The sequence below is a fragment of the Ursus americanus genome, chromosome 17 (assembly GCF_024610735.1).
Source record: "Ursus americanus isolate L20-20 chromosome 17, mUrsAme1.1.p, whole genome shotgun sequence".
NCBI classification, from domain to species: domain Eukaryota; kingdom Metazoa; phylum Chordata; class Mammalia; order Carnivora; family Ursidae; genus Ursus; species Ursus americanus.
The window spans coordinates 3510761-3753657 of NC_142143.1; the positions used below are offsets into that span (position 1 = coordinate 3510761).

At 54.0% G+C, this 242897-nt stretch overlaps 6 protein-coding genes, 2 long non-coding RNA genes and 1 pseudogene across 16 annotated transcripts; 6 read left to right on the forward strand and 3 right to left on the reverse strand.

The window, feature by feature from the left end:
* Window positions 1-2680: 2680 nt before the first annotated feature.
* Window positions 2681-9568, forward strand: LOC123780541 (polycystin family receptor for egg jelly-like). The gene has a single exon (XM_087869101.1). The coding sequence runs from the start codon at window positions 2681-2683 to the stop codon at window positions 9566-9568; it is 6888 nt and encodes a 2295-aa protein (XP_087725227.1).
* A 9308-nt stretch (window positions 9569-18876) lies between these two features.
* On the forward strand, window positions 18877-25776 carry LOC123780542 (polycystin family receptor for egg jelly-like). Its single transcript, XM_045779492.2, has one exon. It carries the CDS (start codon window positions 18877-18879, stop codon window positions 25750-25752), a length of 6876 nt encoding a protein of 2291 aa, XP_045635448.2. The 3' UTR covers window positions 25753-25776.
* A 3975-nt stretch (window positions 25777-29751) lies between these two features.
* Window positions 29752-36621, forward strand: LOC123780543 (polycystin family receptor for egg jelly). The gene has a single exon (XM_045779493.2). The coding sequence runs from the start codon at window positions 29752-29754 to the stop codon at window positions 36619-36621; it is 6870 nt and encodes a 2289-aa protein (XP_045635449.2).
* Window positions 36622-39123: 2502 nt separating this feature from the next.
* On the forward strand, window positions 39124-44596 carry CDPF1 (cysteine rich DPF motif domain containing 1). Of its 4 annotated transcripts, none has more exons than XM_087868618.1 (4): window positions 39124-39352; window positions 40115-40227; window positions 41342-41457; window positions 43605-44596. In XM_087868618.1, exons 2-4 carry the CDS (start codon window positions 40115-40117, stop codon window positions 43991-43993), a joined length of 618 nt encoding a protein of 205 aa, XP_087724744.1. In that variant the 5' UTR covers window positions 39124-39352; the 3' UTR covers window positions 43994-44596. The 4 variants fall into 4 exon arrangements, with proteins under 4 accessions (XP_087724744.1, XP_087724743.1, XP_087724742.1 ...); XM_087868617.1 differs by having other exon boundaries at window positions 39124-39301; window positions 40108-40227; XM_087868616.1 differs by having other exon boundaries at window positions 39124-39301.
* Window positions 44597-45331: 735 nt separating this feature from the next.
* Window positions 45332-112501, reverse strand: PPARA (peroxisome proliferator activated receptor alpha). Of its 3 annotated transcripts, none has more exons than XM_045780092.2 (8): window positions 112346-112501; window positions 111224-111309; window positions 71536-71782; window positions 62410-62570; window positions 60933-61071; window positions 59973-60175; window positions 54340-54787; window positions 45332-52198 (listed from the first exon to the last, which is right to left on the reverse strand). In XM_045780092.2, exons 3-8 carry the CDS (start codon window positions 71741-71743, stop codon window positions 51951-51953), a joined length of 1407 nt encoding a protein of 468 aa, XP_045636048.1. In that variant the 5' UTR covers window positions 71744-71782; window positions 111224-111309; window positions 112346-112501; the 3' UTR covers window positions 45332-51950. The 3 variants fall into 3 exon arrangements, with proteins under 3 accessions (XP_045636048.1, XP_045636043.2, XP_045636044.1); XM_045780087.2 differs by lacking the exon at window positions 112346-112501 and adding an exon at window positions 112122-112312; XM_045780088.2 differs by lacking the exon at window positions 112346-112501 and adding an exon at window positions 72847-73191 and having other exon boundaries at window positions 111224-111445.
* Window positions 112502-121972: 9471 nt separating this feature from the next.
* On the reverse strand, window positions 121973-183714 carry LOC123780932 (uncharacterized). 4 transcript variants are annotated; one of them, XM_087868620.1, is made up of 4 exons: window positions 182368-183711; window positions 157888-157969; window positions 155406-155477; window positions 121973-126222 (listed from the first exon to the last, which is right to left on the reverse strand). In XM_087868620.1, exons 1-4 carry the CDS (start codon window positions 182698-182700, stop codon window positions 126116-126118), a joined length of 594 nt encoding a protein of 197 aa, XP_087724746.1. In that variant the 5' UTR covers window positions 182701-183711; the 3' UTR covers window positions 121973-126115. The 4 variants fall into 4 exon arrangements, 3 of the variants coding, with proteins under 3 accessions (XP_087724746.1, XP_045636100.1, XP_087724745.1); XM_045780144.2 differs by lacking the exon at window positions 121973-126222 and adding an exon at window positions 141690-145691 and having other exon boundaries at window positions 182368-183710; XR_015727066.1 differs by lacking the exon at window positions 121973-126222 and adding an exon at window positions 163538-163645 and having other exon boundaries at window positions 155310-155477; window positions 182368-183714.
* A 628-nt stretch (window positions 183715-184342) lies between these two features.
* LOC148108618 (uncharacterized) lies at window positions 184343-188496 on the forward strand. Its single transcript, XR_015727067.1, has 2 exons — window positions 184343-185590; window positions 187142-188496. It is a non-coding gene; the product is annotated as an uncharacterized LOC148108618 (long non-coding RNA).
* A 1571-nt stretch (window positions 188497-190067) lies between these two features.
* On the reverse strand, window positions 190068-201254 carry LOC123780933 (uncharacterized). The gene is made up of 2 exons (XR_006776545.2): window positions 191184-201254; window positions 190068-190402 (listed from the first exon to the last, which is right to left on the reverse strand). It is a non-coding gene; the product is annotated as an uncharacterized LOC123780933 (long non-coding RNA).
* Window positions 201255-207478: 6224 nt separating this feature from the next.
* Window positions 207479-208278, forward strand: LOC148108619 (uncharacterized; annotated as a pseudogene).
* The last annotated feature ends 34619 nt before the right edge of the window (window positions 208279-242897 follow it).

Sequence of the window (242897 nt, forward strand, 5' to 3'; positions counted from 1 at the left end):
ACTAGGAACCCTTCACTAATACCCAAAACAATATATGCTGAGGGACTGGGTCCTGCCCAAACCCTAAAGCACACGAGACAATAGCAAACCCGGGATTCAGACCAATGCGTGCCTCAACCAATGGGGCCGAAGACTCTCTCCTGCAGGGTGCACTGAGGCCTTGCACTGCATGGCACGCTTCTCTTAGTTGCTATGTGGGCACATAGGGGCTCTTTGCTACTTTTTCTATCTTTTCAGATATCTTCCATCTATTATAATACTCCCATTCTCCTCTGCATTCCATCCCACTTACCTATTCTACCATGTCTGCAAAACTTGCCCAGAGTTTTACATGGTTATCCCCACCAGACACCACTGACCCTGTGCTTGTCCAGGACGGTAAAGGCCTCCCTGCTCCGAACCCAGCAGCTGCCTTTGCCACCTCTAGCACCTCTTCTTCCACATCTTCAGCTGCTCTGACCCAGCAGGCCACGCTGCTCCTTTCTTGAATCCCCTCTTCCCTTGGCTTCCAGGACACCACTCCCCCCTGGTTTCCCACCTGCCCCACTGCCACCACTGCTTCTCTGTCTTTTTGTCCGCGGCACCCCTGCATACTGGAGGAGACCAGAGTCTGTCTCCTTCTCCACGTGTGCCTCCTCCCTACATGCCTCCGGTGACCCCAGTCTGAGCTTTCAGCCCTGCCCTTTCCTGTGGTCTCAGTCAGCTCAGACGGCTAAAACAAAATCCCATAGACTGGGGCGCAGCGGTGGTGGTGTTTGACAGCAAGCATTTATTTCTCACAGCTCTGGGGCTGAAAGTCCAAGGTCAGGGTGCCAGTATGATCCGGTTCTTGGTAAGGGCCATCTCCCATCTTTGCAGATGGCTGCCTTATTCTGTCCTTACACGGCCTATCCTCGGTGTGTGGTTCACTCAGAGAGAAAGAGAAGGCGAGCGTGGGTAAGAAAATAAAACCATATTAAACGTTGCGTACGAAAGCCCACTTTACAATAAAGACATATATCAGTTGAAAGGAAGTGAATGAAAAAAAGACGTGTCATAGACATAGTGACCCTAAAAGGCTAGTATGGCTATTTTCTTTTCCAGTTTTATGGAGATACAATCGACATCTCATCTGGCATGAATATCGGGTAAACTAGACTTCAAAACAAAGATCATTCCCTGAGATAAACAGAGACATTTCATCATGAGAAAAGGACCAAGTCACGTGGACATGACCACAAATGTGCATCCATGTACTAGCGCCTCAGAACACATGAACCAAAGGGACAGAATTCAACAGATGACTGGATTAAGAAGCTGTGGTCCATATATACAATGGAATATTACTCAGCTATCAGAAAGAACGATTACCCAACATTTGCAGCAACATGGACGGGACTGGACGAGATAATGCTAAGTGAAATAAGTCAAGCAGAGAAAGACAATTATCATATGGCTTCACTCATTTACGGAACATAAGAAGTAGGAAGATCAGTAGAAGAAAGGGAAGAAGAAAGGGGGGGGTAAACAGAGGAGGGAATGAACCATGAGAGACTACGGACTCTGGGAAACAAACTGAGGGCTTCAGAGGGGAGGGGGGTGGGGGAATGGGATAGGCAGGTGACGGGTATTAAGGGGCGCACGTATTGAAAGGCGCACGGGGTATAATACACAAGTAATGAATCATGGAACCTTACATCTAAAACTAGGGATGTACTGTATGGTGACTAACATAATATAATAAATAAATAAATAAATAAATAAATAAATAAATAAATAAATAAATAAAACTTAGAAAAAATTAAATAAGGGAAAAGCAGACAATTTGCCAGATACCATAGGACAGACGAACAGCCTCTCTCAGCAAGTGATAGAAAACCTACAGAAAGTCCAGAGAAGACATAGAAGATGTCACGTGTGGGTACCAACTATCTCGATGGAGTCGACGTTTGTAGCCAACCCGCCCAACCACGGTACAATACACACAGTTTTTAAGTGCACGAGGCCAAGGCGTCGAGGCAGGCCACACCGGGGTACGAGCTTCCAGACACTAGTCTCAATGTAACGGGCTCAAAACCATAGAGAATGCATTCTCTGACCACGACAGACTGAAGTTAGAAATCCATGTAACGGTAAGATTTCACACAAACTCCGAATACCTGGAAATAGAACAACTCGTTTGATTTCACGGGTGAAAACCCCAACAGGGGAAAGTAGAACTATATTTAACGGAAAGATACCCGAACTACCGCAAACATGCCGGAGGCAGCTCAGCGTGTCCGGTGGGACACTGACAGCGTTAACCGCTTCTGTGAGAAAGGAAGAAAGCTCTCAAAGCCAGGACTCGGGGTTTCACCTAAGAAAGAGGGAAAAGCAAAGCAAAGCAAGAAACCCAGAGTCAGACCTGCCTGGGCTCTCAGGGCGCTCTCAGTCCCTCTGGGGTTTCCCCAGGGCAGGGGGTTCCAGCTAAGGGGCCTTGGCAGGCTGGCGGTTGGGAAGCTGGGCCGCGATAGTTCCATTAGCAGTGGGCTTTGGAGGCCCACGCGGGCGTGGGAGGGGGCGGGGACCCCGGAAGCCCTGCCCATTCGCCGCTGCAGGGTCGTGACCCCACGGCCCGCGCCCCCCCTCCCGCCCTCCCGGCAGTTGGCTGGACCCTGCTGCCTGAGGCCAGGGGCTCCCAGGTTCACGGGCAGGCGGCGCCATGCGGCCCGGGCCCGCGCTCCTCCTTCTGAGTCTGGGCCTGGGCCTGGGCCTGGGCCTGGGCCCGGGCCCCGGCCTGAATCGCGGCCACCTCCCGCAGCCCCCGGCTCCTCGCAGGGCCCGGGCTGCCGGCCTCATCTCCGGGACGCCCGCCGCGTCTATGTCCGGACGCCGCCGCCCGGATCCTGCCTGGGCTCGCCGCCCCCCGCCTGCCTCTCAGACCCGCAGCCCAGCGCAGGGAGACATGGCGGCGCTGCGCGCCTGGAGGGACGCCCCGGGCCTCGGGGAGCCGGCCAGCAGCGCCCGCGTCAGCCTGCGGCCCCGCGCGGCCCCTGGCGGCGGCGTGGTCCTGCGGGGTGGCGGCCACCTCTGCCTGCCCCGCGGCCCCGCGCGCCCGCTCTGCGTCCTGCTGCGCGTCCTGCTGCGCGCCCGCCTGGCCGCCGCGCCCGCGCTGGTGGACCTGCGTCTGTCTGCGCGCCACGGCCGCCTGGGCCTGCTGTGGCGCACCCCGCCGCACCGCGCGCTTGGGCGCCCAGAGTGGACCTTCTGGCTCTTGCCGGTCGGGACGGCCAACCTGCGGCGCCCCCGCCGCGCTGCCTCCGACCTGCTCGCCCACGACGGCCCTGACCGCTACGCGGGCTTCGTGGCCCAAACCAAGTGTCCCACACATGGGCCCACGCCTGTTGTTTTAGAAGCTGTCAACTCGGACGGTCCTCAAGCCATCGATTCTTCGGTGTCCTGCCAGGTATCCGCACAGCTGCCCTGTGAGGTCACCATGGTAAAGATCAATAGGAACAAAGATGGTGTTCCCCTGGTGGTGACCAGGAAGTTGGGGGATACCCTCAATGCGACCTTTCGATTCAACTGCGAAAAGGCCACGTTAATTGTTCCGGAGTGGCATGCCTTTTCGGTGCCCTCCGTAAATGATGTGCCGGACTGGAACGCACCTTTGGATACACCACACATCCAATTGGGTAGAACTCCAGCATTTTTGCATATCGCCCCAAATTCTTTTTCTTGGGGGGTGTATGTGTTTAGATTCACGATCAGCCTCTTCAGGGAAAAACCAAAGACACTACTGGCAACAGGCTCAGATTTCATCTATGCCACCATCCTTAGAAGCGACCTAAAGGCAGTTGTCCCTGGGGGTCCCAACATAACAATTAATTTCACAGACAGGCTGGTTCTGGATGGAACGAACTCCTCGGATCCAGATTCAGACAACCCTTCAGAGGGACTCCTTTTTTCCTGGTACTGTACCACAGATCCAAAAAACTACCAGGGAGATAAAATTACAGTGATGAGCAACAGCGTCTGTCTCCCAAAGCAGACCGATCTGAACTGGAAGGGGGCCTCTGGCCCCATCCTGACACTTTCACCAGGAACACTTAAAGGTGGAGGTGTGTATTTTTTCAGAATGGTGATCCAGAAGGGTGGTCGAACAGCATATATTGATAAAAGGGTACACGTGCTCAAAGGACCCACCCCCAAAGCAAACATTTCGTGTATTGAAAATTGTGATGCCGTTCTGGTTATTTCAGACAGATTTTCTTTGTTTCTAAATTGCACAAATTGTTCAGCAAGCCAGGATGTCTACAAATGGTCGATTCTGTCATCTTTGGGTGATGAGATAACATTTGATTGGGTGAAACACACCACGACAGGGAGGAATGGTGCTTATTTGTCTATAAAAGCTTTTGCTTTTAAGGATTTTCCTGAAGCTAAGTTTTGGATTTCTGCACATCTAGCAGCTTGGAGTGGGGAGAACTTGGACTTGAGGTACCCCTTTATTATTAACTATGTCCCTGAAATCGGAGAGTGCACCATTAATCCAGCTAAAGGAGTTGCATTTTTTACCAGGTTTGTCATCCGCTGTAATAATTTTAAGGATAAGAACATCCCTCTTGCATACAAAATGATAGTCTCTGACTTGCATGGTTTCGGTCAGATCAGTTCTGTAAAAGAGAACACGTTGGGGGCCATCCTGTATTTGGGGAGCGAGTCCACATCGCCCCCTTCCTTTCTCCCTGTTGGGGTGTTGGCTAATCGTTATGCCATGAAGATATACGTTCAGGTGTATGACTCTCTAGGAGCTTTTTCTCAGGTGACGTTGTACGCGACCGTACGGGCTCCAACGGACGAAGTCTCGGAGAAGGATGTGCTTGATCGCTTATTCAATTTCACCATGGGACCAAACTCATCACTGTCTACTATGCTTGCCAACCAGGAATTTTTACCTGCAGGCTATCTCATGTATATAGCAGCTTCTGTTTTGAATAACATGAAGCCTGAATTAACTTTGCAAGCTGACAAAGCCAGACTCCGGGAATACCTTGTCAACCAGACTTTCATTCTTCCCAATAGCACTTTGGTGGAAATTAGCCAGGTAGTCATGAGTGTTACTAAACTAACCCAGACGACCTCTGGATTCACTCGAATGGCTCAGAAACTCGCCACGGTGAGGGTTTGGCAAGCCAATCGAGCCCTCCAACAGTCTCGGCAGAAAGATTCAGACTTCCACTCTGAACAAATAGAAATCGTGAGCACTGGGATATTGACAAGTTTGTCTAATATCTTTAAACTGACCGTTAGCTATGAAGTCGTTGATGAGCCTTTCTACGTGTTGGAATTACTAGCAGACACAATATTGGAGGGTAAAGTACCAGGGAATGAGACCACTGCCATGACGGCCTCCAGCTTTAACGTGTATGTCAGGAAAGCTGAAAAGTGGGACGTTACCGACGTCTTCAGCAATGAGAAAAGGGGTCGAAATTATTTTCGTCCGACGCTCAACGTACGCAGCATTCCTAGTTTGCCTGCAAATGCCCCGATTTCCACCATGTTCTGTGAGTTTGCACGTGATCCCTTTCCTTGGATGAATGCTCAGGAAAGCTGTTCTGCAGATGTGGTTGGATTCAGAATGACAGGAACCACACCTAACGGCGATGCGATTGAGATCATGCCTGATGTAGCAGAAGCGTTCATCGCCAGAAGAAACTTGAGCTCTGCAACATTTAATCTCACGGTGGGACCCGAGAACGGGCCTGAGGGAGGTGATGAGTCCTTGCAAAGGACGACAGGGCAGTTTAGGTTTGAGGTGGACAGCAGTGTAGTGAAGGAGTTGCTGGTCCACATTGTGACCGAAGTGACCGTGTTGTTCACGGTGTTGGTGTATGCCGGCAGTGAAATTACCCCCAGTGCTCTGGTCGCCACCTTCCTTGTGCCCCATGACATCCCTCCCGTGGCCACTCAGAGTGACCTGTTTGACTCAGCCTGTTCAGTGAAGGAGGCCCGTGTGGTTTGCCTTCCAGCGTCTCTACTACAAGTCATAGCTCAGCGATGTGGCTCGGCTGAGTGCACCTTGGTCGTCGTTCTGCAAGCACCTCGTTTTGTCATGAAAGCCAGTGAAAAGCTAGTGAGAATCGCTCTTTTCAGCGTTCGCTGCCTAGACATGTATGGGATCCAGAGCGATTGGAGAGAAGATACCTGTGTTCTCGGAGAGAAGACCACCTGGCGAAGAGTGCACTGTATCTGCCAGAACACCAGGAGGGCCCGGCGGCAGCTGGACCTAATAAAACAATCCAGCACACACCTGAAAACCCACTTTTTGACGGCCAAGGTGTTTGTGGTCCCTAATCCTATAGATCTACGGTTGGAGGTCATCAAGAACATTACCCACAACCCTGTGACCCTCTTCGCTGTACTTTTTATTATGCTCACGTACATAATCCTAGCTTTCTGGGCCTTGCTGATGGATGAAATGGATAAGTGTCTTCGGCTACATGTGATAATTCTACTTGATAATGATCCTTATGATAAGGTATGTTACCTCGTCACCATTTTTACAGGAAGCCGTTGTGGTGCTGGGACGAAGGCCGATGTCTTCGTCCAACTTAAAGGAACAGAAGGTGAGAGCGACGTGCATTGTCTGAGCCATCCATATTTTCCAACCCTGTACCGGGGAGGCATCAACACTTTCCTCCTAACGACGAAAAGGGACCTGGGGGACATCCGTTCCATTCGTGTGTGGCACAACAATGAGGGCAAAGCCCCCAGTTGGTATTTAAGCAGAATCAAAGTGGAAAATCTGTTCAGCAGACACATCTGGCTGTTCTTATGCCGGGAATGGCTTTCTATTGACACCTCTTTGGACAGAACATTTCATGTTACCGACCCAGACCAGCCTATCAACAGAAAGGACTATTTCCTGATAGAATCGACTTACAAGCTGGGGAAAGATCACACGTGGTTCTCTATTTTCTCCAGCGTTAATTCTAGGCCATTCAGTAGGCTTCAGAGACTGTCCTGCTGTTTGGCGATGCTGATGGCCTCCCTTCTGTGTAATATTATGTTCTTTAATCTTGACAGACCAGAAGAAATGGTGTCATTAGAGGGGAGGTACATCAGGTTAATGATGATAGGACTGGAGAGTGTCTTAATTACAATCCCCGTGCAACTATTGATTGTTTTTCTGTTCACCTACTCCCAGAAGGAACCGCGTGTGACTCTAGAAAAGGTAACTCCCCGGAAGGATTCCTTGGCACTAGAAAATGCATACTGGGAGGAATTTCTGAAGAAGTGGCACGCTCGTGAAACTGAGGATGCGCCCACCAAGGAGGCTTCGAAGCTTCCACCTGGGAAAAGCCCTAAACTTCAAAAGACTGCAAAGGTGCTCTCTGCAACTTATCGCCAGCCTAAAAAAGCAGAGAGCAAGGACGCAAGCACCCAGGAAGCAAATATAAATGCCAGTAACGCAAGCACAAACAACAATCAATATGTTGCTCCTGGAGAGCCGCCTACCCCAGTGGGTCCTGTAGGACTCAAGGAGAAGGGCAGGCTTGTTCTGCCTTCGTTTTGCGTTTATCTAGCGTGGTTCTTGGTTTTCGCCACGTCCATTGTATCTTCGTTCCTCATTGTATTCTACGGGCTGACCTATGGCTATGAAAAGTCAATGGAATGGCTCTTTGCATCGTTTTGTTCATTCTGTCTGTCCATTTTTCTGGTGCAGACGTGTAAAATTTTACTCCTGTCATGCTTCCGAACAAGTAGGCCCAAGTATTGTAAAAACCTTTCGTGGGCAAGCGAGTACCCCTATACTGAGATCAAGCTGCAGAGCACGTTGAGCCCCGAAGAAATGCAAAATCGACATGAGCAGATCACGCAGCTCCGACGATCCAGGATGTACCAGCCCCTCACCGAAGATGAAATCCTAATCTTCAAGAGAAAGAGGAAAATCAAGAGAAGGGCTTTCCTGATCCTGTGCTCCATTCTGACTCACTTCATCTTTCTCGCCCTCCTGTGGAGCCTCGTCGCCCTCCTGCGCCACACGGACAGCTTCCACTATAATCAGTTTATTCGCGATCAGTTCTCCGGGGATCTCGGTTCGGTGACCAAGCTGGCGGACATCTACAGGTGGCTGGACAGTGTGCTTGTGCCTCTGCTCCACAACGACCCGAATCCAACGTTTCTTCCCGACAGCTCCTCTAAGATCCTGGGTCTTCCACTGCTGAGGCAGGTGAGGGCCAAACCTGGCGATAAGCTCTGCCTGCCTGCCAACAGCTTTGCCCAAACCAGCATGGAAGGGGAAATCCGTTGTCATCCCAACTATGGCACTGACCCGGAAGACACGAGAAACTACTCCAGCCTTTGGAACAAAGTTGCTAAGCGGGCTGAGGACACGAATACCAACGGGTTTACTTACAGGCCTCCCGAGAAGAGGTGGGGGTATTTCTCCCACGGACTCTTACACACCTACGGGTCGGGAGGCTACGCATTCTATTTTTTCCCAGAACAGCAGCAGTTTAATTCCACCGTGAGGCTCAGGGAACTCCAAAGCAGCGACTGGCTTGACGAGAAGACGTGGGCCGTGATTCTGGAGCTCACCACCTTCAATCCAGACGTCAGTCTGTTCTGCAGCGTGTCTGTGATTTTCGAGGCGTCTCAGTTAGGAGTTGTGAACGCGAGCGTATCCGTGCACTCCTTCTCGGTTGCCGATTTCAACAGGGAAACTTCGGCAGAGGTCTACTTGTATGTGGCCGTCCTCATTTTTTTTTTAGCCTACGTGGTCGATGAGGGCTATGTCATCGTGCAAGAGAGGGCCTCCTACGTGAGAAGCGTGTATAATCTGCTGAACCTCGCTCTAAAATGCATATTTACTGCGCTGATCGTGCTCTTCTTCAGGAAGCACTTCTTGGCCACGGGCATCATTCGGTTTTACTTGTCCAACCCTGCGGATTTCATTCCCTTTCACGCGGTTTCTCACGTAGATCACGTCATGAGGATCGTGTTGGGTTTCCTGTTATTTCTGACCATTTTGAAGACCCTCAGGTATTCCCGATTCTTCTATGCTGTGCGGCTGGCTCAGAGGGCCATTCAGGCGGCCCTTCCCGGCATCTGCCACGTGGCGCTGCTGGTGTCCGTGTACTTCTTTGTGTTCATGGCCTTCGGCTACCTGGTGTTCGGGCAACACGAGTGGAACTACAGTAACCCGATTCATGCTACGCAGACGATATTCTCCTATTGCGTTTCAGCATTTCAGAACACGGAATTCTCCCACAGCAGGGTTCTGGGGGTCCTATTCCTCTCATCTTTCATGCTGGTGATGATCTGTATATTGATGCACTTGTTTCAGGCAGTGATTTTGTCCGCCTATGAGGAAATGAAGCAGCCCGTGTATGAGGAACCATCAGACGAAGCGGAAGCAATGACCTATCTGTGTCGCAAGCTAAGAGCTATGTTTAGGTTTCTGACCCTCCAACCCAGGGAGAAAGAAGAATCAGAGTTGTTTGTCAACATGCTGTATGGGCAGCCAGAGAGCAAGAGCCGCCGGTATCTGGGGCTGAAGACCAGAAACATCAATGGGAACAAAATGGTTTATATTGTTGTGTGATCATGGCAGGGTCAGGAACCACAGGCAAGAGTCCCCCCAGATGCTCATTCTGTGGGTGTAAGGAATGTTCACTGGCTCACTAGTGCTCTCTACCCATGTCACTCAAAATGCACACCCCTACATTTGGAAGTAACTCTACCTTTGGCCTCTTGAGTGTTGGGGTGTAGGGCAGGTCTGCGGCATCAGGGCTGGTTTCCCTCTAGACGGGAACTCGGTGTCTTTGGAGCCCACAACAGTTTAGAGTATTAGAGACCCAGAGTTGGGGGAGAGAGAGCTAAAGGGTCCCCACTCTACCTCTCCAGGGCCGAGCATCTGCTACTGCGACTGTGTCCCTGGGTCTGGGAGCCAAGAGCTTGTGAATCCCTCATTCCCTCTGGGACTGCCGTTTGCAGAGCAGGGCTGGAGCACCCATCTGAGCCCCTAGCCCTCTCCACCATCACCCCCCACAATCCAGCTGGGCCAGGACTGAGGGACCTTGTGGGGAGTTTAGGACCTGTCCTCCTGCTTTTGAATTCACGGATGGGACCTGAGTGGCAGCAGTCTGAGCTTCCCATCTACTCCTTAGGACTTTTACCCCTTAAAGATGTGAAATCTAATAACACTTTTCAGCCATTAGACATGAACTTTGTTCAACAACAGAACGGTATGTGTGTGTGGGGGGGAGTGGGTTCACACTGAAAGATAGTAAATGTTCTGTATATTGACTATAATAATATATCTATCCACTATGAGCTTTGGGTTAATTAAAGTTTGCTTTGGGTTATTTTGGAATAATAAAGAAAATGTGGTTTATTGTTTAAGAGAAATATGGGCTCATAACTCTTATAGTTCTGCTCAAAAGCGTGTTCATTTTTGTAGATGCCTCTTTAAGCTTTACCAGATTAAATGTGAGATTTCTCCTGTGAGACGTGCTGTGATTTCTGTGTTAGGGGCCTATATACTGATGGCTCCTGCCATCCACATGGAGAGCACGTGAAGGGGGACAACCCAATGAGGTGGGTGACGACTTCGTCCCTAGCCCTTGTTATTCACTCGGTGCCCCTGTGGTCCTGGGCTGTGCTTGAATGGCTCACAGGCACACTCACGGGCATTCCATGCCAGTGACACAATAGTGTCTGTATGTGAGATTTGGATTTTCTATTTTCTTTTCTTTTTTTTTTAAAGATTCTATTTATTTATTTGCAAGAGAGAGAGAGAGAGAGAAAGGAGGGGCAGAGGAAGAAGCCAACTCCCCACTGAGCAGGGACTCAAGCCCAGGACCCCTGGATCATGACCTGAGCCAAAGGCAGATGCTAAGCCACTGAGCCGCCCAGGCTCCCAGATGTGGATTTTGTATGTCCCCTAGTGGAGATGTCACGGGAGTCACCAGGTTCCTGGCCTGCTGGCCTCAACTGGAGTATGCGTTCATTGACGTCACCTCTCTTTACCACCTGACGTCAGAATGCTTTGAGATAAAGTATTCATGGGAGCCAAATAATTACTCTTTAGGTACAGAGGCTGGTTGTGGTCTGGTTAGCTAAATGCACTTGCCTGTGGACTCCCAAGATGAGAGTGTGAGCGCCAGCCACAGGGAGCCTGAGCGGTTCTCCGCCTAGAGCTTGGAAGACCCACACAGGTGAGGCAGAGGTCCAGGCTCCATGGGCAGGTGCGCTCTGACACCCCACGAGCAGTGAATTGAAGTCTGGGCCCCTGTCAGGCTCAGGGTACACTAGTCGGCCTCCCTTCCCAGGAAGAGTGCTCGGGGGTGACTGTACCCCATGACCCGGAGCTGTGCCGCGGGAGTGAGTCACAGGGCCCGAGTGGGCAGGCCCAGCTGGAGAGGCCTCGGCCCAGAAACGGGAACACACCCGTCCAGGTACCAACGTGGCCGCCCCCTGAGTGAGCACCAGGGAGGCAGCTCCGGGCCGTGGGAAGGAGACAAGCCTTCAGCTTCTGGTTACAACGAGAATGGCAGTTGCAGTGGAAGTCACAGGATTTTGCCATGCCTACTGAGAAAGAAGAGAGCGCCAGGGGCCTTCTAATCGAAGAGAGCAACGGTAAGTACTATCTAGTTCCAAAATGTAGAAATGCCAGTTACGATATTCTCAGGAAAACAAAGTGACAAGTGAGACAAAAATTCTGGTTTTCTTGATGGCCATTTTATTGTTATTATTACTTTACTTTCATATGCAAAAACATAAAATTCGAAATAGTTCTAAATTTTTTCCTCCTGTTCCGTTGAAGTGTGGCTGCTGCTTCACACAGGAGGAAAAAAATATCTACGTCCACATCGGTTTCTTTGAGGACCCAGTGCAATACAGGCAGCAAAACCACAACTCAGCAATCTTATTTGTTTTTTTAAAAGATTATATTGACTTGAGAGCGAGTGAGAGCACGAAGGGGGAGGGAGAGGGACAGGCTGACTCTGCACTGTGTGCGGAGCCCAGATGTGGGGCTCGATCTCCTGAGCCTGGAGACCATGACCTGAGCTGGATCAAGAGTCAGGCACTTAAGCGACTGAGCCACCCAGGGGCCCCACAGCTCAGCCATGTTCGATCCGTTTCCAAAGATCCCTTCGTTCTCATCCTAGTTCCAGGAACAGTGTAGCTATGCTCCTGAACAAGCTGGTGGCAGTCTGAATACCCTCCGAAGCGTGTACTGAACAGGAAACCAGGATGAACATTCTTGGGTTTGTTCTCGGTTTAGCCCCTTATCAGCTGAGGAGTTCAACAAGTCCTACATGCAGAAAGAGCTCTCCACCTGTAGCTACAGAGGACCTTTGTCTTCCTCACACTCTTCTGCTAATTATGAAAACTTGCATTTTTGAGGTCTGCTTCTGTATGTATATTTTGGTGTTAACAATTTACTTAAAAACTATATAACACTAAAGACATTTTGCCCACGGGCAACAAGAACAGGTATCTAAATGGGCCGTTCTTCCTTCCTCCGCTCCACGGGGAGCCAAACTTGCCCTGGAGCCAGAAGGAAGCTCCATGGGGGATGTGTGCAGGCATCAGGGAGGGCTTCCCGGTTACGTTCTTGTTCTCACTTTGTGCAGATGCATCTTGCTGTGCACTCAGAAGTATGAACTTTCCTGTATGTCTATTATACTTTTAAAAGTTTGCTTTAAAAACTCAGGCTTGCCTCTGAAATTTTATTAAAACTAAAAGCGAAATGCAAGCTTTCTGACCTTACTTCTGCTGGCAGAAATGGAGAAAGGGAGGACTAGGATTACTCTGAAGGGTGGAACGAGGTGCGTGGGGATCGAATCTTCCACCGCATCACCCTTTCGTGGCTACTTTGCTATTCTAACCTGCACTCAATTCCTTATTTTTCCATTTTCACACTTCCTTTCTCAGTCTTCACTGAGATACACGATATACAATCTTGAATCAGGATTGTGATTTTTAAAAGGTTATGAGGTATTCTTTTTTTTATAATAATATTTTTTTATTATATTATGTTAGTCACCATACAGTACATCCCTGGTTTCTGATGTAAAGTTCGATGATTCATTAGTTGCGTATAACACCCAGTGCACCATGCAATACGTGCCCTCCTTACTACCCATCACCGGTCTATCCCATTCCCCCACCCTCCTCCCCTCTGAAGCCCTCAGTTTGTTTCTCAGAGTCCATAGTCTCTCATGCTTCATTCCCCCTTCTGATTACCCCCCCTTTCTTTATCCCTTTCTTCTCCTACCGATCTTCCTAGTTCTTACCGTCCATAGATGAGAAAAACCATATGATAATTGTCTTTCTCTGCTTGACTTATTTCACTTAGCATTATCTCCTCCAGTGCCGTCCACGTGGCAGCAAATGTTGAGAACTCGTTCTTTCTGATAGCTGAGTAATATTCCATTGTATATATGGACCACAGCTTCTTAATCCAGTCGTCTGTTGAAGGGCATCTCGGCTCCTTCCACGATTTAGCTATTGTGGACAATGCTGCTATGAACATTGGGGTGCATATGGCCCTTTTCTTCACTACGTCTGTATCTTTGGGGTAAATACCCAGTAGTGCAGTGGCTGGATCATAGGGTAGCTCAATTTTTAACTTTTTAAGGGGTATTCTTTTAAGACCACATTTACCAGCCATTTATAAGGAGTGCCACCACACACAGCTGATGATCTTCCCCAGCAAGCAGCTCCTCACATGGGGGGCGGTGGCACCAGGAGACAGTACAAATCTCCATATGTCTAAATATTTAAATGGTATAAAACAGGCTTACAAACAATTACATAAACTATGTTCTATCCACTTACCTTCACAAATACACCTTTGTAATGAAAAAAATATATGTAAAGCAATGGTTTTTATATCACTGCAAATCGGCAAAGTACCAAAGAGAACTGAATTATGACTGTGTAGCTCTGGGTGTTCTGTTGCTGGGCCACTGGTGCTTGGACGAGCAAAAAGACATACCTAATCAATCCATAAAGTTTTATGGATATCGTCCATAAAACTATATTCTCTTGCCTTCATTTCAGAAAAATCATCACGTGGATAATAATAAAGATTTTCACGTAAATATGTTCTATGGAGGACAGTGCCGTGCTAGACAACTTTTCCTGAGTCATCAGAGTGTGTCAGTTGCTTCTGATTCTTTTGGTTGGGAGAAAATTCACTCTGTGGAGGGAACAGCAGTGAGAATTGTCAATAAAATGCATAAAGATCTAGATCTTTAGATCTAGAATTGAACCACGAGTGTCGATGTCGTGTTTGGACATTGCAAGGAGCGCATATGAACAACTTCCATTATTGCAGGAAACATCATACCATGTTTTCATTCCAGGATATCAATGTTGTCCTCATTTCACTACCACCCCCGTTCCTTACAATTTACATCAGTCCACAAGGTGTTTATGATTTTCTGTTTTCACATTTTTTAGTGCCGGGATCTTATAAGGAAAAGCGGCGACTGCAGCAGGCGGCTCATGTTGCTCAAATTCCTCTTCAATAGAGAGTCTGCCTTGAAATAAAGTGGCCAGACAATCGTCTCTATAGAAATGAGTTCCAGGATTGGTTGTCCGTGAATATTCTCATTCAGACCGCACCAAATGTTTCTGTTCCTTAGTTCTAATTTCCCTACATTGAATGTGAATGTCATTCTATGTTGCTGTGGTTTTTGTTTGTTTGTTTGTTTTTAATTTGTTTTAGTTCAGGTTTAGGTTCACAACCAACTGGGGCAGAAGCTACAGAGATTCTCCCATAGAGCCCTGGCTCGCACACATGCACGCCCCCTCCCCCATCAGCAGCCTTCCCCTACGTGGCTCATTTGTCACAATTGGTGAATCTACACGGTCACCCAAAATCCAGAGTTGACCTTAGGGCTCACTCTTGGTGTCCTACGTTCTACGAATTTGGACAAATGCATACTGATATGTATCTACCATTATAGTACAATACAGAGTAGTTTCACTGCCCCGAAAGTCCTCATTTTCCCACCTATTCAACCCTCCCTCCCCTCAACCTTGTGGCAAACATCGATCTTTCACTGTCTCCATAGTTTTGCCTTTCCCAGAAGGTCATATAGTAGGAATCGTATAATCTGGAAGCTTTTCAGACTGGCTTCCTTCACCTAGTAGTGTGCATTTAAGTTTCCTTCATGTCCTTTCATGGCTTGGTACCTCCCCTCTTGTTGGTTCTGAGCAAGATTCCGTTGTCTGAGTGGATCACAGTTTACTTATCCATTCACCCACTGAAGGCCGTCTTGGTTGCTGCCCAGTGGTGCAGGTATGAATAAAGCTACGATGAGGGGCGCCTGGGTGGCTCTGTTGGTGAAGCATCTGCCTTTGGCTCAGGTCATGATCTTGGGGTCTTGTGATCCAGTCCCGCATCAGGTTCTCTGCTCAACAGGGAGTCTACTTCTTCCTCTCCCTCTGCCTATCCCCCACTTGTGTGCTACCTACCTCTCTCTCTCTCAAATAAAGAAATCTTAAAAAAAAAAAAAAGCCGCAATGAATATCCACATGCAGGTTGTGTGGATATAAGTTTCATGTCTTTGGGCGAATACCAATGGGCGCAATTGTTGTGCTGTATGGTGAGAGGATGTTTCGTTTTACAACAAATACCAAAGCCCATGCCAAAGTGGATGTACCATTCGGAACTCCCACCAGCCATGAAGGAGCGTTCCTGTGGCTCCACAGTCTTATCACCATTGGTGCCGGCAGGATGTGGATTCTGGCCGTGCTGATAGGTATGCAGTGACAGCTCATGACTTTCCTCCACATTGCCCTGATGACATAGGATGCAGAGCTTCTTTTTTATATGCTTGTTTGCCATCTGTGTATTTTCTCTGGTGAGATGTCTGTTCAGGTCTTTGGCCCATTTTTTAATGAGGTTGGCTGCTTTCCTTGAGTTTTAAGAGATATTTGTACATTTTGGAAAACAGCCCTTTACCATATATATCTTTTGCAAATATCTTCTCCCATTCCATGGCTTCATTGTCTTGATATAGGAATTATTTTAAACCTAGTTTCACTCTTTTTCTGTTTATTTATTTTTAGAGATTATATTTATTTGAGAGAGAGAAAAAGAAGGCGCACAAGCAGTAGGAATGGCAGGCAGAGGGAAAAGCAAGCTTCCTGCTGAGCAAGGAGGCTGACCCTAGTCGAAAGCAGGTACTTAACCGACTGAGCCACCCACACAAACCACTCTTTTTATCTAAATATGTAGTTTCTTTGGGAAACCATTGCTTAAAAAATATTTTGAGATACTGTTCATCCTTTTGGATTTTTTTCTTATATTAAAAACCATGGACCGCTCAAATTCAAAATTAACTTTATTTTCTGCCAAGACCGTGGTTTGCCTCTTGAATATTTCCCGTAGCTCTCCCAGCCCATCTCCTAGTTGATCTGGCTTAACAGCTTTAACAGTATTCATGAGACAAGGTCATGTATCTGAGTGGTTATAGGTCATATATGAAATGCTCCATCCAGACGGTCCATCCTTGGGCAGACGCAGGAAAAAATGCAACAGTATATAATCTTGGCCTTGATCCAAAGACTGTATTGCTGTAAGCACCCAGAAGTCCTATCTGCTAGTGAGAAAATCAGAGTGCTTGCTAAGCTCCCCCGAGTCCATGTTCAGGAGTTGTTATTCCCAGGATTACTAAAATGCCTTGTATATTCCTTATTTTTCAATTCCCCGAAGGAGAACGGCCCAGCCTCCAGGCCTGCTGGCTTCCGGGGACCACAGTGCTTGGAATACGAAGCTGGAGAAGGGCCTGGAGAGAGACAGGATGCGGAGGCACGAGGGAAGAGCAGGTCTGAGACTGGGGGCACGGGCACCCTGCAGGACAGAGGGCCCTCTGGAAGCTGGAGCTGGGCAGGCTTGGGAGGGACAGGACGGTGGGGCCCAAATCCCATAAGGCGTCGCAGGCCGGGTTGGGAACAGCACGGCGACATGTCCGGAGTGCACACCACTTTATAAACGCCACAGGGAAGGGCAGGGCTCCTTCTGAACACATCTTGTCTGCTGCCTAGGGCGGACACAGCCACCCCCACGTGCGGTGCGGGCCTAGGCCTTGGGACTCCTGACCCAAAGTGGGGGGGACAGGGTGTCAGCGAGCGAGGACCAGGGAGCACCAGCTTCCTCTTTCTCATCTTCAGCTGCTCTGACCCAGCAGGCCACGCTGCTCCTTTCTTGAATCCCCTCTTCCCTTGGCTTCCAGGACACCACTCCCCCCTGGTTTCCCACCTGCCCCACTGCCACCACTGCTTCTCTGTCTTTTTGTCCGCGGCACCCCTACATACTGGAGGAGACCAGAGTCTGTCTCCTTCTCCACGTGTGCCTCCTCCCTACATGCCTCCGGTGACCCCAGTCTGAGCTTTCAGCCCTGCCCTTTCCTGTGGTCTCAGTCAGCTCAGACAGCTAAAACAAAATCCCATAGACTGGGGCGTAGCGTGGTGGTGTTTGAAAGCAAGCATTTATTTCTCACAGCTCTGGGGCTGAAAGTCCAAGGTCAGGGTGCCATCATGATCCGGTTCTTGGTAAGGGCCATCTCCCGTCTTTGCAGATGGCTGCCTTATTCTGTCCTTACACGGCCTATCCTCGGTGTGTGGTTCACTCAGAGAGAAAGAGAAGGCGAGCGTGGGTAAGAAAATAAAACCATATTAAACGTTGCGTACGAAAGCCCACTTTACAATAAAGACATATATCAGTTGAAAGGAAGTGAATGAAAAAAAGACGTGTCATAGACACAGTGACCCTAAAAGGCTAGTATGGCTATTTTCTTTTCCAGTTTTATGGAGATACAATCGACATCTCATCTGGCATGAATATCGGGTAAACTAGACTTCAAAACAAAGATCATTCCCTGAGATAAACAGAGACATTTCATCATGAGAAAAGGACCAAGTCACGTGGACATGACCACAAATGTGCATCCATGTACTAGCGCCTCAGAACACACGAACCAAAGGGACGGAATCAAGGGTAGAAGAGACAATTCGCCAGTCAGCATAGGACAGACGAACAGCCTCTCTCAGCAAGTGATAGAAAACCTACAGAAAGTCCAGAGAAGACATAGAAGATGTCACGTGTGGGTACCAACTATCTCGATGGAGTCGACGTTTGTAGCCAACCCGCCCAACCACGGTACAATACACACAGTTTTTAAGTGCACGAGGCCAAGGCGTCGAGTCAGGCCACACCGGGGTACGAGCTTCCAGACACTAGTCTCAATGTAACGGGCTCAAAACCATAGAGAATGCATTCTCTGACCACGACAGACTGAAGTTAGAAATCCATGTAACGGTAAGATTTCACACAAACTCCGAATACCTGGAAATAGAACAACTCGTTTGATTTCACGGGTGAAAACCCCAACAGGGGAAAGTAGAACTATATTTAACGGAAAGATACCCGAACTACCGCAAACATGCCGGAGGCAGCTCAGCGTGTCCGGTGGGACACTGACAGCGTTAACCGCTTCTGTGAGAAAGGAAGAAAGCTCTCAAAGCCAGGACTCGGGGTTTCACCTAAGAAAGAGGGAAAAGCAAAGCAAAGCAAGAAACCCAGAGTCAGACCTGCCTGGGCTCTCAGGGCGCTCTCAGTCCCTCTGGGGTTTCCCCAGGGCAGGGGGTTCCAGCTAAGGGGCCTTGGCAGGCTGGCGGTTGGGAAGCTGGGCCGCGATAGTTCCATTAGCAGTGGGCTTTGGAGGCCCACGCGGGCGTGGGAGGGGGCGGGGACCCCGGAAGCCCTGCCCATTCGCCGCTGCAGGGTCGTGACCCCACGGCCCGCGCCCCCCCTCCCGCCCTCCCGGCAGTTGGCTGGACCCTGCTGCCTGAGGCCAGGGGCTCCCAGGTTCACGGGCAGGCGGCGCCATGCGGCCCGGGCCCGCGCTCCTCTTCCTGGGCCTGGGCCTGGGCCTGGGCCTGGGACTCGGCCAGAATCGCGGCCACCTCCCGCAGCCCCCGGCTCCTCGCAGGGCCCGGGCTGCCGGCCTCATCTCCGGGACGCCCGCCGCGTCTATGTCCAGACGCCGCCGCCCGGATCCTGCCTGGGCTCGCCGCCCCCCGCCTGCCTCTCAGACCCGCAGCCCAGCGCAGGGAGACATGGCGGCGCTGCGCGCCTGGAGGGACGCCCCGGGCCTCGGGGAGCCGGCCAGCAGCGCCCGCGTCAGCCTGCGGCCCCGCGCGGCCCCTGGCGGCGGCGTGGTCCTGCGGGGTGGCGGCCACCTCTGCCTGCCCCGCGGCCGCGCGCGCCCGCTCTGCGTCCTGCTGCGCGTCCTGCTGCGCGCCCGCCTGGCCGCCGCGCCCGCGCTGGTGGACCTGCGTCTGTCTGCGCGCCACGGCCGCCTGGGCCTGCTGTGGCGCACCCCGCCGCACCACGCGCTTGGGCGCCGAAAGTGGACCTTCTGGCTCTTGCCGGTCGGGACGGCCAACCTGCGGCGCCCCCGCCGCGCTGCCTCCGACCTGCTCGCCCACGACGGCCCTGACCGCTACGCGGGCTTCGTGGCCCAAACCAAGTGTCCCACAGATGGGCCCACGCCTGTTGTTTTAGAAGCTGTCAACTCGGACGGTCCTCAAGCCATCGATTCTTCGGTATCCTGCCAGGTATCCGCACAGCTGCCCTGTGAGGTCACCATGGTAAAGATCAATAGGAACAAAGATGGTGTTCCCCTGGTGGTGACCAGGAAGTTGGGGGATACCCTCAATGCGACCTTTCGATTCAACTGCGAAAAGGCCTCGTTAATTGTTCCGGAGTGGCAAGCCTTTTCGGTGCCCTCCGTAAATGATGTGCCGGACTGGAACGCACCTTTGGATACACCACACATCCAATTAGGTAGAACTCCAGCATTTCTGTATATCGCCCCAAATTCTTTTTCTTGGGGGGTGTATGTGTTTAGATTCACAGTCAGCCTCTTCTCGGAAAATGCAAAGACACTACTGGCAACAGGCTCAGATTTCATCTATGTCACCATCCTTAGAAGCGACCTAAAGGCAGTTGTCCCTGGGGGTCCCAACATAACAATTAATTTCACAGACAGGCTGGTTCTGGATGGAACGAACTCCTCGGATCCAGATTCAGACAACCCTTCAGAGGGACTCCTTTTTTCCTGGTACTGTACCACAGATCCAAAAAACTACCAGGGAGATAAAATTACAGTGATGAGCAACAGCGTCTGTCTCCCAAAGCAGACCGATCTGAACTGGAAGGGGGCCTCTGGCCCCATCCTGACACTTTCACCAGGAACACTTAAAGGTGGAGGTGTGTATTTTTTCAGAATGGTGATCCAGAAGGGTGGTCGAACAGCATATATTGATAAAAGGGTACACGTGCTCAAAGGACCCACCCCCAAAGCAAACATTTCGTGTATTGAAAATTGTGATGCCGTTCTGGTTATTTCAGACAGATTTTCTTTGTTTCTAAATTGCACAAATTGTTCAGCAAGCCAGGATGTCTACAAATGGTCGATTCTGTCATCTTTGGGTGATGAGATAACATTTGATTGGGTGAAACACACCACGACAGGGAGGAATGGTGCTTATTTGTCTATAAAAGCTTTTGCTTTTAAGGATTTTCCTGAAGCTAAGTTTTGGATTTCTGCACATCTAGCAGCTTGGAGTGGGGAGAACTTGGACTTGAGGTACCCCTTTATTATTAACTATGTCCCTGAAATCGGAGAGTGCACCATTAATCCAGCTAAAGGAGTTGCATTTTTTACCAGGTTTGTCATCCGCTGTAATAATTTTAAGGATAAGAACATCCCTCTTGCATACAAAATGATAGTCTCTGACTTGCATGGTTTCGGTCAGATCAGTTCTGTAAAAGAGAACACCTTGGGGGCCATCCTGTATTTGGGGAGCGAGTCCACATCGCCCCCTTCCTTTCTCCCTGTTGGGGTGTTGGCTAATCGTTATGCCATGAAGATATACGTTCAGGTGTATGACTCTCTAGGAGCTTTTTCTCAGGTGACGTTGTACGCGACCGTACGGGCTCCAACGGACAAAGTCTCGGAGAAGGATGTGCTTGATCGCTTATTCAATTTCACCATGGGACCAAACTCATCACTGTCTACTATGCTTGCCAACCAGGAATTTTTACCTGCAGGCTATCTCATGTATATAGCAGCTTCTGTTTTGAATAACATGAAGCCTGAATTAACTTTGCAAGCTGACAAAGCCAGACTCCGGGAATACCTTGTCAACCAGACTTTCATTCTTCCCAATAGCACTTTGGTGGAAATTAGCCAGGTAGTCATGAGTGTTACTAAACTAACCCAGACGACCTCTGGATTCACTCGAATGGCTCAGAAACTCGCCACGGTGAGGGTTTGGCAAGCCAATCGAGCCCTCCAACAGTCTCGGCAGAAAGATTCAGACTTCCACTCTGAACAAATAGAAATCGTGAGCACTGGGATATTGACAAGTTTGTCTAATATCTTTAAACTGACCGTTAGCTATGAAGTCGTTGATGAGCCTTTCTACGTGTTGGAATTACTAGCAGACACAATATTGGAGGGTAAAGTACCAGGGAATGAGACCACTGCCATGACGGCCGCCAGCTTTAACGTGTATGTCAGGAAAGCTGAAAAGTGGGACGTTACCGACGTCTTCAGCAATGAGAAAAGGGGTCGAAATTATTTTCGTCCGACGCTCAACGTACGCAGCATTCCTAGTTTGCCTGCAAATGCCCCGATTTCCACCATGTTCTGTGAGTTTGCACGTGATCCCTTTCCTTGGATGAATGCTCAGGAAAGCTGTTCTGCAGATGTGGTTGGATTCAGAATGACAGGAACCACACCTAACGGCGATGCGATTGAGATCATGCCTGATGTAGCAGAAGCGTTCATCGCCAGAAGAAACTTGAGCTCTGCAACATTTAATCTCACGGTGGGACCCGAGAACGGGCCTGAGGGAGGTGATGAGTCCTTGCAAAGGACGACAGGGCAGTTTAGGTTTGAGGTGGACAGCAGTGTAGTGAAGGAGTTGCTGGTCCACATTGTGACCGAAGTGACCGTGTTGTTCACGGTGTTGGTGTATGCCGGCAGTGAAATTACCCCCAGTGCTCTGGTCGCCACCTTCCTTGTGCCCCATGACATCCCTCCCGTGGCCACTCAGAGTGACCTGTTTGACTCAGCCTGTTCAGTGAAGGAGGCCCGTGTGGTTTGCCTTCCAGCGTCTCTACTACAAGTCATAGCTCAGCGATGTGGCTCGGCTGAGTGCACCTTGGTCGTCGTTCTGCAAGCACCTCGTTTTGTCATGAAAGCCAGTGAAAAGCTAGTGAGAATCGCTCTTTTCAGCGTTCGCTGCCTAGACATGTATGGGATCCAGAGCGATTGGAGAGAAGATACCTGTGTTCTCGGAGAGAAGACCACCTGGCGAAGAGTGCACTGTATCTGCCAGAACACCAGGAGGGCCCGGCGGCAGCTGGACCTAATAAAACAATCCAGCACACACCTGAAAACCCACTTTTTGACGGCCAAGGTGTTTGTGGTCCCTAATCCTATAGATCTACGGTTGGAGGTCATCAAGAACATTACCCACAACCCTGTGACCCTCTTCGCTGTACTTTTTATTATGCTCACGTACATAATCCTAGCTTTCTGGGCCTTGCTGATGGATGAAATGGATAAGTGTCTTCGGCTACATGTGATAATTCTACTTGATAATGATCCTTATGATAAGGTATGTTACCTCGTCACCATTTTTACAGGAAGCCGTTGTGGTGCTGGGACGAAGGCCGATGTCTTCGTCCAACTTAAAGGAACAGAAGGTGAGAGCGACGTGCATTGTCTGAGCCATCCATATTTTCCAACCCTGTACCGGGGAGGCATCAACACTTTCCTCCTAACGACGAAAAGGGACCTGGGGGACATCCGTTCCATTCGTGTGTGGCACAACAATGAGGGCAAAGCCCCCAGTTGGTATTTAAGCAGAATCAAAGTGGAAAATCTGTTCAGCAGACACATCTGGCTGTTCTTATGCCGGGAATGGCTTTCTATTGACACCTCTTTGGACAGAACATTTCATGTTACCGACCCAGACCAGCCTATCAACAGAAAGGACTATTTCCTGATAGAATCGACTTACAAGCTGGGGAAAGATCACACGTGGTTCTCTATTTTCTCCAGCGTTAATTCTAGGCCATTCAGTAGGCTTCAGAGACTGTCCTGCTGTTTGGCGATGCTGATGGCCTCCCTTCTGTGTAATATTATGTTCTTTAATCTTGACAGACCAGAAGAAATGGTGTCATTAGAGGGGAGGTACATCAGGTTAATGATGATAGGACTGGAGAGTGTCTTAATTACAATCCCCGTGCAACTATTGATTGTTTTTCTGTTCACCTACTCCCAGAAGGAACCGCGTGTGACTCTAGAAAAGGTAACTCCCCGGAAGGATTCCTTGGCACTAGAAAATGCATACTGGGAGGAATTTCTGAAGAAGTGGCACGCTCGTGAAACTGAGGATGCGCCCACCAAGGAGGCTTCGAAGCTTCCACCTGGGAAAAGCCCTAAACTTCAAAAGACTGCAAAGGTGCTCTCTGCAACTTATCGCCAGCCTAAGAAAGCAGAGAGCAAGGACGCAAGCACCCAGGAAGCAAATATAAATGCCAGTAACGCAAGCACAAACAACAATCAATATGTTGCTCCTGGAGAGCCACCTACCCCAGTGGGTCCTGTAGGACTCAAGGAGAAGGGCAGGCTTGTTCTGCCTTCGTTTTGCGTTTATCTAGCGTGGTTCTTGGTTTTCGCCACGTCCATTGTATCTTCGTTCCTCATTGTATTCTACGGGCTGACCTATGGCTATGAAAAGTCAATGGAATGGCTCTTTGCATCGTTTTGTTCATTCTGTCTGTCCATTTTTCTGGTGCAGACGTGTAAAATTTTACTCCTGTCATGCTTCCGAACAAGTAGGCCCAAGTATTGTAAAAACCTTTCGTGGGCAAGCGAGTACCCCTATACTGAGATCAAGCTGCAGAGCACGTTGAGCCCCGAAGAAATGCAAAATCGACATGAGCAGATCACGCAGCTCCGACGATCCAGGATGTACCAGCCCCTCACCGAAGATGAAATCCTAATCTTCAAGAGAAAGAGGAAAATCAAGAGAAGGGCTTTCCTGATCCTGTGCTCCATTCTGACTCACTTCATCTTTCTCGCCCTCCTGTGGAGCCTCGTCGCCCTCCTGCGCCACACGGACAGCTTCCACTATAATCAGTTTATTCGCGATCAGTTCTCTGGGGATCTCGGCTCGGTGACCAAGCTGGCGGACATCTACAGGTGGCTGGACAGTGTGCTTGTGCCTCTGCTCCACAACGACCCGAATCCAACGTTTCTTCCCGACAGCTCCTCTAAGATCCTGGGTCTTCCACTGCTGAGGCAGGTGAGGGCCAAACCTGGCGATAAGCTCTGCCTGCCTGCCAACAGCTTTGCCCAAACCAGCATGGAAGGGGAAATCCGTTGTCATCCCAACTATGGCACTGACCCGGAAGACACGAGAAACTACTCCAGCCTTTGGAACAAAGTTGCTAAGCGGGCTGAGGACACGAATACCAACGGGTTTACTTACAGGCCTCCCGAGAAGAGGTGGGGGTATTTCTCCCACGGACTCTTACACACCTACGGGTCGGGAGGCTACGCATTCTATTTTTTCCCAGAACAGCAGCAGTTTAATTCCACCGTGAGGCTCAGGGAACTCCAAAGCAGCGACTGGCTTGACGAGAAGACGTGGGCCGTGATTCTGGAGCTCACCACCTTCAATCCAGACGTCAGTCTGTTCTGCAGCGTGTCTGTGATTTTCGAGGCGTCTCAGTTAGGAGTTGTGAACGCGAGCGTATCCGTGCACTCCTTCTCGGTTGCCGATTTCAACAGGGAAACTTCGGCAGAGGTCTACTTGTATGTGGCCATCCTCATTTTTTTTTTAGCCTACGTGGTCGATGAGGGCTATGTCATCGTGCAAGAGAGGGCCTCCTACGTGAGAAGCGTGTATAATCTGCTGAACCTCGCTCTAAAATGCATATTTACTGCGCTGATCGTGCTCTTCTTCAGGAAGCACTTCTTGGCCACGGACATCATTCGGTTTTACTTGTCCAACCCTGCGGATTTCATTCCCTTTCACGCGGTTTCTCACGTAGATCACGTCATGAGGATCGTGTTGGGTTTCCTGTTATTTCTGACCATTTTGAAGACCCTCAGGTATTCCCGATTCTTCTATGCTGTGCGGCTGGCTCAGAGGGCCATTCAGGCGGCCCTTCCCGGCATCTGCCACGTGGCGCTGCTGGTGTCCGTGTACTTCTTTGTGTTCATGGCCTTCGGCTACCTGGTGTTCGGGCAACACGAGTGGAACTACAGTAACCCGATTCATGCTACGCAGACGATATTCTCCTATTGCGTTTCAGCATTTCAGAACACGGAATTCTCCCACAGCAGGGTTCTGGGGGTCCTATTCCTCTCATCTTTCATGCTGGTGATGATCTGTATATTGATGCACTTGTTTCAGGCAGTGATTTTGTCCGCCTATGAGGAAATGAAGCAGCCCGTGTATGAGGAACCATCAGACGAAGCGGAAGCAATGACCTATCTGTGTCGCAAGCTAAGAGCTATGTTTAGGTTTCTGACCCTCCAACCCAGGGAGAAAGAAGAATCAGAGTTGTTTGTCAACATGCTGTATGGGCAGCCAGAGAGCAAGAGCCGCCGGTATCTGGGGCTGAAGACCAGAAACATCAACGGGAACAAAATGGTTTATATTGTTGTGTGATCATGGCAGGGTCAGGAACCACAGGCAAGAGTCCCCCCAGATGCTCATTCTGTGGGTGTAAGGAATGTTCACTGGCTCACTAGTGCTCTCTACCCATGTCACTCAAAATGCACACCCCTACATTTGGAAGTAACTCTACCTTTGGCCTCTTGAGTGTTGGGGTGTAGGGCAGGTCTGCGGCATCAGGGCTGGTTTCCCTCTAGACGGGAACTCGGTGTCTTTGGAGCCCACAACAATTTAGAGTATTAGAGACCCAGAGTTGGGGGAGAGAGAGCTAAAGGGTCCCCACTCTACCTCTCCAGGGCCGAGCATCTGCTACTGCGACTGTGTCCCTGGGTCTGGGAGCCAAGAGCTTGTGAATCCCTCAGTCCCTCTGGGACTGCCCTTTGAGGACCCGGCCTGGATTACCCCTCTGAGCCCCGAGCCCTCTCCACCATCACCCCCACAATCCAGTTGGGCCAGGACTGAGGGACCTTGTGGGGAGTTTAGGACCTGTCCTCCTGCTTTTGAATTCACGGATGGGACCTGTGTGGCCGAAGTCTGAGCTTCCAATCTACTCCTTACGGCCATTGCCCCTTAAAGATGTGAAATCTAATAACATTTTTCAGCCATTAGACATGAATTTTGTTCAACAACAGAAAGGCATGTGTATGTGTGTGTGTGTAGAGGGGGAGTGGGTTCACACTGAAAGATAGTAAATGTTCTATATTGACTATAAGTATATATCCATCCTCGACATGGGCGTTGGGTTACTTCTAGCATCGTGGGTTATTTTGGAATAATAAAGAAAATGTGGTTTATTGTTTAAGAGAAATATGGGCTCATAACTCTTATAGTTCTGCTCAGAAGCGTGTTCATTTATGTAGATGCCGCTTTAAGCTTTACCAGATTAAAAGTGAGATTTCTCCTATGAGACTTGCCGTGATTTCTGTGTGAGGGGCGTATATACTGATGGCTCCTGCCCTCCACATGGAGAACAAGTGAAGGGGGACAACCCAATGAGGTGGGTGATGACTTTGTCCCGAGCCCTTGTTATTCACTCAATGCCCCTGTGCTGGAATGGCTCACAGGCCCACAGAGGCAAGTTCCATGCCATCAACACAATAGTGTCTATAGGTCAGATTTGGATTTTATTTTAAAGATTCTATTTATATGAGTGAGAGGGAGAGAGAGGGAGCGAGAGAGAAAGAGAAAGGATCGGCAGAGGGAGAATCAGACTCCCCACTAAACAGGGAGCCAGAAGCGGGACTGCATCCAAGGATCTTGGGATCAGGGCCGGAGTGGAATGCAGACGCTTCACCAATGGAGCCACCCTCCCGTCCACATCTTTTTATCTGTAAATATGTAGTTTCTTTGGCAACCCATTCTTTAAAAAATATTTTGAGATATTGTTTATCCTTTTGGATTTTTTTTTCTTATATTAAAAACCATGGACCGCTCAAATTCAATATTAACTTTATTTTCTGCCGAAGACCATGACTTGCTTCTTGAATATTTCCCTTAGCTCTCCCAGCCCATCTCCTAGTTGATCTGGCTTAACAGCTTTAACAGTATTCATGAGACAAGGTCATGTATCTGAGTGGTTATAGGTCCTAAATGAAATGCTCCATCCAGACGGTCCATCCTTGGGCAGACGCAGGAAAAAAGTGAAGAGTATATAATCTTGGCCTCCATCCAAAGAATGCTATTGCTGTAAGGACCCAGAGGTCCTATCTGCTAGTAAGAAAATCAGAGTGCTTGCTAAACTCCTCAGAGTCCAGGAGTAGTTGTTATTCCCAGAATTACTAAAATGCCTTGTATATTCCTTATTTTTCAATTCCCCAAAGAAAAACGGCCCAGCCTCCAGACCTGCTGGCTTCAGGGGAGCACAGTGTTTGGAATACATAGGTACAGAGGGGCCTGGAAAGGGGTAAGCTGGGAAGGCATGAGGGAAGAGCAGGTCTGAGACTGGGGCCACGGGCACACTGCAGGCCAGAGGGCCCTCTGGAAGCTGGAGCTGGATAGGCTCGGGCGGGATAGGACCGTGGGGCACAGATCCCAAAGGGCATCCCAGGCCACGTTTCTAACAGCATGGCGACATCTCTAAAGGGCACACCGCTTTATGAAGGCCACAGGGAAGGGCAGGGCTCCTTCTGAACACATCTTGTCTGCTGCCTACGGCAGACACAGCCACCCCCACCTGTGGTGCGGGCCCAGGCCTGAGGACTCCTGATCCAAAGTGGGGGGGACAGGGTGTCAGCGAGCGAGGACCAGGGAGCACCAGCTTCCTCTTTCTCATCTTCAGCTGCTCTGACCCAGCAGGCCACGCTGCTCCTTTCTTGAATCCCCTCTTCCCTTGGCTTCCAGGACACCACACCCGCCCTGGTTTCCCACCTGCCCCGCTGCCACCACTGCTTCTCTGTCTTTTTGTCCGCGGCACCCCTGCATACTGGAGGAGACCAGAGTCTGTCTCCTCCACGTGTGCCTCCTCCCTACATGCCTCCGGTGACCCCAGTCTGAGCTTTCAGCCCTGCCCTTTCCTGTGGTCTCAGTCAGCTCAGACAGCTAAAACAAAATCCCATAGACTGGGGCGCAGCGGTGGTGGTGTTTGAAAGCAAGCATTTATTTCTCACAGCTCTGGGGCTGAAAGTCCAAGGTCAGGGTGCCATCATGATCCGGTTCTTGGTAAGGGCCATCTCCCGTCTTTGCAGATGGCTGCCTTATTCTGTCCTTACACGGCCTATCCTCGGTGTGTGGTTCACTCAGAGAGAAAGAGAAGGCGAGCATGGGTAAGAAAATAAAACCATATTAAACGTTGCGTACGAAAGCCCACTTTACAATAAAGACATATATCAGTTGAAAGGAAGTGAATGAAAAAAAGACGTGTCATAGACACAGTGACCCTAAAAGGCTAGTATGGCTATTTTCTTTTCCAGTTTTATGGAGATACAATCGACATCTCACCTGGCATGAATATCGGGTAAACTAGACTGCAAAACAAAGATCATTCCCTGAGATAAACAGAGACATTTCATCATAAGAAAAGGACCAAGTCACGTGGACATGACCACAAATGTGCATCCATGTACTAGCGCCTCAGAACACACGAACCAAAGGGACGGAATCAAGGGTAGAAGAGACAATTCGCCAGTCAGCATAGGACAGACGAACAGCCTCTCTCAGCAAGTGATAGAAAACCTACAGAAAGTCCAGAGAAGACATAGAAGATGTCACGTGTGGGTACCAACTATCTCGATGGAGTCGACGTTTGTAGCCAACCCGCCCAACCACGGTACAATACACACAGTTTTTGAGTGCACGAGGCCAAGGCGTCGAGGCAGGCCACACCGGGGTACGAGCTTCCAGACACTAGTCTCAATGTAACGGGCTCAAAACCATAGAGAATGCATTCTCTGACCACGACAGACTGAAGTTAGAAATCCATGTAACGGTAAGATTTCACACAAACTCCGAATACCTGGAAATAGAACAACTCGTTTGATTTCACGGGTGAAAACCCCAACAGGGGAAAGTAGAACTATATTTAACGGAAAGATACCCGAACTACCGCAAACATGCCGGAGGCAGCTCAGCGTGTCCGGTGGGACACTGACAGCGTTAACCGCTTCTGTGAGAAAGGAAGAAAGCTCTCAAAGCCAGGACTCGGGGTTTCACCTAAGAAAGAGGGAAAAGCAAAGCAAAGCAAGAAACCCAGAGTCAGACCTGCCTGGGCTCTCAGGGCGCTCTCAGTCCCTCTGGGGTTTCCCCAGGGCAGGGGGTTCCAGCTAAGGGGCCTTGGCAGGCTGGCGGTTGGGAAGCTGGGCCGCGATAGTTCCATTAGCACTGGGCTTTGGAGGCCCACGCGGGCGTGGGAGGGGGCGGGGACCCCGGAAGCCCTGCCCATTCGCCGCTGCAGGGTCGTGACCCCACGGCCCGCGCCCCCCCTCCCGCCCTCCCGGCAGTTGGCTGGACCCTGCTGCCTGAGGCCAGGGGCTCCCAGGTTCACGGGCAGGCGGCGCCATGCGGCCCGGGCCCGCGCTCCTCTTCCTGGGCCTGGGCCTGGGCCTGGGCCTCGGCCAGAATCGCGGCCACCTCCCGCAGCCCCCGGCTCCTCGCAGGGCCCAGGCTGCCGGCCTCATCTCCGGGACGCCCGCCGCGTCTATGTCCGGACGCCGCCGCCCGGATCCTGCCTGGGCTCGCCGCCCCCCGCCTGCCTCTCAGACCCGCAGCCCAGCGCAGGGAGACATGGCGGCGCTGCGCGCCTGGAGGGACGCCCCGGGCCTCGGGGAGCCGGCCAGCAGCGCCCGCGTCAGCCTGCGGCCCCGCGCGGCCCCTGGCGGCGGCGTGGTCCTGCGGGGTGGCGGCCACCTCTGCCTGCCTCGCGGCCGCGCGCGCCCGCTCTGCGTCCTGCTGCGCGTCCTGCTGCGCGCCCGCCTGGCCGCTGCGCCCGCGCTGGTGGACCTGCGTCTGTCTGCGCGCCACGGCCGCCTGGGCCTGCTGTGGCGCACCCCGCCGCACCGCGCGCTTGGGCGCCGAAAGTGGACCTTCTGGCTCTTGCCGGTCGGGACGGCCAACCTGCGGCGCCCCCGCCGCGCTGCCTCCGACCTGCTCGCCCACGACGGCCCTGACCGCTACGCGGGCTTCGTGGCCCAAACCAAGTGTCCCACAGATGGGCCCACGCCTGTTGTTTTAGAAGCTGTCAACTCGGACGGTCCTCAAGCCATCGATTCTTTGGTGTCCTGCCAGGTATCCGCACAGCTGCCCTGTGAGGTCACCATGGTAAAGATCAATAGGAACAAAGATGGTGTTCCCCTGGTGGTGACCAGGAAGTTGGGGGATACCCTCAATGCGACCTTTCGATTCAACTGCGAAAAGGCCACGTTAATTGTTCCGGAGTGGCAAGCCTTTTCGGTGCCCTCCGTAAATGATGTGCCGGACTGGAACGCACCTTTGGATACACCACACATCCAATTAGGTAGAACTCCAGCATTTTTGCATATCGCCCCAAATTCTTTTTCTTGGGGGGTGTATGTGTTTAGATTCACGATCAGCCTCTTCAGGGAAAAACCAAAGACACTACTGGCAACAGGCTCAGATTTCATCTATGCCACCATCCTTAGAAGCGACCTAAAGGCAGTTGTTCCTGGGGGTCCCAACATAACAATTAATTTCACAGACAGGCTGGTTCTGGATGGAACGAACTCCTCGGATCCAGATTCAGACAACCCTTCAGAGGGACTCCTTTTTTCCTGGTACTGTACCACAGATCCAAAAAACTACCAGGGAGATAAAATTACAGTGATGAGCAACAGCGTCTGTCTCCCAAAGCAGACCGATCTGAACTGGAAGGGGGCCTCTGGCCCCGTCCTGACACTTTCACCAGGAACAGTTAAAGGTGGAGGTGTGTATTTTTTCAGAATGGTGATCCAGAAGGGTGGTCGAACAGCATATATTGATAAAAGGGTACACGTGCTCAAAGGACCCACCCCCAAAGCAAACATTTCGTGTATTGAAAATTGTGATGCCGTTCTGGTTATTTCAGACAGATTTTCTTTGTTTCTAAATTGCACAAATTGTTCAGCAAGCCAGGATGTCTACAAATGGTCGATTCTGTCATCTTCGGGTGATGAGATAACATTTGATTGGGTGAAACACACCACGACAGGGAGGAATGGTGCTTATTTGTCTATAAAAGCTTTTGCTTTTAAGGATTTTCCTGAAGCTAAGTTTTGGATTTCTGCACATCTAGCAGCTTGGAGTGGGGAGAACTTGGACTTGAGGCACCCCTTTATTATTAACTATGTCCCTGAAATCGGAGAGTGCACCATTAATCCAGCTAAAGGAGTTGCATTTTTTACCAGGTTTGTCATCCGCTGTAATAATTTTAAGGATAATGACATCCCTCTTACATACAAAATGATAGTCTCTGACTTGCATGGTTTCGGTCAGATCAGTTCTGTAAAAGAGAACACGTTGGGGGCCATCCTGTATTTGGGGAGCGAGTCCACATCGCCCCCTTCCTTTCTCCCTGTTGGGGTGTTGGCTAATCGTTATGCCATGAAGATATACGTTCAGGTGTATGACTCTCTAGGAGCTTTTTCTCAGGTGACGTTGTACGCGACCGTACGGGCTCCAACGGACGAAGTCTCGGAGAAGGATGTGCTTGATCGCTTATTCAATTTCACCATGGGACCAAACTCATCACTGTCTACTATGCTTGCCAACCAGGAATTTTTACCTGCAGGCTATCTCATGTATATAGCAGCTTCTGTTTTGAATAACATGAAGCCTGAATTAACTTTGCAAGCTGACAAAGCCAGACTCCGGGAATACCTTGTCAACCAGACTTTCATTCTTCCCAATAGCACTTTGGTGGAAATTAGCCAGGTAGTCATGAGTGTTACTAAACTAACCCAGACGACCTCTGGATTCACTCGAATGGCTCAGAAACTCGCCACGGTGAGGGTTTGGCAAGCCGATCGAGCCCTCCAACAGTCTCGGCAGAAAGATTCAGACTTCCACTCTGAACAAATAGAAATCGTGAGCACTGGGATATTGACAAGTTTGTCTAATATCTTTAAACTGACCGTTAGCTATGAAGTCGTTGATGAGCCTTTCTACGTGTTGGAATTACTAGCAGACACAATATTGGAGGGTAAAGTACCAGGGAATGAGACCACTGCCATGACGGCCTCCAGCTTTAACGTGTACGTCAGGAAAACTGAAAAGTTGGACGTTACCGACATCTTCAGCAATGAGAAAAGGGGTCGAAATTATTTTCGTCCGACGCTCAACGTGAGTAGCATTCCTAGTTTCCTTGCAAATGCCCCGATTTCCACCATGTTCTGTGAGTTTGCAGGTGATCCCTTTCCTTGGATGAATGCTCAGGAAAGCTGTTCTGCAGATGTGGTTGGATTCAGAATGACAGGAACCACACCTAACGGCGATGCGATCGAGATCATGCCTGATGTAGCAGAAGCGTTCATCGTCAGAAGAAACTTGAGCTCTGCAACATTTAATCTCATGGTGGGACCCGAGAACGGGCCTGAGGGAGGTGATGAGTCCTTGCAAAGGACGACAGGGCAGTTTAGGTTTGAGGTGGACAGCAGTGTAGTGAAGGAGTTGCTGGTCCACATTGTGACCGAAGTGACCGTGTTGTTCACGGTGTTGGTGTATGCCGGCAGTGAAATTACCCCCAGTGCTCTGGTCGCCACCTTCCTTGTGCCCCATGACATCCCTCCCATGGCCAACCAGAGTGACCTGTTCGACTCAGCCTGTTCAGTGAAGGAGGCCCGTGTGGTTTGCCTTCCAGCGTCTCTGCTACAAGTCATAGCTCAGCGATGTGGCTCGGCTGAGTGCACCTTGGTCGTCGTTCTGCAAGCACCTCGTTTTGTCATGAAAGCCAGTGAAAAGCTAGTGAGAATCGCTCTTTTCAGCGTTCGCTGCCTAGACATGTATGGGATCCAGAGCGATTGGAGAGAAGATACCTGTGTTCTCGGAGAGAAGACCACCTGGCGAAGAGTGCACTGTATCTGCCAGAACACCAGGAGGGCCCGGCGGCAGCTACACCTAATAAAACAAGCCAGCATACACCTGCAAACCCACTTTTTGACGGCCAAGGTGATTGTGGTCCCTAATCCTGTAGATCTACGGTTGGAGGTCATCAAGAATGTTACCCAAAACCCGGTGTCGCTCTTCGCTGTACTTTTCATTATGCTCGTGTACATAATCCTAGCTTTCTGGGCCTTGTTGAGAGATGAAATGGATCAGTATCTTCGGCAACATGTGATAATTCTACTTGATAATGATCCTTATGATAAGGTATGTTACCTCGTCACTATTTTTACAGGAATCCGTTGTGGGGCTGGGACAAAAGCCAATGTCTTCGTCCAACTTAAAGGAACAGGAGGTGAGAGCGACGTTCATTGTCTGAGCCATCCATATTTTCCAACCCTGTACCGGGGAGGCATCAACACTTTCCTCCTAACGACGAAAAGGGACCTGGGGGACATCCGTTCCATTCGTGTGTGGCACAACAATGAGGGCAAAGCCCCCAGTTGGTATTTAAGCAGAATCAAAGTGGAAAATCTGTTCAGCAGACACATCTGGCTGTTCTTATGCCGGGAATGGCTCTCTGTTGACACCTCTTTGGACAGAACATTTCATGTTACCGACCCAGACCAGCCTATCAACAGAAAGGACTATTTCCTGATAGATTCGACTTACAAACTGGGGAAAGATCACATGTGGTTCTCTATTTTCTCTGGCGTCATTGCTAGGCCATTTAGTAGGCTGCAGAGACTGTCCTGCTGTTTGGCGATGCTGATGGCCTCCCTTCTGTGTAATATTATGTTCTTTAATCTTGACAGACCAGAAGAAATGGTGTCAGAAGAGAGGAGGTACATCAGGTCAATGATGATAGGACTGGAAAGTGTCTTAATTACGATCCCGGTGCACCTGCTGATCGCTTTTCTGTTCACCTACTCCCAGAGTGAACCTCGAGTGAGTCTAGAAAATGTATCTCCCCGGAAGCGTTCCTTGGTGTCAGATAGTGGACACTGGGAGGAATTTCTGAAAAAATGGCACGCTCATGAAACTCTGCATGCACCCACCAAGGAGGCTTCGAAGCTTCCACCTGGGAAAAGCCCTCGACTTCACAAGGCTTCGGCCAAGGCCCCCTCCATGGCGCAGCATACGCATAAGAAAGGAGAAAGCAAGGTGTCTCGCACCCAGGAGAAAAATATAAATGTCAGTAACGCAAACATAGATAACAATCAAGATGTTGCTTCTGGAGAGCCGCCTACCCCAGTGGGTCCTGTAGAACTCAAGAAGAAGAGAATCGTTCTGCCTTTGTTTTGTGTTTATCTAGCGTGGTTCTTGGTTTTTGTCACATCCAGTATTTCTTCGTTCTTCATTATATTTTACGGGCTGACCTATGGCTATGAAAAGTCAATGGAATGGCTCTTTGCATCGTTTTGTTCATTCTGTCTGTCCATTTTTCTGGTGCAGCCATCTAAAATTATACTCTTGTCTGGCATCCGAACAAGTAGGCCCAAATATTGTAAAAACCTTTCATGGGCAGGCAGGTACTGCTATACCGAGATCAAGTTGCGAAGCACATTGAGCCCCGAAGAAATGCAAAAGCGACGTGAGCAGATCATGCAGCTCCGACGATCCAGGATGTACCAGCCCCTCACCGAAGATGAAATCAGAATATTCAAAAGAAAGGGGAGAATCAAGAGAAGGGCTTTCCTGTTCCTGAGTTACATTCTGACTCACTTCATCTTTCTCGCCCTCCTGTGGAGCCTCGTCGCCCTCCTGCGCCACACGGACAGCTTCCACTATAATCAGTTTATTCGCGATCAGTTCTCTGGGGATCTCGGCTCGGTGACCAAGCTGGCGGACATCTACAGGTGGCTGGACAGTGTGCTTGTGCCTCTGCTCCACAACGACCCGAATCCAACGTTTCTTCCCGACAGCTCCTCTAAGATCCTGGGTCTTCCACTGCTGAGGCAGGTGAGGGCCAAACCTGGCGATAAGCTCTGCCTGCCTGCCAACAGCTTTGCCCAAACCAGCATGGAAGGGGAAATCCGTTGTCATCCCAACTATGGCACTGACCTGGAAGACACGAGAAACTACTCCAGCCTTTGGAACAAAGTTGCTAAGCGGGCTGAGAACACGAATACCAACGGGTTTACTTACAGGCCTCCCGAGAAGAGGTGGGGGTATTTCTCCCACGGACTCTTACACACCTACGGGTCGGGAGGCTACGCATTCTATTTTTTCCCAGAACAGCAGCAGTTTAATTCCACCGTGAGGCTCAGGGAACTCCAAAGCAGCGACTGGCTTGACGAGAAGACGTGGGCCGTGATTCTGGAGCTCACCACCTTCAATCCAGACGTCAGTCTGTTCTGCAGCGTGTCTGTGATTTTCGAGGCGTCTCAGTTAGGAGTTGTGAACGCGAGCGTATCCGTGCACTCCTTCTCGGTTGCCGATTTCAACAGGGAAACTTCGGCAGAGGTCTACTTGTATGTGGCCGTCCTCATTTTTTTTTTAGCCTACGTGGTCGATGAGGGCTATGTCATCGTGCAAGAGAGGGCCTCCTACGTGAGAAGCGTGTATAATCTGCTGAACCTCGCTCTAAAATGCATATTTACTGCGCTGATCGTGCTCTTCTTCAGGAAGCACTTCTTGGCCACGGGCATCATTCGGTTTTACTTGTCCAACCCTGCGGATTTCATTCCCTTTCACGCGGTTTCTCACGTAGATCACGTCATGAGGATCGTGTTGGGTTTCCTGTTATTTCTGACCATTTTGAAGACCCTCAGGTATTCCCGATTCTTCTATGCTGTGCGGCTGGCTCAGAGGGCCATTCAGGCGGCCCTTCCCGGCATCTGCCACATGGCGCTGGTGGTGTCCGTGTACTTTTTTGTGTATATGGCTTTCGGCTACCTGGTGTTCGGGCAACACGAGTGGAACTACAGTAACCTGATTCATGCTACGCAGACGATATTCTCCTATTGCGTTTCAGCATTTCAGAACACGGAATTCTCCAACAACAGGGTTCTGGGGGTCCTATTCCTCTCATCTTTCATGCTGGTGATGATCTGTATATTGATCAACTTATTTCAGGCAGTGATTTTGTCCACCTATGAGGAAATGAAGCAGACCGTGTATGAAGAACCATCAGACGAAGCAGAAGCAATGACCTATCTGTGTCGCAAGCTAAGAGCTATGTTTAGGTTTCTGACCCTCCAACCCAGGGATAAAGATGAACCAGAATTCTTTGTCAACATGCTGTATGGGCAGCCAGAGAAGAACAGCCGCCGGTATCTAGGCCTGAAGACCAGAAACATCAATGGGAAGAAAATGGTTTATCTTGTTGTGTGATCAGTGACAGGGTCAAGAACCACAGGCAAAATTCCCCCCAAATGCTCATTCTGTGCATATAAGGAATGTTCACTGACTCAGTAGTGCTCTCTACCCATGTTATGTAAAATTCACACCCCTACATTTGGAAGTAACTCCACCTTTGGCCTCTACTCTTGAGTGTTGGGATATAGGGCGGGTCTGCGGCATCATGGCTGATTTCCTTCTAGAGGGGAACTCGGTGTCTTTGGAGCCCACAACAGTTTAGAGTATCAGGGACCCAGGGTTGAGGGAGGGAGAGCTAAAGGGTCCCCACTCTACCTCTCCAGGGCCAAGCATTCTCTTGCTACTACTGTGTCCCTGGGTCTGGGAGCCAAGAGCTTGTGACTCCCTTGGTCCTTCTGCTACTGCCCTTTGCAGACCAGGGCTGGAGCACCCATCTGAGCCCCCTGCCTCCTCCACGCTCACACCCCGCAATCCAGCTGGGCCAGGGCTGAGGGACCTTGTGCGGAGTTTGGGATCTGTCCTCCTGCTTTTGAATTCAGGGATGGGACCTGACTGGCAGAAGTCTGAGCTTCCTGTCTACTCCTTAGGACTATTGCCACCTAAAGATGTGAAATTTAATAACATTTTTCAGCCATTAGACGTGAATTTCGTTCAACAACAGAAAGGCACGTGTATGTGTGTGGGGGGAGTGGGTTCACACTGAAAGGTAGTAAATGTTCTATATATTGACTGTAATAATATATCCATCCACGACATGGGCTTTGGTTTACTTATAGCATGGTGGGTTATTTTGGAATAATAAAGAAAACGGGGTTTATTGTTTAAGAGAAATATGGGCTCATAACTCTTATAGTTCTGCTCAGAAGCTTACTCATTTATGTAGATGCCGCTTTAAGCTTTACCAGATTAAATGTGAGATTTCTCCTGTGAGACTTGCTGTGATTTCTGTGTGAGGGGCGTATATACAGATGGCTCCTGCCCTCCACATGGAGAACAAGTGAAGGGGGACAACCCAATGAGGTGGGTGATGACTTTGTCCCGAGCCCTTCTTACTCACTCAATGCCCCTGTGCTGGAATGGCTCACAGGCCCACAGAGGCATGTACCATGCCATCAACACAATAGTGTCTATAGGTCAGACTTGGATTTTTTTTTAAAGATTTTATTTATTTGAGTGAGAGAGAGAGAGAAAGGATTGGCAGAGGGAGAATCAGACTCCCCACTGAGCAGGGAGCTAGATGCAGGACTGCATCCCAGGATCTTGGGATCAGGACCTGAGTGCAAGGCAGACGCTTCATGGACTGAGCCCACCATGCATCCCTATCTTTTTATCTGTAAATATGTAGCTTCTTTGGCAAACCATTTAAAAAAAATATTTTGTGATATTGTCAATCCTTTTGGATTTTCTTCTTATATTAAAAACCATGGACTGCTCAAATTCAAAATTAACTTTATTTTCTGCTGAAGACCATGACTTGCTTCTTGAATATTTCCCTTAGCTCTCCCAGCCCATCTCCTAGTTGATCTGGCTTAACAGCTTTAACAGTATTCATGAGACAAGGTTATGTATCCCAGTGGTTATAGGTCATATATGAAATGCTCCATCCAGATGGTCCATCTTTGGGCAGATGCAGGAAAAAAGTCAAGAGTATATAATCTTGGCATTGATCCAAGGAATGCTATTGCTGGAAGCACGCAGAGGTCTTATCTGCTAGTAAGAAAATCAGAGTGCTTGCTAAGCTCCCCCGAGTCCATGTCCAGGAGTTGTTATTCCCAGGATTACTAAAATGCCTTGTATATTATTTCTCAGTTCCCCAAAGGAAAAAGGTCCAGCCCCCAGGCCTGCTGGCTTCAGGCGAGCACGGAGCTCGGAACACGCAGGTGCAGAGGGGCCTGGAGATGGGCATGGTGGGGAGGCACGAGCCAAGAGCAGGTCTGAGACTGGGGGCACGGGCACCCTGCAGGCCAGAGGGCCCTCTGGAAGCTGGAGCTGGGCAGGCTTGTGAGGGACAGGATGGTGGGGCGCAGATCCCGAAGGGCGTCGCATCCAGGTTGCGAGCAGCACGGCGACATGTCCAGTGTGCTCAGCGCTTTATGAAGCGGGGAAGGACAGGGCTCCTTTTGAACCTATTCTGTCAGCTGCCTAGGGCGGACACAGCCACTCCCACCTGTGGCGTGGGCCCAGGGGTAAGGGATGGGTGTCTTTATGGGGGTAGGGGCGGGAGTCAGCGAGGTAGGACCATGGCGCTCTAGCCCAGGCGCTTGGTGAGCAAGACGATGCGTGGCGTCTCTTCGGGCCGCCTGGGCTCTGCGAAGCCCGGTGAATAATCCAGAAGGCAAAGGAGAGTCTCGGAGAAAGCACTCCAGAAGGGCCAGTGGGATCGCTCTGGCAGGAGAAAAGCCAGATCTTCCCCTTCCGCCGCCGCGTCCCAGAGCCGGAAGTTCACCCTCTAGACCTAACCCGGGCTTCGGGGGCGGGGCAAAGGGTCCCGCGCACGCGCTTTGGGTTGGTGCAGTCGGGAGGCGGGGCCGCGCGGTCCGAGTGGCGCTCCCTGGTGGTGCGGCGCGGCCTGGTGGCGTGGCGGGCCGCGGCTCGGCGACGGAGGCCTGAGTGGACTAGAGCGCCGAGGTCCGGGGGGGGGCCCGGACGTGCGCGCCCCTCCGGGGAAGTGAGGCAGTCCGGTGGAGGTGCTCGGGTAAAACAGCGGAGGGGGAAGGCCGTCGGGGGCGTCCATTGGCAGTCTCCCGTTAGTAACACAAGGGGAGGGAGAAGGGAACGTGGTCGGGACCGGAGGGACAGCATGCGAGTCGCGCGCGCTCGTGGCCGGAACCTCCGCAGGACCCTCCGCAGGACAGAGGATAGGGCCCCAGACATATTTGAAGGGGTGATGGTCAAGAATTGTTCCAAAACTAGTGAAAGGCGCCAGACCACAGGTCAAAGAGTTTTCTTAAGGAAGCAGAGGCAGGTGCCATAGAAAAAAGAAAACCCGTGATTAGGTAGGGAGGTAAGGTAGGTAGGTAAGGTAAGGTAGATAAAGATACTCAAACTCCTGAAAGCGCCCAAATAAGAGAAAATCTTCGAGGTAGCCAGAGGGACGTTCCGTAGGTGGAGATGTGGGGGAAAGGCTTCTGGTGGAAGGAGCAGCGGGAGCAAAAGCAAGGAGGTGGCAAGTCAGGCAGTGCTGCAGGACAGTGCGTGAGATGCCTGGCCTGTCCTCGTGTCTGAGGGGGCGGTCTTGGACAGGGCTACTGGCCGACTTAGAGGGCTCGGTGGCCCGGAAGGGAGTGTATGCTGGAGTGTGGTTGGGAGCCTCTTCGGTTTGAGGCATCAGCCAGCCTTGGCTTGTCTCAACTTGTGTTCAGGTTTGTCCTGCTTATTCTGAACTTGGGGTTCCTTGTCTGTCAGGAGTGCCCTAGGTCTTGTGGGTCAGGAGCATGCAGTGGGAGGCTTTGAGGTGTGCATGGTTCTTGGTTCTGAAGGTGACGTGCCCCCTCTCTTGAGCTTACAGATGGAGGGTGAGGCAGAGCGCAGTCCTCTGGGTGTGTTTACGTGCCAGCTCTGTGCCCTGACAGCTCCATACAGCTATGTGGGGCAGAAGCCCCCTGACACCCACTCAGTCATGTGAGTACACCATGCTCCTGGGGCTGCTGGCCCAGGAAGCCGCTGGCCGGAGCTGCTTGGCCAGTGCCATGCCTGAGTCTGACACATGGCTTGGGTGTCGTGTTTTAGGCCCATCTCTGCCAGGGCTCTGGACGCTGCAGGAGTGACCTGCGGAGGCCCAAGGCAAGGCTCAAGGGCCTTCTGGCCCCTCCAGAACCTCCAGGCCCCTTCCTCCCCACTCAAGCTGGAGATAAACACCTGTACCAGCTGTGGGGTAGAAGCATTGTGGCTCCAGCTGCAGTAGCTCAACACCTGGGAATAAAAGGCACCACGGCAGCCTCTTCATTTGGAGCTGCCCCTTGTTGTCATTCCTCCTGGTTCCTGTGGACCTGCTTTCTTAGTGGGAAGCGCCTGCCCTCTTGCAGTGAGGGAAGTGCGTCCTAAGGACCAGCTTCTCATGAATCTGCCCAGAACTGACCTTGAGTAGAGCCAGTGTGTCCTGGGGCTTTAACTTGTGCTTCATCGAACGCCGTATCATGGGGAATCTGACCAGTACAGTGCTCAGCCAGTATGTTACTCACATGGGAGAGGCGACAGGGGCCAAGGCTTTCTTGTGGGTGGGTTCCTCTGCTGACCAGGAACCTGGGGTGACATCATGGGCCCCTGTTGGTCTCCTTTGATGTGTGGGGTGAGGCCAGTGCCTTACACAGGGTGTAAGGGGCCCTGGTTCTCCCTGCGTGGTGATAGCAGGCGGCTTGGGAGTGGGTGTCACCATGCTAGGAGTGTAGGGAAGGGCATGGAGAGCTCAGAGGAGCCTTGTACTCCCTGCCCTCATCCCAGCGGGGCAGGTGGGATCTCCGGCCCTGCATTGCAGCAGCCCGTCTTTCAGTTTGCGAGCAGTGGTTCTCCCCACCATGGCTGTTAGAGCCGAGAGCAGCTCCGATTTCAGGTCCAGCCTGCTCCCCGATTGCTTGCCTTTCTGTTACTACTTGGTGGCACAGGGGGACCAGCCCCTCCTCCCATGAAGCCACCCAGGTGTGTGGGCCCTGGGGAGGTCCATTCCATGCCACCGCCAAGCTTCCGTCAGCAGAGGTCCAGGCCGTTCTGACCTCTGGTGTCGCTTACTGTCCTGCAGCCTCCTGGAGGAGAGTTACGTCATGAAGGACCCATTCACCTCAGACAAGGACAGATTCCTGGTCCTCGGGTCAAAGTGCAGTTTATGCAGCCGGCTGGTGTGCGTGGGCCCGGTGGGTAAGCTGCGTGGGTTGGGGCTGCCTCCCCTCCCTCCCTCCCTCCTTGTGGCTGGGACCCCACACATGATCGTGGGAAAGGTGACGTGTGAGCCTTTCCCAAGGACGGCGTGAGCGTCAGCCTCTCCTTGTGGTGATGATCCCAGGAGCCCTCTCAGTGACGTGGTGGGGGCCCAGGGGTTCTTGGAGGCCAGCTGGTCCACCTCATTATGCATGGGTCCTGCAGCCAACGGAGGTGAACAGACAGGCAGAGGGGCGAGCTGGGGTCAGTCAGAGGGTCTCAGTGTTGGCTGCGGAGTGAGTGCTGACAGTTCTCCCCGCTCCCAACCATGCCAATGGCCACTGGGCTTCTCCCCATGGGATGGTGACCTTCTTCCTCCTTGTTCTTGGAGGGATTTTCCAGAGGAAGGGACTGTGCTTTCTTGAGCATTTGTTGTGGGTCAGGCCCTGTGCTTGGGGCCTGTTTTCCCAGTGCCGATTCCTTCAGTCCTGCCCCAAACCTAGCTGTGCAAAGCAGTTTTAGGTAAGGACACGGAGTTGCGGGGAGGCTGAGCAGGCCCAGGCCACCGGCGTAGTGAGCCTGTTGTTGGACAGCCGAGGGGTGGGAGGGGGTGGAGCGGCGTGGCTGAGCAGTGTGGCCCCTGTAACTGGAGCGGATGCAGCCAGACAGCAGTCCCTGGGCGTTCTGCTAGGGGGCGGAGTGTGGACAGGGCGCTGCGTCAGAGACCAGGTTTAAACATCAGCCTCTGTACCTGAAGGGTCAGGGTGACGAGATCTGACGGGGTGGGACGAAGCCTTAGCAAGGCAGAGACCTGCGTGTTCAAGGACATGGGGTGGTTGGTGAGGACTCAGCGGGAGAGAAGCGGCTGGGAAACGAAGACTGGAGAGGGGGGTTGGGGCGGAGCGGGATGGGGGAGAAGCCTTGAATGCCACACTTACACATTTGGGCTGCACTTGGTGAGCAGAGGAGAGGGTGCCCCATGTAGTATGCGAGGTCTCCAGTGTTCTTGGACGAGGTGCTTGGTTGGTGGCGAGTCTCCTCTCTTACATGGGAACAGATCTCTTCTGAGAACCGCAGGAAGGACAGCCTTGTCTTAACTGAGGCACGCTCTGAGCTGCTGGAACAAAGAGACCCCCAAAATACAGTGGCCTGATGATGACAGACAGTCCTCACTGACTTTTCATGTGTGTAACAGTCCAGAGCAGGTGGCGCCGCTGCCATTCTTAAAACACAGCATCCGCTGGGTCCCCAGTGGCTGCTGCAGCTCCCACCATCATACCTATGCTCCCGCCTGCCAGAAGAGACAGGGAGCACATGCCCATTCCTTCTAAGGGCACGACCAGGAGGTGGCACAGAGCTGCTAATGACACAGACCCAGTCCTGTGGCCACACCCAGTTGCAGAAAGGTCTGGGAAGGTAGTCTTTGGATGAGGCCCTGGGCAACGAGTCTCAGGAATTGAGTGGCAGAGTATGGGCGCAGGGGAGAATGTCCACGGTTGGACAGACCTGACCTCGCGCCCAGACCAGCTGCTCCCTGGTGGCTTTTTTGGTCTGTGGGGCTGTGCCCAGCACTGGTGGTCACCAAGCCCCTATCGCACTGCTGTGATAACCTGGAGATGGAAGGATCTAGGATCTCTGACAGTTTAGGTGTGTCACCGGCTCCAGCTTCTCATTGTTTCCACGTCCCCTGTGACGGCATGTCAGTCCCCAGGTCTTTCCTCGCCATCCAGGCTCTCCCACCCGGGTTGACTCAGGCCTGCATTGCCTTGCTCTTTCCCACATCTTTGCCAGTCTCACTGGGTGATTCCCACACGCTCAGAACCGCCCCCCCCCCATACTCCACTGCCTGCAGGGCTGACGGGGGTCTCTTGCCTCCCTGCTCTCTCCACCCTGGCAGCCCTCCATTGTCACTTTTTGTATTAGGTGATGATCGCATTCTTGGAGGTGGCTGGCCAGCCCCCAGGCCCTGCTCTCCCTCGAGCTGTTCTGGCCCTGGCCACCCCCTCCCGACATGCCTCCACCGCCCCCCGCCAGCTGCCCCTGCCCAGTCCCCCCTCCCCCCCGCCTGCCCTGTATGGGGTGAAGGACTGGCCTCTGGGAGAAGCCGCACCCCCGCTCTGTGGTACTTAGCCCCTGTCCTCTTCCAGGAATGCAGTTTGTTCTACTCCAAGAGGTTTTGCCTCCCCTGTGTCCAGGAGAACATGGATGCCTTCCCTCAGGAAATCCGGCAAGACTTGGAGAAAAGGAAAGCTCCATCGAAGAGGCCGGCCAGCCAGCCTGGCTCTCGGACATGAACGCGGCCGGGTGCCAGGTTGGCAGCAGCACCTCGCACAGAGCTCCCGGGCCAGCAGGGCCCCTGCAGCCTGGGTCTGGGATGGTGCGGAGCTGGGAGCTGTCGTGCCCAGCCTTGTTCCGGGCCAGAAGCAACGTGTGCAGCCGAGCAGGCCGGGGCCCAGCCTGCAGCAGGAAGGTGACCAGGAGACCGGCAGAAGGCGCTCAAAAGGCAGACCTCGGACCAGACATCCCGCAGAACTGACCCCGTCCAGAGCCCCCCGGATGCTGAGACTGTAGGGCAGGAACTGAGGAATGGCTCAGAACTGGCACAAAGGGAAGCCAGGTCTGGGCCTGTTGGCCCTTTTGCTCTCCTACCGGATCTGGGGCTCTAGGCCTTCCCACAGGGTCATCCCCTGGCTCCTGCTTTCACACGGCCAGACCTGGAGGGCCCTTTGCGTGATTCATCAGATCCAGGAGTTGCCTCCAGGTGACACGCTGTTCTGCCTGGCCCTGAGGACACAGGAGTGAAGGGACAAAGCCCTCTGTCCTGGTCCCGTGTGGGGAGGCCCTCTGGTCACGCTGGGGGGTCGTGCTGTCCGTGCTTATGCGGAGGCAGGACGGCTGGGGTGGGGACTCCTGCCTCCCCCATCCTAGGAATCGAGTGTTCACACGGTGAAGATGTCACTCAGCGGGACGGTTCCCAGGGAGGTGACCTGTGGGAAGGTGCCTGAGGTGTGTCGGGAGCTGCAGACACGACCGGGGGGTCTGGGGGCGGTGGAATTTTACTTCACATCCTCGTGGTGCTTGGAAAATGTTTTAAATCTTGACCATGTGTTAGATCCATAATTAAAAACCCAAAGAACTAGTTAATGTTTTGAAAAGTAATCCTTCCCCGGACACATTCGCAAGGCCGACGTTCTCCTTGGCACTCTGGATCTAGCGTGGGTGGGGGGCTGGGGAGTTGCCACGTGCAGCCTCTTCTGTCCCGTCTGTCCCGCGGGCCCAATCCCATCCAAAGCAGAGCAGTGCCTTCCCCTGCCCTCCCTTCCCTCACGCAGGGGCTCACAACTTGAGGTGCTGGCTTGCCCCTCTCCACAGGGGACCCTGCACCAGCCCTGCGGGCTCCTGTAGGCAGCCCCGGGGCACTCCTCCCCCACAGGCACCCCTCCCACATGGCCCCCACCTTCGCTGTGGGGGACACACCGGACAGCATGTTTGCCTCTGTCTGCTGGTTCTGAGAGGGCCGGAGCGGCTCTGTCTTCGCCTGTAACTACCCCAAGGCCAGCTGCCTGGGGTGGGGATGGGGGGGGCGCCAGACATGCGTTTGAGGAGAGAATGAATAAGGAGCTTTTATTGGCTGATGTGCCCACTGGGTTATATTTTCAGATGCTTCCTCTGTGTCACATTACTTTAGATGAATGGCTGTCATCCTGGGGCCACAGTGTCCTAGGTCCATTCTGTGCGCTGAAGGATGAAAGGACTAGAGGTGAAGACCCCTGGGGGAGCGGGGTGGGGGCTGCTCTGGGCTGAGGGCAGATGCTACAGCCGGGGATTTTCAAACTAAATGTTCATCTCACGGCATCACTCAGAACTCACCAACTAATTTTAAAAAATAGTTTTATTTTTTAAAACCATTAAGGCAACACTGTACCCTGAAATCAACTCCTTACATTCATCAGTCTTACAGTAGGACATTCCAAACCTGCACATTCCCATAAATTCAGGATATAAATCAACATATGCGATCGGTTCAATCTCCCAGCAGGAAATAGAATAAGACTGAAAATTTTTAAGAATTAATCTTATAGTCATTTTCTAATTGCTTGGAACTGCTATCGGTTAACATGACTCGGAAGATTCCATTTGCTCTTCTTGCACACCCCTGCTCCCTGAGGCCGTGGACGAGACCCAGAGAGAGGCCCCCAGAACCCTGCTCTAAAAGACCTGCTTTGGAACTGCTCCCGCTTAGTATGAAGACGAGGGATCTGTCAGCCCCCCGATACTGGGAGAGTATAAGGCACCAGAGTGGTAACGATAAACACACCAAGAAACGAAGCTCAGTCTTGCTTTGGAAATCTGCACCCATCTGATGTTCTGACCTGTGTCGGTCAGACGCCCTCAGCGCCATGGCCCTGCGGACACCAAGAAGTTCTACCGAGATACTGGGAACGACCCATGGGAACCTCGAGGGGTCCGCGGTTTCCGTCGCATGCTTTGGGCTGGGCCATCTGGGGGCTGCCAGAGAACCAGCGGTGCAAATATCCTATCCGAAGATTTCGGATTGCTCGAGTGCTTTGGTAATAACCCACAGGTAAGAGTTCCCTGCAGAGCAGACGCGACCCACTACCCAGGAATAGTGCAGGTCCTCAGCAGGGCACTGCTGGGAGCACTAAGTAACCCTGGACCTGGGTCTCCGGCCTCCTTGCCGGGAGAGACGGTGAAGACGGACTCGCTTGTGCTCCCATGTGACTCATGACGAAGGGAACAGACTTAGAGGGGAAATAAATTCTGCGTGGCTCAGGAGAGACAAAAAGCCGTGTGTGTGTGTGCACACGCGTGTGCAACGGTATGTCAGTCATATTCCAGCATCCTTTGTGTTTCCAGTAGGTTCCAAGAGCCAGGCTACTAAGAGTATATGTCAACTAATACTGATTTCAAAAGAATCCAAATCTTTGTTATTAGGTGAATGATCATAAGTTAGTAAAATATTTATACTAAAATTTTTCTTAAACTTGAATCACAGTATTTAAGATATAGCATTAACATAGTTCTTTTTACCATACAGTGTAGGAAAAATGACACTCAAACACAAATGCTGTGACCTTACTGGAAAGGGTACTGAGTGGTGTTCATCTATTGTGAGGTACTTTTTTTTTTTTTCCTTAGGCCTGAAAAAAGGAACAGACCGTCTGTGCTTTTTAAAAGAGAAGATAGTTTCCAAAAGTGAATGATTTTACTTTGGAAAGATGGTCACTCACTTGTCTTCAGGGCCCGAAGCTTGACCTCCCTGCCCTGAAGAGGCCATGCTGAGGCCGGAGGCACTCTCGGGGCCAAGAGCCCTCACCTCGGGGCTCGCGGTGGAGGGCAGGTCCCTGCGCTGGTCTGCATGATGCTGCGGTTTGTTGAATTAACGAAGTTTAGATGTCGGGTGTGGGGAGAGGGGTAAGGGAGGAGGAGGCTGCTATAGTCCCTTCTCTGGAGAAGCACCGGGGACGTTCCTCACATTTGACTCAAACTAGAAAACATATTTTACATAAAAAACCTGATCCAGGTCTTACCCCTATCTCTGATGTTAAAAGAAAAAAAAAAAGGTTTCTTAGGGTTTTGTTGTTGTTTTGCAAATAATGCATTGAACAGCTAGGGCCCTGGAGTCGACATTCTCCATTGCTTCAGTCAAGATGTCACACTGCACGTGGGTGCAGTTCGGTCTGTTCTGCTTGGCAAGGAATTCCCGAACGATGTGGCTGTATGGATTTCTGTTGGGCCACATTATGTGGTCCCCCCCGCTTTCCTGAGGTGGGGTAGTACACAGTGACACTTGTCTTTGTCTCAGACTGAAATGTCGAGAAGCAAATGGTCCGCTGAGAGCCCCACGCTAGACCTGAGAAGGCGTCCCGGGCCTCGCGCTGCACAGGCAGCTCAGAGCGCACCCTGGCCGCCAGGCTCTCACTCGGTGTCCTGTTATATGGGCCACACCCGCAGCCTGTGTAAGCCTCAGGCCACTCCGCAGAAGTGTTAAGACACCCAGCTGCACTCCACAAAAACAGAATAATGGAAAGAATTCTGTAAGTGTTTAAACGAACACATGAAGATTCATTGTCTTTTGTCTTTTTTTTTTGCTTATAAAACTTTCAGTATCACCTCTGATTTGCATTGTGGTTTCCAGAGAAATTTAATGGATGTCCTCTATTCCGAGTCAGATGAAAGTTCACTGCCTTTGTTCTACCCTGCTGCGTGTCACAGGCTGGGTCAATGACCATTTTCCTGAATTCTATTAAAATGGCACCTAAATATATTTAATTTATATATATATCCCAGCAAAAGATGTAGACCTCAACCTTTGGAGCCTGGCAAGAATCCTTAATCCCAGGGGAACCCTATAAATCAGCTTGGACCAAGAGTTAGGAGAAGCTGGGCCACTTTGAAAAGGAGAAGAACAAGTACAGAGAGCCTGGCTTTGGAGCCGCCCGATGCCTGGCTGTGCCCATGCTGTAAAGACTGGGTACGTGGGAAAAAACTTCCACGGACACTCGTTAATAATCAGTAAGGCCTCAGCGGGTGGCAGGATCGTGGTGACTTCCACAGACAGTGGGTGTCCTTCCTATCCTGAATGGACAACACTGCTGTGGACTTAAAGGCTTTAAGCAAGTGACCCCTCCGGGAACACCTGCAGGGGAGGGTGGTCAAAACAGTGCATCCTCTTTAAATGGGCATTTGTAAGACATTCCAGAGACAGGTGTGGCCACCGGGTCGAGACCCAAAGAAAAACCACCCTCCATCGTGTATGCAGTGGCTAGGTATCAAACGTGCTTGGTGCCGCCGTGGTTTGAAGGGGGAGCACGAGGCAGGGAGTACCCTGAGGCAGCAAGGAGGCCTGGGTGCACCTTGGAAAGTCACGGCCTGGAGGCATCTGCTTCCAGCCTCATCTGGCAGGGTCTCTCCGTGAGTGGCCGGCAGGTGCAGCCGAAGAGCAGGGGAGGCGCTCCACAGGGCGGGTCACTGTGGCCAGTGGCTGTTCCCACTTCTGGATCCACGTCATGCTCCAACTGAGTCTCACCAAATTGGGGCAGCAACTCCTGCACATGTGTATCTTTGAGGCTCCCTTTAAACAACCAAAGTGCCTTTAAGAAGTCACATGACCTTCCACCTCTCAGCGTGCAATCAAGCAAAGGTGTGTGACTTCTGAATCTTACTCATAAATGATCTGACTATAGATGCTCCAAAAGGACCCCGAGTGCTTCGTGTACCTTACTTTTAACTGTGCCTTTTGATGTATTGAGGTAGCTGTTATGCTGTAGATTCGGGGAAACAGTAGTCGCGAAATTAATAGTTCACTTTTCACCACACGTTAAACAAAGGATTCTACTTGTGCCTGGAGCATCTGCTCAACTCTTAGGATGCTGTCCTGTCTCTGGAACCTCCACACGATCCTTGAGGCTGTTCATTTCCCTAGAGTTTCAGATGGCCCAGGGTAAGAAACGCACCCGAAAGGCAGAAAGATACATTCTTGCTCTTAAAATGAAGAGTCCCTTTAAAACAGGGACGGCTGTCGTGGGCATTCCTGAATACACCGTGCACCAAGGGTCTTCTCCTGGACTTCACATTCTTACTGACATATGGGCACCTACTCTTTCGGGAGATGCTTGGAGTGCATCTCATGCGAGAGTTACAGGAAGGCCATGGGGAAAGTCGAGGGCAAGGCGGGAAGAAAGGACTGGCTCACTGGCGCTTTGATGATCCCCACGCTGCCCCGCCTCCCGCTGGCGCTGAAGCAGTTGCGAGCATCCTGGTTTGATGATGCTGGGCTTCCCCCAAAACGGCCACTGGCGCGGGCAGCCCTCAGGGTGGCAGGGGCAGGATTCCGTGTGCGGGACACCCAGCTGGAAATGCCCAGGAGGAGGATGGGGAGGGACGCTGTGGGACCGGGGACAGAGGGCGAGGCTGGTTCCCGAGCTCGAGCTGGCTGCTGGGTTCAGGATTCAGCCCTGCAGACAAAGGCTGCTTGTAATTTTGTGGTCTCAGAGGTTTGGCACTTATGGCTACGAACAGTGTCTTGTCGAAGGGCGTCAAGGTGGTGACGAGGGGAGCTGCACTGCGTGCCACGTTCCCCAGCAGAGGAGGGGCTCCGTGCTGTTCTGTCATATCTCAAACCTGTTCTGTCATACCTACCCCACTTCATGCTGACGTCTGCTGAAACCCAGCAGGCAATAAATGCGCTTTAACGAGCCCCTACTGGACATGCGGCAGTATTTTGAACTGGTGCATAATTTGTCCGTATCTGACTATCGGTGGTCTGAGAGATCTTTGATTAGGTGGCCCAGACATTCTGCGGGCAATCAGTGACTGTTACTTAAAATTAACGGGAATCTGTGACTTTCTTCCTTTTCGTAACAATGGGTGAATTCAAGTGACTTCTGAGCTGCGGTCTCTGCAGCCTCCTTCGTGGCCTCACCGGGAACATTGCTGGGAGTCTAGCCGGGCCCCAAGACAGCCAAACGCTCACAAACACTAGGACTGCCGAACCTGAGCCCTTGGCAGCCTGGCTGCTGCTGGAGAATGCACGAAATAAGGAGCTTTTCAAAGTAAGTTTTATGAAAACAGAACCAGAGCAAGAGACTTTTCTGAAAGCCTGGGTTTCAGGGTCCCTTTCCGAGGCACGTCCACAAATGGCATCTAGCTGGGGCACGTGAGTAGAGAGGCCAGTGGTGGACAGAGGCGACACGGATGCGGCACCGGCCCAGGGGTCCTTGTCTTAGGGAAGAACGCCCACACGGATGTGCCCTCTGACTTTGGGTGACCTCTTGACTGCTGTCATTCATACGTGGAAATACCGTTATTTGCTTCCAACAGATTCTTTGATTGGATCTCTCAACAAAAGAAAAATGAAAACTACCACTAAGGTTTAATTTTGAGAAGGATGTGCCCGTTGTCACGTTCGCCTTTTCTAGTTGAAACCTCACAGTTTTATTGTTCTCTTCCCTGTCGCATTTCCATGGTGCTGACCGTGGGAACTTTGTCAGTTTCAATCCTAATCATTCTTCGAGGGCAAGTAATAGCGACCTTATAGAGCCGAGTTTTCTAGAGACGGAGGGGGAGGGGCGCCAAGGGAACAACCAGGTCCTACGAGCTGCCGTGATGCAGGGAGTCAGTGGCAGGTGGCCAGTGACACCCCCCTCCCCCCGCGGAGGTGTCAGCTCTGGCAGGCTCAGGCCGAGCTGGCCTGGAGGGCATCGCTGATGCAAATCCCCTGACAGGACATTTACATACCACCGTGGACAGAAAGAGTCTTTCCAGGTCCCTATGTGCTGGACGAAAACCACGATCAACACTGCTTTCATAACCAGACCGGGGTTGAGAAATGAGCTTTCAGGCTGACCCAGATATTTCAGATGTTGGGAAAGCTGCCTTCCATATGTAATTGGAAAACTGCCCCATGAAGGACCCTGTGCCTTCCCTCTTCGTTCTCCACGTGGTCCCCCTGGGGCCCACGCTCTAAAATCTAGTTTGCCTCACCTACACTCTCGGGAACAGCAGCTGCCACCAAGAGTTACAAAAATAAAGCTGTGTACTTTAAAAAGCTACACAGGAAAAGACCAAGGAGCTGCCTTGACACACGGGGCCCAGAGAAACATTGACAAACAACTTGTCCCTTTGCCCCTGAAAACGCTATCATGGCCCCCAAACAACCTGACTCGGTTGGTTCAGATTTGATAGGAAACAGAGGTCAGAGGGACGGAGAGCTGACATATTTTCTGTTTGTCTTGCTCCTGCTGACCCCAGACGCCAGCTCGAACCAGGCAGAGCAGGGGGAGGGAGTACGCAAACCTGGAAACAGGCCCTTCTGCCCATTAAGTCACAAGCACGAGCACAGTGAAAACCAACCGACTGCTGGGTTTGGCTAGCTTTTCAAATAATCCTTTGAAATTTTAAATCCTATGATCGAGAAACAGCATGTTGTCTGTCTTCAAATTCAGGAAACAGAATTAAAGTCTTCCCAATAAATATTTTGCCGCTTTTTAAAAATACCTAACCTTTGGATTCGTCTAGATTTACAGGATTATAAAAGTTAAAAAGTGCTGATTAGTTTTCAAAATGATAAAGGAGCACAACAGTCAAAAGGTGGCCAAACGAGCAGACAGACCACGGATTTCGAGGTCGCCACTTGATTCAGCGCTCTGTTACTCACGTGATATCAAGACAGCCGCATCGATTAACATCAGTTGGGTTAGCATCAGACCGCTGGGCATCGTTCCCCTTAATTTTCCGAGAACTGCCTATCAGCGACCTGTCACCAGCATTTCAATACTTGGCACGCTCTCAGAAGTACTGGTGTGAGAAAGAAAGAAACGTGGTCTAGGGTTCCGGTTACCTAGGGTGCATCCGTCCCATTCTCCAAGGCGAAAATGGAGGGATTTGTGCAAAGTGGACGTTGCCCCCATCTGTAGTGCTGTTGTTTAGAAGTCCTTGGCGAGTGGCTTGTGTGTTTTGCTTTCAGGCCGTCAGTACATGTCCCTGTAGATTTCCTGCAGCAGCGGGTGCAGGGCAGCGTCGGACTCCGTCTTCTTGATGACCTGCACGAGCTGTGCGTGCTCCGTGACGAGCTGCCGGAGGTCCGCCATTTTTTGCAGGAGTTTTGGGAAGAGAAAGATGTTGTCTGGGTGGTTGGTCTGCAAGTGAAGTTTGAGCACGTGCACAATGCCCTCTTGCATTTTTTCAATGTGTCCCACGTTTAGAAGGCCGGGACGATCTATTCTCAAAAGAAAGAAGAGATGTGTGTGATAATCACCCCATTGATGCCTCATAATTGTTTATCAGTTGGGGAAACCAAGCGTTCTTATTTTATGTGGCCTTTCTTTCTTATTCCGCCTTCCGATAATGTCGACTTGGCTGGAAGACAGAACTCGCTTCTTCCAAAGTCTCTGGGCCTAAGGGGCAGACGGGACAAATACTGGGTCCTGAATATTTGAATACTACCTCAAGTCGACCAGCTACCCTACAGCATGGCCCTTTCATTTCAGGTTTTTCTGATTACCACAGTCAGGGGAAAACCCCAAAACACTGGGAGTAACCATACATTCCAATGATAGTTAAAACAACCAGTTTTGCATAATATGGATGGAGTTACTTGAGTGAAAACTAGATATTTGGTTTCTAGTTTTCCACCACCGTGTGAAGGGGCGTGATTGCCTTAGACTGGGTTTCGTGGCATAAAGCGCTGTGAGCGGTAGGAATGCTAGGATTCTTCCGGTTTGAGTCAGCTGCATAGACAAGGGCGTGAGATGTGAGTGGCAGACGCCAGCTGCACAGAACGCTGCCGAGCCCCAGGGAGGCCTGAGATCTGGTGCCAAGCACCCCACACGCCCTCCCTGGGGAAGCTCAACCGCAGGCCCCACACCTCCCGGGACAGCCTGAGACCACGCGTCCTGCCTCGGGTCCCGTGCGTACCCTGTCCCCGTCCCTGTCCGATACGCAGTGCTCCCTTTAAAGCCCCACTCCTTACTAGGATCGTTAAAAGTGTTGCTAAGGGTGTGGATTTTTTCACTGCTTTTCTTCGTTGTAAAATGAATGCAATTACTCACTTTTTAAACAGAGAGATTAAAAAAAAACAGAAAGTGAACCCCCTCGTAGGTTTAATGTGTATCACACCAGACACTTTTCTATATATAGGATTGATATGATTTTTTTTTTGAGAAAGAGAGGAAGCATGCACATGGTGGGGAGGGGCTGAGAGAGAATCTTAAGCAGACTCCACGCTCAGCGCGGGGCCTGATACTGGGCTCGACCTCACGACCCTGAGATCATGACCTGAGCCAGAATCAACAGTCGGACGCTGCACTGACTGAGCCACCCAGGTGCCCCAGGGATTAATGTGCGGTTATGATTTCTTTTAGGAGGCTGTGCTCTGACAGCCTATAAAGGTTGTACAATTGCTTTTTACCCACAACACTGCATCTGGAGTGTACAAAGGACAAGGGCAGCTGACGTCCAACTGTTGCGTATTTTACATTTTTTCCAGAGCGTGAGGACTCCCTCCACCTGGCCGTGTGCAGCTGGAGAGCAGCAGGGACAGGACTCGCGGGCTTGTGGAGTCTGGGTGGCTGTGGCCAGCCTCAGCTCTGCAATCAGCAAACCGCAGGGCCCGGCACACTGGCCAGGGGGTCGGTGGTCGCCCCATCGGTCTCCCCTGAGGCTGAGCAAGGTCAGCTGAGTTTACAGTATATGGATGACCTTCTTACACCAGGACAGGGTTATTTAAAGGAACAGGACACCAAGCCAAAATTCTGGGAGCTGCAGAGCCAGCTTCCCTGCAGAGAGGCCCAGACTTTCCTTCACTGGGATCCGTTTCCTCTGGCAAAGCAAACTGCAAACACTGCCAGTTAGCTACTGATAGTTTTCATTATGAACTAGAATAAATATACCAATAGTGAAGTAAACTGTACTAACATCTGTATGGCACTTCACAGAATACTGTCCATAATATGGACATAATACTGTAATAATAGAATTCTATAACAATAATAATAAACACCATACATTATAATTTTAATATGTATTAGATATTAGATCTATAAATTATATTACCATTACACCTAATAGATTATATTTGATGATAATTAGAAATAGAATATTATATATATAACATAATTATGAATGGAACATATTTATAAAATGTACAAACATGTATTTATATATAATAACGTATGCTAGAGAATATGGTATGGTATAATTCTCACTTATTCTCCTTGGTGGCGACGCACGGGCTCAGACGCCCTCCGGCCTGCGGATGCAGGCTCCACGGCCACCGCTCACGCACACGCCAGATTTACTGCCGTCCTTCGGGACAGGAGGCTGCGGGTGACAGGGCACCAGATCCGGTCAACCACTTACCTCCACAGCAAATTATAGCAGCCACGAAAAGGGAGAGGTCACTGTCGTCCAGCTCTAGTGCGTTGAACTTCATGGCAAAATCAAACTTAGGTTCCATGATATCACAAAACGGTTTCCTTAGGCTCTTTAGGAATTCACGAGTTATAAAACCATTACCATATGCTACCAGCATCCCGTCTTTATTCATCACAGAAGACAGCATGGCAAATATGGCCTCATAAACTCCGTATTTCAGCAAAGTGACCTGATCATTCAAGTCCAAGTTGGCGAAGCCAGGGATGGACTTGGCAAACTCGGTGAGCTCGGTGACGGTCTCCACGGACGTGCACTGGCAGCAGTGGAAGATGCGGACTTCCGCCTCCTTGTTCTGGATGCCGTTGGCCACCAGCTTGGCCACCAGAGTCTTCTCGGCCATACACAACGTCTCCATGTCGTGTATGACAAAGGGCTGCAAAGAAAGACACAGACATGAGCCAGGTCCCTGGTGACAGGCTGTCCTCCTAATGAGCAACGAGCTGAGGAGCAGCCGCTGTGTGCAGATCACCTGTGGAGACGTGTCCTCGTCCTCAAATAACCTGAGAGTTGGCTGGGGACACAAAGACGCTCATAGCGAACTGGCAATACAGATCAGGAAGGTAATAACCATCACTGCCCACACCAGGGGGATGTTGGCAATAAAGCCGACAAGAGAACACTCGCCAAGCACTTTTAATATTTTATAGTACCCTCTGAACTCCTAAATACTACTGCAACGGCCCTAACTACCACAATTTTTAAATTTGTATCTCTGAAGAACACCTGACAGACAATGTTACAGGAGTTTCAGGGGCACCGCATAGTGATTCGACACGTCTACACATCAGGCAGTACCGACCCCTTGAGCTGTGTCGCCAGACAACGTAACTGCAATATTACTGACCGTAGTCCTTGTGCTGTCCTTTTCCTCCCCAGGGCTTATCCGTTTTATAACTAAAAATGTGTGCCTTCGCCTCTTTCGCTCAGCCCCCAGTAATTCTTCGTTTTACCATTTTACGAACTTCGGAGAGAACCGTCGTTCACCTGACGCTGACTGCCGCATGAATGGACCTGGCACGTAAATAGAACTCGGAGAGTGGGTGCTTGCGTAGCAAGAAGCAAACAGGCGTCGTTAAGCCCTTGCTGTCTGGGGGTGACCTGGGAAAGTCTTGAGGAGCCGCACTTCAGTGCTCTGCCTTCCGGAACGAGCGCAAACCCCTGGGCCAGCAGCCTACCTGTTGCCATATACCATTTGCTTCTAAGCCCATGGGTCCTGCCATTTTCTAAGAGGAAAGAGGAGACAGGTGGCCCTGTTATTCGAAGCCGGCATGCCCAGAAGGGGTTCTATATCTGGTGAGGCACAGGGGAACGGACATACATGTTTTGTGCCGCCGGTCAAAATGTACGCCAGATCTGTGCGCAGAGCAGCAGAAATGACAGTCTCTCGGGGATCTCTCTGATTCATACGGTGTTCTACAGATCGGTCATGAGGCGGGCCAAAGCATTATTTTCAATTCCTACCAGGATACACAAAGGTAGAACGCATAAGCAGCTCATGATTTTAAGACTCACTCTGTCAATGGGCGAAATACGTCACTGACACTGTATCTGGCCCCGTGGCACCGCATGTCCCCTATTCCTGGGCCCCCAAGAGCATCTGGAGGCACCTCAGCACAAAACCACTTCAGGGCACCTGGAGGGTGTCCTTGTCTCGGAAGCAAGGCAGGTGCATTGGAACACTGCATGGGATTGTCTTAGAAATGTTTAAACATAAGCAGGATTTGCAATACAGTGTTGGACAAAAAAAAAATTTGATTCTACGTCTGAAGAAAGGGGATACTTGAAAATTTCCTGTGCGTGAGTGAAAACATTCTGAAAGCAAAATTCAAAGCCAAAGTCCTGCATATCTCAAGTCTGGTTAAGGAAGACTGAAACCGTTTCCCTCCAAAGATCACAAACGCAGGCCGGATGGCCGCTGTCTGGGGGAAAGTTTGGGGGCAGTTCTGCTTTCTGGGATTGAAGGAATTAACATTCTAGGGATACACAGCAGAATCCCTTCAATTCCAGGAGATACACTAGCAGACCACCTGGGCTGTAACCTTCGGCAGAAATGAAGGCATTACAAACAAAAGTTGTGTGGCCCAAAGAACCTTGGGAAGCACAGAGTTAAATGGAGTTAGGGCCCCCCAGAAACTCTGCAGCAGGTGTGCTTGGAAGCTTCAGGAACAGCGACAGCCTGGGTAGCGGAAGCTTCAGGAACAGCGACAGCCTGGGTAGCGCTTCCCCAAGTGTGTGATCCCAGAGCTCTTGCGTCCTTTCCTGGAGCGTCTCACGCAACCACAGGACCGGCCACGGAATTCACACGGCTCAGGGCAAAATGAAAATGTGGGGCCCCTTGTTCAAAAATAATGAAAAATTTCAAGACAGCGACAGCAGGGCACGAGATCCCGACGCGGGGCCCTTCCAGGCAAAGGGCCTTGTGAGAGAGGACACTCGCCTGTGAAACCCGTCCAGGACTAGTTTTATGTGAAACATACTCTCGTAAATGGGACGTAACTGGTACAAATACTTCATTCCATTTTTATAAAATTATCACTTGGATTTTAAGAAGGCAGGGCCTCATTAACAGACAAAATTAGAAACCATCTGAATTCAAAACCAGTGCTAACATTTAGAAACTGATGTTTATGGGAGCTCATGAGAGAACGCAGATACTAACACGCTTGATAAACACTGTTGATGGGACTATGTAAAAAAATCCATGCTGCTTATATTTAATTATGGAATGCGCCTTTTATACTTAAGTTTGAATATGAATGTATCTGACATCACAGGTGGTCATTTCAGATAAATAAACATGTTGTCACGAGTTTAAATAGCGTGAGGCAGAAAGCTGCCCAGTCCCCCCCCCCCCCGCAGATCACTCCCCACCGAGACCAGAAGGTTCTCCTAACTGACATCCATCACTTGTGCTCACGCCCGACGTGTTCTGTGTGTGTTAATGACGCTACGGCAAGAACTTATCGTTACATACATCTAAACAGCATTTTCCACATAAAGTCAGGCAGCACCATCTTTTAGGGAACAATTGTGATTTACTGGTAGAATTGCTTTGGATGAAACCATTTAATAAGCTTTTAGTTAGGTTTTACTGCACATTTCAAGAAACGGTATAAAATATTAAGCACGTTTTTCAATCTTAAGGCAACTTAAGTTGTCGGTATAATATTTCAACATAACACGTGGGCAAAACCCATTGTCCCCCTAAAGCCATTTCAGGGTGGCACCCGGGGGGCCCCTTGTCCCAAAGATTTTGAAACGCTGAGAATAATGTTGGAAGCCCTTCTATTCTCTAGCCACATGCCAAAAACTCATCCCCTTGCTTCATTCATTCTTCTCAGACAAGATACTTGACTCTGTTACTGGCCGGCTGCAAGGACTCATGATTTTGTCTAAAATTCAATTATCTTCTCAGAAGACACATATTTTCCATAACTGAAGACATTCAAAGACTCTAAAGATTATTCCCGACAATTTTGAGCAACATGGGAATCTTTGAGATTTCATCAGAACGAAGAAAGTCATGACGGTCTGTGGCATTACAAAGTACCAGTCCTACTGCGTGACTGTCGCCTTGCACAGTCAGTGCTGAGAACCGTCTGTCTGAACCAAACACCCTCCCCCAGTTTCCACGGGTGCAGCTAGCTTCTAACGCCGGGAGTGAGCCGGTGCGCGCATGCGCCCGTGTGGGGGCTGGAGCCTGAGCACCCGGCTGCAAACCCCCCAGGAGAGGCGCAGACTTCAACGCTGGCACGTGCCCTCCTGGAGAGTCTTCTCGTGACATTCTTAACACCCCACACGTCAACACACCAACTTTTTAAGACGCTGTTGAAAAGCAGGTCTTTTGGAAGCCAAGTTCAGATGGGACCGATGTGCCCCCTGTGCCCCAGCTCTGCTTCCGTTCCTGCCGCCCTCAAATCACGGGGCAGCGAGGGCCCTGACGAGCTCCGACCAGGTCACTAAGGGCCCTGGTGGTTTTCTGGCTGGCCTCTGGTTCTGCAATCTCAGGGGCTCAAACCAGCCCCACGTCCAGGCAGAAACATTCACTATTCCTCCCACCACCCCCTGCCCTCAGCTAACACCCACCCATCCTTCCCCAAAACAATGGGATCCACATGCTTCCTTCCTCCTCCCAAGACCCTCCCTCCACCGTTTCCTCTCCACCCTCCCACAGCATCCCCCTCCTGGCCCCCCCAGCCAGCCCCTAACCAGTTCTAGGGGAGCTGTAGGTCTTTGTGTTATACGACCTACAGGCCACGGAAAATAGAAAAGCTGAGGCTGTGTCCCGCGTTGGGAGCTCGGAGCTCAGGCTGAGGGGACAGGGCTCCTTCCAAGAACGTGCAGATCTCAGTGGGGTATGCAGAAGGATACTCCGTGGGAATGAAACTAATACTAAACAAGAGTGTTTGGTTAAGAGTCAAGTTGACTCTTAAGTTCCCTTTAAATTCTAAAAATCCAAGAGAGAAACAGAAGATCTCAAAGAGATCGGAATTTTTGGTTACTCTAATATGGGGCTCTCCTAACCATTTCCAGGAGAGAAATTCAAAATTAAAAGGTTACTTTGCTTTCACCCTCATGATCCAGGAAGGGTCTAATTTATAAAAGCCCCTGGGGCCTCCCAGCATGGGTGTGGCCTTACCAATTTAATAGAGTTTGCTTGAGCCCTTCTGAAATGTCTCAGCCTATTTAATTGGAGAATTTTACTGAAGAATTAAAGACTCAGTAAAAGAGAGGTTTGGTTTGTTCATGAAAGTAAGTAGCTTGTGAAATACTTCATCTTCCTGTGACTAAAAATTCCAGCTTGTAATTCCCAATCAGGATTGCTTTAAGCTACTCATTAGTACGAATTAAACTTGTTTTGCCATGCTCGTAGGAGAAAGGCAAAATGTCTTCATTAGCCAACCTTGGACTGGCCCCTCTTTGAAGGAGCTGTGAGATCGGCTCTGCAAGGGACACAGAGACTGAGCTGACCGCGGGGTCGGGGGCAGGTGGCGGAGTGCGCTTCGGAGAAGGCCTAGAATTGTCCAGAGAAGGCAATCAAGTGTCTGTAAACAAATAGCCCTTTCTAAACCCACAGACGTCCCTGGCTTTTCATTGAAGAAACAAGAGTGGGGTGGGTGGGGGGGCCGCAGGGCGGAGGGGCCGGAGAGGAGGGAGGAGATTTGGGGGAAAGATGCTAGAACACGTGTTGAGTGAAAGAAAATGCTTTCCTTTTCTGGCATTAAAATAGAGATTTAAGGAAAAAAATAGAGCTTTTAAAAAAATGGACTTAAGAAATGACCCTAAACTATTAACCAGATTTTTTCTTTTCTTTTTGGCGGGGTGTGTGTGTGTGTGTGTGTGTGTGTGTTAATGACATAGTGATTATAATGACCTGGTTGCTAGGAGCTCCGAGGTGGTGAACCCAGAAGACAGGAGCAGCCGATCAGCTGGCTCAGGGGCCAACACCGCCCTCCCAGCACCCACCCGCTGTCTCCTCAGCCCCCTCTGCGGCTCTAGCAGCCCTGCGGCCAGGGGGCCCCTCGGACGGAGGAACAAGCAGCCGCGAGGACACCTACCAGGTTGTTGCTGGCCTTCCCCGCGAGGATGACCCGGGCCTTGACCTTGTTCATGTTAAAGTTCTTGAGGTAGGCCTCGTAGATTCTCTTGGCGAGGGACTTCAGATCGGCCGTTTCTGCATCTTCCGGCTCATGCTCACAGGTGAGAATTTCCGCTTTCAGTTTCGCTTTTTCCGATCTTGGCATTCGTCCGAAGCGAATTGCTGGGGGGGGGGGGGGGCAGGAGAGAACGGAAAGCGAGCAGAGGTGAGCACCGAGGCGCAGGACGGGGTCGGGCCCCGGGCGGGGAGCGCATGAGAACTGGACACGAATGCAAGCTGCCCACGGGACGAGTGAATGTTCTACTCTGGAGAGCGGAAGAGAACACTCAGCCCTCCGTAACTCTGGACCTTTCAAAAGGTTAAAAGGAAAGGCAATGCCATCGCTCGTTTTGTCAACAGGATTGGTTGAAGGTTGTTCACTGTCACAGGGTCCAGAATTGACCCCTAGTTCAAGGAGATGGCGGCGACCCTAGGGCGAATTCACATGACACATTTTTCTTCATCCAGAAGGCAGACGTGCAACTGCTAGGAGCTAGTCATTTTACATTTACCCTCACGTCGTCATCGGCATGTTCTAAAATGACAGTATGGTTCAGAATAATGGCCTTCGCCACGTGGGATGGTGTTGGCAATGGCACGCGCTTCGTGCCGACACTTTGACCATTCTGGCGTCCCGGGGGGCTTCCAATCGATCTGAAAAGCTGGACCGAAGTCTTACCGTGGGAAGTGTCTACGGAGTTCCAGGAGCTCTGCTGCATCTCCGCTCTGTGACACTTGCCCTTCCTAGGCTTTGCTGGCTGCACAACGATCTGGGCACTAAGTGTTGCCGTGCATTCACTCAAAACACAGTCCGGGGTGACCGGACAAGGGAGGTGAGCCGAGGCAGGGGCTGGGGGAGCACGCGGACAGCCTTACCTACCGTTATGGGACATCCCGACCGACAGGCACTTGTGGAAACGACAGTACTGGCACTTGTTCCGGTTCTTCTTCTGGATCTTGCAGTGGCGGTCACACCTGTCGTAGGCCAGCTTCAGCCGGACGGTTCGCCGGAAGAAACCCTGTGGGACGGACGCACGGTTGGGGCAGGGCCGCGGCTGGCCGGTACCTCAGTGTCGTGGCTTTACGCACGTTTCTTGTCGTTCACCTTTTGTACCTCCCAAATGGACTGAAATTAGTAAAACCTTTCTAAGAAGTCTGACTTCGTCTGACAAACTGAAAAACTTAAATTTCATTACATGTGAGATGAAAAACTAACAAAATGAGGCACAATTCAAAGTCATTTCTGGACGTGTTCATCTGGCGTGGGAAGACACGGTTACCGTCTCCCAGCAACACTCAGTCCCATCCCGATGCGTGCAAGTGTCACTTTCCCTCCCCAACTCACCCCAGATTTGTGACTACACGGATCTCGATGTAAGAGAATACTAACTCCCTGAAAGACAAAAATTATAATAAACCAATAAAAGGAAGCCACCTGTTTGCAGACAATGTTCCCGCTTTACAAAAGCATCTCAAACTCTACCCAGTAAGAAATGTTGGTAGTTAGTGCACATGAAACGACGCGTAGTGACAGGAGCTCCGCACAGCCTGGTAGGAAAGGCGACTTTGCAAGAAGCTTGTTTCACAGGCCGCTGGTCAGAAGGCTTGTGAAGGGTCCGCATCTGCTTTGCTTTCTTTTCTTTTTGCTTCCCACTCATTCCCGCCTGTTTTGGGTGGGGCAGGTCTGGCGGGCCATGGGACCAGGGACAGCAATTTCTTGGGGCATAGGAGGGGAGGATGGCGCCTTCCCTCAGCTGGATATCTTGGTCTGTCACGTGGGATGGCCAGAGCAGGCACAGGACCACGAGGGGGTCGAAGAGAGACTCGTACCCACCAGAAGGCGGCGCGGCGCTTTCTCCCCGCGGCCCACGCCTCCGAGGGCGCAGGGGTGGCGTTGCTGTCAAGGATGCGGGTCGTGCCCGCACCAGGAAAGGCCGTGGCATCTTCCACAAGTCAGTAAACTGTCTCAGCACCGGACACTGAGATGACGAGACCTCCCGCGGAGCAGGGACACCAAGTACCAGAGCTGGGAGTGTCCACAAACTCCTAAAAGCATGTTGCGGGGGCCCGACGCCTCTGACCGCCGTGGCCCGCTGAGGACCGACCCCACAGTCAAATAAAGGGGTCGTTCGTCCTGTGGTTTATTTGCTTGAAAACATGCTTCTTCAACTCCATGGCCGAGGACAGTCGGCCCTCTGCCGCGGGCTCTCTGAGGGGAGAAACTAATGTCTCACTGGGGTCAGTGTCTTCTCTGCAACTTCTGGCAGACCTGAGTCACAGTGCACCTCTGTGTTTAAAAGAAAAGGAAGCCCCCGTGGTCCCAAGCAAGGACTGTCTCCCCGCCGGGGTCACCGTACCTTACAGCCCTCACACGCGTGAACTCCGTAATGGTAGCCCGAGGCTCTGTCGCCACAGATTCGACACTCGATGTTCAGGGCTACGCTGGCTGGTTCATCAGCACTGCTGGGAGCCACCGGGTAAGTGATCGACGAGGGGCTCGAAGCAGGGGACAGGGTGTCTGAGAACAGAGGAGAAAGGCTGATGAGCATCCCAGACACCGTCACCGATGTCTACACCAGGTTCACGAGGAGACGACGGCATGTGAGGAAGCACTCGCTAGTGGTCAGGGCTCCCAGCCTGGGCTGGCCCCTGTCCTGGGCTGTCCCACCCCCACCTGTGTGCCTCCGGTTACTGCTGTGGCATCCCCGAACCCGCCGCTGGGCTGCCCCCGGGTTCTGGACCCACCGTCTCCCCTCCCCCACCCCAGTGCAGCCTACACACAATTTTTACTTTGCTTCCCTCCAGCGCTTCTGCGATTGTTAACTCAGTAAATCACAGGATAAAAATCTGTGTGGGCAACACCAAAAGCAATAATCCATGAAAGATTAAAAAAAACAATAAATTGGACTTTCTTAAAATTAAAAACTTCTTTTGGCTCTGCAAAAGACACTGCCAAGAGAACGAAAAAGACAAGCCACAGGCAGGGAGAAAATATTCACAAAACACACATCTCAGAAAAGACTTGTTTCCAAAATACACAGAGAAGTCTTAAAACTCAACAATAAAGTGAACAACTCAATTAAAAATGGGCAGATGGTCTGAACAGACACCTCACTGAAGAATGGGAGCAGATCAGCAAAGATGTTCCACGTCACTGGTTGTCGGGGGTTGTGAAGTAGAACGAGACATCACTATGCAGCTACAGACTGGCTAAAACAAACATGAGCGCCTGGGGGGCTCAGTTGGTGAAGACCCTGCCTTCGGCTCAGGTCATGATCTCAGGGTCCTGGGATCGAGCCCCACGTCGGGCTCCCTGCTCAGTGGGGAGTCTGCTTCTCCCTCTGCCTCTGCCCACCCCCCACTTGTGCACACACACATTCTTGCTTTCTCTCTCAAATAAATAAATAAACAAGTAAATAAAATCTTTTAAAAAAATTAAATTAAATTAGACAAACCAACCCCTGGCAGCACCACATGCTGGCGAGGACGTGGCGCGACAGGGATGCTTGCTGGTGGCTCGTGGGAACGCGGAATGGGGCAGCCACATTGGAAGACAGTTTGGCAGAACAGTCTTAAAGGAATTACACTCCTAGGTATTTGCCCAAGTGATCTGAGATAAGTTCACACAAAAACTGACACACGCACGTCTATATCAGCTTTAGTGTTAATCTCCCCAAATCAGAGGCAACCAAGATGCCCTTCGATAGGTGGAAGGATAAAAAAGAAAAAGCCAGTCTGAAAAGGCTGTAAAGTATACGATCTAAACATCTGACATTGGGGGGAGCTCAACTATAGGTGTCGTACAAAGGTGAGCTGCTGGGGGAGGGTGGGAGGCAGGCTGAACAGGTGAAACAGAGGTTTTTGGGTGAAACAATTCATACAAAAACATAACGGTGAAGATGTAACATGATGCATTTGTCAAAACCCACAGAAGTGTGCAGGACAGAGAAGCCTCCATGGGTGCAAACAAAAGTCATTGAGGAGGCTGGGGGATCCCCGGGGGAGTGCTGAGTGTGACCAAGCAGGCTCACCGTGGCACACGTGTACGGAATGGCCTCCCTGAAGGAGGCATGGAGAGGACCCCGCCTAAGGATACTTGGAGACCAGTGGCATCTATGGGACCAAAGGCTTGTCAGTGTGAGGTATCTGCAGATAAAGCAGCCCCCACAGGGGTACAGGTTAGCCACCCTGACGCCACCATCATGTAGACCAGAGAGAGACCATGAACAGAAGGAATCGTGGCGTGGGAGCCAGGCCTCTCACCGTGGGAGCAGGAGCTTACAGATCAGCTGGGAGAGGCGAGAATGACCCACGTGGTGGCGGGTTAGCGCTGCAAGCATCAGCCAACAAACAGAGATTCAAATGGCTACATACAGAAATATTTATGGACCTGTGTGTATACATAGGTTAGAACACACCCATATCTCTTCGCTCCATCAACTAAGAGAGCCTAAAGGGAAAGACACTCCAGCAGCAACCTGAAATGACAGGGGAACAGCAGCCGGGACTCTGATAAGGCTGGATATAGTTCTGTGACCACCACTCAGAGTGAAAGCCTCAGAGGCCACAGCCATCGGGTAAAGGATTCAAAAGAGTTTTGCCTCAGTATCGGGGCAAACTTACCTGTAGAATCAACGTTATTGGTTTCATCTAACACAAGACCTGAAAGGCCAAACGTTACCCAAGTAACTGTGTCCCAGAACAAAACTCAGAAGTATTTGTGGGAATACAAAAATATCCAGCATGAACAAAGTTCACAATGCATGGCATCCAATAAAAAAAATTACAGGGGCTCCTGGGTGGCTCAGTGGTTAAGCGTTCGACTCTTGATTTCGGCTCAGGTCATGATCTCAGGGTCAGGCTGACCCGGAACGAACACAGATGATTCAAGTTATGACTGTATCCTAAGGGTTCAAGGAGTCGGATGAAAGACTGGAGACTGAGTGGAAAAGAGCCAAGTCACACGTCGAGTGAGGAAGACTACACACCTGGTGTGGGAAATACACCGGACGGGGTCAGGGCCAGCTTAGACACTGCAGAAGGAGAGATTAGTGAACTTGAAGGTACAGCAGAAGACTATCCAAAATGAAACACTGAGAGAAATGAGATGAAAAAAATTTTTCATAAGTGAAATCTACCAACCATTTAAGGAAGAAACAGTATCAATTCCACAGAAATACTTACAGAAAACTAAAGAGGAGGGGGTACTTCCTAACTCATTCTGTGAGGCCAGCATGAATCCAATACCAAAGCTAGGTAAAGATTTTACAGGAAAACTAGAACCAATATCCTTCACTAACACAGACGCAAAATTCCTTTTTTTTTTTAAAGATTTTATTTATTTATTTAACACAGAGAGAGAGAGAGAGAGAGAGAGAGAGAGACAGCCAGCGAGAGAGGGAACACAAGCAGGGGAAATGGGAGAGGGAGAAGCAGCCTCCCAGTGGAGCCGGGAGCCCGATGCAGGGCTCGATCCCAGGACCACCAGGTGACCTGCAGATGCAAAATTCTTAACAAAATTGTAACAAGTCCATCATGTATAAAAAGGACGATACATTATGACCAAGTAGGATTTATTCTGGGAATGCAAAGTTGACTTAATCTTTGAAAAGCCAAGAGTGTAATTCACCGTATCAACCAACTAAGAAAGAAGAGCCACCTGGTCATCCCACTGGATGAAGGAATAGTGTTTGACAAAATCCAACATCAACTTCTGATAGAAATGCTCAGAAAACTTAGGATTAGAAGAACTTCCTCAACCTAGGAAAGGGAATCTATAAAAAACGGTTATTGTCATAATTAGTGGTGAAAGACTGAGATCAGGAATAAGGCAAGGGTGTCTCCCCTTATTCAATATTGTACTGGAGGTTCCAACCTGTGTAATAAGGCAAGAAAAAGAAATAAAGGCAACCAGCTTAAAAAGGAAGAAGTAAAACTGTCTTTATGTACAGATGACATAATTATCTGTGCAGAAAATTCTAAAAATCTATAAAATATGAAACACTTAGCAATAAATCTGACCAAAAAATACAAAAGATCTATATACTAAAAAGTAGAAATTAATGAAGAGCTATCTCACAGAGGAAATAAATTCATGGCTCAGAAGGCTCACTGTTGTTAAGATGTCAACTCTCCCCACATTGATCTTTTGATTTAAGGCAATCCCAATCAGAATCTTAGCAGGCTTTTTTGGTAGAAATTGAAAAACTGATTTTAAAATTCATAGGACACCCAAAACATCTTCAGAAAAGAAGAATAAAGCTGGAGAATTTAATGCTACTTGACTTCAGGCCTTACTATAAAGCTACAGTAAGCAGAAATTAGTGGCATTGGTGCCAAATGAGACAGACAGACAAATGGAACTGAAACAGGCCCGGCAGGTAAAGCCAATTGATTTTTGGCAAAGATATAAAGGCCGTATAGTGGAGATAGCAGCCTTTTTAATAAAGTATGCGAGAACAGTTACAAATGTAAAAAAGAGAGAGAGAGAAAGAAGAAGAAGAAATCAGTTTTGATCCATACATGAAAATTAATTCAATAGCTCTAGGACATAAATGTAAAACCCAGAAAATATAAAACTGATAGAAGAAAGTGACTTTGGATCAGGTAAGTATTTTTTAAATATGACACAGAAAGCAGTATCCATGAAAGAAAAACATTGATGAATTGCACTTCCTTAAAATTAAGGACTCTGCGTTTCGAAAACCACTGCTAAGGGAAAGAAAAGACAAGCACAGACTAGGAGAAGCTATTCAGAAATCATACCTCTGATAAAATACTTGTATCCAGAATATATATTCATATATATATACATATACACACACACTCATACATATATCTCGAGAGCAAGGAAACCACTCAATTGAAAACAGGCAAAAGGTTTGAACAGAAATGTCACCCAAGAAGATGTGCACATATGAGGGACAAGCTTGGAGCTATCACCCGCACAAGTCATGGGGATGAAACGGACAGCACTGGAAATACAGTCTGCACTATCGTCATAACACTGTGCGGTGACGGACGGTGACGGACATGGCGGTGAGCGCTGTGTCATGCACGGAACTGTGAAGTCACTGGGTTGTGCATCTGGAGCTAATGTCACATTGTGTGTCAACTATACTTCATTAGAAAAGCTTCAAAAAGAAGATATCTAGCAAAAGAGTCTCGGCATCACTAGGCCTCAGGTAGATGCAAACGAAAACCACCGCCGCGACATCCCGTTACACACCCATCAGGATGGCCAAAACCTGGAAGACTGACCGTATTTGACGTTCATCGAGGGTGTGCATGAGCTGGAGCTCTCACAACCGTTGGTGGGAACCTAAAATGAGATAACACTTGGGTGCCCGTGTGGCTCGGTTGGTGAAGCGTCTGCCTTTGGCTCAGGTCACGATCCCAAGGTCTTGGGAGCGAGCCCCACGTCGGGCTCCCTGCTCAGCAGGGAGCCTGCTTCTCCCTCTGCCTCTGCTGCTCCCCCTGCTTGTGCGCTCTCTCTCTCTCTCTCTCAAATAAATAAATAAAATCTTTAAAAAAAAGTGACCTGCCACTCTGGAAAGGATCATGGCATTTCTTAAAAGTCACACGTACATCTGCCTTGGGTCCCAGCCACCCGCTCCTAGGTATGTAGTGCAGAGAAGCCAAAGCACGTGACCACAGAGACGTCAATGTTCCCAGCAGCGCTACTTGTAACAGCCGATACCCAGAAGCAAATCAAATGTTGATCGACAGGCGAATGGGGAAACAGACAGTGGCTTATTCATACGACAGATAAAAACCTGAACTACTGATATGTGCTTCCACGCACATGAATCTCAAAAGAATCTGCTAAGTGAAAGAAGCCAGCTGAAAAAAATACCTACTGCATTACTCTTTCTATATAAAATTCTAGGAGATACAAACAGCTCCATAATGATAGATTGGTGTTGCTCGGGGTGTTGGGGGGGGGGGGGCCCAGGGGTGGGGAAGAGGGTTTACAAAAGGGCACAAGTAAATCTGGAGGTGATGGGTTTGGTCACTATTTCCATCATGGGGATGATTTCACACTCACAACATGTGTGCACGTCAAACCGTACACTTCAACCATGGGCGCCAATCACGTCGTTAAGAAAATCGGGGCAGAAAGACAGACTGGCCGCGCAAGCAGCCTCACCCATCTGTTCTCCCGGGTGTAAAGTTTAAAGTGAATACATTTTATAGACAGCCCTTCCGTGGGAGCAATTTACGTAATGCAGAAATACCACCCGCGGGATGGAAAATCTAGTTTACAAGTAAGTGGTAATCTTATCTCAAATGAGCTGGTCACGCCCGCACTGGAGAACCTGGAAAGGAAACAAAGCAAGATCTTAAGAAGGGAGCGATGATGCCAAATGACCAAAAGGACCCACAACAGTGAGGAGAAGCTGGAGGGTCTACGGATGGCTGACCGCACACCCAGGGGTGCGTGTTGAGTACGTGTCACTGTGATCACTTTTGGTAAGTTCCCCCTCTTTTGTTTTTGCCACAAAGTTCCTTGGAATTGGTTGAAGACCAGGGTGGAACTCTCGCCCCCAGCACCCTTGCCCTTACTTTATTTAGACGCGAAGCGCATGTCGGCCCGTGGACTTGGGCCCCGCGTGGCTTTTGATGAAGTATATGGACCAGGAGGCTAGTTTATGTAACATCTCCAAGTTTTAAGTGTCAGAGCTTTCAGATGGCTTAGGAATATATTTTAGATTCTAGTTCTTGACAATGACCTAAAAGACACTAGTTTCAGAAAAGCAACCTTGAAAGTAATTGGAAGAACGTAACTTCGGATCCCTCCTGTTTGAGGGTGAGGACTTGGGAGAGAGAAAATCCAGGCAGAGCGGTCGCTGTGCACTCTACCGTCCTGGAGAAGGCAGGTGTCTGGCCCCTCTTCATGCCCATGGCTAAGACAGAACTTTCCAGAGGGTTTACAACGGCACACCCACCCTGTTCACACAAGTTCCTTATTTGAGAACAACCTCGAGAGTGTGTGACCTGAAGGAAAGCGTATCCTTGACTCTTTAATTATAAAACGGATGATATGTTTTTCAAAGAAGGCGGGGGGGGGGGGAGAATCTGCCTTCTTCAAAAAAAAAAAAAAAAAAGAAACAAATGGACACAGATGAATCTCCTCAAATCCAGAAGAAAAAAAATTCTGATAGTATAACTGCAAATAGTGCACGGAAGCAATCAGCCAGCACATGGTGTGTCTGCGATGTGCTGAATCAAAGACCCGTTTGGAGGGGTTGAGAGCTAGGTTTGACCCTGGGTTTTCTCCTACTCTGGGTTTGTCACCTCCAGCATGTCCCAGTGTCCTGGGGTCTGTCTCCCTACCTCTTCCCTCAAATAAACAGAACAACGAGCTCAAACATTGCTCTTGGGATTCGGGGAGACAAGGCGTGTGCAACAACTACCACGGTGCCCAGTAGCCTGGGCTGTCACTGTCCCGGACACTAGCACAGGTCGGCCACAAGGCGACCTACTGAGGCTCTGCAAGGTGGTCCCACACCCCAGAGGCTTTTCCTTGCCCCCCTCCCTCGCTGTTTCTGGAAGCTCCCATCACCCTGGACACTTGCTCCTTTTCCTCGAAGCTTACTGCCTTGGTAACACGTCATGAGAAAGGCAGTCAAAACGCGAACCATTTATAAAGGTCTGTTGGGGTCACTGCAAAGGTTGCTCAGTCAGGAAGGCCACAGAGCCCATTAACGTGTCATCTCCTCGGGGTCTCACATAGATCGTGCAATCCCTGATTTTCTGCGTCGAGGACACTGCTGCCAAAAGGGATGTTCCTACAAAGAACACGGCTTCGGAGCCAGCTGGGGTTCAAGTCTCGGCACAGTCTCTTTCTAGCTGCGTGACCGGGCTGCGTTACCTAGTATCTGTGAGTTTATTTCCACTTGCAAAATGACAACAGTCTCTCACTGCGTTTTTACGAGGATCACGTGAGGCTTTGCACAAGGTGCTTTTTCCTTCTGCCAGGAATGCTCCTTTTTGCTGCTTGTATTTTTCTTTAAAGTATCTCAAACATATAGAAAAACGTACAGTAGGACCCGTGCCGCCCAGATTTACAAATGGTAATGTTTCTGTCTAACGTGCAACCTACCCCCAGACCCCTCTTCCTCTTGGCAGGGGACCAGCATCGTAGAGCTGCCACGAGTCTTCCCAGATGTGTGTCCATACCCACTGACCACGTTCGGCGCTGTTCGGTGTTGGAGATCTTACACGGATCGAATCACACGGAATGTATCCTCAAGCTGTTTCATTTCATTCAGTGTCGCTTTTTGTGTGGATTCGAGTGATACGGGTGGAGCCAGTTCGTTAAGTTACGGTAAAGAAGTTTTCACGATCTGTCCGCTTCCCTTGCTTCCTATGGGTCCCCACCGTGCAGGTGGCCACAGCGCACGGCGGCCACATACGTCACCGCGCTGCAGGCACTGGCCCAAATACGGCTGCCATGCGCCTTGTACGCGTCTCCTTTTAAACGATGTCTGTCCCCAGTGGGCCTGCCAGGTCCTTCCGCCGTCCTCTCTACAGAGGTTCCATCAGCATACGCCGCTCCCAGCCGCTCGAGAACCTTCCCTTCCCACCGGCACTAACGTCAGCGCCGTCATGAAAATCATCTTCCTGGAGCAGGAATAAGCAAGAAGACGGCTGGCAGAAACGTGCCCCGGGTTAAGACTCGACACCCGGGGAGCCCGGTCCAATCGAGGACGCAGTTTACACCACGTTATCCCGGGCTGGCTTCGTTGTTGCCTGGAAGGATGAAGTGTTCCCCCATTTCTTCTCTGTGACATCAGAGGTTGCCTAAGCGGACCCCATGTTTTACTTCTTGGTATTTGCCCTGCTGACACTTGTTACAGTTCTTCTTCTTCTTCTTCTTCTTTTTTTAAGATTTTATTTATTTATTTTAGAGAGAGAGAGCACAAGCAGAGGGAGAAGCAGAGGGAGAGAGAGAGACTCTAGCAGACCCCATGCTGAGTGTGGAGCCCAACGTGGGACTCGCCCGCAGGACCCTGAGATCAGGACCTGAGCCGAAATCAAGGGTTGGATGCTTCACCGACTGAGCCCCCCAGGTGCCTCTCCTGCAGTTCTTACTGCAGCGTAGAAAATAGGCGGGTCATATACATTGCCAGATTTTAAAAAATCACCCTTTTTATTATAATAGGGGCCTCTGCTTTAAAGAAGTAGAAACTCAAGAATTTTTTAGAAATGCAGCTGACTGCCTTAACTGAATTTCAAGCATTATTTGATTTGTGTAGCTTTTAAAAGCGGGCATACTGTGTATCTCACATGTCTCCTGAAAGGCCTCCAGGCCCAGTGGACTGGGTATCATGCTTTATCATGTCTAAAGAGTTCACTGCACAAAGATGGGCCTGCTTTGCCAGCCTTTTAAAGAGAACAATTTTCTCAGCAGGAAAAAAAAAAAAACCAAAACCCCCAAAATTTTCTAAATAAAACTTTTTAGGAGACAGCACACTTACCTGTAATAACAGATCCATCAGATCCTGGGCCACTTCCTAAATACTGGTATTCTGTAAAACTAAAGCTTCCAGAACTGTCCTCACCAATGGACTGAGAAATCTCTTGGATGCTTCCCATTTCTTGTAGAAATTCTTCAGATAATGGGCTTTCCAGATCATTAGCCTCGAGCGGGGAGAGGGGGCAAATTGGGCTTTCTGTGTCTACCATCTTGACTAGATGGTTCTGGAAATGTAGCCGAGCCCCAACCTGGGAGGAGAGAGAAGTAACGAGTGAGACAGACATAGAGGAACACTTTTCCTTCAGTGAAAACATCCTTTACCGATGATGACCCACTGAATTCATCATCTAGGAAGGACCCGTGTTGACCACCTTTTCTCAGCATGCCTCTTGATAAGCTTGCTCAGAAAATGAAAATCTTTCAACACAACATGTTTTCAAAGCTGATCCTGCGAATATCATTCATCTGTGACTGAGCGCACAGTGTGTGCTCCGTGTATCTGAGCTGGACAGAAACGGCAGTGGACACAGAGTCCCCACTTGCCTACGACACCTGTTTCGGTGGGGACACAGACAGCAAATAAACAAACGCGTGTGGAATGAGTGTCTGCTGGCGATCCGACAGCACGGTAAGAGCAGATGGGGAACGGATGCTGCCGTACCGGGGAACACTGCCTTGCTGATCTGGGAACAGCAGAACCTGAGAGGGTGAGCTGCGCACAGGTCTCGGGAGAGAATGTTCCAGCAAACAGCGAGCGCAAAAGCCCCACAGTGTTCGCTTGTAGGAACAAGCAGGCCAGTGTGGCTCAGCGGAGGGGTTCAGAGAGAGCAGGAGAGACAAGCTGCCGGCACACAGCTGTCGGCACACAGCCTAGTGCAGTATTCTATGTTCTCCTTGTACCCTGGGGGGTAACTCGTGCAGGTTTTCCTGAAAAATGATGGTGTACTTACAGATACATCATAGAGTTTAAAAAACCCAGCTAGGTGAGTCCCTGACAAAGCTAGACTGTTTCAGCTAGCAAACAAAAGAATACTCTCCAGATGGGTACTGTTTCGAGCTGAACTGTGTCCCGCCAAAATTGCCATGTTGGAATCCTGACCCCACCCCCAGACCTCAGAATGTGGCTATATTTGGAGAGAGGGCCTTGAAGAGGCACTTATGTTAAGACGAGGTCTCTAAAGCAGGCCCTGATCCAATCTGATTAGTGTCCTTATAAGAAGAGGAAATCGGGACACACAAAAAGAGATCCGGGGCGTGTGTGCAGGGGTGCACAGGTGTGGGGCAGGTCCGGCTGCCCGAACTGCCCGCCCACCTCGTCCTCCGAAGGTCCCGCCCCAGGTCCATCCGTGGGCCTGGCAGTCAGCATCGTGCAGTGACATTTAGCTTCTGGAACTGCTTTCCCATCTGAAGGGGTCCCAGTGAAGCCCACGGCTCGCGGCACCGAAAGGACCCAAGGAGGTGCCTGCCGATGACAGCCAGGGCTGACCGCGAGGCGCTGCCATCACACGGTGGCCACAGGATGCCTGGCTCCCCAGCCGAGGGAGAGCACTACTCCAAAGCAAATCCGTGGAAAGCGCTCTTCTAAAGCATTTTCACAGTTCAGCCCCGCTTAAAGTAAATATCTTCAAGTGCAAAGATGAAGGGATGTTTTGACTTCCTTTAGAAATGAAAAATGGATACAATTCACACATTTTTGTGAAAGTCACATCTCATGCTTAGAGTTCTGACAGTAAGTTCTCATGGTTGACAACAACACACAGGAAAAATAAAAGAGAACCATCAGCCTTTTGTAGGATTTAAAAGACTTTCTCTGTAATCTCTGTATCTACAATCAGGCTGTGAAACTGCATTTTTTTCTATCATGTTTTATTCTGCGTTATGTCTGAAGACAGGTTTCTTTAAATGGCAAGCAAGACAGTGGGGTAAGTATCGCTGAAAATATTTTTCACCATGAACAAAAGGTTAAAAACTGCAGTCACTCATGTAAAATATTAACCATACAGTTGAGCCTAGTAAGTATCAGAGAGCTGGGCAGAGGCTGTGCTGTCAGTGGGGCTGTGACCACCTCGTCATGAGACTCCCCGTGCTGCAAGGGAAAATGAGTATGGACAGCAGCCTTTTTCTTCCTGCAAATACTCAATCTTCCAACCAGGAGTGTCGAAGCTGGAGGAACTGATCTTTCACTATAAAATGATGTTTGTTTCCCTGTCGTTACACTCAGTGAGTTAGAATACTCTTATCGTTTTACTTTTCAGTTGTTTTTAAAGCATACGCGAGATTTATTTAGGGGAACGCCAGTCTTGCTGTTAATGAAGAGCTAACAAGATAAAATCCCTCCGCAGAGTGAGGCAACACTGTCCTGAACCCTGGCCAGAGGACTGGCGTTTGCACAGATCACTGAACACACCGCCCTCTCTTGCTTCCGGCTGGAGCAGATAAGACAGGGCTCCCTTTGAAGGTGTCCCCAGGTGGAGAGCCGAGGCAGCCCGGCACACACCCCAGCCCACCTGCCCCGGGGCTCCCGGCGTGCTCTGGCTCCCAGCCCTCCCCCTGTCGCTGTGGCTTCTGCTCAAGCAGCAGAAATATCACAGGAAGTCTGGCTCTAAAGTCCACATGGCACGGCCACTGCCCAGTTCCTCGAGGAGAGCAAGCCAGGCGCCAGTTACGGTGTCCTCCACACCAAGCGCTCTGGAGGGACAGACGGGCGCAACAGACAGACGATCTCTTTTCTCAGCAGCTCCCAGTCTGGCCAAGGAGGCCAGACAAACGGCCGAAGGAAAAGCAGAGACGCTAGCAGAACTCCGGTGGGTCTTCCATTTCCTCATGCAGAGAGGCTTCCACGGGGGCCGAGAGCCCGGGGAGAGGACAGCGGAGCTCCCCACCCAACTCCCACCGAGACGCAGGTTCCCTGTAATCCTTGTGTCCCTTCCCGAACCCAAGGCCTGCCAGGGCTCTCTCTCAACACATCTTTTCTTTCCCGTCCAATGTAAATGTTACAGCTGCATCTTGTTATTTCAGAAACTTGAATGTAAACTGCAAAAATTGTCCTTTTAGGTCTCAGTAGGGCATTTACCCATCAGAATATTCCTTTGAGCGGAGTATGAAAGAAAGAAAGAAAGAAAGAAAAAGAAAGAAAGAAAGAAAGAAAGAAAGAAAGAAAGAAAGAAAGAAAGAAAGAAATTAAAGAAAAAGAAAGAAGGAAGGAAGGAAGAGAAAGAGGGACAGAATGGTGGAGGCATAGCTACTATTACCATTTTGTGTCAGCGAGGGCAGGGGAAGTGCTGGAAGGATTTCAACAGTAACCCACAACCTTTACCACACAGCATTTTCCGAATCACCCACTCTTAGATGGCATGACTTTTTAAAAGATGAGGCTAACATGAGTTGCTAATGGCATGATGAGCTCTTACTCTGTGAAGCCAAGTGGGGCTCAGCACCCTCCTCCAGGTTCCCACAGTCCCTCGGCCCGATTCTGACAAGCCCTAATCACATGCAGCGTGAGAACGTTTCACGTCTGTCTCGAGGGCGGAGAATGTGTTTTGCTAATCCCTGTATCCATATTTTTCGCCCAACCTTACAGTGCAGGAGGTGTCCGGTGTCTGTTTCCAGCGCTTAGCTAGGACGGGCACAGCATGTGCCCTCGCGGGTTACCCCACCAGGAACTCGGTGCACGTCTGCGAGGACCCCTCTGGCTCTGTGTTCGCAGGTGCGGCCTGCCATCACCCAGATGGGGGGCAAACCTGGCGTGTCCAAAGACGACAGGACGCAAGGATATCTCGATCAGAAGTCAGCGTGCTTCTGTGTTGGGCAAGTGATCAGAAATTTGCACAGTGAAGTATAATCACCATCGGGACTTAAAAACAAAGCACACAAGAGGAAAAGATAAGTCTAAGCCTCACAGTGAACAGCAGAGTGCCAGGTTGGCAGGAAAGAGCTTGTGTCAAACAGGGATGGGGAGTGGGGCTGCCAGCAGCCAGCTCCGTTACCCCAAAGGAGAGGTCTTGGGGTTAAGGCATGAACGGTTGATCAGCCCAACTCTCCACCGTAGAAGCGACAGACGGAAAATGTGGGAGAAGTTCTGTACTAACATAAAGTAGGTACTTTGAAGACAAAGTGAAGGACTTTCATTTCATCAAATGCTTGGAATCAAAGACCAAGGAAGAATCACGTCCTTGTCGGCTCCCGGGGGCTGTGACTGTGTCTGGACCATGTCTGCGCCCTTACGTTACGAATGGAGTTTCTTGGACCTGAGAGGCCCTTTGTAAATACTTTCTGAAATTAAGTATTAAATAGCAGCTCAATATTGTCCCAACTGTCACAACAGGTTTATATGCCATGGGGTCAGATACTCACGGGAAAGAACAGATGGAGCTGGGCTTGAGTTTCCCCCACTCAGCTCTTGTATTTGACACAAAAGGGTCCGAATACATTGTTACAAACGTGGGACTTTTACTTTGCTACTACTTATCTTTCTGTAAGCAACCCTAACTTAAAAACTCCCTTGAATTATAGGTAATGGGCTTACTAATGCCACCTTATAGAAACTATTTACATTTTCTGGTAAGACTTCAATGCGTGGTGGAAAGGTAAAGGACAGGATTTTAGTCAGACAGTGCCACTTACATGGCGGATAAGAGGACAACGAATTTTTCTATTTTCCACCAACTGTAATTCACCACCTCGTCAGATTGGTTATACTTTTCTGTCTACCTTTTAGATCTGCAATATTTAGAGCCTTCAGCTGAATTTGTTGGGCTAGCATTTAAAATAACATTTCAAAATAAGCAAAGAAATGCTACAAAGCCCTCTGGACCTTCTCCTGGCACCAGAAGTTCATAGAAGTTGATTAACCCGTGCCCCCTGCCTAATGATTAACGTGCTTCCAAAGTCAGTACGGAAAATACCTCTGACAGGATCTGAAACAGAGAGGAGAGCACCAGGGTGCGGCAGTGGGAAGGGAGCCCGGGACTGGGTGTTTTAACACATTAAGCCAAAGGCAGGGTAATTAGGAGTAGTTTGCACTCCACACAGATTTATCTAGGGACATCTAAGATCTTCCCCAACGACGCCTCAGGCATCGGCATTTTTGTAATCAAAAGAATTTGGCGTGTGAAAATGGCTGAGGAGTCCAATGTGGCAAGGACTCTGAGTCTCTGCACCTTTATCTTTAAAGATGCAAGAAGAGGGGCACCTGGGTGGACAGTCAGTTGAGCGTCCGACTCTTGGTTTCAGCTCAGGCCATCATCTCAGGGTCGTGGGATCAAGTCCCATGTCGGGCTCCGTGCTCAGCATGGAGTCTGCCTGAGATCCCGTCTCCCTCTGCCCCTCCCACTCAGGCTCTCTCTCTCTCTCTAAAATAAATAAATAAATCTTTAAACAAAGAAAAAGGTGCAAGAAGAATGTTCCCAAACACTTCCAAGAAAACTCCTGCCAGTTTCACAAAAAGTTCGCACTGTAAGATAGTATCTGTCTTCACTTCAAACCCGGCAAGCTTCCCATTTTCCTGAAACCGGGGCTCTTGTTTTTCCATCTAATCTTATCTTTGTTGGTGGTGAAATTAAAATAATTAAAGGAAAGCTGTAACTTCGGACACATCGTGTGCCTGTTGCAAGAGGAAATCTGAGCTGAGAAGCTTGTCGCAGGAATCAGTGATCGCTGGAGAGGAGATCCGCGTCTGCCGCACAAAAGCTCTGCTCCGATAGAGACGGAAGCCTAGCGCTGAAGCATGCACCTGCCAGGTGGCACAGAAGTGAGAGGACCCAGGGCCTCGCCAGGAACAAAACCAAACGATGACATTCGGGAACAAGGGAGGCCCTGCCTGGTGACAGCACAATGACATCACACACCAACAGCCGACCCTGTACGGCTGAACCTTCATTTTCTGGGCTAGACTGATGACGGTCACCTTCGGGTGGGGAGACCATGTTTTACGAACTTCTGGAAACACGTGAGCGTCCGCCTGAGCTGGTGACTGGCTTAACCCTGGACAAGACACTGGAAGAGGCAACCTTAGCCCCGGAGGGACCCACGGCCCCAGGGCAGAGAGGGAGCCGGGAGCACTGGCTGGGCATCGCCTTGGGCAGGGTCCCAGCACAGCCCGATGTGCCATGCTAAGTTCCCCAGTACCCAGGGCATGGCAGGTGGTATCCGTCCCATTTACAGAGGAAAACCCAGCAGTTCAGAGAGGTAAGGAACATGTCCGGCTACTAGGGGATGAGACATGAACAAACACACGACTGCAGAGGCTGAAACGTGGGGAATCCTGGGGGGTGTGGGGGGAGTCCAGAAAAGTTCCTTGAAGGAGGGGGCGCCTGAGCTGAATCCCGAAAGATTGGAAAGCAATGCAGAAAATAGTGATAGGAACGAGGCTAAGGGGCGTCTCTAAGAACAGAGAGCAGCCGTGTGCATGGTGACCTAAAGCATCAGTAAAGAGCCGAGCTGGGCGCACCATCCGCTCTGGGACGTGTCAGTTCTGTGCTACTGCGTGACAAACAACCCTATGACATAGAGGCTTGAACACAACCAGTACACGCTTCCCAAGTCTGCGGGCCGGCAGTTTGGGCCCCGTCTTGCGCAGTAGCCCACGGGTCAGTACAGGGACCGCAAGACCATGCGTGTAAGTTATACAGTGTCACTTGGGCCACGTGCTGTGGCTCGGGGCAAGTCACAAGGCCAGCTCGGGTCCCAGGGATGGGGCGATACCTCCTAACTCTGATGGGGGGGACGCACAACGATTTTGTGACTGTTGCCGATGCGGCACAGGGGCAAGCGGCTGGGGATGAGCGGCAGAAGCAGGAGAGGCGGGGAGTGGTGATATATCACTCTCATGGTGGGCAGGGGCGTGGTCATCGTGGCAGGGGCGTGGTCCCCGGCCTCTGAGCGGTGAGAGTCAGGGCGGGGTGCTGAGCAGCCTTGCGGCATGGCAACACCCTCATTACAACGTCCGGGCCGCAGGGTGGGGCCTGCTTGTTAGGGAGACGGGAGAGAAGCAGCCAGAGTCCTTATGAGACTGTGGAGACTGTCCCCAGGAGGGGTGTGGGGAGGGACGGGAAGAACATGAGGGGCTAACGCTGGTGGCTCACCGCAGCTGGATGCGGGACAGAGGCGGCGACAAACCTACGCTCTGGCCTGATCAGGTAACGGGCAGGATGAGATCACGTCCATGGAATCCAGGACAGAAGGAGGGGGGCAGGTTTCCCAGGTGGAGGGAGCTGTGACCCGTGGACAGTGAGGGCCGTGATACAGCAGGCGCAGGGCTTCTGAGGGACACCCAGGCTCCTCCGGCCTCCCCGCCCCCTCTGGAAAGTGACCATGCAGCTGGCAGTAGTCTCCTCTGCGGTTCCTGGCCGCAGCTCGGGAGGATGCCAGTCCCGCCCTCAGGGGACAGGGCAGTGCCGCCTGTGACCTGGAATACGTGACCACATTTCTTTTCTTTTTTTCTTTTTTTAAAAAGATTTTATTTAGGGGCGCCTGGGTGGCTCAGTCGTTAGGCATCTGCCTTCGGCTCAGGGCGTGATCCCAGAGTTCTGAGATCGAGCCCCACATCAGGCTCTTCCACTGGGAGCCTGCTTCTTCCTCTCCCACTCCCCCTGCTTGTGTTCCCTCTCTTGCTGGCTGTCTCTCTCTCTGTCAAATAAATAAATAAAACCTTTAAAAAAAAGATTTTATTTATTTATTTGAGAGAGAGAGAATGAGAGAGAGAGAGAGAGAGAGCGCGTGCGCGCGCGCGCATGAGATGGGGGAGGGGCAGAGGGAGAAGCAGACTCCCTGCTGAGCAGGGAGCCGGATGCAGGACCCAGTCCCGGGACTCCAGGATCATGACCTTAGCCCAATGTAGTGGCTTAACCAACTGAGCCCCCCAGGCGCCCCCGCGACCATATTTCTTAGAGCCTCTGTTTCAATACCTGTGGTCTGAGTGGATTCAATCTGCTCAGCACGTTGTTCGGAGTGTTTGCAGAATGAGGGGCACGCAGCCCTCCCCCAAACAACACTGTCCCCAGAGGCAAGACCGGGCCTCATTCAAGTGCATGCACAAAACACACCTTTGAATGCACTGAGCTGAACACAGAGGGAAGGGGAAAACCCTACCAGTAACCAAGAGCAGACGTCTGAGACACACGAAGGACTTCACGTCCGTCACTTAAACCAATGACGTGGTCTGGAGCAGATCCAGGGGTGACCAGCGGCATCCAGACTACGGATGTGTTTCTGTCCCGCCAAGCCTGTAGCCTCTAGATTCTCAGCCAGACACGCAAGACTAGCTTTAAAGAACAAAGTCCTTTTATCATTAACTCCTAAGGGACAACTCAACGGAAGTCCAATTTGCTCAAGATCGAGAGTAACCGAGGGGAAAGACAATGACGTCTGGGGTAGCGCTCTGTCCTGGACGGTAACTTCGGTTTATGATTTCAGGAAGTTGATAAAAAAAGACGTGCCCATTTCTAAACCTTTCTCCTTGGACTTTCTCCTTCAGTTTTCAGATTAAGGCCACGGTGCTGTGTTTTGCCAGAGCAGACAAGTTCTGGATGCATTTGCAAGTCTGGCAAAAAGCAGCATGGGAGGAGGAGGACGGGGTCAACAGCAGAGTTCTGAACTAAGGGAACTCCAAGGAAAAACGCTTCTCGCTCTATTTATAAAGTTACCGGCGATGGTCAATGCCAGGAGTTTCTGACGAGGGCACAGGCTCTGCAGCAGCGCTCTGAGCACCCAGCACCCACTCGCCCGCGGAACCGTCTGGGAATTCATCATCAGCTCCCTGTACACTCAGAGGAACGGCTTTTCCAGTATGGGTCAACTTTCTGCCAGGCAAGAACTGCTTTTAGGACAACTTCATAAATAACGGTACAAATAACAAAGTCAGTAAATGTGTCTTCAGAGTTTTCTGCCTTCGGCTTTTCTGACTAAACTGAACGAGGGGTGTCTGCTCGCTCTCATTCTGCGTTCTGCTCTACGGCAAAGTAGAGCAAAGGAAGAAAAAAGCCCCAGTATGGGAGAGTTAATATAATGCTTTCGCTGGGTTCACCCTTCTCCGTAAGGACGGAGGGAAAGGAAACACTTGGTCTCTGCACTGGTTCTATTTACATAATAGACACATGCATGAGAACTGTATTTCTTCCGTCACCAGGATGCTGTGTCTCTCTGCTTTATCGGTCTGTGGGTGGCCTGTCATGGGCATTTAGGACACAGCTGACGAGGACATCACTCTTACATTTGAGGAGTTCCTCATAACTGGGCAAAGGGTGGAGGGGACAGCCCGAACCACAGCCTCGCTCCTGTTCCGCTGGGGGGGGGGAGGGCGTTGGTCTCCTGCCCTCCACCTGCCACAGGGGCCTGGAACATCTCATCTGGGAAGGCCTTCCCGTAAGAGGGAACAGCTGCAGACACCTGCCATGGGCACAGTGGGAGCCGTCCCCTCCCAACCCGAGCTCAGCAGCAAGCCCGCTGCGACCCTCCCCGCCCTCTGCCCACAACCCCAGCCAGCTTTTAAGCTCCTCACTTTCACATGGAAGTACACAAGCCCCAAATACCAGACTTTTTCCGAGGAAGGCCTCTGACAGGAAAGAAAGAGAGCCAACCAACCAACAAATCCAGAAAAATCAACTTGGAGAAACAGAATACAGGAGAAAGAAAAGGACAAAACCAGGGGAACTGGTATTAATATCCCTGGAAAGATAAGATACCGCCCTCGTGGGAAGAGAAGAATATGCCATAAAAAGAAACAGAGAACCGAAAGCTCTCTTGGGAATTAAAGAACCGCCATCACAAACTGAATCAAGAGTGGTCAGACGGAGGCCTCGGGGATGACGGGGAAAGCCAGGGGGCGGTCAGCAGGGCAGTCGAACGGCGAACGGCGGGAGGCCCGGGCGAGGGAGGTGAGCCAGGGAAGTGGCAGCAAATGAGCTCAGAACGCTGCTCAGAAACGAAGGCGGTGGGAGAGTCCACCTGGTCCCTACAGCGTGGGGAGCACAGACCCACGCCAAGCTCGTCGCCGGGGACTCCCGCACACACTGGGGGCACAGAGAAGCTCCTACAAGACCCCACAGGCTTTCCGAAGACGGAAGACACGTGTCGTGCAAAAGATCAAATACCGGGTGCTTTTGGGTTTCTCAAGAGAGCGCTGGAGGCGACACAGGCCAAGCCCTTCTAGAATGCCGAAGGAAAATTGCTTCCAACACATTACTAAATCTTCAGATAAGCCATCCATCCGGTGGGCGGGCAGGAAAGTTCCTATGTATTCTTTTCATGTGGTGGCTGTGGGGGGGGGGACTCTGGACTCTCGCCCTCCGTAACGCTTGGTACTTGCCTTGTTCTGGGGGCCGTTCCTGGATGTGGTTTTCTGTACAGGTCTGGAGCTCACGCCTGGAACGGCACCTTTAGCAGCCGTCTGACTTGCAGAGGAGCAATGTTGCGTGTACGCTTCAGGTCAGCATAGTTTTCCAGACCCTTCTGGGCCAGCTCGAGGACCTGCATCGTTGGCCATCTTCCAGACACAACGCTGCTATCAAGCAGAGATTCCGAGGACGTTGGCAATGGCAGGAACACTTCCAGAATCCTCATCGCTTGCCGAGGCTGTGTGAATGCACTTCAGTCTTCAAACAGCCCCACAAGCCGGTCACTCCGGATATGCTTCCTTGACTGACAAGAAAGCTGCAGGACAGAGAGGTGACAGGAACACGCCCAGTATCACACAACCAGTGGAGCCGTGGTTCGAACCCAGACAGGCAGCCTTGGTTTCTGCTCCCAAGCACCACGCCACTGTCCTCTGCGGAATGTGTCCCAGAGCTCGTGTTTGTGGCTTCCGATCCCGCTACTGGAGATTTTGAGATGTGACCATCTGGCTGCTTCCCTTCCCAGCTCACCCATGCTGAGCGCGCTCCACCGTGTGCGTGTAACCCCCCGCTAGATGCCTTGTACAGTTTAGAGGTGAGAAAAAACCACCCAGCTTTGCTCTGATTTGTTTTAACAATAAAGACTGGAGGAGCCCCTGGGTGGCTCAGTCGGTTAAAGCATCTGTCTGACTCTTGATTTTGGCTCAGGTCATGATCTCGGGGTCCCAGGATCGAGCCCCGCGAAGGGCTTTGTGCGCAGCATGTGGTCTGCTTGGGATTCTCTCTCCCTCTCTCCCTGCCCCTCCCCCTGCTCTCTCTCTCTAAAATAAATAAATCTTTAAAAAATAAAATAGAGTGGAAGTTTCAACTAAAGGCAGAAGGAAATGTGGGGCTCACTGGGATCCCCAGTACTTAGGCTGCTAAATGTTCGCACAGCTGGTGGAGATCCGCCCCGTCAGCCAGCAGATGGAGTCTCGTCTGTATGTTCACGTGGGGCCACTTGAGGCTCAGAGGAAGACCTCAGAGCCGAGGCTTCAGTGCTGGTGCTGACTAGGAGCCAGTCACTTGGTTCCGTTTCTAAAATCTGCTTTATGAACGTCGCGTAAGGGGCATACGGTAACCTGTACATACTTAAAGTATACAATTCGGTAAGTCCGGCCATATGTATACACCCATGAAACCACCATCATCATCCAGATACTGAACACACCCATCACCCCCAAACGTTTCCTTGTGCCCTTCTGCCAGGCTCCCTCTCGTCCTCCATACCCCCGTCCCCACTGACCTGCTTTCTGTCACTGCATCTTCTGGGGTTTTATATAAATAGAATCATACAGTATATGCCCATTTTGTCTGGCTTCTTTCACTCGGCATAATTATTTTGAGATTCATCCACGTCATCATGCATGTCGATTGTTCATTTTTCTTTATTGCAAACTAATATTCCAATATGTGGCTAGCCCCCGTTTGATTATCCATTTACCAGTGATGGATGTCTGAATTGTTTCCAAGTTTGGGCTGTTATAAATAAAGCAGCTACGAACCCTCATGCACAGTCTCTGGACGGACACATGCTTTCTTTCCGTTGGCTAACTACCTGCTCATGGAATTGTTGCATCACATGGCAGGTGTTGGTTTCACTTAAGAAACTGCCAACGTGTTTTCCAAAGCACGTGTGTTGTTTTACATTCCCACCAGTGGTGTATGAGAGCTTCAGTCCCTCCACATCACGGCCAACGGTTGGTATGGATGGTCTTTTTCATCTCGGCCTTTCAAGTGGGTAGGTCGTGGTATCACACTGCCACTGTGAAAGCTGCGAACGAATGACATGGAGCATTTTCACGCTGCTATCCGTACGGCTTCTTTGGCGAAGTGTCCAAATCTCTTCCCCATTTAAAAAAGTGGGTTATTTTCTTATAGGTGAATATTCAGAGGGTTTTTTTTTTTTTCCTGTATTCTGGAGAGAAGTCCTTTATCAGGTTTATGCTTTACAATGATTTTTTTCCCTCAGTCCATAATTTGTGTTTTCATTCCCCTAAAACTGTCCTTTGAAGAACAAAAGTTTCATTCCGATGAAGTCCAATTTATCACCTTTTTCTTTTGCAGACTGTGTTATTGGTGTCATATTCACAAAATTTTTGCCCAACCCAAGGTCACGAAGATTTTCTCCTGTGATTATTTTAGAAGTTTTAGAGTTTTAGATTTTACATTTAGATCTACAATCTACTTTGGGTTAATTTTTGTATATGGTCTGAGGTATGGATCAAAGTTCACTTGGGGCCTATGGATAGCCAATTGTGCTGGCACAATTTGTTGAAAAGATGGTCTCAACACAAGATTTCTTGACAGTTTCACCTTTGTACCTTTGTAAAAAAATCAGTTGTTTTATTAGTAACTATCGTGGAATTCTATCACTTTTCCTGTATCTATTAAATAATCATACAGCTTTTGTTTTCAATTACATGTCAAACCATCCTTGCATTCCTGGGCTGAACCCCACTTGGCTATCATACACCATTCTTTTTATATGTTGTTGAATTCAATGTCCTAAAATTTTGTTTGGAATTTTTGCAGCTATGTTCACAAGGGATATGAGGCTTTCATTTTCTTTACTTGTAGCGCCTTTGCCTGGTTTTGGTATCAGATAAGGCTGGCCTCCTAGAATGAGCTGCAAAGTACTCCCACGTCTTTGATTTTCTGGAAGATTTTTGTGGAGAATTGGTATTATTTATTCCTTAGATATTTGGTTGAATCTACCAGTGACGCCATCTGAGCCCAGAGTTTCTTGGGGGTAGGGTTTTTTAGTACAAATTATGTTTATTTAATGTCAGGTAATCTCTTTCTTCTTGAATTCAGTTTTGGAAGTAATTTGTCCTTTTCATCTGAGTTGTCAAATGTCCAGGCACAAAGTCATTTATAATATTCTCTTGTTATCCTTTTGATGTCTGTAGTATCTGTGGTGATGCTGCCTCCCTTGTTCCAGATATTGGTCCTCTGTGTCTTTTCTTCCTTTTCTGGATCAGCCAGGCAAGAGGTTTATCAACTTTATTTATCCTCTCAAAGAATCAGCTTTGTGTTTCATTGATTTTCTCTATTGTGTTTTGGTTTTCTATTCATCGATTTCCACTCTGATCTTTATTATTGCTTTTTTTCTGTTTACATTGGATTTAATTTGCTTTTCTTTTTCTAGTTTCTTAAGGTCATTGTTTGAGTCCTTTCTTCTTTTCTAATATAGGTGTTTAGTGTTATAAATTTCCACTTAAGTACTGCTACAGCAGGACCCCACAAATTTCCGTATGTTGCTTTTATTTTCATTCAGCCCAAAGTATTTTCTAATTTCTTTTTTGATTTAGCAACCCATGGATTCTTGGGAAGTGTGTCATTTAGTTCCCAAATATTTCTTGATTTTCCAATTATGTTTGTGTTATTGATTTCTAACTTAATTCCATTACAGTCAGAGAATCTACTTTATATGACTTGAATTTATTTAAATTTGCTGAAACTTGTTTTATGGCCCAGAAGAGGAGGTATCTTGGTAAATGTTCTACATGCGATTGAAAACAGTGTCTATTCTGCTGTTGTTGGGTGGAATGTTCTATAGATAAATATCAATTAGCTCCAGTTGGTGTTGTTCAAATCTTGTATATCTTTGCTGAGATCCTTTATATTTGTTCTATGAATGATCTCTGACCATAACTGCATATTTGTCTATTTCTCCTTGCAGTTCTATTAGTTTTTGCTTCATGTATTTTAAAGCTCTGCTATTAGATGCATAAACTTTTAACATTGTTAAATCATTCCAATGAATTAACCCCATTGTTTTTTCAAATATTTTTTCTGTCCCCCTTTTTTCCAGGGTCTCCAATTATAAATGTATTAAGCTGCTGTTCTACTGTTCACTGAGGCTGTTTTCACTTTTTTAATTCTTTTTTCTCCATGTGTGTCATTTTATTTTCCATTATGCTATGCCTTCAAGTTCACGAATCTTTTCTTTTGCAATGTCTACTCTGCTATTAATCCTACCTGGTGTGTTTTTAATCTCAGATACTGTAGTGTTCGGGGTAGAAGTTCAATTTATATCTTTTGTTATATCTACTTAACTTTTTGAATACCTAAAATACAGTCATAATAACTATTTTAATGTACTTGTCAGTAAATCTAATATCTTTTTCAGCTCTGGATAGATTTCAAGTTTCCAGTTTCCCATTTTCTCCTTTCCAGTTTCTTTGGATATCTAGTAATCTTTGATTAGATGTCAGGTATTTTGATTTTAGCTTGCTCGGTCCTGCATAGTTTTATATTCCTATAAATATTCTTGAGCTTTATTCTAAGATGCTGTCAAGTTACTTGGAAAAAGCCTGATTCTTTTGTATCTTATTTTTGAAGATTGTTAGGCAGGGCCACAGCAGTATGTACTGTACTGTAATTACTCCCCACTACCGAGGCAAGATCCTTCTGAGTACCCTATCCAATTCCCTTTGAAGTATGAGGTTTTCCAGACTGGCAGGCGAAAAAGGCTCTGTTCCCGGCCCCGTGTGAGCGCCAGGCACTATTCCTGGCCCTGTGTGAGAGCTGGGCACTGTTCCCTCTCATCCTCCCAGATGGTTCTTTCCCTGGCCTCCAGTAGCTCTGCTCACACGCACGCACCAATCGGCACCTCAGCAGCTCTATGGAGTTCTCTCGACGTATGGCTTTCTCCTCTGGTACTTTGCCCTGGGAACTCTAGACACTTCAGTCTCCCCAGACTCTCGGCTCCACCTCTTCACCTAAGGGATGTTCCTCCTCCCTCATCATTGCGATGTCAGCTCTTGAGTCACACCTCCCACCGTGGCTGTTTCCTCTCACATCAGTGTCATTCACTGCCTGATCCCAATGTCTTGAAAAATATTGCTTCATATTATTTGTCTGGATTTTTGGTTGTCTCGGGCAGGAGGGTAAATCAGTCTCTGTTATTCCACTTTGGACAACGGAGTCAATCATTTTTACACCCATAGAAAGAGTTGGTTTTAAGGCCAAAGCCAGTATTTCTCCATTTTTAAAAATCTATGTCCCCTTCTGATACATAGAAATATTTTATATCCTCTTTTAGTATTGGATTAAGTTTTTAAGTAAATGAATTATTTGACTATGCTTTTAAAATCCACCCCCTCCCCAGAGATCCTGCTAAGCCTCCTTGGGTCTATACCTGAGGTTCTGCTATACCTCCTTGCGTAAGTACCCATGATGCTGACATATCTTCTGGATATACTTGAGGTCCTGATATAGCTCCCAAGATTTTGGACCATCTCCTTCTCCTCGCACATACTCAAATCCCTGCTTAGACTCAACACTGAGATCTACCTAAAAATCCACATTTATCAAGAATACTTAAGGTTGTTCAGAATTCATTTTGAATCTTGCAGAGCATAGTGTCTTCAAAATTTCACATACGGGGCGCCTGGGTGGCTTAGTCGTTAAGTGTCTGCCTTCGGCTCAGGGCGTGATCCCAGAGTCCCGGGATCGAGCCCCACATCGGGCTCCTCCGCTGGGAGCCTGCTTCTTCCTCTCCCACTCCCCCTGCTTGTGTTCCCTTTCTCGCTGGCTGTCTCTATCTCTGTCAAATGAATAAATAAAATCTTAAAAAAAAAATTTCTCATACAACATTGTTGTCACTTCTGACATAATGTTAAGATTAACAAATGCTGAATAAATAGGGAAGGTAGACAGTCATAGGCTATTAAACAGATTTTTTTTAAATGTTCTAAAGGGATCACAAAATGAGAAAAGGATTCATCCACTAGGAAGATATGACAATCCTAAATATGAATGTACCAAACAGGCAAACCTTAAAAAACATGAAGCAAAAACTGGTGGGGCTGGCAGGAGAAACAGATGCCTCCATCATTACAGCAGGGACTCCAATCTCCCTCTTCGCAACTAATAGGACTGCTAGAGAGAAAGCCCGCAAGGTCAGAGATCTGAAAAACACAACTGGCCAGTAGGCTCTAACTGACATAAATAGAACACTCCATCCAACAACAGCAGAATACACTATTTTTTTTAAAGCACCTATGGAACACTAACCAAGACAGATCATATCCTGGACTATGCAATAAACTCCAACAAATTCCAAAGAATTGAAAGCTTATGGTGTGTACTTTCTATTCACAATGGAGTCAAAGTAGAAGTTAATATCAAAGACAATATGAAAATCTCTAAATATTTGAAAATTAATCAATACACTTCTGAGTAATTCATGGGTCAAGAGAAAGTCACAAAGGAAACTTAAAAATACATAGAACTGAATGAAAAAGAAAAATATCAAAATATGTAAGAGGAAGTGAAAGCAGTGCTGTGAGGGCAATTTATAGCACTACATGCTTACAACAGAGATGCTGAAAGGCCTACAATTGATAATCTAAGTTTGTACCTCAAGAAACTAGAAAAATAATAGCAAAATAAATGCAAAGCAAGCAGAAGGAGGAACACAACAAAGGTAAGAGCAGCAAAGAGACTGAAATCAGGGCAACCACAGAGAAAAGCAATGAAACAAAAGGCTGATTATTTGGGAAAAAAATGAATAAAATTGATAAACCCCTAGAAAGACTGACAAAAATCAAATGACAAGATACAAATCACTGATACCAGAAATGAAACAGGATATCATTACAGACCCTGCAACAGGTGAAAGGTTAACAAGAAACTACTATAAATAATTTTAGGTTCATAAAATCAACAACTTGGAAGAAATGGATCAATTCCTCGAAAACTACAAACTACGAAAACGTAACAAAATGAAATAGACAATCTTGATAGCTCTACAACCATTTAAAAATTGAATTTGTGATTTAAAAAAACCCAGAAGAAGAAACTTCCAGGTCCAGCTGGTTTTACTAGAAAATTCTGTCAAACATTTTTTTGAAAGATTTTATTTTGGGGGCGGCTGGGTGGCTCAGTTGGTTAAGTGTCCAACTCTTGTTTTCAGCTCAGATCATGATCCTGAGATTAGGCTCAGTGGGGCGTCTGCTTGAAGATTCTCTCCCTCTTGTCCTGCCCGTCCCCTCACTCGTTCCCTCTCTCTCTCAAATAAAGAAATCTTTTTAAAAAATGATTTTAATTTACAACCCCAAGATCAAGAGTTGCATGCTCTACCAACTAAGGCAGCCAGGCAGCCCTCCGTCAAACATTTATAAAAGAATTAGCACTACACCAATTTCCTACAATCTCTTCCAAAAAATAGAGGAGAAAATTCATTTTCATGAAGCCAGTATTACTCTGATACCAAAACCAGCAAAATCAGTACAATAACAGCAACAGACAAAAAACTATAAACCAATATTGTTTGTGATCCTAGACATAAAAATCATCAATAAAATATTAGCAAGTCAAATCCAAAAATACACAAAAGGAATTATACACAATGATCAAGTGAGATTTATCCCAGGTATGCAAGGCTGGTTTAACGTTTGAAAACCACTCATTGTAATCCACCATATCAATAAACTAAAGAAGCAAAATCACATGATCATATTAACTAATGCAGAAAATGTATTCTATAAACTCTAACCCCCATTCATAAAAAATTCCCAGCAAGTTTGGAATACAGAACACCAATTTCAACTTGATAAAGACTATCTACTAAAACCCAACATCGTAATGATGGACGCTGAATGCTTTTTCCCTAAGACTAGGAACAAGGCAAGGATGTCCACTCTCACTACACTTGTTCAACATAGTGCTGGAGGTTCTCACCACTGTAATAAGGCAAGAAAAGGAAATAAAAGGCATATGAAATGAAAGGAAGAAATAAAACAGTTCTTATCTGCTGATGACATAATTGTCTAGGTAGAAAATCCCCCAGGAACCTATGAAAACCTCTTGGAACTATAAAGTGAGTTCTTCAAGGTTGCAAGACCACCACATAAAAATAAATTATATTTCTATCTAGTAACAATAACCATGCAGAAGTGAAAATCAAAAACAATGCCACTTAGAGTCACCCCAAAGAAAATAAAACACTTAGGTATAAGCTTAACAAAACATATACAGGATCTGTATACTGAAAATTACAATGTGCTGATGAAAAACATTAAAGAAGACCTAAATAAAGAAGAAACATAGCATATTCATGGAATGGAAGACTCAACACAATAAAGATGTTAATTCTCCCCAAATTATGGGTTTAATATAATTCTAGCAAAGTCCCAGCAAGATATTTTGTAGACACAGACAGGTTTACTCTTCAATTTAGATGGAAAGGCACACATCCTAGTAAGGCTAAGATAATCATGAAAAAGAAGTATAAGGTGTGAGACATGACTCTACTTAATATTAAGACCTCGTCAGTAATCAAGACAGTGTGGTACTCGTGAAGGGATAGACGCACAGACCAAGGGAACAGACTAGAAACCCTGAAATAGACCCACACAAATATACCTAATTGAATAAAAAACAATTCAAGAGAGGAATGACAGCCTTTTAACAAATGGTGCTGGAACACGTGGACAATCGTGAAAAAAAAGAAAGAGAATTTCAACCTAAGTCTCACAACCTAAATTAACTCAAAGTAGATCACAGATTTAGATGTAGCATATAAAATCATAAACCTTTTAGAGAAAACACAGCAGAAAATTTTCAGGACCTACGGCTAACCACAAAGTTCTCCGGCTTGATGTCAGAAGCATGATCCCTAAAGAAATTATAGATTGGTCCTTATCGAAACGGAAAATTTTTTTTTAAAAGATTTTATTTATGTGACAGAGAGACAGCCAGCGAGCGAGGGAACACAGCAGGGGGAGTGGGAGAGGAAGAAGCAGGCTCCCAGCCGAGGAGCCCGATGTGGGACTCGATCCCAGAACACCAGGATCATGCCCTGAGCCGAAGGCAGACACTTAACGACTGCGCTACCCAGGCGCCCCCCAAAACGGAAAATTTTTGATCTGTAAAAGACTCTATGAAGAATGTAGAAGACAAGTATATTCTGGGTGAAAATATTTGCAAGTTCCACATCTGACAAAGAAAAAGTATCCTGAATAAAGAACTTTCAAAACTGACAATAAAAAACCAAAAATCCAACTTGAAAACGGGTAAAAGACAGGAAGAGACATTTTACCAAAGAGGATGTACAGATGAGAAAACATGCGCATGAAAACATGCTTCGCATCATTAGCCGCTAGGGATTTGCAGACGGAAACCACGATGAGAAAGCTCTGCATACCTATCAGAATGGCTAAAATAAAAAATAGCACCAACACCAAATGCTGGAGAGAATGCGGACAAACAGGATCACTCAGACACTGCTGGTGGGAACACGCAACAGTACAGCCCCTTCGGGAAACAACTGGCCAGTTTCTTATTACACTAAACATACAACTACCATCTGACCCAGCAATTGCACTCCTGGGCACCCATCCCAGTGAAACAAAAACTATGTCACACAAAAAACCAAAAGTACATGTGGCAAAAGAAAAAAAAATCAGTTTGATATCAAGACTTGAAACTTTTGTGCTACAAACACCACCAGCAAGAACATGAAGAGAACTCACCAAAAGGGAAAACAGATTTGTAAGTCACGTATCTGATAAGACTCTTGTATCCAGAACGTATAAAGAACTCTTGCAACTCAACAATAAAAAGACAAATACCCCAACTTAAAAACGGGCCAAGGATCTGAATAGACATTTCTCCAAAGGAGATGTACCAGTAGACCCATGAACAGGTGCTGGACGTCATCGGTCATTAGGGAAATGCAAATCAAAACAGCGGTGAGAGGCGCACCACACTGGCTAGGACAGCGGTAATCAAGACAATCACAAGTCTTGGTGAAGAACGGAGAAGTTGGAATTCCCACACATGGCTCGTGAGACTGTAAAATGATGTGGCTTCTTGGGAAGCACTTCGGCAGCTCCCCAAGAAGGTTAAGCACAGAGCTGCCATGTGACCCAGCAATTCCACGTCTAGAAAAATGAAGACCTACAGGTACACAAAAACGTGTATCTAAAGTGTTCTGAGAGCATCACGCATCACAGCCCACAAGTGAAAACTACCCAAATGTCCACCAACTGGTAACGGGATAAGTAAAAGGTATTATATACAAAGGACTACATATCTCTGCAGTACTTCCGGCAACAAAAAGAAACGAGGTATGATTGATGGTATTCTGTGAATGACCCTTGAAAATATTACGCTACCTGGAAAAAGCCAGTCACAAAGGACAGTATTATAGGATTCCTTTTCTTTTTCTTTTTCTTTTTTTTTTTAAGATTTTATTTATTTATTTGACACAGAGAGAGACAGCCAGCGAGAGAGGGAACACAAGCAGGGGGAGTGGGAGAGGAAGAAGCAGGCTCATAGCGGAGGAGCCTGATGTGGGGCTCGATCCCATAACGCCGGGATCACGCCCTGAGCCGAAGGCAGACGTTTAACCGCTGTGCCACCCAGGCGCCCCAGGATTCCTTTTCTGTGAAATGCCCAGGATCGGCAAAGTGTAGAGACAGAAAGTGGGTGTGCAGTTGTCCAGGGCTGGAAGGGGCATGGATGGAGGAAACAGGGACTGATTGCTGATGGGAACGTGGTTCCTCTCGGCGGCGACGAAAACGTTCTAAAATTAGATTGTGGTAAATGGCTGTCCAACCCTTTAAGTGGAAAAAACACCGTGGAATTTCTGGTGCACTCGAGCCAGTGCTGTGTGCATCTCAACAGCGCTATTCCAAACGAGAACAGAAGCCCTGAGCACAAATGGTCACGGCAGCTTTATAATAACTCATAACTGGGAACTACCCAGATGTCCTTCCGTGGGCGGATGGCTCCACACACTGTGGTCCGTGCGGACCACAGAACACGCCATAGCAATAAAAAGGAGTGACACCCAACGACGTGGATGAATCTCCTGGGAATTGTGCTGCGTGAAAAAAGGTTTCGTGCCCCAGGATGCACCGTGTAACATTCTTGAAATGACAAAGTGATAGAAACGGCGAAGAGATTGCCAGAGACACGGAAGAGGTGGGGGTGGGAGGGATCGCTGGGCGCCGAAAGCTTCTTTATCTGGTCTGTATCGATGCTGATATCCCCGCTGACACCCTGACTGGCATACTGCACTATTGTTCTGCAAGAGGAAACTGGGGAAAGAGCACGGGGGCTCTCTTTGTATTATTTCTTACAACTATATGTGGGTCTACGATTCTCTTAGAAGGTTTTTGTTTTTGTTTTTGTTTTTGTTTTTTGGTTTTAAGAAAGTACTAAAAGGGAGGCACATTAGGAGTGATTACTTGAAGAAGATGTGAGCTAGAGCTCGTGTTTTCTGATCTGTAGCTCTCAGAGTACAAACGTGGCAGGAAATGGGAAGCATAATGCGGATACCGTCCTCTGTGTCTGTGTGCTTTTTAACTTTGTATTTGGAAGGAATTTCACTTGCGGGAAAGTTGCACCTGCACGAAAAAAGTAGCCGAAAGAGCACAGCACGCCCTTCTCCTGCACCCCTTAGGATGGTCACCTCCCCATCTGCTCTGTGCCACGCCTTGTCTTCACGCGCGGGAGCCGTAGGGCGCGTGTGGGGCGCGGCCCGTCTCCCTCAAGACGAATGAAGGATGCGTTCGGGAGAATAAGGATGTTCTCTCCTACGCGGCACACTTATCAACTGCGGTAAATTTAACAGAGATAGGATACTTCCACCTACGGTTCATGGTCCAGTTTTGTCACTTGGCCCGATAATACCCCAGAGAGCGTTTTTCCCCCCGGTACAGGATTCCGTCTGGGGTCAGAAACTGCATTTTGTGGTCATATCTTTTTCATCTGAAACTCAGCTTTTTGTAGAATCATAAAAACACGACATTTCCCCCTCTCCTCCTGTTTGCAAACCGAAGCTAGAAACGGCGTGAATAGCTGCTTGGAGGACCGAGCGCCTCCTCCAGGACGTCTCCGTGGAGGACACGCTCGCAGTGGGAACCGCGAACTGAGGAGTCCGCGGCCCCCTTTCTGGAGCCGGGACCTTCAGGCTCCGAGCCTCTCTGGCAGCTTCCAGGCCCTCGGCTTTGTCAGGCTGCCAGCTGGACGGGCTTGCGAGGCTTTCTTACTTGGAACGAGAGGTTCCCAGAGCTACATAGCTTCCATTCCTATTCCCCATCACACAGAAAGCCGAAAACAGAATCATTCCGTATATTCCCGAATGAGAAGGGAGTGAAAGGGACACAAACGAAATCCCCCCCCACGGGCGGGAAGCAGCTGCACATGATTCAAACATGGAGCGAACATCTGTAACTGTAAACCGAGGGCCTCCCTCAGGGCCGAGCAGACGCGCTCCGGAACGAACAAGGAGGACACAAGTGACGGAGACGAGAAAGCTAAGGGAGGGGGGCCTCTGTTGAAGGGGGAAAATGGAATTTTCTGCGCTACAGTAAAGCTCTGCATGAAAATAAGAGAAAGGGGAGACCTCAAGGGTTGACTCGTAAGACCCAGCGCTGGGGACCGGAGGGGGGACGGTGCTGTTTCTGGGGTAGCCGACTCTGCGCTTGCACTGCTGGAAGAACCTGTCAGAGTAACGAGGCTTTATATGCAAAAGGCTCGGCGCGGCCACCCTGCCAGCAAGAGGGCACATCTGAGGCCAGGGACAGCTGTCACCGAGCCTTGGACCCAGCACGCCCTGACGTAACCTTGGCCTTTTACGTCGGCACAAAGTTACAGCTTAGCATCCTTTGGACCGTCGGCTTTGTCTGTTGTTTGTGTTGAAAGACTGTGTTCTTCTGAGATCACCTGCATCCATTCTGTCTCCAGCCCAGCGCAGGGCCCCGCTCCCTCCGCCCGGACTCCCCCAACAGCCTTGCAACCCGCCCCCCTCGCTACCTGCCTCCCTCTCGCAGGACCTCACTGTCGGGCGCGTCCTCGAGGACAGCCCTGATCATACCACGCCCAGTTTCAAATACCTGCTTTTGCAATAAGGACACAGTCCAAGGGTAAGCATCGTCCAAGGGCACTCGGCTACTCAGAGGCCAGGCTGGACCGAAAGTCGGGGTTTCTCTGCCCCGCAAGAGCTGCAGGGCTCTCCCCTATGCCACCTTGCTGGCCCCAGCCGCATGCCGTCAGGCCCCCTGGAAGCCCTGTCAGCCTCAGGACCCGCCTGCAGCTTCTTTTTTTTTTTTTTAATAATAATATTTTTTATTATATTATGTTAGTCACCATACAGTACTTCCCTGGTTTCTGATGTAAAGTTCCATGATTCATTAGTTGCGTATAACACCCAGTGCACCATGCGATACGTGCCCTCCTTAATACCCATCACCAGCCTATCCCATTCCCCCACCCCCTCCCCTCTGAAGCCCTCAGTTTGTTTCTTAGAGTCCATAGCCTGCAGCTTCTGTCCGTGGTCCCTTGTGACAGCAAGAGGGAGCCTCTAACAGCTAAATCAAAGTGACCCCCACCCCCACCCAGAGGGCCCCTCCCCCCCCAGCTGCTTTCACAGAGAGTACATAACCTCACCATACCCCCAAGGTCTCCACAGTGACCTGCTGCCACCTCTGGTCTGGGACCTCACAGCCTCCTCCTCCTCTACGTGACATTCCTCCACAGTCACACCTCCTCATGCCCCTCCCCCCACTCTGCCAGGACGCTTTCCATTCTGGTGTCCGCCCAGCCACCCTCACCGTCCAGTCCTTCCTCAAATGCCACCTTCGCAGCCAGGCCACCCCTGGCCACCCTCCCTGGTGCTCCTGACCCACTCACCTGCTCCACACGTGTTTCCCCCCACACTCAGCACCCTCCAGCACCACAAGCCAGTGCCCGGTCACTCTGCTTATCACCCGTCTGTCCCTGCGAGCTCCTGCTCTAGGAGCAAGGGGGTTTTGTGGGTGTTTGATTGCTCATGTATCCCCAGTGCTTAGACCCATGCCTGACACGAAGGAGGAGCTGAGTCAATATTTGATCTGGAAGGAATCACTCTTGTCTTCACTTCCCTTTGCAAACCCTGTATTCTGGCCAAAAAACAACTCATGTTCACCGACTTCTATACTTTATCCTATTTCTTTGCCCAGAATGCCTCCCATCCCCACACATTTTAAGGAAGTTCCAATACCAGTTCTTCCCAAAGGCCTTCCCAGACCCACCTTCTGCACCCCCACAGCTCATGTCCCGGGGGCTGACCAGTGCCTTCCTGCTCAAATGATCTGTAGCTTAAGGCAGAGTTCACGTCTGCCACCGCCCTCCGCTATACAAGCAAGTGCTCCGTAAATATTGACTGAATGGATCTAACATGGGCCCTAAATTATGAACATTGTTCCCTTGCTTACCAAAAAACCCTCAAATCATTTTAAGTAACAAGTCTATGAAAGGAATACCACCAGTGTCTGCAGGGCAAAGGCTTAGGGTGGAGCTTTTCTAAAGAAACAAGGAGAATGCAACTTCTGGTGACAAGAATGCCAAGGGAACAAGACTGATCTGTTTAAGAAAAAAATGGAAATTTCTGCTGTAAAGTTCCTGAAGTGCACCCTAAGACATCCTGGGAGGGGATGCATTTGGGGGCCTCAGGGCCATTTAAACTGTGACCAGTTCTGGGGGTCCACACTGTTCACCTGACACCTGCAAGATGCCCGCACATGCTTGGTTTCAGATAGCAGTACCCATGCATGGCACATGAAGCCTCTCCAAAGAGAACCGATGCCTTTCCAATACTGCATGTCTCCTCCATGAACATGGTATAACCACTTATGCATTTGGGGTATGTCTAATTTCTTTCAATAATGTCACTGGTTTTCTGAGTGAGAGGTCTTGCATACCTTTTTTAGATTTATTCTTAGGTATACAGTATATACATTTTAAATTTAACTTTCAACTAATAGACTTTATTATTCAGCGTGGTTTGGGTTTTACATAAAAATTGAGTGGAAAGTACAGTTTCCATAATACCCACCAACACATACACACCCTAAACAGCTTTCCTGTTAGTAACATCCTGGTACTTTTGTTACCACTGATGAGCCAATATCAATATATTATTATTAACTAAAGTTCACGGTTTACATTAGGGCTCACTTTTGCTATCGTACATTCTATGCATTTTGACAAGTGTACGATTACATGTGTCACTATTATAGTATCGTACTGAGTAGTTTCACTGCCTAAAAATCCTCTACACTTTGCCTACTCAACCCTCCCTCCCCCCAGCCCCTGGCAACCACTGATCCTTTTACCCCCTGCAGTTTTGCCTCTTTCAGAATGTTATATGGTTGGAATCATACAGTATGGAGTCTTTTGATGTGACTTTTTTCAGGTTTATGATTTTTTTTTAAGAGAGGGAGAGAAGTGTGGACGGGGAGAAGGAGACAGAGAGAGAATCCTAAGCAGACTCCATGCCTAGACTCTTGACCCTCATGACTTGAGCTGAAATCCAGAGTCGGACGCTCAACCAACTGAGGCACCCAGGTGCCCCTCAGGCATATGACATTTTTTATAACAATGTCAGCGATATCAGTTGCCAAAATGTTTTCCAAAGTGGCTGCACCATTTTACATTCCTGTCATCAGTGTGGTAGCGTCTCTGCTGCTCCACATCTTCAACCACGCTTGGTCAGTCGTCTGCATTTTAATTTCAGTCATTCTACTCGGTGTCCAGTGATCTCTCTACTTCTGACAGTGCATCTACTACGATCAAGCTCCCTTTCCCTAATGATAAAGACGCTGAACATCTTTCCATGTGCTTACTTGCCATCCGATGCCCTTTGTTGAAGAGTCTGTTCAAATCTTTTGCCCATTTTTGCTTTAATTCTTAATTGGGTTATTTTCTTATTGAATTATAAGAACTCCAAATATATTCCAGATGTAAGTCCTTTGTCTGATGTAGGTTTTGCCAATATTTTCTCCAAGTCTGTGGCATGCCTTTCATTTTCATGTATCTTTTGATGAGCGAAAGTTTATAATTTTGGTGTAATCCAACTTATTAAATTTTTTTCATAGTTCATGCTTTTTGAATCATATATAAAAAAAATTGCCAAACCCCAAATCACTAAGATTTCTTCTATATTTTCTTTTTTGGAGTTGTACAGCTTTCAATCTTGCAGTTGGATCTATGACCCATTTCAAGTTCCTCCTCACCCTCCACCTCTTCCTCCTCTTCTTTGATATGGTGTTTGATGAGAGTCAAGATTTGTTCTTTTGCATGTTGCTATCCAATTGTTCCAGGACTATCTGTTGAAAAGATGATTTTTTTCCCCACTGAAATGACTGGGCACTTTGTTGAAAATCCACTGACCATATAAGTGAAGGTCTATTTCTGGACTTGCTATCCTGTTCCATTCATCTGTCTATTTTTTTTAAGATTTTATTTATTTATTTGACAGAGAGAGAGGCAGCCAGTGAGAGAGGGAACACAAGCAGGGGGAGTGGGAGAGGAAGAAGCAGGCTCATAGCAGAGGAGCCTGATGTGGGGCTCGATCCCACAACGCCGGGATCACGCCCTGAGCAGTAAGGCAGACGCTTAACAACTGTGCTACCCAGGCGCCCCCATCTGTCTATTTTCATATCAATACCACACGGTCTTGATTACTGTAGCTCTATAATTCTTGAAATCAGGTAGTCTAAGTTTTCTGACTGTGTTCCCTTTCAAAGTTGCTTCAGCTGCTCGAGGTCCTTTATAGTCCCATATAATTTTAGAATCAAGTTGTCAAATTCTACAAAAAGGCATGCTAAGATTCGACTTTGAATCTGTAGATCAGTTCAGGAAGAATTGCTGTCTTAACAATACTGAGTCTTCTGATTAAGAGCATGGTATAACTTGCCATTTATTTAGGTCTAGGTCTTTTAAAATTTCTCTTGGCAATGTTTTGTAGATTTCATTGCACACACCTCATGCATTTTAGCCCTAAGCATTTCATAGTTTTCTGATGCTTGATTACTTTTTTTTAAAGATTTTATTTATTTATTTGACAGAGATAGAGACAGCCAGCGAGAGAGGGAACACAAGCAGGGGGAGTGGGAGAGGAAGAAGCAGGCTCATAGCGGAAGAGCCTGATGTGGGGCTCGATCCCATAACGCCGGGATCACGCCCTGAGCCGAAGGCAGACGCTTAACCGCTGTGCCACCCAGGCACCCCGCTTGATTACTTTTTAAGTATTAAACTAACCTTGTATTCCTGGGCAGGGGGGACCAACTTTCAGCATGCTGAAGACGTCTTTTCATTGTCTTCTGGCTGAGAAAATTATCCCTGTTTTTGGTTGAGAAATCAGAGAATCTGGTTGAGAAATGATCTCTGACTTGTTGCTCCTCTGAAAGTAATGTCTTTTTTGGTTGTTTTCAACCTCTAGCTTCTTTTATGATGATCTTTGTTTTTCAGCCGTTGCACTATAGTGTGTCTAAACATGGATTTGTTTTGTTTTGTCTTAAATTCTGCCTCTAGTTCTGTAGAATTCAAGGTTTCTTGAATTTGTGACTTAATGTCTTTCGTCAGTGTTAGAGAGACTTCAGTCCCTGTCATTGCAAATATTGCTTCTGCTCCATTCTCTTTCTTGTCCTCCTAGGATCCCAATTATACGTACAACAGAATTCTCAATATATTTGTATTCTGTCCTTTTATGTCTTTGTGCTTCATTTTAGATACAATTTTCTAAACTATCTTTGATTTCACAATTCTCCCAACAGTTGTGTCTACTCTGCTGTTATATCTATCTACAGGGTACATAATTTCAGTTTTTGTATTTTTACTTTTGTAATTTCTACTTGGATATTTTTCAAATCAATGTTCTTTCTAAATATGTAATTTCTAGTGTCTACCAAAATTCCCACCCTCGTTGTTTATCTTCTTGAATAGAGTAAGCAGGTTATTTTAAAGTTTATATCTCATAAGCCCAATATTTAGCATCCGTGGGTCTGTTTCTATCATCTATCATTTCTGCGGTTCATGAGGTCTTCTCATTCGCTTGGTTGGTTTTGTCGTGTGCCGTTCTGTGCAAACAGTCGTGCCTGACCCTGAAAAGGATCACGCAAGCAGAAATTGTGCAAAGTGATTTGACTAATCAATGGTGAAAATTACCATGCCCTTTAAAAGTTTCTGGCAAAACATTAAAAACTCTATTATCACTTATAAATGAACAGGGGAACAAAAATACAGTAAAACTAATATGGATTTAGTACACTGTAATTTAAAACATTAGAAACACTGAATCCAAGTCTCATTTCCTTGTTAAAAAAAAAAAAAAAAGCTTCCCAAGCGTCGCTTGAACCGTACTGGCCTTCCTCTCATCGTGTAACTCACAATTCGGAGTGAGCATCTTTTCTGGGCTTTCGTAAATTGTCACACTCCTCAGTTTGGACTGGCTTCCAGCACTTATTTCACGTTCAGTGTCGTGAAGTATCTTGGAGAGCTCCTCTAATGATGAAGTGTTGCCCTTGGATCACCTTGTCTGGGACCTCTCCATCTTTCTGTCACAACCACGTTCCTCGTTGATGTGGATACGTCCCTTTTACCCAGTGCCTCTGCTGCCCATCCCGAGTCTCCAAATGGCAGCATCCCCACTGCTGTTTTTCCTGTAGCTCCACGTATGTTCAATTATAATCTTACTCCGGCGTTACCACCTTTCATTTACTTGCTGTACCTTTTTCTTGGTTGCACCTATCCAGTGCTGGAAGAACGTCTGGTGGGTTTGCGGCTGGGAGGCGAGGGGGCGGGCGGTGTGAAGGGAATGGTGGATATACAGACCGACTTTGAAAGAAGAGACGGGATTGGCCACTGATCCTTACACACATCTGTCACCTGTATAGTGATTTGCAGACTTCCTGTACCCACTTAGTTTTGGTACCTGGTTGTGGACACCTGAGCCGTGTTGGGGGGAGCCTGATGGTATTTAACTGACTGTGGTGATTGGGATTCCTGCATATGGAACTGCCTGTATTTGAGAATTTATTCCTAGAAACAGAGGCCTAGCATGATGCTTTGTTCCTGCAGTCATCTGCCAGGGTCCTGGCAATCTGGGACCACCTTCGTCCAGCCTCCAGGACTGAGATTAGTTAGAATGGGGCTCAGTTTGTGAGCAAGCTCATTGATTTCCAGTCACCTGTATTCCTAGAGGGCAGCTTTTGGGTCCCAAAGTTTGGGCTGTTTCCCAGGATTTCCCCTTCTTTTGGTTTTACATCCCAAGTTTTTCCTCTTAGCCATAGAGATATGCTATTTAGCTTCTTTACTGTTTCATCCATAAACTGGCCAACACACAGGGAAGGTCAAGTGCCCATCTTCTCCAGACCTCAGCCTGACCACTGTTCACCACCTGGCGAGTTCTCCAATGCCATGGTGCATGTTTAAAGATTTTGTCCACCTTTTTGAGTTGACTTTCCAACTCCTAAGCCCTTATCAAGAATGGAGCCCCCATCTCAACATTTTCAGACCACTTAATAGTTGTGAATATCAGTTCCGCGGTTTGAAATAGCTGTTTTTCTCTTTTTTTTTTTATTTCCAGAGCTCCAGAGTATTTCTGTACCCTTAAATAAACTCCGTAGACTGGCACATGACTGCATTTCCTTAAGGTTTTCCTCATATTCAGGTAATCTTACTCACATATCTTTCTAATAAAATGCCAATAAAATTTTAGAACAGGAAAACTCATCTTTTCAACAAGCACAAGAGCATAGATTATTAAGTAGAGAGGGAGGCTTTGTTCATTCAGCAGATATTTTTAGGAGCCTTCTGTGCTGGGCCATGTGCTAGCCACTGAGGGTACAGGAGTGAAGAAAGCGGACAGCATTCCCTGCCCCCACAGGGCTGCCCCTCTAGGGAGGGGAGGCGGAGGAGAAAGCAACAGAGCATGTCCTACGTTGGCCAGCGACAAGGCAGGCAGGAGGGGCTACAGTTACAAAAACGGGGTCAGAGAAGACCTCCCCATGTGTGGAAAAAGCACAATTAGGATGTCCTTCCTCCAGTGAACAGGGACACGACGCTGGGAGAGTCCCATGGGGCCAGGACCTCCCTACACTCCAGCACCGTCCACTGCTCACCCTTGGCAGTGGCAGCTTTGCCCCTGGCCTCAGCCTGCTGGAGGGAAAGAAGGAAGCCACCACGCTCTGCTGTGCTCTCACACGTGTCCCTCTACAGCTGTCCCCGCTTGTGTCTGGGCGACCTCCCCTACCCTGACGGCCTCATGCACCAGCAACTCTGGTCCCAGCGTTTTATCTTTGATGTTCTAGATCTGTCTTTCGTCGACACAGCTGGACACTAAGCAGGTCACTCACATTCGAGTATGAACAAGAGAGACGGTGAATTCCATGAGCACGGGGTCATGGTGTGGTACCAAATAATGGCCCCCACAGATGTCCACGCTCCTATCTTGGAGCCTATGGCTATGTGACCTGGCAGAGGGGGCCCTGTAGGTGTGGTTGAGGGTACTGCAAGGGGTTGGTTTGTGTGCCCCCTACCAAAAGATATGTCCAGGTCCTACCTCCAGCACTTCAGAATGTGACCTTATTGGAAAAGGGTTCTTTGCAGAGGTAGTTACGATGAGGTCATATGGGAGCGGGGTGGGCCCTTAATCCATTATAAATGGTGTTCTTATATTTTAAAAAAAGGGCGGGGGCATTTGGACACAGACACACCGTGTGTGCGAGACCACCGTGTGATGACAGAGGCAGAGACTGGACTGTGGTGTCTACAAGCCAGAGAATGCCAAGCTTGACAGCCATCGCCACAAGTTAAGCAAAGGCAAGGAAGGGTTCCACCCAGAGCCTCGGGGGGTGCGGCCCTGCCCGCACATGGATGTCAGACTTCCGGCCCCCAGAACTGCGGGGGAACACACTGCTGTTGAGCATGCCACTCAGTTACGGCCACGCGAGGAGGTGGACGGTCCCAGACCCTGGCAAGGAGAGTACCCGGGGTCATCTGGCTGGGCCCCATCGAGTCCCCGAGCCCTTGCAGCAGAGAACTCCCTCCGGCTGCCGCGGGCAGAAGGGCGGGTCCGAGAGATTCAGAGTGTGAGGACGACTCCCCCCGTGGTGCTGATTTTGACCATGAAGGGGCCACGGGCGAAGGGATGTGGGCCACTTCCCGAAGCCGAGACCCACCCACGGCTGACCGCCGGCGAGGGAACAGGGACGGTGGACGGCGTGTCCATCCGAACAGGCTGACCTGTACTGTATGTAAAGTATACGTCAGTAAACCGGACTTAAGAAAAAACCCAACCTCAAACCCATCTCGGTCGCCTGATTTGTAGGGAGCCTAACAGAAAGAAGGAAGTCTGGTAAAATGAATTCTGGAAGCCAGCCCAACGCCTCGTCACGCCCGCGGAGGAAGGCCGCCAGGTCGATCTCCCAGGCACCTCTGGGAGCCGGCCCTGCTCACACCTGCCGTCACAGGCTCGTGACAGCCCCGGGCAGGATACAGCTGTCTTGTCCGCACGGCCACGGCCACGGAGCCAGAAGCCTCCCGGCGCTCGAAGGCCTCGACACCACCCGTCATCTATAACCCGAGGAAAGGGGCTTGCATCTGTCTACGGGATAATAGCCTCGCTCACTGCTATCAAACCAAACGGTGTCAAGCTAACGGCACACGATCCAGCTCTTGTCCCACCAAGTTTGCCTTTCGGGGAGCAATTATCATGCTTATATGATTAAGACAGACTCGCTGCTCGGGGGCTTATCTGCTTTTAATGCTGGAAGTGTCGGCGACAAAGAGAAGGCCGACCCCGTAACTAAGCGAACGCTGCTTCCCGCATTTAGGTCATTACATGCACAATTAGAGTTAATATTCACCTACGATTTGCATTCTGCCGAACTAAGTGGGTCAGAAGGATTTCGCCGGAGCACTTAACGCCTCCGAGATGGTAATCAGAAGAACTAAAATGGGGTCTGAAGTCTCTTGGATAATTTTTGTTCACCCTTGCCTCTTTCCCGACTTCCTTCCTTTAGTGAAAGGAGGTTCTGAATTTTAAAGACAAATATTTATTGAGCCACCCATTCAGCTCACTGTTAAAATTCTAGCATCATTTGCTCTGGGACCTGCGTCCCGTCTTGGCCTGGGAGCCCTACACGGGGCTTTGCGAGGGCAGGTAACCATGCCTGTGGCCTTTCCACGGCTTCCCCAGCGCCTAGAACACTGCCTGGCACAAGGGAGGCACTCATTAAGTATTTGTTGAGTAAATGTTCAAGCTCGGAAGTCAATGACAGAAGCACTCAGCAGGTGCAGTGCCGGTGGAATACATCGAATCAGAAAGCCGTGCGGTTTCCATGTCTGCGGGACAAAAGCTTGCATCCGGTCCAGGGAGGGTCCCGGAAGGCGTGACGGAGGAGGGGGCACTTGGGCATCTCCCTGGCAGGGTGGTCCCACAGTAGCTGCAGCTCACGAAGCCAGTCGCACGGCCCGAGGCTGAGCCGATGGGGAGCAAGGCGGCCCAGCTCCGGGCTTCTGGGGTCTGCGTCGCACGGGGAGAGCAACTTCCAGCAGAAAAAGCACCTGGGCGTCTAAGTGCTTGCGTCGGGGAGGTCCGAGCGGGGCAGAGTTCAGAGAGGCCCCCCCTAAGAGGGTAGCTTCAGGCTTGGAACCACAGGGCAGGGGCTCGGGGGGGGGGGGCTGGGGGCGGGGTAACGGAGTGTCCCAGGCAGGAGGGAAGGTGCTGGGTGCGTGAGAGGAACTGGCAGTGCAGGAAGAATGTCAACCCCGGAGAGGAGGGCCGCGCCTTCCTGCCCACACGGAAGCCAGGAACTAAGGCTGGATGAGTCACTGCAAAGCCGGCAGTGAAAAGAAGCCGAGAAACAGCTACAGGGTCCTTACTGTGGGGCAGGTATAACCACCCCTGGAAAGGGCTGGCGTCCACCCCACGTGTGGATGAGAACCTTGAGGTGCAGGCCAGGAGGGCCCACGGGAGGCCAGTGCTGCAGCGCCCCAGCCAGAGGCCACATCCTAGGCCGGGAGGGAGGCCCGGCCAATCTCAGTGGGAGTCTCTGGGTGGGTCAGGGTGAGGTCAGGAGGCCGGTGCACGTTGGGCCTGAGGTCACGGCGGCAAGGACCAAGTGCACGGGCCTCTAGGGAGGAGGCAAGGCCCACTGGACCCAGGGAACGGTGGAGAGCAGCTGCTGGCACCGAGAGAGGGGTGCCGAGGGCTCCAGCCTGGAAAGTGAGCATCTGCGTCCCTGGCCCCCTGGCAACGCAGCTCGGGGCGTGGACAGGTGATGGCAGAAGCGGTCTTCCGACACCGGGCAGAGGACGTGCTGACACCTCCGGCTAGGGTGTCACTTCTCATCTCGGAAAAGCAATTCCTTCACCGAGCCCTAGGTTTGGATTCTTGCTCTTGTCCTTCAGGGCTCTCGTTCTCGGAGACCATGCCAGTCTCAATGCCGTAACTGGCCATGCATCCTTCTGAAATACGTTCTAGAGAAGGATTCACGTGGCTCAGAAGGCCCACATGCAATGCACGGTCAGTTCGGGCTTCCGTGCTTCTGTCTTCCGTGGTCGAGCCATGAATGAGCCATGGACGTGTCTGCCTTCCTGCCTACCGTTTTCCTTCCAGATTCTTGCTTCCTTATTGTCTCGTGTCCTGTGAGTACTAAAGATAGCAGCTGTCCTTGAGTGTGGTTAAATATTCACGTCCACCTAGCCTCTGACCTCGACGCCAAAGGCCAACTTTGTCAGATTCATCTAAGTCAAGAGAACGGAGCAGACGGAGGTCGATCATTTTCGGTCTCCAGGGTGAAAACAGAAGATCACCTTTTCCTCTTGTTACATTGATACCCTGCTCCATGCTGTCTCCCCCGTCTTCCCACGCGGAGCCCGGAGCTTGGAGAGAATGACTACGGCCCTTCACAGAAAGCGTCTTGCTGGAAGCTTCCCGCTGTCACCTCAGCTGGGAACTGTGACCTTCCTCTCTGGGGTGGCCTTTACAGGCTCTCCCCTATGCCTGCCCCTTCGCCTCGCCCTCTCCGCTCATCCAGAACCTCCTTTCTCTGCACCTCACTGACGCCCCTGGGCACCAACATCCCCAGCACCCCGAAACATGCGTTCCTTTAACCCTGTGTGTGCCGGTCTTTTCCTGTCAAGGGACACCAGCTTCAAGTGCTTCTAAACATTCGATACCTCTCTCCTCACGCCTCTCATTATTCAAAGCCTTCTTCTCGGGGTGTTGCTCCCCGCAAAGCCCGGGCTGGGAGCATCCTCGCCCGGCTGAACTCACTCCTTAGCCCTCAGGACTCCTGGCTGCATAGAACGGACTAGGTTTATCGTCCTGATTTGACGACTGCAACAACAGAATGTCTTCCTTTCTGGAAAACTCTCTCCATACATGGGTGCTTCTCAGAAGACGAGGGAGGGAGGTGGTTTTCTGAGCCTGCACGTGCTTGGGACTGTGCGCTGGGCACCATCAGGGGAGCCCTGCAGACGCGGGAGGGAGGCCCCTGCCCAGACCAGCGACAGTGACGGAGAAAGGGGGCAATCATCATGGGCCTGCGGAGTCCTCCCCGCGCAGATCCGGACATCCTGGGACAGCATGAGCCGTTCAAATGCTCCGGTTTCAACCAGATTTCACATTTCTCTGCACGGTGTTCCTTTTAAACATCATCCACGTTAATCCCACCCCCGACGTGCAGAGAGAAAACCAGAAATGGAAAGTGAATGCACAGCAAACGATAAGCCTCTGGCCCCGGTTTCAAGCTATCCCATGAAATGAGCCACGAGGAGACTGCAGAATTTATCAGATTTCCTCACGATCCCTAGAAAGGCGGAATGTGCTCGCATTTTGGCAGCCTAGACAACCTGTCCGATAGGGAAAGCTGCCGGAGAGGCTTTTAAAAATTCTTCTGGCCAAGAAATATCCCGTTTAACACACAGGTAATAGGAGAAACGGGGCGTGCAGACGGTCCGGATTGGATCGCGAGCGATCCTGTCTTTTGTCAAGCCATGTTGCGTAAGTGTAAATCTGCATTTAAGGAGCCACGTCGCGCTGACAACTAACTTCCTAGAATATTTCAGAAAAGACACATCCATATGTCAACCTCTACGTAACTGGGCCCCTCTTACTGGAGCTTGGCAATTTGTCACCTTCGTGTGGTTATCACAGAACCGCAGGCTCGTTCAGTTACAAATGGCTGCAAGAAAGCTTGGGGCCTCACTCACTCATAAAAATGGAAGAAAAAAAAAAAGGAACTACAACATACCGTTCACTTTACTCTGTTATAATTTCGAACCATTCATACGAAGCTTCATAATCTTTGAGGCGGTTCATCTTTCTACACTTGCTTTCCTAACGTGGATTATCCGAAGTGATGCTTCCCTAAAGGTTTACTTGTGGTCTCTAAGCTAAAGTGTAAAGCGAGTACATCAAACGAGAAACCGTCACTCCTCTTTATTTACAAATCTCTTAAAACAGAGCAAAACCAAAGCGGTCAGATGAGTGCGGCTTCCTGCAACACGGAGACATGTAGCCAGCACTGTCTCTAACTGCCCCGGTGCCTATCTTAGCCCTGCACCTGCACTGTCCGCTGGACCCCTGCCCCCTCAGAGATAAGCCCTCCTAAACTTGCGCCGGGGGAAAGATACCCCTTTCCTGATGAGCCAGCTGTCCGGACCCTGAATCCACGATCTTGCAGGAAGAAAGAGCATTCTGTTGAATAAGAGTTTCAGGCCAGGGGCGCCTGGGTGGCACAGTCGTTAAGCGTCTGCCTTCGGCTCAGGGAGTGATCCCGGCGTTATGGGATCGAGCCCCACATCAGGCTCCTCCGTTAGGAGCCTGCTTCTTCCTCTCCCCCTCGCCCTGCTTGTGTTCCCTCTCTCTCTGGCTGTCTCTATCTCTGTCAAATAAATAAATAAAATCTTAAAAAAAAAAAAAAGAGTCTCAGGCCAGCTCATAACAAGCCTACCTGATACACGACGTGCCCCAAATCTAGTGAAGATCACGGTCGGAATCATTCCAACTGCAACGACCGCCTTTATGATATGGATGCCATGGGCACCGCACAACGGGTCCCGCGTGGGTGCAGCGATTCCCGTCTCCTTGTGGCGGAGAGTAAGGTCTCGCCATCCCAGGTGGGAGGGAAGCTGCAAAATGCCAAGGGGTGTGACGGGCTGTCCTGCCGTCTGCACTCCTAAGTCGGCTCCCACCCACGCGGGCGTCCGGTAGAAAACACAGGCCCGCCAATCAATCCTCGTCGAATTGAATTCTGCTAGTCGCTTTGTTCAGCGACCATTTGCAAGGACCTACTCGGGGCGTAAGACCAGCCGGGCAGACACGGACAGGACACACGCCGCTCTCGGCGAGTCAGACCCATGGGGAAAGTCAGACCAACCAGAAGCCTCGGCGCAGCCCAGCAAAGCCAGGCCCAAGTCCCGGAGGACTTCACCCTCCAAGGATGAGGACCGTCGTCCCCACGCCCCACTGCAGTGGAATAAGGGTCGCCGCATCAGATACGAGCACAACGGGAGGGCACAACCGCATTCAGAGAAAGCCCGAAACACTCGTGACCGTTTTGCTCGTCCTGGCATAGGTCTCTTGTTTATGTATTCAAAACCAGGCGACAAAATCCGTATGCATGGCGGGAGGTGTGGCTTTCTGAGAGCCTTTGAAAATTCATAAAATGGCCTGGGCGAAAATAACGTGGGCATCAGCTGTGGCTCACGGAGAAGCCCAGGCCAGGGCTTCCTGCTTCGTGGGAAGACACGTCGGGGCTCTGCACGGGTTTTCCTATCGTACAAGCGGTCTTCACATAGGCTGCCACTTTTGAGCTTCCCAACCCCTCCGAGAAGTGAAACGGGATTTTGGGATGAGAAGAGAGCGGTAGAGCTGTCTAGAGAGGTGGACCAAGACCCCGGGCCTGGCAGGCAGCAGCTAAGGAGCCAGAAACCAGTTCTCGAGCTGAATGACCCAATGCATTTCCACCGTGTCGGGCTGCTTCCGACGCAAACCGAAATGTCTGAATGCTTTTTCTTTTACTACGTGCTGACCTCGAAACAAAGGCCGCTCAACCACAAAACTAATTCGAACAGGGCTGACCCCGCGGGGACTAACTTCTCCACTTCTCGGAGTACAGAGACTCTTCCAGACACCACGCTGTCACAGTGACGAGATGCTACGTCATTCAGTATTCCAGGGCAAGGAACGAACGCACCGCCCGATCACAACTGTCAGACGAGGTCACGTCCGATTATCCGCAGAACCAGTCAAAAAATCGCACGCACGTGCTCCTTGTCATAAGAAGCTCACGGCATGTCAGCGTTAGGGATCCTTGGAAGAAGAAACAAGGTCTCTCACATATGGTCCGTTGGGGCTTCTAGGGCTTTCCTGTTTGGTTCTTACTTTATTTTTATTTATTTATTTATTTTAATTTTAAGATTTTATTTATTTGTCAGAAAGAGAGAGATAAGCAGAGGGAACGGAAGGCAGAGGGAGAAGCAGGCTCCTCACTGAGCAGGGAGCCCGATGCGGGACTCGATCCCAGGACCCTGGGATCATGACTTGGGCCAAAGGCAGACGCTTCACCGACTGAGCCACCCAGGTGTCCCTGGTTCTTACTTTAAAACTATCTTCAGGGGCGCCTGGGTGGCTCAGTCGTTAAGCGTCTGCCTTCGGCTCAGGGGGTGATCCCGGCGTTCCGGGATCGAGTCCCGCATCGGGCTCCTCCGCTGGGAGCCTGCTTCTTCCTCTCCCACTCCCCCTGCTTGTGTTCCCTCTCTTGCTGGCTGTCTCTCTGTCAAATAAATAAATAAATAAATAAAATCTTTTAAAAAAAATTTAAACTATCTTCACACCAAGTTGGAAATTACAGTTCACTACCTCATTCTCCCGACCCACGTGACCTGGCCTTGGAGGTGAGCTCGCGTGTTCCGTGTCCCTAATAAGCAGATACAGCAAATGTCTCCCCGCACACAGAAACTATGCCTATCTTTGGAATGTCTATGGAACATGGGAAAGACTGACTCAGTATCAAGTCACCGAAACCAGAAATAAAAACAGAGGTCCTCAAATTCAAAACCAGCAGAAATTATACAGGTCACAGCCTCTCTCAGAGCAGTGAACAAAATTAGTCCAAATGTTCGTTAGAAACACCAGCCACTTGGAAGGTGAGACACTCCTGCTAGTTTCCTTTAAGAATATTTTCACGCAGAGACTGCGGGAGAGGAAAAGGAGAAAAGAGAATCGGGGGTGTTTAAAATCTGTTTACACTAAGCCGAGAAACATTTGATTTTTTTTAAAGATTACTGAAAGAATACTTCTCGTACAAACACAGCTGCTCATAGCACGCAAGAAAAAGAGCGCTGGTTGTCAATCACGGAACGGCAGGGTGCTTTGGCAAAAATAGTTCCCCTCCATATACTCCAGTTCCACCTCTTAGGATGAGATGAACAATCTCCAACTTTCTTTTTTGTATTCTGGCACAAAAATCAGCTTCACGAGCAGATCCGTTGTTGTCTTGCTCCATACTGAGCACCCAAGCCCATAGCAGCTACTCAGTAAATAGTTGCAGAATGAATGAATAATATAGATATTACACACAATTATATATATAATATATACACACACATATATATTATATATATTATATATGTGTGTGTGTTATATGTGTGTGTGTATATATCTATACACACACACACATTAAGGGACTGGCTAAATAATGACTTTACCTAGACACGATGGAATAGTACATAGATATTTAGAACGATGAAGCAGAAACACATTTATTTCGCACGGGCAGATTCTTCACCACCCAATAGTCAAGGAAGCAGAAGCAGACCACAGCGTGGCTGCTGTGGGAGAAACGTGCCTTTTCTCCCCTCTCTTATTCTCTCTCACACACACAATGTTTAAAAATCTGTTTGCAAGTCTGACAGGCATGAGCTAGTACAAACTATCTCGTGATTATGGACTGTCTCTCATTATATGTCTAAGATCTGAGAAAAGAGAAAAAAACCATTTTCTCTACGGTTGGTTACTTGCTTTTGCCTTGAAGTTGTAGAGAAGTGTGTCTCATCCCCTGTCTGGCCCCTCGAGGACAGGGATGTCTCCCATCCAGCCACTTCTCCAGGCTGTCCCTGTCCTGGGTGATGACAGTTCCAGACCTGACCTACCACCCCAGCAAGCTATCTGCTTGATATTCAAATCTGCATGGAAACAGCAAGAAGAGCCCCCAGGCCACTCTGCACGTTCGGGCACCTGTAACTTCAGTGTCTGTCAAAGAATAACACTTCTCACAGCTCAGCTGCCCAGATTCACACGACGTGGAACCCAGCCGCTAGAAAAGAATGAACCTCTCGGTAAAACTGAGAGAGGAACCTGCCAGGTAGCAGCATCTGCGTTCACTGGACTTTCGAAGCACTGAACATACACCTAACTTTGCACCACAAAGTAATAACTCACCCCAAATGGCTAGTTTGTAGGGCAACACAAGTCAACACGTAAATATTTCCGTCTGGAAACAGGAGCGAATCAAACCTTCCATTTACCTGTGATGGCAACGTCTTACTTCTGAGCTGGTCTCTCCTCCAACAGTCCCTCGGTTCCTCGCGGAGGCAGGGCCCTTCCCTGCAGCCTTGGCATTAACAAGGTAAAGGAGGAAATGATTACGATATGTCCTCTGGATTCTCCCCAACTCTCCACCACCTTGGCAGAGGAAAGTCACCGTGACCCTACTTCAGCAGCAATGGAAAACCCGGTGCCCCCCTGCCCTGCCGACTCCCCCCCTCCCGCCCCCGCCCCGCGCACCCTTTCCCGAGCGGCCCTGGGAGAGGAGGGGGCTCCCTGGTTTGAGGAGGGGTAGCTGGAGTAGGGGTGGCCGCTCAGCCCTTAAGGGCCCAGAGCGCCCCGCAAAATCCGACACATTACACAGCCGCGGACTTTCTTAGAAAGACGTCTGACACTGACATTTGGGGCACGCCGTCCCTCCTTTAAAGTTAAAAAGGCGAGGAAAGCATGGGCACGCAGCCGTCTGTCCCCGGTCGGTCTGGGGTGGGCGCGAGGGCAGCACCCAGCTTCCGGAGCGCCGCCGGCACCGCCCTGCGGACCCCGGGCCCCCGCGGCCGGGACGTGGGGAGAGCTGGGCGCGGACGCGGCGCGCCGGACCCGCAGGGCCGGGCCGGGGAGAAGTGTGGCGCCGCTGCCCTGGGCTCGGCCGGGCGGCCGACTGCGCTCGGCGCAAAGTGCTGCAGTTCCTCAAAACTGCTCCGCGGGCGAGTTTCTCCCGTGCGACCGCAGCCGCCCGGCGCGCGGCCCCGGCTGCCCAGCCTCGGGGATCCCAGGGGTCTCGGGAAACGCCCCCAGTCGGTGACGCCCCAAGTCGACCGGGCCGAGGGAAGGGCGCGCCCAAGGCCCCCGCCCGCTGGGCCTTCCCTCCCGCGGGACAACCTGTGGACCCGGCGTCTCCGAGGCCCCGGGCTTTCGGAGGGAAGCCGAGCAGGGGGCGGCCCCCTGGGCCCGGGGATCCCCCGCACCAGACCCAGCCGCTCGGCCCGTGCCCCCGGGTCCCGCGCATGCGCCGCCCGCCCCTCCTCTGGCCGCTGCTGCTCCGCGTCCCGAGAAGGGGAGGCCGGGTTCTCGGACCCCGCGAGCGCCCGCCCGCCCCTGGGCACCTGGGGCCGGTCCGTGGCCTGCGGGTCCGCGGGGCGAGCGCGCCGAGGGAGGCGGCGCCGGGCAGGGCGCTAGCTGCCGCCGCCTCCGCCCCCGCCGCCCGCTGCCCCCGCCTTGGGGCCGCCGCGTCCCCTGCCCATGCCCGGCGCCGCCTCTCCGCGCCCGTGCCAGCCGCGCCCCCCGCGGCACGCGCCGCCCCTCTGCCCCCCGCCCCGGCCCGGCTGCGCGGGCAGCTAGCGCGGGTGGCCGCCGGAAGCCCCGCCCCGCCCCGGGCCTCTGACCGGGCCCCGGGCGGGACACACCCCCCTGGCGGCGGCGCCCGATTGGCTGTCCGCGGGGTCGGGGGCGGGGCCGCGGCCTCGGAGGCTCCCACCTCGTGCCCGGCGGCTGCTGCACCAGTGGGGAAACTGAGGCCGGCGAGGCGAAGGGACTGCGGAGGTCACCGGGCGGGCGGGTAGAGAGCCACGGTGGAACAGCGCGTGCAGCTGGGCGTCGGCGCGCGTCCAGCCCCCGCGCACCGGGAGGGGCTGCAGTCGCGGCGGGGGCGGGCGCGCGGCCGCGGACCCCCGAAGGTTCCCGTCCGGCGCCCAGGCCACGCTGGCGAGGCCCCTCCTCCCTCTCGGGAGCCCTGCTCTGCCTGCCTACGGCGAGCTGGTCTAGACCCGGGCCGAAGGGCTAGTGCCCTTGAGTCGCGGGGTGCGCGGGGTGGGGGGCGGTTGGGGCAGGACCTGCCCCAAGGACCCCAGGATACGAAAGAAGGAGAAAGAGAACACGAGCTGAGAGGACGCGTCAACGGGTGGCGGAGGTGCCCGGGCGGGCGCCACAGGCGGGGACCCAGAAGGGTGAAGGGCAGCGGGGACATCGTGGGCGCCCGCTGCCAACTCCGACCACCCGCCCCACACTCACACCCCCACCCCGGCTGCGGGAGAGCCGTGCCCCCTCCCGCCGTGCGTCAGGGGTGAGGGGCTGACTTTGTGCCCGGCCAAGGCGCTGGGCCTCTGCCAGCGCGGGGGGGGGGAGGTCGCGCCCGGCAGCCAATGACAAGGAGCAGGGGAGAGAGCTGCAAAGCGGCTCTGTTTGCGCGGCGACGCACGGAATGCACAAAGCCCCCGTGCCAGCGCCTCAGGACACCCCTCCCTTGGGAACGAAATGTGTGCTATGCCAGCCTTCCTCCCTTCCCTCCCGCTGCTCCTGCCACTGTTCTATTTGTAGCGGCGAGCGCCCAGGAGGACCTGCTCAGGGCAGGAAACCCAGCTCCGAGCAAATCCCCGTGTTATGCAGAGCCCTTTCACAGATGTCTCTTGAACTCACCCTTGCGGACTGGCCCCTAGCTGTGGCGCACTTTGCCCTTCCCTGCAGACACCCACAGAACCTTCCCACTTGCACACCGACAAGCCCAACTTTTATTGCATATCCTAGCAATAACCGATATTTGTATTATGTTCCAGTTTTCAAGGTGATCCATGCACATTATGTCCTGGGTATGGCGTAGGCTGGGCAGGCTGAACAGTATGTCTCACTCACGCAGCTAGGAGCCACAGACTGTGCTGGGTGTCGAGGATACAGCAGCAAAGGAAATACAGAACTCATGTCCTCATGAGGACATCCAGCTTCAAAGATGTCATCTGACATACTCCAGATCCCGGGCTGTGAAGAACCAGGAGTCCAAATGCAGGGGTGTTGGCTTCTTCTCCCGGATACACTGTGATGGTCTGCCACAAACCCAGTTCAGCCACGGGGTTGGAAAGACCTGGTAAAAAATCGTTTTAGATGAGGACAAAGGAAACTGTATAGGGTTCAACAGAGTAGTTGGACACCCAGCAGACGTTGAGAAATTATATTCTTGGATTCTTGGGGCTCTCGAGGTTTTAGGGAGAGAAAACTTGTGTTTCATGCATGTGTTCAAGGTTGTCACTTTCGAACAAACGCTTTCGGCCAGCCATACCCTCCCTCCCCCGTCCAGGTGGGGAGGAGAAGGGTCCTCAGGACGCCTGGGAGCACCCATGGGACAACTCCAAGCATGTTGCCCTGGACGTGGGGCTGGGGGGCCTGGGGTCCTATTTGCCGTGAAGAACCTGCCTGACACCCAGCATAGGAGAAACTGTCACAAAGAACACGCGTTCCCCAGCCCCTGGAAGTCTCTCCCTCCCTCATGCCTTACCCGCAGCGTTGTGGAATGTGGGCAGTGCCGCAGAACGAAGACAGCTTCCTATGCAGGACTGAGCAGAATCTGCAACATCAGGGGCAAATTCATGCTCTGGACAATGTGTCTGACCACCTGGGTCCCCCTGGAGCCTTCATAAATGTTGGGAGCATTGGCGGTACATGCACCTTAGTTCATAGCTTCCATCTATTTGGGGCTGATGCTGTTTCAGCATTTCTTTCTTTCTTTCTTTCTTTCTTTCTTTCTTTCTTTCTTTCTTTCTTTCTTTCTTTCTTTCTTCCTTCCTTCCTTCCTTCCTTCCTTCCTTCCTTCCTTCCTTCCTTTCTCTCTTTCTCTCTTTCTTTCTTTCTTTCTTTCTTTCTTTCTTTCTTTCTTTCTTTCTTTCTTTCTTTCTTTCTTAAGATTTTATTTATTTATTTAGCAGAGAGAGACAGCCAGCGAGAAAGGGAACACAAGCAGGGGGAGTGGGAGAGGAAGAAGCAGGCTTCCCAGCGGAGGAGCCTGATGCGGGGCTCGATCCCAGGACTCCGGGATCACGCCCTGAGCCCAAGGCAGATGCCTAATGACTGAGCCACCCAGGTGCCCCTGTTTCAGCGTTTCTAATCACGTTTTCTAATCTTGAAGATGTTCAGAGACATCATTATTACGGTGCCCACATTACAATCGGGAGACTGAGGGACAGAGAGCCCGCCGCCGGCACCAGGTCACAGAGGCCAGTTGTAGAGCCCAGGGCAGGAGGTGGCCCACACCTGCTGAACTGCTTCTGGATGCGCCAACTCGCCCAGTCTCACCGGAGCTGCCTGGGGCCTCTGGGGGAGAATCGGGACGTTCAGAGAGGAGGGGGCAGCTGGAGGGGGCTCCTGCCACTAGACACTAGGCTGTGGGTTAGACAATGAACTTGTAAGAAGGTGAGGTCAGCCACCTGTGTTCCGAGAGAAGGTGAGACCTGACCGGAGCCCTGCTGGGGGGAGGAAGCAGGTCCCACGGGCCTGGGGGGCCAGGCCCGAGTCTGTTTGCCCTGCAGCTTAGGTAAGCCCTTTTCCAGGAACCAACGCCTCTACAGGTCACTTGTTTGCCCTTTGCTGATCTGCAAAGCCTCTGATGAGATGGGTTTTGTGCTCCCAGGGTGTCATCGGCCAGGGCAGTGGCCCTTGATCTCCTGGAAGCCGGCCCTCAGGTCAGGTGGTAGAAATCGATGGGGGCAGGGAGCACGGGCTGAGAAATGGAGACTTTGCTGTTGGCAAAGCCAGAGCTGCCCTGTGGCCCCCAGCTGGCCCTCGGTGGGGGCTGATGAAGGGCATGTGTATGGCTGCTATCCTAGTTATGACAGCAAGACCTCATGGGTCCAGATAACAAAGCCTTGTCACGTTAGGGCATGGAGTTCACAACAGTCCTGCGAGGCAGCTGGGTTCATTTCCATTTTACAGATGAAGAGACTGAGGGCCAGAAATGACATCATTTGGCTGAGATCTCCAAGAAGGAGCGAGAACCAGGCCGTCAGAGTCTAGATCCATTCCGTCACCTGCACCAGCCCCAGGGTACTCCCAGAGGTCTGGTCCAGAAGCCAGTGCTCTCCTGGCCGGGTACCCCAGTGGTCTCTGGCAGGCACAGGAGTGCGGTGTCAAGGATCAGTCTTGGCCCCAGCACTGTGCGGTGGCAGCAGCCCATGCAGAAACCTGTGGCAGGAGAGAGGGGCCGCGTTCAATGGGAAAGAGTGAAAATGGTGCAAGGTGGGCAGAGGTGGCCTAGTGGGGAGTTTGGCTTGATTCCATCAGATTCGTAAAAAATAAGAAATGATGCATGCTAACTGGTGGTTATCACTGAAACAGAGGTGGTGGTGGTGGGTACAGCTATGTACTCACGTGAGGTCTACACATTCTAGAACCTTCTGCAGGTCCAGCGACTGCTGCTGTCATAGACATTCTACCTTTTTGATAATCAGCCTGTCCGCAGCTGAAGTTGACAGACTGGCTGTCGTGCTTGAGAAACCCACGACAGCCCCCTTGCAGCAAGGCTGCCCCCACCCTCCCTTCCCAAGAATAAGATATCTTCCCCACTAGGACTCGCTATTCCATCGCTGGGGGGCTTAAGCTCCTTAGGACGTGGGGGGGGGCGGTGGGCATCATTGATGTTTTCTGTCCAGTTTAGGGTATGGGCTTGGAGCTTCAGGACCCATGTGACCAGTAGGTGGGAGCCTCACCATAAGGCATGATGTAAAGATGCATTTGGTTGTTAAAGGATTTTCCACTCTGCTGGAGATGGGGTTCGCAGTTATCTGACCTGGGGAGGGGCCCCGACTGTGAACTGTACTGTTGTGGGTGGGCAAGTTCAGGGGGTGCAGACAGAAGACACAGCATGTTCCCCCACAAATGCAGAGCGAATACAGGTATACAGGCCCACCACCGCCTCCGCCTGGGACCCCCCAATTTCCCTCATGAAACTAGTAGACAGAACCTGGGATTCGGAATCTAACAGACCTTGAGTCAAAACCCGGCTCTACCTTTGACTCGTACTTTATACCTTAGACAAATGACTCCACCTGTTGACTGAGTTTCCTCATCTATACAGTGGGGCAGTGCTGCCTATCTCCATGGGCCCTGGGGAGAGAATTAGCAGGGAGCACGGTCGAGATGTGGTGACCACCTGCCTGAGGGCTCTGCCAAGGGTCACCTCCTCCAGGAAGCCTGCTTGGCATCCATCCCACCGGCAAAGCCACCCTCCTCCTTGGGTTGCCCACCCACCATCTGCCATGTAGCTTTTGTCTAGCGGAGCACTGTCTCAAAAGGTGCCTCTCCCCCTGCCTGCCTCACCACTCGGGTGAGCTGACATCAGCTGAGGCCTCGAACCTCCCTGACCCCAGCCGAAGTGCGTATTTGTCGCTCACTCGTGCGATCCTCAGGTCTACCCTGGCTTCTGCCTTTTACAGATGAGTCCTTCCAGCTCAGCGAGGCGGCACGAGCTTAAGCCCTGGGCGCCTGCAGGCTGCGAGCCTCCAGCTCTTCATTCCCTGGGGCGCCCAGCACAGGGGCTGGAACCCATGTGGCACCATAAATGTGCGAGGGAAGGGCCAGGACGTTCTACTGGCACCTCTAGGCCTTGGCCTGCAGTAACATGAGGGAGTGGACCACGGTCCCCAGTCCCCTGCAGGGACAGGCCGTGTGTGCCAGATGTCCCTGGTCTGCCGCAAGGTGGGGAAGAGAAGCAAGGACCTGTGTGCTCTGTAAAGCTTCATCTAGTCAATTTAAAGAAACATCCCTTTTCTCCCTGACAGCATGTCCTTTATCTCCTTGGGTTATTTTTGAAAATGCCTTTTCTTAATAAAAATGTCTCGGATGAGGTGCTGATAATGGTTGGTAGGGATTGGCGTGTTTTGACTCGGTAGCCCCCGGGTCCGTCCCCAAGGCTGTTTAACATGTTGTCGGTTTGGAAAGCCCAAAGTCCGGGACCTCCTGGCCCCCACGAGCTCTGTTTACTGATAAACACACAGCACGTTGCGAAGGCCTCCTGACATTTTTCCAGTCGTTTCGTGCTCGCTCACTCCCTCCTCCAGATTTACGTGTGAGATTTATTCGCAAGTCAACATTCTGGTCTGTGTTGAGACTTGCAGCATGGAACAGACCATCCTCCGCGAGGGCCCGATTTTGATCTTTGACAAATCCACGGAGCAGGGTGTGGGCGGCTGCCTTGGGAGCCTGCAGGACTTACACCCACGTGGGGGCCCAGCTCACACGTCATCGGGTATCGGGGTGGGGGAAAGGTTCCCTCTGCCTGGGAGTCTGGGGTGTGCAGGGGAAGGAGCTGGCTGGAGGCAGAAAGAGAGCTGAATTCCACGCGGGTGCGAAGGCAGTCACTGGAACGATCTCTGGAAGGGGATGGTGGCGTGGGGCAGGACACCAGACCAGCAGCCTGGCGGGCGGCCTTCTTAGATGGCCGGTGGGAAAGACAGACCCGGGGGTGGCGACTGTAAACCCATCACTTGTTTCTCCAGGTGGAAGCAAGTGTTAGAGCGGAGCTTAATGTTAAAACTCCCCTCCCCCACCTGGAAAACACACTCCAGCGATGGCTGGGTAGGTGCCAAGGACCGAGCTGGTGCTTTCCAAACATGACTCCTGTCTCACCAGCTCGCGACCCCGGCGCTAACGTCCTCTGGGAGATCAAGGCAGGCTCTGGGCTCCTGCAGGGTGGCCAGAAAGTCTCCCCACGCCTCCTTGTTCCCGAGTCCCTGGTGCGTGGCCTTCGGGCCTCCAGCCTCACATGAGGGAGAATCTCCCATCAGAAACCTGGTACCTTGACTTCTGTCCTCGCATGCCCCTCTCCGCCAAGGTCAAGGCCTCAACTCTCCAAACTGGCAAAGGGCCTCTGGGCAAAAGTTCCTCCGTCCTGCTGCCCCACCACCCCCACCTTGTCCTGGAAGTTCTCCACTATTATGGCCACTCGTAGAGGTTTTTATCATCATTTGTAAGCATTTTTTAAAATATAAAATGTTTTACTTATTTCTAGAGAGAGAGCTGCCCCTAATAACCTAGCCTCCAGTTAGCAGACACAGAAACTTAAATTGTTCCTTCAATCAGCGTGATATGCTCTGTCTTCTGGTTCAGATGTTAAGCACGGGGACTTGGCTGTCCCTGAGGCTGTGTCCCCACCTTGCCCGGCATGGGGGCAGTGGTTCCTCACTAAATCAGGGAGTTTTGAGCGTGTCCCTTAAGAGCGGTGTTGGTCTCGAGCAAAGCGGCTCGCTGACCCTCTTCCCAGCCAGAGGGTCAGGTTCCTAAGCTCCCTCCCCGCTTGGCTGCCTAGAGGGGTCGTGGTGACGTGCCCGCCGTGCCCAGCCCCAGTGCCCAACAGCCCGGCTCACATGTCTTTACTTTTTCCACTGTGGCCCCCCACTCCCCTCCCGGGCGCTGTGACCTTGGACAGCCACGACCGCCCTGTGTGCGTTCCCGACTGTAAACTGAGAGGCTGGGCTGGCTGATCTCAAACGTCCCCTGCCAGCCGGGGACTCGGAGTTGTGCTTAGGGGTGTGACCGGGACATGCCCCAGGAGCCAGCTGTCAGTGCCCACGAGGGAAGCATTTTTTCCTGCCTTGCTGGGGGAAAGCAGACACATGACTCTCCGGGCTGAGCCCTTGCCGTGAATTATGATCAGTGGGGCTCGTGCTCTCTGCTTTGGAAATGTGTCAGGACCAATCTCCAGGCCTGGTATCAGCGGAGCTCAGGGCCTGGAGGGAACCAGCTACCTTTTTGTGCTGGAACGTCCCACGCCAAAGCAGGCCGGCAGAAAGCCGCCCCCCTGCCCCCCTCCGCCTTCTGCAAACAGGCAGCAGAAGAGCGGCCCGTGTCCTGTCCCTACCACGTTCCAGGGAGGAGCCCCTCGCTGTGGCCTCCCATCCCCCAGCTTGCTTCCAGTGACTCTCCCAGTCACTTGCTGCTTTGCTCTCAAAGTGGACTCTGGCTTCTTGTTGGGGCCGGCAGAGGTGGTCGATCCTGCCATCGGATGAAGAGATCACTGGAGGGGGCGTGCTTTGGCAGACGGACAGAACAGCGGGAACCGGGGGCTGGCTGCCTCACATGTCCTCACTCGTGCACCAAGATGTTAGGGAACCAGGCCCCCAGGTCCCACCTGGGCCTCCTTGCCTAGTTGCTTCTGACCCCTTTGGAAGGGAACCTGAGAAGTCGACCGCTGGCAGGGCAGGGACGGGTGGCTCTTGGCAGGACCTGAGGTAGAGCTGGAACTTTCTGGACTGCAGGAAAGGGCAGGACCCCATAGGATCCTCACTGGGTCCCTGCGGCCGGTCACAGGCCCTGAAAGAAAGACTCAGACAGCCATGTGGGTGACACAGGGCTCACCGTGAGAGGCTCCCTGTCCCCATCACCCTTTTGTTCAGGGCAGTGAAGTTGTGCTGAAAGTCTGATCTCCAGTCCCAGCTCTGCAGCGGGAATGTGGCTCATCCCCTCAGCCCTCAGCTCCTCGGTTCCCTTGTGGGGGTACTGAAGCTGGCCTGGAGGGTCACTGCCAGAGTCAGAGGTAATGAAGATCTACGCGGCCTAGTCAAGAGGCTCCTGGGCCCTGACTCCTCCCCCACCCACCTACACAGTCTTTTCACACCGGGGCCCTCCAGTCTCACTTCCCTTATCCACCAGTCTCCAGGCTCTGTCCCACCCTCTCACCACCCCCGTGGGGTCGGCCACGGTCACACCCCCACCTCTCTCTCTAGCCTCTCCACTTGCAATCTAATGTGTCACGCTAGAGTGTACCACCTCTTCAAGGAAGTCCTCCCTGATCGCCTCTGTCCGGGCACTGTTCCTCTTTTGTCCTCCATCAGCCCCAGCGCCTCTGCTGATCTTCCTGGGTCATGCATGTCTGTTCACTAGTTCATCTCCACCAGACTGGAAGCTTCCTGGGAATTAGGATCTTATCCGATCCTAGGTTATTAATACAAATAACAACAGAAATGATGGTATAAAAAAACTATCCTTTTTTTGGTACGTTACCTCCTACATGTTCGAATTTAACAATGCCCAGCTCTTTGGTGCAGACTGCTCTCTAGTGATTGCGTTTATTCATACTGCAATATTATTTTATAGTGAAATATATCACATACGTGCTCTGTAATTTCACTTGTTTTATTATGATGCATATGCTACTATGTTTGAATACACCTTTAATTTATTTTTACATTGTAATTTTTTTTTTGTTTGGTAAAATAAACATAACATAAAATTTCCCATTTCTAAGTGTACAACCGGTTTGCTATGAGACCATTACCATGGTCAGTCTCCTTTGCTCTTCCCCGGCTGAAACTCTGTACCCCCTGAACACTAACCCCCCACTTCCCCTTCAGGATTTTCTGGTGCCACAAAAGAGACTTTGGAACATTTGGTGGAATCAGAATGAGATCTGTAGCTTAGGGTCCCCTTGGTGTTAACTTCCTGGTGTGAATCACCGAGTGGCGGTTGTGCCGGATGGCCGTTCTCAAAGCTGTTGGTTTTATGACTCCTTGCTGCTCTTAAAAGCGATTGAGAACCCCACCCAATACATTTTGCTCATGTGGGCTATACTTGTGTATATTTCCAGTATTAGAATTAAAATTGAAAAAAAAAACTTTAAATTTTTATAAATTCATAGAAAAAGAAGAAGCCCTGCTATGGGAACGTATATAACACCTTTACGAAGGGATTATATTTTTTCAAAGCCCTCCCCCAATTTTTTAAAACATTTTTGCAAGGCTCTTGAACGTCTGGTTTAATGGCAGGTGGCTGGCTCCTCGTCTGCTTCTGCTTCTAGTCTGCTGCACACGCGTGTGAAGAAAACCTAGCCTCCTGCAGGGCCGGTGCGGGGAGAGAGCATTTAATGGTGGTTTCGGGTAATCATGGGTATTCTTTGACAGTGCACCAAAATTCAGCAAATGACTGTTTTGTTTTTTTTTTAAGATTTTATTTATTTATTTGACAGAGAGACAGCCAGCGAGAGAGGGAACACAAGCAGGGGGAGCGGGAGAGGAAGAAGCAGGCTCCCAGTGGAGGAGCCTGATGTGGGGCTCGATCCCAGGACTCTGGGATCACGCCCTGAGCCGAAGGCAGACGCTTAACGACTGCGCCACCCAGGCGCCCCAGCAAATGACTGTTTCTTTTCTTTTTTTTTTTTTTAATACAACAGCTTTAGGGCAGTGTACTCACACGCCATAAAATTCACGCTCTTCAATTCAAGGGTTTTTGGAGTATGCAGAAGGTTGCAGCCCTTAGAACAACCTATTCCTCCCTGGGGCCTAGGGGGGGCGGTTTGAAGGAAGTGTGCTCAGACCAGGGTAAAATCGGGACCCCCACCATCACCTGCTAGGAAGACACTATAGAAGGGGTTGTGCCAGGCAGGCAGGGGTCCCATTAGGAGAATCCTCAAGCCCCGCAGACAGGTGCATGCTGAGAAGCCTCTCCCGCCCCTCCCCCCGAGAGCGCATGGGAGAAGGAGCTTCAGCAGTGATGACCTTGGGAAAGAAAGCCTATTCCTCCTGACCGCCCAACACGTAGTGCTCATTTCGTATCCACGGAGATGGGCGGACGAAGCCCCTGGAGAAACATGGAAAATGTGTGAAGGTCAAGGACACAGTAGTTGTAGGAGTGTCCTGTGGCCCCTGTAACAAATGGCCACACTTAGTGGCTAAAAACAACCCAGACTTAATGTTTCAGTGCTGAGGTCAGAGTCTGAGCTCCTTCTGGAGGCTCTAGGGGAGAATCTGAGTCCTGGCCTTCTCCAGCTTCTAGAAGCCGCCTGCATTCCTGGGCTCACGGCCCCTTCCACCACCTTCCACGCCAGCAGCCTGGCACCATCCAGTCTCTGACTCTGGCCCCCTTCCTTCCTCTCATGACCCTTGAGACGACATTGGACGCCAGGAGGAAAGACACCATCCTCTCCCCATCTCAAGATTTTTAACTTAATCACATCTGCGACGTTCCCTTTGCCACACAAGGTAACTTCTTCACATTCTGGGTATCAGGATGTGGACATCTCGGTGGGGGGCTTGTTTTGTGTCATCACAGTGGTCAAGATCACGGCCACAGGAGCAGACTGCCTCTGCCGTTTGTGGGGCCACGGGCCAATCACGTCGCCTCTCCATGCCTCAGTCTCCCCAACTGTAAAGAGGGGATAACGATGGAGCTGCCTTGTCAGGCTGTTGGAAGGCTCAACGAATTAACATCCAGAAGTTCCTCAGGGTGGGGCCGGGCACTTCAGAAGTCCGGGGGGAGGCTTGCATCTGTGAGGTCCTCACGATTCCTAGGGGGTCAGGTTTTCCCGGCCACGGGCCTGGGGGCAGGCCCTTCACAGGCCCTTCTCAGCCCAGCAGCCCTGTCCTGACAAGTCGCCAGGCGGCCTCACACCACCCTGCCTGGGGCTGCCCTGCTGTGGCTCCTGAATGGCCAATACGCCACCCTGGAGGGGAGGCCAGTCTGCACCCCAGAGCCCACGCGCCCAGCATCCCTGAGGAACTTTCCGGGACCTGGCCAGGCTCCTGTGGGTGGCGCGGCAGCAGCAGGCCCAGGGAGGCCTCCACCCCATTATATAGGTGAGGAGACGGAGGCCTGGAGGGGACCAGCCCGTGGGTTGGCCTTGCCGCTGCCAGGGCCCCTCCTCGTGGCTCACGGCTGTTTCCACGATACCTCCTGGCGAGCACCGGGTGAAGTGGGTCGTGGCAATGTTTCCGGAACCTCCTGTGTAGCTGAGGAGGGTGTCAATGGGCAGGATACCCTCCACCTGTCCGTCACCCCATCCTGAGCACCGTGTGTGGCACACGCCGAGGCGCCCAGGTGCACCCCGGCGGTGGGGGCTGGGAGCGCAGGGAGCCGGGCGCGCCCACCATGCTACCGCAGGGCTTTGCCTCGGATTTAAGGGGTTTACGGGAAAGAGACCTGAGTTTCCTTCAGTGTCACGTCCTCCCACGTCCTGGGAAGTCGGAGGTGCTGAATGTGTGTTGGTTAGATAATGAGTCATCCATTGGTTGACCGGTGGACTAGAGATAGAAGTCCCCCCACTGGCTGTCTCAAAGCCTCCATTTATCTCTGGTAACATAAATGGAAGGGATATTTCTTCCTTTTTACATTTTTTTAAAGATTTTATTTATTTATTTGAGAGAGAGCGCGCACAGAAGGAGAATGAGAGGGAGAAGCAGACTCCCCGCTGAGCAGAGAGCCCAACACGGGCCTCGATCCCAGGACCCCGAGATCATGAGCTGAGCTGAAGGCAGACGCCCAACCGACCGAACCACCCAGGCGCCCCGGAGGTATTTATTTCAAAACAGTAACAAGAACATTGGCCTTAGCTGGCCGTGTGACCCTGAGTGGATCACTCCCCCACTGCCGGTGTGGGCACAGTGAGCCCCCAGCTGCGGGAGGGAGATGGCCTCGGAAGCCAGGCACTGCACCTGAGTGAGCTCGTCCTGCTGGGAGCTCCCCCACACCCCGGCTCTGCGGCCTCCCCCAGCAGAGGAGAAAGAAGACTGGGGGGGAGCTGTGGCACCCGGCAGACCCAGGCCACTGGTAGAGCCGGGAGCAGAGGCCACACGCCCTCCCGGCTTGGGACTCCGCCTGCCACCATGGGCCCCTGCGTACGTGTGTATATGCGTGTGTGTGTGTGTGTGCATGCTTGTGACTGTGCACCCACGTGTGCATGTGTGTGTGTGTGCCGTCTGGGTGATTGTGGTGCACCGCACTCATGTCTCTGTGCGTGCACACATGTGAGTTTTCATGTCATCCCTCGGGCAACGCTGCGGAAAGTCGAGGTAGCGGTGGAAGTGGAGGCAAAGACAGGCCTGGGAAGAACTGCTGGCTCGGGCCCGGTCCTACCCTGCACTCACCCACAGTCTGCTCAGATCAGAAGACCTTGGGTGCAAAGCCAAGGTCAGCGGGGCAGCATGCTTCCCAGGACGAGGCTGCCAGCACCTTTGACCGTCTCTGTTGCTCGTTTCCCAACTTCTCCCACTTGAGGGCATCTTGCCTGTGTTTCTTGGGTTCTAGCCCATTCTAAGAGCCTGCTGCCACGCTGTCCTTGGGGGAGCGCCATCTTCCAGTTGCACAGGCAAGTGTCCCCTCTCCAGGCCAGCCTCTGGGGGGTGCCCTCCCCTGGTAACCCGCCTCCCCCCATGGCCACCAAGCTCACGCCTGGCACCCTTCCCCCACCCCTGCCTCTGGGGGGCTCCTTTTTAAGGCTCCCCTGTAATGCGAACCGAACAGCCATGAATTTCTCTATCATTTGCTTCCCCGGAAACAAAGCCAGAATTGTCAGCGCTTGTGGGAAAGGGCAGCAGTTTGCGTGGCACAAAGAATTTATTTTTTCCTTCCCTCATCTGAGCCCTATCACCAGGCCCATGGCGGCTGGGAATTCGGAAGCTCCTTCTGGGAGAAGGCTGGGGCAGGTGGTGTGGGTGGCTGGTCCCGGCCCCCTGCCGTCCCCACTGTGCCTCTGTCCCGCGATGCCAAAATCCTCCCACATGCGTGTCTGGGACACACTTGGCTTCTCCTTGCTCACTCCAGACACCAGCCTCTCCGGACCTCCTTCTCTAGGCCCCTTACTGGGTCCTGGGGCTCCGCTCTGGCCTTCAGCACTGGCCCCTGTCCCTCTTAGGTGAACCTGGTCATCTTCTCCACCTTGGAGGAGATGCAGGTTAATGCCCAGATTACAAGAATTTGAGAATTCTCACAGCTTTCTCTTGGAGGTCATCGAGAGGAAGTGTCCACCGGTTGACTCCCCAGGGGGACGTGGGCGATGGGAGGCTCGCCACCCCTCCTGTGCCCTTGGACTGTACACTGTGCCCGCGGTTCCCACAGTGGGAGCTGTTTTTAAAGACACAGCCTTGAGGGACACCTGGGGGGCTCAGTCAATGAAGCCTGGATCCCAGGGCCCTGGGATCGAGTCCCGCATGGGGCTCCCTGCTCGGCGGGGAGCCTGCTTCCCTCCTTCCCTGTGCCACTCCCCCTGCTGGTGTTCTCTCTCCCTCTCTCTCTCTGACAAATAAATAAATAAAATCTTTAAAACAAACAAACAAACAAACAAACAAAAAAAGACACAGCTTTGCGAGAGTAAGGTGTCGAGACCATCTGGCCTGCGTACACAGTGGAGCCTATATAAACTTCGATGATTTCGGCAGGCAGGTGCGGAGATCTGCACATCTTACGGCCATTCCAGACAAGCTTGCAAGTAAGTTCCTTTGCTTTTGAAACCTGTCACCTATAAAGCAAAAACAAAAACAAACAAACCAAGCAGGCAGTTAAGCAACTGGGGCCCCAGGGACGGGCTGGAACCCACCCCCCAAGTCTCCGAAGCCCAATGAGACCACGGCCCAGAGGCCAGGCTCTCAGACAGCCAGGCTGCTCTAGGTCCTGCCGGGCGGCTGCCCACTGGAGGAAGCAGAGCTGGACCCACCGCTTCCTCTCCGCTATATGGGGGTTCAGGAGCCCTCGGCATGCTGGCTGCCTGCCCCTCCACCTCCTGCCCACCCTGGAGAGCCGAGGGTGTCCTCAGGCTCATGTGACCTCCTAGCCACTCCACACCCCGGCCCCCCCAGTCCTGCAGCTAACACAGCCTGGGTCTGGCTGCCCCAGAACAGTAGAAAACCACAGTCTCATGCTGGCCCAGTCCTGACTGCTCTGGCCTACTGCAGGGGAGAGGGCTCAGCATGGGAGAAGAGCCCTGGCTTCTAGCCCCGGCCGGCCCTAACCTTGACCTGGCCTTTGGACTCTTGTGGCCATGTCACACGTACACTGAGTGAGGCCCTCGGCCCAGTGGCTCCAGGCAAGGCTGTTCCCGTAACAGTCTGCTGCATCATCTCCCCACCCCGCTGCTCCCCTGACCCTGAGCCGCTCCAGTCCCCCCAGCCAGGCCCTGGCTGGTAGCCAGTCCTTGGGCAAACGGCTCCAGCACGAGGCCAGGTCAGTGGTGTGTGCCCCCAGGGCTGTGTGAAGCCCATCCCCTTCTAACAACCCCCTGGACCTCCAGCCTCCCCAGGTGCCCAGGACCCCACCAGCAGCGGTCAGAGAGACGGCTACTGCTCACTGACCAGCCAGCACAGACCAGGCCCACGGAGAATGTCAGCTACGAGATGAAATCCCGGCTTGGGTCTGACCAACACGCCAAGGGCTTGAGCCTTCTGAGGGGTGGGGAACACTGGGTCCCTCCCTGCACGCAGCCTCACAGGTGATCTGGACCCAGACGCCAGAGCTGACGGTGTGCGAATTTCGCTGTCTCGTGGGGCAGGGGGGTTGGCTGCAGACCAGGGGTCTGGATCCTGCTGCTGGACCTGAGGCCCCAGGTGCCAGACACACAGATGCCGACGGGGACCCCCTCCCCATGCCCCGACTCAGGCGCCTGGACTTACCTTCCCAGCCTGCCTAGGGCTGGGCGTGGCTGTGAAAGCATGATCCAGAAGCCAGGTGAAGATGTTTCTGGCACAGACCCTATCCTGGCCACCCCGGCCACTGGGGCCACTTCACACCCTCGGCTCCTGTCATGGGCCATACCTCCTGAATTTGGGACCCGGCCCCGGCCCCCAAAACCACACTCATGCTGGACAACTCCTTCTAGAAGCATTGATGTCCCCAGGCCACATGCCCCCCACTTTCCCTCATCTGCTTCTCCCTGGATGTAGGGACGTCTTTGCAATGCTCACTGGTGTCACTCAGCACCTAGTCCCTGAAACAGGCCTGGGGCCGCGGGGGGCTCAGAAGACGTCCCGTGATGACCGGTGTGGTTCTGGATTACTCTCCGCCACTTGACCCACCACGACTTCTGTGGCCTGCAGGTGTCAATCCCGTCTTCTCAGCCCCTCATGGAGCCTTGACCTCCCTCCCTCCCCACCCCAGAGCTCTTTCCGTCCCTTTATGATCTACACTGACTGCAAAGCTCTCTCTCTGAAGCCAACTCCCCAGGGGACTCCCTGAGTCTCCTGACCCGGCCAGCCACCCCCCTCCACCTAAGGTTCCAAGGGGCCTGCCCCAGGACTTTCGCACCTTTCCCCCTGCTGATCCCTCTGCCTGAAGCACCCTCCTGCCCCTGCTGCCCAGTGACCCCAATACCGGAGGCTCTCATTCTCCAAGAGGCTTCTCTGGACCCTGGCAGCGGTGAACCCCTGCCCTGTACCCTCCTGGTAAAATGTTAGTGCCCGAAGCCTGTCAGCACCGTCAGGAACGGGATGCTGCCGGCTGCTTTCCAGGCTGGCTGTCTGGGGTGTGGGCTGGGAGAGCAGCTCCTTCAGAGCCAAGTCTGCCCCCAGCATTCAGGCCCTATGAAATTGGACCCCAGAGAGCAGTGAGAAAGAGAAGGAGGCCAGAGGGCCCCACAGCACTAGCCCTCCCCCGCCCCGTGCTGGGATTGGGCAAGTGCTGCGAGGTGTAGCTCCCCCTAGAGGCCAGCACCTGCCTGGTGAAGCCCTCATCCCCCCACCCCCTCTGGTCACCACCGTCGCACCCTCCCATCCACATGCAGAATCCACAAAGCCGCCAGAATGAACTTCCAAGACACACACCCGATCTTGTCACCATGCTAAAACCTTCAATCGCTCTCCATGGCCCTCCAGGACCAGGGGCCTTCCTGGCCTCCCCGCTCACCTCTCACCTTCAGGCCCCATGCCTGCCAGGTACTCCCTCACCTGCAGACACCACAGGCTGCTATCCCCCCGCCCCTTGCCATAGCTCGGCTCTTTGTCCATGAAGACTTGGGTGAGTGGTCACATCACCTCCTCCAGGAAGCCTTCCCGACCCCCAAGCTGGTAAGGGCACGTCTCCCATGGCTCTTGTGTGCTCTTTGCAGCTGCCATCACCCCAAGATGTAGTGTCTCCTAGATAAAGCTCTATACTCCCGGTTCAGGCCCAACAGACAAACTCACTTGCTCTGGGGGTTGGAGCAGAATAGGGAGGCCCACACCCAAAGGCGGGGTATACAGGCAGGTAGTGCTGGTTCCTCACCTGTGAAATGTGGAGCAGGTGTCGGGGAGGAGAGTGTGGACTGGGGCCACAGATGCTTCCAATCCCAGCTCTGTCTCTCACCACCGTGTGACCTTGGGTTGACCTTGCCTAGCCTCTGTCTCCTGGCCCTGAAAATAGTGAGAGCCTGCTACTAAGTGGGGTCATCTGGGGCTGTAGCACCCAGCCCACTGGGTCAAGTAGCTGGCACAAGGTGGGTCCCAGGGGAGGGGGAGACGACTGGTCAGGAGCCAGAAGGCAGTTTTCTGGCCTTGTCTGACCGGCTGCCCGGGGAAGGTCACGGGCCCCCTGAGCTGACTGCCCCTCCAAGGCCTTACTGCGGGGCCAGGTCCTGCGTCTGTTCCCAGGCCTGGGTCTCGGCCTAGCGGCCCAGCTGTGCCCAGGAGCTGGCTGCAACGGAACACGGTGCTTCTGCGTGGGATGGCCATGGGAAAAAGTGGAAGGTTCCCTTTTCCTCCTCTTCCTGCCACGACGAAGGAGCCCGGGGTGCACCTCCCAGCTGCAGGCCGGCCCGGAGCCCCTCCAGCGGGGACAGGCTCTGGTCAAGACTCTTGAGGCCAGCACTGGCTTGGTGTGGACAAGGGGACCGTCAGGGTGAGAGCACCTGCATGGGACCTAAGGGTGTCCCCCCTACTTCCTGTGCCAGTTTTCCCCGTCCTTTTCCCTTCTCGATGGGGTAAGTAATTTGTCCACCAAACACCTCCTTGGCCCTGTCTCAGGGGCCCCCACCTGGTCCAGCTGATTCCAGGATGGGCCAGTCCCTGCCGGGGGGACAGGGGAATATGGCGCTGGGGGCACGAAGCAAAGAGAAGGGAGCCACACATGTGGTCTGGGCCAGAGCCCCCGGGCGACTGCCCGGCTGAGGGGCACTCGGGGCTTGTCCCCATTCGCTGACGCATTGAAGCTTCATTGAGTCCACTTCGCTCTAGGCTCCGGCTACTCCCTACGGTGGAGGCCCAGGAAGGGCGGGCAACTTGCCCCAGGACAGCCCGCCTCGGGGAGAGCCTGCGCGGTGATGGAGCCCGCTCTGGCCGAGGCATCCCACCTGCTCCCTTCACCCCCAGCAGGCCTCCCTGTGTGCGCATGGGGTGGGGGCCTGGCCAGGAGCCCGGCATCTCCCTCGCCCTGAAGTGGAGGGGCTTGGCCCTGGGGCTGCCACTGAGGAAACTGTAGGGGCCGGGACAGTTGTGCCCCCACCGGCTCACAGCCTTCCGGGCCCGTGGTCGGAGTGATAGGACAGCATGGAGAGCCACGGGTGGGCGTGGGCCGACCCTCTGCTGCTGGGTGCGAGCCTCCCAACCCCCGCTTTGGGCCTGCCCCAGGCCTGTTCTCAGGGAACTGCCCAGAGACAGCTGGGCCACAGCCGGGAGTCAGTGCTTGGGGGGGGGGGGTGGCAGGACCAGCCTTGGGGGGCGGGCTACATGGGGACGAGCTGGAGGGGTGGCCCCGCTGGCCGGGGCTTTCATGGCACGTCATGTGGGCCAAAGGCAGGAGCCTAAAAGGGTCTGGTGTGGCCAGAGGGCACAAAATGGGACAGTGACACAGGCAGGGGACCTGTCACAGGGAAGCAGTGACTGGGCAGCCAGGCTGAGGGCCATGGGGGACAGGGGAGGGGGTGACCCAGCTTTCTCCTTGGAAAGTCTCCTGCAGCCCTAGCCAGGGAAGAGGCTGGAGCCCAGGAGAGGGGGGAGGGCTGCTGCGGCACTCGAGTGGGGGTGCTCTTCAAGGGGCCTGTGGGATGGAGTGGAGGAGGGCAGGGGGAGGGGAGGGGCAGCACCTGGGGGGCCGCCTGGCTGTCATTCACTGGGGTCTTCCAGGGTCAGACTGGCCCTGGCCTCTGTGCCAGCATCCAGCCTGAAGGAGCTGTGTCATATTCTCAGGGTTGGCCCCAAGTTTGGGGTGGGGGATCCCCACACGATCTACCCTAGCTGGGGGTGTCACTTGGGGTCACCCTGGCCTCAGTGTCCTCATTTGTCCAGTGGGTGCTGTCCAGCCTCTAGGGGGGTCACATGCGTGGCCCAGGGCCCAGTAGGAGGGGCAGGAGTGGCAGAAAGTCCCACCAGCCAGTGCCAGGGAGGCTTCCAGGAGGAGGCAGCTGGGGCTAGGAGATGAAGGGGAAGCAGGCCAGAGGACGAGGGGTACCAGCAAGGCCAGGGGCAGGGAGGAGTGGACATTGGCTCCTGGAGGAGCAGGACCTCACGTCTTCCTCATGACGGAGGGGCCTCGACCTCTTCCGCAGCAGAACAGCCAGAGCGCCTGCCCACCTCTGGGCCTCTGCCGGCACTGTGGCCTCCTCTTGGGATATGCCTCTCTTCTTCCCGGTGATGAACTCCTATTCATCCTTCAAAGCCCACCAAAAATGTTACCTCATGTGTCTGTCCATCGGCAGATGCTCTGAGTCCCAGCTTTGTGTGGGACACAGGGCACAGCCCGGAGCGCCCCCTTCCCTGTGTGGGTCTCGCGTTGTTGCCATGGTGATTATCATCTACACTTGCGGGTCTCACCCGCCAGAAAGGGCTTTGCTCAGACTCACCAGCGTGGTGCTCAGTACGGCAGCGCTGAGGTGTTGAGTTTGAGGGTGGCGTGGGGGAGGCAGAGGCAAGGGGAGAAGCTTCAGAGCACGGAGGGGAGCCCTGTGCCAGGCTCTGGGCAGCCCGTGGCCTTTCCCCCGAGGCGGCAGCCCTGGGCATTCTGAACCCACGAGACACAGACCCACCTCTTCCTGCCTGTGGGGCTGGGTGGGGCCTCACATTTGACTGGGGCCCCTGCCATGTGACCCTTGCCAGGGTCAAGGGGCTCAGAGCAGACAGCGTGGAGGACATCACGCTCTGAGCTCACACCGAGAGCGTGGCCCCACGGAAGATGGAGGCCAGGGCAGCGTGGACCCCGCAGCTGGGAGGTATGTGGGCTGGTGCCTGGCCCCATCTGAGCGTCAATGTTGAATGTTCTCCTGGCTCCTCCAGGCCTCGGCCCACTTGCCGCCCACCCTGGCCTCCCCCCCCACCCAAGGGCACTCATATGGAATGCCACGTGGCTGTGCTAGGCTGCCCCTGGGTGCCTGGGAGTGGGTGCTTGGGAAACGTGTCCATCCACGGGAGGCCTCTCGCCCATGCAGGAGGGGGCTGGGCTGTGGGGCAGGGGCCCCGGGCACAGCCGGCCGGCTCGGGCCTGCTGTCTGCAGTCCCAGCTCAGTCCCCTTTGGCTGAGTCATAGAACCCCCGTGCATTGACTTCTGGTCTATGGAATGAGGCCGATGCTGACCATAGGGCAGATGTCTCCCCGGCGGCTGCTGGAGGCTCTCCTGGGGAGTCCCACGGAACCGCCGGTGGCCAGAGGGCAACAGGACGGCCAGCGCTCATGCCCTTTCTCTGCCCTTCCAGAAGCCACCGCCGGTTCCACACTGGACTTGAGGGGTGCCGCTCCCCTTCCAAGCATCTGGCCAGCGTGGACACAGGCCCAACCCCCAGGTGCCACACAGAACTGAGCACCCCAACAGTCTCCATCCCAGCGGATCCAGCCACAGGGGCGGCCTCCATGCTCCCCAGCCAAGGTCGCCACAGGGGGCCTGCCCACACAGAGCCCGTTTCCACCAGCCGTTGATCTCCAGGCTGGTCCCAGGAGCAGCTGCCGCCCCTGCCCACTGGGGGTCCACTGGCTCTTCCGTGGCTCCCCTCTGTCCCGCAGTCCCTGGGGTGGGCTCAGCCTCTCAGTCAGCCCACTCAGAGAGCACACGGCCGGGGTGCTGGTGGAGTATTTGCCTCCAGCTGGCCCGTCAGAGAGGAAGAGAGAGTTTCCCACAGAGTGGGGTCTGGGAGTGAGCCGGAAGTGTGGCCTTCTCCGCCTTGTTGGTGGGAGCCTGCCTGAAAGGGCTGGCACAGGGGAGAAAGCAGGCAGCAGAAATGGGGGAGGCAGAGCCCCGAAGACACCCTTTGATCCAGCTCCTGGAGTTGTGGTTGCCTGAGGCTATAAAACGGGGGCCCTAAGCCGGTCGGGCTTGGGTTTCTGTCACTGCAACGACAGCTTCCTGATTAATTCTGAGACTGACTCTAGGAATGACCTGCCCTTTTGGGCATGAGTGGTCCCCGGTGCCCACAGAGGGTTCCTCACTCTTCTGCCACATCCGGGTACCATGTAGCGACCCCCCCAAAGGCCCTCACAACCTGCACATATAATCAGAGTCTGAGGGTGGGGCGCCTCATTTCTTTCCCTACTCTGTAGCTAGCAGAATCCTACTCATCCTACAAAACCCAACTCAGGACTTACCCGCCCCGGGAAGCAATCCGTGAACCCTCCTCCACCGCACCCCTGCTGTTTCGCTTGTGCCTCCAAAGCCCCAGGCAGCCCCTCCCCTAACCCTGCTGTGCAGCCGTGGCCCGTTCCAGATCTGTCCCCAGCTGAAGGATCTTTTGGAGGACAGCACCGCCAAGGCGATTCCTCAAGGTGAGGATCTGCCCGCTCTGGCAAGTCTGCAGTCGAGGCTGCCCCAGGCCCTGAGCGGACGCCCTTCACTCCCAGCCAGCCATGGAGCCCGGAGCCAGGACCTAGCCATGTCCGGGGGCAAGTGTGGGGCTGAGGGGAAAGACTGCTTCCAGGAGGGCTCCCCAGAGCTGGAGAGGCTGGACCCCGGCCTCCAGGGCAGCTGGTGGAGGCAGAGCCAGGCCTGCCCGTGTTTGTGCAAGTGTGCCTGGGGCCCCAGGCAGGATGTGGGTCTGCCAGGCTGTGGGACCTTGGGCAGATTTCTTATCGTTAAGATGGGGGGACGCCCACAAAAGGGTCAGATGACATGGGCAGTGTCAGGCATGTGTTAACAGAAGCTGGGGGTGGTGGCCGTGACGCCAGGCTTGGGTGAAGGTGACGGGGAAAGGGGGCAGCAGGAGGGGTGTCCTAGGCAGAGGGTGCGCTGTGAACAGAGGCTGGGTGCCACGCCCTCCGGGGGGGCGGTGGCCTCCTGTGGCTGGAGGGAGAGGCTCACCCCTGCTGTGAGTGAGCTCCCAGGAGCTAGAGCTCAAGCCGAGGCTGCGAACCAGGTGGGGGAGGACTAGGTGAGGTCCGGCCCCTCCAGGCCCCGTAGTTGCTTCCTCTGGGAGGCGGGCCCTGCACCAGGCAGGATAGTGTTGGCCCCCTCAGGCCCGCCTTGCCTAGGCCCACTGAGGCCGCACAGCCCAAGGCCTCCCAGACAAGGCTGCCCGGCTAAGCACTGCCTTAGCTGTCAGGGTCTCTTGGAGCAGCGGAGCCCACCAGGCTCGGCCCGACGCCCATTCTGCTATCCCCACACCCACCAGGTTGCCCCAAGGCCAGGCCGGCTGCCGCCCCCGCCCCTGCCAATGGGGCAATCTTACCTGTCAAGCCTTCACTGGGACATGGGTCAGCCGGGCTGGAAGGGCTGCCGTCTCTCCTGCCCATGAGTACCCAGTTCCTATCAGCGGCCAGGGGTGGCCTTGCCCGACTGCCCATGGCCATTCCCACGTTCCCTGCCCCCTCTGCCACCAGCCCGTCCCTGTGAGTCTAGAACTTTGAAAGGTGGGCCTCTGTGAGGCTGAGGGATACCTCCAGGATTCCCTTGGGTCGGGCCTCCCCGAGGCTGTAGGAGGGTGCTGACAGCCCAGGGGCCCCAAGCAGCGACCATTCCGGTGATGACAATCAGCGTTTACTGCTCACTGCGTCTGTGCTGGGCTCAAGGTATGTGGAGGGGAGACGGAGACTTCTGTCCCCAAGAAACACTGCTGTGTGACCCTGGACATGACGCTGACCTCTCTGGGTCTCAGCGTCCCCGTCCCAGGCATGGGGATGGGAAATCTGATTCAACCCCTGTTGTGGGATCAGATGAGATCACCGGGGCCCCCACCCAGGCCTCTGGCCATCTGACAAGTGATAGATAACGGGGGCTTTCGTCCTGGACCTTCTCCTGCCATCTCAGACGCTGCTGATTGTGACCTTGGGCCACACGGCCTTCTGCGTGGAAGGGATGGCCAGCCTCCCACCCAGGGTTAGCTTCTGGTCTACAGAGGGGAAAACTGAGCCTCAGAGAGACACAGGTAATATGGCCCAATGCCACGGGGGGTGGTGGTGGGGGGGTTGAGTCCAGATAGACACTGGGTTGGACCTCAGCCCAGGGGTCAGATCCCCCCACCTCCCGCTGCACAGCACAGGGGAGGGGCAATGGGAGGTGGTCCTTCCGCTGGCTGCAAGGTGGTCTGTCCCATGTTCCCTCTACTCCCCTCCCCTGCCAGCCGCTAGAGCACTGGACCCACTCAGGGGGTGTGGTGAGGGAAGAAGGGGCCCTGCCTCCCGCTGGGGTGGCCTGGCTGGTGCTGAATCCGCCCCACGTCCGTCCCCCCTGCCCCCGCCCCGTGCTGGTGATCCCACAGCCTAGTGGGCCCTGGGACTGCAGGGGACCCGGGCCTCCCAGATCCCCGCCGACAGAGGCCAAGTACCACCCTCCCCAGCCCACGCTGCATTTTTACCGGGCGCCGGGTGCCACCTGGTGGTCACCGCAGACGTCAGTGCGCAGGCCAGATCAGAGCCATTGCACGTGGAACACGCAGCTGAAAACGATCCCGGACCCTCAAACTCAGGTCCTCCTCGTTGTGTAAATGGAGAAACTGAGGCTCACAGAGCGGTTAGGAACTCCCAGGATCCCTCAGGGAGAGATAGGCTCCTGAGGTCAGACCTGTGTCTGCTTTCCTTCTGGATTTGCTCAGGACCCCTGGCTGGGGGGCTGGGTCAAAGTGGCTTAAGGCACATGGGGACCCCGGCCCCGTCCTGCAGGGATTCAGGTCGCAGCTGGGCTTGTGCAGGCCCCTGCTGGTGGGTCCGGTCCATGTGCTCCGTCCGACCAAGCCAAGGCCCTGCCCCACTGTCGCTAGCAGCCTCTCAGAGCCCACTGAGTGACCACGAGTAAACAGGAGCGGGTCTGGGCGGTGCACCCGAGCCAGGCTCCGCCCTGTCCCGAGGCCCACCCTGCATGGCCACCGGCCTCGGACCTAATGGTCGCCTCCACGAGAGAGAAGCAGTGGCTTTGCCTCGGCCGGGATCGAGGCCTTACCTAAGAACAGAAGCACCAGGAACTGTGTCTCCGTTCCCGTCCCGGCCCCCAGCCTGCCTCAGGGCCCCTCAGAACACTAGGGCTCGCTGTCCAGCTCTAAGCCCCATCCTAGGCCCCTGCTGGGCCTGGGTCCTTGGGAACCCTGCTGCTGTTCACAAGCCAGGCCTGACTCCCATGGGAGGCACGGTGTGGGGAGAGCTTCCTGACCCTGAGGCCCAGGGTGAGTGGTGAGGAAGCCCGAGGGTGTCTCCTGGATGCCCGTCGGGCAGGACACACAGGGAGGGAGCTGCGCAGTGCTGCCGTTGGCTTCTTGCAGGGCGGGCCCACGTGCCTCCTCTGGGGCAGAGGCCTGGCCTCCAGCCCACGTGGGGTCCCCAGGTCAGTCCTGGGAGCTCCTCACAGATGCCTAAACCTCAGCTGCTTGGGACCTGTCTCCAGCCTGGCTCCTCTGTCTCAGTGACTGTCCACCTGTCCACCGGAGAGGCCTGGGCCACCCAGTCAGCCCCAGCCCATCCCATGGGGTCACCTCCCAGTGAATCTCAAACCCACACACTTCAAGGTGCTCCTCGGTCACCACAATGGTCCGGGCATATCTGCGTTGGCCTGAGCCTGGTGGCCACTGCCTCTTAGGGCCCTCTCTCCTCTTGGTGGCCAGAGGGAAATGCAGAGTTGCCAGGCCAGGCTGGTGTGACTTGACCAGCTTGGTGGGTGTGGCCAGGCCTGTCTGAGAAACTGTGGGTTAAACCAAATCTAAGAGGCCTGTGTTCTCCATGCAGGCCTTGTCAGAGCCTTCAGTAGGCTCACCAATTCCAAGAGAGGACATTGTAGGCAGCTGCCCTGGATGTATTTATCCAGGGAGCCCTCCGAGTCTAAGAACATCTCAAGGCCTTTTTAGGGAACAGCCAGCTCCTCTTCAGCCTGGGTCTCCAGGTGCTGCTTCCTGCCGTCCACCTGCACGACTGCCTCTCCCACCAGTTTCCCTCCCAGTGCTGGGCTCCCCCCCCAGCAGACCATGTGCTCACTCTAACTCGTTTCTTCATTCACTGGGTGTTCACTGAGCATCAACAGTGTGCCAGGCGCCGGGCTAGGTGCTGGGGATACTACAGGAATAAGATACCACAGGAGCCCCAGCCTAGTGGGGGTGGGGGCCAGGAAGCTGTAGACTGTGGGGGTGGGGAGTGCTGAGAAAGCGGGAACAGGCTGGCGGCTGGGAGCGGGCTGGGACATCTGGGCCTGGTTGTCCCCCCAGGAACCCAAACAGCTTCACAGAACACCAACACTGGACAAGGCCACTCTGGGACCCTGCTGGGTCAGGACAAATGTGAGACCCCCGGAAATCACTGAACACGGGTGACAAGGTGAACCTCCGTCAGGCCCCAGAATGGCCCTGTCCCCCCCACCCCTGCCCCGGGCCCGTCTCAGCACCCCGAGCTGTCCAGGGTCTGACATGGGCAACCTGGCTGCTCCCCACCCCCCTTTTAGAGAGAGACAGGCTGAGTGGGACACCCTCACCCAGCCTCCGTGGGGACGCCCCAGACCCCCAGGCCGCCAGTGCACTCTGGCCCTTCAGGCCCTGCCCACTCCAGGAGGCAACAACATCGGGGAGACCCAGCTCTGCGAAGTGACACTGGGTGGCCTGAAGTCTCTGCCAGGGGGCCATGGGCATGACAGCAAGACCCAGGCCCTGCTGGGGTCACCCCTGAGAACCTGTCCTCTTCAGCCCGGCCACCGAAGCCCCAGCTTTGTCTTCAGGCTCCTCTTCCAGGGCCACTGCCACCTCCAGGTGTCCAAACAAGCCAGGGCCCCCATCCTCCCACGCTTGGGGAGCCTCTCCCTTCCTGCGGGGAGACTGGGGACAGCCTGGGCCAGAGTTCCCGCAGCTCGGATCCCCACACGCGGAGGGTGCCCGTGCCCCTCACAGGTCTGCTCTGGATGTGGCTGTGCCAATGGGAGGGCAGTGAGGCTGAGGGCTCAGTGGCGTGAACAGGACGCCGCTGGCTATGTCACCTGGGGCTCGGCGTTCTGTGACGGGGCCACGGCAGGGGTGACTGGGTGCGCCCAGGGCATGGAGGGGCTGGCGGGGGCTACAGGGGACACGCGGCATCTGCACACGCCGGAGGAGCAGAAGCGTCCCCAGGGCCCCGCCCCTGGGTTGACCTTGAACCTGAGGCTTCTGGCCCAAGAGCGGTGATCCCCTTCCACAGCCTCGGGCCCATGGCTGCCATGCCTCATGCTGTCACACGGTGTCGCTGTCGGGAAACGCGCGGTCTGCGCGCAGGGCTGCAGGGCAGCGGCCACCTGGGCTCTGGCTGCCGGGGAGGGGAAGGGGGGCACTGCCAGGGCGACAGCGGGCGGGACAGAAAGAGGCGCTCACCCTCTTGGCGGGGCAGTGCGACGGCCGTGCTCGCAGGTGGGCTGGGCCCAGAGCCGTGGGCGGGGGCGTGTTCCCTTCCTGGGTCCTTCCTCCGTAAAACACACTAGAGAACATGCCGTACGACTGGCGGGTATAAAATGAATCTAATCCAGGACAGGTCCATTATTGTAGAGGTCACGTGTGTATACTGTGCCCAATTACAGGATTCACCATACATATTGTGTCCATACAATGTTTTCAAAAGTTCATGGTAGGGCATTTGGCTTTTACAAAAGATCTTATTTTAGTACCTGTTTTTGCTAACTGAAAAAAATCCAAAGAGGACTTCAGTTTTTATGGGGGAAAAAAAGAGAGAAAAGGGAAAATAGCATTCAGCATGGTTTCACAGCGAGCCAGTGCAGACTCAGTGCGCGCCCCGAGCAGCAGGGCCGCAAACGGCCCCACCCAGCCCCTTCCCAGGGACGCCTTCTGCACCCAGCTGCCGCAGCTCTGAACCGTGTCTGAGAGCATCTGTGCTTGATCTCCAGTTATGTTGTGCATCCGTTCGCAGGACGTGTCCGAAGAGTACCAGAAAATCTAAGAGAGGTGATTTATTAGGTCTGGAACATTCTAACATTTTTTTTTTCATATAACTTAATGGTAACTGCAACTTTGCTTTATGCCATTGCAGTTTAGGGAAACTTTCCTAGGGAACGTCATACTTTCGGATAGCAGGGGAAACCTGTATTCATTGTTCCTTTGGATTTCAAAGGGAACTGAAACGCAACCTCTTTTTGGGCTCCTAGCAGTTATGTGGGCTGTAGCTCTGTGCCTTCCAGGCTGATGGACGGGCCAGCTGTGCCACGTGACCCCGAGAGGGAGGCCCCTGAGATGCTGGGCCTCTGCCACCTCACGTCGTCCGGGCCCTGGGTGACCGCCCCGTCCCTCAGTGCCCTGTAGCCCTGGCTCTGCTCTCACAGTACGTCCAGGGAGCTCACCTGCTGGCCCGCCCCAGGCCAGAGCCCGGCCGGGTGCCGCAGCCCAGATTGGCCAGCAGGTGGCGCCAGACGCCCAGCTGCAGGCACGGACTTGGGTCTTCCTGTCCCGCCCCGCCCTTCTCCTACGCCTCCTCCAGCCCCAGCTGAGCTCTCTGAGCTGCTGTCTCCTGACATCGTCACGCCGCCCTACCAAGTGGGATGGGGAAACCGAGGCTTGAGGAGTAGAGCTACCGTCCTGGGCCTGTGTCCCCAAAGGCAGGGCCCTTTCTGCCACCGGTGGGACCTCCCCACACTGGATGAGGGGACAAGAATAAAATAGCGGCTTTGACCAGGCTGATGACACCATCTGGTGTGTTTCAGGACTGAACTGTTTCCACATACCGCTGACGGCCACACGATGGGGAACCCTGCGGCCCTGCCCCCTCCTCTCCCCGTGGCACTCAGGCTCACATTTTGGTGGGTTCTGACACCCTCGTCTCTAGGGATAGCCGGGTGGCAGAGGAGAGACAGGAAGTTGGTTGGCTGGAATGTGGGGAGGGACACTGGGTGATCCTGGTAAATCACCTCCTCCAGGAAGCCGTCCCTGACTACAGGGCTTGGTCCCGGTCTCCCAGCCCCCGAGCTGCCCCAACCATAGAACTGACCACAAGGAGCAGCTGCTGCATGTCCCTGGCTTCTCCCCACCGGTCTGCGAGCTCCAGCTGCAGGGCTGGGCACAGCGGAGGAGTCGGGAGGAAAGGCTGAACTCAGGACATTGGCTTAGACACAGACGACTGTGGTCAGAGGCGGTGCCTGAGCTGTGGACATGCGGAGGAAAGGGCTGTGCGCGCAGAGCCCCAAGGAGCAGGACGGAGCAGGAGGGGTCCAGGTGCGAACACACGCAGGTGTGAGCACGGGGCTGCGCACAGCAGGCCAAGTGTCTGGACAAAGAAGCTCCGAGGGCAGAGGAAGGGGGGTGCAGAGAAGGCAGGAATAGAAACGGCCACAAGCGGCCAGACTCGCCACCGACCGACTATGAGCGAGGATGAAGTCAGTGCCCCAGTTTGTCACCCACCCCACTGCCACAGCACAATGGCAGAAGGGATGATGGGGCACGCCCCCGGGACGGCCTCTTCTCTGGCTCCTGCTGCAAACTCCCACACGGCCATCAAGATCCAGCTCAGATGGCCCCTAGTGTCGGAAGACTTCTGCTCTGGGCTCCCACCCTCCCCGACCCAGGGTGCAGCAGAAGCTCTCGGAGCAAGCAGACCGCGATGGGTGTCGAGCTGGAGAAGCCCAGCAGCAGGAGGAGGCCAGGGTGCTCGGGATGGAGGCTGGGGCCAAGATGGTGGCTTGGGGACAGTCATGGTGGGAGGGGCCGGGGCACCAGGAGGAGCTCCCGCCAAGGCCTCAGGCTGCCACATACCTGACCGAGAACTGCCCGTCTCAGTCTGGGCCCCTCTGGGCCCCTGGCTCAGTCAGGAGCCGCCTCTGGTCCCTGCCCCAGAGTCCGATCCCGGATCACTGTCTGAGGACTGTCCGCGTCTTGCCTGTCCCCGTCAGGCTGGCGCACTGGAGGACTGTGCTGGCGTCCAGTTCGGCGTGCTCGGTGCTGTTGGCAGGAGCCTGCCTGGAGTTACTTCTCACGGGGGGCTGTGGGCAGACTCGGGGGGCCGGCCCCAGCCGGGGAAGGTGGTACCTCCTCGGGTCTGCGCCAGGCACCACGGCACGGGGGCAGGACATGGCCTCAGCCAGGCCAGTGCCTGCCCGAGGGGAGTGCTCAGTGCTCCGTCAGGATGCACAGGCCTCTTCTAGTTCCCAGACTCTGCAATTGTGGGGACAAGGCCGCAGCGGCCACCGATGTGAGGCTCGAGACCCCTGGGAGAAACATGAGTGGACTCTTGGGAAGAGAGTTGGCCCAAGAGTGGACACCAGAAATGAGGGCTACCCCAGAAACTGTCCTGAGGGGGCCGGGCGCAGGAGATGGGAACGTCCGGGCTCAGATCAAGCACCCGGCGCTGAGGTGGCCGTGGAAGCCGGGCCCCGGCGTGTGCCTGCAGCTGCCGACTGGGGTCCACACTGCCTGCAGGTTCTAGGGGGGTCTCTCCACAGGATGGGGGCTGAGCGACACGTCGGGGGCCTGGGGTCCAGGACTGGACCCACTGGAAGGGCCCACGGGCCTCTGCGCCTGGGCAAGCGTGCTGATCCCCAGAGTCCGGACACGGCTCCCAGCCACGCCACACACTCCTCCACGGCCGATGTGCCCCGCGACACCGCCGACGTGCGCACGCCCTCCATGACCCAGTCCCAGGCTTTTGGAAGCAACAGGGCAGGACTCCGGATTCACATCAGAATAGCTTTTATTGAAGTCGAGGTGTGCACGCCACGGCCTCCACCCACCTGCCCTGTGGCTCAGGCCCCCGAGTCACCTGCTGGGAGCGGGGGCGGGCCCTCCCATGGGGACGTGTCGCTGGGCTCCTCGGGGAAGGCAGTAGGTTGTATGGTTATCTTCCGAGGGGGCAACATCACTGCCCTGAAACCACACAACCTACTACCTCACCCCGCCGGTGCCCGGGGTGCGGGAGGGTCCGCTGTCCCGCCACTGCCCCACGCCCAGCCCCAGCCCCTGCCTGGTGGTCAGCGGCCACCAGAGCTGAGCTGGAAGGCTGGGCAGGCGCAGGGCAGGGGGGAAAATGCAGATGGCACAGATGGTGCAGCCCACACCATCCACCTGCAGGTCGTAGGGGTGGGGTGGAGGGGGCTCGTGTCCCCGAGGGGCCACAGAGTGCTCACGGAACTCTCCTCTCACTTCCTGCCTGGAATGGTGAGTGGCGAGGGATGGGGAGGCCTCAGGCCCCTCTCCAGTGGAGGGGCCATCGCTGACCAGAGGCCTGATGCTGAGCTGGGCAGGCCGGCGAGGATGCCGGGGAGGGGGGTGTGCGGAGGTTCCCTGGGGGCCTCCCTGGGGGCCTGCCCTGCAACCCCAGGCTCATCCTCTGGGTCCAGGGCTGTTCCCCCTGGTGCCCACTGCCGGCCACAGGGATGAAGAGGAGGACACATTCCAGATGCAGGGGGTGGGAGGGCGGAGAGGGGAGGCAAGCTGCCCCATGGGCCCCCCGGCTCTCAGTGCAGTGTAGGGGAACAGAACGGTCCACTTTGAGCCCTCCCCTGCTCTGCACGCTTCACGCAGTATCGTCTTTAATCCTCATTGGTCCCCATTTCACAGATGAGGAAAACGAAGCCCAGAAAGGTCAAAGCCCCTGCCCAAGGTCACACAGCAAGTGGAAGGTAGGCCTACCAGACCTAGTGCTGGGCAGCCCCTGCCCCCACCCCAGCAAGGCTGCTGCCCTCCCCAGCCTGCACCTGTGTCCCTCCCCAGCCAGGGTCCCGGGCGCTGTCCATAGGCGGTGTCCCCCTCCCCAGCCAGGGTCCCAGGCGCTGTCCATCGGTGGTGTTACGGCCACTTCAGGAAAGACAGTAGATTGTATAGTTACCCATAGCAGGGCCGAGCCCCAAACTATACAACCTACTACCTCACCCCAAAGGGCCGTCAGTCGTGGCACGTGGACGGCTCTGTGGCTTCCAGAGGCACCTCCTGGGGGTGGCCGGAGCGCTGCGGGAAACGGGGCTGCGGGACAGGCCAGCTGGGCGCGAAGGGCCCGGGGGATCCCGGCAGGCAGGCCGGCAGGAGCCCTGGGGGTACATGGCCCAGAGCAGCCTCACGGAGGGGGACGCATGGGAGAAAACAACCAACCCGAGGGAAAGAGAGAGAGGAGAGAGACGGAGGGAGGGCGGGAGGGGACAGACATCGCAATGTGGCTTTGGGGGAACAGTTCCAGTGACTGGATCACTCCCATTGGCACAGGAGTGGCCATAATGTTCCCAGGGGACATCTCCGGCACTGGTGACGCTGGGAGGAAGACCATCGGTTGTTGGACCATGTGTCACAAAGGTGCTGTAAGTGTCCCTCTGACCGCCCACCTTCTCCCTCTCCAGCTGCCCCAAGACGGCCAGTGGCCTCAGGACGAGCTCCCCCCGCCCACTGGACAGGTGGGGACGCCCTCCCCATGGGCTCTGGTCAGTCTGGTCCTGCCGTGCAGGGTGACCTGAGCTGTCCCCACTTTGGGAGAGGCCCCAGGAGGCTGCTCTTCCTTTCAGGCAAGGAAGCTGGCTCCCCTGGGGCAGGCAGCGGGGGCAGAGCTAGAGGCCCCGGACGGCACTGCACTCCGTGCCTGAAGGCACCGTCAGCCTGGATGAATGTCACCACGGCAGCCACCACGGCCACCACCGTCCTGGGAACCCCTGAGGGAAAGCTGGTGAGGGGCGTGCTACTGTCAATCCATCTCAGAGGTGAGCACACTGGGGCCGAGGGGTAACACTGCCTTCACAGGGTCACACGGCCGACAGGTGGCCAGGCGGAGGTTAGAACGTTCTGCTTTCCACCTCGTGAAATGGTACGAGTGCTCTGCGCTCACCAACCCCCAGACCGCCTTCCAGGGCCCCACTGCCCCCAGCAGGCTATCTCCTCTGGGCGGGCCCCAGGCTGGGCTGTGCCGTGCGCTCCTCATAGGCCTGGTGAAGCTGCGATCACCGATCCCGTTTTGCAATGAAGAGACAGACTCAGATGGGTGGGCTCTGGGGTCCCTGGCCCCCTGTCGGGGTGAGGATGGTTTGCTCTTGGGCTCTGCTGGGCTTGGCCTTGCCCAGTCCTGCAGTGGGAGGTTTCACGCCCAGCCCCAAAGGCAGGAGCAGCTGCCACTCCTGAATGAGGCCTGGCTGTCCTGGAGCCCACCCAAGTGCCCTGTGGGGTGACTGGCTGCTGTGAGCCTCATACTGCAGGGGAGAAAACAGGCCAAGGACCTGGCTCCCAGCCCAGGGCTCCCCCCTGAATGTCCCAGAGGACTCTGGGGGAGGGACCCTAAGCATGGCCTCTGGGCTTTAGACTTAGCTGCTGAGACCCCAATGCCCTCAGGCCGCAGGGACCCCCTGATTCTGACCTCTGGCCCCCTCAGGCTGAGGGCAGCACGAGGCAGGGGAGCCTGGCAGGTGGAGCTGGATGCAAAACCAGGCTGGCCTCCCCTCTGTGCTTCTCTGAGCACATCTTAACCCTCTCGGGCTTGGACTTCCTCGCTGAGACGTGGGGTCAGTGCAGGAGCTGCCCCTCGAGGTGTCTGGATAGCAGCAGGCCGCCCTTAGCCAGAGCTGGAATCCATGCGTGTGCCACTACATAGACTCCGACACCCCTGCCCTGAGGTCTGCACCCGCCTGCCCTCCCCAAGGCCCGGGCTTTACCTCCAGGCCTGCAGAGCTAACCCCAGGAGGGCCCCAGCCCCAGCCGGGAGACACAGACTGCACATGAGGCCAGCCCATGCACTGGGCCCCTGGGGCGGGGAGAGAAAGGGAGACAGGAAGAGACACACACCCTGGTCCCCCCTGGCTGCCACCACAAGCACCCCTTCCAGCGGCCTCCAGCCCAGCCTGGGAGGGGCACACGTGACTTGGCTTCCTCCACTTGGCCTTTGTTCCTGTTCAGGCTAGACTCACCGTGCGGCATCGCAGGTCAATGACAGGTGGCCTGGGTGCGTTAGGACCGCACGCGAGGGCTGGTTCACGGCTGGGCAGAGAGAAGGGGCTACCTCCAGGATTGCTGGCCCCAAAGGGCCCTCAAGGCAAGGTGAGCCCAAGGGTAGCAGGTGCACTGGACGGTGAGCCCCAGGGACAGAAGAATCCTCACGGTGCAGAGCGGGACAGGGCTGAGCTCTCCTCCTGCATCCAGACTCTCTGTAACAGACCACGGCTCTCAGGCCATGTCCAGTCAGGGGGGAGGCCACAGAGAACCGCCAGAAGTGACGAGCTCACAAGTGCAAGGGCACGCCCTGGGCCTCAGCTCGGGACAGCAGAGCGGCAGGAGGCAGACGGGTGTGGCTGCAGGTGGAGGGTACCGCTTGGACAAAGGTTTGGCTGTGGTACCCCCAGATCCCCATCAAGGACCCCCATGCCTGATGGCAGGACCTGGAGGTGAACGGAAGGGACACAGCTCTGACCACATCCCTCCTCGAGCGAGGACGGCGGGACAGGTGTGCTGGGGTGCCAGAGGTCATCCTGTGAGGCACCGAGGTGCGCACCCACACGGAGGCTGGGGCGGCAGACTCGCCGACCTGTTCCCGGCGGGATGACAGCGTGAGGCCTCCCGTGGGCTCAGGCTAGGTAGGCCAGAGCAGGGCAGGGGGAGGGGGGCCCTGCAGGGTGGAGCCCGCCCGGACTGGAGCCCTGCCCTAATACGCACTCACGGTGAGGAAGGCCGACCACGGACAGAAGGCCCCAGATCAGCACCGCTTCTTGGCCTGTTCGGGATTTAGGAAAAGAGTGACAAGCGTCAGGTTTGGGAGACGCAGCCAGGCCCCAAGGCAGGACAGAGTTCGGGGCGCTGCTCTGGGCCTCCTCCCCCGACGCACCTGCCAGCTCACGCATCCTGCACTCCCGAGCGGCCTCTCGCCAGGGACGCACTCCCTGCAAGGGCCCGGAGAGGAGCCTCTGCAGACCCGCAGCTGGATAGTTCTGGGCCAAAGAGGACTGAGACTCAGGCCTTGTCTCTCAACGGTCAGGGCCCCTGACGTTCCCGGGCTGGGCAGCGAGCGCCCGTCAAGCTCGCGTGGATACCCTGGGGCCCAGAGTTGGTGGGACCCCAAGAGGGAGGAGCTGGGGTCCCCACTTTACAGAGGAGGCTCTGGCCAGCCTGAGGCTCCTGTCCCATGGCAAGCAAGGCCTGGGACCCCCCTGAGAGCAGAAATCCTGAGGAAGGGGCTCCAGAGACACGCCCTGAGGCCTCAGCCAGTCCTTGCTGGATGGATCACCGCCCCACCTGGCTCCGGCCCATTCCAGCTGGATGACCGGCCAGGACTGGCATGAGGAACAGGAGCCAGCCACACAAGTCCTCCAAGGAAAGGACGCGATAGGAGACAAGCACATGGCTGGACTGCTGACCACCCGGAGGGCCGGAAGCTGAGCCCGACATGCCGCACTCGGAGCCAGACCCCCCAGGCCCGCACCTCTGCTTCTTCCCACCAAGTCCCTGCCCAGCCCCGGCTCCCCTACGCCAGCCTCTGGAGCAGAAAAATGCCCAGGGCAGGCCGCCTCTGACCCTCCCTGGCCCATCTGTCTTTGTTTGTCCTCTGCCAGGGGAGACCGCCCCCAGTTTTTCCAGCTGCGTGCCCACGAGGGCCCTGTCTCCTATCCGTGTGGGCCTCTCCGGAAGCCATGGGAGGCCCCCCCGAGGAATCCCAGCTCTGCCCAGCTCTGGGGCCAGCCATCCTCTCAGGGGCCCCAGGCCTCACATCTGGAAGAGCCAGCCCTGCGGCAGGTGGCAAGGCAGGGGGAGAGGTGCTCGGCGGCCGTGGCGGCATTCCTCTCCCGAGGGCCTGGGCGGCTTCCCCACAGACTTGCCACCTGCCTTCCAATTCCTCTAGGTGACCAGGAAGCAGGGATTGTGACCCGCAGCAGGAACCCCGCTCTGGCTTTGCCCATACCTAGAGAGGGCTCACACACAATGCGGTTTTCTTTAGCCAACAACCCGGGTTTGGGGGTGGGGGCGGTTAGGTTGTACATTTCTGGGTCTGTGACCTATTTGTGGGGACATTTCTGAGCTACTGGGGCAGAGGCCCCACGCTGGTGTGTCTGAGATGGAGGGGAGGATTTGCTGGGCCTCCCTGCCCCACAGTCCTAGAGGTCACCATGGGCCTCAGCCTGGGGAGGGTCCTCTTTTCTGGGAAGGCGGCAGGGACTCCTGAGACAGACCAAAAGGACCCCTGCCAATCGGCCCAGATGAGGCCTGGCAGAGGGGGGCAGCCCACGCACCGTGAAGGGGGCTCCCCAAGCAGGGCTGCCAGCTGCCAGCACCAGCCTGCCCGGTCCCGTGGCGTCTGCCTGTGGGCGGGGTGCTGGGCAGCACCGGGTGGGAGGAGCCAGGCCAGCCAGGGACAGGTGCGTGGGAGGCCTTCGTGGGCAGGTGGCCCTTTCAGGGCTGGGCGGATGTCTGGAGCAAGGGAGGCAGACAGACGGTGTCACCCCGCAGTCACCTCGGGCTTGGCTCGGGGCCACGGAGAGCTGGGAACCCCCCCCCGGCCGCCGCCCCCACCACTGCCGCCCCGATTAGGTTTCTCCCCATAAAGCGGCCAGTGTTTCTGCTCGGCAAGCCGTGCCAACAATGGAGTCTGGGAAAAAGACGTGGGGGTGGCATCCGGGGGCCCAGGCGGGGGGTGGGTCTCCCTGCACACACGGCCCAACAAGTTAAGGAGATGGCAGTGTGATCGACCTGGGCTGGGACAGGGGGCTGTGTGCCCACTATGGGCCTGGCATGGCCGGGAAGTGGGGAGGCCGGCCAGACCTGCACCTCGGGCACACCACTTCGGGGGCACCAAAACTCAGCAATTAAGACAAATATCTTAAAGTAAAAGTCTTAAGAATGAACGCAAAAGTGTCCATGCTATAAAAACATCCAACCTACAGACACATCGGACAGGGTTGCTGACCGCTCCTGTTGTCTCAGGCTCCAGCCGCCCGGGGAGTACAAGGGGCAGAGGCCTCACCGCGCCCAACAGCACACCCCGGGGACAGACTAGCAAAACCGGATCGGGAATCCGAATTTCCCTGACGCTAAGCTCTTTCCACAGCCTCGCGTCCCTCTCGGAGGCACAAGTCACGCAGGTGGGGAAGAGGCACCTCCAGGCAGGAGCCCCCACCCCAGCCCCATGGCTCTGGACAGACCCCAGCCCTCCTTCCGTCTCCGGGCCCCATAGCGTTCTCTTATTTGCACCCTCCGTGTCCGGCTGCACCCCACCCCCGCCGCAGTGGGCACCTCGGAAGACTGTGTCCTGCTCCAGCTCCTGGCTTTCCCGCGCCCGGAGACCTCCAAGCTGGCAGGGTGGAGGTGGCCGGGCACGCCGCAGAGGCTGGATGGTTGGGCCACAGATGCGGGGGTCTGGAGGCCCACAAAAGCAACACTTGGCAGCCCTTGGGAAACCAGGAGGCAGGTGCCGGCCGGGGAGGCTGGCCGGCTCTGCAGACACACCAGCCTCCACAGGGGCCATGGGCATGGGGAAGAAGGGACAGGTGGCTCTGAGGTCTACCAGGTCATGGTTCTGACCCCTGCTCTGGCACCAAGCGGTGATGAGCCTGGGGCAAGTCAGCACGTCTGGCCTCAGCTGCCTGCTCTGTAGCATGGGACCAGGACGCCAGGGCCATTGGGAGGAAGGTCAGGGGGCCTCCGTGCCCGGGGAGGGGTGTCAGCGGGGAGAGCGGCTGTTGGCCACTGCAGGGTTTGCCTGGACTCCAAGGGGAGCAGCACGGAGGCAGAGCCCCTCCGATCCGGGTGTCTCCACGTGGCGTTAATCATTAGGCAACGGTGTTAACCTCAAAGGGCGCATCTATCTGAAATGCTCTCAGTTCAAGCTACAGTCTGGTCACAAGGCGAGGAGTAGGGGAAGGGAGGGGACCGGATGCACACCTATCATTAAAACTGTCCAGCACGAAAGCCCACCCGCAGGAGCCCCAGCTGGCAGAGTCCCCTCCGAGACGCTCATTCGGCTGTGGGGCTCTGCGTTCCCCCGAAAGGTGCTGGGTCCGGCCTGGCATTTGGCCACCATCCTGTGCCACAGACTCTCCCCGGAGGGAGCCAGGCCATGAGTAAACCTCCCTTCACGGTGATGGAATGTTCTCTCTGGGAACTGCAAGGAGAGAGCGTCTGGGAAGGGCCTGGGGCAGCGTCCAGCAACCCTCCCAGCCTGAAGGGCTTGGCTGCCCCACAGGTGTCTGCGGGAGGCCTCGCGCAGCTCCCGAGGCCCCACCCTGCTGCCCACGCTCTCCCTGGGTGTCCCTGACGGGGCGGAACTGACCCTCAGCCATGCAGACGACACAGGTCGGGGCTGAGCCCCCAGGTCCGCCTCGCATACTCCACGCTGCCTGAGAAACAGCGTCAGCCCCTTCAAACGTGCACTCTTCGAATGCCGCTCCCTGCTTCTGCTCAAGGACACGTCTAAGTTCGTCTAGGAGGTGCGCGGCCCTCGGAGGACTTCAGCACCGGGCACTGCGGGCAGGCGCGGAGGCACGCTGCTCCCACCCACCTGCCAAGGTCAGTGGTGCATGGTGGCCCACAGCGAGGGGCCCGGCACTGGCTCCAGAGACGAGGGCGTCTCCTCTCTATGGCTGCCCAGTCCCCGCCGCCGAGGCCCCTGATGCCGGGCAGCCTGCCACTTGCATGACCATCTCTCCCCCACAACGTGCTGACCCGCTGGGCGCGGGCAGAGCGCTAAGCTTGTTAATGCCGGGCCCAGAGCAGGAGCAGGGGTGCAGGAGGAGGCCTCAGGTGCCCGCTGGCTCCCAGCTCTGGAAAGATGCTCTTCAGGGTAGCCTGGCTCTAGGGGATGTGTGTCCCCCAGAAGACAGGACTGTGCGGGGCAGGGGGCTGGGCCGCAAGGGGCTTACCCCCAGCTCTGTGCGATGAAGAGTCAGCTGGCTCAGGCCCCGGCAGAAGCCCAGCTGCAGGGCGGCACCCTGGTCTTTTGGCACCAAGCTCACCTCCTCCAGGAAGCCCCCTGTCCCTGCTTCCTGAGGACGGGCAGGACCTGCGTCCAGACCGGAAACCTGACCGACCACCACGAGCCCAGGGCCGAGCCCAGGGCCTAGCACACGGCCCCACCAGGGGGCCCGGAGGCTCCCCAGGCAGGTGAGGGTGTGGGGTGACGAGTGGAGGGCTGAGCATGGGGCTCCTCTCCCCAGCATGGCCTGGAAAAGACCCGGCCCTGTCGCGGCGAGTCCGGGGAGCCCACCCCCACCCACTCAGGCAGGCGTCATTTCTAGAAACGTCCGTGCCGGCCCCATGGCTGCCAAGGACTCCCTCCAGGAGCATGGCTTTAATTACAGCTCTTCTGGGCTCAGCTTCGCAGCATCTCCGTCTGCTCGTCAGGGAAATCTGGGGGGCGGCGAGGGGGCCGGCCAGGCTGGGTGAAGGGCCGGGGTTCCCGGACGGCCTTGCCAAGACACGCGCCGGTGCCAAGCCCAGGGCAGCCGCGGCCAAGGCCGGGCTGGGGCGGGGGCTGGTGCTGGGCTCCGTCCAGGCCACTTGGGGCAGGCGGGCGGGCAGTGGTCTCCCTCCCTCCTCCCCCGCCGGGCCGCCCACCCGCCCGCCTCACACACAAAATGGCGGAGGGCTGCAGCGGCCATTTTGTGCAGCCCCAGGAAGACAAAGGCAGCCGGCAGCCGGGGGCAGGAAGGACGGACGTCCACTCTGGAAGTGTGGCTGCCTGGCCTGCACGGAGGCCCGGGAGGGCCTGGCCAGAGAGGGCGGCAGGCAGTGCCCTCTCTGGAACCTTCATCCTGCCCAGGCCCCTGGCCACCCTGAGCTGCCAGAGGCACCCTCACTCCTTTGAGGGGCTCTGGGTGGTCCTGGGGACGAGCTCTTGGACTGGGCAGTGGCACTGATGCTCTCCTGCCTTACAGAGGGGGCAGCCCAACGCGAGGTGGTGACGCTGAGAGGTGGGGTGAGCATAGGCTCCTGGCCTCCCAGGCCTGGGCTCCTTCCGGGTGAAAATCGTCCTCTGCCCCAGCCCCGCAAACAGTGGTCTTTCCTTGCCCGACGCGGGGTGGCCTCTGACCAGATGGCCTGAGGGCTGCCCTGCATTCCAGGGACATCCCAGCACATCCCACCCTGTGGTCCAGGCTGGCAGCTTCTTCCTGCCCACTGCCGGCAGGCACAGGGACAGCTGGCAGGACCGGCCATGCCAGGGCAGCGCCACAGGGACACCAGCAAGACCAGCTTTGGGGACGCCTGGCTGCATCCCCCTCCCTGAGCTCCTGCAGCACCTGCCTGATGGGGCCTCGAGGCTCCCGTCCTGCATCCACCCCCTTGTTTGTGCTCTCTGGGGGCCCGAGGAGCTGCCCCAACAGACACCTGGCCTCTCTGGAGCACAGCCCGCCAGGCAGCAGGTACACACCAAGAGCCCGTGTCTTTCTGACTCTGCCCTGCCCGTGGTCTCCATATCTTTACCAGATGTCACTCAGGACCCCAAACGTATGGCAGACACAAGCAGGAATGCTCTGGGGGCCACGGGGCCAGCCACAGGCCCCCTCCCTGCCGATGCACAGGGAAAACCTGAGAGCAGCAAACTGAGGCCCAGGGCATCTCTGTGCCTTGGCTCTGGCTGCGGCCCGCGTGGGACGCTCAAAGGGCACTGGGTCCAGGGAGATGCAACTCACGCAGCAGGGACAGAGCCCGGGCCCTGTGCTCCGATGGGGACGGGCTGATCCAGAGCCAGGGCCCCGGGCCTGTGTCAAGAAACAGGAGAGTGGGATTGGGAGGGAAGCCTCACACCTTTCCTACAGGGTGGGTGCTGCCGTGGTGACAGTGGTGTGGAGGGCAGATGCCACAGTCCCTGTCGCTCAGGTGACCACAGTGGTCCTGACAACCTGCCAAGCGTGAACAAGGTGCTGTCCTCAAGGAGAACATGGAGGACCTCTCCCGGGAGCCCTGGTTCAAATCCCCATTTGCCCAATGTTGCTGCCAACGTGTGTGCCTTTTCCTGGGCATGTGCTCCCCGTGGGAAACGGGGCAAACGCAGACACCGCACACCCGCCGCATGCCAGGCACCGACCTGAGCCGACTGCACCGAGCGCCCCCGTCCGTTCCCTTTACAGCCCGATCCGCAGAGGAGAAACTAGCAGAGAGAGGCCAAGCTATTTCCCCACACACAGCCGAGACAGGCGGCCTCCTCCCGTGTTTTAGGCATGAGCAAACAGAAACCCACCGACGTCTCCATTTACTGGCCAGGGCATGCTGCTAAGAAGGACCAGACCCCTCTGTACTAGGTGACCCCAGGAAGCCCCACGTCTGAGACATTCACTTTCTCTTCCTCCAAGTGACAGCAGGGGTGTCCTGGCTCCCCAGTCCTCCGAGGCCGGCCAGGCTTGGTGGGCAGGTGTTCTTGGAGAAGAACTGCTCAGACCCAGGCGTGCTGGGGCAGGGACCTCAGGCTGCTGAGCAGAGTGGGGGCCCATGCTTTCCCACCCAGAGCTGGTCCGTTGGCCTTGCAGCTCCAGGACAACTGGGGAACAAGGCCTCTAACCAGGGAGATGTCTGAAGCCAAGCGTCCTGCTGAGCCCAGACCGCGGAGCACAGACAGCGGAGCACAGACAACAGCCCCGGACACTCCCAGCCGCACTGGGTCTAGGAGCCGCTTGGTTTCACTCCAGCGGCAAGACGGTGGGAAGAACCTTCTAGCCCACCCTGGGCACGACTGCATGGAGGGCCTAAGCTGGAGGCCCTGTCCCCTGCCTCCTGCCTGCCTCCCAGGGAGGCTGCCTCTTAGCATCCAGCAGCCTGATACCTCAAGGGAAGGCACACACTCCTGGAACCCAGAAGTGCTTCTACTTCTGAGCGGGCCAGGCCCCTGCTCTGCTGCCGGCTGGCTTGGTGGTCTGGGGCTGGCCCCTCAACCTCCCTGAGCCTCTGCCCCCCAAGGCACCCACCCAGCAGGGCTGTCAGCAGCAGTGATGGCTCTTACAGGAGGGGGATCCAGCTTAGGGCCTGGCACAGTACCAGCACCCGAACGGAAGGTGGCTTTGTCGGGTGCAACTCGCAGGACAGGCTCTCCTTGTCACCTGTCCTCAGAGGATCCACATGTCCCATCTCTCCTCCCGTTTCAGGTTAACCACCCCCAGCCAGAGCGCTGCTCGGAACCGAGACGTAAGCCCTGAATGAAGCCCATCGTTCTGCATTTTGTCAATATTTTCACTCGGACCAAAAGATCAAACTTGAGGTATTTTTAAGGCCTTAATTTCTATCTGGGCAGATAAAGGCTATCCAGACGGTTAGCCTTAGAATTAATTTCTGTCCCTCCTCGGCCGTGGGCACCAGGCACAGGTCAGCCTTGGAGCCGTCAGTGGGGGCTCCGCGGCGTGGCCCGGCCGTGTGGTGTTCTTCTGGAGACCAGGGCAGCCCGTCTGTCCCCAGGAGCCCAGGGTGCTGGGGCTGGCAGGGCCACGTCCCTTCAGGGAACAAGGCACCACTGGGCGCTGAGCAGAGGCTCGTGGCTCCTGTCTGCGCTGGGCCTGGGGGAGGCTCCAGGGGCTCAGTGCAGGGGAAGGCACTAGAGACAGGGGGAGCCTCCTGTGCCCAAACTTCTCCCCATCCTGGGCCAAGTCGGCGCAGACTTCACGGAGAACAATACTGAGTCAGTCCCCAAACAAATCCCACCAACCGAGTCACCGTCCCCCATAAACCGTCGGCACCTCCCAGCCCAGCATCCTGAAAGGGCTCCATCGTCCCAGTGACCCTCCAGGACCACGGGTGAGGCCAGCGTTGAGCTATGCCCAGCTGCCAGCCTCCGTTTCTGGCCGAGCAGAATGGAGATGGTGAGCCCCACCTTGCTGGTAGTGCTGGGGCTGCCGACCGCGTGTGCGCGCAGGAGCGCAGCCCTCCCCTCTGGCCCTGAGCATGTCCTCACCCCTGCAGCGACGGCTGTACGGTCATACCGGTGACTACTCAGGCTCTGGGTGAGCACAGAATGAGCACCTACTGTGTGCATTGATCTGCATGCATTCCATCCACTGCACAGTGTGGGGACTACGGGTTCTGCCCTGGGAGAGCCCACTCCCCCAGGCCTGTCACCCCCCCAGGCCATTCCCCATATGTCCTGGGCCTCAGCTGCTGTGCACGGGCCCTGTCGCCTTAGCCTAGGAGCCCTTCTGGCCTCCTAGGTGGGCTGGCCCTGTCTCCTTGGACCTCCGCCCATGTTCCTGGGGACCCACCCCGTGGCCTCCTGCATGTGTCCATCAGAGCTTGGAGACTCAGGGCCCAGGTGCATGTTCCGGTGCTCAAGCCCGCATGAGGAACATCCCTCCACGGGTATGGGTCTCATGGGGAGCCCAGAGGCTACCACGGCTGGAGATTTCACAGTGGATGCCCAGGAAAGCACCTGGACTGGATGGCCTGGGGCACAGCCCAACAGGCCCTGGGGACATCTGGGACCAGCTGCACCCTCAGGCCCCGTTTCCCCAGCAACAGCCCCCCACAGCTTCTGACTGCTCTGCTCTGTCTCCTCTCTCTCCGCGCCCTGCTCTGATTTCTCCCTTCGTCCCCTTCCTCTGTTATCCTCCCCTCAGGTCCCCCTTCCCTTCTGTCCCACGTCCTCTGGGGGCCTCCCCCTCTCCCCACCCACGTTCCACCCCCCCCCCCCGCCCACGGGCCCCGGCTGGCACACGCTCTGCGTGCAGACACAAAAGCCCCGGGGCAGCGTCTGCAGACTCTTGCGAGCAAGCTGGACCTGTAAACACACAGGGCCCAGATGGCAGAGGGGTCCTGAGCCCAGACGCAACAGCCTGGGGACATGGACCTGGGAGGTAGGCCTGCCCCTGGCCATGGCAACAGTGGGGGGGGGGGTGACGCCCGTCTGGCCCACATGGCCCCACGGACTCCCCAGGAGGCTAGACTCAGCCAAGTAGGCCCTGCACTCTGCCCTGCGGGCCGGCTCTTGGGAGGAGCAGAGCATGGGCAGGGGGCTCTGAGCACGACAGGCCCCCGTCAGGGCCACAGGGTGGCTGAGCTAGGGAGTGGCAGGCTGAGGACCTTTTCACCTGCTGAGCCTCTGCACTCAGCCCACTCCACAGACACTTCAGACCGTCCCAGCAGCTGGCCCAAGCCCTCCCACCATGGACCCCCGAGACAGATGGCTCCTTGCAGAAGGGGCTGCACTCAACTTCTGTGCAGAAGGGAGCCGGAAAGACGGGCCCAAGTCCAGCTTCCTGGGGCAAGAGTCCTGGGCAAGCCCCTGACTCCTGGCAGACCTTGGTCCCTTGGCTATAGAAAGAGGCTGGTGGCAGGTCAGGTCCGAGGCCTGAGCAGACCCAGCTGAGCCTGCCCTGCTCCTCAGTCCTCCACAAGCTGTGTGGGTGTGCGTGCATGTGTGTGCGTGCATACACGCGTGTCCCACTTCAGACGTGCCCAGGCCTGGGGGGTGTCTGGGGGAAGGGGGAGCCCTGACTTTCAAGGTTCAAAATGCAGCACTGACCTGAGGAAGGCAGAATCACGTGACTTTCAGGGGTCGCCTGCAGGACGAGGAGGCAGGAAGAAGGCGAGAGTCCTGGAAGGAGAGATATGCCGTGTAAATCTCGGGAAGGAGACCCCAGGTACGCAGGCCTGCGGGCCCGGTCCTGAGTCAGTCCCTGCAGCCCCGGCCTACCCTGCCCTGACAGCCTGGGGGGGCCACCTCAAGGACCCCAGGGCCGTGACGCTGCTGCATCGGTGTGACTTTGTGTCCCCAACCCTGGGAATGACACCCCGATCTTCCGGGGCCATCCATCTCCAAGGGGCAGCAGTCAGCTGCAGGTGTAACCACACGCATGCGGACCTGGGGCACATTCAAGATCAGACTCCGCAAGGCCTGATGGCTTGGCTGGGGCCCCTCACTGCCTCTCTCTACACCTGGACTTTTAGGGTTGGGGAGAATCAGATGACACAGCGTGGGAGGGGTTCAGGAGTATAAGAGGAACACAGCTGTGCTGAGCATGAGGGAGCCCCCCAACCCTCACCCCGGGCTTTGGGGCATCCTGTGGGCATCAGACAGCTCCCTCAGCATCACCACTGCAGATGGTGCACCCTGAACACCACTTCCAGCAAGGCACAGTCTTTTCCTCTTTGCTTGGGCTGCTAGGAAGCTCAGCGCTGAATTTATAGGTCATTACCAGCAACCAGAGACTTCTACATGACGTGGCTTCTTTTAGGCCTAACTTCAATTCTCCCTTTGCCCTAATCTCCTATTTTTTTTTTTAAACATTTTGTTTATTTATTTGACAGAGAAAGAAGCAGCGAGAGAGGGAACACAAGCAGGGGGAGTGGGAGAGGGAGAAGCAGGCTCCCAGCGGAGGAGCCAGATGTGGGGCTCGATCCCAGAACGCCGGGATCACGCCCTGAGCCGAAGGCAGACGCTTAACGACTGCGCCACCCAGGCGCCCCTCCTCGGTTTATATTTATCTTTCTCTATTATCTGTGTTGCTCTAAGGCTTAATATAAATATTCATATTTTTTATATTTATGTTTATTTGTTTATACAGCAGGACATAAATATATAACACCTTAGTTCCCTCTCTGCCCATATGATCAGTGGGGGCTATGTGTGTAGGCTTCATCTTTGCAAGTAGTGGGTTAGGACTGATCCCAAGCCAGATCCCTCCACTTCTTGGCCCAAGAAGCTCCCTCTTCTGCTCCATCGGTACCCGGGGTGGGGGGTGCGTAGGAAGAGGTCTGGATCCCAGGGAGAGGCCATGGCCTCCCCAACACCACACAGCAGCGAAGGCCAGGTCGGTCTGAGACCCAGGAGGTGTGATCTGGAGCCTGTGGCTTAGTCCCCCGCCATGACGTGGCCATTCCCATCAGCTCTTGGGGTTGGCAGTGGCTGCCCCCAGGCCGACACTGAGTTTGGAGGTGCTGCCTTAGGACACTGACAGAGAGCCTCAGGGTCTGGAATATAACCAGGCCAGACCTCTGGCAGGCCCCACACAGCACCCGCCGTGGGCAAGTGGGCTCCCTGTCCTGCTGTTGTGCAAACACACCCATGACCAGCACACAGAGCTGCTTAGATCTTGAGGTCGGGGTGGAGACCTCTCCCCACTTGGTTGTCTCCCCAAGGCTGTGAAACGAACCCGTGGCCATAGCAGGCCTGGGTTCCTGGGGTGCGGAGACCCTCCTGACAGCCTCAGAGATGCTGCCGACGAGGACCTGGCCACACCAGTCCCCCCTCTGCCTCGACCTACCATCTCATCTTGCTTATTAGCACCAGCACACATAAACCTGGGATAACGGATGTAGGGAACTGGGCCCCGCTGAGCTCCAGCGAAGGAGAAGCCAGCAGAGCGCCAGGGTGGCCCAAACACCTGGACAGCTGTCTGTCCTTCACTGACGCATAAACCACTGCACTTCTCGGGTGCCCGCTGTGTGCAGAGACTTGTGTCCTGTCCCCTGGCCTTCTCATGGAAGCCATGTGTGCTCTGGGGTTCACTGTGTGTCCCCAGCACTCCACCAGGAGCAACTCCTGCCCCGGCCTTCTGGATGAGGAGACGGAGGCTCTGAAGGGGCCTGTCCAGGAGGACGGCTCGCAGCTGGGAGGCTGGGCGTGTCCACCACTTGGCATCATGCAGGGGGCAGTGGCTCGGAGCTCGCTCAGGAGACTCTCTGTGCCAACAGCTCAGCCCTCCCGGCCCTCCCTGATTCTATCTGCTTCAAGGAGGCAAATCAGGGTCCTCAGGCCACAAGGCAGGCCGAGGACTCAGGGAGACGCAAAGGCACACGGCAGGCCAGAGAATCCTTTGCTCTGCACCTCGCTCCTGGTCCCAGAGTGGGATCTCAGCCACCTGCCAGGGGCCACACGGAATAACTCAGGAAGGGTGGGCCTGGTGTTGGGCTCTTCTGAAAGATGGGCTCACATTCCCTTCCTGGCCAGGCCACCCACCTCCCTGGCTGCCTTCCTGCTCTGACCCATGGCAAAGACCATCTACCTGGGCTATGCGGTCCTGGAGGGTCTCCTGAAGGCCACGATGGGTCCTGCCTCCTTGGGGATGCGCCAGGATGAGTCATGTTCTGAAAGACACAAGGTGACCAAGGAATCAGCTGGGCAGGCCTGGTGGCACATGACCTCTAGAATGGGAGGGGGCCCGGTGTGACCCTCCTCCACCTCTCATTTACCCCTCCCAACCACCCACAGATGGGTCCAGCCCACCACTCACTGCGGGCAAGGCGCCAAAGTGCCCAGAGGTTACAGATGGCAAAGGAAGCCTCATCCGACCGCCCTATTCCCAGCCCTGGTCTGGACTCCCACCCCAAACCAAACCCCAGCCACTGGCTTCCCTGAAGCCCAGCCACGCATATCAACCACACTTGCAGGGATGTCTCTGGAGTCAGTCTCCCCAGCTCTGGTAGGAGGCTGCAGGTCCCCTGAAATCAGCTCACAGATTCCGAGACTGCCCGTGTCCCCGGGGCTGGCAGCTCTGCAGGAGGGACCAGCTCCCACGCAGCTGTGTGCACCCTGACCCAGCACGGCGCCCGCACCCAGGAGGCACCCGGGATGACAGGGAAGCGCCCCTGCGCTTGGAACGATGTCTCTATCTGGGACTCAGAAAGTGTAGACGTGACTCTGGGCCTTTTCCCAATGAGCCAGGAAGAGGTGACCCCAGGACCAACTGAGCAGGAACACCAGGCCCTGGGGGCCCCTGCGAGCATCCGGCCCAGGGTGACTTGGAGGCCAGGCTCTTGCCCCTGCCCCGTCTCCAGCTCAGGCCTGCGTCCAGGGTCCAGGCTCCCCCAACACAGGGCTGGCTCCCTCTCTGTGAGGATGGAATGGCAGACGCAGACCCAGGCCCAACTCACCGCAGAGAGGAAGCGGGCTGGACCTCAGCCGGACCCACTCTGCCTCCGCCCCAGGCTGAGCGTGAACGGGCGGCCGGGAGGAAGGCAGGGTCCCGGCACCAAACCCTGGCTGCTGCGTGCCTCCCACACCCTCCTCCCCTGCCCTTTGTGAGCGCCCCCAGGTCCTGAACATGCTCACGCAGGCTGGGAGGCTCCCACAGACCCCCAGGTGCGAGAATGAGGTTGCTCTGGCCCCCCAAGAGTGCTACCTTCCCTGGACCCCGTCACCGAGCAGGTCCCACCCGGAGCAGGAGATCCTGGGGCCAAGAGCCACCCAGTTGCCACCAGTTGGCTTGCAGCCCTCCCCCTCAGGCAGAGATCCCTGACAGTGGGGGTCATGGGACTCAAGGCCCTCAGAGGCTGGAGGGGACCTGCTGGTGGCCTCCCAAGGATGTGCTTGGACTCCCAGCCCCAAAACACTGGGTGGAACCCCAACGCCACCCTTGAGTCCCTCAGCTCTGGGTTCTAATCCTGTCTCCCCTCTCTCTCATTGCCTAGAGCCTCTCTTAGCCCTAGTGTCCCTAGCTACAGAATGGGGCTTCTGGGCTGGAGCACCTCACTGCCCTGTTTTATAGGAGGGGAGCACCCCCAAGAAGGGACCGCCCTGAGGCAGCACAGCCCTTGTCTAGCCAGCCAGGACGCCTCCCTGCCTCTCCTCCCAGCAGGATGGAGCCCCACAGTGCATCGATGTTGAAGGACCCCGGGCTCGTCTGCCTGCACCTGTAAGATGGGCAGGTTAGGAAGTCCCTTGAGCTGGGGTGTCTCCGATGTCCTCACCTGGAGCTGATGGGACAGCGCCCTGGGGCCTGCCCAGGAAAGGAGAACCCCAAACAGCACAGGGGAACCAACGGAGCACACACCCACTCTCCCTCTGGACTGCGAGCATGGCCTGGTTGGGGCTCACAGAGGGCCGCTACCATGGGCAACACACTGTGGTGCCCACAGGCCCAGCGGCCGAGGCCCTCTTCTTGAAAACAGTCCCATTCAATATAACTAGTTGATGACAGCAACAGAAATCAGGCTTCCAGGGAGCTGGAGGAAGTGAAAACAGGACAAGGCCACCCCATGCCTGCTCTTGACTCAAGGGGTGTGGATATTCTATCCTGACAGGTGAGCAGAGATCCCCCTGCGGGAGCAGGTCTGGCTCTGGGATCCTGGCCCAATCCTTATACCACATAGGCGCCACACGTGGTCATGGCTGAAAACTCACAAGGACAGCTGCCCAGGGCGGGTGACGTGAAGCCTGGGTGCCCCTTCCTGCTTCAGAGCAGCACCGACAGAATGCTCTCCCCCTGGGAGACTCTGTTGCTCCCATATCCTTGCACCCACTCTCCCGTGACGGCACAGAACAGCCAAGCTAAGCATCCACCAGGCACCGGCACAGACAGGCGCTCCCTCGGCCTGTTCCAGTCACTGCGTGCTGAGCTGGACAGCCATCGCGTTGCCTGCCCTCAGAGCCCTTACAAATCTTGTGAGGTCCTCGTTCCCCCTTGGGGAGGAGGCCTGAGCCTTCTGAAGCTGTCCTCCCTCAACAGGCCAGTCCACATGGTGGGCCAGGGGACCAGAGCCAGGGGCGCCTGCCTGTCTCAGGGTCAGTAATGAACTTGGGCCTCCAAGTTCCAGAGGTCGAGAGGCAGGCTAGGGGAGCACGGGGAGCTGGCCAGACCCACGGTCTCTGCTAGCTGTGCGGCTCCAGGCACAAGATCGCCCTCTCCTGCCATTCCCTCCTGTGATATGTGAGGGCTGCCGGCCTCCCGGAGCCGTGGTGGCTGTTACTGGTGACAAAAGGACAAGTCCCAAACCCAGGGCTGGCTCATAATGATGCCTACCATTGCTCCCCTCGAGGGCCTGGCACGGGGGCCCGTTCCCTCACAGAACCTATGCCCCATGGTGTGGTCACTTGGACGACAGGGTCAGCCCAGGCCATCTTGGCAGTTTCTCCCCCATGCACTCCTGTCCTCTGCAAGGCTTTGGCACAATGAAGCTGGTGCGTAATTGGTCAGAACCAACCCAAGGCCCCGGCAGAATGTCTCAGAGTCAATCCCTGCCTTGCCCAGGCCCACGAGTAACCTGGTCTCTGGAACATTCCTGTGTCTATCTGCAGGGTAGTCCAGGGGCCACTGAGGTCCCATTTCAGCTCTGGACAAGCCCCTTCACCTCTCTGGGCCTTAGGCTCCTAATCTGTTAAACAGGGACATGGACAGTGACACCCACTTCCTCAAATTTACATGCAAGATTAGAGATGATACCCTCTGCACACCCAGGCTGCACGGGGCTCACTGGACGGCATGCCCACCACTGCCCCCCTGGGGCACCACGAGGACCTGTAAGAACTCACTCTGGGCCTTCATCCTGGAGAAATTCCTCCTCCACCTCTTATCTTACCAGGAACCAAGTCGCCCGGGGCCTAGGGCCTGACTGGACACCGTGGGGCAGGAGCTCAGAGGCCCCAGCAGAAACCCTGACGTTGGCCAAACTGGGCGCATGGGTCCCCAGAGGGTTCAGCCTGCCTTGCCCATACTTCTCTTTGGCATTAAACTTGCCTTTCTCCAAGGTCACGTGTGGGAGAAACAGCTTACAAACTGGAAGAGCCGATTGCTAATGAACCATGCATGGAGCTCATCCCCAATTTCTGTGCAGAAATGCCCTGCAGACGACCGAGGCCTGGCCCTGGGGTTGGGCCATGTCGGAGACCCAAGGCCTCGGGTACCCAGAACAGGTCGGAAGGTGTCCGAAGTAGGCGGGGAGCTCATGGGCAGCCACATCCTCCGGCCGGAGTGCCAGATGCACAGACCAGGGTGCCAGCCGAGCTCCGCTGCTGCTTCACTTGGGTCAACGTGGCTGCGGCAGGGACTCAGGGAGCCGGGACGCGGGGGGCCGACGGCCACCACAGCAGCCAGCGTGGCAGGCCACAGGAGGGCTCAAATCCCCAAGGACACGGCATCCAGCGGCAGAGCCGCCAGCCCCGGGCAGGAGCCTGGGCTGCTGAGCCCAACAGGCCGCTGAGTCTCCCCGTTTGCGTGGCCTTCAGGACTCTGGCCTCTCTGAGCCCCAGTTTTGTATCTTAAGAAGCAGCCATTCACACCTACCGGACAAAGCTGACATCAGGAACACGAAAATGAACAAACGTGCAACTCCCACCGGCTTGGCCCGCACTCACAGAAGGCGCTCTGCCAGGCAGCGGCCGACGCCACGCAAGTTACCAGCTCGGGGCCAGAGGAGCGAGTCACCGCCAGAGACGCGTCCGTTCACACACCCACCTTGAGCTCTACCAGGTCGGGGGCGTCACAAGGGATGTCCGTACGTCTAAAGGCAAAGGAACAGGCCCCAGCACCAGCCTGACAACAGGATCCCTGTCTCCATGGACGGGCGTCACTTCCAGGCATCACACTCCAAACACTCCGGATGCGAATGGACACTTCGGGGTGGGCCCTGCCCCAAAGTGGCAGCATCGCCACCACCATCGGCCTGGACGGGCCTCAACGCGCTCCCCACTCTCAATGGCCCCCTCTGCCCACCAAGTCACCTCTGCTCCTTTTAAAGGGCCCAGAAGCACCCTGTTGACGGCGCGGCCTCACGGCAACCCCCTGCGCCTTCTGTAAATGTCTCTCCTTTGGGGGGAGAACGTGCAGTGGGGATTTGGGTGGGTCAGGGTCGCTCGGGCCAGGGGGTTAGTTTTGTGATTTAAAGGAGTTTTTCCTCATTCAACAAGATCCGGACAACCAAGAAAAGGAGGAACAGGCAGCCAGCAGTCTTCTGCTGAGCCCGGCCCGCGGAGGACTCCCCGTCCCAGGAGGGGATCCAAAACGCACCAGGACAGGCGGCCACAGCATCCTGGGGCAGTGGCTCCCACTGGGCATGTCTGCTGAGCTGCTATGCAACATCTCGTCGGATAACTGTCACAACCACCTGACCCAGACGCCCCACCTGCACAGCGGCCAGCCGCTTCCTTTCTCTCATCCCGAGACGCCTTAGGACGCACACCTCTGGCTTTATGCATAGATCTTAACCCTTTCGCAGGGGAGACTCCTAGGAGCGGGATCCCCGCTCAAAGCCCAGGACTACTTTCACAAGCCTGAGGCAGCTGCTCCAACCTGGCCCCTCGGAACCTTCCGGAGACCCACCAAATGTCAGAGGTGGTGGGGAAATGGAGGCTCAGAGTGGGGGAGGGGGTGGCCCGAGATCACAGAGCAGGCCAACAGCAGAGCCAGGGAGGGACCGAGGCCCCTGCTCGCTGGTCATGAGTGATCTCCCCGAGGCACACTTTTCAAAAGGCCTCAGTGGAAGCAGCCTGCCCCGGCTGGGCAAAGATGCCGGGGCCCTCGGAAGGGTCTGGGCACCAATGCCCTTATGCATCACAGACCCGCAAAGATGAACAACGGGAGAGAAGAGGGGTACAGTGGGTGCTACGGAGGAGCTGGGCCGCCCACCGCCAAGGGAGAGCAGGCAAGAGGGCCTTGGAGTTTGTGAGGACTTCCTGGAGGAGGAGGACCCCCCATAAGCCACAACATGGTGGCAAGGCCGTGCAGGAAATTCACAAACGGGAAATGTCTGATCTCGATTAACAGAATGTGCCAATACTCGCCAATGACATTGGATGGGCCGACAGAGTCCACCTTCCACACCCACTGAGCTGAGGGGAAAAGGCCCCAGAGCCTTCTAGGGCACCTCTCACAGCTGGTCTTCCCGACTGAATCCCCGCCCCAAAGCAGCAGCCGTGGTTTTCCCGTGGCCTGGAGTTACCTGAAGTCCTCCCTCCATGGGCTGCAGGTGCTCAGGGCTCAGGCCTGTCCATCGGGCGCTGCCACGCCGTCCCCGATGAGGTAGGCTCACAAGCCCCTCAGATTAGTCCTAAAAGGGAACAAATCGGTGGAGGTAAGTAAGCTCTGTCCCCTTGTTTCTCTGCGCGTCGCGGCCGGGCCACGTGACCAGCCTGGTGGCTCGTGCCGCCGCACTCAGTGCAGGGTTCACAGCCTTCCCTTCTTCTGTTTCAGCCTTGGGATCCCATTTCATTCATTCATGAAACGTTCCCCCAAAAGCCCGTCCCGGGCCACTGACCAGTCCTGCTGGAGACGCTCAGTCCTCCAGGGCAGACAGGTGCGGTGAACTGATCAGGACAGTGGGCAGGTGGGAAGCGAGGAGGGCCTCCAGGAGGAGGTGATGCTGGGCTGTAGTCTAGAGAAGTGGGAGGATGGCAACGTGGAGGGGGCAGTGCAGGGTGCTGGGAGCCTCTCAAGTCCCAGGGTGGGAGGCTGGACTTCCGCCTGGAGCTCGACGGGAGCCCCACAGGGTGGCAGTCAGGGCAGAGGTTTGCATGTGACCACAGGTCCCTGGAGGGGCAAGACACGGACATGCCGAGCGGCCGCGGAGCTGGCAAGACTTGGGCACAGTCTGGGTGTGGCTGGGAGGGGAGCCGACAATGACCCTGGAGGTCAGCAGCTGGGGGACATCCCCCAGGAATTATAGGGGGCGGGAGGGGACAGTTGTGGTCACAGCAGAGGAAATCCCTCAGTGGGGGCTGCCCACAGTCGGGCCCCAAATGGCGCACGGTCCAGGGAGCCCACCGGGGCCAGCCACGGCCTCTCTCGCACCCTGGCCAACGTGGCGAGCTGTGTCCTCATTTCGTTTGAGAGCGTGCCCAGATCCCAAGGCGAAGAAACGCACCTTCTTGCTTCTGGCAAATGCCACGGCCCTGGCCCCCCTTCCGCGGCACCAAGAACGAGAGGCACCACCTGCACCCTGACCCGCACCGCTCTAACGGGCTGGCTGCTCTGGCTGGGGCTCCTCGTGAACAGTCTTCAGGAGGGACGCAGCCTCCCAGACCTCAGCTTCCAGGCTGGCAGCCTGTCCGTGAGGCCGCCCCAGATAGCAGACGTCAGGGCTCAGCACACAGAGGGGCTCTGTCCCCAGGACACAAAGCAGAGCCTGGGTGCTGGGCGGCGCCCGCTGGCCTCGCTGCCTCCCCCACCAGAGGGTCTCTGGGGGCACAGGGGGACTGAGACGGGAGGGGCGGTGGAGACCAGAGGAGCCAGCCTGCCCACCATAAATCACCACGGCAGGCTTTATAATTATCTGGGCACTTAAGCTCCTCTTTCTTCTCTTCCCCCTTTCCCTGGGGAAATTTCCTTCATTTCCTACATTATCCCGGTCTCCCCGCATGTCTCAATCAACCTCGGCCATGCCACAGCCTGCTCCTCCGAGCTCGCTCCCACAGCCGACTTTCACTAGGGAGGGTGGGCTGCAAGGCAGGAGGGTACCGCCGTCCAAACCCAAGTGCCCTTCCTGCCCAGGGCAGAAATCGGAAAAGGCCACCATGCCTGTCCTTCGAGCTGTGGTGGTGAGGATGTCCCCGGTGTCTGTCGGCTCTGGCTCCCGCCCCCGGGGATCTGTCAGCGAACCCAGGGGGCGGTGGGCTTCCTGGGGAGGCAGGCCCGAGGTTGAGTGGGGTCCTAGATGAAGAAGAGGAAACGCCACTGCATCGGCTACCCTGGGCTTTCCAGCAGCCGTTCCAGGTGACCTTGACGAACAGCCTTCCCTGGGGCCAGGCTGGGCAAGCGTCACCCCGCCAGAGTCTGGGGCAATCTGGAAGGTGCAGCCTGCTTCGTGCATGGGGAGGAGGCTGCAGTGGGAGCGGTTCTCACACCACCTTCTACCGTTTGTCCAGCCCGACCCCAAATCTCACCTAACTCCCACGTGCCTGCAGGGCTGTGTTACTCTCCCCATTTCACAGATGAGAACACTGAGGCCTAGGGAGGAAAGCAATCTGCCTGAATCATTCCTGGCTGCTGTGAAGGCCTGCCAGTCCCGAGGTTCTCTTTGCATATAAGCTGGAAAGGGTCCCCGTAGGGCAGTGGCAGGGCCCAGCAGAAGGCAGGTCGGGCAAGAGCCCTCAAAGGGTCTCCCATCCTCCCCGGTAAAACCCCCACCCCCTGAGAGGTGGAGGGAGAGGCAGCACCTCCACCAGGTCGTCAGGCTGGGGCCAGGGGCCGCTTCCGTGGACCAGCCCTGGGCAAGCGTTTCCAAGTCAACAAGAGACAAGGCTCTCCCAGGCCTCCCTCCCAGGGGATGAGCCAGCCGGGTTTTTTTAAATCTGGATCTCATTTTCTGCCCACATTTCTGACCTCCGGAAGCCTCTCGGGTAGTTTTCCAGAGCCCTCTGGATCCTGTCACGGGCACGTTTCATGCCTAGGCTCACCGCATTCACAGCCAGGTCACTGGGCACCCCAGATGCCAGGTGGAGCCCATGGCCACCGCTGCCCAGGCCTCTGGCTGCCTGCAGCCAACCTGGGCCTTCCCAAGCCCTGGGGCCACGAGCTCCAACTGGCTCTCCGACAGCCATCTCCGGTCAAATTCCATAACTCCTTCCCTTAAAAAAAAAATCCCTCTTTGAAAACAAACAAAAATCCCAGAACTGTGAACCCGGGAGAGTTGGCTTTGCCTCAGCTGCATTTTCCGTTCTGTTCTGTCCTCCTGTTTGGCACGGCGAGCACCTAGAGAAGCCTTTCAACCCTCTCGTTCTACAGATGGGTAAACTGAGGCCCAGACAGAGGAAGGGGCTTACTGAGAGCACCCCCACTGATTCTACAGCCCAGCTGGGATGGAGCCAGGGGGCCCCTCAGCAGCTGCTGGTTCTGAGCAAGAAAGGACAGGGTCTGAGCCCACAGTGGGGCCAGCTAAGGGCAGCCATAGCCCCGGGCAGGACCCCGGGCCCAGGGCAACACAGGCCCCTCAGGCCCTCACTCGAGCCAGGTGGTCCCGGGTCCTTGGCCCAGAAGGCTGGTGCTCAGTATTCGCGAAAGAAGCCTCAGTGGGGTTGGGGGGAGCCTTGAACTTCGGGGCAGAGCTCAAGGAAAGCAGGCTGGCTCTAATGGAAACCAGTCAGCGGGCCAAATGCAGCAGGAACCCCTCCCCTCGCCCCCCCCCAGTGGTTTCCATGGGGACGGAGCCCGGGAGGCGGAGCCCTGGCGCTGCTGCCGCAGCAGATGTGGCCTGTGCAGGGCTGGCGTGGGGTGGCGGGAGGGGCGGCGCTGCGCCTGGCAGCAGGGCCCTGGGACGTGGCAGGCCCCGGGCTGGATATAATAATGAGCCCGGGGCTGGGGTCCGCCACCTCCAGGAGGCTTCCTGATTCCTCAGGCGGGCACTAGGTGCTCCTGGCTAACTTTCAGCTCCTTACTGAGCACCACCAGGCCTGGGGCCGGGGCCTCCTTGACACCCGTGTTTGCTAAGTGAGGTCCCCAGGCCTGTGAGTGGGGGACAGATACGGCTGCCTGTCACGGCTCTAGCCCTCCAGCAGAGGACCAAGTACTCAACAAGGTCTGTTTGATCCAGTCACTGTCTGTCTCGTCCTGGACCCCAAGCCAGGGCCTGCCCATAGCAGGCTCCCCAGCCCCTCTGAGAGGTGCCCTCGAGAATCGAATGAGCTCTGAGCAATGCTGGGACACGAGTGCCATAGAGGGGACCCCACAGATGGACAGGGCACAGTTTCTCGAACAAGACATGGTCCCGCTCGCCTGCAGAGAGCTGCTTTCACGTGCACTCACCCTGGTCTCTCCGTGGCACCCCAGCACGTCTGTCCTGGCCTGAGCTGAGGAACCCCCCCTTCGGCGGAGACCTTTGCCTCGGAGCAGACCTCCCAGGTGCTGACGGCCCCGTGCCTGGCCAAAACCATCTTGTCCACCTTAGCACACGATCCGAGTATCTCCATGAGAAAGGGGTCCAGGCCCATCAGATACAACCAGCCCCCATGTAAAGAACCTGCAAAAAACCTGGGCTTGTCATCGGCTGCAGGCTCCCGGAAGGGTATGAATTGGGCACAGAGCAGAAAGGGCCATTCTAAGAACATCAAAGGCTGCAAAATGGTCTTGCCTGTTCCAGGTTTTTACAGTGTCCCCCAAAGGCTGTTCTTCCCAGCGTTTGAGTGATAAACTCTGTCCATCACCTGGACCTACACCCCTGTATGTTTCCCTGCCACGGGTCAGAACAGCGAGAGCAGGGGTGACACCCTGGCTCCCCCATTCCCACGGCCCAGTGCCACACAGCGCACTGTCTGCTGCCAGCCAGCACCCTGAGCCACAGAGGCCTGAAGCCCTCACCCCAGCAGGGCACTGGGGGCTTTGCGGGCCCAACCAGCAGGCCCCAGATGCTGGGGTCACGGCAATCCAGCCAGGGACAGGTCCTTGGGGCCCCCGGAACCAGCACGACATGGCCCCCGGGAGGGAAGGGATGAGGCCATCCTGGCTCTCCCTAGGGGCAGAAGAACTCCAGCGCAAAGGACAGGGCCCTCCTGGCACCGCATGTCTGCGGAGAACCCACCAAGGTCAGCATCCATGACAGGTAAAGAATAAAACGGGGTCTTCCGTCCAGCCGTTTCCACCCAGCATGGGGACAGCGTGGGGAGAGCACGGGTCCTGTGGCTGGAGACCTGGTTTGGGTGCAGGCTCTTTTTCTCCCTCGCTGTGTGACTGTGGGGACGCTTCTTGGCCTCTCTGAGCCTTGGTTTTCTCACACAGAAAACTGCTAACACCTTCCTCACAGGCAGGGCCCGCGGCCATCCTGTCCGCACCATATTCCAGCATGCGAGCTGCGCCGGCTCTGATGGGATGTTAGAATGAAGCGGAACGGGCCGACTGCATTTTAAAATGGATGTTTAAAAGGTGGGGGGGACGCCTGGGTGGCTCAGCCGGTGAAGCGTGTCCCTTCGGCTCAGGTCATGATCCCGGCGTTCTGGGACTGAGCCCCGCATCAGGCTCCCTGCTTGGTGGGGAGTCTGCTTCTCCCTCTCCCACTACTGTTCCCCCTGTTGTGCTCTCTCTCCCAGATTAAATAAAGTCTTTACAATATAAATAAATAAATAGGATCAAATTACCCGGCCCTGAGCCTGGCGCTTAGTTGGTCAAGGAAGGATTGTTCCCCCCAATCCCAAGGAACTGAGTCCTGTGCACAACATCTGACATGCACGGACCCTCCCTTGGGGGAGCCAAGTGTGGCCCCCAATTCTCCACTGGGCCAAGGCAGGGGTTTCTGCCTCTCTGGGTCCCTTCACTGGTCCTGCCTGAGCCTGTCTTGCTCACTTTTCCCCTGGCAGCAGATGCCCGCGGTGGCAGCCATACCTTTCCCCGGTGTCATCCGGGGTGCAAGTGGTGGCCTGCCACACTGCCTGGCCCAGGAATGCCCCCCCGGAAGCTGCTTCCCAGAGCCACCGCCGGCATTGTCACACAGGCCGGGCAGCCCCGTGGCTTGGCATCTTGCGGGGCAGAACTCACCTCTGGCATCAGAGCACCCAAGACGAGGCCCAAGACCCTTGAGGCCCACCCATCAGGGGCTGAGAGCCTCCAAAGGTCCTGGCATCAGACAACTTACTCTTTGGGCGATCACAACCACAAAGGCTGGAGCTGGAGGGCACCATCTCTACCCTGCGTCGGCCCCCGCGGCGCTGCCGCTGCAGGCCGCCACCACCATGTCACCCGTGCCTGCGCATGGCTGGCGGGCAGGGGGCCACCTGCCTGGACCCCGCATGCCACACTCAGGTGGGAGTCCTCGACCCATCGAGGCAGAAGAAGCTGCACAACCAGGGGGCTCTGGCGGGTGGGAACGGCGGGATCTCCGCTGGCCTCCAGGACCCCTCCGCCCACGCCTGGGCCGGAAGTGCGGGCACACCCACTGCAGGAATCCTGGGGCAGGGCTGGGCTCCTAGGAAACTGGGCCAGAGGTTCCCCAGCACATGCTGGAGCAGCCCCGTCCTACCGCCCCCAGCGGCGGCTCCCTTCTGAGGGTCCGGCCGCTACCTCTCTTCTAGCCCCTCAAGAAATTCAGAAGCCAGAGTCCTGGGGACCTGAGGCTGGGGACCCTTTCCCAGGGCCCACCAACAACTGCTCCCCATCAAAGGGGAGGAGTGGGGAGTGACATCATCACCACGGATGCCATGGGAAACCTGTGCGGAGGACTGATCCCCTTGCTTTATGGACAGGGAAACTGAGGCTGCTCCCCTGAGAGTCCAGGCCTCTGGTCTCTACCTAAGAGGCCCCAGGGAGGGGACAAGCAAACCAACCGATGCTCCCAGACAGGCTCCCGTCTGACACGGCTGACCATTTCCTGAGTCTCATGCTGTCACATTCGCTTTAAAGACACAGAACCAAGGCCTGGAGTAAATATTCTCATCAAGGCTCTTTTTTTGTCCAAAGGTGCGCTGGGCGTTCACGCGGCCTCGTCAAATCCCCCCCTCCCCCCGGTTCCCACCAGGTTACTGAGGAGCGGCTGGGCTGCTGGGGCTTCTCAGCGGCCGCTCAGCGGCCCGGGCCCCGCACGCAGGTGCACACGCGCACGCACACGCAGACCTCCCCGGGACGCGAGCCCTGCCGGCCGCCTCTCGCAGGACGGCCGCCAGCGCACCAAGCGGCCCAGCCCGGGCCTTCCGGCCGCTCCCCTCCCTCGGCCGCCTTCCCGGATCCTGTCCTGGGCCTGCCCGCGCCGCCATTTCCTCTCCCAGGCCTAGAGGCTCACTTCCACTCCTCAGCGTTTGCAAATGGCCGGTGCCTGGAACGGCCTGCCCCTCCGAACCGACCGCGCTGTGCCTGGCCAGGTCCCAGCATGCAGCCAGCCCGGCCAAGGGCCTTCCTCCACCTCCCAGGAGCCTGGCAGCTGGGTGCCCTGTCCAACCCGCTTTGGCCGGCCCCGGGCTGGGGAAGAGGACCCATCACAGTGGGGCAGTGGAGTACCGGGCAGGTGTCCCCAGGGGTGGCCCATGGGCTCCATGGCTCACTGAGAAGCCACGAGGAGTGCCTGCCCCAAGCAGGCACGGTGCCTCCAAGTGCCCGTCCACCTCTGGAAAGCACCGACTTAAGCAAAGCACCGGACACGATGTGTATATGCACGCGCCACGGTGCCCACGCACGGGCAAAGGCGTGCCGCCCACACCTGACCACCGCCTGGACATGCAGAATGAACGTGGGCTTTGGAGGACGGCAGGCCCGGGTCTGAATCCCATTCCAATCTTCATCAGCTCGTTGAATCTGGGGACTCAGTGTCAGGCTCCGTGCCTCCCCTGGCCGAATGCAGCCGGCGTTAACAGAAACCAGCCAGGGAGTAACAGCAGGTATGGGTCCTCTCTGGGAACCGAGCACTGCGCCAGGTGCGGTACGTGTGTGACCATGAGACGGGGACACTCACTGTCCCCATTTCACAGATGAGGAAGCAGGGACACGGAGCCGTGAAATGACTTACCTTCGATCAACACAGCCAGGAACTAAAGCCCACTCAATGTGCAGCCTGGCCTCAGCCCCGGAGCTCCCGCTCCTCTGTAAGGAGCCCGGCTCTGGCTCTGAGGGCAGCGGCCACCTGGCTTTGTCCCCCCTTCAGCGCACCCAGCCCAGCACCCTGTTCTCGGGGCTGCTATTAATACAGATCTGATGCCAAGACCGGGCTCAAGAGGCTGAAAGACCAATGCAAAGGAGGAAGTGGTTTAAAAAAAAAAAAATCCGAGAGCAGAGAACACGGCTTCCCAGGAGCTCCAGCGAATTTCATCAACTTTTCGCCCTTCCTGTTATTCCCAAACATCTCCACCAACAGGTACGCGCCTTTAAATAAACAAGCCACAACAAAGCGCTTCTATTAACAAACGGAAGGACACTTGGGAGCCTGCAGGAGACAGCAGAGGGCAGGATCCGCATCTCGTTCAGGCTTGGCCACAAGCCCCGGCTGTGAGCTCCCAGCCACGACGCGGGAAGGCAGCCTCAGAGGCTGGGGAGGGCAGAGCCGGGATCCAGAATTCGGGAAAAGCAGAAGCAATCACTTAAAAATAAGGGGGGTGGGGCGGGGAAGAACCCTTGGAGCGGATTACATCATAACGTGAGCAAATTCACAAAATAAACAGTTATCTTGTGCAAATTATTGTGCCTGTAAAACTTCTCTGTCCTCACATGTGATGTGGCCAATAAATTCTGCACCTTGTTATCTCGGTGAGATAATTTTTTTAAGTTTACGGCTACTCTTTGTAGTTTACCTGTTGAATGGTTTTTTTTTTTTTTTTGGCGGCTGGGGGGATTTAAATGTACCTTTAAACCACGCAAAACATTAGTCATCTGATTTTTCATAAACATCTCAAAATAATTTTATGTAACCTTCTACAGAACAGCTAGAGATTTAATAAAGATCCCCAAATCTAAAGTCCCAAACCCTGTAATTTTGAATTTAAATCTAGTGTTAACGCTGTTCGTGCCGCCAAACAACATAAAAATTGGCAATTAATTAAAACATGGAAGGTCCTTTAACGTAGGGCATTTGGAGTCTTAAAAGGCAAAGAGACAAAGACCAACATTTAAATTCTAATCTAATGAAGGTGATGGTGGTTCCTCTACCGAACTGTTCAGGGGACAAGAGGATCACAGGACTGTTTTTATACACAAATGCAACTTGTTTATTTTGACCTCAGTTCTTCGAAATTGCCGGCTCCACAATTGAAATATGCCGTGTGTTCCAACAAGGACCCAGCAGTCGTAATGACAGACCAGCCCATCTGTGCTGTGAGAATGTATAATTTCAGTCTATAGTGGAATTTATATAGAAGCAATGATGTGAAAACTGCTATGCGTGGTACTTTCTTAAAAAAAAAAAAAAAAAAAAACCTGCCGAGAAGTATTGAGTGCCATGGAGAACGCTGATACTTTGCCTGATTCAGAGCACAAAAGATTCCATGGCATTTTCCTGATTTGGGGGGAGGCAGAATGTCATTGCCCAAGTTGAAAAACAAACATGGTAATTGGTCACATATAACCATCCCAGCTCTATAAGGTGTGTACTGGAAAATGTGTTCTCCATAGACATTACACCCATTAGGTGAACATAATCTCAGTGGAAAATACTAATTTAGAATGAAAATGCTCATTTATGGAAATTAATTGATTTTATGCTACTCGCCCTTACCTCCAAAAAGAAGACGAAGTCGTGCTCAGGAAATGTGACTCTCATTCCAGGATTTAGGATTAAAGGCCTATTTACCTATACTGATTATACCAAAAAATAAAATTTTTGGAGATGAGACATGGACAGCTATTGAAAGCATAAATTCTTTAAACACAAGGGACCCTCCTTTCCCCCTACCCACCTCTCTACACTCTGGACTCTTGCTTTAGAATTTTTGACACTCTGTTTTTTCCTATTACTTTCTATTTTGTCACCAGTGTTTTATTTGGTGCTTGCTAAATATTTGGGTAGAATGAACTTCCAGCTTGCAGCAGCAGAATGTGGCTGTCACAATCATGAAAATGTTTTAATTATCTCTGCTATATACGCCTGTCTCTGCAGCCCCAAACCTCCAGTACCGACTGCTGTCTAATCTAAGAACAAAAGCAGCCGTGAGAGCCCTTGTGTGAGCTGCGCTCACGTTTACGTCTGGTGGTATCTGTCCAGGCCGGCTGCCCAGACCCCCACACAAACAGGGCCCAACGCCTCCGAATTAGGAAAACAAAGATGTATTTACGTGGGAATTTTCCTCTCCGTTGCAATTTAGAACTTTCTGGGCCTGATTTTCCATTTTCCATAAATCAAGACCCCAGCTACCCTCCAACGTGGGGAAAAACCAGGCTGCATCTGTGGGCGTTTTTGTCAGCCTGCCAGGGGATAGAGGTAAGTCGGAGCTCAACTCTGCAAAGCCCACCTTTTACATGAAAAGGTTCAGCAGCTCTGAAGGGTCAGCGACCATCACAGAAAATCAGACAACCATGGAGGTTAGCTTTAGGGCTGTGGCGGCAGCGTGGCCTGGGGATGCGAAGGTTTCCGAGCGACTCCCACCCCCGTTGGCCACAGCTCAGGGCCTGGATGGTCGAACGTCTCAGCCCACAGTTCTACGGATGGGAAACCAGGATGGGATCCGGCACAGGCCGGCCCCGGACAACTCGGGCCCCCCGATGGTCTGTCTGGTGGACGTGCCCATGTGGACCCCACATACTGTCTGTGGTCAGGGCAGTGATGAGCCGGGCATAGCACCGTTAGGCGGAATCCCCGGCCTTAAATAAGTGTTTAAAAAACAAAGCACAAAACAACCTAAAAGATTTTCCCCATACTGAGCTGAGAGCCGAAAAGAGCCTTCTCTTTTCTCCCGACAGCCCCCCACACACCCAAAATAAAATAAAACGAAAGAGAGAAAAGAACTGGATCCCTAAACTGTGGACACGGCAGCATTAAAGATGCCGGATAAAATAAAAGGGCCTCTGTTTCTCAATGCAGAACCCACCCTCCCGTGTGCCAGCCCAGCCCTGCCTGCCGAGGAGTTTGCTGGGAGAAGCATGGGCGCTTTGGTGTTTTTCCCTCTGCCACTCCTGGCACCTCCGAAAATTAAAATACTACTACTAATAATGATGATGGTGATGAGACCCCCACGACAAACCAGCACAACTGAGCAGAAACGAGTAGGCCGTGCCTATTAATACCTCCTGAAACATTCGTTCAAATTATAATTGAACACACAGCTACTGTGAAATAACAAACATTCATTTTTACTGTGATTCCCAAAGCCTGTAGCTTTGGATCTTAAAAATAAATGGGCTTGGCTTCTGCATTTTCCCTGCAGTTTTTGGAAAGGCTTACTTCACTGAAGATGGGGGGGGTCGGAAATAGAATTTTGAATTTCGGATAACCAATTAGAGGGAAGGAAACGTAACAGGCATCGAGCACAAGATGGCAGAGCCCTCGGCTTGTCTCCAGCAAAAGAGAAGGGAAGAAGGTGACTTACCCAAGGTGCAGGAGGGTGAGGAGCTCTCTCCAGAGCAAAGAGGTGCAAACGGTGCCCCCTGGCCCAGCCGGGCACAGTGGCAGGAAGAGGAGGGCAGGTCCCGTTGGCCAGCAGGCCGTCCCCAGGTGCCAGCCCCGGTCCGACGGGCCCTCAGGCATCCTGCTCTCTGGCCACCCTCGTCCATCGGTCCCCTCGGTCCCGGCCGGCGTGGCCTGGGCCTCGGCCACCCCGGCACCCGGAGGCAGGGCTGCCAGGAGCCAAGTGGTGCTGGGGGAGGCTCTGCTGCCAGCCCAGGAGGACGAGGAAAATGCTACTTTTGTCTCCTGCTCTCATCTGGCACTGGCTGCCCGGGGAGGGGGGGCCAGAGGCGGCCGCTGCGGCTCAGCCCCGCCCACCGGGAATTTTTGAAAGATGCTCCTGGGTGCCGGGAGGATGGCAGACGTGGCAGAGGTGGGTGGGCCGGACCCCCGAACCCACCACCAGGCGGGGGCGGGGGGGGCAGCCGAGTGGGAGAGGGAGGAGGCAGCAGGCGCGGCTGGCCACTCAGCGGCTGGCCCGAGGACGACGGGGGAGCCGGCCTGGCCCAGGCCCGGCCCCGGCGCCAGCCCTCCCCGTGGCCAGGCGGCGCGGCCCTGGGCGCCATGTTGCTCGGGAGTCCGGGCGGCCCGGGCCCGCTCCGGGCATAGAGGCCGCATTGTTCCCGTGCCGGGCCCGACGAGGAGCAGGCGGCGGCCGCCAGCACCCGGCGTGCTCCCGGGGGGGGGGGGGGGCTGGGGGGGGAGGCCCAGGCCCCCGCCCCGACCGCTCCCTGGGCCCCGACCTCGGAGCGAGCCCGTTCCAACGGATGCCCCAAGGGGCTGTGCCACCAGGGCTCGGGATCGGCCTCGTGTCCAAGTGGCCACCTGACCCTGAGCCACACCAGCTCTCTGAGCCTCAGTTTCCCCATCTGTAGAAAGAATGGCGATAACGGCTCCTACCACTCAGGGCTGCCGGATGACAGAATGAAAAATGCACACAGAGGGCTGAGCACCAGGCCGGGCACCCTGATGGCGCTCAGGGGCTGGTCGGCTTGGCCAGAGGAGCTGCAAAGCAGCCGGGCCGCTACGAGGGCACCGGCGTCCAGAATCCAGGCACACCACCACACCCTCTCGGACCATCACAGACCCTTCCGCTCCACCAAAGCCAATCCTGGCCACCACACGGGCAAAGGTGGAGCGTGCCTGTGCTCCGGTGAGGGTTTTAACGTGGCGCTTTTATTTGGAGATTTATCAGATGTGGTTGTCCTTCGCTGAAGGCATTCGAGCCACATCTGTGTGGCCACGCTGTCTGCCGAGTCTCTCCCTCGGCCCTTTATGTGGCCAGGCACTTGCTGTCCCTGCGCACAGTGAGCCACGGGGCTGTCAGTGTGACACAGGGGCTCCCCAGGCACACAGGGCCAGCTCTGTGCTGGAGTGGAGGGCACAGCATGGACTGACCATGGCTGGGCCCGCTGTCTGGCTCATGGCCTTTCTGTCGGTAAGGGCTGGGGGTAAGGAGCCATCCAGACACCTGAGCATCTGGGGACGGGAGCTCGGGCTCAGATACGGCCATGCCCAAAAAGGAGGGGATGGGAGGTGGCAAGGCAACTGAGCAAGAAGCAGCCCGGGAGGAGCCCTTGGGTCCTCGGGCTCTGGTCTCACGCACGCCTCCATGTGAGCAGCTCGCCAGCTGATGCCAGAGACAAAGCAGGTAGGATTCCGATGCCATGCGCCTGACCAGAAACGCCAGGAGTTCCATTCCAGGAACAGCTTGGCACAGCTGCCAACAGCCTGGCCCCCGGGAGGAGAGGGAGGGTCCCCCCCCCATGCTCCACGGGGAAAGCCACTGAAAACCAGGTGGCCATTTTGGGGCCGGCCCCTGACCAAGGAGAGGAGCAGAACCTGGGTTCTGGCTGCAGAGGTGGTGGGCTCCCCTTACCCCAATACACATGTACACAACATCACCACAACCAGAGGAGGCCTTGGCTGGGCCAGCTGGCTGCCCAGGAGATCATGGCCTACGCCCCAGCATGGGGCTCAGGACACAGCACGGCAGGGTGGGTGAGCAGCCAGGCCTGAATCAGGTCCTTCTCGGCTGCACCCTGTGCTGTTGGGTTTCGCAGCACTGCCATTGTGCCAGGGCCAGAATCCCCAGAGACAAGCCCTTCCCCTCCTGGCCAGGCGGGCAGGGCTGCACAGGTGACATGCACAGGACACACGTGTGTCCCCGCAGGCCAGACCCCGCGAGTCTGGCGACTCCTCGGAGCCCAGGCCGGTCTGGGTGATGTGATGCACACCCCACCTGCAACTGGGAGCAGCGGCGAAGACTGAAGCCCGGCACCGTTTTATTATAATTTAAAATGTAATTATAAAAGGCTGATTTGGATGTGAATATCGCTGTTAAACACATGAAAGGCGAATCGAGATTTAAGAGCCCCAAATCAGCAGGTAAATATTTCAGCAAAACGCTCTTCCTGGCCTCTGAAATGCCAGAATTACAGAAGGGCGGTTCACCACCAAAAAACCCAGCCCCAGCTTTAGAAGCCAAAGGGATCAGGGACAACATTCCTTTTTTTAATCTTAAGGGAAAATTCTAACACTCCTTAAAAAAAAAAAAAAAAAAAAGAAGAAGAAGGCTGTTTCACTTTGTACATGCCATGCACACATTTCCAACCACAATAATCATCATTGCCTCTGTTGCTCCTCAGAGAACCAACGTCTCAGCCGCCGATGGAGCAGCAGGTCCCGCCGGCGGCCCAAGGGCTGGATTCCTGCAGCCACGCGGGTTTCTGACCCGTCCGGAATCCGGCACAAACAAGCCCGCCTTCCAGAATCTCACAGCGAGACCCAGGCATTTACTTCCGAAGCTGCCCCCGCCGCCTGAAGAAAAGCCCGTGTCAGAGGGTTTTGTGCCTCATGACACACTGTTCCAGCCTTTTCCACTTCGACCTCACCGAATCTACCAGTGGCCTCAGACGTTGTTTCGGTCACCCCCAAAAGAGAGCTCTCTTGATGGCATTTTTTTGGGGGGCAGGTTAAACAGACCACAGTGAAGCAGTTCCAGGATCCAAAAGAGAAAAAAAAAAACCCATGTAAAAGCAGTTTCAAAAAACAAAACCTCATTTTTGAAAGCCAAATGTTATCATTTGCCAACAAAGACGTATGGGTGAAGGGGAAGCTTGGCGGGGAGGGGACTCTCATCCCTCACCCCCGTCAGGGCCACCCCTCCCCTGTCCTCGCCAGCTTCACAGGGGCGTCCAGACTGAGGACCCCCTTAGCTGGCAGGGATCCCAGGCCAATGATCCACCGCAGCCTTCCCCATGTCCCCCCAATGCCAGGCCCCAGCCGGATCAGTCCCTCACGTGAGCCTGGGAGCCGGGCCCTGCTTCTCAGGGTGCCTTCCTGGCTGCTTGGAGGCTGTGCATTTAGCAGGAACCGGATAGACAGCGGCAGAGCAGGGAAGACGGAGACGGCTGGTGGATAAGCCTCAGAGTGAAATTCCGTTCATTTTAGTGATTCAGAAGACATCCATCCAGGCTAACTCTGGGCCAGTTCGTCAGGAGTTACAAAAACGCCCTCTCCAGCCAGGGAGGGTACTGGAGGGTTGGCGTGTGGCTTAACCACGGCAGGCCAGGCTCTCCGATAACCTACACATGGCTCCCCAGTGCATTGGACAATGGGCTTTGGGAGGAGCAAAGGGCCCCAGAGAATCACAAATTCGTCCGAAATTGCTCTCGATGGCCTCCTCCTGGGGGGACGGACCCTTCCTCTTGGAGTCCCGGTTTTCCTCATTTCCGTTCGGCGACTACCCGCCCCCCCCCCAACCCCCGCAGCAGACAAAGGAGCATTGGGTCTGGCCCATGGCAGGACCCATCCAGCTCACCATCCGAAACCTGAAAACCTGGCTACCTTTTTGCTTGCGAAGGTGCCCCCCGCAGCCTTGCGAAAGAGATCACAGAAGGAAAAAATTAAACCTGAGAAAGTTTAGCCTCCACTCAACAAAGAAAGCCAGACTTCCCACTGAATGTCCCAAGAACCATGGGTCAGGGGACTTTCTTTTTTCCCTTACTATAAATCTCTGTCCTGACTGGGTTGTCAGGGCCCGTGATACCCAGAAACTCAGGCTCTGCCATCTCAGCCAACGGGACACTGGTCAGTCCTGAAAATAAGTATTTCATATAAAAGATCCATTGTCTTTGCTTGGACACAGTTGTGTTTTTCCCCTCCTCTTCTCTGTAACGTGGGCAAGCGCGGCCGATGCCCTGGCTCCTTTCTCGTTCTGACAACGTGTTTTGAGAAAAGGCCATCTTGCTGGGTCTTCCTGAACCATCAGCTAAGAGAGAAAATTCTCCTCCACGAAGCGTTCTGGGAAACCTGTGCTTGTACTCGGCCAAAGAGCAATTAGCTCATCAGTGGTGAAACCCTCCCACCAAATCGCCACCCGCGTTGCCAGCTCGAATGCTGGCAGCTGGTGTGGCCACTCTGGACCCCCGAGTGGTGATGGCCTGCCCTCGTGCTTCCCCCGGACTTTGAAGAGGTAAGAGGCACAGGTCCGACCCCAGGGTCAGCACCCAAGTGAGCTCCTCAAGTGCTGTTCTGGGGTGAGGCTTCACTCCTTCCTCGGTGAACACGTCCCAGGACCTCGCGGGGCCTTGCTCCCATCTAGTGTCCCCAGTGCTTCTGAGCCAAGTCCCCGTGACAAGGGAAGCCCCGGCTTTGCAAGCTTCTTGGCATTCCACCTGAGAGGAAGTATCAAAGTTCACCTTGCACTACCACCTGCGGGGTGGCCTGGGCGGGGGGTTAAACTCGTAGGTGTCCTTTCTAGTGAAACCAAAACGGTACTCTCTGTGTCTTAGAAACTCAAAGACATAATCATCACTAGCGGTAAACATGGCGATTACCACTTACAACAGTAGCACGCTTTATGGCGTCCCTGCCACGTGCCAGGAACTGTGCTTTGTGGGGAGGGCGCTGTCTGGCCACTTCGAACGCCCCTCTGAGGCTGCTGTCATTACTCCTGTGCTAGGGCTCAGGGTACGAGCCCGGGGCTGTGAGGTGACTTGTCCAGGGTCACACAGTGAGCCAGGGGCAGGGCCCAGATGGGAGCTGCCCCAAGGGAGCCAGGACACCCCTTCCCATTCGTGGGGTTCCTGCAAGAGTATTCACCCTTCTCCCCAAACCTGCAAGTGTACCCTCTAAGCCCAAGGAAAACCAAGCATGATGTGAGATGTTTTCCTGGCTCCCCTCCCTTCCCAAGGGGCACATACTGGTTTCCCTGGACACCAGGGAGGACTTACTCAGCCAGAGGGCCCGTCAGGGTGGACAATGCCCTCGGGTCCCTCCCTCAGCCCCAGGGACGGCCTTCCAGTTAGGCCTCATCCACACCAGGGCAGAACAGGCCCCAGCACCCTTTTGAGGACAGAAGCAGGTGAGACCGGATCACAGACTGCCCCATCAAGTGCAAACCACACAGCCCCAACAGGTAACCCTGCCACAGAGCTCCCCGCTGTTCCCCTGTAGCCCAGCACAGTGCCGTCCGCACCTGTTCAGGTGGTGGGTGCAACTGGGCCCCAGTGGAGGCCTCATCACCATACACTGCCTGTGTCGAGCAGCCAGACCCCAGCAGCACCCTGGACACCCCTCACCCAGGATGTGGGGCTTCAAGTGGCCAAAGGCTGGGCATGACTCGGCCCCAAGTGCACGCGAGGAAAGACCCGGGGGCCGGCCCTGGTTTAAAACAAAAGCAGAAATACCAGGGCCATCCTCCCACTAGCCCAATGCAGTCCATGAGACCCTGTCCCCTGCCTTAGCACATTCTTTCTATTCAATCCAGAAGTGGCAAAACCCAGGCAGGCGCCAGTTCATTTGCAGAACCTCGACTTTGGTGTGCATACCCTCAGAAATAAATGTTGCCTGCGTGGGCTATTCCAACACGGTCAGAAGCCCCTGGTACGGCCCAAGTCTCCACTGGACCTGGGCTGGCTCCGAGGAACAAGGACAAAGGCAAGATAAGACGGTGTTGGTGCTGAGGCAGTGCCTCTGTCCGGGAGGGTGGGGTGGGGGGAGCACTGTTTACTAGAGACTCTCAGCCCCATCACCTTCCGTGTGCCAGGGGCACACTCGGGCCAGGGAGATGGGCCTTTGGAGCTTTGGCAAATAGCAACCCCCACTAAGTGGCCCTGGGGGTGCCTCCTTGGATGCTCAGGCCTGTCCCTGCTCCCACAGGCCCACGGAGAAGAAGCAATGGATGCCCCTTGTTTGGGGGTCAGCACAACGCCACACCTTCCTGCCCATCACGAGATATGTCACAGGTCCTCTGTGGACCCAGAGAGAACGTCTCCTGCATTTTGTGGGCGAGGGTCTGCTGGAACTCGAGATTCTGATTAGGAACCCGGTCACTACCAATGCCAAGCCACAGCTCTCGGCTGGAACAGCACGCCTTCGGCCACAGCAACCCCGCTCCTGAGATCGCTCTTGAATGTTCCACCCGGGTTTCATGTCTGCTCACTGCCTCTGATAGAGTCATAAATAAAAATTCAAAACGGGGGGAGGTGGGGAGGTGGGGAGGTGGGGGGGGGAGAGTGGCCTAGCAAAAGAGACGGCTCCCGGGTCCAGTCGGCAGCACTGAAGCAAACTTTGGGCCTCTGTGCCCCGGGGTTGGCCAGATCTCAGTGAAATGGTCTCCTCTTTCCTTTGGATTCTTCCCTGGGCTCTAGGGAACCAGGAAGCCCGGGGAGAGGTTGTCGTGAGGCAGGCCTGGGCTACTCAGGCCTCTATCCACGTTCCCGGAAACACGGCCTTCAGGTGCCTGCTCACAACTCTGGGGCGTTAGGGAAACAGCCCCCCCCCCCGCCCATTATTTTGTGGTCAAAGCACCCATTAAGATTCTCCAAACCACATCAATAAGATGGGGAGAGCAGAGGGGAAATCGCACCTGTGATAGGATGGTATTAAAAAGCGGCCTTAACCCCCCCCCACCCCCAGGATGGGTTTCACTTTAACAGGATAGGTACCCACGAGTACAAACATGCATTTTAAAACCCCAAATGGCCAGAACCAATGAACTAAAATAAAACGAAGACAGTGCTGGCCTGCAGAGACCGTCCTGGCTTCTGAAACCCAACTTTAAAGAAATTAATTTCAGCGTTACCTTACAACCCTGTAATTACGGCAAACGCGCATTCCTTCACCCATTTCTTGCTCCCCACAAACTCCCCAGGGCCGCCGGCTGGGCCTGTGTGTGAGCCACCCATAAAGGGGGATTTATTACGAAAAGTTATGAGTTGTTTTTCATTTTATGCCACCATAAACAAGAGCCTCCACACAAGGGCCTTTCACTCAACTGGCCCAGTGGCCGCCAACGCTTGACTGCGGGCCCCGTAAGTCGGCTCTCCATAAATGCTTGACCAGCAGGAAAAAAAAAAAAAAAGAAGTGGCGCTTTCGCTGATTTAGGAAGGGAATGAAAGATGTCGATTTTTCAAAAAGGGATTACAGCTTGCAGATAACCCTTCCAAACACATCAAACCTAAAACCAGAGGCTTTCTCTCTTTTTTTCCCCCTATTCTGTTGAAGATTCCTGCTAACGCTATTTCATGCGTCCAACGAGATCTCTGGGAAATGGTCTGCACACCTGAGATCAGAAACTGTATTTCACAAATAACAAGTTCCTGAATTTTAATGACGGCCGTGGAGTTCTAGCCAAGCTGGACGGGCTTCAGTTCAAGAGCAACCTCCCTGGTCTGTGGAAGGCCTGCCCTACAGCCTCTTCTTAGAAATCGCTTCATTAATATTTAAATACTCACTAAGCAGCGAAAGTGAGAAATGCACTTACCACCCTCAGGAGTCGCCCGGAACCCGATCGTGACCCGGGACACGCAGGTCGACTGCCCTGCCCTTGGCGGAGGAACGCGCCCGGACGCAGCCAGCGCCGCGCTCTCGTGCCCACACGGCACAGACCCTGGGCCACGGGTCTGAGTCCGGGTCCCAAACGCTTCTCTCCTCCACGCGTGTAAACCGCAGAGTGCAGCGCGGTGCCATCTCCCGCAACTCTTCGCAGGGCGGGACGGCTCCGGGACGGAGACGGCCGGGCGAAGCGCACGGCCAGGCCCCACTCCCCCGGTCCCGCGCCGCGCCACTCCTCCTCTCCTGACTCCGACTTGGCCATATGGAACCACCGGACCTCTCCGAGGAGCGGCCGGCAGAACCCGGTCTCCGCGTCCGCGACTAGCGCCTCGAGGGACCTTTGTCCGGGACGAAAACGAAAGCGCTCGGGCTGGGGGCGCCCACGCCCTGCCGCGGAGGTCCGGGCCGGCGCGCCCCGCGACTTTCTCCAAGTTCACGTGCTTCCCGGGCGGGAGGCAGTCGCGGGCCCCAACTTGCAGAGCCGGGCCGTCGGGCGCGCTTAGGGCTGCCCGCAGGCTCGGGGCGGCCCAGGGGCGGCCCGGCGGCGCAAGCCGGGCACAATGGGCGCCGCCGGGCGGGCGGGCGCGGGGACAGCGCGGGCCCGGCTGCCGCGCGGCCGCTCGTCTGGCGCGGCCCGGGCGCCGAATGCGGCGGCGGCGGCTTGGCACAGACGCGCCGCGCGCCCGGTGCATGCTAATGGCCGGCGGCCGCGCCATGAATTATTCAGCAGCGGCGCGGAGAGGGCGAGCGCGGCGCGGAGGGCGGCCCGGCCCGCGCGTCCCCCGCCGCTGCGAAGCCGCCGCGGCGACTTCCCAAACTTTCCCCGGTCGGCACCGAGGATGCGGCCCCCGCGGCGCCTCCGTCCCCGCCCGAGCGCGCCGGCCGCGCTTCCCACGTTGCCGCCTATTTTATGTCTTTTGTCTCGGAGTTGGCACCTGTCCCAGAGAGCGCGTTTCCCTGCCCACCCCTTCGCCGCCGGATCGGGGCGGGGGAGGGGGTACGGGGGACCCGGAGAGGAGGGGACGGGGAGGTGGGGGGAAGCAAGGCGCCTACGGGCCCCGCAGCCAGGAGAGACCTCCCGAGGACGGCGGCCGTGCCCGCGCGCCCGGGCGCCTCTGTTTCGCGGGGAGGTCAAGGCTTCGGCTGTGCCCGGAATACCAACGAAGCCTCCGGGGGCCCCCCGACCGTGCCCGCTGCGGGCGAGGACGGGCCGCAGCCCCTCCCCGACTCGCCTCCCCCCCCCCCCCCGCCGCGCACCCTCCTCCCGGGGCCAGCGCGCGCGGGCGGGGCGGGCGGCGCGAGCAGCGGATTCGCCGCCCGAACCCCGCGCCTCGCCCGCAGCCCCGCGTGCGCGCCCCCGCGGGCACGCCACCCCCGGCGCACCCCCGCCGCGCGCCCCCGGCCCGCGGCCCCGCCCGCCTGCCGGCGCGGCCAGGGGCACCGCGCCGCTAGGACCCCATCCGCCTCCAGCTTCGCGCCCTGGGGCCGCGCGGCTGCGGGGGCGGGCAGGCGCGATCCCTGGCCCCTGCTCGCTCGGCCGCCCTGGCACCGAGGAGACTGCCGGAGCGCGCTCGGCGGCTGCGTTCCAAGGCGCCGGCTGCCATGATTGCGGGCAGCGGGGCGCGCGCGCAGGCTCGGGCCCGGCTCGGAGACCCCGGGCGGACCGACGGTCTCTGGCCTGCGCGCAGACCCGTGCGCGCCGCGGACAGCGGCTAGGGTCACTGGCTGGGTACTGCAGGGGCCAGCGTGTGCCCCGGAGCTCTAGACGAGGTCCTGGGACAGAGCTTGGGGTCGGCGGCGGCGGGCTTCCCTCAGGGCAGGGTGCGCACCAGGGCGACCCCGGGGCGGCTTTGCGGACAGCGCCGGTCCGGCAGAGGGAGGGGCGCGGTGCCAGGTGTGGTGGGGGGCGGGGTGCACGGGATCTGGTGAAGTGGAGAGGGGCAGCGCACAGAGCCCAGAGATGGAGGGGGTGCGCAAGGTGCCTGGCGGAAGGGGGGTGCCCTCAGGGTGCCGGGAAGGCGTGGGATGGCGGGGGCACCGTGCCCAGGGCCGCTGCCCAGCTCCGAGCTCTCTGTCTTCCTTCCCCGCAGAAACAACTTCCTGCTCCCCTGGCCCAGAGCGTACGTAGGAGCTGCGGGGAGAAGTTCTAGGCCGCAGCTTGGCTCTCTCGGAGCCGATTACACTGCAACACCCCGGGGCCGCGCGATTCCTTCCCGCGCCCCCTCCCGGGGGGTCTCGACAGGCCGGGCTCGAGGGTCCCGACCCTGGTTATAATGCCAAAGAGGCCGCAGCAGCTTTATCCTGCCGCCTCGGCGGTGGCGCCTGAGTGCTTTCCCCGCAGAGAGGCCGGCCTGGGCCTCTGGCGCTCGGGGACGACACCGGGTCACTCTGCTCGGACCCCCTCTCCCTGTCCGGGCATGAACCTCTCTTAGAGCCAGATGGACCTGGCTGTCCCCGGACGCCCGCGACGGGGGCCCAAGAGGAACAAGGCCTCCTGGGCCCCATCCCAATGTCTCTCTGTGCCTGTCTCCCCCCACCCCCCCAGCCGGCCTTGGCATTCTAACCAGTGTCCCTTGACGTCACATCTCGCCATTTCTGTCAACCAATTGAAACTTGCTCGTTGTCATAAAAATATATATACTTTTTATGCCATTGGTACATTCAAAAGTTCCTCGTGTGCCCTGCTTCCCAGGAAACTCCATTCCATATTGGATTGGACTCCCCAGAAAGGGGGAACTGGCTGCCGGAGGTAGGGCTGGGCTGGGGCAGCTGGAGTAACCCTGCCAGGGCCTGGGCTGCCCACCAACCCAGCTTGGAAGTTCTCTAGACCCCTCCGACCTCGGTCTTGATTTGTGGCCGGACACCCCCCCCCCCCCCGGCCCCATGGCAAACGTGGTTTTGTGGGGAGGGGAAAGGTCCAGGACATATGAAGGAACTTTCCAAAATGGCTTTCCTGGGTGTTAGGCTCTGACTGTGGCCTCTTTCTAGGGACGGCTTTTCTTACTCCTATGAGAAAATGGAGTTTTATAAAATGGAGTAGAAATGTTTTCCGGTTAATCTTTTCACTGAAACGCTGACCAACTTTCACTTTTCACAGCTGCTGACAACAGGCAGAGCAGAGACGGCCCAAGCATCGGTGACTTCATAATGGGGTGGGTTTCACTCTTTCCCGGAGGAAAGTCCAGGGTGGCCCTCTCAGACTCAAGGACTGTGGGGTCCAGAGCTGGAAGCCTAGGAATTCTGTGTTCCTCCTTCCTCAGAAAAGGACACCCTTGTAGCGGCTTGAATCTCGGGAATGCCGTGCCCATGTTATGGCAATATGGCAGAAGAACAATCCCTCCTGTCTAGCAGAGTCCTTTATAATTTTCTTCCCTATTACAGTTCCTAGCCCCAACCTGGGCTGTGGGGTAAGAGAACAGGTTCCTACAAGCTGAGTATGTGCCGGGCAGTCCGAAAGAGCCGCCCAGAGCCTCTCTCACCTCCCTCTTGCTCCGGCCACACCGAGGAAGAACCCATTGCCATCACACATACACACACCCCGGTCCCCCTATCTCTACCGTGTGGTTCAACTGCTTTAAAAACCACGTTAGACATTCTGTGGTTGAGCAACTTTGGGGACTCCAGGACAAGAAAATGCTTTTAGAGACTGGCTGAATGCAGACATCTAAACACAGTATGTCTCGGGATGTTTTAATACCAAACCTTGTTTTTCCAAAATAATGAGCAAGCTCGGTTAATGATCGAACAGGGATTTTGAAAATAAATATATGGTTACTATTTTCACGCAAAACCGTTCCCAAGTGTAAACCCTGGAGATGTGCGTACCTTTGTGATAACCTTCACACACACGGGCACGCACACACACACTGCCTCCATCCACTACACTCTAATCTATAATCACTTCCCTAAAACACTATAAATATTATAACTAATGTGATATATGTTTTGTGATTAATTGGTGGGTTAAAACATTGAATTTAAAAAGCCACAAAGAAAAAGAGATGATCTTACATTATGTCACTTACAACTTTTGTTCATTTGGCACAAATACAAATTTGACAACTGTATCATTACTGAAGGCGATGAGCAAATGCTACCATATTAGCTTTGTAATTTTCACCTGAAATCAGTGTATAATCATACCGACTCGCTAACCTTTTTATTAGCTGATTTTTTTTTACTTGCTCTCACACACAGTAATAAGTTAATTTAATGCTATTTTCCTCCTCCCAATTTTTATTTGGTAAAACAAGAAATTGGATGAGTCAGAACAATATTTGAGAACACACACTTTTTTTTAATCCCCTCTATACTTGGCAAGGATTTACATATAATTTGGTTGCAGATTCAGAAATCAAATTCTGCTTTATTCAAGGAAACTAATAGCACTCAGGTAATTCCATTGGGCATTATTCAGGTTGGTTTTTAAAAGTCTCTTTCCAAGTTGCTATAAAATTACATTCTTCAAAGTAAGTAATATTAAAAAGTGTGCTCAAATTATCAAAAAAGAAACCTGGAAGATCGAGTTTGCTGGTGAGTGTTAACGATGGACAGTTTTCCTGGAAGAACTTGGTCTGTGCCTCTGGGCCACACCACGCCTAAGGTCAGATGCTCAAAAAAATAAGTCCTAGGAAGGCTCTCGATATACCAGGATGTTTATAGTATCAGCCTTATACAGTTATTTTTTCCTGATTTCTCCCCAGATCAGCCTAATGGGAATGCAGCTGGCGACTTCCTGCTCTGCCCCCTGAGCCCCTGTGTCCCCCGGCTCAGCCTCCGGCCTCAGACCAGCTTAGGAAGGCCGCGGGCACTCCAGTCTACTGTCTCTTTTCTCAACGCAGTGACTTTTAATAGTTAAAAAATGTCAGTATCCAAGGCATTCCAAGGACTTAGTAAACAGATGCATTTAATCTAATTAAAGCAAGCAGGATGCGTGTGAGTGAAAACTTACATTTTCACTTGGGTTTTGAACATTCAACTCAAGAATAATGATGTTTCCAAAGCCGGCCCAATAAGCTTGAGATTGTCAGAGCGTGGCGGCTCCTGGGTAAGATGCCCCTTCCTCGGTCATCCCAGACAATGTGCCCTCTGAGGAACTACTCGGAGGCTCTGGGTGCTGCGTGTAAAAGCAAACCAGGCTTATGATTTTTTTCTTTTTTCTTTTTCTTTCCTTTTTTTTTTTTTTTTTTTTTTTTTTTTTTTTTTTTTTTGGTTGTTGTTGCTTTTGTCTCAAAGTAGTCTGCCGGTTTGGGATTGCATTGCTATCTGCCTATTTCGTAATACTGCATACCCCTACTTTATGCGGGCTTTATTTGTACTCTCCGCGATTTGCGCACAAACCCATTGGCATCAATTCACCTCGCGTAAGCATTTTTTTTTCTTACGGAGGTAGTTGAGGAAGGGGCGAGGGAAAGAAGCCTGCTAGTGTGGCTACAGGTAAAGCACGGGAAAGAGCATCGAGTGAGGGTCTCGGGCTGGGGAGGGAAATGTGAGCAAGCACCACAGAGAGGATTCTTTCCTTGCAAACGTAATGAAGCATTTTCAAAATCTTTCGCTTTTGTTCACCCCATTTCATGTCAACCTCGGCATTAGCTCACTAGCAACCGAAATAAAACTCTAGCTACAGGACAAGCATGTTGGAGGAAGAAAACAGAAGGCAGAACTCTACACTAGTTGCCACCCCACCCCCCAAAAAAACCCCAGCATGCTGGCAGAACATGTCTGTATCTTCTTTCTTAAAAACACACACACACACATAAATATGTATATATAATGTATAATATAGATAAATATCCATACATATACATGGAACAGACTTCGTGGGTCTGCCCCGATGATGGTCAGTAGCATGCCTCATGCTCTCTCCTGACTGATGGGCAGGAACTCCCTACCCATGTCTTCACACGTCTGTTTAGAAACATGTGGGCAGCTGTTCTGTCACATTTAACACACTTTAGAAATCCACGCATTCCCCTTTCATGGTGTGTTACCTGTGTATGTATATTTAGAAAAAAGTCTAAGAACGCTGAAAGCACTCTTAAGAGGTTAATTTTTTTTTTCAAATAAAAGGAGAGAGAAAACAACCAGAACTCTGCAATAAATACGTGTTCGATCACATATACATACATACATATGTGTGTGTATATATATGTATATGAATATACTGTATATAATACATATATTCGGTATCAAAAATTTCCCCTTACTGATGAAGAATCACAATGAATCTTTTTCATTCCCAAGTAGTAACAACACAAATCAGAAAACATGAATTCCGAACGACAGGCCAATACCCTGGTCATACATGTATACACCACATGCCTGAGTGAGGTCCTCAGAATTATATAAGGAATGAGAAAAAGCACAGAACAAACTAAAGTTTTTAAAAATCCAAATTAACTCTCAAAGAGAAGTGGGCACCGAATTTATTTCAATTGTTCAATTCTGTAAGCCCTAAAATGGAATCATCACCAATTGGGAAATTGACACTTTCCTAAAGGATTTAGCGTGCCACATACAGCCAATTTGTATTAGCAATTAAAGACAGATTGGAATTGGGAATTTAACAGTTTTTGGTAGACAGAATTACCTATTTCCATGAAAATGAAAAAAACATCAGAAACTCTGAATAGAATTGCTCTCCCCAAATATCCAAGGAATGCCTTCGTTTCACAGTTGAAAAGCCTTGATTTATTTGAAATATTTTTGCAGCTTATCAGTCCTTTGTATGGAGCCTGAAGTAGTCATTATTTCAGTAGCTACGTAGTCTTTTTGAATTACAGCTAAGCAGACTTTAGCTATTAAACATGTAAAGCACTTTCGAACTTTAAAAACTGTCAAATGTTTATTTTTAATTTTTTTAAAATATTGCCAAAAGTCAGCTCAATTCCCCCCCCCCAGATGAAACGAGAACTTTAGTATCATTTCTTAGCCATGCAGTTCCTCACTGAGCTAGGTAAATTATAAGCCCTTAGAATAAAGAAGAAGAAAAGAAAGGAAATAAATCCTGATTTAGAACTCAAAAGGCTCATTGTTAAATTGCAAAGGACAGCAGGAACGTCTTTTTAAAATCAAGATTTCACAGACCCGTTCTTTAAAATGATTGCAAAGAACTCAAGCTGCCAGCAAAGTGGTCCCATGCAGAAGAGGGATTTTTGAGGGGACGTTTCAAGTTGTTTCAAATTCAATCTCGTTGGTCTTACTGAAATACTCCCATTTTATTTTCTTAAAATCTAATATGATTTCACACGGCACAGGCAAGTAATTTGCTTTTTATATACTGGCAGTTTCATTTTCCTGAATGGGTCTAAATATCCTAGCTTTTAGGTCTGGCTAACACAAAGACAAGGTTAAAGCTGGCTTTTTCATCTATGCCCTTTCTACAGAAAATGTCAAGAAATGTTTTAGCTAAATTTACCACTGCAGGACAAGACACTATTTAATGACTGCAAAGAAAAATACTCAAACCGGCGTTTTTGTTCTGTCTTGTTTCTTGCTATTTATAGAGCAAATTTTGGTGTAATTCCTAATATTAAAAGGACATGAAGTTCATTTCTCTTAACCAAAAGAAAGTGGTAATGTAAGCAATCAGGTAAGGGGTGGCATTGATCTTGACAATACGAGTCGACATAATTTTTACACGAGGAACCTGTATTTTAAGAATATTTCAAAATAAGGAGAGACGCGCGCAGACTTGGTTCTCCTCGAGGCTCGGAGATTCCTAACCATCTTCAAGTGCTCGCGCCTTTGCTAGTATCTTTCCATTAACCAGTTTTTCAATTCGGGATTCTCAATTTGCTACGTGATCCTGCTTCCAAGGTGGCCCCTTTTGCATCTTCTTGTCTAGGAGGAGTGACTGCTGCCTCCTTCCCGCACACCGACAAACCCTAAACTGACAGTCTCTCACACGTAGAATGCTGGCAACTTCTAGGACAGCTCCAAGGCTCACTGGGAAACTTCTCTTGCTGGGAAAAAAAAACAAAACAAAACTCCTCAACGCACACCTGGATCTACAGATTCGGAAAAAGTAACCAGCTGTGGCCAAAAACCAAAACACTCAACCACCTGAACCCGGTCTGCAAGAAACACAGAGCCCTTTGACGCCACGCAAAGACTTGTAAATAAAATAGCTCCAAGGCAGACAGGCTGAATGAGCCTCTTAAGACAGCCAGTTGGTGCCTCAAAATTTAAAATTAGAACATTAAATGTTAACAACACGAGGATATCCTGGGATACGTTTGTGCGCGCATGTGCACGCACTTGCCTTTGTGTGTGGGTGTGTGCGTGAGTGTGTGTGTGTGCATGCGTGTGCGTGTGTATATAGGAATACAAGTTTTGCTGCCCTACAGCGTGGAGCTGATTCGCGGTCCTGCTGGAGAGCCCCTACACCAGGCAATGGGCCGGCCGCCCCGGAATTGACTTTGGGCCGCTTCCTTTTTCATTACACATGTGCGAACACCCACAGCCAGTGCAAACAGAACCCGCTGCAGATAACAAGGACCGATCTCAGACACAGAAAGTCTTTGCCCGGAATAAATCGTGATTTGTGGATGGCAAACCAAGCCGACCTCATTCTTTGTCATTAGGACAAAAGCGGCAAGGCCAGCACTGGGGAGTGAGGCAAGGGGCCGGGGTTGAGACGTGCTCTCTGCGGCCGCATCTCTGGGAGCCACGGGGGCTGGATCCCTCTGAGAGGAGGTCACGTTTTGTGGGCTGGGCTGGGGTTTGGACCCCTCAGACCCTTACCCTAGCCTGGCTGGGCATGGCTGCAGACAGAGTCTGGGCTTGGACTCTGGGATCCACATTCAGGGCTCTCGGGCATCCGTGCCAGAAGGAGGAGGGTCTCCAAACCGTCAAATCCAATCCCCCCAGTTGGGGGCCATCTTGGTGTCCTGTCCAGAGGCCTTGAGGGGGCGAGGACGTTCTTTATCTTACTCGGTTTCTCACCATGCTTGGCCCACGCGTCTTTCTTATAGCTAATGCAGAGAGTTTCGATACCCTTCAGAAACAGCCGGAGCCTGTGGTCTGGGCCCGGGTACCACAGGAGTCGCTTAGAGCCTTAGAGCAGGGGGTTTGTCCTACGCTCGTAAGGACGGCACCTCGCGTGTATGCAGCAAGCGCTTCATAATTCACACAGCGCTCTCCTCTGTCTGTCTCACCGGAGCCTCAAAACCCGGGAGGAAGACAAAACAAACATTATCGTACCTCCCTATAGGCCAGGGAAACTGAGGCCCAAGTGGGTGGAACAGACTCTTGGCCTGATACTGCCCAGACCTGGGGCCCTAAGGCACACATGCTACTTTGTTATTTTGGCTTTTCTTTCTTTCTTTCTTCCTTTCTTTCTTTCTTTCTTTCTTTCTTTCTTTCTTTCTTTCTTTCTTTCTTTTTTTCCTTAAACATCACCACCCACCTCTTCCTACTCACACACACATAGGCTCATTTTATAGGTAAGAACCGTTCCCAGGAAAAACAGAGCCCCATTGAAATCTGGGTCCCAGAAGTGCCCTAAGCTGGCCAGCTCTGGCGATCCCCCAGCCCTGCAGCCATATTCGGTCCTCTGAGGCGTCCGCCCTTCCCAGCCAGGGGTATCCTGCTCTCCCCCTCAGATCTGGGCTGGGATGAGCTACCTCCGGTGTATGATCGCAGACACAAGGCTTGCCGCTGGGCCTGCCAAAGTCCTGGTAACAAAGCAGCCTCGCCTGAGCTCAGGGCTTGTGATGTTCTCTGTCTACCACCCTTTCTGCTGGGGGCGGAGGGTGGCACCCTGGGAGCCGGGTCTCCCCAGCCACACAGCCAGGGTGGCTCTGAGCCGCGCTTGAGCCTTCCCCTGGCTTTCTGCCCTCTGCGAACCTGGAGGCCCATGCCAGTCGTTTCGATGGAAAGGGCCAAGCAGGTGACCAGGACGGCCTGGGAAAATCTGCAAATCCCGCATCAGCAAGGACCACTGACGCCTGGCTGCCTGCGGAGAGGCTCACTGTGGCAGTTCTCTCCCGGAGGGGTGTCCAGGGGCCCGGGGCTAGACATCAGCATTCTGCAGGGGCACACGGAGGCTGATCAGATGAACTTACTGCTCCTCAGAACAGAAAAAGGACAGGTAGGTGCTGCAGTGGTGGGGGACCACCAACGAGGAAGGGGATAAAGAGAAGAAACTGGGTTCTTTAGGAAATCGTACAATGGAAGGTGAGCCTAGCAGGGCATGTCTCCGGGGGGCTTCCCTTTCCCGAAGAGACCCGCACCACTTATGGAAATGTGCCCTAGCACTTGCCTCGCTGCCAGCTCGCACGCACGCAGGACCCCCCGGCTCAGCTCCGTCCTCACAACAGTAAGGCATGGCCTGCGACTCCAGGACACCAAACCTTCCCGAAGCCAAATTCCAAGTTAGAACGTTCCACCCCACAAACAACCTGCTCAGAAACAAATGTAACATTTAAGAGAGCGTCTCCGTAGCAAAGCCAAGGGAATGCAGCCATGAAATGAAGGAGGAGTGGGCCCGGCTTGAGCAAGAACTAGAGGCCACTCCGCTCCTCTTCCAAGGCAGAGTCTTCCAAGACTCCTTTCTCTTTCCCTTCTGCACCTAAGCACAGGAGAAAGTGCTTTTTAAAAAACAGACAAAAATCTAAAAAAAAAAAAAAAAAAGTTACAAGGAGCTAAATCTCAAAAGCTTTCTGGGATAAAAAGTATAACCTTGTCCAGAATTTGAAGGAAAAACGAAGAACACAGAGGACATGGACTGGCCAAGGCCCCACGTTAGGGTCAACTGCCTTACGAACACCTCCACATTCGCAGCCTTACCTAGAGCCACCCGCAGACTCCGGAGAGGTCGTGAGGCCTGGTGGGGGACAGACTGCACGAGCTGGAGAAGGGTCTGAAGGTTCCTATTTTCCCTCACATATGAATTCTGCTTCCCTGGGTCTCATTTTCTTTCCCATCTGCCGGATTCCCAGCAGAAATAAAGAGTAAGAAAGAAAAACAAGGCACAGTACACCTCTCCTCTCTGCACCTCCACCTAGCCTAAAGGGTCCTGCCTAGAGGTGTCTCCTGTTGGGGTGTTGGGGCCCTTCCCCCAGGGGGACAGGTACCCACGTGGCCGTAGTGGCTGCCTAGGGTCTGTCCGCGGACCAGGCTCAGCAGGCAACCGGGGCTAGTCTCGTGCAGCCCCGGGTGCCAGAGTCCGGGCTGGGGAGGGGGACACGACTGTGCCCGCACCCAGCTCTGGTGGGTGGAGGGGAGGCCTGCGAGCGCCTCCACCAGGCAGCCCTCGGGCTCTCGGCGCAGGACCTCCGGCGGGGTCCGCGCGGGCCGGGGCGGGGCCGGTCGGCAGCGGATCTGGGGCCTGGGGTCCGCATCCCGCGCAGAGCAGAGCCTGAAGTCTGAGACTGCGGCCGGGTCGACCTGGGCTGCGGATCCGGTCCACTGCGCGGCAGGGCAGGGTCCGGGGTCCGAACCGAGGCCTGGAATCTGAGTTGGAGGCCGCGGCCGGGTCTGCGGAGGGCAGAGATCCGGTTCCGAGTCCTGAGCCGAGCTGGGGTCTGGGGTCCGGGATCCGGGTCTCAGTCCGCGTCCGGGCCTAGGTCCGAGTTCCAGGCCAAGCCAGGGTCCGGGGTCTGAGTGCGCGCCGGGGGCTGGGGGTCTGGGGTCCGCCTCCGGGTCCGGGTCCCAGCCAGGAGCCGGGATCTGGGGTCCGCCTCCGGGGCCGAAGCGGGTCCGAGCAGGGGCCGGGGTTCGCGGCGGCGGCGGCGGCGGCGGCGGCACGCGCCCCAATTAGCCGCGGCGGGCGGTGGGGCGGCCCCACTGAGGGCGAACAAAGGGCGCGACCCCGGGGTCAGGGAGTCGCGGGCCGGGCGGCCGCCGCTTTGTTCGCCAGCCCTGTTTACTTTGCCGAAGTAAAGTGCACAATATATTGACTAAAGCGGATTAGAGGGTCGCGCCCCGGAGGCCGGCGGGACCTCCCAGCCGAGCGCCTCCCCGGCCGGCAGGGCCTACCGCGTGCAGACCCCTTCCCGCCGGCTTCCCCATCGGCAGAGGCAGCCGGGGAAACTGAGGCTGTGCCCGCCAGGCCCAGACGCGGGGCCGACCTGGGGCCTGGAGGGGGGTTACTCTGCGGAAGGCCGGCGGGTCCTCGCGGGTCCCTGCAGGTCCCGGCTCACCTGAGCCATGTGGCCCCCTGCTCAGGGTCCCTCTGAGCGCGCCCCACCGGGCCTTTCAAGCCGACGGGGGCATTGCGTTACTTCCCAGACCCCCGCGTTTTAAAGATTCTACCCTTCCCAACACTGCTGGTCCTGGAAATTCATTTTACGGGGGGAAAAATGACACTTGCTAAGGCATTTGAGATGGAAAAGTGGACTGATTTTTCGACATCACAAAATCCTGTCGCACTGTGGTTAAAAAAGAAAATCCTCGCCTCGTGTCTTGACACGAGATGCTCCCCTGCGTCTCCAGCTGTCAATCAGCAGGTGTCTTTAGACTGCAGAATAGTGTTTTGAGATATGGAAGTCCTGCAAACTGCAGCCGGGCGGAAGAAAAGTGTTTTCTTTCTTTTTGCAAAGGCAAATAATGAGTATAAATATGCCAAGCTTTCCACCCAAAGACCACAGTTTATCATCTGGGGTGATGAATCCAAAATCTATCTGCTTCTCCAGATAGGAACTTGAAGAACCTTTTAAATTGCCAAGCGGTAGAAACAGAAAGCTCAAGCCCCCAGTCAAGCACAGGGTCTAACCATAGGTGGTTAGACCAAGTATGGGACCAAGTATCCAACCAAGAAGAACAAGAATGCTTGTTGCCCCTTCCTGATGCTGTCGCCGAGGGGGCAGAAATATTTCTCCTTAGGTTCACACAAAATCTGAATTGAGATTTTTATGCCCTGGTTGTGCAAGTATGTATGCTTGGTTAGCAACCCCGTGTAGTGTTTGATTAAGAAGCTATCAAGGTATAAATCTTTTATAAGAAACGAATAATATTTACTTACTATACATATTTGTTGGTCTAACGAATATTTCTGCTACATGCCGTCTAGCCACAACTACTGAAGGAAAATATGTCATTTGTCTATATTTCTATTCACAAGCCTTTAAAAATTATTTCTTTTCTGCTTATAAAAATACCGTGTGTTTAGAGAAGGGACAGCAAGGTCTAAAGCCCAAGTAATGTAAAGATAGATATTTAAGACAGAGATCATTTAAGCAGTAAGCATAAAATATAAATAATTCAAGCATAAAATACACGCAGAAAGGAAAATTCACCGATATGCCATTGTTCAGAAATAATATCCTATTGTATTTCCTTCCCAACAGTAAACATGTGCATACAATGACATCATTTACATACATATTTACTGTTTGTGAAATGTTGTATCCATTCGTCCCCAGGCCGTTACAAACTCTGTCAACAGCATTTTAACAGGGACACACTATTGCATTATTTTGTTATGTGATAATTTACGCCACCGTTCCTTATTATTCCAAATTTCATTTCTTGCTAATATTTCTCTGCTGTAACTAACGTGACCACCAATGGCCTTGCCTGCGAAGTCTGTCTGCAATGTGTGTTATGAATAAATCTCTAATGATCTGCTGTTAGGGTGTCGAAGGGTGCATTCTTCTAAGCGGGGGTTAAGGTCGACCTCGTAGACTCCATTTATCCTATCAGAAATGAACTTGGAAATGCTAGAATTTCCTCCGGATCACAGTTGCCCCAGAAAGCAATATGGGAATCAGTGTGTCCCCCTCCGGAGGCCGGGCGGATTTGCGGGACCAGCCGAGGCACATACCTGATTGCGACACACGTTTGGCAATTGTGCCCTTGCACTAAAGTGCTGGCCTATTTCTGCCTACCCAGCTGCTTGGCACGAACCCCCCACCGCGTGGTGGGTTTAAGTCAGGACCATAAAGCTGAGCACCTTGGAAACATTATCTCAACAGTTCTGATGAAACTTTGCGTGTCTAAGGAGTGATTTGGCTCCAGCGGCTTTCTTTGCCGAGAATCCAGAACTCAGGCCTGCTTTTTCACCCCTTCCCCCAGGCTGCACGGTGCCCGCTCCTGTCCTTCTGCCCCCTTGCCCTGTCCTGCACCGAGAAGGCCAAGCCTGGCTCTCCCCCATCTCTGCGGCCTGGGCCTTGCCAGGGGCTGTGTCTTAGGCCCTTCACCCCTTTCCTCCGACACCCTGAGTCAGCCGGGGCTCTGCCATCGGGCCGTATTGGCCGTCTGTCTGGCCTGTCCTGACATGGCTCCCAGGACGGTCGGGGAGGAAGGCTGGGGGCTGTGGAGCCCAAGGTCCATTTCTACCCTGCACGGGGGCCTGCCTGAAGGAGACAGCCTGGGGGCCAGGGAGGAGTTGCCGCTGAAGAACAGCAGTCTAGAGAGGACTCGAGAAGTCACCGAGTTATTCTGAAAATAGGTGCATACGAGAATTGCCTTGGCGGCGGTGACGAAGGCCTGGAAGGAAATCCTGGAAATGCGACCGAGCTTCCGTGGGGACTCGGATGAACAATTTTCCCCTTACTTGCTTTCTTCTGTATTTTCCAAGTTTTCTGCGATGAGCATATGTTGCTTGCATACTCAGAAAAGGATGGTATTACTGATAACACTATATTTATTGTAAGTCAAGTAGATGGAATTCATGACCAGAATGAAATGAATCACTGTGAAATAGGTAGGAGTTTAACATCAACAGTAATAATCATATATTGCCGGAGAAGTTGCTAAGATGATAACAGCCGTTCACGTGGCTCAAGCACTTTCCCCTTTAGAAAAACACTTTCAAACAGAAAATGAAACTGGGCAGCTTTGCTGTGCAAATACTGGCTGCCGTGGTAGTAGTCCTGCAACAGCCCTTGACCGTGGGCTCGGATGGACACTGTTCTTCTCCTTTTAAGTCTGGGAAACAGGCTTGGAGAAGCGAAGAGCCCCAGGACGGGAACAGAGGCTCCCATGTGTCCACAGCTGTTTCCACACCTCATCCCGGTACCTTCCTGCGGGGGAGATGTTCTCCCCGGGGGATCGGCTGTGTTTCCCGTTATTCCAATTTTTTTTTTTTCCATTACTGGAGGTGGTGCCAGTGGCTAGGGCGGAACCACAATTAGGGAAGATTTTCTTGGGTTTGTTTTAAAATACTGGTATTTGCCCAGCGTCTGTTTATACTTGAGAGGTGTGGGTCGCCCTGGGACCCGTGCACGGGGGCCTCAGCCGGGCTGGGACTGTCTTTGTCACGGGGAGACATGAGAACCGAATGCTACACTCCCCCTGGGAAGGAAAAAAACATGCGTAGGATGATGACTCACGTACATGTCTGTGGAACCTCTGGGGCTGGAGTTCACCCCAGAAGAGCTCATGATGCCCGTGTGGGAACACGCCTTTTCTCATCTTAATTTTTTAAAAGGGGGCCATTTCTCGCCCCTTGATAACAACGGATGGGAGCAAATCTATGAATCCAGTGTATTTGATCTAAAGTCTCTTTCTTTCACAGCGAGTTAAAAGGCGAACCAGCAAGCTGTCTTCTACTCTAAAAGGCAATTTCTAAATTTGGATTTTGGGGGAAAAAAAATTTTTGTACTCCAGCTTGAAAATCCAATGGCTCTCAGAAAGCAAGTAAGATACACCACTCTTTGTGCTAAAATCATCTTAACTGGTTTAAAATAAATCAGAACAAAATGATGTGAGCTGAACATACGTCTTCCACCACTTGTTTTTGGAAGGCGGCAGTGGGGTGAGCTGTAGTGCGTGGACCTGTGTGCGGTCCGGAGAGCGGACCGGGCCCGGATCAGGCGTGCAGTGATTTTTTTTAACACAGAGGTGTCTACAAACCTAGGCTTTTTATATTCCGAAGACACCTCCAGGTTCAGGCAAGGATTAAATTATTTAAAACAAATAATTATAAAATGTAATCAACAGGTAAGATGAATACATGGGAGACATTTATTTCCTCCAAGGGAAACGTCTGGCACTTGGAATTTTTAAGCTGTGAGTAGATGGGCACCTTTTCAAAAGACCCTTTCTTTCACTTCTCCTCACACAGGGCACAGCAAACCATCCCTGCCTTCTAAAATAAAAACACATGCCGCTTTAATTTTGCAAAGTAAATCCGACGTGCAGAATCTCTGCACAGATAATTTTTAATTAAAAAGAGAGAGACTGCTCACCGTGCTCTCTACCTTCGGGAGGGCGGTTACCTTCTCCACGTGTTAATAATTTAACTGTCAAGTCACAACAAACAGCCAAATCCATCTTGGAGCCACTGAGATTGCAAACCCAGGAGGGAGACTTCGGTGAGAACTACCATGGCACAGATGCTGATGGGAGTCCTGCTTCCCGAGGGTCCCCAGACACGGCTGGGACATGACTAATTTATTTTATCTTATCCATCATCTATGCACAGGATTAAAATATTTATATCAGTCTGTTCACTTTAAGATGTGCCGTGCAGGCGCCAGCTTCCGGGCCACTCCTTAATTTTTCACAGTTTTGGCTTTTCATTGTTTCCAGCGAGGCCTGGCCCTTGCATGGGGAATGCTCTCAAACGCTGATGGGATGTTTCAGTGGGGAGCGGGCACACACGGCTATCACACTCAGACGAAAACCTCTCCTCGAGCCGCACAAACCCTGCATAGCCACAGTGACGGAGCTGTTCCGACACCTCTCTCCCAAGAGACGCCAATGAAATCATGCAGGCCCAAGCTCTGCTTCTAGAAGGGGCTTGGCTCTGGCCAGGCTGGCTGATGGAAACCAGAGCTTAGTCAGGATGCCCCAGCCGGGCAGCCAGGTAGGCAACGGGGAGCAGGGGGTTAATCGGGGAGTAGGGAGGGGTGCAAACAAAAGGCCACGGGCAGAGATGGGAAACCAGCAGGGGAAACCGGGCTGCAGGGCCCAGCCCGGCCAGGCACAGACACAGGGAGCTCTGTGTGGCTGCCCGCTGCCCGGCACTGTGACTAACCGCCCCACTATTGTACCCTGAAGCCAGCCCTTTGTACCGTCCCCCTGGCGTCTGGGAGCATGGCCGAAGAAACCCTTTCCAGCAGTCCCCCCTCATCCTGGAAGCTTGCAGCCCCAACACCCATTCTTTCAGCTCAGGGATGCTGGGGGCCTGACTAGCCACTGCAAGTGTCCTTGACCCTGACCAAGAAGGGCCACCCGCAAAAAAAGAAGCAGAAAAACCAGTCTCCCCAACTCTGGGGTGGGGGGGGCATGGAGACCTGCTAAACCAGCATTGCCCAATATAGCAGCCCTGCACCGTAATGCCACGTGTGGAAGCTCTGAAACTCAGGAAGTCCATCCAAACGGAGATGTATGTGAAAAATACACTCTGGATTTCAAAGACTCAGTATTAGAAAAAAAGGAAAAAAAAAAAACCTCATTAATAATTTCATATTAATTCCACACTGAAATATACTATTTTATTACGTATATATTAGATAAAATACATTTTATTTTTAGAGTGAATTTCACCTGCTTATTTGCGCTTTTTAAAAAACATGGCTGCTCAAACATGTCGAATTACAGATGTGGCTCCGTTTACAGCTCATGCCATATCTACTGGATAGCACTGGCCCAGGCTGGGAATGGGCCTCGAAGACTGCTCCCTCCCAGGGAGACAATGGCTGGGAGATACCCGGTGGCTCCTGGCCCAGTGACCACCCGCACCCAAGGGCCAGGCATACCAGGCTGTCATGGCCACACCTGACCTCAGCCTTGTGTTCACCTGTCTCTCGAACGGAGTCTTGCACACTCATGTGCCTGAGAATCCTTTATAATAAACACATACGTGTGCACAGGAACACACACACACACACACACACACACACACACGAAGGCCCTGGATCCTCTTCACAGCTGGCTGTGTCAACCCAGTGCCTGGAACGCAGGGCCCCCAGAGGGCCCCCAGAGGCCTCCCTGGAGCCAGACATCCGACCCTTTGTCCCGGGACAGACTGGACCAGCCTAGGGGCCCATTATGACTTTCACGGCCCCCAACACCTTTGCTTTCATGGTGCCTTCCTCCGTATATATTGAATAGGGGACTTTATGACGGCTTTGGTATAAAGACGAGTATAATCCAGGCTGAATTCATCATTACATATTCATTATTACTATAGTCATCGTTTTCTTCTGATTTTAAAAGACGTGAAAATCAAAACACATTCATGGGCCCTAGACAGGCACTGTGCCTCCCAGGACCACCATCCCATCAGCTCCTGCCACCACGCCCCACATAGAATCCTCACTCCCTGAGGGCAACGCGCCTCTCCTTCTACCCTGGGAGCTTGCCTGCTGCTCCTCCAGGGACCAGATCGCCTCCCTCACTCTAGAATCCATTTCTTAAGTCCTGCCCTCAACCCACGGCATGTGAAGACCCCACCAGACACCAGAAAACTTTCCATATTATTTTTTAAACACAAAAATTGGTCATGAGAAAGGCCCAGGATCCCAGAATGGCTGAAGGCCCCAAGTCAGGGAGAACCAAGACACGATGCCCAGCGCCGTGCCCGGACACCCTGCTCAACACCGAGACACAAAGCCACCAAGCATAGGTGACCGCGGCGCCCGAGGCCACCGTGCCCGCCCACGCGGCACACCACGTGCCCCATGACCTCCGGTCCTCACACCCCCCGCACCGGGCCCCGCTTCTGGCCGTGGATGCCCAGGGGCTTTGCTTTCCAGCATCTCCCAGAACAAGGCATCTGGCGCCCTTACATCCCGCCCTCCCTGGATGCCCCGGTGCCGGGGCTGGGCCTGGATGCTGCTGGGGAAGGCCCGGGTGCAGGAGATGGTTAAAAGTCTGCATCCTTCTTGCATCCGCCTCCAGAGGAAACGCTGCTTTTTTTTTTTTTTCCCCTCCCAAGCAGGAGGAGGGAAAAAAAAAAAAAAAAAAAAAAGCTGAGAGCAGCAATTTGCAGGCCTTGGGATGTTTTTCTCCTTGACAGCCCTGGGCCCCGCCTCGCCTCGCTCGCGCGGCCTTCCTCCGGCCACGGCCTGCCCCGGCCCCATGCACGCGCGGCCTCCCCGCGAGCCCGGCCCCGGAGGGAGGGAGGCCGGGGCGGCGGCGTCGCCTGGCACTGCCCGGCTTTGTGCCCCCACCCCCCCTGCCGCTCTCCACCACCCCCCCTCCGGCCCACTCGGACCCGCTGCCCCGCCTGCCTGCCGCCCAGTGCCCACCCTGCGCCCACCCGGGGTGCCCTCACCTTCCGGGCCTCGGTCCGGCTCGCGCCCGGGGCGCCCGGCCACGTCCTCGGCGCCGCCTCCGCTCGCCCCACCCCGCTGCCCGCGCTCGGCGGCGAGCCTGGCACGGTGCCAGCTGCCTGGGAGCCCGGCCCGGGCAGGGGAACTTTCCGGCGAGGGTGTGTGCGGGGAGGGGTGCGGGCTCTGGCGGTGCCCCGGGAGGGAGAGGCCCAGATGCCCGGCGGCCGCCCCCCCCACCCCCGCCCCCGGCCCCTCTCCTGAGTCCCATAAAGGCACAGACAACACGGGCGGTTTAGTCAAAACAGTCATGTGCAGGAGCCGGCGAACAAACAAAAGCCCTTATTTATTTATTTAGTTCACACACTCAGATAAGGAGACGCCTTTTGTGCACATAATTTCACACACACCAGAAAGGAGGCGATGCCACGATGCTCCCCGCAGCCCAGGGCCGGACAGCCTGCCCGGCCTCGGGAAGAATTGCATTGCCAGGGCCTGGGCATTTCCATATTTAAATTGGGCAGCAGCGTATGATTAATTAAGAAGGAAAAAGGCAAAAAGGAAGAAAAGCCGTGGGGGTGGGGAGCCGGACATTCTGGGCAGCTCCGTGTGCCAGGGTGCCCGCGGCAGCTTAACTCCTCCCGTGCCAGGCCCAGGCCCGGTGGGACTGGCTGCAGCAGGCGGCCTGGAGGGAATGCCGACCATGCCCCCTGCGCGCTCCCTGCCTTGGGGTGCACACCCTTGCCTGACTTTGCGTAGCGAGTGTCACCCCATTTTCAGAGGCTGCCCCAGGAACATTCTCTTCCTCATTTCCTTATTCAGAGCAACTCTGCATTGCTCAGGTCGCTGCCTTGGGCTGGTGCAAAGGAGAGAGACGTCCAAAGGCCCTCGGTGGGGGGCTGGACCAGGAAGAGCAGCAGCCATTCCCGCCAGGACAGACAGACTGGTCCTTTGACCTCCACGCCTTCACCCTCCCAACATGCAAGCTGCCCTAGAGGCCCTGCCGCCTGGGGAGGCACCAAGATCCCTCCACACTCACACAAGCCCCCCTGCCAAGGGCTGGCCTGTGGCCTTTCTGTCCCTGAGAGCAGCCTGCCTGTTCTGGGAAAGAGGCAAAAAAGCCCACCACCCTTCTGGAAAGAAACAAGGGCTGTGGTTAAGGGAGAGCCAGGGAAGTCTGTATTCCTAGAGGCAGGTGGCAGGCCCCATGGAGCCCTGGATTTAGGGTCTAGCCGTTACCAAGGGTCAGCCCTGCCCCTTGCCAGCTGTATGGCCTTAAGCAAGTTATCCAGCCTCTCTGGGCCTCAGTTTGCCCACCTGTAAAATAGGGATAATAGTGCCCACCCTGCCTACCCTGTGGGGTTGAAGTAGGAAAAGCAGTTCTTGGTTGAGCAGAGAACCTGCCTGAGCTCCCAGAACCTCCGTCCCGGCAGGACACAAAAGCTGGGGCCAGTAAAGCCTCCAGCAGGAATTTGCTCAGGCTTTTGCTCCAGCAACAAACCCCGAACAGTCCAAATCCATGTTGCAGGTGGATGAAGTTAAGGGCCTAGAGCGGGGACAGCATCCTGGATTATCCACTTGGGTCCAATCTAATGATATAAACCCTTAAAAATGGAGACCCTGGCCCAGCTGTGGTCAGCGAAAGAGAGATGTAATGTCTCTTCTTTTTGAAGATGGAGGAAGGGGCCATAAGCCAAGGAATGTGGGTGCCTCTAGAAGCTGGAAAAGCCCAAGAAAAAGATTCTCCCTGGGAGCCTCCAGAAGGAACCAGCTCTGCCAACACCTTGACTTCAGCCCCAGGAGTCATTTCAGACTTCCAGCCTCCACCACTGCACAGTAATGAACTTGCACCGTGCGAGCCACTAAATCAGGGAACTTTCTTATGGCAGCGAGAGGAAACTAATACACCACCTCCCCTTCTCCCCCACATGTCCAGATGCCCCTGAAGGAGACTGGGGGTGCAGCCTGCCTATGTCCTGACTCCACGCATGCTGCTCGTCTGCGGCGGGGAGGGCTGGGCGGGGGTTAGTACACCTCATTCCCACCCTCAGGAGGCTTCGGGCAAGGGACCAGTTGCTCTGCAGAGCACTCCTGTCCTAAGGGGGCTCAAACCTCACCTACCGGCTGCTGCTCTTCCTCCTCATTCCCCTCCCCCTCCTCCTCCGTCCTTCCCCTTCTCTTCCTGCTTCTCCACGCCACCATTTATTGAGCGTTGCCCAAGAGTGGGCGCCATGCTTAGCATGATCTTATTCCATTCCTAGCCTGGCAGGCTTCGTGACGGAGGCAGCCCAGACCCCGAAATCCTGTCCACAGTTCCATGGGTTGAGGGGTCATCTTCTGCTTCGTTATCGTAAACGTGTCCTTCTCACAATAGATCAGGCAGGACGTCCTTGGGCCAGTGCCTCTGCTCACGGGGCCCAGCGTCCTCAGCTGTAAAGGGGGCCGATGACAGACCCTCGCAGGGTGGCCGTGAAGGCAATCAGTCGGTGCTGCCTGTGCCCAGGCCGTCAGCTGCCGGAGGACTGGGTTTTCTCTAAAAAGAACAGCTAAGATGTCAGGCAGGGCTATCCCCTCAGTACTGCCCCTGCAAGGCCCTGGTCAAGGTGGAGTTTCAGAGACACCCCATAGAACCTACTGGAACCTAAGGGCCTTCACTCCCCTAGGAAATGTGCAGAATTGTGCGCACAGGTGTCCTCAAAGTGCTGCTTACAGCAGAGAGGGCCAGGAGTTACCCGTGTCCAGTAACAAGGGTTGTTAAAAAGCTGTAACCAATGGAATATTAGTCATTAAAAATCAACTGGCAGGATAGTATCTTCTGACTTAGGAAGGAGCGGTGATAAAATATTTAGTGAAACAAACAGAAGATAAAATGATACATTTTCTAATAAGAAGCTCAGATGCTGACTTCGTTTCGAGACAGCGAAGTCTGAAGATGGGCCAAGCGCTCCCACTGGCTATTTCTGAGTGCGGTTTCACAGGTGATCGAAAATATTTTTCTTCTGCGAGGATTTGAAATGTTCTAAAATTAGCGTGTAACATCAGGGCTGGGAAAGAGAGTCGATGCAGAAGAGGAGTCGTGCTCCTTTGAGGGAGCTGGCTGTGGGTCCCCTCGGGCCTTGGCCCCCCGCTCAGGTATGCACCAGGAGCTCAGCCAGCGTCGTGGGTTTGTGACCTATCTGCCACCAAGGGCCCACACTCAGGAATGCCCTGTGCTCAGAGGGGCCCACACTTAGCTTAATGCACTGTGGTCACCATCCTGAAATTCTGCATCACTTCGAATAAGGGCCCCACATTTTAATTCTGCACCGTGTTCTGCAAATTATGCAGCCAGTCCTGGCAAAGGAAGCCCAGGCCTCTGGATGCCTCGACTTTGCTCTCCAGTTTCCTGAGTGAGGCGGCCAGCCTTTTGTACTATGTTTGTTTAATATCCCACTCAGTGACTCCTCTTCTCCATCTCCTCGCTACATAGACTGTTAGCAAAAGTGGGTGTACCAGATGTGTATTTTCCCCGGTAAACCCAGGTGACTCCGACCCAGAGCCACTGCCATAGGCCTGTCCTACATCTGGTCCTAACAGTAAAGTTTCAGGGATACCTACAAGAAACACCACCAGAGAGGTGGTGAGCTGCTCATCACTGGAGGCATTCAACAAAGACTGCGTGGCCGCCAGCAGGAGCACTGTGTGGGAAACACCTTCTCTGGATGGGGAGTTAGCCCAGAGAACCTCACCCTGGTGTTAAAATTGCACAGGGCATCCAGCAGCTTCTCAAGGTACGGCCTGTGTCAGACCCACTTCTTGGTCCCCAGTGCTCAGCGCAGGGCTGTAGGTACCGCGGAGAGGCTCAGTGATGCTTTCTTTTAGGATAAGAAAAGAAACAAAGAGAGTGGGGAGAGGCAAGCAATTGAGAGCTGACATGAAGTGGAGGGAGTGGTCCCTGAGCAGCCCCGGAAGCAGGGGTCTGTGAGAGGGGCCACCAGCATGGTCTAGCTGGTTGGATACAGCTGTGAATGTTTATTGAGTGCCTACTGTGTACTAGTGTCATGCTAGGTGTGCACACGGGTATCCTCATCCTCCCCACAATTCCACTGGGTCAGAACTCGTACTGAACCCCATTTTATGCGCGAGGAAGCTGAGGATAGGGGAGACGAGGTCAGTCTCCGAGGGTCTCCATGCGGCACGAAACAGTGTTGGGGTTGGACACAGGCCGGCCTCTCTGCAGCCGGCCCTTCCGGGCGGCACAGACCCAGGTTTTCGTGCCTGGAGGTGGCTCTCCCGCCTGGGACAGGAAGAAAGTTCAAGTTCGCTTTCTGCATCCTGCCGCGGCTTTGCTGCACACCTCGCTTTGCGGGCACAGCCTGAGTGGGCTCGGAGGCTCCTCGGAGGATTTGGGGGCAGGGCAGTTCTGTTACCTGGTTTAAAGGGAGATTTTAACTTCAAATCAGCTCAGTTAAGCAGATGTGATCTGAAAGAGGCCAGCCAGCCCCCGTCGCCCGGAGCACTCAGTATGTGGAGGCCTCGACTTCCCGGAGATGTGGGGTAAATGGGGTGCAAACTGCCCTCCTCCCTGTTCTCCAGATCTCTGGGGCCTCCTCGTCAGAGATTGGGCTGGGACTAGGGTCACTAGGAGTCCTGCTTCCTTCTAACACTAAGTAGCTCATGTGTACAAGGGGCTGCAATGTGGGGGTCTACAGACTGGGTTCAACCCAGGGTATGTGATATTTTCAAATTTTGGACAGTCCATGCACAAATATGGATTTCCTTCTCCTAAAGAGTCTGAGCCTCTGGACCCTAGGCCTTTACCCTCTTGGCAGCAACTGGCACCAGGGCCTGGGGCCTCTGTTCCCTCAGTCCTTAAAAATACCCCACGGTGCCCCACCCGGCCTGCCTGAACCCTGTGGGCTGCCCCTTTGCGGCTGCTGCTGGGATGTCCAGGGTACTGAGGATGGTGACCTGCCCAACCCCAGCTGGCCTGCACCTTCTCACTCCTGCAGGAGCACTCTACCCACTCCCCCTGCAGCCTGTCATGGAGGACCTTGGGCTCCGGGAGCCCTGTATATGGAGATGAGCTTAGCTAGCAATGGTCTCTAGCAGGTTGGGGACCTGGCCACTACCTAGAGCAAGGCCACCCAGACAGTCCCTGCTATGGCTGGGGAGCATTCGGTCAAACTCCAGGCCCAGACCCAGGGCAGAAGTCTGAAATTTTCAAGGCTCTGTTTCCCTACCCGGCAGGTGCCCCCCCAGGGATCAGGACAGTCACAGGCCTGTGTGACTCAAAAGGACAAAGGTGTGGAGGAATGAGCTAGAGGGGCTGCTGGACCTGGGCTTGTGGGCAAAGGCGAGGGGGCGGAGGAGACACCAGGGACAAGGTCCCACAGGGCCCAGACTCCCTCTCTTCCACAGGCCCTGACCACAGCTGCCATATCATGTACCCGGGACCTGCCACGGGGCCTTGGCGCTTTGGTGACCCTGGCACAGCTGCCCCAGGCAGAGCCGATAGGGAGGTTGTGGCTGGGGGTCCTGCTCAGGAGGGGGCCCAGGAGGGGGCCGGGCAGCTGCTCAGGCAAGTGGGGTGAATCGGGAGCAGCGTCCACCCAGAGCCCCAGGACCCACTCCTGTTGCAGGGGCTGCCTCTCCCTGAACTGTTGGGGGTCCCTGTTCTTGGCAGGCCCTAATCTGAGTGTGGAGCCCCTGGCAGGCCCCCGCCTGAGAGAGTTAACACCTGAGAGGCAGGCGGAGTGGACTCCCCCCTTCTTCCCTCAGCTGAGGTGGGAGCACGCAAGAAAGCAGCAGCGAGAAGAAAGCCAGAGAGGTCTTCTTTCCCCTTTAAGAGCCCGGATGGCCGCCGCCCAGACCCAGCAGTCCGGGGAAGGGAACATGTCGGGAAAGATTCCCCTCCGAACTTCCCGAGGCTTTGTTCGGGAGGAGGCCGGGGAGGGCACCCTTCGTGGGGCGTTGGAGGGCCCTGGCTCAGCGATGCGCTCTATGGCGGCCACGGCGGCGGCGGCGGCGCCCCCTCCCGGCCGGAGTCCCGGGCCCTGGCCCCGGGCCGCCCCCGCTCCGTCCCAGGATCCCCGACCCCGAAACCCCCGGCCGCGCACTCGGACAGAGCCGGCCACGGCGCGCCTCGGGGGGCGGGGGTTCGAGAGCGGGCGCGCTTACCAGGTCTTCCCGGAGAGCCCCCGCGGTCAAGTTCACGTCCGGCCCCTGGACTGTCCGAGGTCCCGGCGCGGCCAGGCGGAACGAGTCCGCGACAGGCGGCGCCCGGGGCCAACGCCGCGCCCGGCCTTTGGGGCGCCGCTGTCACCCTGGCCTTACGACCCCAACTTTCCGCCCAGCCGCGGAGCTGGAAGTTTCCGGGCTTCTCGGGCGCTGGGCTCGGTTTCAGCAGCGACGTCTGAGCTTGGCAACAAAGAGGGAAAGCAGGCCCGGAGAGGGGAGGAAAGAAAGAAATACTGTGGAGAGGGGGCTGGCTACTTAGAAATCCCACAACCTGAAATTCTGCCCAGAAGCTGTTTGGGGTTGTTTTTTTCTGAAGGGGTAAACAACCACCACTCAGCTCTGGAGGGGGCTCCTTTACCCTCGCTCTGGTCCTGGTGCTCAGGGACCCTGCTCGGGCACCTGTGTGTTCTGTAACCCGCCCCAAAGTGCCTTGGGCAAATCTGGGAAGAGGAAGGCACAGGGAAGGACAGGCCCAATACCCTTTCTGAAAGGGAGTGACACTAAGACCGAGTCCTCAGGGCAGCAGCCCCCTGCCCCCGGGCTCTGTCTCATCTTGTCCCCTCAGCAAAGTGTTCGGGTCAGCCACCATGTGTTTCTGTCCTGAGACTGGAGGGACAGCTGGGCCCCATGGTGTCCAGGAGAGGCCTGGGGGAGGACGACCTGCTCCCAGTCCGCATTTGCAGTGAGTGCAGGACCCTGTTCTAGTGCAAGGCCTTGACCCAACCTGGAAGCTCCACCCTCTCTTCTCAGGAGCTTCCTGGCTGCCTCCCTCCGTTTTCTGCCCTCTTGGGCTGCTTGGGTGGGAACTGTCCCAGGCAGGGTCCTGGGGACATATCTGGGCTGGGGGAGGCAGCTGAGTGGCCCCAGGAACCTGCGCTCTGGCCAAGCCCACTCCCTTCAGGGGCTCTGTGAGCACTGGGACAGGAGCTGAGGGGCACAGAGCAGCCAGCTGCCAATCAGCCTTGGGATGTCCCTGCTCCTGCCCTGTTTACCCATTTGTCTGTCCATCCCTCCTTGCAAGACATGCTTATGGAGAAAGTATTCTGTCCCAGACCCGCTACTCCAGAGTGCTATGAAAAGCAGGGAGAAGTTGGGTGGATTGTTTGTTTGTTTGTTAAAGAAAAATGAGCAAAGGGGCTGTAGAGAGCAACGGGAGGAATATGTTGTCTGTGGTCCTGCAAAAGTGAATGGGGCCTCACAGGGCTGGAGCCTCTCTCTTAAGTGGATATCTTCCCTTCAAATGATTCTGCATTGTGATCCTTGCTCTAGTTGGTCCTGCGTTTCCACACACTGTTCACGGAAGGGGCTGCAGCCACCGAGGCACCCAGTGCTGCTGTCCATCCACCTGGAAACTGCCAGAACTTGACATGGCGCTGAGGATGGGGGGGGGGGGGGAAGTGGGCACATTGTGCGTGGGGCTGGCTGGAACGGCACTGTGGAGCCGGTCTTCTGAGCTGTAGATCGTCCTCAACTTACATACATAGGCTGCCAGGTTGTCCGCAGCGCCCACAGGCCTCATCTGGGGGTGGGGGGATATCCACTTGCGAATGAAGCCTGAGATCCTTTCCCAAAGCAGGTGCAGTGGAGTTTCTCATCGTGTCTTCCTGGAGTAAGCATGAGCATTGGCTTTTCCTCATTTCTCTCTGAGACCTAGGCTGGCCAGCCACGTGACACTCCAGCAAAGCCGTGGAAATTCTATCAAGGCTCAGGGGCAGGGTGTGACATTTCACAAGAACATGCAGGTGTCCTTTGCTTTACAGGAAAGCTCCTTGTCCAGGGGCCCAGCCCTTTCCCCTGGGGGGCAGGGAGGGTGGTTGGAGAAGCCCACCCATTCTCTCTCCTGGCATCCTCCCTGGTGACTCCTCTCCTCTCCTCACTTTGTATTTCCAGGACTGGAAAATGTATCAGGAGCTGCGTATCTTCCCGAAGCTCGACGTCATTTGTTTTCTGGTGCTCACTTCATCCCCAGAGCGGATGTCCTCCATCGAAACCTGTCCAGACCTTGTCGGGGCAGGCTTCAGGGGTCTGTGGCCGGTGCAGCTACTGTAGGCCCGATACTCTGTAGTCCCCATCATAACATTCAGAATCTTTTTTGAACAAGGGACCCCAAGGGTCCTGGGCTCTGAATGTGATGGAGCTGATCCTTAGTTTGGCCGCTGGTGGACAGCGTCATCAAGTAAACAAAATGAACGCAAACACAAAAACAAGAACAAAAAAAAAAACCCTATTTTTTTTTAAGATTTTATTTATTTATTCGACAGAGATAGAGAACAGCCAGCGAGAGAGGGAACACAAGCAGGGGGAGTGGGAGAGGAAGAAGCAGGCTCCTAGCGGAGGAGCCTGATGTGGGACTCGATCCCAGATCGCTGGGATCACGCCCTGAGCCGAAGGCAGACGCCCAACGACTGTGCCACCCAGGCGCCCCCAAAAAACCTATTTTTATATTTCTTTTACTAAATTCTGTTTACAGAAATCATTCCAGATTCTGTGTCAACAAGATAAAAATGTTCTCATCAAAGATCATTGTATTTAAGAAAATGTTCACCTTGAAGAGTCAGGAAGATACTAGGCAAAGAGTTTTGAGAATCAGAATCATCCCCGTTCAGCCCCCAGCTCTGCCATACGTGCCTCTCCAGCGGGACCGCAGGTCCCTGGGCTGGGGGGACAGCTCCCACCTGCGGGCAGTTCTGAGGAGCCAGGATGATGGGAGACGTTAGCAGAAGATCTGGCACGTAGCAGGTGTTCGAGCCAAAGTGCCCTTGATCGTCATTGTTCACATTCGATGTGAAGGCTCAGGGGCAGTCTGACTGCTTTAATATAGATGAATTCTACCTTCTTTTAATATAACTTTATTTCTTCTCATTATAAAAGTAATACAACTGTAGGGGCACCTGGCTGGCTTGGTTGGTGGCTCATGCGACTCTTGATCTCGGGGCTGTGAGTTCGAGCCCCATGTTGGGTATAGAGATTAGTTAAAAAAAATCTTAAAAAAAAAAGACAACTGTTACAGAAAGTTTACAGAGCGTACAGGGAAGGAAGGGAGGGAGGAAGAGGAGGAAATTTCCTTCCTAGCCTTTGGCCACTCACTTTGGCCACTCACTTTGCAGTTAATTTCTTTATAGTTCTATAAATAGACATACAAATACCTTACATGTGTTAAACTTTTTTCATTTACCTCACCAGCTGATTTTTAAATGGAAACCCTGAAGGAGAATCGGAGCAGGGCCGATGCCCCCGTGCTGTGAACTAATGCTGAGCTTCACATGCGGGTACAAACCCAGTCTCCACTGCCTCCCGTTCACGAGGACCATCCACTGTGATATTTACGGCCGGGAAAGTGCCGAGTGATAAAAATGCTACATCACAGGGGCGCCTGGGTGGCACAGCGGTTGGGCGTCTGCCTTCGGCTCAGGGCGTGATCCTGGCGTTCTGGGATCGAGTCCCACATCAGGCTCCTCTGCTATGAGCCTGCTTCTTCCTCCCGCACTCCCTCTGCTTGTGTTCCCTCTCTCGCTGGCTGTCTCTATCTCTGTCAAATAAATAAATAAAATCTTTAAAAAAAAAATGCTACATCACAAAGTGTCCTTAACCTGCTGTTGCTTCATCTTTCCCATTTGTGACTTGGTTAAAAAAAAATTTTTTTTTAACAGTTTCAGGCTCTTATTTTTAATTTCCACAGTCTGTTATAGAATCCGCTCCCTGAGGAAGGGAAAAGAAACCAAATCGATCAGGCCTCCTCGGAACCTTTGTGAGGCCAGCTGGCCAGAGGGAAGAGGCCTTACACTGGGGGTGGGGGTGGTGCTGCTGGGGTCCCAGCAGTTCCACGTGCAGCCAGAGCCCTGTTCTCAGAGCAGCTCATGTTGAAGTGCTGAGGCCAGCTGACGGGTCCACTGACTGTGCAGAAGATTGTAAATTGCCCAGGAACCCAGAGCACACAACAGGCACAGGAGAAACACACCCCTGACCCCCAAACCCATGCTGCATTAATGAGCTATTTGGGGCCCAGAAGCTCCCGGGAAAAGAAACTTGAATCCAGTGAGAATCCAGACCTGGGGTCAAGTCTGAGCTCCACCAGCTACTGGTTGGGTGATGTTAGGCAATCACTTCTCTCAGTTTCCCCAAGTTTGGAGAGAGGGGTGGTGGTAAACAATAGCCCCAACCTCCTCGGGCCGGGGAGGGAGGAGCGGCAAGGGTCTCTCACCCCATCACCGCCACCAGTCCCTTCAGCTCTCACGGAAAAGGACTTCCTCCAGCAGGGAAAGTGGCCCTAGGTGCGGGCGGGGGAGGGGGGCAAAGAGACTGGAACTCCCTGCCCCCCCCCCTTTGCCCAGGGCAGCAAAGGAGACTAGCATATCTGGAAGAGAAGCCGTAGGGCCCCTGGCACCCCGAGCCAATGCAAGGGTAACTCTCCTCCCTACCTCAGTGGTACCAGTGGGCAAGGCAGCCCTGGAGAATAACCCAGCACAGAAACTGGGCCAAAGGACCAGGGAAGGGGACCCCACCCCTCGCACCTCCGTTGTCCGCTACCACCTCCCAGGGAGTTCCCCTTCACCAGATCTGTGCATCCTCTCCATCTGTCCTGGGGCCCAGCCCCACGTCAGTCTCTGGGCTGCTATAGCTGGAAGAAGGGGAAAGAGATATGTTTGTTCTTATTTAATTTGTTTATGAAAAGGAAAGTGTTTGTTACAGAAAATTTGGAATTATAGAAAAGCACAAAATGGAAAACAGAAATTACCCATGAGATAATTACTAGGTACATTTTGTTGAAAGTCCTTCTGGAATAGTCTCCAAGCCAGCTATGTATGTGTGCTGATATGTGTGTGTGATCATGCTAGAGGTCATTTCAGAAATCTTTTTGTTTAATATGTTGTGAGCATTTCGTGTCATTAAGTATTAATCTCTCTAGGATTTGGAAAATAAATACCAATCATTTTAAAATTCACTTTACTGAGGTACAAGTTCCATTCAGTGAGATCCCTTTCACTTGTACAGTTCAATGAGCTTTGACAAATGTATACGCCCATGTCCCCAGCATCACAATCAAGAAAGAAAACACCATCACCACAAAATGTCCCCTAGTCCCAACTTGTAGGCAGCCTTGCCTCCTGGGCCCCAGGTCACCACCTATCTGATTCATGTCACTATAGATTCATTTTACTTTCATTGAATTTAATATAAATGGGATCATAGACTATATGCTCTTTTTTAAGAAAGATCTTCTTTATTTTGAATTTGAGGGGGAGGGGCAGAGGGAGAAGGAGAGAAAGAATCCCAAGCAGGCTTCACACCCAGTGTGGAGTCCCATGTAGGGCTCGATCTCACAACCTGAGTCGAAATCAAGAATCTGTTAAGCATCTGCCTTCAGCTCAGGTCAAGATCTCAGGGTCCTGGGGTGGAGCCCCCTGCTGGGCTTGCTGCTCACGGGGGAATCTGTTTCTCTGTCTTTATCTGCCCCTCTCCTTCACTTGTGCTCTTCTTTCGCGATCTCTTTAACGAATAAATAAAATCTCAAAAAAAAAAAAAGATTTGGGGGTGCCTGGGTGGCTCAGTTCGTTAAGCATCTGCCTTCGGCTCAGGTCATGATCCCAGAGTCCAGGGATCGAGCCCCACGTTGCGCTCCCTGCTCAGCAGGGAGAGCCCCCTGCATCTCTCCCAGCTCGTGCTCTCTATCTCTCTTAAATAAATAAATAAATAAATAAATAAATAAATAAATAAAAGCTTTAAAAAAAACTTTATCTTTAAGCTCTATACCCAACATGGGTCTTGAACTCACAGCCCTGAGATCAAGAGTCCCACCGAGCCAGCCACGCGCCACAGAGAGTGTGAACTGCTCGGCATAGCTGACCTTCATCTGTCACTGAGTCCATCAGGACTCATGCTTGTCTTCAGGGTTTCATGGTGTCCCATCATTTGCCTATCACAGTTTCTTAACCCCTTCAGCTGTTGGTGGACAATTGGGTTGTTTCTGATGTTTTGTCTATTGTGAAGAGAGCTTTGTGAATGCTGATTTATTTATTTTCTTAAAGTTTTAATGGGCAGCGTCACTGGTACGATGTGGGCGTGGCCTATGTGCCCCGAGAGCTGCTCCGTTGTGCCCCTACTGTCAGACATATAGACTCTTCAAAGTTTTCGTTATGATCAGTAACACTGTTGGGAACATCTTGTACGGCTGTGCTGATTACCCTGAGGATAAATTCCCAGAAGTGGAAGTGTTAGGTCAAAGGGTGTCCATGTTTTTAAGGATTTCTAGGCGTGTTCACATCCATTTCTTCCCCCACTTGCTTCTCATATTAAGGATGGAATCATGATCCCCATTGTTCAGATGGGACAACTGCAGGCTGCAGAGAAGAAGTGACGAGCCAGAGCCGCACGGCCGGTTAGGGACAGAACTGGAAGGGAACCCCAACCTCTAAGTCCGGTATGCTTCCATTTGCCTGTATCAGAAACGCTTGGAATCTTCCCACAAAGATTTCCATGAAAATTGAACTGTGGGCTGAGATGAAAGGCAGCCTCGTGTTAATTAGTCTGGCTTTGATTTGGCTCATCCACTAGGCTTGGGTGTGCGTGACTATCTCTGTGTTTCCGCACACACGCTCACTGGCGGTCTACACTCGCCAGTGTCAGTGGTGGTCCGTCCAGATGATCCAATTCAGATTCTCCTTCCAAACTGCCTTCAGAACCCGGACCCCAGGGGCGCCTGACTTTATAGTCGAGGTCCACTGGGGCCCCAAGCAGGCGGCCCTGGCTTGACTTCCACGCATCTACTCAGCAGACTTGGCCCAAAGGACGTCTGGTTATTTCCCAAAATCAAATCTCCCCTTGAGGACAAAGATCAGGCTGCTGGGCGGATTCAAAGGATTGATCCATTCTGACACGGCTGTTCCCAAGAGGTGGCATAGCCAGTCTGCTGGTGGCTGAGCCCTTGCACTCAGCCAGTGCCCAACAAAGGACAAGGGAAATGGAAGTGCTCCTAGGAGTACGGGCATCCTAGATATTTGGGGGGGGGGGGCTCTGAGGTTACTCTGGGAGCATAGAAATAGCTCAGCGTTGAAATCGATACAAAGTCTGATTTTGTTCACTTATTAATTGGCTCCAATGTGTCTGACAGGGCCATACCCATTATCTTATTTAATCCTCAAGAAGCAAATATTGCTATCCCCGTTTTACAGATGTGAAACCTAAGGCTCAGAGAGGTTAAGAAACTTGCCCAAGGTCACACAGCAGCGGGCACTCAATCTCAGCATGCCTACTCTTTGCAGACATAAGGGCCTGGCCTCTCTTCGAAGTTAAGAGAGGTCTCTGCCCCTGCGTGTGGCTAGCAGGCCCCAAGGAATTCATGTCCCTCCAAGCTAGCTCAAGTAGAACTCAAGATGATTCTCAAGAACACATATGGTCCAGATCCTCCCTCTTCCTACCTAAATCCTGCTCAGGTCCCTGAGGGACTTCCTTCCTGGGACTCACCCCACTGCTGGGTGGACTCACTAACACCCCAGTCCTGCCCCTATTTAAGAATGTGGGTGTTGCTCCCTGAGTTGGGGAAAAGAAGAATCACCCCCTCTCAGCCCTGGGTCTGAGGCCTCTCTGCTTCTGAAGGCCAAGAGGCCTAAGGAGGCCTTTGTCCATGGTAGAAGAGATCAGGAAAGGAAGGGCCCATTCTCTCAGAAAACATGTGTTTTCTGTTTACAGAGGGGCCTGTCCAGTTCCCATGCTTTGTTCTTTAATATGGAGCCAAAAAAAAAAAAAAAAAATCAAATGTGCAGCTTCCTTTCTGAGGTACATTTAGAGGCTGGAAAATCTGGATTGCTGCAGGCACACTGCACTGGGCCTTGAGCTGGCCTGGGCTGGGGCCCTGTGTCCTGCCAACCTGGGGAGCCACGTGGAAAGCCAAAATGCCCCGTCAGAGTCTCCCAGGGAGAGCAGTGGGTGGAGAGGACAGGCAAGCAGCCCCGATAGTACTGGGGCTTTGTTTCCTTCAACACGGAGTCTGCGGCCCTGTGTGCATATCCGGGGTGCACTCACCCACACTCCCCAGCCTTGTGCCCCAGGCTGGGCTGACTTGGACCGATACACCAGCCATCTTGGAATAACCTACTTTTCCACACCCCCTCTGCACAGAGGATGTCTTTTCCTATCGCCTGAGCAGAAGGACCCCATCTAACAGGTGGGTGCTCACTTGGCACAAGCTCTCCGGGCTCCTGGGCTATTGCTCACGACTGTGGGGCACCTTCAGAGTGGGCAGTCGGGCTTCCTCTGGGTAGGATGAGGCAGTAGCCAGCTAAGGTACGTAACAGTTGGCAGCCAGCTGTGCGCACTGAAAGGAAGCTACTATCACAGGAGCAGGGTTTGCAGAGCGTAAAAGCCTGAGATGCAGAATCGGAGATCTGGATGCAAATGCCGGCTGTGCCCCTTCTCCCGTGAGGCCTTGGGCAAGCTGCCTCTCTGGTCTCGGTCCCCCATCTGTGAGTGTCTGTGAAAGCAGGGCTGACTATGGTAGCGCTTCCCGGCGCAATGAGTCACGAGATGCCATAAAGGCATATACCTCACACTCGTCTGCGACGTGGTTTTCAATACATGGCAGCTGCTATGAGGATGTCTGGGCCGTCAAACTCCTTGGAAGCGGCACCGTAGCTCCAGCATCCTTTCCGAGGCCGGAATCAGGGCCCGCGGAGAAGCCGGGCTCTGCAATCCCTGCCGCGGGGTAGCTCCCGGAGAGGGAAGGGGTTGAGCGCCTCACTGGGCCTGACCTTCGCCCTGCAAAGTCAGGCTGAGGGTCGACACCGGGGCTCAGGTGCGCTGCGTCGGCCCGCTCGGAAGGGTCAGCCCGAGCCGGCGCGCTTTGATCCGCCCGCGGCACCTCCGGGCCGGGCAGGAGCGCAGCGCGCGTCCCCGGGGCCCCGCCCCGCTTTGATCTCTGTGTTTCCCCCCCACTCCCCCCCTCCCCGCGCGGGCGGCCTCCGCAGCCCGAGCACCTGGGGGCGGGCGGGGCAGGAACGAGGAGGACAGGAGGAAGTGCGCGCAGGCCCTCCCCGGGGAGCCGCGCCCTTCCGCGGCGGGGCCTAGGCGGTCTCGGCCCTGCGGGCCTTAGTCTTGGCCTTGGCCTTGGCCGCCGCCCGCCCTTCCGTCCCGTTCCGGAAGCCAGCCCCAGCGCGACGGGCTGCGCGGACGCAGCACGGCGGCGAGGGGGCGGGGCCGGCAGAGTCCGACGTGCCTAGGGGCGGGGCCTCTGCGCGGCCGGCTCCCGAAGCCCAGGAGGAGGCGCGGCCGGCAAAGGCGCGAACGCGGCCGCGCGGCCGAGGGGGCGGGGACTGGCGGGGTGGGGTGAAGGCGTGGTCTCGACGAGACTGGGGGCGGGGCCCCCGCGCTGTCCTCTCCGATTGCCCGGCCTGCCGGCAGTGCGGCCGTAGCGGCGCAGCCGGCGGGCGGGGTTGGGGCGGAGCCTTACGCGGCCGTGGGCGGGGCGTGGGCGGGGCCTGGCGCGGCCGGGGCCGGGAGGGTGATTCAGTTTCCGCGTCCCGCCCTTCCCGCCCTTCCCGCTCTTCCCGCTTTCCAGCCTGGCGTGGCCTTCGCTGGCATGCCGGAGATGTTTCAGCTAAATTTCGTCTGATTCTGATTTTCATTTACTTATTTACTTTGGGTTTTCATTTTTAAAAGTCTAATAATTTTCTTTTTCCTTCCTCTCTAATCGGATAACAAAACAACCAGACAGTAGAGAATTTGGAAAATCCGGGACAGCTCAAATAAAGAATGAGAAAGCTTTCAGAATCTCACAGCCCGAACTGTGCCCGAGAGCTGCTTTCTTTTTTTTTTTGGTAAATATGTAGATTTTTACACAATCGGGAAAGCACTGTACACATACTTATGGATGCCTTAAAAATAACTATTTTTTTTCTGACTGTAAAAGTCAGACGTTTATTGCAGAAAATTTGGAAAATTGACAAATACAAAGAAGAAAATAAAGATGACCTGACAGTCCACCACACAGAGGTTATCAGTGCTAACGTTTTGGCATTTTTCCGTCCTGTTTTTTCAGAATTACACATATGTTTCTCCTTTCATGCGCAGCCATATTGTAAATGTCCCCACATTCCTGTGCGCATCTACAATGTTTGTAATCACAAGCCCTGTGTTGGAGGGGTCCTTATTTTACTTCACCTACACGCTCTGATCAGACGTCATTGTTTACAGTCCCCTCCTTCTGCCCAGCTTCCTCCTTTTAGGGTGAGCTACCTGGTAGCTGAATCTCTGTGCAAAGTTCAGGAAAATTCCTCATGACAAATCCTAGATGCACAATTGCTAAATCGAAGATTATAATCACTAATCTTTCTTGTATACTTTTTTCTTCACATATTTTCCAAAATTAATTAGTAAATGAATGTTTTAGCAAGGGATATGACCGAAGGATACTTTATATACCAAAAAAAAACACCTCTCGTATCAAAAATACATTTAAAAACCTACAGTTCAACAGCAACAAGCCCAATTAAGAAGTGGGGAAAGGATCTGAACGGACATTTCTGCAAAGATGGTATTCAAATGGCTGATAAACGCATGAAAAAAGATGCTCAGCATTGCTAATCATGGGGAAATGCAAAGCAAAATCACAGTGAAATGCCGCTTCACACTTACTAAGATGGCTATTATTAAAAAACAAAAAACCAAAAACAAAACCCAGAAAATAAGCATTGGTGAGGGTGTGAAGAAATTGGAGCCCTTATGCTTTCTAGTAGGAATATAGAGTGGTGCAGGTGCAGCGGAGAACAATTTGCTGGTTCCTTCAAACGTTAAACACAGAATTACGAGCCCCAGCAATCCCACTCCTAGGTATACACCCCAAAGAACTGTAAGCAGGGGCTCTAGCAAACAGTTATACATCTACCTTCATAACGACAATAGACAAAAAGTGGAAACAAATGTCCACCAACAGATGAATGGAGAAACATTGTGTATAAATACAACGGAATGTTACTCAGCCTTGAGAGGAATGAAGCCTGACACCTGCTACAGCATGGATGAACTTTAAAAGCATATGTGCTCAGTGAAATAAGCCAGGCCCAAAAGGACAAATATTGTACGATTCCACTTACGCGACGTACCTAGAGTAGTTGAATTCATAGAGACAGAAAGTAGACCAGTGGCTACGAGGGTCTTGGGGGAGGGAAGGATGGGGAGTTTTTATTTCATAGGTGCAGAGTTTCAGTTTGGGATGATGGAAAGTTCTGGAATGGTTGGTGGTGATAGTCGCACCACAAATTATGAGTATACTTAATGCCACTGAAATGGTGACTGGTAAATTTTATGTGATGTACATTTTACCAGACACACACACACACACACACACACACACACGATATTTTGGGGGTGGGGGAGGAATCTTTCCTGGATTCTGGTTCCAAGGATGCCTGGGTAAGGCAAGGTCTGCACATGTGGCCAGCTCCTTATGGGCGACCCTGCCAGGTGGTCAGGGACAGCCCTTCTGGGAAGCTCTGCTCTGGGGAAACAAGTGCCAAGCCAGGCCTTACATACCCAGCATTTTCCATGATAATTTCCAAGCTGGGAGACAGAAACCTGCTTTGGGGAAGCAGTGAGTCACCATGGATCTTTACCTGAACTTAGCCTTTTCTTTCTGGGCCATTGAAACACACACACACACACACACACACACACACGCACACACACACACGCACACACACACATCTTTTTGTCTTGATTACAAACATGCATATTCACTGTTGACAATTTTGCAAACACAGAAAAACACCCGTGAGAAAATAATAAATACATGGAATCCCAACTCAGAGAAACCTCAACGGACTTCCGAGTGTCTGTTTGACCTGGCTTTCTTCTCTATTCATAATACGCACCTAAAATCACTGTCGTCGTATATCATGTTTCATAATCTGCACTTTCACTGATACACAATGAACAATTCACCTTGACTTTACATGTATTTCTATAGCCCACTTTTTAATGTTTGCAGAATAACCTATTATTCAGATGTCCCATCCATAACGCCTGTAGCTAATTCTCCACTGTTGGCCGCCAAGGTGATTTACAAATGGGCCGTGATGACCACCCTCCTTGCGCATCTCCAGAAACCCCCTTTAGGTGCTCCTAGGAAAATGACTGTAACTTCACAGAGGATTTGCTTTTCTTCTTTTTCTTTTTTTAAAAAGTAGGCTCCATGCCCAGCATGGAGCTCAATATAGGGCTCGAACTCACGACCCTGAGATCAAGTGTGGGATGCTTAACCAATTGAGACACTCAGGCACCCTGAGGATTTGCTTTTTAAAAGCTTTTGCGGGGGTGCCTGGGTGGCACAGCGGTTAAGCGTCTGCCTTCGGCTCGGGGCGTGATCCCGGCGTTATGGGATCGAGCCCCACATCAGGCTCCTCCGCTAGGAGCCTGCTTCTTCCTCTCCCACTCCCCCTGCTTGTGTTCCCTCTCTCGCTGGCTGTCTCTATCTCTGTCAAATAAATAAATAAATAAAATCTTAAAAAACAAACAAACAAACAAACTCTTGCGTATATTACCAATTGGCCCTCCAGGAAAGGTGAATGGATTATTCCAGCAATAGTAGCATATGAGTATGTGCTGGTGGATTTCTACCGAGAGATGTCTTACTCCTATGCAGCAGGAGATCTGTCACAGCAGGAACACCACTGTCCCACGATTGGACCCCTGTCTTTTCACTTTTGCTGAACAATTCCAAAGACAGGTGGGCAGGGAGGCCCTGAGCTCTGAGCTCTGGTGTGGCCACAGCCCTGGATCCAAGATACCCAACTGGCAAACGTTTGACTCCCACTTGACCCCGGATGCCACTTTTCACTGTTTGCTGGCCCTGCCGGGACTTCCTGGGCCATTTCCCAGGCACGGGGTGTGGAAGGCCCCCTGAATTTCCACCAGGCCCACCTGGCTCTTTGCTGTGGCTGGTTGGATAGCATCCAGCATTGTGGACACCTCTCTGCTGTGAAGCAGGACTCCTGGATTGAGGGGCCATCACCAGGAACACCCCACAGACTCCCCTGCCACAGCACAGGCTGTCCGGTACACTCTCTGGTGGCCACTGCTCTTGGCCCCATCTCACAGGAGCTTAGGCCAATACCTGGGGCTGATGTGAGGCACACAGTCCACATCTGTCCATCCCGGTTACGAGTAAGGCCACCAGGGACACCAGAGATACAGAGCCCTGGCCATCCTTCTTCTGAGGCCCCTGTCCTCTGCCCAGGGCCACAGGCCCCCCTCATCTGGACAGTCACCTCCCTAACTGCTGCCTGCCTCCCCCAGTGTGGCTGCCGGAGTGGTTCCCCAAACCTACAGCTCCCTTCCCTAGCCTTCTCGAACCCCTTCAGTGTTCGACCACCCCAGGGTGTTCCCTGGCTTCTCTCTTCAGCCTCACCTGCCCCCATCATGCCTCCCCCCTTCTCCCGCCACAGAGAACTGCCTGCCTTTTCTCCCAGCTGTTCCTGCTGACAGGGATGGTCCTGCACTCATAGCTGCCTTCCTGGTGACCCCCCTTCTCCGACTGTGAATAACAACAGCAGTTGATGCTATTGAGTGTGTACCTTGTGCAAGGCTCAGCTCAGCTACCCCTTCCTCCAGGAAGCTCTCTGCGATGCATCCCTTGGCTATGACGAGCCGCTCCCGTGGTGCCCGGCCCTTCCTGCCTTTGAGAACAAGCTCCATATCCTTGCCCCAGAGCCCCACTGGGCTGTGAGTTTCTGGAGAATGAGGACTTGTGTCTTCAGTGCCCGGCCCAGGGCCTGTTACCAGTGGGAAGTCCAGGATGTCCCAGCTAGTAAAAGCAAGGGGTGAGCACTGATACTCGGCGCTGGTTGGAAATTAATCCAGACCATCCTGTTTCAAATACACGATCATCTGGAAATAGGAAAGCTTGAAATTTGTTCTCGACAAAGAATTAGAAAGCAAAGGAAAGCTGGAAACAAGGTTCACCGTGTCACCTGAAGGAGCAACTGTCTTTCTACTATCACTCTGCTGTGTGACCGCAGGCAAGAGCTGTCCCTGGCTGGGCACTCCCTCTGGTCAATACCCAGCTGCCCTCTGTGGTCACCCAGGGCCTCCCAGCTCTGAGGCTGGGCTCAGGACTCCGATGCTAATTACTAGCGATGCCCACCTTCCAATCAGCAAAATGTCCACAGCACAGCCTGCCCTTGGAAGTGAGGAGTCTCCTTCTAGAACATTCTGCAAGGCTCAGTGCAGGCCCTGTTCTTGTGCTGGCCCCGCACTCCTTTCCCCGTCCAGTGTTTGGAGCCTGCTGGCCTGTGGCGGGGCGGGGGGTCAAACGTCCACATGCACACTGGGTACTTACTTTTGCAGATTCCTTATCTCACGCCTTGGGGACAGATAGGCAGAGGCATCCGAGCTTTGTCCCCTCTTCTCTGTCCTCATAAAGCCTCTTCCATCTTAATGGTCTGAGAGCTCTGTGTCACAGCTGCAGGCCACCTCGGTGGCCCCTCTTTGTGGTCCGGCTGTTGTCACACTGACTGGGTACCCCAGGTTGGCCTCTGAGAGCTGCCAAGTTAGAGGGCCCCAGTGGAGCCAGGGGACCCGTCAGGAGACCCCCCTGGTCCAGGGAGGAAGGGATGCCATGAGGAGGATCCCACTGTGAGGGCCTGGCCGTGACCACGTGTGTCACTGCCAGCGTGACATGACAATGTGCGGATAACGTGGTAAGTTAAATACCGTGTGTGCTCCGCAGGAGGAAATGGCCTTTATCTTGAGGCTGTGTTCCTACTTTTCTTGGTTTAAAAATAACCTTTAAAAAAAGGAAATTATAATTAATTATCTTTCTAAAGCTCTCCACATGGAAAAATAGGAAGCTGGCAATCTTCAGTTGGCCTTCAATACCTCCTTTGGAACTTGGCCAGTCTGTGAATTCCCGTCTTGCTGAGAACACCGTTCTGCGTGTTCCCTACCGAGGTCACCAGGGAGACGCAGCAGGTCGCTACTCCACGCTCCAAACCTGCAGTGGAGCCACATTTCCTAGCATGACATGGAAAGTCGAGGCAGGTGGGAGGAAGGACGAGGGAAGGAAGAAAGGACTAGGGGCCACTGCTGGAGGAGGCGGCAACTGAAACCAAGTGTACAGCTTGTGCTGGTTGGCAAGGGGTGCTCGGAGAGGTACGGAGGGGTGGCGGGCTGCAGGTTGTTCCCTGCGGGGGGCATCACGTGCTGGGATGGTTGGAAACACCCAGCAGTGGGATCTGTTGAGCCGACATGGGGTTGGGGACACATGGGAAATGGAAGCCAGGGACACAGACAGGAGACTAGAGAGTGTCACATCAGGGTCCTAAGTAATTCTCAAAACAGTGAGGAAAATAGAATTGTGCCCATAGATAAGGCTCCGAGGAAGGAAGGACCCACCAGGGGCACAGAGTGAGCATGTGCTGGGGAAGAGACTCGAACGTCGGTCTCTCTGACTCCAAAGGCCTGTGTGGTGATGGGAGTCCCGTCTCTGGTGCTCTATGCCACCAACACACCCAGTCCCTCCTTCCTGGGCCTGGGATGGCTGGGGGGACTGGCAATGAGGCCCAGCTTAGCCTTGGCAGCTGCTGGAAACTCCATGGGAATTCATTCCCCCGCGTACGATGCTCTCTCTCCCCATCCTTTAGGCCTCTTCTGGTGCCCGGTGGGGTCGCTGGCTTCCTGCAGACACCGTGAGCACAGACGCTGCAGAAAGTGGAGGGTTCTTGGCAGCCTCAGGCTCGAGACCTCCTGACAGGTGGCCCGGTGGGACAGCCTTCTGCAGGGGGACAACTTCTGGGCCTCCTCAGAGGGTCAGAGGTTGGGGACACTCCTGGGGGACAGTGGAGCTCAGAGGCCCAAGAGAGGCCTGCTTCTACCTCCCAAGAAAGGCTCTGTGCCTCTTTCCAAGTACTGGAAATACCAAATGCCATTGCCTGTCCCCACCCGCCATGGCACAGTGTCATCCCCGTTGGCTGGCATTCATTCATCCAATTATGCAGTCGGTAAATTCAGCAGATTCGTCCTAGGTGCTGCTGAGCCGTGGGGCTTGAGCAGCTCCTACCCACAAGAAGTTCCCAGTCAACTGGGGGACAATGACACGCGGTGTGAGTGGGGTCTTGATGGGGAGTGATGACGATGCCATGCTACGACAAGGGTGCTCGTGAGGGCAGCTCCCACACAGCCACACTGTCAGGCTCAGAGTCCTCAAAACATCTCTACCGACAGCAACTTAGGGAAGGGTGAATGTCCCCAGGCCACCAGGCTGGAGGGCTGCTGAGGCAGTGGGAGGGCTGCTGCTGGCAGCCTGCTGGAAGACACGCCCCGGTCCAGATGGACCTCTGGAGACCATGCCCCGGCAGCCGGCCCCACTGTTCTGGGGAAACTGAGGCCCAGAGAGGCTGCCCCCCGGCCCCACCAAGAGTCCTGTCACAGCAGGAACAGGGTGCTAGGCCCAGGCTCCCAGGCCAATCACTGCCCCCACCGTGGCCCTGCCTTTCTCACAGGGCAGGGGGACTCTAGCAGCTGGAGAGGAGGGGCTCCTGGTAGGAGGGGTGGTAGGCACCTGGCAGAGGGATGGGAGTGGGGGGCCCCTGGCAGGGGACTTGGGGACCTCCTGGCAGCAGGGGAAGGCTGGGGGCCTCCTAGCAGGGAACATGGGGGGCTCCCGCCGGGCCGCCCGCCCAGACGCGCTGCCAGGCTGATTAGCATGGGCGAGGGGCGCTGGCGCGGGGGCGCCGCCGGCCGAGCTGGCACGTCCCTCGCGGGCCCAGCTGGCCGGGCCGAGACACAAAGCGCCTCAGACGGCGGCGGCGCTCGGCCATTCACGCACAGGGGCGGCCCGGGCTCGGGCGGCGAGGAATTCCCGCCGCCGGGGCGAAGAATAGTGCCTGGGCCGGGCGGGGCTCGGCCGCCCTGCGCTCCTGACCTTGAACCTTTGTGACTGGAGCGCATGCAAATCGCGGCAGGGCCGCGCCAAGCCCCGAGGGCGCTGCGCCGCCCGGGGTGTCCGGGCGAACAATGCGCCACTGTCCCCGCGCGGCGCGGCGGTCTGGGAACGGCGCGGGCACGCACCCGGCGGCGCGGCGCGGAATGCCAATGCGGGCTCGCCCAGCCTGGCCCACGGGGCTTGGGGGCGGGGGCGATCCCCGGAGCTGGGCGCGGGCGACCCTCGGTCGGGGGTGGGTGGGGGGAAGGCGGCCCAGGAGGCCCAGCGCCGCGCCCGCGCCCCGCGCGCCCCGCAGCCCGCCCTCCGCCGCGCGCCCTGGCCCTTGCGGCTGTGACCCAGACCTCAGGCCTCTTAGGTGACTGACTGTCCCGCCCCCCTGCCCTCCTGCCTCTCCTTTCTTTTATTTGTTTTATTTTTTAAAATCCTCTAAGTGATCGGTATAGAATAAATGTCGCCCCAATAACCGCGCCACCCAGAGAGGACTTGTGCTCCCCGGGGTGGGTTTCTGTCCCGCCCTCTCTCCCTGGGGCGTACTCTTCCCTGTGGAGGGTGAGCTACGATCCAGCATCTTGCCTTGGTCGCTGGACATAAGGTCTCCTTTTGTCATTGACACCTTTCACCAATGGCCCTTTTAAAGACTGAGCAGTATTTTCCTTGGCTGAGTGGCAGTCCCTGTGCCCCCGTGTCCCGATCACAGAGACAACGGCTTGTCAACAGGGTCAAGCCAGCCCCATAAGTAGCTGTACAAGGAGGAAATGCAGGGAGGGCCCTCTCCATGATTGCTCTATTGATCCCAGACGGGTTGTGCCAGGCCAGAATGCGGGCACTAGGGCCCCTGTCCTCACGGGCCTGGAGATTGTCTTCATCCTGTGACTAAGGAGACAAGAAGCAGTAGGTCAGAAAGCACATATGCCAGGAAGGGAGCTTACCCTGGTTCCTATGTCCATGTGCACAACTGGGCAATTCTAGCACTTTCTATTAATTTGACCTGAACACAGCCCCAGCCCAGAATCAGATGTCCCCGACCTGAAGACGGCTGGGGCTGCCCACGTATCCTCCAGGGATGCAGTGTCCTCATCTGATAAGGGGTCTGTCGCCTGAGAGCCCATCTTACAGAATCAGTGGTATGAGCATTGGTGCCCTGGGTCCGTGAGGCCGTGCAGGTGTGAGGGAGGCCCCTGTGCGTGCACACACGTCCATTCCCACAGAGAGGGCCCTGGACAGGAGCAAGAGGTTCAGAAGAGGTGACCTTGGGCAAGACGCTCCGGCTCTGGGCCTCAGTTTCCCCAGGTTCAATGAGAGGATTGTAGAGAGGATCTCTAAGAACTCTTGCAGCTTTCTTAGATACGTGGGTGGGCCTTGAACAACTCAGGTTTGAACTGCATGGGTCCACTTATACGTGGATTGTTTTTCGATAAATACAGTACAGGACTGTTGATGTATTTTCTCTCCTGCACGATTTTCTTTTTTTTAAAGGATTATTTATTTATTTATTTGAGGGGGTGGAGGAGTGGAGGGAGAGAATCTCACAGACTCCCCGCTGGGCGTGGAGCCATCTCACAACCCTGAGATCATGGTCTGAGCGGAAACCAAGAGGCAGGCGCTCCACCGATGGAGCCCCCCAGACGCCCCCTCTTGATTTTCTTACTAACATTTTCTCTCTCGCTGGCTTTATCGTAAGAACACCGTATGTAACACGTACAACAAACAAAACGTCCAACAATCACCTATAAATGACTGAGTAGGATCACTTTTTAAAGACCGGGAACGGGACCCAGGGCTGCACCCTTCATAGCCAGGACTCCTGAACGCACTGGCATTAATGGTTTCCAGCACCCAGGTCACTCGCTGAGGCCTCCCTTGGGTTGGACACTGGAGCAGACACCCCCCCACAAAGGGTATGAGACTCTTGGGGAGCTCAGAGCCCAGCTGGAGTCGGGAGGGATGGGTGGGGAGGGATGGGTGAGGAAGCAGAGGGTGGATGTGCTGGGGACAGGGCGTGGTGAGTGGGGGACATAGTATAGGGCAAGCACAGAGGAGGCAGTGGAGGGGTCCTGGAACCCTCTTGGGAGGGAGCTGCCTGAGTCGAGTCTCAAGGAGAGAGTGGAGAGCGCCTCAGGTGGAGGGGAATTGTGGGCAGAGGCGGTTCCTACAACCTAGGGGGCATCCTGGCAGAGGGAGCACTCCTGACACAGGGAGCACTCCGGGCAGAGGGAGTCTTCTAAAAGGCAAAGGGCACTGAATGCACCTTAGGGAAATCCTTTCCTCAGGCTAATTTTCCCTCTTCTTTGCATTTATACACTCTGCCTCATGGGCAGCCAGCAGCACTAGAAATACCAAAATTATAATAAAATACAGGAGCTGGCGAGGCTAACAGAAATGTCAGGGGAGGAGAATGAGACGAGGGAGGGGCTCAGTGAGTAAAGAACCGCCTGAGCTCCCGAGGATTGGCAGGTGGGGGTACTCTTGCCCTCAGAGCGAAAGCATGCTTCTGGGCCCCGAGATTTTGGGGTGCAGTTCAGGAGCAGCCACGTGCACGGGGGTGGCAGTATGATGTGGCCCCGAAAGCTGGCACCAGGTCCTCGCCTCTTCCTGATGGCGGGGTAGCAAATGTCACAGGCACAGGGCTAGATGCCAGGAGGCTGCTCTCCGCATGGGCTGCTGGGAGGGTAGAAGAAGTCTCTACACCACCGGACACACGGTGGATGGTGCGGGCCCCATGACTGGGTGCTGCCTGGCAGGGTGCCTGGGCAGGACTTGGGGAGCCAGGGATGGCTTCCTGGAGGAAGTGATGGCAAAGGGTTCATTTGATTCTGGCAGGAAGCTGAATGGCTGTGAAATGGTAGGAGCCTCCCAGGCCAGGCGGCGAAAGGTGCCCCCTCGGGGTCCTCTGTTGCTGGAGATCTGGCTGCATCAGGGACAAAGCCGAGACCCCCAGAGAGGGTGGCTGCAGAGGGGGACCCCGTTGTGAATTCCCAAGTCCTTCGTACTCCTAGAGTACAATATGATTTCTGAAATAAAATCGGTAAGTCATGGTTGACTGGTCTTCACTCCCAAAAGACACATTCTGGAAACAAACAAAACCCACGGATGCTGCAAGCCTCAGATGTCTGCTGGCTGCTGTCCTTGAAACCCCTTGGCCTCTCACCGCCACCTGGGCATCTTGGAGTCAGAACCGGACGGGGCCCTGGGCGTCATAGCCCCTGGAGGCTGGCCAACCGAAGGGGAGACTGAGGCCCTGGGGGCTCTTGTCTAAAACCACAGCAGGCCAGGGAGAGAACCAGGTCTCCCGCCTTCTAGATCTTTCCACTACTTCACCGGATTCCTCGGAAATTAGCAATGGAAAAGTGATCCCATGCTGGGGGAAGAAGCGAGTCATATTTTCCGTCCTGGCTCCTTGCGAGCACCTGGGACGCGGTGGGTCCCCCACAGATCCTGTGCAGAGGAGCTGGGTTATGTCACAAGAGCGGGGGCAGTTAATGAGGACGTTTTGGCGGCGCTGACATCATGGGTGGGGCTCCTGTGTGAAATTAGCCGGCAGGGCCTCTGTGGGCGCCGGACGACCTGCTCTGTTGGCTGCCTCCACCCTGGGGCAGGGTCCCGGGCAGAGGGGATCCGGGTGGGCTGCTGGCTGGGCTGGCTGGGGGTGATGGCGAGGTCCCACAGCGCCATGCTGGTTTTGTCCTGGATGGGCCTGGAGACCAAGAAGCCGGGGCTTGACCCTGGCTCTCTCCTCACTGGTCCTGTGCCCTCGTCAAGCTTCCTCGCCTCCCCAGCCCTGTTTTCCTCCTCTGTGAAATCGGCTAGCAGCCATAGCCTGGCGCCTAGCACATAGTAAGTGCTCAGTAAATGCCAGCATCTGCTAGATACTTCTCCCGGGCTCTCTCTCTCTCTCTCCGAGTCCCATGCCATCATGGAGCCCTGTCAGTTTTGTCTTTTCTTGCCCATTCCTCTGGTACCCAGGCCTGGGGCCCAAACTGCTCCATGGGGGAATGTGAGGGGAAGTAGAGAAAAGAGGCCCGAGTGTCTAAGACCCATGCACAGAGTCTAAGCAAAGCTGGCTGGGCAGGGTGGTTCTGCCCGTCCCACTGGGAGGGGGGTTTCATGCCCAAGAGGACAAAAGACTCAGATATCGAAGCCTGAAACTTCACTGAGTGGCATGAGGGCTATGAGGGATGTGATAAAGGAAGGCTTTGGTCCCCATTCGGACGGCAGGAAGTCACCTTCTGTGCCCACGACCAGGTTTCCTTCCTTCCTTCCTTCCTTCCTTCCTTCCTTCCTTCCTTCCTTCCTTCCCTCCTTCCTCCTCTCTGTTCCACACTCTCTCTCGCTCAACTTTATTAGTATTTGCTTCTGCTAGTTGCTGAAAACAGAGAGTAAAACCAAAGACATATTGATTCTGTTGTTTTCACACTAATAATCTGGGACAAAGTAGCAGGTGTTGAGCAGATAATGCAGTGCGGCACCGTCCAATAGAACTTTTTGTGATGGTGGGAATGTTCTGTATCTGCACTGCCAAGACCGTAGCCGCTAGCCACGCGTGACTCTTGAGTCCTTGAACTCTGGCTAGTACCACTGAGAAGCTGAATTTTAAATCCCATTTCATTTTAAGCAACTCAAATGCAAATTTCAGTGTTCGCTCCTGGCTGGCGGCTACCGTCTTGGACAACGTAGCTCTAAGTCACAGCCCCATCTCGTGTCTGGGAGTTAACGCATGTTCAGAGCACTTATTATATTTATTCAAAATGTGAGCGTATTTTTGGTCGTCTGCCTCTCCGCCTTGGCATGGGCCCTAATCTGGTTCCTTGAACGCAGCACCTGAGACAAAGCCCGCTCACGGGCAGCTCAGTTGGGAATGAGATCCTAGGGGAAACCAATAAAAAATGCTTTATCAGGTTGATCGCCGCTACCGGGGACGGGTACTTGATCGTACGGGAACTTCTGGGGCACTCGGGAAACACATCTTAGAAATGTCTAGCCAGGGGATGCACGCGGAAGAGCTCGTCACCAGCTCCTCTCACCCTTGGTGCAGGATGGCTGCATGGACATTGGCGTGCGGCCCTCCTGGGCCGTGCGAGCATGAGTGCAAACGGGTTCCTCTGGGCGTTCAAGTCCCATTCTCAGAGAAGCACCAGGGGCGGGAAGCAAAATGGATCCAGCATGGCCCCAGGCGAGGTGCTGTCTGGTTGCCGCTGGCCAAAGCTGGCCAGAGCCACTGGGAAGCTGGCGGCACTGGCATTTCCGGGAGGACGAGGCGGAGGCCAGCGGGCTCTGCAGTGTGCCCGATCCCATCCGCCCCCTCGCATCCCTTGGACCTGCGTAGGCCCTTGAGCAAGTCTGATCTTCAGAGTGCCCTTGGAGGTGGTGGTGGCTGGCAGCAAGCTCTCTCAGTTTTGAAAACAAGATTATTAGTGGGGCAAGACCATGGCAGCTGCTCTGAGATCATGACCGTCGCCCATCACCTCCAGCCTCCAGCACAAATTCCAGATAAGCATCTCAGTGGGTCTACGCTGCCTGGCTGGACAGGGGTCCCGGACTTTTGCCACTGAGGGACCCAAGCCCTTGGGGACATCACCCTTGCCGGACTGTGGTCACGGTCCTTGCTTACTCATGTTGTGACAGCCTTGCAAGTGACAAGGTGTGCCCCCCAGTGAATTCTCTGCTTCTGAGAAGTCCTCCACCCCACCCCCATGAAGGTCAGGGTCAATGACCCCACCAGGATGCTATTCTTTTTGCATGTGGGAACGCTAGCATGAGGAGGCCAAAGGCATCAATAGCTAGTCGAGGCCTCAGGATCAGTGGGATCTTTAGTCTGTGCCCTGGTGGATACGTCCCCTTGTAGGAACCAGGACCTCAAGTTGTACAAATCTTAAGATTGTGGGGATGGTGGAGGAGGCAGCCCTACTTCCAGGATCTGTGTGCTTCCCTTGGTTTCTGGAGCAATGTATTCTTAACACTGGGAACGCGGTACTCTGTGTCTGAGTTTATCTCCCACCCCCCAGCGCTGAAAGCCCTTGCCCCACACTGGTCACCAGAGCGTGAAGGGTTGAGCCATGGGTGTCTGAACAGAATGTAGGTTCCATGAAAACGGGATTCTGGTGTATCTCCAGCACCTAGATTGGCACTGGACTCAAAGTTGGAACTCAGTAAATATTAGCAGAATGAAGTAATTTCAAGTGGGATTTACTATCAGCAAAATATAAAGCAAACATTTTCAAAAAACTATAAGACTGTCACTGGGATGGGTGAATCAATAAACAGAATAGAAGATTTAGAAAGAGAGAAGGGTGTGGGGTACAGGTTTCTCTGTTTATGTCTACTTTTTTTCCTTTGAATCAGAGATGGAGAAATTGACAACCGTTCTGAAAGCGACACGACACTATATCCATGTCTCTCTTCTTGCACCAAAATAAACTTGAGGTACGTTAATAATCTTAAATCTAAAAAAACAAAGCCATAAATCAACTGGGAGAAAACATGATTATTTACATAATTTTGACGTGGATAAAAATCTTCCTAAGCAATGACACCCACATCAGGTCATAAAGGAAAAAATGAAGATTTTTGCCGTACAGAAATAAAAATTTCTATTTCTACATGTGGAATGCAGATTGGTGCTGCCACTGTGGAGAACAGTATGGAGGTTCCTCAAAAAATTAAAAATAGAAATACCATATGATCCAGTAATTCCACTCCTGGGTATTTACCCAAAGAAAATGAAAACACTAATTCGAAAAGACATATGCATGCCTATGTTCGCTGCAACATCATTTACAATAGCCCAGATACGGAAGCAGCCTACGTGTGCACTGATAGGGGAACGGATAAGGGAGATGTCTCACACACACACACACACACACACACACACACACACACACACACACACTATGGAATATTACTCAGCCATAACAAAGATATCTTGCCATTTGTAACATGGATGGACCTGGATGTATAATGCTAAGTGAAATAAGTCAATCAGAGAAACAAAACCATAGGAGAAAGACAAATACCGTATGATTTCATTCATATATGGAATTTAAGAAACAAAACAACCAACAAAGAAAAAAGAGACACACACACACACACACCCCACATTCTTCAATACAACAAACAAACGGGGGCTTGCCAGAGGGGAGCTGGGTGGAGGGATGCGGAAATAGATAAAGGGGGTTAAGAGTCCACTTATCAGGGCGCCTGGGTGGCTCAGTCGGTTGAGCATCAGACTCTTGATTTCGCCCCAGGTCATGATCTCAGGGTCATGGGATTGAGCCTGATGGGCAGGGAGTGTGCTAGAGGCTCTCTCCCTCCCCCTCTGCCCCTACCCCGGCTTGTGAGTGTGCACTCTTCCTTTCTCTCTCTCTCTCAAATAAATTTTTAAAAAAATCTTAAAAAAAAGAGAATACAGGGGCGCCTGGGTGGCACAGTGGTTAAGCGTCTGCCTTCGGCTCAGGGCGTGATCCCGGCGTTGTGGGATCGAGCCCCACATCAGGCTCCTCCACTATGAGCCTGCTTCTTCCTCTCCCACTCCCCCTGCTTGTGTTGCCTCTCTCGCTGGCTGTCTCTATCTCTGTCAAATAAATAAGTAAAATCTTAAAAAAAAAAAAAAAGAGAATACATTTATCATGACGAGTGCTGTGTAATGCATAGAATTGTTGAATAATTATATTGTACACCTCAAAGTAATACTATAACACTGGATTTAATTATACTTAATAAAAAATAAAAGTCAGGGTGTCTGAGTGCCTCAGTCCGTTAAGTGTCTGACTCTTGGTTTCGGTGTGGGTTATGATCTCAGGATCGTGGGATCGGGCCCCTCGACGGGTTCCGTGCTCCCTGGGGAGTCTGCTTGAGGTTCTCTCCCTCTCCATCTGGCCCTCCCCCTGCTCTTTCTTTCTCTCAAATAAATAAATTTAAAAAATAAATAAATATTCCCACCTAGGGGAAAAACAATATAAGCAGAGTTGAAAGGTAAACTATCACTGGGAAAAAATATGTACCATACAAAATAGTTCTAACTCAATATAAAAAATGTCCTTTTGCAAATTAATGAGACAAAATATTTGCAAAGGATATAGGAAGGAAACTGCAAGGAAACAGAAGGGAAAGTTCCAATTTCTAATATATCCATGGAAAAGGTTTAATTTCAAAGGCTGCAAATTAAGATAAAATTTTCAGTTATTAGATTGAGAAAGCTTATAAAAAGATTAAAGAATGTGCTTATAAAAGATTATAAGTACCAGTGAGAGTTCAGGGAAGGAACACTCTTATGTGTTGCTGGGAGACAGCAAATTGGGAAAATGTCCTGGAGGCAAAGTGGGCAACATTCATTCATTAAACAAATATTTATGGAGCTCCTGTGGGTGCCAGGCACGTGGTAACAGCACAGTGCTTATCCTTGCTCTCACTTACCTTCCAGCGCGGGGCGGGGGGGTGGAGATAGATATAAAGGAAGAAAGTACACAAACAAGTTCGTAATTATGCAGCTGTAGCCAGTGCTTAGAACTGTGTTTAACAAGGGGTCCCATCCCATTCAGGATGACTGGGGAGACTTCCCTAAGGGGGAATTCTAGCACGATGGGGATTTAGTGAGATGCGCCGTGAGGCAAACTGGGATGGGCAGAGGACAACGTGAAAGTTCTGATGAACTCTGGGGGTGTCCCCTACCCTCCCACACCAGTGATTCCTGGCACACTCTGGCCCCTGCTGCTCTCCCCTCACTCAGCTCCTGATTCCAGAGCTTCTATCATGTATGAACTCCTGTGGCCAGATTTCAACCCCAAATTATCAGATCACCCAAGAAACAGGAAAGTGGGTCTCACAAAGGAAGTCAACGGATGTGAACTCTGAGCGGGCCCAGCTTTTGCATTGAGCAGACACATACTTCAAAGCTGCTACTGTAAATATAGTCAGAGAATTAAAGGGAACTGTGGACGGGAAAATAGGTTCAATGAATTAAATGAAAATATGACGTCAATGACTAAACAGATCGGGGCTCTCCATGGATGAATGGAAATTATTCATGGAAATTCTAGAGCTGAAAATACAAATTACTGAAAGTTTAAAAAGGCGCTAGATGGGTTCCAGTTCTGGATATGACAGAAGAAGGGATTAGTGAACCTGAAGACAAACCATCAGAAAGTATTCAACCCAAAGAGGAAAAACAAAAACACCCAAAAAATCCAAAACAAAAACCCCAGAACTTTGAAGACCTGTGGGATCATATCAGGTGGTTCAAATTCAAGTAATTGGAGTCCCAGAAGGAGAGGAGGGAGATGTAGGGGGTTAAAAAATTTGAGGAAATAATTTGTGAAAACGTCTCAATATTAATAGAAAATGTTAGCTTCCAGATCCTGAAAGCTCAACAAACCCCAAGCAAGAGGAACACAAGAGAAACCACTTCTGAAAGCCAGAGGAACAGGGAAAGTCTTGAAAGGTTTGGAACAAAAGAATGACTTGCTCGGTGAAGGAAACTTATGATGTCATTGACATCTGGCTTCTCATCGAGAACCGAGAAGGAAAAATTCAGAGCTTTCTTGTATATTTAAGAAGAGTCCCATGAGTAGATACTAGGAGAGGGGAAGGGAATGAATAGTCATATACTAAACAGGAATTCCCTACAACTGAAGGAAGTTGTGAGTGCTCAGATTGGAAATGCCCAGTGAATGCCAAGCAGGGCACCAAAAAGAACAAAAAGAAAAATCGCAAGATTCCATGTGAAGGTACATCATAATGGAATTTCAGATCATCCAGGGAAGAGAAGAGGAAAATTCTAAAGTTATAAAAAAATCATAACTATACTAGTAGTTTTTTATAATTACAAACATATTATATAGTAGTATAGAGTAGTATATATTACAAAAAGTACTTCTAAAAGCTTACAAGTACCAGCTCTTTTGGAGTAGAGCTGGGGAAAGTAGATTATAAGGCGATAGATGATTACCGTCCAGGGCTCTGCAATGAATTCTGAGCAGTAGAGACAGAGTCGCTTGCCTACACAGCAGCGTCTCAGGGCCTTAGGGGTCTTATGGTCCAGGTCTCACTGCGGCTCACTCAATCTTCTCCATAAGCCTCAGCCCCCTCCTCCTCCCTGCCCTGCGGAAACACTGCGGTGGGGGCTTGGGGTCGGGGCAGGGCTACAGATGTGGCCGTGGGAAACCTCAGCGTGCCCTGGTCCTTCTAGTCTGGGGTGGTTAAGGCCAGCTAAGAGGCTGGCCAGCCACGGCACAGAGAAGGAGCTCCCAGCTCCAGGAGCTTCCAGAAGGAGGCATGTTGGCTGCATCACCTTGGCTTTGGCAAGAGAGAGCTCATCACTGACCCTGATGGGGGCCTTTTGGTGGAGGGTGGCTAAGGGGCGTGTTGGTGGGTGCGGTGGGGCTGGCGGTGAAAGCGGGTGGGGGGGGAGGTGGCAGCCTCTGGAGCAGGGTGTGGTGTGGCGGGTGTTTTTCCCCCGCGGAGGGAGGCGCTCGAGTGTGCCAGGCGCTGGAGGGAAGGGAGCGGTGGGAGATGTGGCAGAGATCGAAGGAGGCTGCCAAGGAGGCGGAGGGGACGGGCCAGGGCCTGGATGGGCAGGTGGGGACGTGGAGGGGAGGGTGTGGACTCATGCACCGCGGGTTCGGTGGCTGGAAGGCGAGGGAATGCCTCAGAGAGGCAGGTGGGCGAGGCAGCGCCTTGCCCCAGGTCAAGGGACCGCCTTTTACCACCACCGTCCCCCACCCCCCGCACCTGGGATGAGGACTTATCCGTGTGACAATCTGATGGGCTGTGGCAGCACCGTGGGAAGGTGGCTGGAAGGACGTCTGCGTGCAGAATGGTACAAGTTCCAACACAGGGCCCTGCTGAGCAGCGGTGGGCTGCGGGCGCCCAGGGCTGCAGGGCTTGGCCAGCGCTGGGGTGCCGGGCACGCAGGCCCAGCCGATCGCCCCGCGGGAGGGAGGCGGGAGGTAGAAGCTGACTCAGGCCCTGACTAAGCACGGCTGCCACTGGGGATGGAAAGGGGGTCCTGGGGGATCCACGGGCATCATGAAGCTACTCAGCCCTGCCCCTGAGAGCTCTTTCCTGGGGAGGTTCCAGAATGCCTCTTAGTCCTCAGTGAAGGTGGCTTCTTTCCTCCTCCCAGAGTTCAAAGACATTTTCTGTGCTGGTCCCGTGGTCTCCAGTGTCACGGGGCCCTAAAGGGAGTCTTCAATGTGATACAACTTGTCCATAGTCACCCTGATGTCATTCCCTCATTTACAACTTCCTCCCTCCCTCCCTCCCTTCCTCCCTCCCTTCCCTGTGTTCGCTGAGGGCCTGCTGTGCCCCAGGACTTGTGCTGGGCACATGGAGGAGACAGGCAGGGCCCCTGTCCCAGAGCCCACATGAGTTATCCTGCCTACAGCAGCAAAGCCAGTAAGATGCTGAGAATCCTGATTTGGGGCCAAGGGCCAGGGAAGGCCTCCCAAGACATCAGCAGTGAGCTAAGGGGTGACTCAGAGAAAGGACAAGGCAGGGTTTTAGGTGATGAAGGTGGAGGTGAGCTGTTTGCTTCATCAAGGGCTATAGGCCACGTAGGGGGCTGGGGACAGTCACAGTGTTTGGAAAGTTCTCTTGGGCTGAGGAGTGGAGGCTAGGCTTTGGGAGGTCAGGCCCACAGGTAAGGGCAAGGGTGGGGGCGGGGGGGAGGAGGTGGTGAGCGCCGGGCTGGCACTTTGGAGCTGGGGCTTCTCCAGGACCAGGAACAGCAGGCAGGAGGAGCCTGGGGAGGGTGATGAGCTCAGCCGTGGGAGGCTGAGTGTGCGGGGTTGGCGGGATGTCCGGGGCCACTGGGCGGGATGGAGGTCCTAAAAGGCAGGGCCAACCTGGGGGTGCTCTGAGCCCCCCTTCACCCACCACAGGGCTCCCTCCAGCACACACAGCCCTGGGCCCTAGCCCCTTCGGGGTTGGCCTCGAGCTGCAGAGACCTGCCTGGCGCAAGGTCAGGGCCCCTCTGGGCCGGCCACACCCCGCGATGGATGCAGGCAAGAGTATAAGCCTGGCCAACTCAGGCCAGCTGTAATGGCCCTTCTTGTTAGGGGCTCCTGCACGGTCAGGCCTCTGTCCATGCAGTCTTCCTTACCCCCATCTCCTGTTCCTCGGCCACAGCCCAGGCCATTCCTGACATCCTGCTCCCGAAAGCCTGCCTCAGAGTGGCCTTCTGGAAGCCCCTACTGCCACAGGGGCTGAGTGGAGCACACCAGCCCTTCTTAGCTGTGGGGGCTGAGATCTGAGCAGGCGAGGGCTACAGGGAACCCCCCCAAACCCACTGAAGGCACAGATGGAGGGGCGTAAGGGGCTTCTAGAGGCCTGAGAGCTGCTACTGGGTGAACCCTTTGCTCTGAGCCCCTTCCCTGTAAGTGCACCCCAGCAACCCTTGGCTTATGGCTTCCGGGTCCTTTTGGCCTCAGGGCCCCTCCTTGCTGAGGCTTTGTACAGTCCCCAGAGTCACAGCTACTGGGATGGCGTGGCCCCGCCTCCTCGGTCTCTGAGCTCCAGGACGCAGAAGCCCCGGTGACGGAAATGCACGCAGAGACCCTCCGTGAGACCTGGGCATGCTCTGGGTCTCCCCAGAAGCCAGCCCTGGAGCACTGCTTCTTGTGAGCCTGGCCTCTTTGGGAGGGGAACCCAGGAGACACCCGGAGGAAGCAGAGGAGGAGGCAGGGAGGGGACACAGCCAACACGGAGTGTGTCCCTGGCATTCAGCTCTGAGGGTAGCTGGGACGCAGTCCCTGGCTGAGGGGCGTTTATCCGCCTGCTTCACCCACCCTTGGGGGATTTGGGGCGGCTGCCTCAGGGGCCCAGCATGGTGCCACTCTGGGTTTGCCTGGCCTGCGGCTGGGGACGGCTCTGTCCACGGAAGCAGGGAAAACACACTTCCCACGCAGACCCGTGTTTGGTGACTCTGGCGGTGCCCCTAGGAAGGGTGGGGGCAGCCCAGGGGCATGTGGCCACTGACACCCTGGTCTCTTGGCACAGGTCACTCAGAGGTGGAGGGAGAAGTGCTCTTCCTTTATCCGAGGAGTTTCCGCTATTTTCAGTCTCCTGAGAGGCTCTGCAGGGAGGGAGCTGTGTGACTACCCGCCCCCCGGCCCCCTTCGCCTCCCCCCTCCAGGCCCCCAGCCACCACCCGCTCTTCAGGGGCTCAAAGGACCCTCTGGGGGCCTGGCCGCTCAGCCCTGCCGGCCTAATCTAAACCCCTGGACCGCCAGGCAGGCCCAGTTGGCCGCCAGGAGGCCTAAACAGCCCAGCCTTTGTCCCTGGCGGTCACAGGAGCGGCTCGCTCAGTGCCCGGCTTGTTTTTCCCAGGCCAGGCTGGGCAGGCAGAGGCCCTGAAGCCATGGAAACAACACAGACCACCTGTCCCGCCCCAGCTCTGCTCTCTGCCCGGCTTGCTTTCCTGGTCTCTGCAGACCTCCTGGGGCGCTGGCCCTGCCCCAGCTGCCCGTGTCCTGCCCGCCCGGGCCGCAGCTGGGCCACAGAGAGCCCAGCAGCTTCTAGCTGTCCAGCAGCCCTCACACGCGGGCTCTGTGGACCCAGCTACCAAGGCCTCCTTCCTCTGCCACGTGCACCCTCCCTTCTCGAGCCTCTCACCCCTGGGGCCCAGGAAGGAGGCCGGCTCAGGGAAATAACTCTCTGATCAGAGCTGCCGCAGGAAGAGAGAGGCTCCCCTGAGAGGTGGTGAGCCCCCTGCACACGAGCCCTGTGGTAGTGGACTCCCGGAGCGGCGTGCGTTAAGGGAAGCTGCTGTGGGTGTGGAGAGGCCCTGCTTGAATGAATGAGCACAGGAAGGATTCTTCCATTCATTCTTTCACTCACCGACTCATTCATTTGTTCAGTCAACAACAGTGACATCCTTGTTTCGGGCTAAGGCCCGGTGCCTGGGGCCAGTGCTAAGCACAAGCCGTGAGATCCCTGCCTTCTCGGGAAGCAGTCCCTGGATAAGGGGATGTGAGGGGGAGACACACTTGCCAACAACTGCCCCCCGTCGGGCAGATTCAGAATCCAGAGAGACCACAGAGATTATGAGTTCGGTGCCCTATGCCATTGGTGGGGAAACTGAGGTGTGGGGGAACAGACACACTGCACGGAGCCTGGAATACCCCCCGTAGCTTCGGGGCCCACAATTATCCAAGCTACGAAGGCCCGTGGGAGCTCTGAGGAGGGGAGACCCCCTTCCGGGTTTGCGGCTCGATGATGAGGCTGGGGTGAGGCCAGACGTGATCTGTCCTTTGAGGAAAGGTCCCCAGCATGGGCTAGGGATCGGGCTGGGCTGTGGATGCCTCAGGTGTCCGGGGAGACAAACCACTGCAGACGGCGACATAGGACTACAGCCGTTTTATTCTGCTTTCGTAATCTGTGGCTCAGGTACCCCGAAAGGCCCAGAGGGGCCGACTCTCCTGTGCTCTGTGACGTGGGGTGCCACCCCCGGGGCACCTCGAGTGGCTGGGGCTGGAAGTGTGGCGGCCGGGCTGGGGTGACTCGCCGGCTGGAGCTGTGGCCAGCACACCTCCACGTGGGCTCTCTGGGCAGCGGGGCTTCCTCGCAGCACGGAGGCCTCGGGGGACTCGAACTTCCCTCTCATGCAGCAGCTTGGGGCTCTGGGATGGAAGCCGTGTGGCCCTTTATGACTCAGCCTTGGGAGTCACCCAGCAGCCAGCTGCCTCTCTGTCGGCTGAAGAAGTCACAAACCTTCCCAGAGGCACGAGGGGAGGACACGGGCCCCACCTTTCAGTGGGAGGAGCACCAAGGAACTTGCAGCCATATTTAAAACCCCCACACTACTTCCTATTCCCAGCCCGCGAGGTCCTCCTCTCCTCTTTGAAAATTCTACCATCCGCGGAGGCTGGGCTTAAATCCCAAGCCAGAAAACCTTCCTGCTAACTCCTGCCCCAGAGGCTCTTTCTGGATCTCTTTCTAACTAATCACAAGGACGGCCATGAATGTGCCATCCCCACCTTGACCCTGTGCCCAGGTATTCACACATGCGTGTGTTTTTTGGTTCTCAGGGCAACTCTGTGAGACATTTTAGAGGAAGGGGCATCTCACCTGGGGTTTTGCAGGATGAGTAGGAGTTCTCTAGACATATGGAGTTGGCAAAAAGCTATGGTGAGCGTGGGCACGGGTGCACTCGGTTGTGGCTGGAGGGCAGAGTTTCGCATACTCTAGGGCAAGGGGTTGTTTAGTCGGGAAGTGCACTGGACAGACTTGTGTCTTGGGAGGACCCCCCCCCCCGGCCCTGACAGTTTGAAGACGGGAGCTGGTGTTTGCCCACAGGCCTCGCACAAAAGCCTGCCAGCCTGTGCCTCCTCTTCTCTGTTTTACATGGTGCCGAGGGTCCTTTCAACCGTCTTCTGGGGTGGGTGGGTGGCCATTTTTTGCCCCATTTTACAGATGAGAAACTGAGGCCAAGAGGTTTCTGTGGAATCTAAGCTGGGTGAGAGGGCCGGGACCCGGGTTGGGTGCTCCCTTTGTCTGCCGCGGACCCTCATCCTTCCCTCAGACCCACCCCAGGCAGTGCGGGAAGCTCCCCCTCTCTCCCCAGCACCCTGGCTGCCCCCTCAGCTCCCCACCCCTCTCAGCCCTGACCACATGGCCCAGAAAAGCCCATTCCGAGCCAGCTGCAGGCAGCCGGGCCTCTGGTTTACATCAGCAGGCAGCGGGGAGCACGGTCACGTGCTCACTTCTGTCCAGTGCTCCTTGTGGCCACGGTGGGGGGCGGGCAAGAACTAAGGGGGAAGGAGGATGCTGGAGTGAGGGGAAACTGAGGCCCAGAAGGGGCTAGGGCTGGGCTTCTGCGATTAGCTCAAACCTGACATCCCCGCCCGCCCAGCCCTTCCTTTCCAGGCTCTTGAAATACATCCCCTGCCCGCCTGGTAGCCAGCCGGCCAAGGGCAGGGCCACGCTGCCTGGCTGCTCCAGCCTGGCCCGGTCACCCCGAAAAGCTGACAAAAGCCAGCTGCCCTCCCAGCGGTCGCTCGGCAGGCAGACACCCGGAGGCGTGACGCCTGCCCTCGTCTGGCACCCGAGGTTGCCAGGAGGGCCCTTGGAAAGCTCCTCTCCACTCCCACTCCCAGGGGCTTTGCAGCTCCTTTCCGGAATGGCTTCCTGATGAGGTAATGCAGCTTGGAGCGCGGGAGGAGGCCACTGGGAAACGCTGCTGGCCAGGCCCCAGCCCGGCTGGAACATGGCTGCCCATGGCCTCCTTGCCTGGCCTGCACCGCTGCTGCCAGTCCGGGGACCATGGGAGCCAGGTGGGGGAGCAGGACTCTGGGCCCGAGCGCTGGGCAGCCTCACTCCGAGGCCGCTGGGAGACCCCAGACATTTCCTCATGTCCTGGCCTCGGCCCCCGAGCCCCAGCCTCGGCCTGCAGCCTCACACTGACCCCGAGAGTCCCCACCCTGCGACTGCGTCACCCCCCCGTGGGGACCCAGGGGCCCGGGGGGGGTGTGCTCTGCCCAGCACCATAGCAGGAGTTCAGGCACCCCTGGGGGGGCCAGGGGCACCCCTGCGGTGCAGATCAGGGCTGGGAACCACAGATGTGCTTGCGCTGGCCTGCCAGGCTGCGTATTCCTGGAACACGAGGCGTTTCCGGCCACAGAGCAGAGAGCTCGAGGCCGCCCGCCTCCTGGTGCCTGAGCCAGGAGGAAACTCGGAGCTGGCGTGTGCGGAAGGCTGCCGAGGCCGTCCACCCGGTGTCCCCTCAGGGCCTGTCTGGGCCCCATGGAAGGCAACCTTCAGCTCCCCTTCCTGGGGCTCCTGGCCGGGGAAGCTGGGGGGCTACGGGAACTGAGCAGGGAGTGTCCCGAGGGGTGACTCACCTCCCTCCTCTGCGGCTCCCCGCCCCCTTGCCAGGCCCCGTGTTGGGTGGCTGGGGCCACGGGCCCAACAAGGCCTAGCAGCCCCCACCGTCCCAGGTGGAGGAAGGGACGCTAAGAACTGAAACTGCTCTGGACGGCAGGCCCACAGAGGCCCCCGGGGCCCTCACCAGCCCTGGGAGCCAGGGGAAGGTCACCTCTCAGGGTGGGCCCAGCAGGACCCCTGCTCTGGGTGGCATTTGGGACGCTGGTGGTGTGCAGAGGGAGCAGGGCAGGCCTCGGTGTCTGTAGGCCAGCCGGTCCTATGTCTGCCTCGAATTTGTTGAGTGCCGGGGGCTAAGCCCCCGCTCCTGGCTGGGCCTCAATTTCCCCATCTGCAGACTGGAGGCGCCTGGGGACCGGGGTCGGAGAGGGGGCCTTCACTGGATGCCAGGAGCGCCCCAGGTCTGCTGGCCCGGGGCTGCAGCTGTGTGGGGGAAGCCTTTCTCTGGGCCTCGCCTCAAATTTCCGCATTGGAAGAGACCCAGGGACCACAGAGCCACACCGGGTGCACAGGGGAGGGCCGGGCAGGCCCGAGTGGTGCGGGAATTAGTGGCTGGGCCAGGATCCGAGCCCAGACTCCTCTGCTGGCCCAGAGTGACCCCGCTGGGCCTCCTCCGTCTCCCTGCTGCTTTCCCTGCACAAAGCAGGGCTGGGGAGGGCCAGACTCCAGCTCCTGGAGCCGAACTGCTCCTCTCTGCTGCCCCCTGGTGGCTATAGGGGCACATGGCGGCCCAATCCCCAAACCGGTACCCACAGGTTCCCGGCACCCACAAATATGGCCCCTATAGTACCAGGACACCTGCAGGGCTGGGTCACCCGCAGACCCAGACGTACCTACAAGGCGCCCACTAGGCGCCCTGGCTGAGAGCACCACCTGCTGTTTCTTTGGATCTTCTCTTTCCCCCGTAGGCGGGGTCCTTCACAGGTAGGGTACAGAGGCTCAGGGGGTCAGTGGGCCGGACCCGCAGGCCCCACATGGAGATGATTCATCAGGTGGCTGGTGGTGGTTGCAGCCACACCTCAAGTGGAAAAGTGCCCCGCCCCAACCAGCAGCCGCCTGGGGCTTGATGAGGGAGCCGAGGCTGCCTGGTCTGTAGGGGTGGGTAGTCACCCAGCTGTTTGTGGGAACAGGAGGGTGTGCGTTTGGGCCCTGGGTGCAGGGGCAGGGATGAGGTGGTGCCACGATCCTGAGGCCCCAGCCCTGGGGTAGAGGGGAGCCAAGGGCTCATACTCACCCCAGGAGTCCCCAGAGCCAGCACCGGCTTCTCCAGCT

Excerpts from the sequence above, each read along its gene's own strand:
- PPARA (XM_045780087.2), bottom strand. The coding sequence starts at position 112,248 with ATGCGCGGGACCCGGGGGCACGGGCCGAGCGGCTGGGTCTGGTGCGGG. Across the intron at positions 61,072-62,409 it reads ACGCGTGTGAGGGCTGTAAG|GGTTTCTTCCGGCGAACCGT; the intron begins GTACGGTGACCC and ends TCCGTCCCACAG. Across the intron at positions 60,176-60,932 it reads GGTCGGGATGTCCCATAACG|CAATTCGCTTCGGACGAATG; the intron begins GTAGGTAAGGCT and ends CCCCCCCCCCAG.
- LOC123780542 (XM_045779492.2), top strand. The coding sequence starts at position 18,877 with ATGCGGCCCGGGCCCGCGCTCCTCTTCCTGGGCCTGGGCCTGGGCCTG.
- CDPF1 (XM_087868618.1), top strand. The coding sequence starts at position 40,115 with ATGGAGGGTGAGGCAGAGCGCAGTCCTCTGGGTGTGTTTACGTGCCAG. Across the intron at positions 40,228-41,341 it reads CCTGACACCCACTCAGTCAT|CCTCCTGGAGGAGAGTTACG; the intron begins GTGAGTACACCA and ends ACTGTCCTGCAG. Across the intron at positions 41,458-43,604 it reads GGTGTGCGTGGGCCCGGTGG|GAATGCAGTTTGTTCTACTC; the intron begins GTAAGCTGCGTG and ends GTCCTCTTCCAG.
- LOC123780543 (XM_045779493.2), top strand. The coding sequence starts at position 29,752 with ATGCGGCCCGGGCCCGCGCTCCTCTTCCTGGGCCTGGGCCTGGGCCTG.
- LOC123780541 (XM_087869101.1), top strand. The coding sequence starts at position 2,681 with ATGCGGCCCGGGCCCGCGCTCCTCCTTCTGAGTCTGGGCCTGGGCCTG.
- LOC123780932 (XM_087868619.1), bottom strand. The coding sequence starts at position 183,154 with ATGGCGCGGCCGCCGGCCATTAGCATGCACCGGGCGCGCGGCGCGTCT. Across the intron at positions 157,970-182,367 it reads CCGGGCGACTCCTGAGGGTG|AACATGACTCATCCTGGCGC; the intron begins GTAAGTGCATTT and ends TGTGTCTTTCAG.